Genomic DNA, 288358 nt, shown 5'->3' with positions numbered 1-288358 from the left:
ACCCCACCGCTCATCAGGCCCTGCGCAGGCAGGGCATCGTCATCGCCTTTAGGCTCCGTGGAGGCTGGGGCTTTATTAAAGAGCCGGGCTTGTACGCCGAAGTGTTTGTTAACCGGAGGGATGTCGAGTCCCACCTGAGGGAAGGTCATCCGGACCGGGACCTCTACCCAGGGGACCAAGTTACCTACACCCAGCACTTTGGGGAGAAGGGGTGGTTCGCTTTGAATGTCCACAAGAGGCAAGACCCCATGACACCCCCAACCAAGGTGTCAGCAAAACAACCCCCTGTGGTGAAGGCGCCCTCCTGCGACCGATCCACCGTTACTACCAAGACCACGGTGGTTACTCCCACTTGCACGGTGGTAAAGACCACAACCTGCACCGTTGCTACCACCACCACTGTGGTGGCCGGAAGCCTGGCCGCGGCGGTGCCCGGTGCCCAAGCTGGCGTCGGGACCAAGACGGTGGCCACCCAGACCCCTGTCTGGGACAAGGAGGCCACCTCCTGATCAGCAAGAATGAAGCCCTAAAGTTCCACATACTGTAAATAGTTAACTGTTCGTCTTCTGTGTTTTCTGCTGCTAGTACCCGACCAGGGTTGTTCTTAAAGGGATCCCTTTGTTTACCCGGGATCCCTATTGCTTTTTATTTTTGCTTTTGTTTTCCCTTTTTGCTCCTTTAAACCCCCTATTTGGAAAAGACTGCCGAATCATGAACGGTGAATGGTTCACAAACTGTGATGTAAATAGTTCGCACCCTATTAAGGGTGCCCTCTACTGGTTTTACAAGAAAAAGAACTCTTTGCAAAGAAACTGTTCCTGGAAACAGTACCGGAGTTCCTGCCTTATACGGACTTGCAACTTGAGCAGTTGCACTACCTCAAAGAGACTTGGTTCCCTCTTAAAGGGAATGTTCACCATTTGCACTTAATGTACAATGTTGCTTTAAAAGAGAGTGAACAGTAATAATGTTTTACATAGTAAGTTATATGCAGCCAGTTAGCTATAGAAAATGTTTGATAATGTTGCTAGAAGATTGAGGACAGGAAGTGAACCCGTAGGGGTTAGTGGGTGAGTCCTCCTAGGAGCCATAGAGACATGGCTCAGTGATCCTGTACTACAAAAAGAAGCAGTAGGCCTGGGCAGATAGACAGGCGGTCCTGCATAAGACAAATCAAGGAGAAAATATTGCACTTAGAGGAGAAAAATGAAGAAAAGTTAATTTATATTTTAGGAGTTTGTTAGTAAGCCTTTAGTGGATCCAGCTTATACGTCCTTAGAGGCAAAGTTAAATTATTGTTGAGAATTTGCACTTAAGTAGAATACCCGGCTGGGTAAGCAAAGTTATTTATAGACTGTTATTTAAAATATTTAACCATGTTTCAGTTGTAACGTTCAAGTGTCCTCACCTCCCATAAAGGGAAGCTTTGTTCAAATTTACTTGTTTCATGCATTTCAAAATTTGTATGTCTTTTTGCTGACATGTATTGTTGTTTTCTTCCCAGTCCAGGAGTACTGGATTTAGCCGCGGGGGAGTGCAGCGCACCAGAGTCCTGGTCGTTGCAGTACTGTCGCTCCGCCGCTAAGGGGAGTAATGGTATGTCTGATGGCACTTAAGGAGTTCACCTGACCAGGTATCACAGACACCAATACACTTCATAGTCTGGCCTCCAGGGGGAGCTAAGGGTGCTATGTATTAGGCCACTCCTCACAATCTGGTAAAACTGGGGGTTGGATAGAAAGTTAGACAGAAGCTGACTTGGTTGGAACCAGGCAACATCCTGTGGCAGAGGATGTTGCAGGGGAAGATTCAGGGGGGTCCCTGTCAGGGGTGGGATCCTGACAGAGGCCTAGCGAAAAGGACAGAACGTTAAGGAACCGCGCCTGCACTACATCGCGGCGGTATCTGTTGTGAATTCTGCTCTTGGGCTCCCTCCGGTGGTTGTAAGTGGTAGCGCTGCTGTCTCTGAATCACAGTATTTATCAGGTGTGTTCACTTTCTGCAATTGTGACTGGGCTATTTAGTCTTGCTTCACCCTTTAGTCAGTGCCAGTTGTCCATTGTTCCTGGAGGATTCACATCTCTGCCTGGTCTCTCCTGCTTTGCAGTTCTTTTCATCAAAGATAAGTTCTGGCCTTGATTTTTTGCTGTCCACATGCTGTGGCCTTATTTTTCAGTTCTTTTCCATGTTTTTTGTCTTGTCCAGCTTGGTCTGTATAAGGATTTGTTTAGCCAAGCTGGTATCTCTGGAGATGCAGATGTACCCTCCATATCTTTAGTTAGCTGTGGAGTTTTTGTATTTTCTGTGGTGGATATTTTCTAGTGTTTTAATACTGACCGCATAGTACTCTGTCCTACTATCCTTTCTATTTAGCTAGAAGTGGCCTCCTTTGCTAAATTCTGATTTCAGTCTGTGTATGTTTTTTCCCTCTCCTCTCACAGTCAATATTTGTGGGGGGCTGTCTATCCTTTGGGGATTTTCTCTGAGGCAAGATAGTTTTCCTTTTCTATCTCTAGGGGTAATTAGTCCTCTGGCTGTGTCGAGATGTCCAGAGAGTGCTAGGTACATTCCACGGCTACTTCTAGTTGCGGTGTTAAGTTCAGGGTCTGCGGTCAGTACAGGTACCACCTTCTCCAGAGTACGTCTCATGCTGCTCTTAGGCCACCAGATCATAACAGGTATCTCAAGAAAGGACAAGAAGCGAGGTTTATTGTGGAGAGTGAGAAACGAGGTCAAAGCAAAAAGGAGATAACACCAGTAGGAGTCGTGCTGTAAGATCGAGGCAACATCCTACTGAGGCGCGTAGCCGGTGGCCGGAACGCCGAGGAAGTATTGGGCTCCAAGCATTACTTCAAACCAATGGCAGGACAGTTAATTATAGGTTGGCTGTCTCACCTAAATCACCTAAGCAGACATAGGGGGCAACTGTGGGAGAGTGGCGTCACTAGGGTCCCGGAAGAACTCCAGGCCTACCCGTCATACGGGTGCGTCCTATCCATATCATCTGGGGGACGGAGAAGAACATCAGAACAGACATAAGTTGTGGGAAAGAACATCAGAAACAGACACAACAGTTGTGAGGACTATCCCGTGGTGCTCAGCAGGGAAGTACTACAACACACAGGCGCTAGAAGGTAGGCACAGATTTCCACCTGCAAAGGGAACTCTGGAGGTGCCATCGGACTGGCCGGTCTCAGACAGCCCTGTTAATCGTACTGTGGATTGAGGATCTTGAAGCCTTCAGTAAAGAGGTAAAGAGACTGATGCTGCCGGATCTGTTTTTTTCTCATAGACTTGTATTCGCGACGGATTGTGACGGATGTCCTTATGTTTCATCCGTTGTTCGCCGGATCCATAAAAAATTGTTGATCTGGTGGCCGGAGACAACGGACAAAGTAACGTTTATTGTGTGCGTCAAAAAAACGGACAGCGATGGATCTGTCGCCGTCTGTCATTTGCTTAAATGGAAGCCTATGGGCGCCGGATCCATCAAATGACGGAATCCGGTGACGGATTCCGTTTTTTTTTAACTGAGCATGCTCCGATTTATTTAGTCACTGTCGAAAAAACTGATAAGTCACATCAGTTTTTCACAATCTGCGACAGATTCTTCGATCCGTCGAGCCAACGGATTGTGCCTGATGGCAAAAAACTGATGTGTGAAAGGGGCCTTATAGGGTTGTTTCAGCCCCCTCAGTATTTTCCACCTAGCATCACATTACTCTGCTCTATGCATAAGTCTGTGTCTGCAATATGGGCTATTACATAAAATCTTGCACATGCCTTGTCTGCTCCTGTTATGGCACCTACACAGTACTTTCCTATATGTGGTCACAGATCTTACTAATCCACTGTGCATAGAAAGTGTATACAGAGAAGGACCAAAATATTGACATGTGACAGGCGTTCCCCACCTAGGACGTATGGGAACGTCCTGGCGATCATGCTGCCACCATGACTGAAGGCACCGTAATTTCAGAAAGGTACCTGCTGTTTCTGACAGCATGGCACCTGTGCTCATAGTCGTGGGGGGGATTGGCGCACCCCAGGAGCTTTGGACGCTGTGATTGACTGTTCAATTCTGAACAGCCATTCACAGCGATTTCAATGTTTAGGTAAATGAAATTGCCTGAAACATTGAAGTCCAGCCAGGGCCGGACTGGCCAGCTGGCAATTCTGGCAATTGCCAGAAGGGCCTGTCTGGTTGTGGGCTGCCTTGTCTGCTACGTTGCTAGCAGAATCTGTGTTCTCAAGACCTCCATACTGTTAAGAGTTGTGACGGAACACAAAATCGCTGACTCCATCACTTACCCCAGCAGGCCACAAGTATCATTAGAAATATTGGTCTTGTAGTAAATCTTGCTTTACTCCATCCAGGGTAATATTAGTAATATATCCAAATCTGGTGTTCGGAGGCGGGGACAGCATGGGCCTTTGTAATTTCAAATGCCAGGGCTGAATTTCAGCCCCAGTCCGTACCTCAGTCCAGCTACCAATCGGTACTATAACAGCATCATAGGCTGTAACGAGGTAACAGCAAACTCACCAGCTCCGACACTGATTAGAGCAATCAGACAATGACGTCCAATCTCACCAATCAGTGAGCAGAAACGCGGCCTGATCTCAGAGACCGCTCGGCTCTGCCTCTTTCTAGCTTGGGAGACATGGGGAGAGCAGTCACTGTGCCGTTCTGCTGCCGGATCTGCTGGGGTTTGTGGTGCCACTGAATATTTTTTAGCCTATGCCACCACTTTTCTTTTGCTGCTGCTCACTGAAGAAAGAAGACAGAAGAATATGATGTGTTCCTGAACTTTTCCTGCCTCCTGCTTTTTTACAGTCCACCCCAATCCTTATCTCCCCCCTTTTCCTAAGGTGTGGTACAAAAAGCTGATTGTGAACATCTTACAGATGGCAATGTATAACTCTTTTGTGCTTTCATGATGTGCAGGTCAGACCGATACATTACTTCAGTTCCAGGAGGTAGTGATCAAGGCCATAATATTTGGAAGTCAGGAAGGAGCGGGCCCCAGTACTTTTGGAAGTGAAGGTGCCCGTACAGTACAGGGTAGCATTTCCCAAGTAAGGTCACTCAAACTGCAAAGAAAGGTCGCAATAAAAGTGGGAAAGTGTGTTAGGTTGTGTTTCTGTAAGGAGGTTGCTTTCCCTGCTCCTTACCTGGAACCACTTAGTCAGACAGCTGGGTTGTCGGGGGGAAGACTTTCTGCCATGGACAGAAGGGACCATATGACTGCTGGGGGCAGAGAGGAAGAGAGGGGGTGTGGTCAGAAAAGAGCGGGAGAGCAGAGCGCGCCAGACAGAGGGGACAGCTCGCCAGAGAAAGCAGGCTGCAGCGCCGCGCTCCCCATGAGACAGTGCTCCCCGTGAGGGCACCGAGGCTGAGATACCAGCTGTAGTGAAGGCTGGATGTGAGAGTGTGGACTTGGTAGCCTCCATAATCAGAGAAGACGTATCCCCTTACAGTGACCTGAGCGCGCAGCCCCAGTGACTGCACTGACAAGCCAAGACCCCTGAGTGTGACAAAGTAAACTGCTCAGTGTGTGTGTATTCTTGCTGCAGAAAGAGAGAGAGAGACTGTCAGCTCAATATACAGAGACTCCCAGCAGAGTGGCTGTGTGACTTCCTGCTTTCAGTTTCACTTTGAGAATAGGCTGCAGAGACTTAACCCCGGAGTCTCCAGGAGACAGATGAGAGACTTCAGGATCTTCAAGCGCTGCTGGTGACTGTACCCACGTTGGAATAAGGACCCTCAAGTCAGGACCTCCCTGGATTGATAAGTTACAAGAACATTCCTTAACCGTTGCGATTCCACTTAACTGTTTACTGTTTGCTTTATCTCTATTAACCCTCTGTTTACTCCCTGGGAAGAGAATCTAAGGGTACCGTCACACATTGAAATTTTCATCGCTGCGACGGCACGATTCGTGACGTCGCAGCGTCGTATGATCATCGCTCCAGTGTCGTAGACTGCGGTCACACGTTGCAATCACGGCGCTGGAGCGATGCCGAAGTCCCCGGGTAACCAGGGTAAACATCGGGTAACTAAGCGCAGGGCCGCGCTTAGTAACCCGATGTTTACCCTGGTTACAAGCGTAAACGTAAAAAAACAAACCGTACATACTCACCCGTCGGTGTCCTTCAGGTCCCTTGCCGTCTGCTTCCTGCTCTGAGTGCAGCCGTACAGTGAGAGCAGAGCGCAGCACCGCTGCGCTCTGCTCTCACTTTCCGGCCGGCACTCAGAGCAGGAAGCAGACGGCAAGGGACCTGAAGGACACCGACGGGTGAGTATGTACGGTTTGTTTTTTTACGTTTACGCTTGTAACCAGGGTAAACATCGGGTTACTAAGCGCGGCCCTGCGCTTAGTTACCCGATGTTTACCCTGGTTACAAGCGAAGACATCGCTGGATCGCTGTCACACACAACGATCCAGCGATGTCAGCGGGTGATCAAGCGACGAAAGAAAGTTCCAAACGATGTGCTACGACGTACGATTCTCAGCAGGGTCCCTGATCGCAGTAGCGTGTCAGACACAGCGATATCGTAACGATATCGCTAGAACGTCACGAATCGTAACGTCGTAGCGATGGAAATTTCAATGTGTGACGGTACCCTTACTCCTGTTAATAAATTCCCCTCAACAGTTGGTCTGCCTGTCCTGTGGTGACGTACTCAACCCTGCACCTTATTACATTTCCACCGTCAGGAAACGCTGCGTCAAACCCGCAGCGTCCAGATGTTACAGCATAGTGGAGGGGATTCCATGAAATCCCGTCTCCACTATGCGTTAAGACACAGGCGGCAGACCCGCGTAAATGAACATGCGGTGCGTCTTTCCAGAACGCAGCATGTCTGTTTACAATGCAGCGACGCTCCGTTGCCGCACCGTAAATTTCCCATAGATAATCATTAGATACTCGGCACTGCCGCTGACACTACATATGGGATATAAGCAAACTCATTCAAAATTGTATGGTGCAATTTCTCCTGTTACATTTGTGCCCTGCCTTGCACCCAAACAGTAGTTTTTCACCATTTATGGGATATCAGGGTACTCAGGAGAAATTGCACAACACATTGTATGGTGCATTTTCTCCTGTTACCCTTGTGAAAATACAAAATTTGGTGCTAAAATAACATTTTTGGGGAAAAAGTAACATTTTTTCCTTCAATATTGCTTTAGTTCTTGTGAAGCACTTGAAGGGTTAATAAACTTCTTGGATATGGTTTTGAGCAGTTTGAGGGGTGCAGTTTTTAGAATGGTGTCATTTTGAGTATTTTCTGTCATATGGACCCTTCAAAGTTACTTCAAATGTGAGGTGGTCCTTTAACCCCTTCCTGACATCCGACGTACTATCCCGTCGAGGTGGGGTGGGCCCGTATGACCGCCGACGGGATAGTACGTCCAGCGCGATCGGCGGCGCTCACGGGGGGAGTGCGGCCGATCGCGGCCGGGTGTCAGCTGCCTATCGCAGCTGACATCCGGCACTATGTGCCAGGAGCGGTCACGGACCGCTCCCGGCACATTAACCCCCGGCACACCGCGATCAAACATGATCGCGATGTGCCGGCGATGCAGGGAAGCATCGCGCGGGGAGGGGGCTCCCTGCGGGCTTCCCTGAGCCCCCCGCAGCAACGCGATGTGATCGCGTTGCTGCGAGGGTCTTACCTCCCTCCCTGCCTGCTCCAGACCTGGATCCAAGATGGCCGCGGATCCGGGTCCTGCAGGGAGGGAGGTGGCTTCACAGAAGCCTGCTCAGAGCAGGCACTGTGAAGCAGCCTGCACTTCTCGCAGATCGGTGATCTGTCAGAGTGCTATGCAAACTGGCAGATCACCGATCTGTATTGTCCCCCCCTGGGGCAAAGTAAAAAAGTAAAAAAAAAATTTTCCAAATGTGTAAAAAAAAAAAAAATATTCCAAAATAATGAAAAAAAAAAAAATATTCCCATAAATACATTTCTTTATCTAAATAAAAAAAAAAACAATAAAAGTACACATATTTAGTATCGCCGCGTCCGTAACGACCCGACCTATAAAACTGGCCCACTAGTTAACCCCTTCAGTAAACACCGTAAGAAAAAAAAAAAAAAAACGAGGCAAAAAACAACGCTTTATTATCATACCGCCGAACAAAAAGTGGAATAACACGCGATCAATAAGACAGATATAAATAACCATGGTACCGCTGAAAGCGTCATCTTGTCCCGCAAATAACGAGCCGCCATACAGCATGATCAGCAAAAAAATAAAAAAGTTATAGTCCTGAGAATAAAGCGATGCAAAAATAATTATTTTTTCCATAAAATAGTTTTTATCGTATAAAAGCACCAAAACATAAAAAAATAATATAAATGAGGTATCGCTGTAATCGTACTGACCCGAAGAATAAAACTGCTTTATCAATTTTACCAAACGCGGAACAGTATAAACGCCTCTCCCAAAAGAAATTCATGAATAGCTGGTTTTTGGTCATTCTGCCTCACAAAAATCGGAATAAAAAGCGATAAAAAAATGTGACGTGCCCAAAAAGTTACCAATAAAAACGTCAACTCGTCCCACAAAAAACAAGACCTCACATGACTCTGTGGACCAAAATATGGAAAATTTATAGCTCTCAAAATGTGGTAATGCAAAAAATATTTTTTGCAATAAAAAGCGTCTTTCAGTGTGTGTAGGCTGTCAATCATAAAAATCCGCTAAAAAACTCGCTATAAAAGTAAATCAAACCCCCCTTCATCACCCCCTTAGTTAGGGAAAAATAAAAAAAATGTATTTATTTCCATTTTCCCATTAGGGTTAGGGCTAGGGTTGGGGCTAGGGTTAAGGCTACAGTTAGGGTTGGGGCTAAAGTTAGGGTTAGGGTTGGGGCTAAAGTTACGGTTAGGGTTTAGATTACATTTACGGTTGGGAATAGGGTTGGGATTAGGGTTAGGGGTGTGTCAGGGTTAGAGGTGTGGTTAGGGTTACTGTTGGGATTAGGGTTAGGGGTGTGTTTGGATTAGGGTTTCAGTTATAATTGGGGGGTTTCCACTGTTTCGGCACATCAGGGGCTCTCCAAACGCGACATGGCGTCCGATCTCAATTCCAGCCAATTCTGCGTTGAAAAAGTAAAACAGTGCTCCTTCCCTTCCGAGCTCTCCCGTGTGCCCAAACAGGGGTTTACCCCAACATATGGGGTATCAGCGTACTCAGGACAAATAGGACAACAAACTTTGGGGTCCAATTTCTCCTGTTACCCCTGGGAAAATACAAAACTGGGGGCTAAAAAATAATTTTTGTGGGAAAAAAAAAGATTTTTTATTTTCACGGCTCTGCGTTATAAACTGTAGTGAAACACTTGGGGGATCAAAGTTCTTACAACACATCTAGATAAGTTCCTTGGGGGGTCTACTTTCCAACATGGTGTCACTTGTGGGGGGTTTCTACTGTTTAGGTACATTAGGGGCTCTGCAAATGCAATGTGACGCCTGCAGACCATTCCATCTAAGTCTGCATTCCAAATGGCGCTCCTTCACTTCCGAGCCCTCCCATGCATCCAAACGGTGGTTCCCCCCACATATGGGGTATCAGCGCACTCAGGACAAATTGGACAACAAATTTTGGGGTCCAATTTCTCCTGTTACCCTCGGGAAAATACAAAACTGGGGGCTGAAAAATAATTTTCGTGGGAAAAAATTTTTGTTTTATTTTTACGGCTCTGCATTATTAACTTCTGTGAAGCCCTTGGTGGGTCAAAGCGCTCAAAACACATCTAGATAAGTTCCTTAGGGGGTCTACTTTCCAAAATGGTGTCACTTGTGGGGGGTTTCAATGTTTACGCACATCAGGGGCTCTACAAACGCAACATGACGTCCCATCTCAATTCCTGTCAATTTTGCATTGAAAAGTCAAACGGCGCTCCTTCCCTTCCGAGCTCTCCCATGCGCCCAAACAGTGGTTTACCCCCACATATGGGGTATCAGCGTACTCAGGACAAATTGTACAACAACTTTTGGGGTCCAATTTCTTCTCTTACCCTTGGGAAAATATAAAATCTGGGGTGAAAAGATAATTTTTGTGAAAAAATATGATTTTTTATTTTTACGGTTCTGCATTATAAACTTCTGTGAAGCACTTGGTGGGTCAAAGTGCTCACCACACCTCTAGATAAGTTCCTTAGGGGGTCTACTTTCCAAAATGGTGTCACTTGTGGGGGGTTTCAATGTTTAGGCACATCAGGGGCTCCCCAAACGCAACATGGCGTCCCATCTCAATTCCAGTCAATTTTGCATTGAAAAGTCAAATGGCGCTCCTTCGCTTCCGAGCTCTGTCATGCGCCCAAACAGTGGTTTACCCCCACATATGGGGTATCGGCGTACTCAGGACAAATTGTACAACAACTTTTGGGGTCCATTTTCTCCTGTTACCCTTGGTAAAATAAAACAAATTGGAGCTGATTTAAATTTTTTGTGAAAAAAAAGTTAAATGTTCATTTTTATTTAAACATTCCAAAAATTCCTGTGAAGCACCAGAAGGGTTAATAAACTTCTTGAATGTGGTTTTGAGCACCTTGAGGGGTGCAGTTTTTAGAATGGTGTCACACTTGGGTATTTTCTATCATATAGACCCCTCAAAATGACTTCAAATGAGATGTGGTCCCTAAAAAAAAATGGTGTTGTAAAAATGAGAAATTGCTGGTCAACTTTTAACCCTTATAACTCCCTAACAAAAAAAAATTTTGGTTCCAAAATTGTGCTGATGTAAAGTAGACATGTGGGAAATGTTACTTATTAAGTATTTTGTGTGACATATCTCTGTGATTTAAGGGCATAAAAATTCAAAGTTGGAAAATTGCAAAATTTTCAAAATTTTCGCCAAATTTCCATTTTTTTTTGCAAATAAACGCAGGTAATATCAAAGAAATTTTACCACTATCATGAAGTACAATATGTCACGAGAAAACAATGTCAGAATCGCCAAGATCCGTTGAAGCGTTCCAGAGTTATAACCTCATAAAGGGACAGTGGTCAGAATTGTAAAAATTGGCCCGGTCATTAACGTGCAAACCACCCTTGGGGGTGAAGGGGTTAAAAAAATGTTTTTCTTCATTCTGTTGGAAAAATGAGAAATTGTTGATAACTTTTAATCCTTCTAATTTCCTAACAAAAAAAAAATCAAATATTGTGCTGATGTAAAGTAGACATGTGGTAAATGTTTTCTTTATTAACTATTTGTGTGACATAGCTCTCTGGTTTAAGGGCATAAAAATTTAAATAGTGTAAATTGCGAAATTTTCAAGCCATTCACCAAATTTCCAATATTTTCACAGATAAAAAATATAGTCCTAAATTTACCACTGACATGAAGTACAATGTGTCACAAAAAAGAATGTCAGAATCACTTGGATTTGTTGAAGAGTCCCAAAGTTATTGCCTCATAAAGTGACACTGATCAGTATTGAAAAAAATGGCCTGGTCAGGAAGGTAAAAACAGGCTGGGTGGTGATAGGGAATCTGTCAGCAGGTTTTTTGTATTTCATATTAGAGCAGCATAATATAGTGGCAGAGATCCTGATTCCATGGATGTATCACTTACTAGGCTGGGTATTGTAGTTTAAATACAATCAGTGTTTTATCAGTAGGAGATTATCACTGTGTGCGGGGCCCTCATACTGTGTGGGAGCCCTCAAACTGTCTGCTGGGTCTGCAGGGGACATCATATTGTTTGGTGGGGCCCGCATACTTTGTTGGGGGGCAGTGAGTGACATTATAATGTGTATGGTGGCCCTCACACTGCCTGTGGGATTTGTGGGGAACATCATATTTATATGTGAAGGCCCTCATACAGGGTGACATACCGTTTGTGGGGATTCTCACACTGCCTGTGGGATCTGTTAGGGACATCATATTGTGTGTGGGGGCCCTCATACTGTGGGAGGGGTGTGGTAACATTATACCATTATATGTATAGCGGATTTTGGGACCTCCATGTTATCTATAGTTGTGGGTCCATTATACTGTGTGGGGGGCACTTGAGGGGTTGTGTTGTGTTGGGGTTACTGTGGTGGCACTATATGTCTGGAGGCACTGTGGTGTCATCATAATACATGTGACAGAGAACTGTGGGAGGAATTCACTGTGGGGGTATCATGCTGCACAGAGGGTATTTTTAAGGCATTTTACTCTATAAGGGCCATGATAGGGTTATAGTATTGGGTAATAACTAGTGCTGAGCATTCCGATACTGCAAGTATCGGGTATCGGCCGATACTTGCGGTATCGGAATTCCGATACCGGGATTCCGATACTTGCCGCGTATCGGATACCGGAATCGGAAGTTCCCAGATTCAAAATTCCGAAATTCAGCCAATGAGAATGATTCCAAGTGTGGGCACATCCTGTTTAGCATGGAGGGCATGAAACTACTGGCAAGGCTGTGATTGGCTGCTGAAATGATGTCATGATGCAGTTTAAAAGTCGCTGGCGCCATTTTGCGATCACTCTGCTGTGAATTCAGTTAGTGACAGGACGCTGTTTGCTGACTGAGGGACAGTTTAGAGATAGCGATTTGCTTCTTTGTGCTTTCCAAAGGCTAATTTAGCAACCGCTGTGTTCACCTACTATTCACCTTGCTTTTGCCTTGTAGCGCTGTTTTCACAGCGATCTGCAAGGTCTGTGTGTGTGTGTGTGTGAGTGCAGCCCACTCTCTAGTCTGAGTGCAGCCACATAGGCCATCCATAGCTGGTTGTATTCAGTTCAGGGAGGGTGGTTCATTGCCTCATACTGTTCTTTTTTTTTTTTTTTTTTTTTTTTTTCAAGTAGTGTAGTCTGCTGCTAATTTATTCAAAAAAATCCTATTAGTGTCTTTCCACCCGTCTCCAGCTAATTTGTGGAAAAACACTACATAGGATAAAGTAGAGGAGGGTTTTTGGGCCTTGCAGCGCCGTTTACGGCTGTCTGCACGGTCTCCGTGTGACTGCAGCTCGCCCTGTAGTCTGTGAGCAGCCGTAGCCTGGTTGTCTCCAGCTCAGGGTTGTTCACTGCGTCATACCGCCAAATCAATTTTAATTTTTTTTCAAGTAGTGTAGTCTGCTGCTAATTAATTTAAAAAAATCCTATTAGTGTCTTTCCACCCGTCTCCAGCTAATTTGTGGAAAAACACTACATAGGATAAAGTAGAGGAGGATTTTTGGGCCTTGCAGCGCCGTTTACGGCTGTCTGCACGGTCTCCGTGTGACTGCAGCTCGCCCTGTAGTCTGTGAGCAGCCGTAGCCTGGTTGTCTCCAGCTCAGGGTTGTTCACTGCGTCATACCGCCAAATCAATTTTAATTTTTTTTCAAGTAGTGTAGTCTGCTGCTAATTAATTTTAAAAAATCCTATTAGTGTCTTTCCACCCGTCTCCAGCTAATTTGTGGAAAAACACTACATAGGATAAAGTAGAGGAGGGTTTTTGGGCCTTGCAGCGCCGTTTACGGCTGTCTGCATGGTCTCCGTGTGACTGCAGCTCGCCCTGTAGTCTGTGAGCAGCCGTAGCCTGGTTGTCTCCAGCTCAGGGTTGTTCACTGCGTCATACCGCCAAATCAATTTTAATTTTTTTTCAAGTAGTGTAGTCTGCTGCTAATTAATTTAAAAAAATCCTATTAGTGTCTTTCCACCCGTCTCCAGCTAATTTGTGGAAAAACACTACATAGGATAACGTAGAGGAGGGTTTTTGGGCCTTGCAGCGCCGTTTACGTCTGTCTGCACGGTCTCTGTGTGACTGCAGCTCTATCTGTTGTCAGTTCAGCCCCCAAAAAAGAAATAAATAATAAAGTTCACCAAACACACCAGTTACACCACTTTACATTTCTGTAGGCCACATTAGCTCATATTAAAGTCTAGTCCACACTTTAGAAAATTAGTGTTTCTTATACCTGTTAGGAGGAGTTGCTCAGGAATAAGCACACAAATCCGTTAGTACTTTTCTGCTTATCTTTATCAGTCAACCAAGATGAAGAAGGCAGTGAGTAAGGCACGTGGGCGTGGGCGTGGGCGCGGAGCAGGGAGGGGACGTGGGGATTCTGTGCCTGCTGCGGGCACCGGTGACTCATCAGCACCCACTTTCACCAGGCAACAGTCGTTCATGCGCAGCTTTGTGTCAGAGCGCCGTACACCGCTGCTGCGTCAAGACCAAATTGAAGCTGTTGTCGGATGGATGGCAGCTAATGCATCAACTTCCATTAGTGCCACATCCTCTCAGACACAGAGCACTGGAGAGCAGCCATCTGTCTCTTCACCACCTGCCAAATTGCCCAGGCAGACAGAGAGCCCAGGACAGGAGCCGTCTCTACTTCTGTTCTCTGAATCTCTTGGCTTGGAAACAGGGGGCCAGCCAAGCAGCATTGGAGAAATGGAAGAAGAGGCAGGGTGCAGTGATGCCCAACAGCTTTTTCTGTCTTCCTCTGAAGAGGCGGGTGGGCCAGTGGCTCCGGTCACCACATCGCAGGCCGCATCAGCTGATGATGACACTCAGGTGCCACTTACTGGTGCGTGCTCTGCTGCTGAGACTACCCAGGAGGAGCAGTTGGGGGCAGAGGGTAGTGTAGATGATGAGGTCCTCGACCCATCTTGGCGTGAGGGACAGGAAGGTGGTGGGAGCAGCTCTGAGGAAGAGATTCCCCGTACGGCCCAAAGAGGGAGAGGGAGGGGGAAGACTGCGGATCCTGCAGCCTCCGCTTTGGCACCCGTTAGGAGCATGTCTCTTCCAAAAGCCAAAAAGGGCGCTCCCAAGACTTGCAGTGCCTGGTCCTTTTTTGACACAGTTGCAGATGACATTTGCTATGTCAGATGCAACGTGTGTCATCAAAAAGTCAAAAGAGGGAAAAATGTCAGCAACCTCAATACCTCCAACATGTGGAAACATGTGCGCAACAGGCACCCGGCGGAGTTAGAAAAACACACTGAAGAGGTAGGCCAACCAACAGCGGCAGCTACCACCTCTTCAGCTCGTGTTGCCTCTTCCTCTAGCTCACACGCAGCTGGTTCGGCTTCCTCCCAGGATCGCCGTGGAAGAACCTCTGGCCCTGTTGTCCAGAGACCCGCTGTAATTCCACCCGCAGCGCCACTTTCCCAGTCATCCACACACTCCCAGCCCAGTCTACAGCCATCGGTAGTACAGGCATGGGAGAAAAGGCGGCCTTTCTCGTCAAACCACCCACGAGCACAGGCTCTGACTGCAGGCATTGCCAAACTTCTGTCACTGAAAATGCTGTCATTCAGGCTGGTGGAGACTGACAGCTTCCGTGACTTGATGTCATTGGCAGTCCCACAGTACAATGTGCCCAGCCGCTTTTACTTCAGCAGGCAAGCCGTCCCTGCCCTGCACAAGCATGTGGAGGGACACATAAAACACGCGCTACTGAACGCCGTCAGTAGCAAGGTCCACCTCACCACCGATGCGTGGACCAGTCAACATGGACAGGGGCGATACCTTTCCCTCACTGCCCATTGGGTTAATGTTGTTGAGCCAGGTACAGACCGTGCGAGTGGCGCAGGACGTGTCCTGCCCACTCCAAGGATTGCAGGAATCCATTCTGTACGCATTGACTCCTCCTCTTACACCAGTTCCTCAGAATCATCGCTGCAGGAGCCGTCACAGTCCACCTCCACATGGACCCGTGATGAACGTGTACCTGTTACGACCGACATGAGCACAGCCGTGGCCAAACGTCAACAGGCCGTCTTGAAATTAATTTTTTTGGGGAATCGTAGCCACACAGCGCAGGAGCTCTGGAATGCCATCAAGCAGGAGAGCGATGTGTGGTTTGTGCCAGCGAATCTCCAGCCAGGCATGGTAGTGTGTGATAATGGCCGAAATCTGGTGGCAGCTCTGGGCCTCGGCAACCTCACTCACATCCCATGTCTGGCACATGTGCTCAATTTGGTCGTGCAGAGCTTTTTGAGGGACTATCCGGATCTTGATGCACTGCTGCACAAGGTCCGCCTAGAGTGTGCTCACTTGCGGCGTTCCAGCACGGCAAAAGCGCGCATTGCGGCTCTGCAGCGCCGACACCGCCTGCCGGAACATCGCATCATATGTGACCTACCTACCAGGTGGAATTCCACGTTACATATGTTGGAGCGGTTGTGTGAGCAGCAGCAAGCTGTAATGGAGTACCAGCTGCTTCAGGCGCAAAAAAGTCGCAGTCAGCGCCGTACAGACTTCACAACCACAGAGTGGGCCACTATGAATGACGTCTGCCAGGTTTTGCGTCCCTTTGATTATTCCACGCGGATGGCGAGTGCAGATGATGCACTAGTCAGCATGACTGTCCCCCTTATCTGCCTGCTTGAAAAATCACTGCAAGCGCTAAGGGATGATGTTGTGGAAGAGGTGGAGGATGAGGATTCACCATTTCCATCATCTTCTGGACAGTCAGCGCCACGTGGTTCCTCACAAACGCGTAGGCAGGGGACAGTTTGTGAGGAGGATGAGGAGGAGTCAATGGAGGAGGAAGACGTCCGTCCAGAGGAGGGAGTTACCGAATTGTCCAGTACTCAGTGTGTACAGCGAGGGTGGGGTGATGACGAGCAGGCAGAGATCACGCCTCCAGCAGGGGACAGCGTTTCTTGGGCAGTTGGCAGTCTGCAGCACATGGTGGATTACATGCTGCAGTGCCTGAGAAACGACCGCCGCATCGCCCACATTCTCAACATGTCTGATTATTGGGTGTTCACCCTCCTCGATCCTCGCTACCGGGACAACGTAGAAAGCCTCATCACACCGTTGAACCGGGAGCGAAAAATGCGGGAGTACCAAGACACACTGGTCAATTCCATCATCTTCTCCATTCCAACTGAGAGAAGTGCTGCTAGTGCATTACAAAGCAGCTCAGTGCGTCCAGGCAGTGGAGGAGGCTCTGCACAAAGAGGGAGCAGAAGCAGTGCCTCTGCCCAAGGCAAGACCAGTATGGCCCAACTGTGGCACAGTTTTCTGTGCCCCCCACAAAAGTCTACACCATCACAGACGGCTCCAGTCAGCAGGAGGCAACGGTTCCGTCAGATGGTGACAGACTACATGTCTTGCCCTCTTGCTGTACTCCCAGACGGCTCTTCCCCTTTCAAGTTTTGGGTCTCAAAGCTGGATACATGGCCAGAGCTAAGCCAGTATGCATTGGAGGTGCTGTCTTGCCCTGCGGCCAGTGTATTATCGGAACGTGTCTTTAGTGCTGCAGGTGGTGTACTAACTGACCGTCGCATGCGACTATCCTCCGATAACGTTGACCGGCTTACTTTCCTGAAAATGAACAAGGCCTGGATCTCGCAGGAATTTGCCACTCCTCCTCCTGATTAAATAATTAGGTCACTGTATATGTTATCCAGGTCTCCTGTTGTGTTCATCTTTCTACCACCTGAACTTAAATTCCTGTGCTCCAACACCGCCAGTTGAGGCTCAGAAGTGCCGTCTGCACAGTCAAAACATACGACCCAGTGTTATTGGGTTTCAGTAACGTCAGCTGATCCCCAGCTGTGTAGCCGGCAATGTGTCATGCGACCGCCACGCTGACACAACAACTGAAATGTAAGGGAATCTGTCCCCCCCCCCCAAGGCGTTTGTTACTGAAAGAGCCACCTTGTGCAGCAGTAATGCTGCACAAGGAAAAGGTAGCTATTTTTGTTTAGCTCCTTGCACACGCAGAACTTAACACTTATAAAATGTGTCCACTGATACCGTAAAACCGTCCCGGAGGTGGGACTTTCCTTCGTAATGTGACGCAGCACAGCCGTCATTCCTACCCCCCCGGCGCCGCGCACCGGCTCCTCAGCGTTGTTTTATTCCGTCCCGGAGCCTGCGCTGTTATGTTATCCCGTGGCCAGGCACACTTAGCGCTGCCCGTCTTCTGGCATCATTTGGTGTCAGGATGGCTGCGCCTGTGCGGCCGTGCTGGCAGAGAGCCCGCCTCGCAGTGTCTTCTGATTTAATCCCACTGGGGGCCTGGGATCCATGGACATGCGCAGTGCATATCTGAACCTCCACCTCTCACTCATTTCCCTATGGCTTCTTCAGACTGTTCGGTGTCAGCTGGTCCCTAATAGCATGCCACGGCCGTGACACCGCACAGTCTTAAGAAGCCGTAGGGAGGGGAGTGAGAGGCGAGGATATGCACTGCGCATGTCCATGGATCCCAGGCCCCCAGTGGGATTAAATCAGAAGACACTGCGAGGCGGGCTCTCTGCCAGCGCGGCCGCACAGGCGCAGCCATCCTGACACCAAATGTTGCCAGAAGACGGGCAGCGCTAAGTGTGCCTGGCCACGGGATAACATAACAGCGCAGGCTCCGGGACGGAATAAAACAACGCTGAGGAGCCGGTGCGCGGCGCCGGGGGGGTAGGAATGACGGCTGTGCTGCGTCACATTACGAAGGAAAGTCCCACCTCCGGGACGGTTTTACGGTTGCAGGGGACACATTTTATAAGTGTTTAGTTCTGTGTTTGCAAGGAGCATGATGAAAAGAGCCACCTTTTCCTTTTGCATCTTTTGTGCTGCACAAGCTGGCTCTTTCAGCTACAAACGCCTTGGGGGGGGTTTAAAGGTTCCCTTTCGACTTTCTCAGGCTTCGGCCTACATTGTGTTCGTCTGCTTTTCCACCTGTCCCTGGGCTCCAACACCGCCAGTTGCCGTCCAGAAGTGCTGTACGCACAGTCAACAGTCCCTCCTCTGTTATTGGGGTTCAGTAACGTCAGCTGTTCCCCTGCTGTGTGTGTGGCAATCCCTCCTACCTCCTCCAACCTCCTCCTCCTCCACCTGTCCCTGGGCTCCAACACCGCCAGTTGCCGTCCAGAAGTGCTGTACGCACAGTCAACAGTCCCTCCTCTGTTATTGGGGTTCAGTAACGTCAGCTGTTCCCCTGCTGTGTGTGTGGCAATCCCTCCTACCTCCTCCAACCTCCTCCTCCTCCACCTGTCCCTGGGCTCCAACACCGCCAGTTGCCGTCCAGAAGTGCTGTACGCACAGTCAACAGTCCCTCCTCTGTTATTGGGGTTCAGTAACGTCAGCTGTTCCCCTGCTGTGTGTGTGGCAATCCCTCCTACCTCCTCCTACCTCCTCCACCTCCTCCTCCTCCACCTGTCCCTGGGCTCCAACACCGCCAGTTGCCGTCCAGAAGTGCTGTACGCACAGTCAACAGTCCCTCCTCTGTTATTGGGGTTCAGTAACGTCAGCTGTTCCCCTGCTGTGTGTGTGGCAATCCCTCCTACCTCCTCCAACCTCCTCCTCCTCCACCTGTCCCTGGGCTCCAACACCGCCAGTTGCCGTCCAGAAGTGCTGTACGCACAGTCAACAGTCCCTCCTCTGTTATTGGGGTTCAGTAACGTCAGCTGTTCCCCTGCTGTGTGTGTGGCAATCCCTCCTACCTCCTCCAACCTCCTCCTCCTCCACCTGTCCCTGGGCTCCAACACCGCCAGTTGCCGTCCAGAAGTGCTGTACGCACAGTCAACAGTCCCTCCTCTGTTATTGGGGTTCAGTAACGTCAGCTGTTCCCCTGCTGTGTGTGTGGCAATCCCTCCGACCTCCTCCTACCTCCTCCACCTCCACCTCCTCCACCTGTCCCTGGGCTCCAACACCGCCAGTTGCCGTCCAGAAGTGCTGTACGCACAGTCAACAGTCCCTCCTCTGTTATTGGGGTTCAGTAACGTCAGCTGTTCCCCTGCTGTGTGTGTGGCAATCCCTCCTCCAACCTCCTCCTCCTCCACCTGTCCCTGGGCTCCAACACCGCCAGTTGCCGTCCAGAAGTGCTGTACGCACAGAGCCAAACACCTCGCCAATGTGTTAGTGGGGTTCAGCACCGCCAGCTGTTCCCCTGCTGTGTATACGGCAACGTGTACTGCGACCGCCACGCAGGCACAACAAGTTAAATTTAAGGGAACCTGTCCCCCCCCCCCCAGGCGTTTGTTACTGAAGGAGCCACCTTGTGCAGCAGTAATGATGCAAAGGGAAAAAGTGCCTCTTTTCGTGGTGCTCCTTGCAGATGCTGAACCTAACACTTATGAAATGTGTCCCCTCACAGCGTTCAACCGTCCGGTAGGTGGAACTTTCCTTTGTCATGTGACGCAGCACAGCCGTCATTTTTACCCCCTTGTCGCCGTGCGCCGCCTCCTCAGCGTTGTTTGAATCTGTCCCGGAGCCTGCGCTGTTAGGTTACCCCTTGGCCATGCACACATTTTGCGCTGCCCGTCTTCTGACATCATTTGCTGTCAGGCTGGCTGCGCCTGTGCGGGTGCGCTGTCCGAGATTCAGCCTCGCGGTGTCGTCTAATGTAATCCCACCGCGGGCCTGGGATCCGTGTCCATGCGCAGTGCATATCCTCGCCTCTCACTCCCCTCCCTACGGCTTCTAAAGACTGTTCGGTGTCAGCTGATCCCTAATAGCATGCCACGGCCGTGACACCGCACAGTCTTAAGAAGCCGTAGGGAGGGGAGTGAGAGGCGAGGATATGCACTGCGCATGGACACGGATCCCAGGCCCGCGGTGGGATTACATTAGACGACACCGCGAGGCTGAATCTCGGACAGCGCACCCGCACAGGCGCAGCCAGCCTGACAGCAAATGATGTCAGAAGACGGGCAGCGCAAAATGTGTGCATGGCCAAGGGGTAACCTAACAGCGCAGGCTCCGGGACAGATTCAAACAACGCTGAGGAGGCGGCGCACGGCGACAAGGGGGTAAAAATGACGGCTGTGCTGCGTCACATGACAAAGGAAAGTTCCACCTACCGGACGGTTGAACGCTGTGAGGGGACACATTTCATAAGTGTTAGGTTCAGCATCTGCAAGGACCATAATTAAAAGAGCTAAGTTTACCTTTTCCAGCATTAGTGCTGTACACGATGGCTCTTCCAGCTACAAACGCCTGGGGGGGGGGTTAAAGGTTTCCTTTCAACTTGCTCCAGTGCAGGCTTCGGCCTACACTCCGCTCCCCCTGCTCCTCCTGCTGACCCTGGGCTCTAACACCGCCAGTTGGGGCCCGGTACTGCTAGCTGCACAGAGAAAGACACCTTGCCAATGTGTCAGTGGGGTTCAGCACCGCCAGCTGTTCCCCTGCTGTGCAGCCGGCAACGTGTCCTGCAACAGCCACGCAGGCACAACAGACCCAAAGCTGCCGCCAGTGCAGGCTTCGGCCTACACTCTGCTCCCTCTCCTCCTCCTGCTGACCCCGGGCTCCAACACCGCCAGTTGGGGCCCGGTACTGCTAGCTGCACAGAGAAAAACACCTCGCCAATGTGTCAGTGGGGTTCAGCACCGCCAGCTGTTCCCCTGCTGTGCAGCCGGCATCGTGTCCTGCAAAAGCCACGCAGACACCAGAACTGAAATTGAAGGGAACCTGTCCCCCCTCCCCCAGGCGTTTGTACGTTTTTAAGGCCACCTTGTACAGCGGTAATGCTGCATGTGTGCAAGGTGGCTCATAAACGTATTCTCCTCGCACATGTGGAACGGAAAACACGTCTAAAATGTGTCCTCTGTGTGACCATTTAACCGTCCCGGTGGTGTGACTTTCCTTTGTAATGACACGCTGCAACCCCCTTGGTAGCGCTGCCCGTCTTCTGGCATCATTGTTTGGCTGCCTGCGCCTCTGCGGCCGCCCTGACCCACACAACGCCCCTCGGTGTCTTATTTCTTGGGAGTGCGAGGGTGTGTTTGATGGGCATGAGCAGTGCATCAGTTCGCCTGTCCCTCATCTCCTTCCGCCTTCTTCAGACTGTGCGGCTTCATGGCCGTGGCATGCGATAAGGGATCAGCTGACGCCACATAGTCTGAAGCAGGTGTAAGAACCCAAGCGAGAGGCGAACATATGTACTGCGCCAGGCCATGAATCCCAGCCCCGCAGTGTTTTAACTATGTCAATACACTGCGGGGCTGTGATTCATGGGCATCACGAACCGCACCAGCCAACATTAAATGAGGTCAGAAGATGGGCAGCGCTAACAGCGCTAGGCCAGGGGATAACACGACAGCGCAGACTCCTGTACAGCAAATAACAACGCTCAGGAGGCTGCACCCAGCACCAAGGTGGGATTCTTGACATCTGTGCTGCGTCTCATTACAAAGGGAACTCGCGCCTCCAACACAGTTTGACTGTATAAAGGGCTAAATGTTATACGTGTTCCATTCAGCGTGTGCAAGGAGCCAAATTAAAAGAGCAACCTTTGACTTGTGCACCACTACTGCTGCATAAGCTGTGGCTCTTCTACTTTGTAACCCCTGAGGGGGGGTTAAAGGTTACCTTTGAAATTGGTTCGATTAGGCTTCGGCCTACACTCTGCTCCCCCTGCAGAGCCCGGGCTCCAACACCGCCAGTTGGGGCCCGGTACTGCTAGCTGCACAGAGAAAGACACCTCGCCAATGTGTCAGTGGGGTTCAGCACCGCCAGCTGTTCCCCTGCTGTGCAGCCGGCAACGTGTCCTGCAACAGCCACGCAGGCACAACAGACCCAAAGCTGCCGCCAGTGCAGGCTTCGGCCTACACTCTGCTCCCTCTCCTCCTCCTGCTGACCCCGGGCTCCAACACCGCCAGTTGGGGCCCGGTACTGCTAGCTGCACAGAGAAAAACACCTCGCCAATGTGTCAGTGGGGTTCAGCACCGCCAGCTGTTCCCCTGCTGTGCAGCCGGCATCGTGTCCTGCAAAAGCCACGCAGACACCAGAACTGAAATTGAAGGGAACCTGTCCCCCCTCCCCCAGGCGTTTGTACGTTTTTAAGGCCACCTTGTACAGCGGTAATGCTGCATGTGTGCAAGGTGGCTCATAAACGTATTCTCCTCGCACATGTGGAACGGAAAACACGTCTAAAATGTGTCCTCTGTGTGACCATTTAACCGTCCCGGTGGTGTGACTTTCCTTTGTAATGACACGCTGCAACCCCCTTGGTAGCGCTGCCCGTCTTCTGGCATCATTGTTTGGCTGCCTGCGCCTCTGCGGCCGCCCTGACCCACACAACGCCCCTCGGTGTCTTATTTCTTGGGAGTGCGAGGGTGTGTTTGATGGGCATGAGCAGTGCATCAGTTCGCCTGTCCCTCATCTCCTTCCGCCTTCTTCAGACTGTGCGGCTTCATGGCCGTGGCATGCGATAAGGGATCAGCTGACGCCACATAGTCTGAAGCAGGTGTAAGAACCCAAGCGAGAGGCGAACATATGTACTGCGCCAGGCCATGAATCCCAGCCCCGCAGTGTTTTAACTATGTCAATACACTGCGGGGCTGTGATTCATGGGCATCGCGAACCGCACCAGCCAACATTAAATGAGGTCAGAAGATGGGCAGCGCTAACAGCGCTAGGCCAGGGGATAACACGACAGCGCAGACTCCTGTACAGCAAATAACAACGCTCAGGAGGCTGCACCCAGCACCAAGGTGGGATTCTTGACATCTGTGCTGCGTCTCATTACAAAGGGAACTCGCGCCTCCAACACAGTTTGACTGTATAAAGGGCTAAATGTTATACGTGTTCCATTCAGCGTGTGCAAGGAGCCAAATTAAAAGAGCAACCTTTGACTTGTGCACCACTACTGCTGCATAAGCTGTGGCTCTTCTACTTTGTAACCCCTGAGGGGGGGTTAAAGGTTACCTTTGAAATTGGTTCGATTAGGCTTCGGCCTACACTCTGCTCCCCCTGCAGAGCCCGGGCTCCAACACCGCCAGTTGGGGCCCGGTACTGCTAGCTGCACAGAGAAAGACACCTCGCCAATGTGTCAGTGGGGTTCAGCACCGCCAGCTGTTCCCCTGCTGTGCAGCCGGCAACGTGTCCTGCAACAGCCACGCAGGCACAACAGACCCAAAGCTGCCGCCAGTGCAGGCTTCGGCCTACACTCTGCTCCCTCTCCTCCTCCTGCTGACCCCGGGCTCCAACACCGCCAGTTGGGGCCCGGTACTGCTAGCTGCACAGAGAAAAACACCTCGCCAATGTGTCAGTGGGGTTCAGCACCGCCAGCTGTTCCCCTGCTGTGCAGCCGGCATCGTGTCCTGCAAAAGCCACGCAGACACCAGAACTGAAATTGAAGGGAACCTGTCCCCCCTCCCCCAGGCGTTTGTACGTTTTTAAGGCCACCTTGTACAGCGGTAATGCTGCATGTGTGCAAGGTGGCTCATAAACGTATTCTCCTCGCACATGTGGAACGGAAAACACGTCTAAAATGTGTCCTCTGTGTGACCATTTAACCGTCCCGGTGGTGTGACTTTCCTTTGTAATGACACGCTGCAACCCCCTTGGTAGCGCTGCCCGTCTTCTGGCATCATTGTTTGGCTGCCTGCGCCTCTGCGGCCGCCCTGACCCACACAACGCCCCTCGGTGTCTTATTTCTTGGGAGTGCGAGGGTGTGTTTGATGGGCATGAGCAGTGCATCAGTTCGCCTGTCCCTCATCTCCTTCCGCCTTCTTCAGACTGTGCGGCTTCATGGCCGTGGCATGCGATAAGGGATCAGCTGACGCCACATAGTCTGAAGCAGGTGTAAGAACCCAAGCGAGAGGCGAACATATGTACTGCGCCAGGCCATGAATCCCAGCCCCGCAGTGTTTTAACTATGTCAATACACTGCGGGGCTGTGATTCATGGGCATCGCGAACCGCACCAGCCAACATTAAATGAGGTCAGAAGATGGGCAGCGCTAACAGCGCTAGGCCAGGGGATAACACGACAGCGCAGACTCCTGTACAGCAAATAACAACGCTCAGGAGGCTGCACCCAGCACCAAGGTGGGATTCTTGACATCTGTGCTGCGTCTCATTACAAAGGGAACTCGCGCCTCCAACACAGTTTGACTGTATAAAGGGCTAAATGTTATACGTGTTCCATTCAGCGTGTGCAAGGAGCCAAATTAAAAGAGCAACCTTTGACTTGTGCACCACTACTGCTGCATAAGCTGTGGCTCTTCTACTTTGTAACCCCTGAGGGGGGGTTAAAGGTTACCTTTGAAATTGGTTCGATTAGGCTTCGGCCTACACTCTGCTCCCCCTGCAGAGCCCGGGCTCCAACACCGCCAGTTGGGGCCCGGTACTGCTAGCTGCACAGAGAAAGACACCTCGCAAATGTGTCAGTGGGGTTCAGCACCGCCAGCTGTTCCCCTGCTGTGCAGCCGGCATCGTGTCCTGCAAAAGCCACGCAGACACTTGCTCTTGTACCTTCTGCTCCCCATCCTGGTTCCAGTACCGTCAGCTGGTTCCGGGCAGAGCCTTTGGCTTAGGTGCCTCCCTCTGGGTATCCGAGTTCCACCAACGTCAGGTGGTCCTTGGTAGTGCTTTCAGGCACGGGTACCTCCTGCTTAGTAACCGGGTTCCAGTAACGTCAGCTGGTCCTCGGTAGTTCCATTGGCTCTTGGACCTTCGGCTACCCATCCGGGTTCCAGCACCGTCAGCTGGTTCTCGGCACTGTCTTTTGCTCTTGTACCTTCTGCTCCCCATCCTGGTTCCAGTACCGTCAGCTGGTTCCGGGCAGAGCCTTTGGCTTAGGTGCCTCCCTCTGGGTATCCGAGTTCCACCAACGTCAGGTGGTCCTTGGTAGTGCTTTCAGGCACGGGTACCTCCTGCTTAGTAACCGGGTTCCAGTAACGTCAGCTGGTCCTCGGTAGTTCCATTGGCTCTTGGACCTTTGGGTAGCCATCCGAGTTCCAGTTCCATCAGCTGGTTCTCGGCATTTTCTCAGCCTTCTTGTACCTTCTGCTACATTTCCAAGTTCAAGAGACTAAACACGATGACCCGGAAGAACACCCCTAAGATGACGACGACACCAGAGACGACAACCACCGTGATGACGACGACCCTGGAGACGATGACCCTGAAGACCACCGTGATGACGACGACCCCGGAGACGACGACCCTGAAGACCACCCCGATGACGATGACCCGGGAGACGACGACCCTGGAGACGACGACCCTGGAGACGACGACGACCTGGAAGACCGAGAAGCAGAAGAACAAGAGGCTGCAGAACAAAGAGCAGAAGAACATTAAGCATAACACTAAATATCAGAGCAAAAAATATTATCTAAATTATAAGCAGAAGAAGACTAAGCAGTGTATGGGGGTGAGTCCGTTCCTCCTCGTGGTGCCCCTGGATAAAGCCTGATGCTGCAGGCCAAACTGAACGCGGACAAATGTAACTGTTTTGTGACAGGCAGAACGGAAGGTGTAATCTTCAAACTTTTATAGATAACAACTACAGGAATGCCTGTCACAAATAAGAATATGATGAAGAAGTAGAATATGATGAAGATAATAGTAAAATAAAAAGAATATGAACAATGTAACCCAAAAAATAATAGGTAGAAGATGAAGAAGAAGATGAATAAGGTGAAGAAGTTGATGTCAAAGAAGCTGATGATGAGGATAATGAAGAAGAAAGCGTGGGAGAAGAAAAAAAGAAGGTGAAGGGCATTGAAGTAGTGAAACATCAATATGTGGCATAAAAAAAAAAAAAAATTAACATAGTCAAATTCTTTCTAACGCCGAACGTCATCCAAAAAAAAAAAAATCCTGCTATTCTATTACATTGGGCTAAACCTCTGTGCCTTTAATGTCTCCGCCACGTCCCCCAATACATCCTACATTATTCTTAGTTGTTTTCCTTCATGTAGAATGAACCTACAAGTGTATAAAGGGTTTATTTTAATTCCGATATTTTCGTCCCATTGACTTGCATTGGGATCGGGTATCGGTATCGGATTGGATCCGATATTTTGACGGTATCGGCCGATACTTTCCGATACCGATACTTTCCGATATCGGAAAGTATCGCTCAACACTAGTAATAACACTAAAGGGCTCAGTATTGGCAAAGTTACTGTGTATCTGCAGTAATATGGGTCCCTCTCCCTGGGGCCCAATCAGTGGCGTAACTACAAAGTTATGGGCCCCGGTGCGAACTTCCAAATGGGCCCCCCCCCCCTGCAGCCCTGCCATACAATTCAATGTAACCCCATAGAGTACAATGCAGCCCCCCTCATAGTATAATGCAGCCCCTCCATACAGGGGCAGTGAGAAAGACACGAGCAAATGGTGACGAGGGGGCAGAGGAGAGGGCACAAGGGGGATAGGGGAGACAGGCACAAGGGTAACATAGGAGGGCTAGGGAGCAAGGAAGACAGGCACAAGGGGACACATGGGGGCTAGGAGGCAGGGGAGAAGGTTACAAGGGGACTAGTGGGCAAGGGAGACTGATACAAGGGAGACTGACACAAGGGGACTAGTGGGCAAGGGAGCCTTACACAAGGGGCACACGGGGACAAGTGGGCAAGGGAGACTGACACAAGGGGCACACGGGGACTAGTGGACAAGGGAGACTGGCACAAGGGGACACAGGGACTAGTGGGCAAGGGAGACTGACACAAGGGGACACACGGGGACTAGTGGGCAAGGGAGACTGATACAAGGGGTCTAGTGGGCAATGGAGACTGACACAAGGGGACACACGGGGACAAGGGACAAGCACAAGGGAGACAGGCACAAGGGGACACACAGGGACTAGTGGGCAAGAGAGACTGACACAAGGGGACACACTGGGACAAGGGATACAAGCACAAAGGGACACACAGGGACAAGTGGGAAAGGGAGACTGACACAGGAACTAGTGGGCAAGGGAGACTGACACAAGCACAAGGGGACAAAGGAGACTGACACAAGCACAAGGGGACAAAGGAGACAGGCACATGGGGACACAGAGGGACTAATGGGCAAGGGAGACTGGCACACGGGGACAAGGGACACAAGCATAAGGGGACAAGGGAGACAGGCTCAAGGGGACACACGGGCCCCTGACCTGCCAGAGCCGCTTGCAGCGGCGACCGCTGCGACCGTGTTAGTTACGCCCCTGTCTCACACACACTACAGATATCACACACACACTACAGATAACACACACACACACATACTACAGATATCACACACACACACACACACACACACACACTACAGATATCAGACACACACACCAGATACCAGCTCATATACACAACTCACAATCTCCTCTCTGGTACAAGGGTGGCTGATGTAAACTGGCTGCAGCTTCGCAGCTCCTCAGCTTCTCCTGACTAAAGCGGCTCTGTCCCGCACCTCCCCCCTGCTCTCGCCTTCTGTCCCGGGGCTGCAGAGTGCAGAGCAGGAGAAGCTGTCTCACCGTGATGACTGGAGCTGCTTCCTGTCTCTCACGTGCCCCGGCTGCCCCCTCCCCCTAGATACGCCTCGGACTGTTGCCGTGCAGGAGGAATCTCCTGCATCTCCTGCACTGCAACATGTTGTTGGGTGCCTCTGACCTGCCAGGCCCCTGACCCGCCGGGCCCGGTCGCACTGGCGACTGCTGCGACCGCAGTAGTTACGCCCCTGGGCCCAATTAAGACTTTGCTTTGCATGTTACTGATTCACAATGAGAAGAATCTGCCAATCAGTGGTGCGAGTGGGGTTATACACAGCTCAGCATTACGACCACTGCTACATCTAATATAGAGCAAGTAGTTATTCTATCAAAACTACAGCAAGCAGTCTAGTAATACATCATCAGATTCATCTGTCAGCAGGTTTTTGCTATGTAATGTGAAGACAGAAGGTGTCACGATCCATTTTTGGATTCGTGGCAGCTCTGGTTCCACTATGATTTAAATAAAGCTTTTTTCCTTTCAGAACCAGTGTGGGTTAATATCAGTTTCCCTCTCTCGCAATCTGTTGTAACTGCAGAGTTGTTAGGTCAGCTGATGTGAGTGGTGACCCCTCCCACCATCCTTTAAATGGTCACCTGATGCATCAACTGACTGTCGTGCTAGAGAAATCTACAGTGACCAAGCCTGGAGTAAGGAGCTCTCTGGCTTCTGTGGTTTATCAGCTGGTTTTGTGAGTTCCTGATCCTGGTGCCTTTATTCTGTTATGTGGTGCTTTGCAGCAGAGGAAGTTGTAATGCTAAGTTGTGTTATTATCCCATCAGTCTCATGTTTGTCACTGTAACCTGTGTTGAACATTCTGCAATGGTGAGGCTAGCACCCTTGCTAGCCAGTACTCTAGCCAGGGCAGTGTGAGGTGACAGCGAGGAGCGAGGTTCCTGATGGCGGTGGGGGGAAGGACCCACTTAGGGCATTAGGGGTGTGCAGGGTCAGGCTCAGGTTTGAGTAGAAGGTAACCATTCCTCATTTCCTTATCGGTAGGGCCTTCCTCTCCCCTATACCATTCCATTGTGTGTGTCATGCAGTGCGCTGACCGACCCCTTGGAGGGTCATACATATTTTGTGACATTATGAGATAAGAGCTCAAAAACAGATATCAGCGATGTGTCACCTATTAAACTGTGTGCTGTTGTTTATTTATCTTTAAGGTTTTATCACCAGGACATTATCATTTCCGTGGCTAGTACTCACAGGAGCAGTTGTCCGACTCTGCTTCCCCCTCTGCTAATCTGCTCTGTTGTGAACTCCGTTTTCAGGCTCCCTCTTGTGGTCACAGATGGTATTGTGTGACTATGGTTTTTTGGCTCCCCCTGGTGGTTTGGTTTATTATCCTGCGGGTCTGCTGGATCAGCTGCCTCGATATTCACCAGGGAGGCTCCTATTTAGCTCTGCTTCACTTCCACTTGTGTTGTGAACTCTATTTTTGGGCTCCCTCTAGTGGTCACAAGCGGTACTGTGTAGTGTTGTCTTTCTGCAGGTTGGCAGCATCAGCTGGTTCGTTATCCTTGGTTGGTTTCCTATTTAGCTCACCTGGAGACTCAGTTCCTTGCCTCCTATCAATGTATTCAGTGCTCTTCAGATTCCTTGTGACTACCTTGCTCCCAGTCTCTCCAAGACAAGCTAAGTTTTTGTTTGTTCATTTTTTGATTATCAGCATTCATTATGTTTCTTGTCCAGCTTGCTAAAATGTGATTTCCTCGCTTGCTGGTTGCTCTAGGGGACTGAGTTTCTCCCCCCACACCGTTAGTTGGTGTGGGGGTTCTTGAAATCTCAGAGTGGATATTTTGTAAGGGTTTTTTACTGACCGCATAGATTCCCTTTTCTATTTTCTGCTATCTAGTATTAGTGGGCCTCATTTGCTGAATCTGCTTTCACCCCTGTGTATGTGCCTTCCTCTTACCTCACCGTTATTATTTGTTGGGGGCTTTGGGGATTATTTCTCTGGAGGCAAGAGAGGTCTTTCTTTCTCTCTAGGGGTAGTTAGTTCCTCAGGCTGGCTCGAGACGTCTAGGATTTTTAGGCACGTTCACCGGCTACTTCTAGTGTGTTTGGATAGGTTCAGATTTGCGGTCAGTTCAGTTTGCCACCTCCCTAGAGCTTGTCCTATGTTTGTTACTTAGCTGGAGTAATTTGTGATCCTCAACCACTAAGGATCATAACACACTTGTTGCCGGCTGTCAATGTATTCAGTGCTATTCTGATTACTCCTGATTATCTCGTTTTCTGCCTCTTCAGGATAAGCTAAGTTCTGTTTGAATATTTTTTGCTCATCTGCCTGCAATATGATTTCTGTGTATGATGAGTCTAGTCCAGCTTGCTAACATGTGATTTCTTTTTGCTGGTAAGCTCTGGGGTACGGAGTTGCTTCCCCCGCACCGTTAGTTGGTGCGGGGGCTCGAGCAATCTCTGCGTGGATATTTTGAATAGGGTTTTTTATTGACCGCACAGTTTCCTTCCTATTTTCTGCTATCTAGTATTAGCGGGCCTCATTTGCTAAATCTGATTTCATCTCCGTGTTTGTGCTTTCCCCTTAACTCACCGTTAATATTTGTGGGGGGCTATTCTATATCTTTGGGGTCATTCCACTGAGGCAAGTGAGGACTTACTTTCCCTCCAGGAATAGTCAGTTTCTCAGGCCGTGACGAGACGTCTAGGATTTTTTAGGTAACGTTCCACGGCTGCCTATAGTTGTTTGCGGATAGGATCAGGTTGCGGTCAATCTAGTTACCACTTCCCCAGAGCTAGTAGTCTGTTCAGTTACTTAGCTAGTCCGACCTGCGATCCTTGCCACTAGGATCATAACAGTACAGCCGGCCTATAAAGTGTTAATTGCATGGCAGAAGCAGGAGAAAAGAAGCTTGGAGATATTTTTTTTTTTTTTTTTTGCTGCCGTGTGTCTAGCTGCTGTGTGTCTGGCTTCTCTCCTCCTCTTAATCTTGGTGTGGCTCTGAGTTCAGCTGCTGATATGGATATCCAGAGTTTAGCCTCCAGTGTAGATCATCTTGCTGCAAGGGTACAAAGTATTCAGGATTTTGTTGTGCACAGTCCTATGTCAGAGCCTAGAATACCTATTCCGGAGTTGTTTTCTGGAGATAGATCTAGGTTTCTGAATTTTAAGAACAATTGCAAGTTGTTTCTTTCTTTGAAACCTCGTTCCTCTGGGGATTCTGTTCAGCAAGTTAAGATTATTATTTCTTTCTTGCGTGGCGATCCTCAAGATTGGGCTTTCGCATTGGCTCCAGGGGATCCTGCATTGCTCAGTGTGGATGCGTTTTTTCTGGCCCTTGGATTGCTCTATGAGGAACCTAATCTTGAGAACCAGGCTGAAAAAGCGTTGTTGGCCCTCTCTCAGGGGCAAGATGATGCAGAGGTGTACTGCCAGAAATTTCGGAAATGGTCGGTGCTTACTCAATGGAATGAGTGTGCCCTGGCTGCAAATTTCAGAAAAGGTCTTTCTGAAGCCATTAAGAATGTCATGGTGGGGTTCCCTACGCCTGCAGGTCTGAATGAGTCAATGACTCTGGCCATTCAGATTGATCGGCGTTTGCGGGAGCGCAAACCTGCGCACCATTTGGCGGTGTCTTCTGAACTGACACCTGAGTCTATGCAATGTGATAGAATTCTGACCAGAAGTGAACGGCAAAATTATAGACGGCAAAATGGGTTGTGCTTTTACTGTGGTGACTCAGCTCATGTTATCTCAGCATGCTCTAAGCGCACAAAAAAGATTGATAAATCTGTCACCATCGGTACTTTACAGCCTAAGTTTATTTTGTCTGTTACCCTGATTTGTTCCCTGTCATCTTACCCGGTTATGGCTTTTGTGGATTCAGGTGCTGCCCTGAGTCTGATGGATTTGTCATTTGCCAGGCGCTGTGGTTTTGTTTTGGAGCCTTTAAAATTCCCTATTCCACTAAGGGGAATTGATGCTACACCATTGGCTACGAATAAACCTCAGTACTGGACACAAGTGACCATGTGCATGACTCCTGTTCATCAGGAGGTGATTCGCTTTCTTGTATTGCATAATTTGCATGATGTTGTCGTGTTGGGCCTGCCATGGTTGCAGACTCATAATCCAGTCCTGGATTGGAAAGCAATGTCTGTGTCAAGTTGGGGTTGTCAGGGAATTCATGGCGACGCTCCTGTGGTGTCAATTGCTTCATCCACTCCTTCTGAGGTCCCTGCGTTTTTGTCAGATTACCAGGATGTATTTGATGAGCCCAAACTCAGTTCTCTACCTCCTCATAGGGATTGTGATTGTGCTATAAATTTGATTCCTGGTAGTAAGTTTCCTAAGGGACGACTTTTCAATTTGTCAGTGCCGGAGCATGCTGCTATGCGGAGTTATATAAAGGAGTCTTTGGAGAAAGGACTTATTCGCCCCTCCTCCTCCCCTCTTGGTGCGGGGTTCTTTTTTGTGGCTAAGAAGGATGGTTCCTTGAGACCTTGTATTGATTATCGCCTTCTAAACAAAATCACGGTCAAATTTCAGTATCCTTTGCCATTGTTATCTGATCTGTTTGCTCGCATTAGGGGGTCTAGTTGGTTCACCAAGATAGATCTTCGTGGTGCGTATAACCTTGTGCGTATTAAGCAGGGTGATGAATGGAAAACTGCATTTAATACGCCCGAAGGCCATTTTGAGTACTTGGTGATGCCTTTTGGACTTTCTAACGCTCCTTTTGTCTTTCAGTCCTTTATGCACGACATCTTCCGCGAATATCTGGATAAATTTATGATTGTGTATCTGGATGATATTCTGTTTTTTTCGGATGATTGGGAGTCCCATGTTAAGCAGGTCAGGATGGTGTTTCAGGTCCTGCGTGCCAATGCTTTATTTGTGAAGGGCTCAAAATGTCTTTTTGGAGTCCAGAAGGTCTCTTTTTTGGGTTTCATTTTTTCTCCTTCTGCTATTGAGATGGACCCAGTCAAGGTTCAGGCTATTCATGACTGGACTCAGCCTACATCTGTTAAGAGTCTTCAGAAGTTCTTGGGTTTTGCTAATTTTTACCGTCGCTTCATCGCTAATTTTTCTGGTGTTGTTAAGCCATTGACGGATTTGACCAAGAAGGGTTCTGATGTTACTAATTGGTCTCCTGCGGCTGTGGAGGCCTTTCGGGAGCTGAAGTGCCGGTTTTCTTCGGCTCCGGTCTTATGTCAGCCAGACGTCTCCCTTCCTTTCCAGGTCGAGGTTGATGCTTCTGAGATTGCAGCGGGGGCTGTTTTGTCGCAGAGAAGCTCTGATAGCTCTGTGATGAAGCCATGTGCTTTCTTTTCAAGAAAGTTTTCGCCTGCCGAGCGGAATTATGATGTTGGTAATCGGGAGTTGTTGGCTATGAAGTGGGCATTTGAGGAGTGGCGACATTGGCTCGAGGGAGCTAAGCATCGTGTGGTGGTCTTGACTGATCACAAGAATTTGATTTATCTCGAGTCGGCCAAGCGGCTGAATCCTAGACAGGCTCGTTGGTCGTTGTTTTTCTCTCGTTTTGATTTCGTGGTCTCATACCTGCCTGGTTCGAAGAATGTGAAGGCTTATGCTCTTTCTAGGAGTTTTGTGCCTGACTCTCCTGGTGATTCAGAGCCAGCTGGTATCCTCAGAGAAGGGGTGATTTTGTCTGCCATCTCCCCAGATTTGCGACGAGTGCTGCAGGAGTTTCAGGCGGATAGACCTGACCGTTGTCCACCGGAGAGACTGTTTGTCCCGGATAGATGGACCAGCAGAGTTATTTCCGAGGTTCATTCTTCGGTTTTGTCAGGCCATCCTGGGATTTTTGGTACCAGAGATTTGGTGGCTAGGTCCTTCTGGTGGCCTTCCTTGTCGCGGGATGTGCGTTCCTTTGTGCAGTCTTGTGGAATTTGTGCTCGGGCTAAGCCTTGCTGTTCTCGTGCCAGTGGCTTGTTGTTGCCTTTGCCTGTCCCGAAGAGGCCTTGGACGCACATTTCCATGGATTTATTTCAGATCTCCCTGTCTCTCAGAGAATGTCGGTCATTTGGGTGGTGTGTGATCGTTTTTCTAAAATGGTCCATTTGGTGCCCTTGCCTAAGTTGCCTTCCTCCTCCGAGTTGGTTCCTCTGTTTTTTCAAAATGTGGTTCATTTGCACGGGATCCCTGAAAATATTGTTTCCGACAGAGGATCCCAGTTTGTGTCTAGATTTTGGCGGACCTTTTGTGCTAAGATGGGCATTAATTTGTCTTTTTCGTCGGCCTTCCATCCTCAGACGAATGGCCAAACCGAGCGCACTAATCAGACTTTGGAAACCTATTTAAGATGTTTTGTTTCTGCTGATCAGGACGACTGGGTGACTTTTTTGCCATTGGCCGAGTTTGCCCTTAATAATCGGGCTAGTTCTGCTACTTTGGTTTCGCCTTTTTTTTGTAATTCAGGGTTTCATCCTCGTTTTTCCTCGGGTCAGGTGGAGTCTTCTGACTGTCCTGGAGTGGATGTTGTGGTGGATAGGTTGCATCAGATTTGGAATCATGTGGTGGACAATTTGAAGCTGTCACAAGAGAAGGCTCAGCGCTTTGCCAACCGCCGTCGCTGTGTGGGTCCCCGACTTCGCGTTGGGGATTTGGTGTGGTTGTCTTCTCGCTTTGTTCCTATGAAGGTCTCCTCTCCTAAGTTTAAGCCTCGGTTTATCGGTCCTTATAAGATTTTGGAAGTCCTTAACCCTGTGTCATTTCGTTTGGACCTCCCGGCATCGTTTGCTATTCATAATGTGTTCCATCGGTCGTTGTTGCGGAGGTATGTGGTGCCTGTGGTTCCTTCGGTTGAGCCTCCTGCCCCTGTGCTGGTTGAGGGAGAATTGGAATACGTGGTGGAGAAGATCTTGGATTCTCGTATTTCTAGACGGAGGCTTCAGTATTTGGTTAAGTGGAAAGGCTATGGTCAGGAGGATAATTCCTGGGTTGTCGCCTCTGATGTTCATGCGGTCGATTTGGTTCGTGCCTTCCATGTGGCTCACCCTGATCGCCCTGGGGGTTTTGATGAGGGTTCGGTGACCCCTCCTCAAGGGGGGGGGGTACTGTTGTGAACTCCGTTTTCAGGCTCCCTCTTGTGGTCACAGATGGTATTGTGTGACTTTGGTTTTTTGGCTCCCCCTGGTGGTTTGGTTTATTATCTTGTGGGTCTGCTGGATCAGCTGCCTCGTTATTCACCAGGGAGGCTCCTATTTAGCTCTGCTTCACTTCCACTTGTTGCCGGCTGTCAATGTATTCAGTGCTATTCTGATTACTCCTGATTATCTCGTTTTCTGCCTCTTCAGGATAAGCTAAGTTCTGTTTGAATATTTTTTGCTCATCTGCCTGCAATATGATTTCTGTGTATGATGAGTCTAGTCCAGCTTGCTAACATGTGATTTCTTTTTGCTGGTAAGCTCTGGGGTACGGAGTTGCTTCCCCCGCACCGTTAGTTGGTGCGGGGGCTCGAGCAATCTCTGCGTGGATATTTTGAATAGGGTTTTTTATTGACCGCACAGTTTCCTTCCTATTTTCTGCTATCTAGTATTAGCGGGCCTCATTTGCTAAATCTGATTTCATCTCTGCGTTTGTGCTTTCCCCTTAACTCACCGTTAATATTTGTGGGGGGCTATTCTATATCTTTGGGGTCATTCCACTGAGGCAAGTGAGGACTTACTTTCCCTCCAGGAATAGTCAGTTTCTCAGGCCGTGACGAGACGTCTAGGATTTTTAGGTAACGTTCCACGGCTGCCTATAGTTGTTTGCGGATAGGATCAGGTTGCGGTCAATCTAGTTACCACTTCCCCAGAGCTAGTAGTCTGTTCAGTTACTTAGCTAGTCAGACCTGCGATCCTTGCCACTAGGATCATAACACTGCTCACTGTCAATAGACAATGTACAAAAATAACTATGCCTCAGTGGTGTGGGTGGGGTCAGCTTATTGAGCTCTGCTACATGCTATATTTAATAACTCTGATTGTGTCACAACTGCTGCACCCAGTAAACTAAGTTATACATCGCTTGACTGAGGGTCTCTTCCTACATTATGCTGCTCTCAGATGAGGTAGCAAAAACTTCTGACAGATTCCCTTTAAAGTTCATCTGCAAAAAAAACCCCTTCTGTGTACATTATTCCATAATGAATTACTGTTTGAGTCTTTTTCTGCATAATCAGAAGATTTTCTGGAGCAGAATGGATAAGTTTTACAATTAATCTTAAAGTCATATGACCAAGACAGACAATCATGGTAGATCCGTATATGTCATAAATGTCAGACCTCATGAGAATGAAGTAACATGTAGGATAACTTACAATACCTCAGGCCCCTTAGGTACAACATAAAATCTACATGAACAATGACCGGAACAGTAGGACGGCCAGTGCAAAGTCCATACAGGAGGTAGGTATGGCACTGTAATTACGTGCCACAAAGTCTGCAGTGACAATGAGCAGGAATCTTTGAAGGTACTTGAGGAGTTGCTCAGTGAACAACAGTCTGAAATGTCAGTTAATTTTCCGACCTCTGTCATACCCAGATCCACGACCTTTCCTCCCTTGTCAGTCTGCCCACAAGTAGACATTTTTGTACGGTCGATAACTCAAGATTTCAAACTAATTTAATCTAAGATTAAATAAAAGGGATAATTTCAGTTCAACACAAAGAGGAGCCTTAAAGAATTTAAACCACTTGATAATGTTGTCATCAAAGCAGCTGAAAAGACAATGTTGTGGTCTGGCCAATTGACAAATATGAGAAAGAGGTGTTTAGACAGCTTAAAAATAGAGACTATCATCACACTCTTCCACAGAACCCTACGGCTATTTTCTCTCTGCAACTACATCAGATACTCAATCAGGTATTTGAAAAGTTTATTATCCCTAAAAAAAATTTGGATGGCCTTATTGTAAAATTTCCCAAAGTTCCAACTTTGTACCTCCTCCCTAAGATACACAAGGATCCAATTGATCCTCCGGGGCATCCTATAGTCTCTGGCATAGGATGGCTACGTGATCCTGTTTTTAAATTTATTGACTATTATTTAAAACCTCTGGTTGAAACACTGCCCTCCTATGTCAGGAACTCTACTGACGTCGTGGTGTGAATGGATGGGATAACACTCAATTCAGATATGCTCTTTGCAGCACGTTTTTTATTGGAGATGGGCAGTTTGGACAAACCCCTTATCGATTTAATTCTTCAGGTATTAAAATTTGTGTTGAATCATAATTTTTTACTTTTAAGGATCGATTTTATTTGCAGGGGCATGGCACTGCCATGGGCATGGCGTGTGCCCCCACCTACGCAAATCTTTCTTGGCTTTTTCGAGAGGGAGATTTTCCATGGCAATGGGGCATGTGCCGTTGGTCATGTGCAGTGCTGGCTTCGTTATATAGATGATTTACTTATTATTTGGCAAGGGGCTGAGTCTGAACTCAATAGGTTTATGTTGACCTACAAAAGTCACGCAAATCAGATTGATTTTTGGATATTGCATTGTCGGTTGCCGATCGGAGATCTGTCCAGACTGACATTCATCGCAAGGAGACTTCTGTCAACTCACTGCTGCACTCCTCTTCTGCACACACATACTCCACTATAAAGGCCATTCTTATTGGCCAGTTTCTAAGGGCGAAAACCACTTGCTCCACGATGGAGGGTTTCGAGTACAGGCCAGAGAGCTTAAAGATCATTTTTTGGAGAGGGGGTACAGTCGTAGGGTGATTAAAAATGGCTATCATAGAGCAAAATATACACCACGAGATAAACTTCTTGTTCCAGCCACTGGTGATAAGAAGAAAAAAAAAACAAAAAACAGATTCATTAGCACCATCAATTGTGAATGGCACACAAGTCGTCAGATTTTAACTAACACTGGCCAGTGCTCAAAACAGATTCCATTCTAGCAAAGGAAATTTCAGAGACTCCCCTTATGACAGCCAGAAGGGGAAAAAAACTTAAGGATCATTTGGTGAAGAGCCGCTATGTGGCCCCCACTACAAATCCATTTGGCGTCAAAAAACCCATGTGGAAATTGCCTTGCGTGCAACAATAATAATACCAAATGGGCAAAATCTTTCTTTTCAGCTTATGGTACTCGTGAATTCACAATTACTCACTATATTTCATGTACTACCTCTTTTGTCATCTATTATGCACAATGCCCTTGCTCGAAAATATATGTAAGCCTAACCTTCAGAGAGTTGCTTGTCAGAACAAGGGAGCATGTTAGGGATATTCTTGCGGCGGGAAATGTGGATGATCCTTCGCTGCTAAAAACACTACCTAAACATTTCAGACACTATCACAACTCTGATCTTCTCCAGATCAGAGGCATTGACAGAATATATGGTGGTATTAGAGGTGGAAATCTGAAACAAATCCTGGTGCAATTAGAAGCCAGGTGGATAGTTATACTAGGTACTATGTCCCCTGCGGACTTAAAGGGAGCCTGTCACCCCCAAAATCGAAGGTGAGCTAAGCCCACCCGCATCAGGGGGCATTCTGTAACGCTGTAGATAAGCCCCCGATTTTGGGGGTGACAGGTTCCCTTTAATGAGAAACTAAGTTTTTCTTCCTTTTTGTAAACTCCGCTTTTTAATCTTTTTCTGTGTCTCCTTGTTCAGTTTTTACTTTTATGTTTTTTTTTTTTATTTATTCTAGTATTGTACTCATACTTGTCTTTGACCTTACCATGCATTGCTGTTAACCCTTGAAAATTCCAGTCTTCTCCGTCTGAGGTGATCCATCAGGTACCCACAGTTCTTTGAAATGGGACTTTCTCTGCTGTACATCAAGAACAAGAACCTTCATATAATTATCATTTGAAGAAAAGAAGATTTAACTTCATGTACTGAGGATCCTAGAGTATTTCACTTGGGATTCCCTAATCAAAGGACTTTGTGCAGTTAGGATTTATTTATTATTCTCTTCATCTATTTTTTTTTTAATTATTTTGTTTATTCCTTATTTATTGCATTTTGTGTGCTTTTTTAATTATTGAGGATAAGTACTTAATATTGTTTATATGTTTTTGTGTTATTACTAGCGATAAGTGAATATACTCGTTACTCGAGATTTCTCGAGCACGCTCGGGTGTCCTCCGAGTATTTTTTAGTGCTCGGAGATTTAGTTTTTATTGCCGCAGCTGAATGATTTTCCTCTGTTAGCCAGCATAAGTACATGTGGGGGTTGTCTGGTTGCTAGGGAATCCCCACATGTACTTATACTGGCTAACAGATGTAAATCATTCAGCTGCGGCAAGAAAAACTAAATCTCCGAGCACTAAAAAATACTCGGAGGACACCCGAGCGTGCTCGAGAAATCTCGAGTAACGAGTATATTCGCTCATCACTACTTATCACCCTTCTCACCTTTTCCTATTTAACCAGTTTGGTTCCTGTCTTCATTCTTATGGACTTATATGTCCCTTTGCATTGTGCACTTTATTATCAGTCTAATTTTTAAAAATAACTTCTTTACTGTTAGGCCTCTTTCACACATCCGTTTTTTAGAATCAGTCACAATCCGTTGTTTTTAGAAAAAAACGGATCCAGCACTTTGGAGAAATGGCGACTTGTTCGCGCATGCACATTATCTCGCACTTTCTGTCTTGTTGGCAGCAAATATATATACTCCAAAATGGCTGCGGCCACTGTACTTCTTAAAAATGGCGACCCACATGCGCACCGCACCCAATGTCCTTACATTGCCAAGGCCTCTTTTAACTACCAGCGTGTGTTGCTGACGGAGGTATTTCCTCCACACACGCCGGAGCTGAGTGCCGGAATACAATGCAGCTGGGACCTGGGGGCAGTGGTAATATGCGCAACACAGGATTCGCTATTTTTTTGGCTACAGGATATAAAAGCTTAGATGAGGTAAGATGAGACACACTCCCCTTGATAAAGCACATCTGCGAAACACGCATTGGGATGTTCGTGGTGCCGCGGACGGGCGTTTGATACAACACTATGGGTAAGCTATGAACCTTAATAATAATAATAATAATAAGACCTTTTGGTTGTTTTATGACTGTATTATTTGACCATCATGGTCTGCACTGTAGGCACTTTACTATCAGTCTGACATCCTGGGTCCCTTTTTATTTTTGACCTGTTTGGGGTATTGTTACCTTGCTACCTTATAGCCTGTTACTATTTCACCTTACCACTTACGGTATTTTGCTTGAGTACTATCCTTTTTTTTATTGTTTCGTGTCTTTATTTTTGTGATTCATGTTTTTGTTACTAGATGTATTGAACTTGTAATAATAATAAAAAATAATTTATTTTTATACTTTCATCTTAGGCTACTTTCACACTAGCGTCGTACTCGGCCCGTCGCAGTGCGTCGTGCCGACGTACCGACGCTAGCGTTGTTTGTGCTGCACAATGGGTGCAGCGGATGCTGATTTTCAGTGCATCCGCTGCCCCATTGTGAGATGCAGGGAGGAGGGGGCGGAGTTCCGGCCGCGCATGCGCGGTCGGAAAAGACGTTCTCGACGTAGCAAAAAACGTTGCAAGCAACGTTTTTTGCTGCCGACGGTCCGCCACAACACGCCGCAACCGTCGCATGACGGTTGCGATGTGTGTCAATGCGTCGCAATGCGTTGCTAATGTTAGTCAATGGGGAAAAAATGCATCCTGCAGACAACTTTGCAGGATGCGTTTTTTCGCCAAAACGACGCATTGCGACGTATTGCAAAAAACGCTAGTGTGAAAGTACCCTTAGTTGTGTGTTTTAGGTACTTCGTGTCCGATGTCTACGTTGTAAAGATATGACTGGAATGTGTGGTATCGGAGTATAACCACAGCACACTGGTGAGATGAGGAGTTTAGAATAGATCATCTCCATGGATTCTGGAACAATGGCCCCACTACCCGTCTTGTCTGCGCTGACCTGTAGGGAATACAATTAGACATTAATACCATTTCATGCTGTCTGGTCAGTGGTGTCACTATGCCTGCGGCTTTGCAGTATTGAATTTCCTACTATTTTGTAAAATCCCAGCATAGCTGATCTCCTAAATGTATGTTTCTAGAATTTACAAATCCTTTGTACAAAGATTTGAGATGCTGATAAAATCAATTGCCAAAAATAGTCATGAAAAAGAAGCATTGATGCAGAAAATTGTATGAGCGAGGCATTAGCAGATGAAAAACACCTGCTGTGTTACCGTATAAAGGTCACACATCTTCAGTACCCTTTATTTAGGAATACACAGCAATGATAACATTACTCCCAGAACCTTCTAATAATGAACAAAGCCATTAAGGTCTAACTAGGACCCTCACTGAAAGAATGTCACCTGTTAGAAGAGGCAGATTCCAGGCTTCCCTTTCCTAACAAAGGCCCTATTCACCAGTCTTATTTCTAACGCTGACACTGCATCGCCAAATAAATCATTATGAGGCTCTGCTTTTTCATTTTCCCATCTAATTCTTTTCCCAAGGAGCTACAAAGTTTTTAGCTTACAATAGTGGCGAGCAATGATTTGTCCCATTTGTCCTTTAATCATAAAGGGAATGTGTTGTGAGAAATTACCTATTATTTAAAACATTTTTTGTGTTACATGTATTTTTTTAAAATGTTGGCAGTTTTTTTTTTTCATTTCACAATCTGGAATGAAAACAAAATTAGTAATCTTGTCATTTTTTTTCTAACCACTTTTATGACTAAAGACTCATGCCTCCTGTTCTTTACAGAAGGCTTTTCAGAAGTCTCATTGTCATTACAGACAGTATTAACCCCTTTCTGACGTTTGGCGTAATAGTACGCCAACGTCGGACTCCCTCCCTTTGATGTGGGCTCCGAAGGTGAGCCCACATCTTTCATGGCACATGTTAACTGTTTTGAACAGCTGACATGTGCTCGGAAAGGCCGCGGGTGGAATTGCAATCCACCCACGGATTTTAACCCATTAAATGCCGCTGTCAACCACATGCATTTCCTGCAATCGCACCAGAAATCCGCCCATCGGTGACCCTCGTCATGTGATCGCGGGTCACCGATGCATTGGCATGACATCCAGCGGTCTCCTGGAGACCTCTATAGTTGTCAATGCTGGATTGCTGTGAGCGCCACCCAGTGGTCGGCGCTCATAGCAAGTGAGGTATTCTGCTACATACAGGTGATCAGATCATCGCCTGTATGTAGCAGAGCCGATTGGGTTATGGCAGCTTCTAGTCTCCTACTATTTGACTATTGAGACTATTGAAGCATGCCAAGAGTGAAATAAAATGTTTTTAAAAATATAAAAAATATTTAAAAGTTCAAATCACCCCCCTTTCGCCCCATTCAAAATAAAACAATAAAAAAAATCAAACATACACATATTTATTATCGTCGCATTCAGAATCGCCCGATCTATCAATAAAAAACAAGGATTAACCTGATTGCTAAACGTTGTAGTGAGAAAAAAAATCAAAACGCTAGAATTACGTTTTTTTGATTGCAGCGACATTGCGTTAAAATGCAATAACGGCCGATCAAAAGATTGTATCTGCACCAAAATGGTATCATTAAAAACATCAGCTCAGCGCACAAAAAAATAAGCCCTGACCCAACCAGAGATCACAAAAAATGGAGACGCTACAAGTATCGGAAAATGGCACAATTTTTATTTTTTACAAACTTTGGAATTTTTTTCACCACTTTGATAAAAAAGAACCTAGACATCTTTGGTGTCTATGAACTTGTAATGAGCTGGAGAATCATAATGGCAGGTCAGTTATAGAATTTGGTGAACATAGTGAAAAAAGCCTAACAAAAAACAAGTGTGGGATTGCACTTTTTTTGCAATTTCACCACACTTGGAATTTGTTTCCTGTTTTCCAGTACATCATATGTTAAAATCAAAGGTGTCGTTCAACAGTACAACTCGTCCCGCAAAAAAACAAGCCCTCACATGGCCATATTGATGGAAAAATAAAAAAGTTATGGCTCTGGGAAGAAAGGGAGCATAAAAATGAAAACGCAAAAACGAAAAAAGCTCCAGTCATGAAGGGGTTAACAATGTAACACATCTATATACACCTGATAACTCCGGATCAATCATTCACAGCAGGCAATGACAGTTACCAATGCTCCAAACCCCCACCCCGTGCTTCACAATGACCTTTGCACTTGCTCCTTAAATGATCCAATACAAAAAGAAAGAATCTGACTGTTCATTTCTGCAAATGTAGGTGTGCATTCCTGAAACAAGAGGAATTTAGACCCCAAGTAATCCAAGAAATTGTGCGCAAATCGCTTTTAATAGTTGCAAAATTTTTGCACAACATACATAACAGATGCTGCATTTGGAGTTTTCCAGTTTCACCCATGACGCCATAGCTCATCTAACACATGATGACCTGTAGTGTTCCTTACATCATAAACATTACTCCAGTGCCTGACTGAATTAAGATTTGTGGCGAGTCGCACAGAGGTGCAATCCACTTGTCAAACACTCCTAATTAAGAGGCATGTGCATCCTAGTAAATCAGGAGCTTGTGATTTCAACATGCACACACATCATGACCAGCTTTGTTTACGTGAGTCTTGACGAATCAGTGTCTTTTGTGGCAAGTGTGAAAATTGCAAGATTTCTAGTTTTATTTTTAACTAGATGGAGGCCCGATGCTATCACATCGGGAGGGCGGTAATGTCACTATGGAGGCAGGCATGGGGCGCTGTTGTTGCCTAATGGCATCCTGTGATAATCTAATGACTTTTGCATCAGTGGACTCATGCGCTTGACCCCTACACTTATGTGCATTGTTTTTGTCCCAGCGATGCTGTTGCTCTTCAAGAGTCTCATTTGCCCTTTGTTGTCTTCGACCTTGTGCCTTTGCTGCTTTCCTTTCATTGTCATTGGTTTACTTTTTATGAGGAGCCGTGTTGGTGTTGATATTTGCTTTTTAAAGGGGTTTTCCCGCAAACAAAAGTTCATTTTAAAAATTGTCTTTGTCTGACCGTGTACCGAACATACCACAGCTCCTGGGCAGTGGAGGAAGCAAAAGACAATACTGACATTACAGCACGACATCCCAGAGGATACATTTTGTGAGGAAAATATTTTTTAAAAACAGACAGTGAAATATTTTACCTCACAAAATGAATCCACTGTGATCCCCTGCTATAATGTCAGTATTGTCTTTTGCTTCCTCCCCTGCCCAGGAGATGTGGTATGCTCTATACAGTCAGACACACACACCCCTGTGTCTCACCATGTACAGAACATACCACAGCTTTTGGGCAGGGGAGGAAGCAAAAGACAATACTGACATTACAGCAGGAGATCGCAGAGGATACTTTTTGTGAGGTAAAATATTTTTTAAAACCAGTGAAATATTTTACCTCACAAAATGAATCCACTGTGATCCCCTGCTGTAATGTCAGTATTATCTTTTGCTTCCTCCCCTGCCCAGGAGATGTGGTATGCTCCGTACACGGACAGACACAGTGAATTTTTGTAAATGAACTTTCGTTCGTGGGAAACCCCTTTAATGTGACCGGCTTCCTCTGCCTGCAGACACGTCGTGCATCTGCCGCCGGGATCAGCCGAATGATTTACTGCGCCTGCACGTAATTCGCACAGGCGCAGTAAATCAGACCGCCGCCATCTTTGTGCAGACAGATAGTGGTGGTAACATTAAAACAGCGCTTGCACTCCTCCTGTACAAAGATGGCGGCAGTCAGTGAATCATTTGGCTGATCCCGGTGGCAGCGTGTTTGTGACGGTGTTCCACTGGTGGTACCGCACAAGAGGCTGTGTGAGTGTGTGAGAGTGAGTGTGTGAGTGTGTGTGTGAGTGTGTGAGAGTGAGTGTGTGTGTGAGTGTGTGAGAGTGAGTGTGTGAGAGTGAGTGTGTGAGAGTGAGTGTGTGAGAGTGAGTGTGTGAGTGTGTGTGAGTGTGTGTGTGTGTGTGAGTGTGTGTGAGAGTGTGTATGAGTGTTTGTGAGTGTGTGTGAGTGTGTGAGTGTGTGTGTGGTGCGTACGGCGTATAGAGTGTGTGGTGCAACGGTGTTCCGCTGGAGGTACCGCGCAATAGGTTGGTACCAGCAGCAGTTTCCATATTCAGACACCCATCACTTGGGTGTCCCAATATGGCGTTGGGGAAATTCCTCCGCTTGGAATTCTAGGATACCGTGACATCTGGACAGAGCAGGAAATGAAAACGTTACAAGCCAATTATATAAATAGATACAAATTGTGATATGGTGAAAAAAATTGACAACAATTAAAAAATAATGTGTGTAGCACAAAACCTGATTTAATTAATAAGTAATTTTCTAATAGCAAATTCAATTTGAAGACTTATTTAACAAAAAGCTGGGATAGATTTTGCTTGGTGAAACCTAATGTTCCAGAGATTTGAGCTCTGAATCGACATCTTGAATACAGTAGAGGTGCTCATGATTGTCCTGTGCTCCATTCATTGTTTAAGGGACTGTCGGAGAAAGCCGGGCACTGTGGTAGGCTATTTGAGGCTATCCCAGTGACATTGAATGTAGTGGAGGCTGATCATCTTTATCCCAATTCAGTACATGGCTGAAAAGCTTCGTTCTTGGAATTTCTGGTTGTTCCAGTGGTCAAACCCCCAACAATAAGGAAACTATTCTCTGTTCTATGGATGGGGGATAGCTTATCTTTTTTTTAGAAATAACCCTTTAATATACCTGAAGAAATTTAGGAAAAGTATAGGTTAGATATTACTATTTTTTTAAAATTTTTTGACTGTGTCACCATGTTTCTAAGACCCGTAATATTTTAATTTTTCACTCAATGGAGATGTGCGAGTTCTTATTGCTTGCGGGGCGAGACAACTTTTTTAGTGATACCATTTTGAGATAGATGACATTTTGATCGCTTCTTACGGCAATCACAGTTTTTGGTGTTTTCAATTTTCTTCTGACTACAGTGTGTACAGATTGCATGCATTAATTAATGTTATGTTTAGTTAGATCACACTTTTACAGAAGTAAAATATGTAAACTTTTATGGATACCACATAGTTTACCGTATTTTCCGGCGTATAAGACGACTGGGCGTATAAGACGACCCCCCAACTTTACCAGTTAAAAAATAAAATCTTCTTAAAAGTTGGGGGTCTTCTTATACACCGTATGTCGTCTTATAGGGCCGGTGAATATGTGCCTTTTGGGGGGGGGGGGAGTGATCCTGATGAGGACGAGGGGGCGTCTCACAGGAAAGTGAGTATCCCCCATTACCTTATCATAGCGCTGCAGCGTGGAGTCTCTGTGCTGGGAGCGGCGGCTGCTGTGCTGTGCTGTGGCGGCTCCTCTTCTGCAGTGTGGGGCCTCTGGTGCTGTGGGGCAGTGGCGGCGGCGTATCTTCATGCAGTCGGGGCTCCTCCGGCATCTCAAAGACTGGAAGCCCCGCCGGCAACTCCATCGGTACAATGCGGTCAGGTGGCCTCCGGGAAAATGGCCGCTGCTCAGATTCAGATCTCATCCCGAGATCTCGGGAGACGAGATCTGAATCTGAGCAGCGGCCATTTTCCCGGAGGCAGCTCAATAGGTGCGATGCGGTGGCCCGGCCGCTGGGGGCTGCGCATGCTCAGATTCAGATCTCGTCCCGAAATCTCGGGACACGAGATCTGAATCTAAGCAGCGGCCATTTTCCCGGAGGTCAGCGCATTACACCGATGGAGTTGCCGGCGGGGCTTCCAGGCTGAGATGCCGGAGGAGCCCCGACTGCATGAAGATACGCCGCCGCCGCCGCCACCGCCCCACAGCACCAGAGGCCCCACACTGCAGAAGAGGAGCCGCCACAGCACAGCACAGCAGCCGCCGCTCCCAGCACAGAGACCCCACGCTGCAGCGCTATGATAAGGTAATGGGGGATACTCACTTTCCTGTGAGACGCCCCCTCGTCGTCATCAGGATCACTCCCCCCCCACCCACCATATACACCCGGCGTACAAGGCGATTCCCGGCGTACAAGACGACCCCCGACTTTTAAGAAGATTTTCAGGGGTTAAAAAGTCGTCTTGTACGCCGGAAAATACGGTACATATTTTACTTCCATAAAAGTCTTATCGATCTAAACATAAAATGCTTATGCATGCCCTAATCATCTCCCGCCTCGACTACTGCAACATCCTCCTCTGTGGCCTACCTTCTAACACTCTCGCACCCCTCCAGTCCGTCCTTGAGGCTATGTGCACATGCTGCGGAATGGTGTGCAGATTTTTCCACACTGATTATGGTAAATTCGCAGGTAAACCGCACTGCGGATTTACCGCGGAATTACCGCCGTTTTTTTCCGCAGCATATGCACTGCAGATTTTGTTTTCCATAGGTTTACATGATACTGTACACCACATGGAAAACTGCTGCAGATCCGCAGCGTCACATCCGCTGCGGATCCACAGCAAAATCTGCAGCGTGTGCACATAGCCTAAGGCTGGAATCACACACAACGTATAAAAATATGGTCCAAATATGCAGAAATGTTCCCTGAACAGTGATCCGTATGTAATCCGTATGGCATCTGTACAGCGAGATTTTCTTGCCAGCTTGCAAAATGGACATAGAATGGATCCATGGGCTCAAATATTCGTGAAAACATATATACAGTCTATATATATACAGTCATGTCCAAAAGTATTCACACCCCTGCAATTCTGTCAGATAATACTAAGTTTCTTCCTGAAAATGATTGCAAACACAAATTCTTTGGTATTATTATCTTCATTTAGTTTGTCTTAAATGAAAAAAACACAAAAAGAATTGTTCTAAAGCCAAATTGGATATAATTTCACACCAAACATAAAAAAGGGGGTGGACAAAAGTATTGGCACTGTTCGAAAAATCATGTGATGCTTCTCTAATTTGTGTAATTAACAGCACCTGTAACTTACCTGTGGCACCAGGGTGTTGGCAATAACTAAATCACACTTGCAGCCAGTTGACATGGATTAAAGTTGACTCAACCTCTGTTCTGTGTCCTTGTGTGTACCACATTGAGCATGGAGAAAAGAAAGAAGACCAAAGAACTGTCTGAGAACTTGAGAAACCAAATTGTGAGGAAGCATGAGCAATCTCAAGGCTACAAGTCCATCTCCAAAGACCTGAATGTTCCTGTGTCTACCGTGCGCAGTGTCATCAAGAAGTTTAAAGCCCATGGCACTGTGGCTAACCTCCCTAGATGTGGACGGAAAAGAAAAATTGACGAGATTTCAACTCAAGATTGTGCAGATATTGGATAAAGAACCTCGACTAACATCCAAACAAGTTCAAGCTGCCCTGCAGTCCGAGGGTACAACAGTGTCAACCCGTACTATCCGTCGGTGTCTGAATGAAAAGGGACTGTATGGTAGGAGACCCAGGAAGACCCCACTTCTTACCCCGAGACATAAAAAAGCCAGGTTGGAGTTTGCCAAAACTTACCTGAAAAAGCCTAAAACGTTTTGGAAGAATGTTCTCTGGTCAGATGAGACAAAAGTAGAGCTTTTTGGGCAAAGGCATCAACATAGAGTTTACAGGAGAAAAAAGAGGCATTCAAAGAAAAGAACACGGTCTCTACAGTCAAACATGGCGGAGGTTCCCTGATGTTTTGGGGTTGCTTTGCTGCCTCTGGCACTGGACTGCTTGACCGTGTGCATGGCATTATGAAGTCTGAAGACTACCAACAAATTTTGCAGCATAATGTAGGGCCCAGTGTGAGAAAGCTGGGTCTCCCTCAGAGGTCATGGGTCTTCCAGCAGGACAATGACCCAAAACACACTTCAAAAAGCACTAGAAAATGGTTTGAGAGAAAGCACTGGAGACTTCTAAGGTGGCCAGCAATGAGTTCAGACCTGAATCCCATAGAACACCTGTGGAGAGATGTAAAAATGGCAGTTTGGAGAAGGCACCCTTCAAATATCAGGGACCTGGAGCAGTTTGCAAAAGAAGAATGATCTAAAATTCCAGCAGAGCATTGTAAGAAACTCATTCATGGTTACCGGAAGCGGTTGGTCGCAGTTATTTTCGCTAAAGGTTGTGCAACCAAGTATTAGGCTGAGGGTGCCAATACTTTTGTCTGGTCCATTTTTGGAGTTTTGTGTGAAATGATCAATGTTTTGCTTTTTGCTTCATTCTCTTTTGTGCTTTTTGATTTAAGACAAATTACATGAAGATAATACCATAGAATTTGTGTTTGCAATCATTTTCAGGAAGAAACTGAGTATTATCTGACAGAATTGCAGGGGTGTGAATACTTTTGGCCATGACTGTATGTGTCAGTGAGACATATATATATATATATATATATATATATATATATATATATATATATATATATATATATATATATATATATAGCTGAATGTGTGTGTGTGTGTGTGTGTCCGGGATTGTCATCTGCACCGTCGCAGCTACAGCCACAAAATTTTGCACAGTCACACGTCTGGACCCCGAGAGCGTCATAGGCTATATTGTGAGGCGAAATTTTAACCCCACGCTTTCCAATTCACCAAACAATTTTGCCCCTATCTACATAATGGGGAAAAAGTGAAAGGAAAAGTGTTGGAGGCAAATTGACAGCTGCCAGATGTGAACAAGGGGGACTTAAAGAATGAGAGCGATGGCGCCAAAGAGTATATACCGTACAGTTGCTAAGGTGGGTCCCCAACATGGGATACTCACCACACATGGGGATATGAACACACACACAAAATGCGCCACACACTACCACATGCTTGAACACATATACCACCCTCAGCACACATTTCACCACACATACACCAACCTCGCCACATAAAAGTCAAAACACAAAAGTCGCCGCTCAAAACTCGCCACGCGCAAAACTCACCACATGCAAAACTCGCCACATGCAAAACTAGGCTCACGCAAAACTAGCCACACGTGCAAAACTCACCTCATGGAAAACGCGCCACACGCAAAACTTGCACACGCGGAAAAATTGCCACATGCACAAAAGTTGCTACACATGCAAAAGTTGCCTCACGCAAAACTTGCACATACTCAAAATGCACCACACATAAAACTCGCCACATGCAAAACTTGCTGCACACAACTTGCTACACACAACTTGCTACACTAACCTGTCACATGCAACTCGACACACAAAAGGTTGCTACACGCATGTCGCCATACAAAACTCATCTCACAAAAGTCTCTACATGCATGTCGCCACACGCAACTCAACACACACAACGTGACACATGAAACTCGCCCTAAAACACACACAAGTCTGGTATTATCCTTCAAAAATAAAAATCTGATTAATAAGCAGACAAACTGCAAGAGCAACAAATGTACCATATAGGAAATACGGCAGCTGTCAGTCACATGACCAGTCTATTATGTGTATGTGTGAGCTAATATATACTGCTAGGGGGGAGGGCTTCCTGTTGGCTGGGGATTTATCAGGCTGCCAATTTAGCTTACAAATACTGAGGTAAAAATACTGACCAAATAATGTGTGAACGAGGTCTAATACAGGAGGAGATTTCATATGGGTACATACTATATACAGGGGAGATGACACACAGGTATATACTATATACAGGAGCAGATGACTCACAGGTATATACTATATACAAGAGGAGATGACTTACAGGTATATACTATATACAGGAGGAGATGACACACGTATATACTATATACAGGAGGAGATGACATACATCAGGTATATACTATATAAAAGAGGAGATGACTCATAGGTATATAGAGGAGGAGATGACATACAGCAGGTATATACTATATACAGGGGAGATGACATACAGGTATATACTATATACAGAAGAGATGGCATACAGGTATATACTATATACAGGAGGAGATGACACATAGGTATATACAATATACAGGAGGAGATGACATGCAGGTATATACTATTTACAGGGGAGATGACATGCAGGTATATACTATATACAGGGGAGATGACATACAGGTATATACTATATACAGGAGATGACATACAGGTGTATACTATATATAAGGGAGATGACAAACATGTATATACTGAGGGGAAAATGAGAGGTGTGAGGTGAAAATGAGAGGTGTGAGGTAAAAATGAAAAGGTGTGAGTTCAAAATGAGAGGAGTGAGGGAAAATAGTGGAGTCATCGGAAAATGACAGATGTGAGGTCGAAATGACAAGTGTTAGTGGGGAATCAGAGGAGTGAGGGGGAATGAGAGGAGTGAGGGGGAAAATAAGAGGAGTGAAGGGGAAAATGAGAGGTGTGAGGGAGGAAATGAGAGATGTGAGGGGAAAATGAAAGATGTGAGGGGGAAAATGAGAGGCGTGATGGGAAAATAAGAGAAGTGAGGTGCTATAACTAACCACAGATATTTACTATGCCCAGGCAACGCCAGGCTCTTCAGCTAGTATATATATATATATTTACATATTTATATTTAATACAGCGCTAGATAGCTTAAAAGCTGGAAATTCAATTGCTAGCTTTTGCTATCTCCTTATCAAACCTGACAGGATATGAGACATGGTTTACATACAAAAACCATTTCATATCCCTTATTTTTTTTTACATATTCCTCACTAATAATGTTAGAAGTGTCTTTGTGCAAAATTTGGAGGCTCTAGGTCTTACAAGAAAGGGCGGAAAAAAATGGCGTGGGCTCACACGCAATTTTCTCCGCCAGAGTGCGAAAGCCAGTGACTGAGGGCAGATATTAATAGCCTAGAGAGGGACCATGGTTATTGACCCCCCCGGCTAAAAACATCTGCCCCCAGCCACCCCAGAAAAGGCACATCTGTAAGATGCGCCAATTCCGGCACTTAGCCACTCTCTTCCCACTCCCCTGTAGCGGTGGGATATGGGGTAATAAAGGGTTAATGTCACCTTGCTAATGTAATGTGACATTAAGCCTGGTTAATAATGGAGAGATATCAATAAGACACCTATTAATTATTAATCCAAGAGTAGGAAAGGGTTAATAATATACACACACACACACATTATGAATAAAGTATTTTAATAAAATAAATACATGGGGTTTAAAATCTTTATTGTACGCTTAATCCACCTGAAGACCCTCATTCTGTAAAAAAAATAAAATTAAAAAGCAACAATATCCCATATCTGTCCGTCTTACGGTCATGTCCCACGCTGTAAATCCATCTGAAGGGGTTAAATAAATTTACAACCAGGAGTCTGCTAATGCAGCTGTTGCTCCGGGGTTGTAAAAACTGGGGAATGAATGGAATGCAGGGGAACATAGCTTAGTAGACTTGCGGTGATGCACCCCCTGGTGGCATAAACTCATATGAACTCTAGCGTGGGAATTTTTCTAAATATTTTCCCACGCTACAGTTCATATGGTGCTATAAAAATAAATAATAACAATAAAAAATAATATGTATTTTATATTTTTGTAATTTCTTTATTTTTTAATGGGTGAATATATACTGAATGATTAAAACTTTTATGTTTTTTCCATATTTTTAAACATTTTCTTAACTTTTTACTGTATTTATTAGTTCATTTAGGGGAATTGAACCTGTAATCAATTGATCCCTTTTGCTATATAGAACAATACCACAGTATTGCTGTATATAGCAAAAGTCACTGTCTCCTTTGAAGAAGAGCCACGGGCTGGGTTTCATTGGAGCATTATGTTGACTGGCACAGAGGTCTTCAACAGATCCCCAGCGATTTCTCATTTTTACAACAAAATTTACAAAAACATTTTTTTTTAGGGACCATCTCACATTTAAAGTCACTTTGAGGGGTGTACATGACAGAAAATACCCAAAAGTGACACTATTCTAAAAACTACACCCCTCAAGGTGCTCAAAACCACATTCAAGAAGTTTATTAACCCTTTACGTGCTTCACAGGAACTGAAACAATGTGGAAGGAAAAAATTAACATTTAACTTTTTTTTTTACAAACATTTTACTTCAGAACCAATTTTTTATATTTTCACAAGTGTAAAAGAGAAAATGAACCACAAAATTTGTTGTGAAATTTCTCCTGACTACGCCGATACCCTGTATGTGGGGGTAAACCACTGTTTGGGCACACGGCAGAGCTTGGAAGAGAAGGAGTTCCGTTTGACTTTTTCAATGTAGAATTGGCTGGAATTGAGATCGGATGCCATGTCGCGTTTGGGGAGCCCCTGATGTGCCTAAACAGTAGAAACCCCCCACAAGTGACATCATTTTGGAAACTAGACCCGTAGAGCCGTGAAAATAAAAAATCATATTTTTTCGACAAGAATGATCTTTTCACCCCAAAATTTTTACTTTCACAAGGGTAACAGGAGAAATTGGGCCACAAAATTTATTGTGCAACTTATTCTGAGTACACTGATGGGGGGGGACCACTGTTTTGGCTCATGGCATAGCTCGGAAGGGAAGGAGCGCCGTTTTGGAATGCAGACTTTGATACAATGGTCTGTGGGCGTTATGTTGCGTTTGCAGAGTCCCCGATGTGCCTAAACAGTACAAACCCCCACAAGTGACCCCATTTTGGAAACTAGACCTCCAAGGAACTTATCTATATGTGTAGTGAGCACTTTGAATGCCCAAGTGCTTCACAGAAATTTATAATGCAGAGTCATGAAAATATAAAATAATTTTTTTTCCACAAAAATGATTTTTTAGCCCCCAATGTTTTTATTTTCGCAAGGGTAACGGGAGACACTGGACCCCAAAAGTTGTTGTCCAATTTGTTCTGAGTATGCTGATGCTCCATATGTGGGAATAAACCTCTGTTTGGGTGCACGGCAGAGCTCAGAAGGGAGGGAGCACCATTTGACTTTTTGAACGCAAAATTGGCTGGAATCAATGCTGGAGCCATGTCGCGTTTGGAGACCTCCTGATGTACCTAAACAGTGGAAACCCCCCAATTATAACTCCAACCCTAACCCCAACACACCTCTAACCCTAATCCCGACCCTAACCATAACCCTAATCACAACCCTAACCCCAACATTCCCCTAACCCTAATCCCAACCCTAACCATAACCTTAATCAAAACCCTAAGCCCAACACACCCCAAACACTAATCTCAACCCTAACCTCAAACCTAACCCTAATCCCAAGCCTAATCCCAATACACCCTTAACACTAATCCCAACCCAAACCATAACCGTAATGCCAAACCTAACCCTAATCCCAACCCTAACCCTAATCTCAACCCTAACCCTAATCTCAACCCTAACCCTAATCCAAACCCTAATCCCAACTCTAACCCTACTTTAGCCCCAACCCTAACTTTAGCCCCAACCCTAACTTTAGCCCAACTCAGTTTAGCCCAACTGTAACCCTAATTGGAAAATGGGAATAAATATTTTTTTTTAATTTTATTATTTTTTCCTAACTAAGGGGGTGATAAAGGGAGGGTTTATTTACTATTTTTTTATTTTGATCACTGTGATAGGGTCTATCACAGTGACCAAAATGAAACAAGAGGAAAAATCTTCCTCTAGTTGCTGGCCGGCAGATCACGGCGGGAGCACTGTGTATGCGCCTGCCATTTTCTTACCGGAGGAAGGCGCCAGCAGCTGTGAGGGGAAACAGAGGGACACTGGGAGACACCAGTAAGTATCGGGGGGATCGGGGACCGTCTTTCTCTGTCCTCTGATGTGCGATCACATCAGAGGACAGAGATATTGAACGGCACATCGCACTTTTTTTTTACGGTCGCCGGTAAATGGTCAATATCGGCGATCGCAAAGCAGGGGTCGGTAAAAACCGACACGGATCATGTTCTTTGTTAGTTTCAGCTATCCCCAGCAGCCAAAACCTCAAGACTCGCAGGGTGCCGGCCACCCGGCGGGCTCACAGTGCAGGCGCCCACCGTTTTCTTAGCAGAAGAAGATGGCGGCGCCCATGGGGGGGATCACGAGGGCCCAGGAGCATCGGTAGACCCTATTTCTCTGTCTTCTGATGTGCGATCACATCAGAGGACAGAGAAATTAAATGACAAATTGCGCTTTTTTTTGCCGGTAAGCGGTTAATTACTGGCAATCGGGGTTGGTAAAAAACAACCCGAATCATGTTCTCTGGGGTCTCGGCTACCACCGGCAACTGAGACCCCAGAGAAAATCCCACTCTGTGGGGCGCTATACACTTTTTCCACAGCGGCGTTAACGGTACTGTGGTTTAAGTACCCTAAATTACCGCCGTTAAAAGGCGTATCGGCGGTCGTTAAGGGGTTAATCGGTGGGAGTACAGGTTCTGAGATTCACATTACATATATGTTAAAAAAATACAAAAGTCCAAGTTCAAATATACATACTCTATTGCTATATTACACAGTGTCATTTATTAAGAAAAAGCATATAGCCTTTTTAGCCACTTTCTGACAAGGCTATTTTCCTTTTTTTTTGTTTTTGTTTCTTCCTCCCCTTTCTTCCAAGAGCCATAACTTTTTATTTTTCCGTCCACATAGCCATATGAGGGCTTGTTTTTGTGCACGCCCAGTTGTACTTTTGAGTGACACCATTAATTTTACCAAATGAACCACTAAATTGCAAAAATAGAGCAATTCCACAATTGTTTTTTTTTTAATTTACCATGTTCACTACAGTAAACTGCCCTGGCAATATGATTACGCGGGTCATTACGATTACGCAGATGCCAAACATTTACTTTCTTTTAAGTCATGAAAAAATTTTGTAAATTAAAAAAAAGTTTTACTTTTGTTGCCATATTATGTGACCCATAATGTTTTACATTTTCCTGATATGGGGCTGTGTGAGAACTTATTTTTGTGCCCTCAGCTGAAATTTTTACTCATATCATTTTGGAGAAATGCAATGTTTTGATTGCCTCTTATTGCATATTATTGCAGTGTTGCGGCTGCCTAAATTCTGGAGTTTTGATTTTTTTCTCATTATGTCATTTAGCAATTGGATTAATTTACCGTAGTTTAGATTTTGCTGGCTCGGACTTCTACTAACACAATGATACCAAATATGTGTAATTTTTTTATTGTTTAATTTTTAATGGGACAAAAGAGTGTGATTTGAACTTTTGAGTTTTTTTTTATTTTCTTTTAAACCTTTCTTTTCACTTTTTACTGTACGTAATAGCCTCCTGCTACATATAGTGAAAATCACAATCTCTTATGAATAGCAGCTAAACACTGGCTTTCAAAGAAGTATCACAATGATAGCCACTGGGGTTTTCAGCAGACAACTGGCTGTCTTAGCAACCCATCAGCGCCTCCTGATCATTTCACAAATGCATGAAATGATGTGCCCCCCTGCTGGCATGTGTTAAATGCCGCTGTCAGAGATTGACAGCAAGATTTAACAGGTTAGCAGGTAATAAATCAGCTATCATCTGCCAGGAAAGATGCGAGTCCGCATCAAAGTCAGGGAACCGACATGTGACGTATCAGTACATCATATGTCTGTAAGGGATTAAATGCGGATATATTTGTGCACAATTATTAGGCAATTGAGTGTTTTGACCATGTTATCATGTTTATACAGTATATATTTTCCAACTATAAATTTGAGTGCCTATTGGATGAACCAGATCAAGTGATGTGTATTTGTATAATGAGAGAGGGTAAGGCCAAAGGATATCAACACCCTTTATCAAGGTGCACAGAATTTTCCTCCCGTCGAAATGCGTCGAGTTTTGAAAAAACAGGATCCTGCAAATTTTTCTGCAGGATCCTGTTTTTGTCCATAGACTTGTTTTAGCGACGGATTGTGACGGATGGCCATCCGTTTCATCCGTCGTGCACTGGATCCGTCGGAAAATAGCAGTCCGTCGTGCGGAGAAAATGTTCAGAGGAACGTTTTTCTGCACGTTGGAAAATCGCTCAGCGACGGGTCCTGCGCTGCCCGTCGTTGGCAATAATGGAAGCCTATGGACGCAGGATCCGTCGCTGACCGTCAAACACAGGAATCCAGCGACGTATCACGTTTTTTCATACTGAGCATGCCTGGAACCATTTTTCAAGTCCGGAAAAATCTCTCTCTCTCCGGAATTTTATGCATTGAAATTAAGGTAATAATGTATTCGATGCATCTGTCAAGTTACTGGATGCGTTCCATCCGTTTGGCGATCTTTTTACAACGTCCGTCGATACGTCGCTCCGACTCATTATGACCGCCGTCTCAAGACGGAAGTGTGAAAGAGGCCTAAAAGGCAGGTTGTTTTGTTGAGGGAGGATCTAAAGTGACCCTTCACGGTTGACCTTAGTGATTTTCAAATTAATTAACAGGGTGTTGCCGGCAACTGAGAATGACCAGACGGAGACGTAGCTCTGTTTGGGAGAATCAAAGGAGATTCCTAGCCCCCGTTTATTGTGTTGTACTTTTATCATGTTAGCAAATTCTACTTCAACCAATAGTATAAAAACACACTCACAGTTCTTAACCTATAAGAATGCAGGAAAAAACTTAACCCATGAGTATACAGAAAAACCGGAAACTACATATATGGTCATATGTTCTTGGCATAGAAAAACATATACTAACAGGTGTCTCAGTCTTGTATAGCAATACACCCCCGAATCTATTATCTGGCTCGAGTCAGAAGACTCAAGGTCTTTTTACCAATTATAAACCATAGCCTAGTTGAATACCAGGCTTGTGAACAACAAGATAAAGTTACTTCATGGCAGCTATAACCTTTTACCTAATTAACAGAATTTATCTTTAAGCAACAGGAAAATGGAGTCGAAAAGCACAAAATGGAGAATCTTTCTTAATTTGTCCCTTCACATTCCCCCCTAGATAAATTTTGTTAATTAATCTCCAGCATCAGAGGTACTATCCCAAGCTCTAAGCTCGAGGGGTACTGGTCTTCACATGACTGGTGCCATGTTACCAGCCATGGCTGTTGCAGCGTACCCGTCCCCCCTGTATACTAGAATTGACGAATAACAATTGTTGATAACTGTAGTGGGGATCTTTTGAAGATAGCCATGCGCTTGGCTCCAACATCTTTATCAGATAACTTTGTGAAACCGGTGTAGAGAAGAGCAGGGGTGGCAACGCTTTTGGTATCATCATTAGTTGTCTTAGTGCAGAGTTTCCTAATACATACAGAAATACACCAAAGAACAAGTTTTAGTGTTACATACATGACAAGGATAAAGGCAACATTATATAACAAACTTTGAAAGATTTCAGCTATCCAGCCCCCAGATCCCTCAAACCAATTGGCTGGATTAAGAAAGGAGAAGGTATCTGCCCACAACTGTCCTTATTACGGTCATTGTCTTTATCATATTAATCTTCGAGTCTTTGAATATACTCTAAGTTTAACTTCATAGTGCTATTGGGATCTGTATAATGACAGCATGCGGGTCCAATAACCAGACACATACCACCCTGTGCTGCTGTTAAGTAATACAGTATATTGATTAGTGACTATGATAAGTTGGTTTTGGACAGCAACAGTAGTATTACGTATATCCAATATATCCCTAATTTGATCATCTAGATATTCTGTTGCCCTAACCAATTTATCCCACATTTGTGTAATCATAGGGTAAATGAAAACAGAACTGACAATTTTATTGGCTTTACCCATCTGTACTACTAATCTTTCATGATATTGTACAAACTTATTACTCAAGGATATTACGGAATTTAGGCTGTCCCATGCGGTTACCAATATTATTATATAGAAATACGAAGAACCAAAACATTATGTCCCCTTATTTGCTACTAGTCTGTTTGACCAGCTTGCATCGCTATACGTGGATCCACGTCGGCCTTCCTTCCAGCTTTACTGACATAGGAGTGATACTGAGGACTTGGTAGGGACCGTCATACAAGGGTTCTAGTCCGTGTTTTCTGACATGGCTTTTCACGACCACAAAACCACCAGACTTTAAGTTGTGACAAGTGTCGGTTTCTGCTGAATCTGGAAGAGAAGAAGAAGAAACTAAAACATGGGTGTTAGCAAGATTTTTACTAAGCTGAATAACATTGAACAGCACGGTCAGTTTCCTCTGATAACTACTGAGGCTGGAAATTTGCAACTGGGGGCCTAGCACCAAATAATATCTCATATGGGGACAGGCCATGTTTTGCCTTAAGGTACCGTCACACTAAGCGACGCTGCAGCGATACAGACAACGATGCCGATCGCTGCAGCGTCGCTGTTTGGTCGCTGGAGAGCTGTCACACAGACCGCTCTCCAGCGACCAACTATGCCGAGGTCCCTGGGTAACCAGGGTAAACATTGGGTTGCTAAGCGCAGGGCCACGCTTAGTAACCCGATGTTTACCCTGGTTACCAGTGTAAAATGTAAAAAAACAAACAGTACATACTCACCTTTGCGTCCCCCGGCGTCCGCTTCCTGCACTGACTGAGCGCCGGCCCTAACAGCAGAGCGGTGACGTCACCGCTGTGCTTTCACTTATGGCCGGCGCTCAGTCAGTGCAGGAAGCGGACAGCGAGGGACGTGTGACAGACATCAGAGGGTGAGTATGTACTGTTTGTTTTTTTACATTTTACACTGGTAACCAGGGTAAACATCGGGTTACTAAGCGCGGCCCTGCGCTTAGTAACCCGATATTTACCCTGGTTACCATTGTAAAACATCGCTGGTATCGTTGCTTTTGCTGTCAAACACAACGATACACGGCGATCTGACGACCAAATAAAGTTCTGAACTTTAATCAACGACCAGCGATATCACAGCAGGATCCTGATCGCTGCTGCGTGTCAAACACAACGATATCGCTATTAAGGACGCTGCAACGTCACGGATCGCTAGCGATATCGTTTAGTGTGATGGTACCTTTAGGGGTAATACGAATGTGGTACAGTACAATGGGTAGGAGCTCTGGCCATGGAGCCGTAGTCTTCTGCATCATTTTGGTCAATTGTCCCTTCAGTGTGCCGTTCAGCCTCTCAACTTTCCCACTGGATTGTGGATGGTACGGAGTATGGAGGGCTACAGTAGATCCAAGCATTGTCAGAACCTCCTGATACACATGAGAAGAAAAGGCCGGGCCTTGGTCACTTTCGACGACTTCTGGAACACCGTATCGGCATATAACTTCCATCACCAGTTTCTTCGCTGTGGTTTTTGCAGTCATGTTGGTAACGGGGAATGCTTCCGGCCAACTGGAGAACATATCGACAACCACCACACAATATTCATACCTTCCAGACTTAGGCAACGTGATGTGGTCCACTTGGAGCCTTTGGAAAGGATAGTCGGGGTTAGCAAGGTGCTTTGGGGGTACACGTTGAAGTTGACCGGGATTGCAGGTCTGACAGATGTTACATGCATAGTTGAGTGCTGTCAGGACTGTAGAAATACCTGGAGCCCAGTAGAATTTTTGTACATTTTTTTTCCTCGATGTGTGGGCCCATGTGCTCACGTGGCAATAGCAGGGTACATCCGGTTAGGGAGACACACAAGTTGATCCTTTTTCCAGAGACCATTGTCCTTACATGCTCCATCAGCCTTCCACTGCTTCACTTCTTCCTTTGGGGACATTCCCTGCATCGTCATTAAGCGGTCTCGCGGGGTCCGACAGAAAACCTCAGTCTGTCGTGGATCATCAGGTTTCTGTAGAGTCAGTGTTTCTTGTAACTGTTTACGCTGAGAGCGTGTGGTCACCATAGTTGGTATGGTCGGTTCAACGGGTAGGAGAGCCGCAGCTTTTGCTTGCATATCCGCAAAGGCGTTACCAACAGTCTGTGGACTGTTCCTAGGACCGTGCGCCTTGACCTTGATAATGGCCACCTGGGTAGGTAATTTGATTGGGTCCATGAGGGTTTTAACAGCTTCAGCATTTTTCACTGGAGTTCCGGCGGTAGTAATAAACCCTCGATTGGCCCATAGGGCTCCGAAATCATGAGCAATACCAAATGCATACTGTGAGTCCGTGTATATATTAGCCCGCCTGTCTTTGGCCAGAACACATGCAGTAGACAGAGCCTGAAGTTCTACTTTTTGTGCTGACTGTGAGGGAGGGAGTGCAGTTCCGTGCACTACAGTGTCTTCCGCTGTAACAGCGTATCCAGTGTGGAATCTGCCAAATCATCAGCATATCTTAAACCGTCTTTCAGGGCATTGTAGAGAGGTTGCATTATGCGGGACGCGTCCGGTATCCACTGACGACAATAAGCACATAGTCCAAGAAAACGCTGGAGTTCAGTCTCATCTTTTGGGAAAGGAAGGGAGCTGACGGCTATTTTTCTTTCTTTTGTGAGGTGTCTGGCACCCTGAAGGAGACAGTGACCCAAAAATATCACTTGACCAAGGCAAAACTGAAGTTTCGAGGCCGAAACCCGACAGTTCAGATCTGCCAGATACTTGAGGAGGCTAACAGTGGCAGCAATGGCTTCCTGCTCTGTTCGTGTACACAACAAAAGATCATCCACATACTGAAGCAGCGTGACATAGGGGTGTTCTAACTGCCAGGGTAAAAGACACTCGCTCATATTTTTTGCAAACTGATTGGGACTGTTTTGGGCCCCTTGTGGCATAACTGTCCATGTCAATTGGACAGGGCCTTTTGTGCTAGGATGGGCATTAATTTGTATTTTTCTTCGGCGTTCCATCCTCAGACAAATGGCCAAACTGAGCGAACTAATCAAACCTTGGAAACCTATTTGAGATGCTTTGTGTCTGCTGATCAGGATGATTGGGTGGCTTTCTTGCCGTTGGCCGAGTTTGCCCTTAATAATCGGGCCAGTTCGGCTACTTTGGTTTCGCCTTTTTTTTGTAATTTTGGTTTCCATCCTCGTTTTTCTTCAGGGCAGGTTGAGCCTTCTGATTGTCCTGGTGTAGATTCTGTGATGGACAGGTTACAGCAGATTTGGACTCATGTGGTAGACAATTTGACGTTGTCTCAGGAAAAGGCTCAGCGTTTTGCTAACCGCCGTCGGTGTGTTGGTCCTCGGCTTCGTGTGGGGGATTTAGTCTGGTTATCTTCTCGTCATGTTCCTATGAAGGTTTCTTCCCCTAAGTTCAAGCCTCGGTTTATTGGTCCTTATAAGATCTCTGAGATTATCAATCCAGTGTCTTTTCGTTTGGCCCTTCCAGCCTCTTTTGCCATCCACAATGTTTTCCATAGATCTTTGTTGCGGAGATATGTGGTGCCCGTTGTTCCCTCTGCTGATCCTCCTGCCCCGGTGTTGGTTGAGGGGGAGTTGGAATATGTGGTTGAGAAAATTTTGGATTCTCGTTTTTCAAGGCGGAGGCTTCAGTATCTTGTTAAGTGGAAGGGTTATGGCCAGGAGGATAATTCTTGGGTGGTTGCCTCCGATGTCCATGCTGCTGATTTGGTTCGTGCTTTTCACTTGGCTCGTCCTGATCGGCCTGGGGGCTCTGGTGAGGGTTCGGTGACCCCTCCTCAAGGGGGGGGGGGGTACTGTTGTGAATTCCGCTCTTGGGCTCCCTCCGGTGGTTGTGAGTAGCACTTTTGTGAGTTCTGCTCTTGGGCTCCCTCCTGTGGTTTTGAGTGGTATAGCTGCTTCTTGGATTTAGCATGAGCAGCTGCTTCCACTGATCGTCTTTCTGGCTCGGCTATTTTAGTCTGGCCTTAGCCCTCAATCAATGCCAGTTGTCAATTGTTCCTGCTTGGAGCCACTGCTCTTTTGGATTTCCCTGACACTCTGTCCAGTTCAGCAAAGATAAGTCCTTGCTTGTCCTTTTGCAGTCCATTTGTTGTGGACTTTATTGTTCAGCACATTCTATGTTTTGCTCATTTGTCCAGCTTATCAGTATGGATCTATTTAGCTAAGCTGGAAGCTCTGGGCTGCAGATTTTGCCCTCCACACCTTTAGTCAGGTGTGGAGATTTTTGCATATCTCTGCGGTGGACTTTTTCTAGTTTTTATTACTGACCGCACAGTGTTCTTTCCTTACTATGTATATAGCTAGAAGTGGCCTCCTTTGCTAAATCTTGTTTCATACTACATATGTCATTTCCTTCTCCTCTCACAGTCAATATTTGTGGGGGGCTATCCTATCCTTTGGGAATTTTCTCTGAGGCAAGATAGCTTTCATGTTTCTACCTTTAGGGGTAGCTAGTTCTCCGGCTGTGACGAGGTGTCCAGGGAGTGACAGGAACATCCCACGACTACTTCTAGTGTTGTGTTAAGATCAGGAACTGCGGTCTGTATAGTTACCACCTGCTCAGAGCTAGTCGCATGTCGCTCCTAAATTACCAGTCCATAACAAGACTCCATGGATGGAATGGTTATGACTGTTAGTGAAAGGAATAGTGGCTATATTGGTCAGAGATATTATTTTAATGTCAGAAATGTATTTTTTTAAAGCAAAAAAAGGAAAAAACATTGTGGTGGATGCTGTCACAATGAAGACAAGGATAAAAAATGGAAAAGGTGTAAAAAACAAAGAACATTTATTAGAAGAAACCAACAAGTTTCAAAATCGATCTGATTTCTTCCTCAGGATATCATTGAAAAAAAGTATACAAAACAGCTTTTAAAGGATGCAGTGATTTAACATTTAATAAATGCTCCTTGTTTTTTTTATACCTTTTTACATTTTTACCCTTGTCTTCATAGTAATCGCACCCACCACAATGTTTTTTCCTCTGTTTTTGCTTTTTAACTGTTTCAATTAACCACTCTGCTGGCTTGAACAGGTGGATCAGCAACCCAACTTTAGGACACCTTTCACATGTTCAGTATTTGGCAGTATTTTATGATAGTATCCCGAAGCCAAAACCAAAAGTGGGTGAAAAATGCTTAAATGGTACACATGTTTTTATTATACTTTTCTTCTGATTGTTCACGCACTCGTGGTTTCAGCTTACAAATATTGATGTAAAATACTGACCTTACCACTGTTCTCATCGAATTGTGCCTGATCTGCACAAGTTTACCAGGTGAGCAGATTCCATCTACTCCTCCCTTGGACATAACCATTGAGAATTCCTATTTTGTTTTCTAGAAATGTATTTTTGTATATTTTGAGTTTGGTTATTATTTTCACTTTAACAGATAAAAATGAACAATTGAGATGAGAAAATGTACAGTACGTTTTTCATTTAACTGCATAATAATTCTCCTGGTGGAAATAATGGCTAGAAAGTTGGAAGGACTGGGGAGACAAGGCAATAGCTGTGCAGGAGGATAATATAACGTGGATAGTGACCTAGAAGGAAGTAGTGACAAATTAATAAAGTGCTTGTATACTAATACCAGAAGCCTCACTCACAAGTTAGAAGAATATTTTTCAAAGAGATATATCATGGGAATAACGAAGACATAGAATACCCCCCAAAATCATATTTGTATGAAATATGGCATCGCCTAAGAAATAATATGAACCCAATAAGAATAATGGAGATATAGCCCAGATTAGTAAAATTACAACACCTTATTGAGAACAATAAAGAATATAGACAACATATTAAAAGCATTTTTAGAAAAAAGGGGGAAAAGGTGAAGATATAACATGGCAAGGATAAGGGAGAGAGATGTAGAAATGGCATCTGCATCAATACGCATATATGAAATAGATCATCAGTAAACAATGGTTTTACCGTAGTCTGAGTAGAGTCGTATCCAGGAACCCCGATGCACGTTTCGTTGTATTGAACAACTTCGTCAGGAGGTACCTCCTGACGAAGTTGTTCAGTGCAAGAAAATGCGTGTTGTTCTTTGGGCGGAGAGACGCTAACACAGCTCTATTATTATGACTAGAGGTATTCTACATTAACCCCTTCACCTCAGAACGATTTCCCAGTTTATGTTTTTTTCCACTCCTTCTTCCAGGAGTCATAACTTTTTTATTTTTTCAGCCATATAGCTGTATGAATGAGAATCGCCTTACCGCGGCTGCCTGGTACACATGAATTGGCCAATTTATGTGCCAAGTATTCTCTATTTTTCATATTTTCTAGTGCAGTAATGCAATTCAAATTTCATATATTTCATGTTATGTTTACATGCATTACAGAGTGCTACTTTATTTGTAGGTTATGAATGGAGATGGCTACTTTTAGGAAGCACCTGTTCACACTTGATTTCTGTTTGGAAGTGACAGTCAGTCTTTTGATATCGATATATAGGTATATGAAGGTTTGTATTTTTTTGCTGGATGAGTTCTACTTTTGAATGACACCATTAATTTTGGCACATAATTACTGGAAAAAGTGCAGTGAAATTACAAAAAAAGTGCAATTCCACAAAGTTTTTTTGGGTTTATTATTTTCCATGTTCAATATATGATAAACTGACCTGGCAATATGATTCCACAAGACTGTACGAGACTGCAGATACCAAACATGTATATATATATTTTTTAAGTTTAAGTGGTGAAAAAAAATTGAGAACTTTGCCAAATTTTTTTTTGCTTTTGTCGCTATTTTCCTAGACCCATAACGTTCTCATTTTTCAGGATCTGGGCTGTTTTGAACAGCTGACATGTGCCCGCAATAGCGGCGGGTGAAATCGCGATTCACCCGCCGCTATTAACTAGTTAAATGCCGCTGTCAAATGCAGACAGCGACATTTAACTACCGCCGGGCGGCCGGAAATGATGACATCGCCGACCCCCGTCACATGATCGGAGGTCGGCGATGCTTCTCCATTGTAACCATAGAGGTCCTTGAGACCTCTATGGTTACTGATCCCCGGCAGCTGTGAGCGCCACCCTGTGGTCGGCGCTCACAGCACACCTGATTTTCTGCTGCATAGCAAGGAACATAAGATCGCTGCTATGTAGCAGAGGCGATCGTGCTGTGCCTGCTTATAGCCTCCCATGGAGGCTATTGAAGCATGGCAAAAGTTTAAAAAAAAGTTAAAAAAAATGTGAAAAAAATAAAAAAATATAAAAGTTTAAATCACCCCCCTTTCGCCCCAATCAAAATAAATCAATTAAAAAAAAAATCAAACCTACACATATTTGGTATCGCCACGTTCAGAATCGCCCGATCTAGCAATAAAAAAAGCATTAACCTGATCGCTAAACGGCGTAATGAGAAAAAAATCGAAACGCCAGAATTACGTTTTTTTGGTCGCCGCGACATTGCATTAAAATGCAGTAACGGGCGATCAAAAGAACGTATCTGCACTGAATTGGAATCATTAAAAACGCCAGCTCGGCATGCAAAAAATAAGCCCTCAACCGAACCCAGATCATGAAAAATGGAGACGCTACGAGTATCGGAAAATGGCGCAATTTTTTTTAATTTTTTTTTAGCAAAGTTTGGAATTTTTTTTAGGTAAAAAATAACCTAATCATGTTAGGTGTCTATGAACTCGTACTGACCTGGAGAATCATATTGGCAAGTCAGTTTTAGCATTTAGTGAACCTAGCAAAAAAGCCAAGCAAAAAACAAGTGTGGGATTGCACTTTTTTTGCAATTTCACCGCACTTGGAATTTTTTTCCCGTTTTCTAGTACACGACATGGTAAAACCAATGATGTCGTTCAAAAGTACAACTCGTCCCGCAAAAAATAAGCCCTCACATGGCCAAACTGACGGAAAAATAAAAAAGTTATGGCTCTGGGAAGGAGGGGAGTGAAAAACGAACACGGAAAAATGAAAAATCCCATGGTCATGAAGGGGTTAAAGCAAAGAAGTGGAATATTCTTGAATGGCCAAGTCAGTCACCTGATCTCAACCGGATTGAGCATGCATTTCACTTGTTAAAGACTAAACTTCAGACAGAAAGGCCCACAAACAAACAGCAACTGAAAACCACCGTAGTGAAGGCCTGGCACAGCATCAAAAATGAGGAAACACAGCGTCTGGTGATGTCCATGAGTTCAAGACTTCAGGCAGTCATTGCAACAAAGGGTTTTCAACCAAGTACTAAAAATGAACATTTTATTTAAAATTATTGAATTTGTCCAATTACTTTTGGTTAAAAACAGGGTGGCACATGTTAGGAGCTGAAACTCCTAAACCCTTCATCCAATGTTAATGTGGATACCCTCAAATGAAAGCTGAAAGTCTGAACTTCAACTGCATCTGAATTGTTTTGTTTAAAATTCATTGTGGTAATGTCTATAACCAAAATTAGAAAATTGTTGTCTCTGTCCAAATATATATGGACCTAAATGTGTGTGTGTGTATATATATATATATATATATATGTATATATATATATATATATATATATATATATATATACACACACACACATACACAATGCCTACAAGTAGTATTCAACGTTACTACTAAGTTAGAGCCTTCAAACCTCAAACAAGAGCAGGATTTATTAACAGATGCATAAATCTTACAAACCAAAAAGTTTTGTTGCTCAGTTAAATTTTTATAAATTTTAAACATAAAAGTGTGGGTCAATTATTATTCAACCCCTAGGTTTAATATTTTGTGGAATAACCTTTGTTTGCAATTACAGCTAATAATCGTCGTTTATAAGACCTGATCAGGCCGGCACAGGTCTCTGGAGTTATCTTGGCCCACTCCTCCATGCAGATCTTCTCCAAGTTATCTAGGTTCTTTGGGTGTCTCATGTGGACTTTAATCTTGAGCTCCTTCCACAAGTTTTCAATTGGGTTAAGGTCAGGAGACTGACTAGGCCACTGCAACACCTTGATTTTTTGCCTCTTGAACCAGGCCTTGGTTTTCTTGGCTGTGTGCTTTGGGTCGTTGTCTTGTTGGAAGATGAAATGACGACCCATCTTAACCCCTTAGTGACGGAGCCAAATTTTTGAAATCTGACCAGTGTCAATTTATGTGGTAATAACTCTGGAACGCTTCAACAAATCCCAGTGATTTTGATATTGTTTTCTCATGACACATTATACTTTATGATAATGGTAAATTTAGGTTGATATGTTTTGTGTTTATTTATAAAAAATATCAGAAATTTGAGATAAATGTAAAAAAATTAGCCATTTTCAAACTTTGAATGATTATCCCTTTAATCCAGATAGTCATACCACAGCAAAATATTAATAAATAACATTTCCTTCATGTCTGCTTTACATCAGCACCATTTGTAAAATGTTATTTTATTTTGTTAGCATTTTAGGAGGCTTAAAAATGCAGCAGTAATTCTTCATTTTTTCAAGGAAATTTACAAAATTTATTTTTTACGGACATATCCATGTTTGAAGTGACTTTAGGGGCCCCATATATTGGAAAACCCCCAAAAGTGATACCATTTTAGAAAGAGCACCCCCTGACATATTGAAAACTGTAGTCAGGTAGTTTATTAACCCTTCAGTTGCTTTTCAGGAAATAATGCAAAGTGGCATGACAGAAATGAAAATGTGAATTTTTACCACCTAAATGCCACTAACTTCTGAACAGATTACTACAGCCGTCAGACTCTAAGGGTACCGTCACACAGTGAAATTTCCATCGCTACGACGGCACGATTCGTGACGTTCTAGCGATATTGTTACGATATCGCTGTGTCTGACACGCTACTGCGATCAGACATCACGCTGAGAATCGTACGTCGTAGCAGATCGTTTGGAACTTTCTTTCGTCGCTTGATCACCCGCTGACATCGCTCGATCATTGTGTGTGACAGCGATCCAGCGATGTGTTCGCTTGTAACCAGGGTAAACATCGGGTAACTAAGCGCAGGGCCGCGCTTAGTAACCCGATGTTTACCCTGGTTACAAGCGTAAACGTTAAAAAAACAAACAGTACATACTTACATTCCGGTGTCTGTCCCCGGCGTCTCAGCTTCTCTGCACTGTGTAAGCGCCTGCCGGCCGGAAAGCGAGCACAGCGGTGACGCGGTGACGTCACCGCTCTGCTTTCCGGCTATGGCGCTTACACAGTGGAGAGAAGCAGAACGCCGGGGACAGACACCGGAATGTAAGTATGTACTGTTTGTTTTTTTTACGTTAACGCTGGTAACCAGGGTAAACATCGGGTTACTAAGCGCGGCCCTGCGCTTAGTAACCCGATGTTTACCCTGGTTACCCGGGGACTTTGGCATCGCTCCAGCGCCGTGATTGCAAAGTGTGACCGCAGTCTACGACGCTGGAGCGATATTCATACGACGCTGCGACGTCACGGATCGTGCCGTCGCAGCGATGGAAATTTCACTGTGTGACGGTACCCTAAGGCCGCTATTTGCTCATGAATTGCCATGACAAACATCAGGGCCACAAAATCATGAACTGAGGGCACCAATTGGGATTAGGAGGAAGCCCCCACACTCTGTTAACCATTTATAATGAAGTAGTCACTATTGACAGCAACATCTAAGGGGTTAAACAGATTTGGACGGTGCAAACACTGATCATGGCTGATACAGCAAGTTGTCAGCTATAGTGTATAGCTGACAGCTGCTGGATTGTCACCTGTATGGGAATGCTATTCTCTTATATTTCAGGTCAGTTAAAAGACGTATTGGCGGTCATTAAGGGGTTAAGATCCTTGATGGAGGAGCGGAGGTTCTTGGCCAAAATCTCCAGGTAGGCCGTGCTATCCATCTTCCCATGGATGCGGACCAGATGGCCAGGCCCCTTGGCTGAGAAACAGCCCCACAGCATGATGCTGCCACCACCATGCTTGACTGTAGGGATGGTATTCTTGGGGTCGTATGCAGTGCCATCCAGTCTCCAAACGTCACGTGTGTGGTTGGCACCAAAGATCTCGATCTTGGTCTCATCAGACCAGAGAACCTTGAACCAGTCAGTCTCAGAGTCCTCCAAATGATCATGAGCAAACTGTAGACGAGCCTTGACATGACGCTTTGAAAGTAAAGGTACCTTACGGGCTTGTCTGGAACGGAGACCATTGCGGTGGAGTACGTTACTTATGGTATTGACTGAAACCAATGTCCCCACTGCCATGAGATCTTCCCGGAGCTCCTTCCTTGTTGTCCTTGGGTTAGCCTTGACTCTTCGGACAAGCCTGGCCTCGGCACGGGAGGAAACTTTCAAAGGCTGTCCAGGCCGTGGAAGGCTAACAGTAGTTCCATAAGCCTTCCACTTCCGGATGAAGCTCCCAACAGTGGAGACAGGTAGCCCCAACTCCTTGGAAAGGGTTTTGTACCCCTTGCCAGCCTTGTGACCCTCCACGATCTTGTCTCTGATGGCCTTGGAATGCTCCTTTGTCTTTCCCATGTTTACCATGTATGAGTGCTGTTCACAAGTTTGGGGAGGGTCTTAAATAGTCAGAAAAGGCTGGAAAAAGATAATTAATCCAAACATGTGAAGCTCATTGTTCTTTGTGCCTGAACTACTTCTTAATTCTTTAGGGGAACCAAACAGAATTCTGGTGGGTTGAGGGGTTGAATAATAAATGACCCTCTGAAAAGACTTTTCACAATTTAAAAAAAAAATAAACAAAGAAATAACATTCTTTTTTGCTGCAGTGCATTTCACACTTCCAGGCTGATCTACAGTCCAAATGTCACAATGCCAAGTTAATTCCAAATGTGTAAACCGGCACTGTGTATATATATATATATATATATATATATATATATATATATATATATATCTATAATATAGCGCTGGGAGCGTCACTCTGTCCCACCACTTTATACACTGTGCAAGCTCCTGCGCAGACGCTCCCAGAGTTACATTCTAGCCACAGTGTCTGTCTTAAAGAAAAACTGGCGGCGGAAAGCGCCGACTGCGCTGGTACCGATGTCGGCGTCACGATCTCACCTACTGATGAAGTCCACCGCCACAGTGTCCCCACGCCCCCTGCTCCCGGAATCTGTGCTTTCCGGTGAAATTTTCTTGAAGAGACACTACGGAAATCGGCGCCTGTGCAGTCCGCGCTTTCCGTCGCCATTTTGTTGAAGACACACTGCAGTGTGTTTTCAAGAAAATGGCGCCAGAAAGTGCGGACTGCGCAGGCGGCGAGTGCCACATCACAATCCTGCCCCCTCATGACGTCGCAGCAATCGGCACCTGCGCAGTCCGCACTTTCCGGCACCATGTTCTTGAAGAGACACTTACGGAACTCGGCACCCAGCGACGATAGGTATGTCTTTTTTTTGTTTTGTTTATCGCGGCAGCATACGGTGCATATAACACTATGCAGCATCTTATGTCGGCCATCAACCTTTATAGAGCAGCATACAAGGCATATGGATGGAAGCAGCACATTACAGAATAGGGGCGCAGGATGGGAGCACATGACAGAACGGCGGCGCAGGATGGGAGGAGCACATGACAGAACGGGGGCACAGGATGGAAAGAGCACATGACAGAACGGGGGCTCAGGATGGGAGCACATGACAGAACGGGGGCGCAGGATGGGAGGAGCACATGACAGAATGGGGCGCTGGATGGGAGGAGCACATAACAGAACGGGGGCACAGGATGGGAGCAGCGTATGACAGAACGGGGGCGCAGGATGGGAGCAGCACATGACAGGATAGGGGTGCAGGATGGGAGCTGCACATGACAGAATGGGGGCGCAGGATGGGAGCAGCTCATGACAGAATAGGGGCACTGTCATGCTCGCGCCCAGACTGGTTGGCGCGGGCGTGCGGGGGAGTGGCCCCACTGGACCACAGACCAAACCTCCCTGGAAGGGGCGTAACTAAGTAGCTTCCTAGGTGTTCGCTGGAGCCTCTGATGGTGAGGTCAGACTTGTGCAATAGGAAGCTACCAGGTACCACTCCAGGGTGGAGTCTGGTTGTGGCTGCTGATCCCATCGGGGAACGGAACATAGACAAGCAAGCGGGCACGGCTGGCACATAGGTAGGCAGACGGGTACAACAGGAACACTGTCAGGCAGGCGGGCACGGCTGGCTGTCTGGTAGGAAGGCGGGCACGGCTGGCTCTCTGGCAGGACTGGTGGACAAGACTGGTACACTGGAAGAACCGGTAGGGACCGGTCTGCAGGCAGGTATGTAGAACGGGTAAGAACCTGTTCAGACACGAGGACCTAGGAATAAGTAGATAAAGACCGCAAGAGCGGATGCAGAGCGAAAGCACAGGAGCTAGAGCCAAGAACAGAAATGCAGGAGGCGGAGCCAAAAGCAGGAGGCGGAGCCAAGTGCAAAACCGCAGGAGGCGGAGCCAAGAGCTGGAGCCAAGTGCAAAACCGCAGGAGGCGGAGCCAAGAGCTGGAGGCGGAGCCAAGTGCAGACAGGCAGGAGGTGGAGCCAAGAGCTGGAGGCGGAGCCAAGTGCAGACAGGCAGGAGGCGGAGCCAAGAGCTGGCGGCGGAGCCAAGTGCAGGAGAAGTAGAACCGCAAGGAGCGGAGCCAGGTAGAACCGCAAGGAGCGGAGCCAGGTAGAACCGCAAGGAGCGGAGCCAGGTAGAACCGCAAGGAGCGGAGCCAGGTAGAACCGCAAGGAGCGGAGCCAGGTAGAACCGCAAGGAGCGGAGCCAGGTAGAACCGCAAGGAGCGGAGCCAGGTAGAACCGCAAGGAGCGGAGCCAGGTAGAACCGCAAGGAGGGGAGCTAGGTAGAACCGCAAGGAGCGGAGAGGTGCTGCGGGAGGGGTCTCTGCAGCAAAGCTGAGCAGAGCCACAAAGAATGTGGAGAGAAGCTGCAGCAAGGGATAACTGCAACAGCAGAAGATAAGCTGAGTAGAAAGGAGCAGAAACGCAGAAGTGAGGAGAAGAGGTAAAGTCACAAAGGTTCAGAGCAGGCAGAGCTGCAAGAGTGCGGAGTGAAAGCAGACTGAGAATACAAGGAAAGACAACAGGGAAGGAAGCCAAAGACTAGGAGACAGATAAGACTAAGTACAGACAAGGCAATGGAACAAGACACAAGGACAAAGACACTGGGACCAGGATATACTGCCTCCTGGTGGGCGGACAACAAGACCAAGGAAATAACACAGAGAATCCTCCAGAGAGGGAGTAACTCAGAGAAAGGCCAGGCAAACTCAGAAGCAAGACACTAACTGAGCTAACACATTGCACAGGCCCCGACCACTGGGTGGAGCTGAACTAAATACTGGAGGTCTCCTGGCAATTGGTCAGGAACAGATTGGACAGATGCACCTGATTCCTATAAGAACCAGAGAGTTCAGGCGCCGCCCCTCTATACACAGAACTATGAAGCATGCAGAGAGCAGAGACACAGAACATGGAGCTGGCAAGAAACAGAAACCACATCATGGCCTGGAGCAGTGGGTAAGATAGTGTGAGAAATGCGAGGCCATGCCGTGATGCCAGCAGAGTTGTTACAGTACCCCCCCCTTTACGGCCCCTCTTCTTCAAGCCCGCCAGAATAACTTGTAGAAGGATGGGAGCACACATAGTCCAGGCCAACATGACATCTTCAGGGTAGAACGCGGCAGGAGGGTCACCAGGTATCTCAGAAAACAAAGTCTTTTGGTACTCAACAGGGTTAGCTTCCACAATGAGCAGGACCACCTCCTCTAGGTACATAGGTAACAGGGACTTGAATGCTGCTGTCTTAATATCTTCACCAGCCAGACACTTGGAAACTGGAAACCGTCTCATAGGATTCAAATTTTGCCCAACAGGTAGTAGAGAAGCTCCCGGATACTGAACACAGGAAAAGTCACTAGAGATGAGTGTGGAGAGCATCAGCTCCACCGGGTCAGAGAAAAATTGAGGTGAACAAACTTCTGTTTTGAAATCTTCACCAGCCGGCCACAAGGACGCAGAAGGTATAAACATAGGAACCATCTTCTGCCCGTTATCCAGAAGTAATCGTCCAAGCGGCGGGGATGTTCCTAGGAACGGAATACAGGTAAAGTTGTTGGAGATGTGAGGAGAGATAGTCACCGCTTCCCCATCTTCGGTGACATTAGCATATCTTGACTCGACGACTAAGTGTTTACTGGTATAGTCGCTGGAGATGTGTGGAGACATCGTCACCGTTTCCCCATCTTCGGTGATGTCAGCACACCTTGACTCGTCGACTAGCAGACCAGCAGAAGAAGATGTCACTGCTGAGTGTCTTTGACGCATGGGAACCAGACACTTCTCAAGACTGGGTAAGTTCAAACGAAGCACTTTACTGCAACTCTTGACCAGAGCGGGTGGTAGAGTCCTTGGCTTAGAATGACCTATGGGCATAACAGACAGCATACGGAAAACAAACTTCTTCGTGTATAAGGCTCCAACTTGGAGCTGTAGTTGTCCTTGCAGGATTAGACTGCTCTTTAGCAGGGTTCGGCCATTATCAGGCAACGCCCACACCGGGTTCTGGAGCTGTAAAACGGAGACCATACACCGACTCCGTATGATAGGCGGCTTAAACACACCAAAGCTCCCAGAAGGCAGTGAAACAGTCATTAACTTAGATGGAGAGGAAGTACTCTCGCCAGGGGTAGCCTCTCCTACTGGCCCAGGGCTTTGGAGCTTTAGATCCCCTGGACAGAGGCCATCCAGGTGTGCCTTACAACAGCAGCGACATTGTATGCCCTTCTTATGGCTGATTTCAGGCTGCTGCTTTGCCAGCCCACTCTCATCAACCTTCTTAGGCTTCACACAGGTAGCTGCTTTAACGGGTAGAGGAACTGGAGGGTCACAAACGGTCATAGCTTGACGTGGGGGTTTCTTCACGGGTTTCGCCCGTCTGGAGCGCCTCTCGGATCTAGATGGGGAAGACTTAACAGGAGCAGCAGGGCAAGGCTTGTCAAAGACTTTACGGAAGGCCACCAGGAAGGCCCCTAGGTTCATGACGATAGGATCCCCTGCTTCCCAGAGGGGAGTAATCCATATTAGAGCATCTTGGGCCAGGTAGGACATGATGTAACCCACCTTGACCCAGTCAGAGGGGAAACAAGCTGCATTCTGCAGGATGTAGCGTAAGCACTGCTTCAGGAACCCCTGGCATTCTTCAGGATTCCCATAGAACCTAGGTGGGTCAGCTGGGTAGTGCTCCTCCTCATAGGCCTGAAGTTGCTTGAAGAGAGCATTAGAGACAATAATTGGGTCAGAGGTCTCTTCAATCTGAACCACCCTTGGTGGAACAAATTTTTCAGGTTGCTCATACGGGCAGGAAAAAAGTTCATCATGCTCTGCGAGCGGTAGGACATGGGATACAGCGGAGGCCATGGCCTGTGCAAACTGTCATGCTCGCGCCCAGACTGGTTGGCGCGGGCGTGCGGGGGAGTGGCCCCACTGGACCACAGACCAAACCTCCCTGGAAGGGGCGTAACTAAGTAGCTTCCTAGGTGTTCGCTGGAGCCTCTGATGGTGAGGTCAGACTTGTGCAATAGGAAGCTACCAGGTACCACTCCAGGCTGGAGTCTGGTTGTGGCTGCTGATCCCACCGGGGAACAGAACATAGACAAGCAAGCGGGCACGGCTGGCACATAGGTAGGCAGACGGGTACAACAGGAACACTGTCAGGCAGGCGGGCACGGCTGGCTCTCTGGTAGGAAGGCGGGCACGGCTGGCTCTCTGGCAGGACTGGTGGACAAGACTGGTACACTGGAAGAACCGGTAGGGACCGGTCTGCAGGCAGGTATGTAGAACGGGTAAGAACCTGTTCAGACACGAGGACCTAGGAATAAGTAGATAAAGACCGCAAGAGCGGATGCAAAGCGAAAGCACAGGAGCTAGAGCCAAGAACAGAAATGCAGGAGGCGGAGCCAAGAGCAGGAGGCGGAGCCAAGTGCAAAACCGCAGGAGGCGGAGCCAAGAGCTGGAGGCGGAGCCAAGTGCAAAACCGCAGGAGGCGGAGCCAAGAGCTGGAGGCGGAGCCAAGTGCAGACAGGCAGGAGGCGGAGCCAAGAGCTGGCGGCAGAGCCAAGTGCAGGAGAAGTAGAACCGCAAGGAGCGGAGCCAGGTAGAACCGCAAGGAGCGGAGCCAGGTAGAACCGCAAGGAGCGGAGCCAGGTAGAACCGCAAGGAGCGGAGCCAGGTAGAACCGCAAGGAGCGGAGCCAGGTAGAACCGCAAGGAGCGGAGCTAGGTAGAACCGCAAGGAGCGGAGCCAGGTAGAACCGCAAGGAGCGGAGCTAGGTAGAACCGCAAGGAGCGGAGAGGTGCTGCGGGAGGGGTCTCTGCAGCAAAGCTGAGCAGAGCCACAAAGAATGTGGAGAGAAGCTGCAGCAAGGGATAACTGCAACAGCAGAAGATAAGCTGAGTAGAAAGGAGCAGAAATGCAGAAGTGAGGAGCAGAGGTAAAGTCACAAAGGTTCAGAGCAGGCAGAGCTGCAAGAGTGCGGAGTGAAAGCAGACTGAGAATACAAGGAAAGACAACAGGGAAGGAAGCCAAAGACTAGGAGACAGAGATAAGACTAAGTACAGACAAGGCAATGGAACAAGACACAAGGACAAAGACACTGGGACCAGGATATACAGCCTCCTGGTGGGCGGACAACAAGACCAAGGAAATAACACAGAGAATCCTCCAGAGAGGGAGTAACTCAGAGAAAGGCCAGGCAAACTCAGAAGCAAGACACTAACTGAGCTAACACATTGCACAGGCCCCGACCACTGGGTGGAGCTGAACTAAATACTGGAGGTCTCCTGGCAATTGGTCAGGAACAGATTGGACAGATGCACCTGATTCCTATAAGAACCAGAGAGTTCAGGCGCCGCCCCTCTATACACAGAACTATGAAGCATGCAGAGAGCAGAGACACAGAACATGGAGCTGGCAAGAAACAGAAACCACATCATGGCCTGGAGCAGTGGGTAAGATAGTGTGAGAAATGCGAGGCCATGCCGTGATGCCAGCAGAGTTGTTACAGGCTCAAGATGGAAGTGGAGCGCACCCAGATGCAGGGCCACGGGGTACTCGGTACCGGGCCTCTCTGTCTCAGTTCTGGGGTTGTCACGGTGGCTAGACCCGGTCCGTGATCCTGCTAAGGGGCGTCCAATGAAAGGTGTGATGATGGTGCGTGGTGTAGGTCGCGGTGAATAACGAGGACACAGGGTTGCAGTCTCTTTACCTCTTTACTGAAGGCTTCAAGATCCTCAATCCAGCGTACTGTCAACAGGGCTGGCTGAGACCGGCCGGTCCGAAGGCACCTCCAGAGTTCCCTTTACAGGTGGAGATCTGTGCCTACCTTCTAGCGCCTGTGTGTTGTAGTACTTCCCTGCTGAGCACCACGGGATAGTCCTCACAACTGTTGTGTCTGTTTCTGATGTCCTTTCCCACAACTTATATCTGTTCTGATGTTCTTCTCCGTCCCCCAGATGATATGGCTAGGACGCACCCGTATGATGGGTAGGCCTGGAGTTCTTCCGGGACCCTAGTGACGCCCCTCTCCCACAGTTGCCCCCTATGTCTGCTTAGGTGATTTAGGTGAGACAGCCAACCTATAATTAACTGTCCTGCCATTGGTTTGAAGAAATGCTTGGAGCCCAATACTTCCTCGGCGTTCCGGCCACCGGCTACGCGCCTCAGTAGGATGTTGCCTCGGTCTTACAGCACGACTCCTACTGGTGTTATCTCCTTTTTGCTGTGATCTCGTTTCTCACTCTTCACAATAAACCTCGCTTCTTGTCCTTTCTTGAGATACCGCCGCAAGGTAGTGCAGGCGCGGTTCCTTAACGTTCTGTCTTGTTCGCTAGGCCTCTGTCAGGATCCCACCCCTGACAGGGACCCCCCTGAATCTTCCCCTGCAACACCCTCTGCCACAGGATGTTGCCTGGTTCCAACCCAGTCAGCTTCTGTCTAACTTCCTATCCAACCCCCAGTTTTACCAGATTGTGAGGAGTGGCCTAATACATAGTACCCTTTGCTCCCCCTGGAGGCCAGACTGTGAAGTGTATTGATGTCTGTGATACCTGGTCAGGTGAACTCCTTAAGTGCAATCAGACGTACCATCACTCCCCTTAGCGGCGGAGCGTCAGTACTGCAACAACCAGGACTCTGGGGCGCTGCAGAAGCAGCACATTACAGGATGGGGGCGCAGGATGGGAGCAGCACATGACAGGATGGGGGAGCAGGATCAAAGCAGCACATGACAGAATCACAATATGCAGCCGCACAAAACAGGATAAGAGCACAGCATAGGGGCTGCACATGACAGGAAATGGGCGCAGGATAATAGCAGCTTATGACAGGATGGAGGTGCAATATGGTAGCAGCACACAAAGTTAGGACACAGGATGGAAGCAGCACATACCAGGATGTAGAACCTTTTACCAATAAAAATGCTCGCCACCCGGCCGTAGAGCAGGTTCAATAGCTAGTATATATACAGTCATATGAAAAAGTTTGGGCACCCCTATTAATCTTAAGCTTAATGTTTTATAAAAATTGTTTTTTTTGCAACAGCTATTTCAGTTTCATATATCTAATAACTGTTGGACACAGTAATGTTTCTGCCTTGAAATGAGGTTTATTGTACTAACAGAAAATGTGCAATCTGCATTCAAACAAAAGTTGACAGGTGCATAAGTATGGGCACCCTTATCATTTTCTTGTTTTAAATACTCCTACCTACTTTTTACTGACTTACTAAAGCACTTTTTTTGGTTTTGTAACCTCATTGAGCTTTGAACTTCATAGCTAGGTGTATGTAATCATGAGAAAAGCTACTTAAAGTGGCCACTTACAAGTTGTTCTCCTGTTTGAATCTCCTCTGAAGAGTGGCATCATGGGCTCCTCAAAACAACTGTCAAATGATCTGAAAACAAAGATTATTCAACATAGCTGTTCAGGGGACGGATACAAAAAGCTGTCTCAGAGATTTAACCTGTCAATTTCCACTGTGAGGAACATAGTAAGGAAATGGAAGAACACAGGTACAGCTCTTGTTAAGGCCAGAAGTGGCAGGCCAAGAAAAACATCAGAAAGGCAGAGAAGAAGAATGGTGAGATCAGTCAAGGACAATCCTCAGACCATCTCCAGAGAGCTGCAGCATCAACTTGCTGCAGATGGTGTCACTGTGCATCGGTCAACTATACAACACACTGTGTTTTTTTGCCGCCATGCATAACGCCTTTTTGTATTACCAAACAACTCAATCTTGGTTTCATGAGTCCACAGGACCTTCTTCCAAAAAGAAATTGGCTTCTCCAAATGTGCTTTTGCATACCTCAGCCGGCTCTGTTTGTGGCGTGCTTGCAGAAACGGCTTCTTTCGCATCACTCTCCCATACAGCTTCTCCTTGTGCAAAGTGCGTTGTATAGTTGACCGATGCACAGTGACACCATCTGCAGCAAGTTGATGCTGCAGCTCTCTGGAGGTGGTCTGAGGATTGTCCTTGACTGATCTCACCATTCTTCTTCTCTGCCTTTCTGATGTTTTTCTTGGCCTGCCACTTCTGGCCTTAACAAGAACTGTACCTGTGTTCTTCCATTTCCTTACTATGTTTCTCACAGTGGAAATTGACAGGTTAAATCTCTTAGACAGCTTTTTGTATCCTTCCCCTGAACAACTATGTTGAATAATCTTTGTTTTCAGATCATTTGACAGTTGTTTTGAGGAGCCCATGATACCACTCTTCGGAGGAGATTCAAACAGGAGAACAACTTGCAAGTGGCCACTTTAAGTAGCTTTTCTCATGATTGCATACACCTAGCTATGAAGTTCAAAGCTCAATGAGGTTACAAAACCAAAAAAAGTGCTTTAGTAAGTCAGTAAAAAGTAGGTAGGAGTATTTAGAACAAGAAAATGATAAGGGTGCCCATACTTATTCACCTGTCAAATTTTGTTTGAATGCAGATTGCACATTTTCTCTTAGTACAATAAACCTCATTTCAAGGCAGAAACATTACTGTGTACAACAGTTATTAGATATGTGAAACTGAAATAGCTGTTGCAAAAAAAACAATTTTTATAAAACATTAAGCTTAAGATTAATAGGGGTGCCCAAACTTTTTCATATGACTGTATATATATATATATATATATATATATATATATATACATATATATATATAACACCTATTGTGAATCAATTTCTCCTGCTGTTGTGCAAATGGAACAGACAACATGTAGAAATTATAGGTAATTAGCAAGATTACCCCTATAGAGGAGTTGTTCTGCAGACCATTTATCTGTTCTCTTCCTTTTTAGTTGCTGTTTTGGTCACTTTTGCATTTTGTCATTGCTTTCACCCCTCTAGGTAGTGTGCATTAGCATTAGGCAGTGTCTACAACCCACAGACGTTGCTCAGATAGTGCAGCTCATCCACGATGGCACATACCAGGAGGCAGGCCAGTACACCAGGATACATGGAGTGGCTGAAGGAGTGCAAGAACCCAGCAGCAGGACTGCTAAATCCTTCTTTGCTCAAGGAGGAACAGTGCCAGAGCCCTGCAAAATGACCTTAGGCCACTAACATCCATATGTCTGTTCAAACTTTCAGAAATCGACTCCATGAGGGTGGTATGTGGGCCCGTCGTCCACAAGTGGGTGTTGTGCTTACAGCCCAACACTGTGCAGGGCGATTGGCATTTGCCAGAGAACACCAAGATTGGCAGATTCAACATTGGTACCCTGTGCTCTTCATGGATGAGAGCAGGTTCACACTGAGCACATGTGACAGACATTACAGAGTTTGGAGACACCTTGGAGAACGTTCTCCTGCTTGCATGATGCTGCACAACCCTCTATGTGATAGCCAGAGGTACACAGACTGCCATTAGGTCCCAGGATGAGATCCTGAGACCCATTGTGAGACCATATGCAGGTGCAGGGGCCCTGGGTTCCTTCTGATGCATGACAATGCTAGGCCTCATGTGGCTGAAGTGTGTCAGTAGTTCCTGCATGATGAAAGCATTGATACTATGGACTGGCCTGCCTGCTCCCCAGAACTGAATACAATCGAGCACATCTCAGACATCATGTCTTGTACCATCCACCATGCCACATTGCATCACAGACTGTCCAGGAGTTGACTGATGATTTAATTCATGTCTGGGAGGAGATCTCTCTGGAGAATATCCCTCTCCTCATCAGGAGGTCATGCAGCCACGAGGAGGCCACACGCTACTGAGCATAATTTCCTTGTCTTCAGTCATTTCCACTGAAGCTGGATAAGCCTGTAATTTGATTCCCACTTTGATTTTGAGTATCATTCCAAATCCATGCCTCCATGGGATATTAATTTTGATTTACATTGATTGATTGTTTTATTGTTTTCAATGCATTCCACTATGTAATGAATACAGATTTGCAACTGGAATATTTCATTCAGTGATATTTAGAGTGTGGTATTTTAGTGTTCCCTTTGTTTTTTTGAGCACTGTATATATAAAATATGCTCTATCTATTTCTGTCTATCTATCTCCATGTATGTCCAAATCTATCTGTCTATCTCATGCCTTTCTTTCGCTCTCTTTCATTCTATATCTATAGATTTATATACTTGCATGGACAAAATCATTGGTTCACTTCTGCATAGCTCTCAATCAACCCGGATTCAACATTAATGCCTCAGTTTGAGACTGCATTACTGCTGACCTGGCAGGTCAGGACTATGTCCCGCATTACACTATTGTTGTCAGCGCTGACTCCAGCTGTGAGGCCACGTTTACACATTCAGTATTTGATCAGTATTTTACCTCAGTATTTGTAAGCCAAAACCAAGAGTGGGACAATCAGAGGAAAAGTATAATAGGAACATATGCACCACTTCTGGATTTATCACCCACTCCAGGTTTTGGCTTACAAATACTGAGGTAAAATACTGACCAAATACTGAATGTGTGACTGTAGCCTGAAGCTTTCACTACCGGTATTTAGTGCTCCTCCTTTGTTCCTTCTCATTCAGCAGCACTACAGGCTCAATATACTGGTATATAAAGATAGATCTCTATATAAGGTCAGTTTCACACGTCCTGATATTTCCGGTACCGAAAAAAACGGTACCGGAGATATCAGTGTACGTGTGTGTACTATGTGTGGCACACGTGTGGCAACCGTGTGCCGCATCAGTACCACACGAACGACCGCCAGGGAAGTAGCACTACTGTAAGCGCTGTTCCCCTGTGTGTGGTGCTGAAGCCGGCTGTCATCCCCTCTCCCCTGCTCACCGGCCGAGCATGAATGAATGAGAAGCAGCAGGCACAAGCTCAGTAACTAGCGCTGATGTCACTGAGTCTGTGCTCGCTCGCTGGCATGAACTCCAGTGACCTCAGGACCGCAGGAGAATGCAAGTGATGAGGTCACTGTGACAGAGCATGAACTACCGTGACCTCATCACTTGCATTCTCCCACAGTCCTGAGGTCATAGGAGTTCATGCCTGCGAGCACAGACTCAGTGACATCAGATCTGGTTACTGAGCCTGCGCCCGCTGCGTGTCATTCATTCCTCAGTAGTTTACAGCCAGGCCGGTCGCATTAGCACCACTCCCGGTTGTAAACTGAATATACCCCAGATATGGATTCCGGCATGGGACTGACTGTACACCGGACAGGTATGGGGATATTGTTGGTTTCTTATTTTTTTTTTTTACAGGAGATCGAGAGCGTCGCTTGGATCAACAGTACAATAAAGATGGCAAAACTGTTTGGTGTATGATTTCATTAAAATACTTTATTCTGCAGCGGATCGGCCGCGGATCCGCAGCGGATTGGCCGCGGATTCGCAGCGGATTGGCCGCTGCGAATTCGAAGCAGTTTTCCATCAGGTTTACAGTACCATGTACACCTAAGGAAAACCAAATCCGCTGTGCCCATGGTGCGGAAAATTCCGTGCAGAAACGCTGCGTTGTATTTTCCGCAGCATGTCAATTCTTTGTGCGGATTCCGCAGCGTTTTACACCTGTTCCTCAATAGGAATCCGCAGGTGAAATCCGCACAAAAAACCACTGGAAATCTGCTGTAAATCCGCAGGTAAAACGCAGTGCCTTTTACCTGCAGATTTTTCAAAAATCGTGCGGAAAAATCTCACACGAATCCGCAACGTGGGCACATAGCCTTAGGGTTAGGGTTGGAATTAGAGTTAGGGTTGGAATTAGGGCTAGGGTTTGAAATAGGGTTAAGATTAGGCTTGTGGTTAGGGTTACGGATAGGGTTAGGGGTGTGTTGGGGTTACAGTTGTGGTTAGGGTTGGGATTAGGGTTACGGTTGGGATTAGGGTTAGGATTAGGGTTAGGGTTGGAATTAGGGTTACGGGTGTGTTGCGGTTAGGGTTGTGGTTAGGGGTGTGTTGGGGTTAGGGTTGTGATTAGGGTTATGGCTACAGTTGGGATTAGGGGTGTGTTGGGGTTAGTGTTGAAGTTAGAATTGAGGGGTTTCCACTGTTTAGGCACATCAGGGGTCTCCAAACGCAACATGGCGCCACCATTGATTCCAGCCAATCTTGCGTTCAAAAAGTCAAATGGTGCTCCCGCCCTTCCCTTGGGGTCCAATTTCTCCTGTTACCCTTGCAAAAATAAAAAATTACTTGCTAAAACATAATTTTTGAGGAAAGAACAATTATTTTTTATTTTCACGGCTCTGCGTTATAAACTTCTGTGAAGCACTTGGGGGTTGAAAGTGCTCACCACACATCTAGATAAGTTCCTTCGGGGGTCTAGTTTCCAAAATAGGGTCACTTGTGGGGTGTTTCTACTGTTTAGGCACATCAGGGGCTCTGCAAATGCAATGTGACGCCCGCAGACCATTCCATCAAAGTCTGCATTTCAAATGTCACTACTTCCCTTCCGAGCCCTGACGTGTGCCCAAACAGTGGTTTACCCCCACATATGGGGTATCAGCACACACACACACATACTACAGATATCACACACACACACTACAGATATCACACACACACATCATACTACAGATATCACACACACACATCAGTTATTACACACACTACAGATATCACACACACATCATATTACAGATATCACACACATACTACAGTTATCACACACACACACACTACAGATATCACACACACACACAGACATACTACAGATATCACACACACACACATCATACTACAGATATCACACACACACACTACAGATAACACACACACACTACAGATATCACACACACACACATCATACTACAGATATCACACACATACTACAGTTATCACACACACACTACAGATACCACACACACACACACACACACACACACACACACACACACACACCAGAGATACCAGCTCATATACACAACTCACAATCTCCTCTCTGGTACAGGGGTGGCTGATGTAAACCGGCTGCAGCTCCTCAGCTTCTCCTGACTAAGGCTAGTTTCACACTAGCGTCGGGAACAACCCGTCGCTGTGCGTCGGGCCGACGTTCCCGACGCTAGTGTGGTCTCCGCCGCACAACGGGGGCAGCGGATGCATTTTTCCCATGCATCCGCTGCCCCATTGTGAGGTGCGGGGAAGTGCGGGGAGGTGGGGGCGGAGTTCCGGCCGCGCATGCGCGGTCGGAAAAAGTGGACCGTCGGGAGCAAAAAACGTTACATGTAAGGTTTTTTTCTCCCGACGGTCCACTACCACACGCCCAAGCGTCGCAAAACGGACGCGACGTTTGGCAATGCGTCGCTAATGTTAGTCTATGACGAAAAAACGTATCCAGCAAGAACTTTTGCTGGATGCGTATTTTCGGCAAAACGACGCATTTGCGACGTATTGCAGTTAACGCTAGTGTGAAACTAGCCTAAAGCGGCTCTGTCCCGCACCTCCCCCCTGCTCTCGCCTTCTGTCCCGGGGTTATTTTGGCTTTCTCTTAAAGGGAACCTGTCACCCCGTTTTTTCCGTATGAGATAAAAATACTGTTAAATAGGGCCTGAGCTGTGCATTGCAATAGTGTATTTTGTGGACCCCGATTCCCCACCTATGCTGCCGAAATACATTACCAAAGTAGTCGTTTTCGCCTGTCAATCAGGCTGGTCTGGTCAGATGGGCGTGGTGTCTTCCCCCAGATCTTGCTTAGTTTTCCGTTGGTGGCGTAGTGGTGTGCGCATGCCCAAGGTCCCGAATCCACTGCACAGGGGAGTGAAAATAGCGTGATGTGCGACATTTCATTGGTGATCGGTGGGGGCGGCCATCTTCCTTTGGCCGCGCGTGCGCAGAAGCGGCGCTCTGCTGGCCGCGGCTTCAGGAAAATGGCCGCAGGATGCCGCGCGTGCCCAGATGGAGATCGCGGCGGCCATTTTCCTGAAGCAGAGATGCGACACCTCGTACACACCCGACTCCGCTCCGTACACCCCCGGCTCCGCTCCGTACACCTCGTACACACACGGCTCCGCTCCGTACACCTCGTACACACACGGCTCCGCTCCGTACACCTCATACACACACGGCTCCGCTCCGTACACCTCGTACACACACGGCTCCGCTCCGTACACCTCGTGCACACACGGCTCCGCTCCGTACACCTCGTGCACACCCGGCTCCGCTCCGTACACCTCGTGCACACCCGGCTCCGCTCCGTACACCTCGTGCACACCCGGCTCCGCTCCGTACACCTCGTGCACACCCGGCTCCGCTCCGTACACCTCGTGCACACCCGGCTCCGCTCCGTACACCTCGTGCACACCCGGCTCCGCTCCGTACACCTCGTGCACACCCGGCTCCGCTCCGTACACCTCGTGCACACCCGGCTCCGCTCCGTACACCTCGTGCACACCCGGCTCCGCTCCGTACACCTCGTGCACACCCGGCTCCGCTCCGTACACCTCGTGCACACCCGGCTCCGCTCCGTACACCTCATGCACACCCGGCTCCGCTCCGTACACCTCATACACACCCGGCTCCGCTCCGTACACCTCATACACACCCGGCTCCGCTCCGTACACCTCATGCACACCCAGCTCTGCTCCGTACACCTCATGCACACCCAGCTCTGCTCCGTACACCTCATACACACCCGGCTCCGCTCCGTACACCTCATACACACACGGCTCCGCTCTGTACACCTCATACACACACTGCTCTGCTACATCCACCCAAACCCCTCCTGACCTCACACAAAAGCTTACCCTCCTCCAGCATGATGACAAACAGCACTGCACTACTGTCCTGCACTACACGGAAGCCCTTGATCATGTGACTCCAACTCCTCCCCTCCTGTGACCTCATCACAGGTCCTGTGCGCACAGAGCAGTGGCAGCTATAGTAGTGGTGTGCGGCTCTCTGCGGTGGAGGGGCTCTGCTGCGGGTCAAGTGCAGTCCCACCCGTGATCGCGAGTGCACGCGCAGCAGGGCCTGTAAGGAAGAATTATTTAAAGGGCCGGCGGCCCATTTTGTAGCTTAGAGTTCTTAGGAGCCCGCCCAGTCTGCTGGACTGGGTGGGCCCCTAAGCACTGCGGGCCCCGTCGCAATTGCGACCCCTGCGACCGCGGTAGTTACGCCCCTGTCAGGGGCTCTGCAAACGTAACATGATGCCCGCAGACCATTCCATCAAAGTCTGCATTCCAAAACGTCACTACTTCCCTTCCGACCCCCGGCATGTGCCCAAACAGTGGTTTACCCCCACATATGGGGTATCAGCGTACTCAGGAGAAACTGGACAACAACCTTTGGGGTCCAATTTCTCCTGTTACTCTTGCAAAAATAAAAAATTCTGGGCTAAAAAAATATTTTTGAGGAAAGGAAACACATTTATTATTTTCACGGCTCTGCGTTATAAACTTCTGTGAAGCACTTGGGGGTTCAAAGTGCTCACCACACATCTAGATAAGTTCCCTTGGGGGTCTAGTTTCCAAAATGGAGTCACTTGTGGGGAGTTCCTACTGTTTAGGCACATCAGGGGCTCTGCAAACGCAACCTGATGCCCGCAGAGCATTCCATCAAAGTCTGCATTTCAAAACGTCACTACTTCCCTTCCGAACCCCGACGTGTGCCAAAACAGTGGTTTACCCCCACATATGGGGTATCAGCGTACTAAGGAGAAACTGGACAACAACTTTTGGGGTCCAATTTCTCCTGTTACTCTTGCAAAAATAAAAAATTCTGGGCTAAAAAAATATTTTTGAGGAAAGGAAACACATTTTTTATTTTCACGGCTCTGCGTTATAAACTTCTGTGAAGCACTTGGGGGTTCAAAGTGCTCACTACACATCTAGATAAGTTCCCTTGGGGGTCTAGTTTCCAAAATGGAGTCACTTGTGGGGAGTTCCTACTGTTTAGGCACATCAGGGGCTCTGCAAACGCAACCTGATGCCCGCAGAGCATTCCATCAAAGTCTGCATTTCAAAACGTCACTACTTCCCTTCCGAACCCCGACGTGTGCCAAAACAGTGGTTTACCCCCACATATGGGGTATCAGCGTACTCAGGAGAAACTGGACAACAACTTTTGGGGTCCAATTTCTCCCGTTACCCTTGGTAAAATAAAAAATTGTGGGCTAAAAAATCATTTTTGAGAAAAGAAAAATTATTTTTTATTTTCATGGCTCTGCGTTATAAACTTCTGTGAAGCACTTGGGGGTTCAAAGTGCTCACCACACATCTAGATTAGTTCCTTGGGAGGTCTAGTTTCAAAAATGGGGTCACTTGTGCGGGAGCTCCAATGTTTAGGCACACAGGGGCTCTCCAAACGCGACATGGTGTCCGCTAATGATTGGAGCTAATTTTCCATTCAAAAAGCCAAATGGCGTGCCTTCCCTTCCGAGCCCTGCCGTGCGCCCAAACAGTGGTTTACCCCCACATATGGGGTATCATCGTACTCAGGACAAACTGGGGTCCAATTTCTCCTATTACCCTTGGGAAAATAAAAAATTCTGGGCTAAAAATCATTTTTGAGGAAAGAAAAATTATTTTTTTATTTTCACGGCTCTGCGTTATAAACTTCTGTGAAGCACCTGGGGGTTATAAGTGCTCACTATGCATCTAGATAAGTTCCTTGGGGGGTCTAGTTTCCAAAATGGGGTCACTTGTAGGGGAGCTCCAATGTTTAGGCACACAGGGGCTCTCCAAACGCGACATGGTGTCCGCTAACGATTGGAGCTAATTTTCCATTCAAAAAGTCAAATGGCACGCCTCCCCTTCCGAGCCTTGCCGTGCACCCAAACAGTGGTTTACCCCCACATATGAGGTATCGGCATACTCAGGAGAAATTGCCCAACAAATTTTAGGATCCATTTTATCTTGTTGCCCATGTGAAAATGAAAGAATTGAGGCTAAAAGAAATTTTGTGTGAAAAAAAAGTACTTTTTCATTTTTGCGGATCAATTTGTGAAGCACCTGGGGGTTTAAAGTGCTCACTATGCCTCTAGATGAGTTCCTTGGGGGGTCTAGTTTCCAAAATGGGGTCACTTGTGGAGGAGCTCCAATGTTTAGGCACACAGGGGCTTTCCAAACGCGACATGGTGTCCGCTAACGATGGAGATAATTTTTCATTCAAAAAGTCAAATGGCGCTCCTTCCCTTCCGAGCCCTGCCGTGCGCCCAAACAGTGGTTTACCCCCACATATGAGGTATCAGCGTACTCAAGACAAATTGGACAACAACGTCCGTGGTCCAGTTTCTCCTTTTACCCTTGGGAAAATAAAAAAATTGTTGCTAAAAGATCATTTTTGTGACTAAAAAGTTAAATGTTCATTTTTTACTTCCATGTTGCTTCTGCTGCTGTGAAACACCTGAAGGGTTAATAAAATTCTTGAATGTGGTTTTGAGCACCTTGAGGGGTGCAGTTTTTAGAATGGTGTCACTTTTGGGTATTTTCAGCCATATAGAACCCTCAAAATGACTTCAAATGTGAGGTGGTCCCTAAAAAAAATGGTTTTGTAAATTTTGTTGTAAAAATGAGAAATCACTGGTCAAATTTTAACCCTTATAACTTCCTAGCAAAAAAAAAAAATTGTTTCCAAAATTGTGCTGATGTAAAGTAGACATGTGGGAAACGTTATTTATTAACTATTTTGTGTCACATAACTCTCTGGTTTAACAGAATAAAAATTCAAAATGTGAAAATTGCGAAATTTTCAAAATTTTCGCCAAATTTCCGTTTTTTTCACAAATAAACTCAGAAATTATCGACCTAAATTTACCACTAACATGAAGCCCAATATGTCACGAAAAAACCGTCTCAGAATCGCTAGGATCCATTGAAGCGTTCCTGAGTTATTACCTCATAAAGGGACACTGGTCAAAAAACGGCAAGGTCATTAAGGCCAAAATAGGCTGGGTCATGAAGGGGTTAAAAAATTCACATAAAAACACAGTTGCATTTTTAAGTGCAGAATCAAAGCTTTTTGTGTAATATAAAAATGCTTTAACCCCTTAGTGACGAATCCAATTTGCAGCTTAATGACCGGGCCAACTTTAACAATTCTGACCACTGTCAGTCACTTTATGAGGTTATAACTCTGGAATGCTTTACCGGATCCCTCTGAGTCTGAGATTGTTTTTTCATGATATATTGTACTTCATGTTAATGGTAAAATTTCTTTGATATTACTTTCGTTTACTTATGCAAAAAACGGAAATATGGCGAAAATGTTTAAAATTGTGCAATTTTCAAACTTTTTATGCCCTTAAAACAGAGAGATATGTCACACAAAGTAGTCAATAAATAATATTTCCCACATGTCTACTTTACATCACCACAATTTTGGAAACAATTTTTTTTTGTTAGGAAGTTATAAGGGTTAAAATTTGACCAGCGATTTCTCATTTTTACAACAAAATATACAAAACAATTTTTTTAGGGACCATCTCACATTTAAAGTCACTTTGGGGATGTACTTGACAGAAAATACCCAAAAGTGACACCATTCTAAAAACTGCACCCCTCAAGGTGCTCAAAACCACATTCAAGAAGTTTATCAACGCTTTATGTGATTCACAGGAACTGAAGCAATGTGGAAGGAAAAAATTAACATTTAACTTTTTTTTTACAAACATTTTACTTCAGAACCAATTTTTTATATTTTCACAAGTGTAGAAAGAGAAAATGAACCACAAAGTTTGTTGTGGAATTTTTCCTGAATATGCTGATAACCCATATGTGGGGATAAACCACTGTTTGTGCACGGCAGAGCTTGTAAGAGAAGGAGTGCCGTTTGACTTTTTCAATGCAGAATTGGCTGGAATTGAGAATGGACGCCATGTCGTGTTTGGAAAGCCCCTGATGTGCCTAAACAATGGAAACCCCCCACAAATGACACCATTTTGGAAACCAGACCCCTTAATGAACTTATATAAATGTGACGTGAGCACTTTAAACCCCCAAGTGCTTCACAGAAGTTTATAACGCAGAGCCATTAAAATAAAAAAAATCACATTTTTTCCACAAAAATGATCTTTTCGCCCCCCAAATTTTGATTTTCACAAGGGTAACTGGAGACATTAGAACCCAATCGTTGTTGTGCTATTTGTCCTGAATCCGCCAATACCCCATATGTGGGGGTAAATCCCTGTTTGGGTGCACGGCAGAGCTCGGAAGGGAAGGAGTGCCGTTTGATGCAGAATTGGCTGGAATTGAGATCGGACACCATATTGTGTTTGGAGAGCCCCTGATGTGCCTAAACAGTGGAACCCCCCACAAGTGACACCATTTTGGAAACTAGACCCCTTAAGGAACTTATCTAGATGTGTGGTGTGTACTTTGAACCCCCAAGTGCTTCACAGAAGTTTATAACATTGAGCCATGAAAATAAAAAATCTTTTTTTTCCACAAAAATGATTTTTTAGCCCTCAATTTTTTACTTTCACAAGGATAACAAGAGAAATTGGACCCCAAAAGTTGATGTCCAGTTGGTCTTGAGTATGCCGATACCCCATATGTGTGGAGGGACCAATGTTTGGGCACACAGCGGGGCTCGGAGGGGAAGTAGTGACGTTTTAAAATGCAGACTTTGATGGCATGGTCTGCGGGTGTCATGTTGCATTTGCAGAGCCCCTGATGTATCTAAACAGTAGAAACCCCACACAAGTGACCCCAATTTGGAAATTAGACCCCCCAAGGAGTTTATCTAGATGTGTGATGAGCACTATAAACCCCCAAGTGCTTCACAGAAGTTTATAACGTAGAGCCGTGAAAATAAAATCATATTTTTTCCACAAAAATTATCTTTTCACCCCAAAATTTTTACTTTCACAAGGGTAACAGGAGAAAGTGGACCATGAACATTGTTGTGCAATTTGACCTGAGTACGTTGATGCCCCATATGTAGGGGGGGACCACTTTTTGGGCGCATGGAAGAGCTCGGAAGGGAAGGAGCGTCGTTTTGGAATGCAGACTTTGATAGAATGGTCTGCGGGAGTCATGTTGCATTTGCAGGGCCCCTGATGTGCCTAAACAGTAGAAACCCCCCACAAGTGACCCCATTTTGGAACTTAGACCCCCCAAGGAACTTATCTAGATGTGTGGTGAACACTGTAAACCCCTAAGTGCTTCACAGAAGTTTATAACGTAGAGCCGTGAAAATAAAAAATCATATTATTTCCACAAAAATGATTTTTTTAGCCCCCATTTTTTTTATTTTCCCAAAGGTAGCAGGAGAAACAGGACCCCAAAAGTTGTTGTCCAATTTGTCCTGAGTACGCTGAAGCCCCATATGTAGGGGTAAACCACTGTTTGGTGCACGGCAGAGCTCAGAAGGGATGGAGCACTATTTGACTTTTTCAACACAAAATTGGCTGGAATCAATGGTGGAGCCATGTCGTGTTTGGAGACCACCTGATGTACCAAACAGTGGAAACCCCCAATTCTAAGTCCAACCCTAACCCCAACACACCCCTAACCCTAATCCCAACCCTTACCATAATCCTAACCACAACCCTAACCCCAACACACCCCTAACCCTACTCCCAACCCTAACCCCAACACACCCCTAACCCTAATTCTAATCCCAACCCTAACCCTAATCACAACCCTAACCCCAACACACCCCTAATCCCAACCCTAACCATAACCCTAACCACAAACCTAACCCTAATCCCAACACACCCATAACCCTAATCACAACCCTAACCATAACTCTTATCCCAAACCTAACCCTAATCCCAAACCTAAGGCTTCTTTTACACTTACTGGGTTTTTTGCGCAATTTTCACGGTCTGCCACAATAACGGATGGCAAAAAACTTGCGGATCACCATTTTTGGGGTTTACAATACTATGGCAAAAGTATTGGAAAAAAAAAAACGGCGGTCTGCAAAACCAGAAGTCACGGTGCACCACAAAAACAACCTTCTGTTGTTTTTGCAGGCCCATTGAATTACAATGGGGGCCGTGTCCGTAAGCTGTGAAAAATATCGAGCAGGCTCGATATTTTTTCATAGCCGTAAATACAGCCATACGGCGTACGGTGCTCCGTGGAATTATTGCAGCCCGTTTTTATGGCCCCATAAAAATTTATGGGGACCGCAAAAACGTGACACAAAACCATGGTAAGTGTAAAAGAAGCCTAACCCTAATTTTAGCCCGAACCCTAACCCTAATTTTAGCCCCAAACCTAACCCTAATTTTAGCCCCAAGCCTAACCCTAACCGTAACTTTAGCCCAACTCTAACCCTAATGGGACAATGGAAATAAATGTATTTTATTATTTTTCCCTAACTAAGGGGGTGATAAAGGGGGGGGGTATTTACTTTTTTTTTCATTTTGATCACTGTGATAGGGTTTATCACATTGACCAAAATGAACCAATAGGAAAAATCATCCTATTGTTGCCGGGTCCCAGGCCAGCAAATCTCGGCAGATGCACTGCGCATGCGCTCGCCATTTTTGTCCCTGATCAAGAAGGCGGCGCCCATCGGAGACACTGGTAAGTATTGGAGGGGATGAGGGACCCTATATCTCTCTCCTTTCATGTGCGATCACATCAGAGGAGAGAGAAATTAAATGGCACATCAGACTTTTTTTTTTGCGGTCGCCAGTAAACGGTTAATACCGGCGATCGCAAAACCGGGGTCAGTAAAAACCGACTCGAATCATGTTCTCTGGGGTCTCGGCTACCCCTGGCAGCCGAGACCCTAGAGAAAATCCGACTCTGGGGGGCGCTATACACTTTTCCCACAGCGCCGTTAATTAACTACTGCCGTTAAAAGGCGCATCAGCAGTCGTTAAGGGGTTAAATGCACTACCTCAGTTTTAGAAAACATTGACCTTATTTCACTGTATTAAAGCGATAGTGTTAAATATTGCTAGAAAAGAAAACCCATAAGGGAATTGAATAGTAGTTTGTTTATCAGTTAATATATGCATAAGTAAGGTTTGGTATTACAGAAAGTTCAATATTCTTTAGTAAAGTTAATGTTTTGCACCTTATATATAGTTATGTAACGTTTAAGATAATAACCTCCCATAAACGGAAGCAAAAGTTTTCATATCCTGTTACGTCCATGTCAAAAGTCTTGTATGTCTTTAACCAATTTATTGTTGTTTTTGTTTTCCCAGTCTGGGAGTACTGGATTTAATGGGGGGGTGGGGGGAGTGTAACAGCTCAGGTAACCTGTTGTTACAGTGGTATTGCTTTCCTTTCAGGGAGAGTGATGCCGTGCTTGGAAGCGAGGAAGGATCCCTTTAACAGGTATTCAGCACATACTACACTCTTCTGACTCCAGGCCAGAAGGGGGAGCTCAGATCCCGGTTTCAGGGGAGCTTTCCTAGGTAATATATATTCTGGCCTGGGGGGGGGGAGTCTGTCAGAGGGACAGAGGAGAGAGGAAGCAGACAGAGAGAGTCTGAGAGAGAAAAGCTGGGGCCGTGCAGCCTTGTGAGGTGCTGCAGCTCCTGGAAGGAACGAGAACAGAGCAGTCTGTAAGAGACTGAGAGAGGAAGTGGAGCGCAGGAGAGTAAAGAGCTGGAGGGAAGCTGCGACTGAGCTTCCTCCACGCTGAAGCGCAGAATTCCGGTAGCCGGAAGACCGAGGTTGTGGGGGTGACTTTATGCCCCATGGCAGAAACCAGTGGACAGCACATTGCAAGTCGCCTGTCCATCATTAACACCCGAAGGCACAGTGACAGATAGAGGCCAGAGTCATCCTGAGAGACCCTGTAAAAAGGCTCAAGTTACCTGCCATGCGGGCAGTGTCCTACCAGCAAGGGGGACAGAGAGAATGTGAGGACCTTGTTTGAGACCTAAGGCAGCAAGGGACTACATCATAGCGCAGAAGGGAAGGCTTCATTCCCCACCTGGTAAGGGGGATTCCTGAGTCACTTCCAAGCCGGCCGGACCTTACAAGTACCTGTGATCCGGTACCCTGGACTGTGGCTGCCTGAACTCTACAGTATAAAGGTAAAGAGACAGCAACCTTGTGTCCTCTGTTTCTTACTACACCATCTTTATCTACAGTACCACAGCCCTGGGGACCCAGCTTCACTTGTGGAAAGCCATACCATCCGAGCTGCCATAACATCACCCCAGTGGACCCCTATAAACAGAGTCGGTCATCCCTGACCGAACACCACAGGTGGCGTCATGAACATTCTTACTCTAAACACCCCTTTAAAGACCTTTCCTTTAATTTAGACGTCCAGGGCCACGGACCGGGTCGCTGCCACTGTGACCACCCCTTTAGTGACGACCAGACCCGGTACCGAGTAACCCCTAGGCCCTGGCTGGGCGTTCCACGTGTCATAGGTTCGCCACAACTGACCTGGACCCCCACCGATAAACAGCACTGTGCAGAGCCTGTAATATATACATTTTTTTATTTCATGACAGTTACAGTTTATTCATTTTAAGCCTCCACAAAAGAAGAAAATGAAATGCAGACAGACTTGAAAGTATGCTCTCTACTGTACTTTCCTGCCATAGTTCAACCATTTTGTCTTAATCATCCCTCAATGCCCCAGTTGCCAGACTTTTACAGTTTCTTCTATTGTGCAGCCATCTGCTGGCAATAACATGAATTACAAATATTTCTACTATGATGATGTTTCACGTTAAGAAAACTAGACACTGACAAATAGCTTTGAGATAATAAAGCAATTTGATTTATGAGGACAATATTTGTAGGTCATTTTGTGATGATACATTCCCTTTACAGGAAACCTGTCACAGTGAACATGAACATGTAGTTTGATCTGAAGTGCTATTAGTCATTGTAACTGATTATACAGAAACAGCTGTAAACTCTTCCTATAAGGACAAGAAGTTGCAGTGTAAAATAACCCCAGTGGCCAATGGCAATGTCCGGTCGAAAACAACACATGTAAAAGAAGAGCTAAAGAATCTCCTATACTAGCTCACATGGTGCGCTTCTCCATTATCATGCCCTGAAACTGATCAAATACCTTGAAAACAAAACATACCCACATGTGTGAATAAAAATCACCAGGAACATTTGCACAGAAGCCAATAATCCCAATGCGGCCAATCAAAGCTAAAGTAGTGAAAAGACACCAATGCTATCCCCAGCGCCCTCTACCCCAGTTTATAACCTACATAAACACCCTGACCCTCACAAGGATCGCACCGTCCAGTTCTATGAACCCTGAAATATTTCAGCATCTTAAAGCAGCAACATTGACAATTACAGTGTCCCAGCTATTAAAGTTGTTTCCCAAGATTAAAAGTTGTCTACTAACCATCCGTACCTCCACTCTATTCATTATGTATAGGACTCTTGCCATGTAAGTAATACTATGTAATTAATTGTTTGTGTCTTTTTCAAATAAAATTTCTGTTTTTTTATCTTAAAGCATTGACTCAGTGTTCTTTCTTTCTTGTTTGTATCTTCAGGGTTCCAATATTGTTGCAATACAGTAGAGCATCAAAGAGCTGCAAAAAAGTGTTTGCAAGAAGACAAATTTCATTGCTCCTGTTCTGTGTTAGTTACTCGCCTTACATTGAAAAATATTTGGAATTGAGAGTCCTCAGTGGTTGATACCTTTTAATGGCTAACTGAAAAGATGGTAACAAATTGCAAGCTTTCGAGACTACTCAGGTCCCTTCATCAGGCAAAGCTTGCAATTTGTTACCATCTTTTCAGTTAGCCATTAAAAGGTATCAACCACTGAGGACTCTCAATTCTAAATATTTTTCTATCCACTGGCTAACACGGTACCAAGATATACAGTGGGGCAAAAAAGTATTTAGTCATTCAGCAATAGTGCAAGTTCCACCACTTAAAAAGATGAGAGGCGTCTGTAATTTACATCATAGGTAGACCTCAACTATGGGAGACAAACTGAGAAAAAAAAATCCAGAAAATCACATTGTCTGTTTTTTTATCATTTTATTTGCATATTATGGTGGAAAATAAGTATTTGGTCAGAAACAAACAATCAAGATTTCTGGCTCTCACAGACCTGTAACTTCTTCTTTAAGAGTCTCCTCTTTCCTCCACTCATTACCTGTACTAATGGCACCTGTTTAAACTTGTTATCAGTATAAAAGACACCTGTGCACACCCTCAAACAGTCTGACTCCAAACTCCACTATGGTGAAGACCAAAGAGCTGTCAAAGGACACCAGAAACAAAATTGTAGCCCTGCACCAGGCTGGGAAGACTGAATCTGCAATAGCCAACCAGCTTGGAGTGAAGAAATCAACAGTGGGAGCAATAATTAGAAAATGGAAGACATTCAAGACCACTGATAATCTCCCTCGATCTGGGTCTCCACGCAAAATCCCACCCCGTGGGGTCAGAATGATCACAAGAACGGTGAGCAAAAATCCCAGAACCACACGGGGGGACCTAGTGAATGAACTGCAGAGAGCTGGGACCAATGTAACAAGGCCTACCATAAGTAACACACTACGCCACCATGGACTCAGATCCTGCAGTGCCAGACGTGTCCCACTGCTTAAGCCAGTACATGTCCGGGCCCGTCTGAAGTTTGCTAGAGAGCATTTGGATGATCCAGAGGAGTTTTGGGAGAATGTCCTATGGTTAGTGTTGAGCGATACCGTCCGATACTTGAAAGTATCGGTATCGGAAAGTATCGGCCGATACCGGCAAAGTATCGGATCTAATCCGATACCGATACCCGATACCAATACAAGTCAATGGGACACCAAGTATCGGACGGTATCCTGTATGGTTCCTAGGGTCTGAAGGAGAGGAAACTCTCCTTCAGGCCCTGGGATCCATATCAATGTGTAAAATAAAGAATAAAAATAAAAAAATAGGGATATACTCACCTCTCCGATGCAGCCTGGACTTTACCGCCGTAACCGGGAGCCGTTGTACCTAAAAATGCGCGCTTGAAGGGCCTTAGATGACGTCACGGCGCTCTGATTGGTCCGTAGCGGTCGCGTGACCGCTACGCGACCAATCACAAAGCAGTGACGTCACCTAAGGTCTTTCAAGCGCTTGAAATACCTTAGAAGATGTCCGCAGCTTCTGATTGGTCGCATAGCGGTCGCGTGACCGCTACGTGACCAATCACAAAGCAGTGACGTCACCTAAGGTCTTTCAAGCGCTTGAAAGACCTTAGGTGACGTCACTGCTTTGTGATTGGTCATGTAGCGGTCACGCGACCGCTACGGACCAATCAGAGCGCCGTGACGTCATCTAAGGCCCTTCAAGCGCGCATTTTTAGGTACAACGGCTCCCGGTTACGGCGGTAAAGTCCAGGCTGCGTCGGAGAGGTGAGTATATCCCTATTTTTTATTTTAATTCTTTCTTTTACACATTGATATTAATCCCGATACCGATTCCCGATACCACAAAAGTATCGGATCTCGGTATCGGAATTCCGATACCCGCAAGTATCAGCCGATACCCGATACTTGCGGTATCGGAATGCTCAACACTACCTATGGTCTGATGAAACCAAACTGGAACTGTTTGGTAGAAACACAACTTGTCGTGTTTGGAGGAAAAAGAATACTGAGTTGCATCCATCAAACACCATACCTACTGTAAAGCAAGGTGGTGGAAACATCATGCTTTTGGGCTGTTTCTCTGCAAAGGGGCCAGGACGACTGATCCGGGTACATGAAAGAATGAATGGGGCCATGTATCGTGAGATTTTGAGTGCAAACCTCCTTCCATCAGCAAGGGCATTGAAGATGAAACGTGGCTGGGTCTTTCAACATGACAATGATCCAAAGCACACCGCCAGGGCAACGAAGGAGTGGTTTCGTAAGAAGCATTTCATGGTCCTGGAGTGGCCTAGCCAGTCTCCAGATCTCAACCCTATAGAAAACCTTTGGAGGGAGTTGAAAGTCCGTGTTGCCAAGCGAAAAGCCAAAAACATCACTGCTCTAGAGGAGATCTGCATGGAGGAATGGGCCAACATACCAACAACAGTGTGTGGCAACCTTGTGAAGACTTACAGAAAACGTTTGACCTCTGTCATTGCCAACAAAGGATATATTACAAAGTATTGAGATGAAATTTTGTTTCTGACCAAATACTTATTTTCCACCATAATATGCAAATAAAATGATAAAAAAACAGACAATGTGATTTTCAGGATTTTTTTTTCTCAGTTTGTCTCCCATAGTTGAGGTCTACCTATGATGTAAATTACAGACGCCTCTCATCTTTTTAAGTGGTGGAACTTGCACTATTGCTGAATGACTAAATACTTTTTTGCCCCACTGTATATCTTTCCTGTATCACCTTACATTGGTAACTCCTGGTATGTAAGGTCACAGAGGGGCGAGATAGAAGCATCAGTGGGACCGAGGTCAGGGCAGGCAGCACAGGTTCAGAATAGGTAGCTGAGGTCAGGACATGAAAGAAAGACTGGTCAGTAACTGGAGGGCTAAAAAACAAGGCCCCTTGACAGGAACTAGATGCAAACAGCAACTGGAACCTAAGCTACTGATATAGCACCTGCTGGTTGGTGATTGGCTAGGGAATCCAAATCCTGCATCATAGCCATGTGGAGACATTAGAAATATGCAGCAGAGTTGGAAGTGCTGCATGGACTCAGCGTGGCGGCCAGACATGAGAATATGAGACATGAGTGGTGAATGTAGTAAGTAGCAAGGTGGCGGGGAACGCATGCAAATTACCACTGTGACAGTACCCCCCCTTTATGCTCCCCTCTTTTTCAGCCAGTCCGATAGAGACTCTTTTCAACAATGGCAGGGGCACAGATGTTCTCTGCAGAACTCCCCAGAACTCTCTTCAGAGCCAAAATCCTTCACTTCAAACACATCCAAGAGAACCACAGGGACATGAGGAACTGACAGAGGCAAAAGGGACACAGAAGGCTTGTTTCAAGAGGACTTGCGAATGCCACATGGCCGACCAGCTTGGATTCGGGTCCTCTTGACAGACTTCTCCTCCTCCTAGCCAAAGCAGCAAAAGTTTTACCCAGTGGAATGTCCCTTTGAAGGACATGAGCTGCTTCTCCAACCCTAGCTGAGTAAGGGATGTATTGTGGTTCCTCCTCTGAATCAGCCCTATCGAAGCATCGAGACAAGATATGAGTATCAGGCAGTGACAGAGGAAACACCCGGCCACATGGTGGAGAGGAAAGGCCCGAAGGCTTGGAAGCAAAATCTTGGGCATGATGTTGGCAAGGCAGTTGGTAGCTTGATACAATCCTCATTGAAGTACCTGGCCGGTGAACAAGTCAACAACAGGATAAGCAAAGCAACTATGAAAGGCCTAGAAAAACAGGGTTTACCGACTTAGGTAGAACAGAAAGATATTTTTTTGGAATGCTGAGTTCTGATCTGCAGGGTGAATAGCATTGTAATATAACAAATAGGTTCTGCCAGGAGTAGTTCTTCAATAGAGGAAATAGACTTGAAATGATGCCCCTGTTGCATAGGGAGCTGAAGATGATGGATCAAATCTAGATGGCCGAAATTACATGCGGAGCCAGATGGGTAACCGCTGAGAGAAACCTATCCTGCCAGGACAGGATAAGTTCAATCACCGGTTTTGGAGAGCAGTCTATCTACCTAGGGTCACCTCTCTAACCAACCCTAGAAGTGGTGATTCTCCGGGATTTACTGGGCACTGATAAACATAATGTACTTGCCACAACCGTACATGCACATGTCACGATACCTTCACTGTAACTCTTTTACAGAGAGTTTGACTTGCTCTACCTGCATCGGCTCTATTGCCTCAGGTGGAGCTTGTGGCAGCATGGGGTACTGAAAGGTAGGAATCCACCTAGGAGGTTCCCAGAAAATAGAAGACACTTGAGCCTAATTGAGAACTTGCTTATGTAAATGGATATCAATCCTAGTAGCGAGGAGAATAATGGCATCCATAGAAGATGATAACGTGCACCAAATATGGACCAAACCAGTGGAGGAAAGATGATGACAGAGAATTTTTTCAATGTATATATCTTTTATTTGATGGTAAAAACAGAAACCATAGAAGATGGTAGATATTGGCAAGTTGGATGCGCATATCACTCATGATAATCTATCTAGTTCTCAGAGAAAAGCCATCAAAGCACTGAGAGATATTAAAGATGTAGTTGTTAAAAGATCTGACAAGGGGGGAAATGTAGTTATCTGGCCCTTTGAGATGTACGAGGCAGAGGCATTTAGGCAACTCAATAATAAGGAATGCTATTGTCGTTTGGATGCCTTACCCCTCTCTGCTTTTCAACTTTAACTTGTCCATTTGTTAGACGAAGGAGTTGAAAATAATGTCATTACAAATAAGATGCGAGAGTCCCATCATCCCTACATTTTATATGCTTCCCAAAGTTCACAAGGACCCCCGCTGCCCACCCGGCAGCCCTATAGTTTCAGGCATCGGGGGTCTTTGTGAACCAGCATGTAGATTCATTGATTTCTACCTGCAGAAATGTGTGGAGACACTCCCGTCTTTTGTTAAAGACACCACTGATGTCCTCAAGAGACTTGATGGTCTTACCCTTGATGATGACATGTGGTTTTTTACCTGTGATGTGGAGTCCCTCTACACTTCGATCGGACATAGCCACGGGATGCAAGCTGCACAATTTTTTCCCAATATGATGAATTTTGACCCTGAACTTATACTGTTCATTCTCAATTTTTTGGATTTCATACTCACTCATAATTTTTTTGTGTTCAAGGACCGCCCCTTCCTACAGCTCCAGGGAACGGCAATGGGGGTGTCTTGTGCGCCCTCATATGCCAATTTGTTCCTGGGGCTGTGGAGAGGGATACAGTCCTTGACACACCTGGTCACAGCTCTGTCATCTCGTGGCTACATTACATCGACAACGTATTTTTCATATGGCAGGGCTCCGCGTCGCACCTTGATTCATTCCTCTGTCACCTCAATGATAACACACTTAATATCAAATTGACTTGGAAGTATAGTCAAAGTGCTATCGATTTTTTGGATCTTCAAATTTCAAAATCAAATGAAGGGACTGTGTGTACAGACATTTTTAGAAAAACTACAGCAACAAATGCACTGTTGCACATTTCATCATCACATCCACCAAAGTTAAAAAGTTCAATCCCCACAGGACAATTTTTACGAGCATGTGGTATTTGCGCAGATGACATAGCGTTTCACAAGCAAGCCAGGGATTTACGCTGTAGATTCAAAAATAGAGGTTATCCAAATAAAGATATAGCAAGATGTTATTTGTTATGATCTGGTGGCCTAAGCGCAGCATGAGATGTACTCTGGAGAAGGTGGTACCTGTACTGACCGCAGACCCTGAACTTAACACCGCAACTAGAAGTAGCCGTGGAATGTACCTAGACATCTCGACACAGCCGGAGGACTAATTACCCCTAGAGATAGAAAAGGGAAAACAATCTTGCCTCAGAGAAAATCCCCAAAGGATAGACAGCCCCCCACAAATATTGACTGTGAGAGGAGAGGGAAAAAACATACACAGACTGAAATCAGAATTTAGCAAAGGAGGCCACTTCTAGCTAAATAGAAAGGATAGGACAGAGTACTATGCGGTCAGTATTAAAACACTAGAAAATATCCACCACAGAAAATACAAAATCTCCACAGCTAACTAAAGATATGGAGGGTATATCTGCATCTCCAGAGATACCAGCTTGGTTAAACAAATCCTTATACAGACCAAGCTGGACAAGACAAAAACATGGAAAAGAACTTGAACAATAAGGCCACAGCATGTGGACAGCAAAAATCAAGGCCAGAACTTATCTTTGTTGAAATAAACTGCAAAGCAGGAGAGACCAGGCAGAGATGTGAATCCTCCAGGAACAATGGACAACTGGCACTGACTAAAGGGTGAAGCAAGACTAAATAGCCCAGTCAGAATTTGCAAAAAGTGAACACACCTGATAAATGCTGCGATTCAGAGACAGCAGCGCTACCACTTACAACCACTGGAGGGAGGGAGCCCAAGAGCAGAATTCACAACAGTACCCCCCCCTTGAGGAGGGGTCACCGAACCCTCACCAGAGCCCCCAGGCCGATCTGGACGAGCCAAATGAAAGGCACGAACCAAATCATCAGCATGAACATCGGAGGCAACAACCCAAGAATTATCCTCCTGGCCATAACCCTTCCATTTGACAAGATACTGAAGCTTCCGCCTCGAAAAACGAGAATCCAAAATCTTCTCAACCACATACTCCAACTCCCCATCAATCAACACCGGGGCAGGAGGATCAACAGAGGGAACAACGGGCACCACATATTTCCGCAACAAAGATCTATGAAAAACATTATGGATGGAAAAAGAGGCTGGAAGGGCCAAACGAAACAACACTGGATTGATAATCTCAGAAATCCTATAAGGGCCAATAAACCAAGGCTTAAACTTAGGGGAAGAAACCTTCATAGGGACATGACGGGAAGACAACCAGACCAAATCCCCAACCGGAAACCGGGAACCAACACACCGACGACGGTTAGCAAAACGCTGAGCCCCCTCCTGAGACAACACCAAATTGTCAACAACATGAGCCCAAATTTGCTGCAACCTGTCAACCACAGAGTCCACCCCAGGACAATCAGAAGGCTCAACCTGCCCCGAAGAAAAATTAGGATGAAAACCAAAGTTACAAAAGAAAGGCGAAACCAAGGTAGCAGAACTAGCCCGATTATTAAGGGCAAACTCGGCCAATGGCAAGAAAGCCACCCAATCATCCTGATCAGCAGACACAAAGCATCTCAAATAAGTTTCCAAAGTCTGATTAGTTCGCTCGGTTTGGCCATTTGTCTGAGGATGAAATGCGGAAGAAAAAGACAAATCAATGCCCAGCCTAGCACAAAAGGCCCGCCAAAACCTAGAAACAAACTGGGAACCTCTATCGGACACAATATTCTCCGGAATGCCATGCAAACGAACCACATGCTGAAAAAACAACGGAACCAAATCAGAAGAGGAAGGCAACTTAGGCAAAGGTACCAAATGAACCATCTTAGAAAACCGGTCACAAACCACCCAGATAACTGACATCCTCTGGGAAACCGGAAGATCCGAAATAAAATCCATAGAAATATGCGTCCAAGGCCTCTCAGGGACCGGCAAAGGCAAAAGCAACCCACTAGCGCGGGAACAGCAAGGCTTGGCCCGCGCACAAGTCCCACAGGACTGCACAAAAGAACGCACATCCCGTGACAAAGAAGGACACCAAAAGGACCTACCAACCAATTCTCTAGTACCAAAAATCCCAGGATGACCAGCTAACACAGAACAATGAACCTCCGAAATCACTTTACTAGTCCATCTGTCAGGAACAAACAATTTCCCCACTGGACAGCGGTCAGGTTTATCAGCCTGAAATTCCTGAAGAACCCGTCGTAAATCAGGGGAGATGGCAGAAAGAATCACCCCTTCCTTCAGAATACCGACCGGCTCAAGGACCCCAGGAGAATCAGGCAAAAAGCTCCTAGAGAGGGCATCAGCCTTAACATTCTTAGAACCCGGAAGATACGAGACCACAAAATCAAAACGGGAGAAAAACAGGGACCATCGGGCCTGTCTAGGAGTCAGCCATTTGGCAGACTCGAGATAAATCAGATTCTTATGATCGGTCAAGACCACAATTCGGTGCTTGGCCCCCTCAAGCCAATGTCGCCACTCCTCAAATGCCCACTTCATAGCCAACAACTCACGATTGCCGACATCATAATTGCGTTCCGCAGGCGAAAACTTTCGAGAAAAGAAGGCACACGGTTTCATCAAGGAACCATCAGAATTCCTCTGAGACAAAACGGCCCCTGCCCCAATCTCAGAAGCGTCAACCTCAACCTGAAAAGGAAGAGAAACTTCCGGCTGACGCAACACAGGGGCAGAAGTAAATCAGCGTTTAAGCTCCTGAAAGGCAGAAACAGCCGCAGAGGACCAATTCGTCACATCAGCGCCTTTCTTCGTCAAATCGGTCAGGGATTTAACCACACTGGAGAAGTTAGCAATAAAACGGCGATAAAAATTAGCAAAGCCCAAAAATTTCTGAAGGCTCTTTACGGATGTGGGCTGGATCCAATCATGAATGGCCTGAACCTTAACCGGATCCATTTCTATAGATGAGGGAGAAAAAATGAAGCCCAAAAAAGAAATCTTCTGTACTCCAAAGAGGCACTTAGACCCCTTCACAAACAAGGCATTATCACGAAGGATCTGAAATACCATCCTGACTTGTTTCACATGAGACTCCCAATCATCTGAAAAAATCAAAATATCATCCAAATATACAATCATGAATTTATCAAGATAATTCCGAAATATATCATGCATGAAGGACTGAAACACAGATGGAGCATTAGAGAGTCCGAATGGCATCACAAGGTATTCAAAATGGCCTTCGGGCGTATTAAACGCAGTTTTCCATTCGTCACCCTGCTTAATACGAACAAGATTATATGCCCCTCGAAGGTCAATCTTAGTAAACCAACTAGCCCCCTTAATCCTAGCAAACAGATCAGAAAGCAAAGGCAAAGGGTATTGGAATTTGACCGTGATCTTATTCAAGAGGCGATAATCAATACAGGGTCTCAAGGAGCCATCTTTTTTGGCAACAAAAAAAAACCCTGCTCCCAATGGTGAAGAAGATGGCCGAATATGCCCCTTCTCCAAGGACTCCTTAACATAGCTCCGCATGGCGGTATGTTCTGGCACAGACAGGTTGAAAAGTCGGCCCTTAGGGAACTTACAGCCTGGAATCAAGTCAATAGCACAATCACAGTCTCTATGCGGTGGAAGGGAACTGGACTTGGGCTCATTGAATACATCCTGGAAATCTGACAAAAACCCAGGAATTTCAGAAGAGGGGGAGGAGGCAATTGACATCAAAGGAACGTCACCATGAACCCCCTGACAACCCCAACTAGTCACAGACTCCAATCTAATACTGGATTATGCACCTGTAACCATGGGAAACCCAGCACAATAGCATCATGCAAATTATGCAACACCAGAAAACGACAATCTTCCTGATGGGCTGGCGTCATGCACATGGTCAGCTGTGTCCAAAACTGAGGTTTATTTTTAGCCAACGGTGTAGCATCAATGCCCCTCAAAGGAATAGGACTCTGCAAAGGCTGCAAGGGGAAACCACAACGTCTGGCAAATTCTAAGTCCATTAAGTTTAGTGCAGCGCCTGAATCCACAAATGCCATGACAGAAAATGACGATAATGAGCAGATCAGGGTCACAGATAACAGAAATTTAGGTTGTACAGTACTGATGGTAACAGAACTAGCAATTCTCTTGGTACGCTTAGGGCAATCAGAAATAACATGAGTAGAAACGCCACAGTAAAAACACAACCTATTCTGACGTCTGAATCCTTGTCGTTCAGCTCTTGACACAATCCTATCACACTGCACAGGCTCAGGACTCAGCTCGGAAGACAATGCCATAGTGTGCACAACTCTGCGCTCGCGCAAGCGCCGATCAATCTGAATGGCCAGAGACATAGAATCACTCAGACCAGCAGGCATGGGGAACCCCACCATAACATCTTTAACGGATTCTTTCTGAAGATTGCCGCCAAGGCATCCTCATTCCATTTAGTCAGTACAGACCATTTTCTAAATTTCTGGCAATATGATTCTGCCGCTTCTTGACCCTGAGACAGGGCCAACAAGGTCTTCTCAGCATGATCCACTGAATTAGGTTCGTCATACAATAACCCAAGCGCCTGAAAAAAGGTGTCTACATTAAGCAACGCCGGATTCCCAGGTTCCAGGGCAAATGCCCAATCCTGGGGGTCACCACGCAGCAGAGATATAACAATTTTAACCTGCTGGATGGGATCACCAGAGGAACGGGGCTTCAGAGCAAAAAACAGTTTACAGTTATTTTTAAAGCTCAGAAATTTGGACCTATCCCCAAAAAAACAAATCAGGAGTTGGAATTCTAGGCTCTAAAACCGGAGTCTGAACGATATAATCGGAAATACCCTGTACTCTAGCAGCAAGTTGATCCACACGAGAAGCCAATCCCTGAACATCCATACCAGCGCCGAACTCCTGAGCCACCCAGAGGTAAAGAGGGAAGAAAAAAAAACACAACAGACTACAGAAAAAAAAATGGCTCAGCACTTTCCTTCCCTTCTTCTGAGATGCGGTTAACTCATTGTTGGCCAGTTGTACTGTTATGATCTGGTGGCCTAAGAGCAGCATGAGACGTACTCTGGAGAAGGTGGTACCTGTACTGACCACAGACCCTGAACTTAACACCGCAACTAGAAGTAGCCATGGAATGTACCTAGCGCTCCCTAGACATCTCGACACAGCCGGAGGACTAATTACCCCTAGAGATAGAAAAGGGAAAACTATCTTGCCTCAGAGAAAATCCCCAAAGGATAGACAGCCCCCCACAAATATTGACTGTGAGAGGAGAGGGAAAAAACATACACAGACTGAAATCAGAATTTAGCAAAGGAGGCCACTTCTAGCTAAATAGAAAGGATAGGACAGAGTACTATGCGGTCAGTATTAAAACACTAGAAAATATCCACCACAGAAAATACAAAATCTCCACAGCTAACTAAAGATATGGAGGGTATATCTGCATCTCCAGAGATACCAGCTTGGTTAAACAAATCCTTATACAGACCAAGATGGACAAGACAAAAACATGGAAAAGAACTTGAACAATAAGGCCACAGCATGTGGACAGCAAAAATCAAGGCCAGAACTTATCTTTGTTGAAATGAACTGCAAAGCAGGAGAGACCAGGCAGAGATGTGAATCCTCCAGGAACAATGGACAACTGGCACTGACGAAAGGGTGAAGCAAGACTAAATAGCCCAGTCAGAATTTTCAAAAAGTGAACACACCTGATAAATGCTGCGATTCAGAGACAGCAGCGCTACCACTTACAACCACTGGAGGGAGCCCAAGAGCAGAATTCACAACAGTTATTCTCGTGCTCTACACGTAAATAGATCTACCCTCTGATCTAAATCTAGTCAAAAGAAAAGTATACGATCGGATCTACTACCTAGATTTATAACTGAATTTAATTTTAATTGGGCAGAAATCAATCAGATTTTCAAAAAACATTGGCAGTTTTATTAACTGATAAAGATTTGCAGCAACAATTAACGCCTTATCCTTCTATTACCTGGCGTATGTCTCAGACCCTAGGTGATATGCTCTGTCAGAGTCATTATGTTCCAACTAAAAACAAACCATTTGCAACAAACAGCAAAGGTCCCCCTTGGGGATGTTTTCCCTGTGGCAACTGTTCGGCGTGTCGCTATATCCTTAGGACCAAGGAATTTTCGAATGCGAAAGGAGACAAAACCTATAAGATCGTACATCACATCACGTGCAGCACAGAGGCAGTCGTCTATGGCTGGTTTCACACTTGCGTTTTTATCTGCATGCGTTTTTTAAAAAAAACGCATGTGTGAAAAACGCATGTAAACGCGGTAAAGCGCATGCGTTTTTTAGACGCATGCGTTTTTATAGAAAAACACAAGAAAACACAAGAAAACACAAGAAAAAACAAGAAAACCTTAACCCTACCCCTAACCCTAACCCTAAACGTGACTGAAATACGTGGCACTGAAATACGTGCAACTGAAATACGTGGTACTTAAATACGTGGCACTTAAATACGTGGCACGTGGCACTTAAATACGTGGCATGTGGCACTTAAATACGTGGCATGTGGCACTTAAATACGTGGCACGTGGCACTTAAATACGTGGCACGTGGCACTTAAATATGTGCCACGTGGCACTTAAATACGTGGCACGTGGCACTTAAATACGTGGCACGTGGCACTTAAATACGTGGCACGTGGCACTTAAATACGTGGCACGTGGCACTTAAATATGTGCCACGTGGCACTTAAATACGTGGCACGTGGCACTATAATACGTGGCACGTGGCACTTAAATATGTGGCACGTGGCACTTAAATACGTGGCACGTGGCATACGTGGCACTGAAATACGTGATACGTGGCACTTAAATACGTGGCAATATGACTGTCAGAAAATGTTCATTAAACGGTTAGGGGTGAGGTTAGGGGTAGAGTTAGGGTTAGGGTTTGGATCCCTTTATCACCTTGATGGTGGTGGGTGGCTTTTCAGTGTGTTTTCTGGTTTTTTTCTATAAAAACGCATGCGTTTTTAGCGCAAACGCATGTGCTTAAAAACGCATGCGTTTACATAGACAGCAATGCATTTTTTTGTCGCGAAAAAACGCATGCGTTTTTTCGCGGCAAAAAAACGCGCAAGAAAATACTGCAGGATCATGCCAGCTGCCCCTGTGGCTACATATATGTGGGCATGACAACTAGACCCTTTAAAATCTGTATACAGGAACATGTTAGAGACATAAAAAATGCAGCATAATGTTTAGAACCACATCTTCTAAAAACCATTCCAAAACATTTCCTTGAAGTTCATCAGTGTAATCCAAAAGGATTTTCTGTTAGGGGTATAGACCATGTCTATATGGGTATACGTGGCGGTAATCTTAAGCAAAAATTGTTATAGAAAGAAACACGATGGATAGTCACATTAGACACTCTAACACCAAACGGTCTCAATGAGACCATCAGTTTCAAGTCTTTTCTTTAAAAAAATGTGCGCTATTTTAATGGGTTACGGATTTTGTTGTTTTTTATTGTTTTTTCTTTCTCGATGTTAATTAATTTTCTTTGAATTTTCATAGATATACTCTATTTCAGTAAAGAATCCTTTTCTTGAAGAATCATCAGTACATCATAATCTCAGATCAACCATCAGCGCATATCACACTCGATGACAAATCTTTAGTGAAATACTCCCGGGACTGCTATATTTCAATGCACGTTGTGCTGATTTATAATGGATCACATGTTATGCCATAAGGCGATGGACTGTGTTACATTTTTTGGAGCGTACAGTTTTATTAAGTTATATTTATTTTCTGCCCTCTAAAATTTGCTTAATTATGATTTTTTTACAGTCATATAATGATTAATACCAGATTAGATCTTTTAGCGCAGTATAAATTTTTATCTGCCATATAGATAGATTAGCCGGCAATGTCAATTTTGACATTGCTGCGCTATAACATTATTATGTTATGTAATGTCTATTATTGACTGTTATGTTTAACTATCCACGCCTTTATTATTAACATGTTATGCTTATGACTGTTATTGGATTTGGACCTGATACTATATTGGAAGAATTGTTTTGTCATAAAAGGATCTGATTATTTTGAACTATTTTTCCAGCTAATAATATATTTATTTTAATGATATATCTGCTTCTGACAGCACAGTGCTTTATATCCCCCCCAAAAAAATCTCTTCTTTTGTTTATATTATTATTAGTCAGCTGCGGCGCTGCATCTGTATAGTTATTATACTCTAGGAATATCTAAATACTCACTAGCTGCAGCCCCGCATATTAGATTTCCCTAATGCGCAGACGCGCCTGATGTATGCGCTGCACTCTTCCGGTGGTGTCGCGGGCATGGACGCGTTGCCTTGGTGATGGGAAGTGATGACGCACGTCCTCCTTCCCATCATTCGCGTCGCGCACTGGCCTGCTTCATCATGGGGCGAGGCATCATGCATCATGGCGCTTCAATTCGCTGATTGATTCCCATCTCTTTACATATAATCCGTTCATCCTCACTTTTAAACCATGCCTCCTGACGAAGCCGAAGGCGGTGAAACGCTCGTCGAGGCTCCTGCGTGTCTCACCGGCGCCACAGCATACAGCCTGCACCATATCTGAAGGTAAATAACTTTATACATAAGTTCTACTGCATTTTTCCATTGCGGACAGCTGGGTGTATTATCTCCATAGACTCTCTTGTTTAACCATGAGCAATCGGAAATCATAGATTTTGATAGTATTAGCTTTGCATCATGGTAGGTCATTGGACACGGTCATTTTCTACCTTCTATTCCACTTCCAATGACATGACTGTAATGGCATATTAGATATATATATATTTTCATGCCCTGTGTTGCGGTGCCGGTGTTTACACGGCTACTTCTCTCTTCGGCACTAATTTACCAACTTTATACTGCCGATATCTTTTTAGCCGCTTTTCTACTTTGAATGCCACTATTGTCATTTTGTATGTCTTTATATGTGCAATAAAATGTATGAATATTTCTTGATAAATCCCCTTTTTCTCTTTATTGGTATCTCTCAGCATAAAAATACTACCAGTGGGCATTACCCAGTATTTTACAAAAATAGTATGTATTCCTGATTGAGATCCAAATAGGGAGGTTCTTTGGTTTTTGGTTATATAGATGGTAGATCTCTGCCTGCCAACTCATCCTAGATTCGACCAGACAGACCCTACCAGAAGGTCATCACCAGGACCTCTTCTTTCCAGGCCAGCTTCTTGCCAGAGTGCAGAAGCGTAAGGCATACTTAGCCACAGAACATGAGGTGCGGCCAGGTTCCTAGAATACTGCCCTAAAAATCTCCAAGAATCTCCCAGCATTGCGAGGCTCTGGACCACCATGCTCTCAAATGGGGGTTTTCAAAGCCAGGACTCACCCGGACAGCAGAGAGAGTATGAATGCAATCTTGGTCTGGTCAGAAAGAAAAAGATGAGTGTGGAGAGTGAAGTGGATCTGGCACTGGTTTATGAAGCCGCAGCTTTCTTTGGGGTTGCCATCAAAGTGGGACAGAAGTGGAAGCTGAAGCTTAGCTACTCCACCAGACACTAGAACTCCTGGAGGCTCCCCAGGAGACAATGACAATGCTCAGGAAGGAGGGCCTGTTGCAGTTGAGGCACAGGACAGGGTGGACACAGAGGTGGACAAATCTTGCAGCTGAGTTGCCATCACATTAATAGACTGCATCAGCTGGTCTTAACTTTCATGTTGCAAACGGACCTCCTCATACAGGACCTGCACAAGACACTTGGCGTCCCTAGATTTTGTTTTGTCAGCGGGGTCCATGGCCTGAGCTTACTCTAATGCTGGTGGGTGATGACTCACTGTGCCTCTGGCCAGACTTACCCTGGAGGGGTGTAAGTGGATGATAGTGATGATAGGCTTGAGTCACAGGATAGCCACAATGCACCACTCCATGGCAGTGTCCAGACCTGCAGCAGCTGACCCATGGGTCAGAGCAGGTATGAGAGGTACAGAAGGGCGAGACAGAAGCGTAATCAGACAATCTGAGGTCCGAGGAGCTACCTGATATAGCACCTGCTAGTTGGTGATTGGCTGTCCACACCCCTTATAGCCATGTGGAGACATCACAGATATGCAGCAGAGTGGGAAGTACTGCATGGACTCAGCGCGGTGGCCAGACATGAGGATACGCAGAGCGGCGAATGTAGTGAATAGCACAGAGGCGGGAACGCATGTGAGTTACCATCGTGACAGTGGGCTTCATCACAGGAAATAACTTTGCAATAAGTACAGGGATTGGAATGCAGATCACTGGGGTAAAGTTATTTTCTCTGCCAAAGGGTCAACGGTATAAAAATTGTATTTGTCAATAGAAGTTTAAAAATCTAAGAAATTGTTATAATTGTGCTTTACATAGGTTGATTATAGTGAAGTCAATCTGGGCTACCGCACGGGGATGGAGGAGGGCCCATTGCCAGATTGCTCTCATTATGATTTGAGCACCTGCGGCGCACATACCTCGGCTGGGAGCTTTCATGGCTCTGTGCGGTAGACTATGCAGAATGGCAGGTAACTAAAGGGGTGCTCCTGTCACCTCTGCTGTGCCAGCGCAATGATGTCATCAGCTGGGGTTGGTGTGATGATGTCATCTCGCTAACATGTACACGTTGGCCAGACCAGAAGTGAAGACTTGGGGGCCGCTGCAGAGCACCAATGGAATAACAGTAAGGTATGTCTGCATGTGTTTTTTTATTTTATTAAAATGTGGATGAGATGTGCGGGCTCACACTGTATTCAGGAGGCTATATGGGGGCTCACACTGTATACAAGAGGTTATATAGGAGGCTATATGGGGGCTCACATATATATAGGTTATGTGTGGCCTCACACTGTATACAGGAGGCTATATAGGGGCTCATACTGTATATAGGAGGTTAGGTGTGGCCTCACACTGTATACAGGGGGATATATAGGGGCTTACAATGTATATAGGAGGTTATGTGCAGCCTTACACTGTATATAGGAGGCTATGTGTGGGCTCATACTGTATATAGGAATCTATACTGGGGGCTCACACTGTAAACAGGAGGCTGTATAGGGGCTCACACTGTATATAGGAGGCTATATAGGGGCTCACTGTATATAGAAGGCTATGTGTTGGCTCATACTGTATATAGGAGGATATTTGAGGTCTCCTACTGTATATAGGAGTCTATGTGTGGGCTCCTACTGTTCATTGGACATCTACAGCATAGTTCCAGGCCTACCTCCTACCTGGCTGTAACGTGGTCTCCTACATACGACTTTCCCATCGGACACATAGACTTCGGCCAGCAGGGTACCTCGGGGATAGTTAACTCGCTGTCTAGAACGTTAATGCAACATACGAGGATACAACTGTCCTTCACAGTGGCAAGGGCCCGGCTGTTATGACCCCAATGGCGAGGGTCTCAGAGGAACGTGGAAGTCTGCAGAGTACAAAAATCCAGCTCATAGGGCAGTGGTAACTGGGTTGACCATATATCTACTCCTAACGCCAACACTAGAAGTAGCCGGGGATCATTCCTACGTTGATTCTAGATGACACGCGCCAGCCGGAGAATCTAGCTACCCCTAGTAGAGGAAAACAAAGACCTTTCTTGCCTCCAGAGAAGGGGACCCCAAAGCTGGATAGAAGCCCCCCACAAATAATGACGGTTAGGTAAGAGGAAATGACAAACACAGAAATGAACCAGGTTTAGCACAGAGAGGCCCGCTTACTGATAGCAGAATAAAGAAAGGTAACTTATATGGTCAACAAAAACCCTATCAAAATCCACACTGGAAATTCAAGAACCCCCGAACCGTCTAACGGTCCGGGGGGAGAACACCAGCCCCCCTAGAGCTTCCAGCAAAGGTCAGGATATAGATTTGGAACAAGCTGGACAAAAATACAAAACCAAAACAAATAGCAAAAAGCAAAAGGCAGACTTAGCTGATATAACTGGAACCAGGATCAGTAGACAAGAGAACAGCAGACTAGCTCTGATAACTACGTTGCCAGGCATTGAACTGAAGGTCCAGGGAGCTTATATAGCAACACCCCTAACTAACGACCCAGGTGCGGATAAAAGGAATGACAGAAAAACCAGAGTCAAAAAACTAGTAACCACTAGAGGGAGCAAAAAGCAAATTCACAACAGTACCCCCCCCTTAGTGAGGGGTCACCGAACCCTCACCACGACCACCAGGGTGATCAGGATGAGCGGCATGAAAGGCACGAACTAAATCGGCCGCATGAACATCAGAGGCGACCACCCAGGAATTATCCTCCTGACCATAGCCCTTCCACTTGACCAGGTACTGAAGCCTCCGCCTGGAGAGGCGAGAATCCAAGATCTTCTCCACCACGTACTCCAACTCGCCCTCAACCAACACCGGAGCAGGAGGCTCAGCAGAAGGAACTACAGGCACAATGTACCGCCGCAACAAGGACCTATGAAATACATTGTGAATAGCAAACGACACAGGAAGATCCAGACGAAAAGATACAGGATTAAGGATTTCCAATATCTTGTAAGGCCCAATAAAACGAGGTTTAAATTTGGGAGAGGAGACCTTCATAGGAACAAAGCGGGAAGAAAGCCATACCAAATCCCCAACGCGTAGTCGGGGACCCACACCGCGGCGGCGGTTGGCAAAGCGCTGAGCCTTCTCCTGTGACAACTTCAAGTTGTCCACCACATGATTCCAGATCTGCTGCAACCTATCCACCACAGAATCCACCCCAGGACAGTCAGAAGGCTCCACATGACCCGAAGAAAAGCGAGGATGGAAACCAGAGTTGCAGAAAAAAGGCGAAACCAAGGTGGCGGAACTAGCCCGATTATTAAGGGCAAACTCAGCCAACGGCAAGAATGTCACCCAATCGTCCTGATCAGCAGAGACAAAACACCTCAAATAAGCCTCCAAAGTCTGATTGGTTCGCTCCGTCTGTCCATTAGTCTGAGGATGGAAAGCAGACGAAAACGACAAATCAATGCCCATCCTACTACAAAAGGATCGCCAGAACCTGGAAACGAACTGGGATCCTCTGTCTGACACAATATTCTCAGGGATGCCGTGCAAACGAACCACGTTCTGGAAAAACACAGGAACCAGATCGGAAGAGGAAGGCAGCTTAGGCAAAGGAACCAAATGGACCATCTTGGAGAAGCGATCACATATCACCCAGATAACGGACATGCCCTGAGATAGCGGAAGATCAGAAATGAAATCCATGGAGATATGTGTCCAAGGTCTCTTCGGGACAGGCAAGGGCAAGAGCAAACCGCTGGCACGAGAACAGCAAGGCTTAGCTCGAGCACAAGTCCCACAGGACTGCACAAATGACCGCACATCCCTTGACAAGGAAGGCCACCAAAAGGACCTGGCCACCAGATCTCTGGTGCCAAAAATTCCCGGGTGACCTGCCAACACCGAGGAATGAACCTCGGAAATGACTCTGCTGGTCCACTTATCCGGGACAAACAGTCTGTCAGGTGGACAAGACTCAGGCCTATCAGCCTGAAATCTCTGCAACACACGTCGCAGATCCGGAGAAATAGCTGACAAGATAACTCCATCTTTAAGAATACCAACAGGATCAGCGACTCCAGGAGCATCAGGCACAAAGCTCCTAGAAAGAGCATCGGCCTTCACATTCTTTGAACCTGGTAAATACGAGACAACAAAATCAAAGCGGGAGAAAAACAATGACCAGCGGGCCTGTCTCGGATTAAGGCGTTTAGCAGACTCGAGATACATCAGATTTTTGTGATCAGTCAAGACCACCACACGATGCTTAGCACCCTCGAGCCAATGACGCCACTCCTCAAATGCCCATTTCATGGCCAACAACTCCCGATTGCCCACATCATAATTTCGCTCGGCAGGCGAAAACTTCCTAGAGAAAAAGGCACAAGGTTTCATAACAGAGCAACCAGGGCCTCTCTGCGACAAAACGGCCCCTGCCCCAATCTCCGAAGCATCCACCTCAACCTGAAAGGGAAGTGAGACGTCAGGCTGGCACAAAACCGGCGCCGAAGTAAACCGGCGTTTCAACTCCTGGAAAGCCTCCACGGCAGCAGGAGCCCAGTTAGCTACATCGGAGCCCTTCTTGGTCATATCCGTCAAAGATTTCACAATGCTAGAAAAATTAGCGATAAAACGACGGTAGAAGTTAGCGAAGCCCAAGAACTTCTGAAGACTCTTAACTGACGAGGGCTGAGTCCAATCAAGAATAGCTCGGACCTTGACTGGGTCCATCTCCACAGCAGAAGGGGAAAAAATGAACCCCAAAAAGGGAACCTTCTGTACACCAAAGAGACACTTTGAGCCCTTGACAAACAAAGAATTTTCACGCAAAATTTTAAAGACCAACCTGACCTGCTCCACATGCGAATCCCAATTATCAGAAAAAACCAAAATATCATCCAGATAAACAATCAAAAATTTATCCAGATACTTCCGGAAAATGTCATGCATAAAGGACTGAAAAACTGAAGGCGCATTGGAGAGCCCAAAAGGCATCACCAAGTACTCAAAATGACCTTCGGGCGTATTGAATGCGGTTTTCCATTCATCACCTTGCTTAATGCGCACAAGGTTGTACGCACCACGAAGGTCTATCTTGGTGAACCACTTGGCACCCTTAATCCGGGCAAACAAGTCAGACAACAGCGGTAAAGGATACTGAAATTTGACAGTGATCTTATTTAAAAGCCGATAATCAATACAAGGTCTCAAAGATCCGTCCTTTTTTGCCACAAAAAAGAATCCCGCACCAAGAGGGGAAGAAGACGGACGAATATGTCCTTTCTCCAGAGACTCCTTGATATATGAACGCATAGCGGTATGTTCAGGTACCGACAGATTAAACAGTCTTCCCTTAGGAAATTTACTGCCTGGGATCAAATCTATAGCACAGTCACAGTCCCTATGAGGAGGCAGTGCACTGGACTCAGACTCACTGAAGACATCCTGATAATCAGACAAATACTCCGGAACTTCCGAAGGCGTAGAAGAAGCAATAGACACAGGCAGGGAATCCCCATGAATACCACGACAGCCCCAACTTGAGACTGACATAGCCTTCCAGTCCAGGACTGGATTATGGGTCTGTAACCATGGCAGCCCTAAAACAACCAAATCATGCATTTTATGTAAAACCAGGAAACGTATCACCTCGCGGTGTTCAGGAGTCATGCACATGGTAACCTGTGTCCAATACTGCGGTTTATTTGCTGCCAATGGTGTAGCATCAATACCCCTAAGAGGAATAGGATTTTCTAATGGTTCAAGAGTAAAACCACAGCGCTTAGCAAATGAGAGATCCATGAGACTCAGGGCAGCACCTGAATCTACAAACGCCATGACAGGATAAGATGACAGTGAGCAAATCAAAGTTACAGACAGAATAAATTTAGGTTGCAAATTACCAACGGTGACAGGACTAACAACCTTAGCTATACGTTTAGAGCATGCTGAGATAACATGTGTAGAATCACCACAGTAGTAGCACAAGCCATTCCGGCGTCTATGAATTTTCCGCTCATTTCTAGTCAGGATTCTATCACATTGCATTAAATCAGATGTCTGTTCAGACAACACCATGAGGGAATTTGCGGTTTTCTATCACATTGCACCGAATTAGGTGTCTGTTCAGACAACACCATGAGGGAATTTGCGGTTTTGCGCTCCCGCAACCGCCGGTCAATTTGAATAGCCAGTGCCATAGTATCATTCAGACCTGTGGGAATGGGAAAACCCACCATAACATTCTTAATGGCTTCAGAAAGGCCATTTCTAAAATTAGCGGCCAGTGCACACTCGTTCCAATGTGTCAGCACGGACCATTTCCGAAATTTTTGGCAATACACTTCAGCCTCGTCCTGCCCCTGAGACATAGCCAGCAAGGCCTTTTCTGCCTGAATCTCAAGATTGGGTTCCTCATAAAGTAAACCGAGCGCCAGAAAAAACGCATCAAGATCAGCCAATGCCGGATCTCCTGGCGCCAGCGAAAAAGCCCAATCCTGAGGGTCGCCCCGTAAGAACGAAATAACAATTTTTACTTGCTGAGCAGAATCTCCAGATGAACAGGGTCTCAGGGACAAAAACAATTTACAATTATTCACGAAATTCCTAAACTTAAACCTGTCTCCGGAAAACAGTTCAGGAATCGGTATTTTAGGTTCTGACCTAGGATTTCTGATAACATAGTCTTGTATGCCCTGCACACGAGTAGCCAGCTGGTCCACACTTGTAATCAAGGTCTGGACATTCATGTCTGCAGCAAGCATAGCCACTCTGAGGTAAAGGGGAAGGAGAAAAAAAAAAAAAAAAAACTCAGAATCTTCTTTCTTATAATCCCTCTTCTGCAATGCATTAAACATTTAATACTGGCCTGGCAAACTGTTATGACCCCAATGGCGAGGGTCTCAGAGGAACGTGGAAGTCTGCAGAGTACAAAAATCCAGCTCATAGGGCAGTGGTAACTGGGTTGACCATATATCTACTCCTAACGCCAACACTAGAAGTAGCCGGGAATCATTCCTACGTTGATTCTAGATGACACGCGCCAGCCGGAGAATCTAGCTACCCCTAGTAGAGGAAAACAAAGACCTTTCTTGCCTCCAGAGAAGGGGACCCCAAAGCTGGATAGAAGCCCCCCACAAATAATGACGGTTAGGTAAGAGGAAATGACAAACACAGAAATGAACCAGGTTTAGCACAGAGAGGCCCGCTTACTGATAGCAGAATAAAGAAAGGTAACTTATATGGTCAACAAAAACCCTATCAAAATCCACACTGGAAATTCAAGAACCCCCGAACCGTCTAACGGTCCGGGGGGAGAACACCAGCCCCCCTAGAGCTTCCAGCAAAGGTCAGGATATAGATTTGGAACAAGCTGGACAAAAATACAAAACCAAAACAAATAGCAAAAAGCAAAAGGCAGACTTAGCTGATATAAGTGGAACCAGGATCAGTAGACAAGAGCACAGCAGACTAGCTCTGATAACTACGTTGCCAGGCATTGAACTGAAGGTCCAGGGAGCTTATATAGCAACACCCCTAACTAACGACCCAGGTGCGGATAAAAGGAATGACAGAAAAACCAGAGTCAAAAAACTAGTAACCACTAGAGGGAGCAAAAAGCAAATTCACAACACCCGGCCTACCAGTAGCCTGGGTGACGTCCCCCTGGGGTGACAGGCTCTGTCAGGACCTCCAGTCCACTTAGTCAGCACCCAGCTCCCACCCGCAACATCAATATCTATTCTTGCTATGGCAGAATCTTCATTGGAGGCCTTGGCGACATCCTCACTCGTCCAACGGACTGGGCACACAAGGTGCTCTTTTCTAGACTACAGGTGCTCACCATCTGCTGCAGAATCTTCTGAGTCAGCCAGTGTATGGTCGCCCATTGCCAATACTCAGGCCCTTCTTTGGCATAGGGATGATGGTCTAGATCCCTCAGCATGTTCATAGCCAGTGTCACTTCCAATCCTCTTCGGGACGGATGGTTTACGAGCATGATCCCCTTCTTGCCAATGTCTGGCTCGAACAATCAGACTCGCATCCAGACTATTCTTTATACATCCATCTGACTGTTATTGGCAGCCGTTAGTCTGGTAACGCTTCCTTCTTCCGGCTCCATAATGTGCATAAATGGATGAACTCCAGGGGCAAAATGATGCATTCCAACCCAGTGTCAACTAGGCAGCATACCTTCTGGTCTTCTAACTTGGTTCCTTAATGGGGCTGCTGGCATATAGGTCATGTTTATCTCACACTTGACTACTGTGGCGGCTTTAATTATGGATTAGCCTATATCTGTACAGAGATGTCCCTAGTGATATGACCGTATTATCGACAGTGACAGCATTGGGGCCCCCAGAGTGGTTGTTGTCCTGATCTCACATCCTGACCGGTCTTGCCAAAGGGCCTTGGGACCGTGGTACTGCTAGTTGTGCATGAAGTGACTGTGTCCTCATCTGAGCTACCGCTAAATGGAGGTCCTGTATTTGTTCTTTCATTGCTGTCGTCAGAGTATGGACCACCTTCCTGAGGGCCGCCGCCTCTTCCAATCTGGCCCGACCTTCTGTAATTTGGGCACTACTCACGGACTTCTTGATCACAAAATTTGACTCCTCCTGTTCTAGGGCAGCTAGGTAGATGTCATAAAACACCAGAGCTAGGTTGCTTCGGGTCATCTCTCGGAGCTTGTCCTTTAAGGACTTATTAGCTATCCAATGAACTGGTCTCTCAGGAGCCTACTCAGCTCTTGAAAAGCGTCGCATCTCCGGATCTCCTGTATGGGGTGCTGCACTCCCCCCCCCCCCCATTAAATCCAGTACTCCCGGACAAGAAGAACAACAATACATGTTAGCAAAAGACATACAAAATTTTTGGAATGCTGTAAACAATTAAATATAACAGTGCTTCCCTTTATGGGAGGTGAGAACACTTGAACGTTGCAAACAAAAAACATATTTACATTGTGCTTAAGATTTTAAATAACACTTATTAATTAACTAACTATAAATAACTGTTATTACCCATATGGGTATGCTATCTACTATCTACTAAGTGCAAACTTTTCCTTTAAGGGCGTATACCCTCTAAAGGCATGCTATAAAACTCACAAGTGCAAATTAACATTTTCTTTATTTTTCTCTTTTACTTTCACGTATGCAGGACTATCTGTCTACCCCTCCGGGCCTACTGCATTCTTCCTTTAGTCTAATTCTATGAAACCTAGCAATTACTTTAACTTCAATTTTATTTAAAGAACATTATCAACACTTCTATTCCTTATCACTATCGTTACTAACTACATACTATCACTATATAAAACATTATTACTATCTAGCTATTTAAGGCAACATTACCATGTTTTAGGCTAAGTGCAACAATTGAACATTCCCTTTAAGGGGGAACCAAGTCTCTTTTGAGGTAGTGCAAATCATCAATTTGCAAGTCTGTTCAAAGTAAGAACTTCCGCGCTGTAATCAGGAACAGTCTCTTCAAAAAGCTCTTCTTTTTGTAAAACCAGTAGGGAGCACCTTTAAGAAGGTGCAAGCTATGTACAGGCAGTTTGTAATCATGCGCAGTTCATGATCCAAATGTTCTTTGGCAAAACAGAGATGAACTTCTGTGCAAAACTAGAAACAATTGGGATCCCGGGTCAACAAAGGGATCCCTTTAAGAAGAATAACCCTAGACGGGTTTAGCAGCAAAACAACAGTTAAAGTTTTAAAATAACTATATACATACTCAGGCTTCCGAGGTTCATCCTCATAGTAGGTTGCAAGGCATCAGTTGGTAGAGAACACTTCCTGACTGGGGAAGCTTTGGTTCCGTGTTCTCGTCTTATGCAGCGTCAGTGTCAGCCGGGTCACCAGGGGTCTGGATTCAAATGTCAGTTTTGGTAGCAAGTTCAGTAGCGGCAATAATGCACACAGTGGTGGTAGTAGTAGGATTTGCCAATTCAGAGTTAGTCGTAGTCAGGACAGCGGGTGGCACTACCGCGGGCTCGCATCGCTTGACATTCCGAGCGCACCAGCCTTGCGCACTCCGATGGCGAGTGTAGGTCACCCAGTCCCCTCTGTGTAAGATTCGGTTCCGATACCCGTCGCGATATTGGACCTCCACGTCATAGCTGGTAACAAAGTCTTCAGTCGGTAGTCCCGGTTCCTGTACAAAGCCCAAACCCCGTTTCGGGTGAAAGGCTAGTACAGTTCCCTGTTTTACCAAGTTCTTATTACCGCGATCGGTCTTCGGTTTTTGTACTCTCGCTGGGTCTCGTTGTTCTGTCTCTTTTCGGTTTTCCCAGTGGGAAATTAGGCATTGTTGGTACTGCTCCCAAGTGAGCGCAAATATAGATCCCTTCTTCTCGGGACCTGTCTGGTCTAGTCCTTGGTGTGTCCCATTGGAAGATCACCCCCTCGGAGCTCACGTCTAGTGGTTCTCCCATAGCTGTTGGTAACGGAGGCACTGTCTTCTCCACGGTGTCAAGGGCTACCACGACGAGCTCAGTGGCGGGGAATCGGTCACTGCCGGGACGGGGAGCGGTCACGGGAGCAGGATCGGTCGGTAGAGCAGGGGCGCTTCCCATATCTGCATCTGATGTGGTTCCACCGATGCCGATCTGTTCCATTGATGGGGACACTGGAATCGGCTGCGGCTCGGACCATGGGTCTTCCAAGGCGACCCTCTGGCACAGCTCTGACTTCCATTGCTTCACATCTGCTGGCTCCGCGTTCAGGATAGGTTGACTCGGCTCTTCCGCCTGTGGCTCCAAGAGGTTTGGATCCTCCAGCGGCAGTGGCTTCGGATCCGCCTCCGATCGGTGGGGACAGTCTGGGGTCACTTCGTCGTCGTTCAGGTACTCGCTGGTCACCCTCGTTGTTTCGAGGTCGGCGATCACAAATACATGCTGCTCCTCCATTTACTGAGGGCAGAGCTCCTTCTTGTCCTGGTTCCCGCCGTTGCAAAATAAGGGGCGGTCCTCCTATGCTTCGGGGCACATCGCCTTCTTGCAGCAGTAGTCCGAGAGGTTGGTCATCACTTTTGGCACCACTTTGGTAGTCTCCTCCCATGGCACGCCCTTCGTCTTCTCCTGCGCTCCTCGTGGCGCTGTAATGGCGGCGATTTTGGCGGGAATTTTTTTGGCGGCAAGTGACAACACACAGTCTTTGCAATAAATCACAGTTCAAGCACAATTCAGACACAGTTCCAAGGCACACATGACCTGATTTTCAGGCTTAAGTAGATCCTGTTCATGACGCCAAAGTTGGATCGCCCCCAGACGCAGGGCAGTGGGGTACTCGGTACCGGGTCCCTCTGTCTCGGTTCTGGGGATATCATGGTGGCCCGACCCGGTCCGTGGCCCTGCTAAGGGGCGCCCAATTAAAGGATGTAGTTTGTCAAGTGTTCGTGACGCCACCTGTGGTGTTCGGTCAGGGTGACCGACGCTGCTTAGGGGTCCGCTGGGGTGATGTTATGGCAGCTAGATGGAATATCTTCCCACAGGTGAAGTATGTCCCCAGGGCTTCCCAGTAGGGTAGATGATGATGGTGTAGGTCGCAGTAAATAACGAGGACACAGGGTTGCAGTCTCTTTACCTTTTACTGTAGACTTCAGCGTCCACAATCCAGAGCACTGCTATTAGGGCTGGCTGAATCCGGCCGGTCCCAAGGCACATCCAGAGTTCCCTTTGCAGGTGGAAATCAGTAGCCTTCCTACTAGCGCCTGTGTGTTGTAGTACCTCCCTGCTGAGCACCACGGGATAGTCCTCACAACTGTCGTGTATGTTTCTGATATTCTCTCTCTCTGTCCCCCAGATGGTATGGATAGGATGACCCGTATGACGGGGTAGGCCTGGAGCTATTTTATAGGGACCCTAGAGATGCCCCTCTCCCACAATTTGACTCCGTTGTCTTCATTAGGTTAAAGGTTGGGCAGCCAACTTGGAATTAACTGTCCTGCCATAGTTTGAAGTAATGCGTAGAGCCTATTACTCCCTCGGTGTTCCGGCCACCGGCTACGCGCCTCAGAAGGATGTTGCCGATCTTAAGGCAGAACTCCTCCCGGTATTATCTCCTTGTGCTGTGATCTCGTTTCTCACTTCTCCACAATATACTCCGCTTCTTGTCCTTTCTTAGGATGCTGCCGCAATGAGGTGCAGGCGCAGCTCCGTAACGTTCTATCTCTTGCTAAGTCTCTGCCAGGATCCCACCCCTGACAGGAACCTCTGTCTGCAGCTCAGATGTTCCTCCTTCTCCCCCTGTCTGCCTGACAGGTCTTTCCTGGGTCTCACCCAGCAGCTTTCTCTCTAACTTCCTATCCAACCCCCAGTTTTACCCGAGTGTGAGGAGTGGCCTAATAGATAGAACCTTTTGCTCCCCCTGGTGGCCAGAGTGTGAAGTGTAGTGTGTGACTGTGATACGTGGTCAGGTGAACTCCTTTAGTGCCATCAGACGTACCATCACTCCCCCTGGTGGAAGAGCAACAATACTGCAACGACCAGGACTCTGGGGCGCTGCACATGCAGTGCCCTTCCAGCAGGTGAATGGGGTACCCTTGATGACTGTGGCTTAACTCCTCAGCAGTGTCCAACACCTTTCACGCTAGTTCCTGGCTCTCAGCAGCATTCCTGGCAGAAATCTCCTCCCATCTAGACAGATTCTGGTCACGGATACGATCAGTTTCAATCTGCCGCTGCTCTGGTCTCGGTCTGATGCTTCCACAAGAGGATATCGTTGGATTCCCCTCTGGCACATCATCTCCCTGTTCTGAAAAACTGCAGACTGACCTTTAGATGGCCACGCTTCCTCTTCCTGTGTTTGACATCATTCAGATTAAAGCCCCTCCTATGACATTTTGCATGCATCTCAGTCTTTCAGCAATGCTTAGGCAATATTGACATCATAACAATAGTGACCGCATAACAACAACTGCAAAGATTCAAATCTATTTACAGCAGGTACAGTATTATACTGATGAGGACACAAATATACACATCTATACTAGCTTGGTGAGCCGACACACATCTCACAGACTAGACCTCAATCACAGGACAATAAAACTTTAACACTCCTTATCTATTAACTGTTCCAATATTTATGGCCACAACTGCTTCTCCCTCTCCCATACTGAGTTCTACTCCATGTCACTTATCTTATCTATTGCATTATTCCTGTGTTCTCTTGTGCATAAATATGTGACTCTTCAGATTTTGTGTTATTATATTCTTGATGAAGAGACCTAAGTAGTTTTGAAAGCTTGCAATTTGTTACCATGTTTTCAGTTATCCATTACAAAGTATCAACAACTGAGAACTCTCCAATCTCAATAGTTTTCTACACTTTTGAAAGACGCTAGTTCAGCGTGGAAAGGCATTTTGGAATAAGAACCACTTCTTTATATTATTGGATCAAGGATCTTCATATAAATAAGTGCAGCGCAAGCTGTAAATTCAGTGGCTAGCTAGAGGTTCAACTCAGGTGGGGGGAGAGAAAAATCTGAGTGGACCCCTAACCAGTAACTCTGATTACAACTATGCTGGGACACCAATATATACCAACATATGGTGATTACAGACAATTATCAATAGTGACTTACAGATTATGTTAGTTAATTTTTCACGTCTTTTCTATTTGTCCCAGACCAACATGGCAATTTCTTCCAGCCACAACTTATTTTTAGAGATTACAACAAAGACACATTTGATTTCTCACATTTACTACACAGTCCACATCTATTCCCAATCTGCACATTAGCCCTCAAACTGTATAATGGCCACTGCATTAGCTCACAAACTGTAAAAAGTCCCCAATATTAGCTTCCACGCTGCATGATGGCCTCCACATTAGCCCTCAAACTGTATAATGGCCTTCACATTATCACCCAAACTGTATAATGGGCCCCACATTAAGCCTCACCTGTAAAATGACCCCTGTATTAGCTCCCACACTATAATGGCCCCCACAGTTAGTCCCAAAATTTATAATGGCCCCGAGATTATCTCATATACTCTATAATGGGTCCCACATTAGCTCCGATACTTTATAATGGCCCCCACATTAGCCCCTACACTATATAATGGGTTCCACATTCTCCCACAAACTGTATAATTGGTCCGACACTATATAATAGCCCCCGCAGTAGTCCCTATAATGTATGAGGATCCTCCCACTTTTTATGATGCCCCCACAAGTTTTAATTAAAAAAAACAACTCTACTTACCTAATCCAGGATTCTGATGACTCCACCAGCAAGACAAGACTTTGGGCGTGCGTCGGCACCTTGGCCATTCTGTAGACCTTAGAGCAACTTGCAGTCTACAGAACAGAGAGCAGTAGAGTAGGGAAACTGTCTCCTTGCTCTACCGTGGAGTTTAACTTTATCTACGTGCTGTGCTTGCCAATACAGTTAAGGGTAGAGTGACTTCGGGTGGGCCCTTATGAGCACAGGCCTGGGCCAGCCACACACTCTGCTCCCCTGGTAGCTATGCAACTGCATGAATTGTCTTTTTCTTCAGGAAAAACAGCTGCTCCTTTCAACAGAGGGTGGTTATAAATGATATATTCTCTAATTGGGTCGCTGTGACCAGTGGGGTACCGCAGGGGTCAGTGTTGGGACCTATTCCCTTCAACATATTTATTAACGATCTGGTAGAAGGTTTACACAGTAAAATACCAATATTTGCAGATGATACAAAACTATGTAAAGCAGTCAATACAAGAGAAGATAGTATTCTGCTACAGATAAATCTGGATAAGTTGGAAACTTGGGCCGAAAGGTGGCAGATGCTTTTTAACAATGACAAATGTAAGGTTATACACATGGGAAGAAGGAATCAATATCACCATTACACACTGAACGGGAAACCATTGGGTAAATCTGACATGGAGAAGGACTTGGGGATCCTAGTTAATGATAAAGTTACCTGGAGCAGCCAGTGCCAGGCAGCGGCTGCCAAGGCAAACAGGATCATGGGGTGCATTAAAAGAGGTCTGGATACACATGATGAGAGCATTATACTGCCTCTGTACAAATCCCTGGTTAGACCACACATGGAGTACTGTGTGCAGTTTTGGGCACCGGTGCTTAGAAAGGATATAATGGAACTAGAGCGAGTACAAAGGAGGGCAACAAAATTAATAAGGGGATGGGGGAACTACAATACCTAGAGAGATTAGCAAAATTAATATTATTTAGTCTAGAAAAAAGACGACTGAGGGGTGATCTAATAATCATGTAAACGGACAATACATACATCTCTCCGAGGATCTGTTTATACGAAGGAAGGTGACGGTCACAAGGGGGCATTCTCTGCGTCTGGAGGAGAGAAGGTTTTTCCACCAACATAGAAGAGGATTCTTTACTGTTAGAGCAGTGAGAATCTGGAATTCCTTTCCTGAGGAGGTGGTGATGGCAAACTCAGTCGAGGGGTTCAAGAGAGGCCTGGATGTCTTCCTGGAGTGTAACAATATTGTATCTTACAGTGATTAGGCTCTTTGGAAGGACGTAGATCTGGGGATTTATTCTGAATATAGGCTGAACTGGAGGAACAAATGTCTTGCTAACTATGTTACTATGTAACACAAACTTTTAAACTGTATCCATCTTTATTGTTGATGGTAATAAATAAAAAAGACATACAAAAGATACATACTTGGTTTGGAGGATAATGACAAACAAAAGGGATAAATAATTAAGATTTTTTTTACTTGTTTTATTTGAAATTTTGCATGTAGGAACAATTATAATCATATTACTAATACAAAAAGTATTATTAATAAAGACAGTTTATCTAGTTTTTATTAAAACATTTTGTATTAATTTATAATCACCTTCTATTCAAAATAAGAATTCGGAAATGATAGATGTAAACTTTGAATTGAAAACATAATTTGAATATTTGAAAATATTTTTCTTATTATAATTTTGACTTCATAGAAACTTTATGTATTAATGGAATCAACTCTTGTAGTAGTTTTGTAGCTGTTTTGGCAGTTCCCCAATGAATAGAAAACCCACCTCCACCATGACCATAGTTGTGAATAACCAGGAGCTGTTGGCCATTTTTAATTAGAATGTCTTTTTCTATCCTTAAGGCCGATCGAGTTGGCCTCAGGCCCACTTTCTCTTGAATTACTGAGACCCCACACAGGGAAGGTTCCAGGTGACAACATCGATCTAAGATACCTTTTGTGGCCTGAGCATTTGGCATGCAACTCCAGTCATCCTTTTGCCTTGTTCCTCCAAGAGTAACCACCGATATTCCAGGGTAAATGTAAGAATTCCCATCTCCATCTCTAATGAAGTGTTTTATCCAAGGAGCATTGACTTCCAGCACTTGTCCTTTGACAGGATATATAGACTGATCACCAAACAGATCCCTTGAGCCTAGTGCCGAACAGTTAACAACCACATCATATGTTCCATGCAGATCCCAGACATTGTACACTTTTCTGCATTCCAAATGTCCTCCATTGCTTTTAAATCTGTTTTAAAAACAGTAGAGAATCAACAGGTATGACTAAATAGTAGATATCACTAATTATGTATATTCTGAAAGAAAGCCATCTTTCATAATCCTACACATTATAGTAATAATTTTCTTCTCTGTATCACACCCTGTAGGCATGCCTTAATGCCATCCTTCACAACCCATTGTAAAAACGCCCCCAAACCTAACTTGTATTTCTTACTACAAACAGACTGCTGACAACACCATTCTATAAATTGTACCTGTCATTTCAGGTAACTTTTCAGAAAAAGTGCATGAGGAAAAATAATTTTTACAACTAGTTTGTGTACATGAGTAATAACATTATTTTGGTGCATTTTCACCAATTGTCCACTTTGCAGGCTCAATTTTAAACTTTTATTGGTCTGAAAGTGGGACCAAAGGAGGTCACTTCTAGATTTTTATTTATGCAGTCCATTGGTCAACAAAATATCTGACTTGTAAATAACGTCATAGAATGTTATGCGTCAGTGTGCGGTAAGTGAAAAACACTGACAGTACACACATGACAAAAACATACATGTGAATGAAGCCCGATGCAACTAAACATTTCTAAAACAGACTAAAAACATACCTTTTCTCCATCCATGGTAAATATTGTGAAGCCTGACATTTTAATGTTGTGAAAGCCTGGCCAAATGTATAAGATGAGAACTTTGCCAGTTCTGCATTGCTCATAATGCGGAAGCCAAGGACGATTTGCCACCAAAATGGGTGGGTTTCTTTAGGGGCTGACTTGAAAATCTGCCATCTGTTAACAAAAAAAGAACATGTATAACCAGATCCAGTGTGAAATAACTCTCAAGACTATAGCTAATACAAGTAATAAGAACTGCATAAGTCAGTACGCTTTTAAAGGGAACCCAAAAGCAGGATCAACACCTATTAAGTAAGTACAGTGTTGTATTTGTCTTTTAACAGCGATTTCAAGCAACCACATTGTTTGGGGAAAATAAACAGCATATAATGATTCTCACCTATACATAGTTCTCGCTCCATATATTCTGGTGAATAGGACTAGACCAGGTGGGCTACGCAGACTAGTCCGCCCTGCCTCCCAATAGCACGCCCACTAAGACGTGACTGAGATCCCTGACCTGCCATTACATTTTCCTCCCTGAATTCTAAATCACATGGATGATTGTGAACACCATGACTTTTGTCATGCGTCGTGATCCACAGACATCTGGCCTGTAAGAAAAAGTCCACTACGTATGGAGAAGTCCACTACGTATGGACAAAGTCATGGTGTTCATGAGCATCCGTCAGATTTGGAATTCAGGAAAGAGAGTATAAGGGCAGAACTGATATCTCAGTCCCACCTCAGTGTGCATGTTGTTATCAGGAGCCTTGGGAGGACTGGTCTGTACTTAGCAGATGTCTCTGAGATTAATCCAATTCATTAGAATATGTGGAGAAAAATTCATTAGAATATGTGGAGAAAGAACTTTGAAAAGGTGAGAATAAGTGTACACTGGACTTTGCCCAAAATAATGGGGTTGCCTAAAATCATTTGAAAAAATGAACATAGGACAAGAGAAGGAGGTATTGTTTGTGAACTTATGAACATTGTGAACATAATGTTGTGAATCCTCATCACTACTGAAGCTACCGCCTCACCAACACCGGAGCTCCTGCAACCCTCAACCTACTGTCTCCTTCCCCATAATCCTGTAGAATGTAAGCCCGCAAGGGCAGGGTCCTCGCCCCTCTGTATCAGTCTGTCATTGTTAGTTTGTTTACTGTAAGCGATATCTGTAAGGGTACTGTCACACAGTGGCACTTTGGTCGCTACGACGGTACGATCCGTGATGTTCCAGCGATATCCATACGATATCGCAGTGTCTGACATGCTACTGCGATCAGGGACCCTGCTGAGAATCGTACGTCGTAGCAGATCGTTTGGAACTTTCTTTCATCACTGGATCTCCCGCTGTCATCGCTGGATCGTTCGCTTGTAACCAGGGTAAACATCGGGTTACTAAGCGCAGGGCCGCGCTTAGTAACCCGATGTTTACCGTGGTTACCAGCGTAAAAGTAAAAAAAAAAAAAAAAAACGTACATACTAACATTCCGGTGTCCTTCAGGTCCCTTGCCATCTGCTTCCCGCTCTGACTGACTGCCGGCTGGAAAGTGAGAGCAGATCACAGCGGCGACGTCACCGCTGTGATCTGCTTTCACTTTACGGCGGCACTCAGTCAGTGCGGGAAGCAGACGGCAAGAGACCTGAAGGACACCGGAATGTGAGTATGTACGGTTTTTTTTTTTTTACTTTTACGCTGGTAACCACGGTAAACATCGGGTTACTAAGCGCGGCCCTGCGCTTAGTAACCCGATGTTTACCCTGGTTACCCGGGACCTCGGCATCGTTGGCCGCTGGAGAGCGGTCTGTGTGACAGCTCTCCAGCGACCACACAACGACTTTCCAACGATCACGGCCAGGTCGTATCGCTGGTCGTGATCGTTGGAAAGTTCCAGAGTGTGACAGTACCCTAACTTGTATGTAACCCCTTTTCATGTACAGCACCATGGAATCAATGGTGCTATATAAATAAATAATAATAATAATAATCCTTTAAAACGTTTACATTTTATTTTGACTCCTTAAAAAATACCAAAACCCAGTGTAGCAGACACTCAAAAAGAATGTGTAAATAAATTTCAAAAGTCTAAAATATCAGACCATGGATGATTACATAAACCTTTAGCATAACCCAAATACCTGCAAGGTCCCTAGAAGTGTCCTCGACTGATCCTACCTGTCTGCGGAGGTTGGCACCCTGAGGCCATGTGCACACGTTCAGGATTTTTTGCGTTTTTTTCGCGTTTTTTTGCTATAAAAACGTGATAAAAACGCGAAAAAAACGCTTACATATGCCTCCTATTATTTACAGGGTATTCCGCATTTTTTGTGCAAATCGCGGAAAAAAAAGCAACATGTTCATTATAAATGCGGAATTGCGGAGATTCCGCACACCTAGGAGTGCATTGATCTGCTTACTTCCCACACGGGGCTGTGCACACCATGCGGGAAGTAAGCAGATTATGTGCGGTTGGTACCCAGGGTGGAGGAGAGGAGACTCTCCTCCACGGACTGGGCACCATATAATTGCTCAAAAAAAAAGAATTAAAATAAAAAATAGTCCTATTCTCACCGTCTGATGGCCCCCGAAGTGTTCCCGCCTCTCCGGTGCATGCTCTCTCTTCAGTTCCTATAGATGGTGTGGTTCAGGACTTTTGATGACGTCACTGTCTTGTGATTGGTCGCGTGACCGCTCATGTGACTCATGCGACCAATCACAAGCCGCGACGTCATCACAGGTCCTGAACCACACCGGCATCTATAGGAACGGACGCCGCTGAGGAGATCGTCTGGGTGAGTATAACCATTTTTTATTTTTTTTATTATTTTTAAACATTCTATCTTTTACTATAGATGCTGCATAAGCAGCATCTATAGTAACAAGTTGGTCACACTTGTCAAACAGTATGTTTGACAAGTGTGACCAACTTGTCAGTCAGTTTTCCAAGCGATGCTACAGATCGCTTGGAAAACTTTAGCATTCTGCAAGCTAATTACGCTTGCAGAATGCTAAAAAAACGCGAAAAAAACGGGAAAAAAACGCAAAAAAAAATGCGGATTTCTTGCAGAAAATTTCCGGTTTTCTTCAGGAAATTTCTGCAAGAAATCCGGACGTGTGCACATACCCTAAGAGGTACGAGATGTGGTGCCCCCACTCATCGGCGGCTGACTCTGTTTTCCCTATCTGTCCCTGTTATTGGCAGGTGGGAAAAGATAGGTACCAAAAGTGATGAAAAAAACAATATACAAATGTAACAAACCTTGTCTAGAAGGTATAAAAGCTTATCAGGAATAAAGGGGGGGTTAACATTTTAGATAATAGTATCCCTCTCACAGGGGATAGATGATATCTCCCTTGTAGGTATTCATTAGTTACTGAAAGATAAGTAAAAGCTGAACTTCTAAAGAACTTTGAAAAGGTGAGAGTAAGGCCATGTTCACACGTTCAGTATTTTTCGCGTTTTTTTCGCGTTTTTTCGCTATAAAAACGTGATAAAAACGCGAAAAAAACGCTTACATATGCCTCCCATTATTTTCAGTGTATTCCGCATTTTTTGTGCAAATGTAGCCTTTTTTTCCGCGAAAAAATCGCATCGCGGAAAAAAAAGCAACATGTTCATTAAAATGCGGAATTGCAGGGGATTCCGCACACCTAGGGGTCCATTGATCTGCTTACTTCCCGCACGGGGCTGTGCCCACCATGCGGGAAGTAAGCAGATTATGTGCGGTTGGTACCCAGGGTGGAGGAGAGGAGACTCTCCTCCACGCACTGGGCACCATATAATTGGTAAAAAAATAAGAATTAAAATAAAAAATAGTCCTATACTCACCTTCTGATGGCCCCCGAAGTGTTCCCGCCTCTGTGCTGCACGCTGGCTTCGGTTCCTGACTTCCTGTAGCTGGTGTGCGGTGAAGGACCTTGCCGAATGACGTCACTGTCCTGTGATTGGCCGAGACCGCTCACGTGACCGTGACATCATGGAAGGCCCTGCGCGCACACATCAGCTACAGGAACGGACGCCGGTGAGGAGATCTGATGTCTGCGGGTGAGTATAAGCATTTTTTTTATTTTTTTATTATTTTTAAACGTTCTATCTTTTACTATAGATGCGGCATAAGCAGCATCTATAGTAACAAGTTGGTCACACTTGTCAAACGCTATGTTTGACAAGTGTGACCAACTTGTCAGTCAGTTTTCCAAGCGATGCTACAGATCGCTTGGAAAACTTTAGCATTCTGCAAGCTAATTACGCTTGCAGAATGCTAAAAAAACGCAAAAAAAACGGAAAAAAAACGCAAAAAAAAAAAATGCGGATTTCTTGCAGAAAATTTCCGGTTTTCTTCAGGAAATTTCTGCAAGAAATCCGCAACGTGTGCACATACCCTAACTGTACACTGCGAACTTTGCCCAAGTAATGGGTTGATTAAAATCACCATTAAAAAACATATGAAAGTCATGTAATTAGTTAGTAGGTTTTGATCCTGCTGTCAGATTCTCTTTAAAGGTTTTTTCCTTGACTTTAATGTTGCTAACGTATCATTAGGTTATTGCTATCAGTTTGGTGGGGGTCTGGCTCCTAGTACCCCCACAAAGTCTCTGGAATGATTTTAAAATATTTAGGATGAGAACCTTGATATTTTACCCTACTTTTACATATTTTATTAATTTTATTACTGCAGATCTTCTTAAAGGGAAACTTTGTCCAAAGGGAAAGAGTGATTCCTCTTGAAGAAATGTACACCTTCTTAAATGGAAACTGTCAGCAGGATTCCACCCCCAAGGTATTTATATGTGCATGTAGCTCTTTCAATGACAAGTCCATCAATACCATTACATGGCCAGGTCAATCCTCTGTTACTGAGAAATCTACATTTGAATTGATATGCAAATGGGCCTCTAGATCTAAAGCATTTGTTACTCCAGCTCTAGTACATGTTCTGTGCCACTTCCGCTTTCTTGACTTACAGCTCCTTTGTCTGAAGTCACCAAATAGAGCCTGTCAGCCAAGCTGTAGGGGGCAGTGCTAGGTAGGGAATAGAGCTGGAGTGCCAGAGGCTTCAGATCTAGAGCTCTATTTGTATATCAATCCAAATGCTGAGTTCTCAGTAATGGAATAACAGACCGGCCATGTAAAGGTATTGCTGGACTGGTCTTTGAAAGCGCTACATGCACATATAAATTGTTTGGGGTATAAAATTGTGCTGACAGATTCTCTTTAACTATGTCCCAATGCATCTATTATGCAACATTGCAATAATTTAACTAAAAATCTGTCTCCAGGGTAACGGACAACCAACCCTTTGTATTCAGGTCCAGGAATCATACATCTGTCCTAAACTTTTTTCTAACCCACCGAATGTAAGTTAGCTTAAATTTGGAAACAGATTAAACTGACTGCAGGATATGATGACTGCAGGATGAGACTACGCAGGGTTTGCTTGTTGATGCAAAAGACTATACAGTGGGTACGGAAAGTATTCAGACCCCTTTAAATTTGTACTCTTTGTTTCATTGCAGCCATTTGGTAAATTCAAAAAAGTTAATTTTTTTCTCATTAATGTACACTCTGCACCCCATCTTGACTGAAAAAAACTGAAATGTAGAAATTTTTGCAAATTTATGAAAAAAGAAAAACTGAAATATCGAATGGTCATAAGTGTTCAGACCCTTTGCTCAGTATTGAGTAGAAGCACCCTTTTGAGTAGTACAGCCATGAGTCTTCTTGGGAATGATTCAACAAGTTTGGGATCCTCTGCCATTCTTCCTTGCAGATCCTCTCCAGTTCGTCAGGTTGAATGGTGAACGTTGGTGGACGGCCATTTTCAGGTCTCCAAAGATGCTCAATTGGGTTTAGGTCAGGGCTCTGGCTGGGCCAGTCAAGAATGGTCAAAGAGTTGCTCTGAAGCCACTCCTTTGCTGTTTTAGCTTGTGCTTAGGGTCATTCTCTTGTTGGAAGGTGAATCTTCAGCCAAGTCTGAGGTCCACAGCACTCTGGAAGAGGTTTTCATCCAGGATCTCTCTGTACTTGGCTGCATTCATGTTTCTTTCAATGTCAACCAGTCGTTCTGTCCCTGCAGCTGAAAAACACCCCATAGCATGCATAGCATGCCTTGTTGGAAGGTGAACTTTGGCCAAGTCTGAGGTCCAGAGCACTCTGGAAGAGGTTTTCATCCAGGATCTCTCTGTACTTGGCCCCATACATGTTTCCTTCAATGGCAACCAGTCCCTACTGCACCTCTGGAGCTCAGCCACAATGATCTTGGGGTTCTTCTTTACCTCACTTACCAAGGCTCTTCTCCCACGACTATTCAGTTTGGCTGGACGGCCAGGTCTAGGAAGACTTCTGGTGGTCCAAAACTTCTTCCATTTAAGGATTATGGAGGCTACTGTGCTCTTAGGTACCTTGAGTACTGCAGAAATTCTTTTGTAACCTTGGCCAGATCTGTGCCTTGCCACAACTATGTCCCTGAGCTCCTTACCCAGTTCATTTGATCTCATGATTCTCATTTGGTCTGACATGCACTGTGAGCTGTGAGGTCTTATATAGACAGGTGTGTGCCTTTCCAAATCAAGTCCTATCAGATTAATTAAACACAGCTGGACTTCAATGAAGGAGTAGAACCATCTCAATAAGGATCACAAGGAAATGGACAGCATGTGACTTAAATATGAGTGTCTGAGCAAAGGGTCTGAATACTTATGACCATGTGATATTTCAGTTTTTATTTTTTCATAAATATGCAAAAATTTCTACATTTGTTTTTTTTCAGTCAAGATGTTAAGATGGGATGCAGAGTGTACATTAATGAGAAAAAAAAAACTTTTTTGAATTTACCAAGTGGCTGCAATGAAACAAAGAGTTAAAAATTTAAAGGGATCTGGATACTTTCCGTACCCACTGTATAAGAGGTGTTAGAACCTGTCACAAAGATGTTTCGTGTTCCATACTGGAACATGCAAGATGATTGCAAAGATACATAGCCTTTTCTTTTCTGCTGAGTGCTATTATTGTATATGTAATACACTTTAACAAACATATATACAATTTGTACATTCAGGCAGAGAAATAACAAGTACTATTTTTTGCTTAGGTGCACAAACCATCATTCACTGTCAATTAATGGCACTGAGGCAAAATTTCATTGTAATTTAGTTTTACTTACCCTGAAATCAAATGGATGCCAGCTTCACCAGCCCCTGAGGAATTAGCAAGTTTAAACAAGTAATCAAAAGTTTCTTTGAACCAGTCTCTCTGTTGATGAAGTGGCGTGTCTTAACGAAACAGAATGGAAAATCATAAATAAAAATTACTTAATAACAGGGGGTTAAGATTTCATATTTAATGCACGTCGCTTCTAAAGTATTGCGCAATAGTTAGTATATCAATTTTATTACATATACTCAACCTACCAACTACAGTGGTAAAATGTTTTCATTCTTTATGATCGTACATTTGCTAGTTTTGGTTTAGTGATAATGCAATGTTGAAGAATTATTAATATACTGTAAGTACTAGTGTAAGCAGTGTCCTACTACCTCTTTCTGTTAATAAATGAGCTGTGCTTCACGTAACTCTGAAGCCATTTTTCAAAAGTGTTAGAATTAGTGATGAGCGAATATACTCGGTACTCGAGATTTCTCGAGCACGCTCGGGTGACCTCCGAGTATTTGTAAGCACTCTGAGATTTAGTTTTCAGCGCCACAGCTGAATGATTTACATCCGTTAGCCAGCTTGGTTACATGTGGGGATTCCCTAGCAACCAGGCAACCCCCACATGTACTTATGCTGGCTAACAGATGTAAATCATTCAGCTGCGGCAAGAAAAACTAAATCTCTGAGTACTGACAAATACTCGAAGGTCACCCGAGCGTGCTCAAGAAATCTTGAGTACCGAGTATATTCGCTCATCACTAGTCAGAATAAATGGTGCAGAGGCTATTTTTCACTGTCTTTAGAGCCTGACTTACGCTGGCTCTACTTTGCAGCCAGGTGCTCTTGAGCGCTGTTTTTATTGGTGTAATCACTAGGGTTGAGCGAAACGGATCGTTCATTTTCATAAGTCGCCGACTTTTGGTAAAGTCGGCGTCTCATGAAACCCGACCCGATCCCTGTGTGGGGTCGGCCATGCGGTACGCGATCTTGGCGCCAAAGTCGCGTTTCGTATGACGCGTTTAGCGCCATTTTTACAGCCAATGAAGGAGCGTGGGCAGAGTGATGACGTAGGGGTTAGGGCATGCACGCCTATCATCATTTTATCGCTTGTGCGCAGTAGCGATTTGGAATGTGTAAAACGAAATTTTCTGTGCTGGGACGGAGGGGAGAGAGGGAGAGAGAGAGAGAGAGAGAGAGAGAGAGGGAGGGAGAGGGAGGGAGAGGGAGGGAGAGGGAGGGAGAGAAAAAAAAAAAACCCCATTGACGTGCATAGGGTTTCGTGTTCCGGCGGATCCTCGACTTTGCGCAGTAATCGGCCGATTTCGCCCGACTCGACTTTTCCAACAGTCGGGTTTCGTGAAACATGACTCGACCCTAAAGAAGTCAAGGTCGCTCAACCCTAGTAATCACCATACAGCCAAAACACGTTAACTTAAAGAATAACCGCGGTTTTATTTATTTTTTCATAAATTAATAGAACACGTCAAAATAAGAAACTTCTTTCTCCTCCAAAACTGATTAATTTTCAAAATTCCCAATTCACAGATACAGGAAAGAAATATGTCTTGGTACTGTGTTAGCCAGTAGATAGAAAAATATTTAGAATTGAGAGTCCTGAGTGGTTGATACCTTTTAATGGCTAACTGAAAAGATGGTAACAAATTGCAAGCTTTCGAGACTACATACGTCTCTTCATCAGGCATAGACTAATACAAATTCTGAAGAATCACATATTTATGCACAACATAGTATAGAAAAAAAAAAAAAAAGGGGGAAAAAACCATGGATAAGCCAGGTGACATGAAGCAGAATTACTATGGGTAATTACCCATGGTAATTCTGCTTCATGTCACCTGGCTTATCCATGGTTTTTTTCCCCTCTTTTTTTTTTTTTCTATACTATGTTGTGCATAAATATGTGATTCTTCAGAATTTGTATTAGTCTATGCCTGATGAAGAGACGTATGTAGTCTCGAAAGCTTGCAATTTGTTACCATCTTTTCAGTTAGCCATTAAAAGGTATCAACCACTGAGGACTCTCAATTCTAAATATTTTTCAATTCACAGATAAAATCTTTCACCCCTTCCCTACCAGGACATATGGATAAGCCATGGCGATTTTGCATGATCGCCACCGGGTGTTCAGCAATTCTGACAGCTGACACTCGACTTTCACTGCCAGGAGCGATGCCCACGCCACCCTCCTGGCAGTTTAGCCTCCTAAGTGCTGCAATCGATATCAATTGCAGCATTTAGAAGGCAGTGAAAGAGTGGGGGCTCCTTCTCCCCTCCGATCGGCGCTAAGCGACGTCATCGTGAGGGGCTGGCACAAACTATAAAACTGTCCTATTAGTTAACCTCTTCAGTCAACACTGTAAAAAATAAAGGAGAAATGAGGCAAAAAAACATGCTTTTCCATAAGACCCCTGAACAAAAAAAGGAATAAAATGTGATAAAAAAGGAATGTAAATAAAAATTGTATAGCTGAAAATGATATATTGTCTTGCAGAAAACAAGCTACGACACAGCTCCATCAGCAAAAAAAAAAAAAATTATAGCTCTCGGAATAAAACGATGCTATAAAATAGTTTTTATTGTGTAAAAGTGCCAAAAACATACAAAATGTAAACGTGGTATCGCTGTATTCGTACTGACCCGAAAAATAAAGCTGCCTTATCAATTTTACCACACACGGAACGGCATAAAAAAATTCCTGAATTGCTGGTTTTTGTGCATTCTGCCTCCCAAAAGTCACAATAGAAAGTGATCAAAAAATGTCATGCCTGAAAATGGTACCAAGAAAAATGTCAAATTTTTCCTGAAAAAAAACAAGCCTTCACATGACCGTTGACAGAAATATGGAAAAATTATAGTTCTCAAAATATGGCAATGCAAAAACTAGTTTTTTTTATCAAGCGTTTTTTAGTGTGTGACAGCAGCCAGACAGAAAAAACAATATAAGGGTACGTTCACACAGGACTTTTTTGCTGCGTGTTTTTGCTGCGTTTTTTATGCTAATTTTCAGCTGCTTTTTACAGTACCAGCAAAGTCTATGAGATTTCAGAAATCTCATGCACACACGTTGGGTTTTTGTTTGATCAGTATTTTCTGCTTTGCTGCGTTTTTTGGACATAGGGCATGTCACTTCTTTCTCAGCGTTTTTGCTGCATTTTTGCAGCGTTTTTTCACCCATTGACTTGAATAGGTGATGGAAAAAACGCTGCAAAAACGCAGCAAAAACGCATGTAGCATTATTTGCTGCGTTTTTTGTGCAGAAAAATCATGGCCAGCAGGAAGTGATCTCACAGCCAAGAGCTTAGGGGTGTGGTTAGTGAGGTGTGAAGAGCCATTGTGAGCCATTGTGAGGTGTGAAGAGCCATTGTGAGGTGTCCTGATTGTGATCTATTGTGAGGGAGTTTCTGGTAGTGAGGTGTTAGCCATGTCTTGGTATAGGAGGATGAGCATTAGGCTGGGGTCACACTAGACCGTAATACGGACGAGTGCAATGCGATAAAAAATCGCATTGCGCTCGTCCCAATGTTAATCTATGGTGCAGCTCCCATCATCCGATATTTTCTCCGCCGTATTCAGGATCCGAGTGAAATCGCAGCATGCTGCGATTGTCAGCGTATCTCGGCCGAGACTCGCCAATGCAAGTCTATGGGTGTGAGGAAAAAATCGGATTACACACGGACCATGCGTATGTATTGCGAGAAATACGCACCGGTGTTAGAGAAAAGCCGGTAATTTAATTGCCGGCTTTTCACTTCTCCTTCACAAACCCGACAGGATATGAGACATGGTTTACATACAGTAAACCATCTCATATCCCTTTTTTTTTTGCATATCCCACACTACTAATGTTAGTAGTGTGTATCTGTAAAATTTTGGCGCTGTAGCTTGTAAAATAAAGGGTTAAATGGCGGAAAAAATTGGCGTGGGCTCCCGCGCAATTTTCTCCGCCAGAGTGGTAAAGCCAGTGACTGAGGGCAGATATTAATAGCCTAGAGAGGGTCCATGGTTATTGGCCCCCCCGGCTACAAACATCTGCCCCAGCCACCCCAGAAAAGGCACATCTGGAAGATGCGCCTATTCTGGCACTTGGCCACTCTCTTCCCACTCCCGTGTAGCGGTGGGATATGGGGTAATGAAGGGTTAATGTCACCTTGCTATTGTAATGTGACATTAAGCCAGATTAATAATGGAGAGGCGTCAATTATGACACCTATCCATTATTAATCCAATTGTATGAAAGGGTTAAAAACACACACATTATTAAAAAGTATTTTAATGAAATAAACACACAGGTTGTTTTAATATTTTATTGCTCTCTCAATCCACCTGAAGACCCTCGCTCTGAAAAATAATAAACCAACAATATACATACCTTCAGATGATCTGTCACGTCCCACGAAGTAAATCCATCTGAAGGGGTTAAATCATTTTACAGCCAGGAGCTGTGCTAAAGCACTCGCTCGTGCCTGTAAACCCCAGGTACTGAAAGTGATGCGCCCTCTGCTGGATGTCCTCATATGAACTCGAGCGTGGGAACTTTTCCAAGGCTCCAGTTCATGAGGACATCCAGCAGAGGGCGCATCACCGCAACTCAAGGTAAGCACAGATCATCCTGCTTTCCTTTCAGTACTCAGGGTTTACATGTTTATTTCATTAAAATACTTTTTAATAATGTGTGTTTTTTTAACCCTTTCATACAATTGGATTAATAATGGATAGGTGTCATAATTGACGCCTCTCCATTATTAATCTGGCTTAATGTCACCTTACAATAGCAAGGTGACATTAACCCTTCATTACCCCATATCCCACCGCTACACGGGAGTGGGAAGAGAGTGGCCAAGTGCCAGAATAGGCGCATCTTCCAGATGTGCCTTTTTTGGGGTGGCTGGGGGCAGATGTTTGTAGCCAGAGGGGGGCCAATAACCATGGACCCTCTCTAGGATAATAATATCTGCCCTCAGTCACTGGCTTTACCACTCTGGCAGAGAAAATTGCGCGGGAGCCCACTCAAATTTTTTCCGCCATTTAACCCTTTATTTTACAAGCTACAGCGCCCAAATTTTGCACATACACACTACTAACATTAGTAGTGTGGAATATGCAAAAAAAAAAGGGGATATGAGATGGTTTACTGTATGTAAACCATGTCTCATATCCTGTCGGGTTTGGGAAGGAGAAATGAAAAGCCCGCAATTGAATTACCGGCTTTTCACATATATCGCGCTGAATTAAATATAAATACAGAATATATATATATGTGTCTCAATTATATATATATATATATATATATATATATATATATATATATATATACTGTATACATGTTTTAACGAACATTTGAGCACATAAATACATTAGATGTCGGTTTTGCAAGCCTGCGAGAAAATCTCGGCATACGGATGTCACACGGATGTCAAAAGGATCATTTGATGCGAGGAAATTGCATCCTCGCACTGCACACGGATCACTGTTTTGGAAACATTTGTGCGATTCTCGTCCGTGAAAAACGGACCGTTTTTTTATACGTTGTGTGTGTCCCCGGCCTTAATGTTTCCCAACAAATCATGGAGGTAATATTTTTTTTAATTTGTGATATATCTATCTATCCGATTGTTTGCAATGGTACACTTTGCGATGCTCATGTGCTGTTATGTACATGTTCATGTGATCTGCATGTGTATGTTTGTATCTTCCTTGTCATGAATGTTGGCTTCATTTCATCTTGCATTTGGTAATTACTTTTTCATTTATTTTTCCAAGGTGGTAGCAATGCCTGTAATTTGGGATATAGCTTGCCCAAACTACAGTGATCGTCAAAAAAAGGCCAATGCATGGCATGTAATTCGCCGTAAATTGTTCCCCCGCTGGGATGAAGGCGATGCTAAGCTCCACTGGGGTCACTCAACTTTATTATCATGCACAAATAGACAAAAAAACGCACCAAAACCGCACAAAAAACGCATCTATTATAAGCAGCTGAAAATTGGCATAAAATATCGGATTACGTACCGGTAATGCTCTTTTATAGAGCCCACGACAGCACCCACTGAGAGAGGGGATCCGCCCCTAGGAACAGGAAACCTACAGAGAGATAAAAGGGGCGGCCCCCCCTCGCTCCTCAGTTGTTTTACAGAGAAAAAGGAGGAACCGCCGCCAGGTTTTTTAGTCTTATCAGGTTTAGGCATATATACATATTTACAACCTCATACCATATTATTCTATTATATACATCTCCCTATTAAGACACCACGTGCAACTAAATAAAGAAAAGGGAGGGAATCGAATGGGTGCTGTCGTGGGCTCTATAAAAGAGCATTACCGGTACGTAATCCGATATTTTCTATTCGCCACGACAGCACCCACTGAGAGATTTTCAGAGACTATATACTGGGTGGGTTAACTGAATCAAGAACCGAAACCCCAAAGGTCAGGTCAGAAGCAGCAGACAGATCTAATCTATAATGTCTATAGAAGGTGTTTGGTGAAGACCAAGTTGCAGCCTTACATATAAGATCTATCGGCACGTTCGCCCTTTCTGCCCAGGAGGTCGACACGGCTCTTGTGGAGTGTGCTCCCACATGCATTGGAGGATCTCTTCCTCCAGCTTTATACGCCAGGATAATGGCATCTCTAATCCAGCGTGATAGCGTGTTCTTTGTAACTCTGGAACCCTTGGTTTTTCCCTGGAAAGAGACAAAGAGAGCCCTACTCTTCCTCCAGTCCCTAGTCCTCTCTAAGTAGGCTAGAATAGTTCTCTTAACATCTAGGGTATGAAGCCTGGCTTCTTCTGGAGTCGAGTGGTCTTCATAGAAGGTAGGTAACAGGATCTCCTGGGATCTGTGAAAACTAGTGGCTACCTTAGGGAGATAACAAGGGTCCGTCTTTAAAATTATTCTATCAGATGTCACGGATAGATAAGGAGGGTCAATAGACAAGGCATGGAGATCACTCACTCTTCTAGCGGATACTAACGCTACTAACAGTATTGTTTTTAGCGAGATGTTCTTTAATGAGGCCTCATGTAGCGGCTCAAACGGGCTTTGTGTCAAGGCATCTAGGACCAGAGATAGATCCCACTGAGGCACCTGTGGCATATGAATAGGTTTTGATCGTTCACATGCTGATATAAAACGAGAAACCCATCTATCTCCCGCCACATCATAACTAAAGAGGGCTCCTAGAGCTGAAACCTGGACTCTTAGAGTATTTACCGACAGTCCTAATTCAAGTCCTTTTTGCAAGAACTCCAATATTGCAAATATAGGAACTTCAGCGGAAAGTTGTGCAGTATGAAATTTAAGGAATTTTTTCCAAACTCTGACATAGATTTGGGTAGTGGAAGGCTTTCTACTCTTCATAAGAGTATCTATAAGCCCACTGGAAAAACCCCTTAGAGTTAGTAAGTGCCTTTCAAATTCCATACTGTCAGATTCATGCTTTTTACCCGAGGATGGAGAAACGGTCCCTGAGACAACAGGTCCTTGGTCTGAGGCAGGATCCAAGGGTCTGTAGTCGACATTGCCCTGAGCCAGGAGAACCATGGCCTTTTGGGCCAGAATGGGGCCACCAACAGAACTCTTGCCCCCTCCTCCCTTATTTTTCTTATTACTATAGGTAATAGATTCCATGGAGGGAATGCGTAGGCCAGGTCGAATGTCCATGGCACCTGAAGGGCATCGAATATGTCGGGGTTGTCCAGTCTGCAAAGGGAAGCAAATGTTTTGACCTGACGGTTGGACCTTGTTGCGAATAGGTCTATCTGTGGCATGCCCCATCGGTCTGTTATCTGCCGGAAAATCTCTCTGCTGAGCATCCATTCCCCTTGATGAAGGGTATGGCGACTGAGGAAATCGGCACGGATGTTGTCTATACCTCTGATGTGCACCGCTGACAAGGACAACAGATGACTTTCGGCTAACGTCATGATGTCCGAAGAGACTCTCATAAGATTTTCTGATCGTGTACCTCCTTGACGATTTAAATAGGCTACTGCCGAGGTGTTGTCTGAGAGGACCCTTGTGTGAGAGCCTCGTAGCTGGGGAAGAAAGTGGAGTAGGGAATAATATATGGCTCTTAATTCTTTTACATTAGAAGAATTAGCTAATTCTGACCTAGACCAAAGGCCCTGAACCACCTGATCACCAAAATGTGCTCCCCAGCCCTCCGGACTAGCATCCGTGGTTACTACGGTAGAAGGGGTGATGACCCATGGTACCCCCTCTGATAGATTTCCCCAATCTAACCACCATGTAAGGGAGTGTACTACCTCTGCCGTTAAGAAAATTGTTCGATCTAAATGTACCCTATCTTTTGTGTCCTCCTGCAATACCAATTTTTGCAGCTGCCTGGTATGGAATTGAGCCCATTTAACCGCAGGGATACATGATGATAGTGAACCTAACAATGACATGGCATTTCTCAGTGACATATTACGCTTTTTGATAGCTAAATCTACTTTACTAATTATCGAATACTTTTTATCATCAGGCAACCAACATTTTTGGTCTACTGAATCCAGGAGGAGACCTAAAAATTTCTGACAAGTGACGGGTTGGAGTCTGGATTTTTCCCAGTTAATAATCCAACCCAGCCTTTGTAAAGAGGATACCACCTCCTCCAACCTTTGCTCACACTGTAAGAAATTTTTCCCCACAATTAGTAGGTCGTCCAGATATGGGATGACCAATGTGTCTTTTAATCGTAGGAAGGACATTACTTCCAAAAGCAACTTAGTAAAGGCTCTAGGAGCCATAGACAGACCAAAGGGCATTGCTCTATATTGAAAATGACGAACTTGACCGTCTATAACTACTGCTACCCGAAGAAACTGCTGGTGCGACTGGTGTATGGGAAGATGATAATAAGCATCTTTGAGATCAAGTACTACCATGTAACAGTTAGGGAACAAATTTTTAATGGCTGATCGAATGGATTCCATCTTAAATGTTGTGGGTTTTATGAACATATTTAGATTTCTCAAATTAAAAATAGTTCTATAGGATCCGTCAGGTTTTGTAATCAGAAACAAGGGGGAGTAGAACCCCTGCCCGGTTTGAGATGACGGAACCTCTATTAAGACCCGTTTTGCAAGAAGGGACTTGACTTCTACTTCCAATGCTTCTTGTTGTAGTTTGGACTTTAGGGAGGTGAGCCGAAAGGAATCCGGAGGTTTTCGGATGAAGTCTAGAGTGAGGCCTGAGGATATTAATTTTATGGCCCATGGGTTGATAGTTATTTCTCTCCACTGATTGATAAATCCCAGTAGTCTACCGCCCACTGGTGGAATAGGGTTCTCGGGATTTTTCGGCTGGTTTGAAGGGACGTTTGTTAAACAAATTGCCCTTCTGCCTGAAGTCTTTGTTCCTCCATTGCTCTTTAAAGCTTCCCTTTCTGCCAAATGCTGGCCTCCTAAATGCCCTTCTGTAAGCAGGAACAAAGGGATTAGGAAAACCTTTTTTACGCTCACCCGCCTTAGTGAGTATCTCATCCAGAATAGTTCCAAAGAGGTACTCACCCTGACAGGGTATGGCACACAACTTGGATCTGGACTGGGCATCCCCCTTCCAGTTCTTTAACCATAAGGCTCGGCGGGCAGTATTTGCGAGGCTGGCTGTCCTGGCCGCCAGGCGGAGAGAATCCACGGAGGCATCGGATATAAATGCCGCAGCGCTCTTAATTAAGGGGATGGATGCCCTCAATTTCTCTCTAGATATACCACTCTTGATATTCTGGTCCAGCTGGTCTAACCAAACCAGCATAGATCTACTGGTACATGTGGTGGAGATTGCCGGCCTAAATGCAGTGACACAGGCCTCCCACGATTTTTCAAAAGTGCATCCGATTTCCTATCCATGGGATCAGATAAGGAGCCTGAATCTTCCACTGGTAGGGAAGAACGGCGGGAAGTGGATGCGACAGCCGCATCGACCTTTGGAACTTTAGTCCAGGTGTTCAAATCTTCATCCTCAAAGGGGTAACGTCTCTTACAGGATACTGGAGTAAACCCTTTCTGCCCCTTGCTCCACTCTTTTTTAATGAGATCTTTTATAGTCTGGTTTACTGGGAATACGTGGCCCTTTCGCTGAGATAGACCTGCGAACATAACCTCCTGGGCCGTTTGGGGTTCTTTAATCTCCGACACCCCCATCGTTTTCCTCACTGATTTGACTAGACTATTTACTCCCTCAGTCGGGAAACAGACATATTCCTCCTCATCTGAGGAACCAGACAAGTGGGAGACGTCTGAATCAATTTCCCCACTCTCCGCCGACGTGTCAGCATTAGGTGAGGATTTTCTCCTACTTCTCTTCTCAACACTGCCTGAGGGACCACCACTCAAAGATTGGAGTTCCTCCCGAATCATGAGCCGTATTTCGTCCATTTTAACGGACTCCTCCTGCCGCAGGGTATTATTTATGCATGCCTGACATAACGTTTTTGAATAAGAGTCAGGCAGGGGCTCAGTACATATAGCACACTGCTTGTGCTTGGTCTTCTCCTTGCTTTTTGCCTAAAGAGACATGAGCAGAGGAGACCAATATAAGCTCTGAAGGAGCTGAATACCCAAACATTCTGAAGCATACTTTACCGATTGTTGGGTGGATCGTCCGGTCTGGGATGTGGAACGGGATGATCTCCTTCCTGATTTTTCAGTGGAATCACTCTTCCTGGAGTGTCCACTATTCTTTTTTGCAGCATTACCACTTTGCATTTGTGGCTCTTCTACAGGGTGCTCACTGACTTCCTCGTGGGACGACATAATGCGCACTGTTTTCCCCTTCCTATCGGTCCTTTATAGTGTGGACTATCAATCTCAGCTCCCCGCAGCTGCATCTCTTTTTTTTTTTTTTTTTTTTAATTACCTGTATTAGGAAAACCTGCGAACACCGTCCAGGAGGCATCCAATATGGCCACTACCCCGGAAATGCAATGCCGACCTCAGGGGGGTCGGCCATACTACATCCGGGATTCCGGACGCACTGCGCATGCGCCGGCGTCTGCCGCATTCACCCGGCACTGCGACCCCACGCATCGTACCTGAGAGACCGGGGGGAGCCACCGCTGTCCAGCGTCCACATAACTCCAGACCGGGATCAACCAGGTATACTATGGTTGTCTTTCAACAACGATGTCCCAGCAGGGAGACCGTTGGAATCCTTCAGGCCCCATCATTCGGCCGGTGCAGACGAGGAGGGAACCATTAGGAATCCCCGACTCTGCCTCTACTCACCCTGGAGCCCCTGCCGCTCAGCAGAGACGTACAGGCGGCATCCAGGCAAGCTTCTTTTTTTTTTTTTTTTTTCCCGACACCGCTGTTAGTGTCTACAGAGATCTTCTCTGTGGGCTTCCTCTAGGAACAGGAAACCAACTGAGGAGCGAGGGGGGGCCGCCCCTTTTATCTCTCTGTAGGTTTCCTGTTCCTAGGGGCGGATCCCCTCTCTCAGTGGGTGCTGTCGTGGCGAATAGAAAAAACGCAGCAAAAATACGCAGCAAAAATACGCAGCAAAAAAGTCCTGTGTGAACTTACCCAAAAAACGCACCAAATACGCACCAAATAAACGCACCTAAATTAGCATTAAAAAACGCAGCAAAAATACGCAGCAAAAAAGTCCTGTGTGAACTTACCCTAAATCTTCTATTGCTGTAATCGCACAGACCCGAAGAATAAAGTCATCTAATCACTTATACCATGCATAAAAAAATAAATAAAACCAATTCTTCACCTGCTGTTGATTTGTTCATTCTGCCTCCACAGATTGCAGTAAGGCTCTGCTCACATTTATCTTGCACAGTAATGCTGAGCGCTTACACTGGGCTTTTCATGTAAATCTCTGAAATATGTGATTCAAACGGAACCCCCTATGGAAAATTACCTATAATGAGGCTGATGGAGTCACTTTGGACATTGTCTGGCATAAGATCTGGCAGTGTCTGTCTTTTTAGGCATGCATAAAAGTGCAATCGACAACAGTTTTGTGCACCTCTGAAAAGGACACCGCTGAACAGTGGTCAGATGGAGTTCAGAGTAACTCTCCTGCCTCATTATAGTGAATCATGTCATTTGGAGATTTAGATGAAAACCCCGACCCCGATGTAAGTGCTCAGCATAGAGTGACAGATAAATGTGATCCAAAATGTTATGTAAAATGTTTCCAATAAAAGCTTCAACTCAATCCACAAAAAAGCAAGTCCCCACTCAGGTCCGTCATCTGTTAAAGAAAATATAGGGGCTTCCATGTTACTGGTAATACAAAGGTTCTGGAAAAGCACTATGGCTTCTCACCCCTCAAATAAATCCAGTGAATTCTGCACTCCCAAATCAAAATGCCCCCTTTCGTTCTGAGACCCACAGTGTGCCTAAACCACATTTAGCATCTACATGTTTGGCATTCCTGTAGTGATGAGAGCCCGCCTAATTTACAGTTGCATGTCTTCAGAAGCACAACCTGGGCATAACATACTGGGACATAGATACCACTGATACTCAAAACTGCCTTACTGTGGAGGTTGGCACCCTAAGAGACGATTTTTTGGCGCCCCCACTCAACGCAGACTGTCCCTATCTCCCCTGCACTGTCCCTTAAAGTGCAGGCAGGAAAACAATATAGGGAAAGTGCAGTAGTGAAAAGATAATTTATAAAATGTAAACCATAATCAGGACCTAGATAGGTGCCTCCATATAGAAGAATTGTTTGGCATAACGCACAAAAGTTTAAGCAAATAGTGCCCCTTATGCAAAAAATCGTATTCCAATGGCAGCCAGGATATTGCTCAGTCCTGTATAGTTCAATTTATTGCCAGAAAGAAATCATTACTCCAGTGGCAACAGTAAATATATTATATTATTAGCTTCACCATTGGGCACATAGTCAATAGTATAATACCTCTATTCTGGTAAAGCATAAAAAAGCAGCCATAGGAAAAAATAATAAGGGTGAACTTAGCGTGTGCCGTGTCTCCTCATATCTCCTCAACGCGTTTCCCCGCTCTTGCGGTTCATCAGGAGGAAGCGATGATGTAATTACATCATTGTATTACATCATCGCTTCCTCCTGATGAATTATACTATTGACTATGTGCCCAATGGTGAAGCTAATAATATAATATATTTACTGTTGCCACTGGAGTAATGATTTCTTTCTGGCAATAAATTGAACTATACAGGACTGAGCAATATCCTGGCTGCCATTGGAATACGATTTTTTGCATAAGGGGCACTATTTGCTTAAACTTTTGTGCGTTATGCCAAACAATTCTTCTATATGGAGGCACCTATCTAGGTCCTGATTATGGTTTACATTTTATAAATTATCTTTTCACTACTGCACTTTCCCTATATTGTTTTCCTGCCTGCACTTTAAGGGACAGTGCAGGGGAGATAGGGACAGTCTGCGTTGAGTGGGGGCGCCAAAAAATCGTCTCTTAGGGTGCCAACCTCCACAGTAAGGCAGTTTTGAGTATCAGTGGTATCTAGGACCATAATAGGTTAATTAACATTTTTTGTGACAATTTTTTTGGGGTCGGGGTTTTTATATTGTATTAATAAAAGTGAATTTTAGGGGTTATATGTACGTCGCATTCATGTTTTTTCCCCTACAACATTTAGTTTTTGTTTAGCTACATAACATACTGGGCACTACAGTGTACAGGCACTACAATGTACGGGCACTAAATTAGTAGATTTGCAATTTTCACTCCGCAACATGCACTGCTGTTTGTTTTCAGAAAACACTCATGCAGTCAAATAATCACTGCACCTATCGATAAATTTCCAAAGGAGTATAATTTCCAAAATGGGGTCACTTGAGGTATTCTGCTCTTCTAGCACTTAGGGGGTCTGTATATGGAACCTGCAAACTATTGTAGCAAAATCTGCGCTTCAGGAGGCAAATAGCGCTTTGTCCCTCCCGAGTCTCACCATGTGGCTATGCAGTACTGTATAGCCACATATGGGGTATTTGCACGTTCAGCAAAAATTGTGGGACAAATTTTGATACCATTTTTACCCATTTACCCTTGTGAAAATGTAAAATCTGAGGCTAAAACAAAAAGTTTGTGGTAAAAATATATTATTTTTTCTTCACTGACAAGGGTATAAAATTCTGTGACACATCCAAGGTGTCAACATGATCACTGCACCTTTAGATGAATTAATTGCCAAGTGTAGTTTGTAAAAGGGGGTCACTTATGGGGGGGGGCTGCTTTTCTGGCACCTTAGGGGCTCTCCCAGTAGGTCATGGCCCTCGCAAACCATAACAGTAATATCTGCACTAAATTATGGCACTTTTCCCTTCTGAGTTTTTCACTGTGCCTCAAAACGTAGTTCCCGATTTCATGTAGGGTATTGGCGCACTCAGGAGAAATTGCACAACAAACTGTGAGATCAATTTTTCGCTATTAGCCTTTATAAAATTAAAAATCTTTGGCTAAAACAAGATTTTAAAGGTAAAATGATGGGTTCTTCAGAGGCTCTGCCAAAGTGACATGGCATCCTCAAACCATTCCAGCAAAATCTGAACTCCAATATGGTGCTTCTACCCTACTGAGCATTGCACTGGGCCTTAAAAGTAGTTTTCAACCACATGTGAGATATCAATGTATGCAGGAGAAATTGCACAACAAATTGTATGGTCCATTTTGCTTTTGTTACCCTTGTGAAAATGAAACATTTGGGGAAAACCAACATATGGGAAAATGCTTCTTTTCATTTTCACAGTTCAACATTATAAATTTCTGTGAAGCACCTGGGAGTTCAAAGTGCTCATCACACATCTAGATAAATTCCTTGAGGGGTCTAATTTCCAGCTAACGATTCCAGCAAATTTTGCGTTTATAAAGTTAAAATGGCACTCTTTCCCTTCCGAGCCCTGCCTACACATATGGGGTATCGTCGTACTCAGGAGATATTACAGAACAAATTTTATGATGCCTTTTCTCCTGTCACCCTTGTGAAAATTCAACATTTGGGGCTAAAAGAAAATTTTTGTGGGAAAAAATGTAATATTTTATTTTCATGGCTATATGTTATAAACGTCTGTAAAACACCCTGGGGTTCAAGGTACTCACCACACATCTAGATACATTCCTTGAGGGGCCTAGTTTCCAAAATGGGGTAACTTGTGGGGGGTTCCCACTGATTAAGCACATCACAGGCTCTCCAATTGTGATATGGCGTCCGATCTCGATTCCAGCCATTTTGGGGTTCAAGACGTCAAACATTGCTCCTTCCCTTCCAAGCCCTGCCATGCAGCCAAACAGTAGTTTTACTCCACATATGGTGTATACTCAGGAGACATTGCACAACACATGTTTGGGTCCATTTTCTCCTGTTACTTTTGTGAATATAAAAAATTGGGGGCTAAGTAAAATTTTTGTGAAAAAAAAGTAAAATGTTCATTTTTTACTTCCACAATGCAATAAATCCTGTGAGGCACCTGAAGTCTTAATAAACTTCTTGAATGTGACTTTGAGAGGTGCAGTTTTTAGAATTGTGTCACTTTTGGGTATTTTCTGTTATATAGGCCCAACAGTCACTTCAAATGTGATGTGATCCCTAAAAAATGGTTTTGTAAATTTTGTTGGAAAAATGATATGCAAATTGCCTCTTCAGAGAAAAAGAGGACTTAAACTCTATAGTGCCTCCTGTTGGAAGTATCGATCCTACAAGTCACAATTAACCCTTTAACGAGTCGTGCAGTATGACCTAGGATAAAAGCCAAATCAGTATCTCAATTCGCAGTCACGGTGTTTCGGGCTGTTGGCCCTCGTCAGTGCGAAGCATGAGAACTAATTTGGCTAGGTGAGAGGCTATGGACTGGGGTCTAAGGGGTAACGTTTCTCCTTATGGAGAGTGATATACCAGCTCTGGCTTGTCAAGGTAAGGAGGTTTATTCGCTGTGCAATGCTCCTCTGGGAAATTTAATATGCAAATTGCCTCTTCAGAGAAAAAGAGGACTTAAACTCTATAGTGCCACCTGTTGGAAGTAGCATGAGAAATTGATGATTAATAGTGATGGGCGAGCACTAAAATGCTCGGGTCTTCGTTGCTCGGGTCTAGCAATTTGTAATACTCAAGTATTCTACAGAACAACGAGCCCAATGTAAGTCTATGGGAAACCCGAGCATTTTTACCGTGATCCCCCCCGGGGTGTTCTTTTAAGGTCTAAAAACATCTGACAATGATGGAAACAGTGCTCAAATGACATGGGAACATCATGGGAAATGCCCCTGGAAGCATTTCTGACTCCCAGGTCATAGCTTTTAGCAATGTTGTCAGAGTCTTAAGCCATTTTTACAGGTGCACCCAAAAACATACAAAAACAAAACCAAAATGGATTTTCCTGGGAAATATGTTAATGAACATCCTTTCCAGGGTAATGAATTATATATAAGGCAAAATAATTTAGCCACAACAAAAATGTTCCTCCACCACTTGGGCTATGTTCTCATGTAGCGTTTTTGATGCGTTTTTCAACTTTAGCATTGTTTTCAACCAATACAAATGCATTCACTTGGAAATGTCATTGTAACATTTAACAACCTTAGCTGGCCATGTGGTATGTGACACATCATCAGACACGACCAATAGAACGCTGGTCCAGCCGCACCCGTATAAATAAGTTTAAAAACTACATATCTCTATGGATATAGGGGTGCACGTCCTTACCAGGGGATCCATCCCGGTATCCAAGTCCAAATCAAATATAAAGGAGGGACAGCACCACAGCAGTTGTGAAGACGAAAAAATTACGTTTTTATTCCACCTCCTGCAGGAGGTGGAATAAAAACGTAATTTTTTCGTCTTCACAACTGCTGTGGTGCTGTCCCTCCTTTATATTTGATTTGGACATCATCAGACACATCTTGTTTCATTTATGAAGGAGGGACTCTTAAAGTCACAAAGCCTATTTTATAGTGGCATCAGGCGGCATTAATATTCTTAAAGGGCCATTATTATACAGTGGGTCTCCTATACTGTTATTTTCTATGCAGTGAGTGGCTGGGCTGCCAAAAATTAGGACACACCCCAATACCTCTTTCACAAGACGTACAGGAGGGCCTCCTGAAAAAATGTTTCCATTATAAGAAAGTGGGTCTCCCATAGTGTTTGCCTATGCATTGAATGTAAGATCTGCCCTGCCCCAAAGTTACAGCCACCCCCATATGCCTTTGAGCTCATGTAGTGGATGGCCACAGGAAAACCAAGTTCACATTATTCATTTGGTACTGCCATACTGATTGCTTATGCATTGAATGCAAGGCCTGCCTTGCCACAAAGTTACACGCACCCCAATAAGCCTTTGAGTCCACCTACTGGATGGCCACAGGAAAAACAAGTTCACATTATTCATTAGGTATGGTCATACTGTTTGCTTATACATTGAATGCAAGGCCTGCCCTGCCTCAAAGTTACGCGCACCCCAATAAGCCTTTGAGCCCACGTACTGGATGGCCACAGGAAAACCAAGTTCACATTATTCATTTGGTACTCCCATAATGTTTGCTTATGCATTGAATGCAAGGCCTGCCCTGCCCCAAAGTTACACGCACCCCAATAAACCTTTGAGCCCACGTACTGGATGGCCACAGGAAAAGCAAGTTCACATTATTAATTTGGTACTGCCATACTGTCTTTCCCCCACCTAACTCTACCCCTCCACCCGACATATCCATCAATGTCAATGACTGCTCACTTTCCCCAGTCCTGCACGCTCGGTGCCTCGGGGTGATCCTTGACTCTGCTCATTCTTTCAAGCCACATATTCAAGCCCTTGCCTCCTCCTGCCGATTCCAACTCAAAAACATTTCCCGGATCCGTGCATTCCTTGACCATGAAACCACAAAAACACTAGTGCATGCCCTTATCTCCCGCCTCGACTACTGCAACCTCCTACTCTCTGGCCTCCCCACTAGCACTCTGGCGCCACTCCAATCCATCCTAAACTCTGCTGCCCGACTAATCCACATGTCTCCCCGTTATTCCTCAGCCTCTCCTCTCTGCCAGGCCCTTCATTGGCTTCCTATTGCCCAGAGGCTACAGTTTAAAACACTAACAATGACATACAAAGCCATTCACAACCTGTCTCCTCCATACATCTGTCACATGGTCTCCCGGTACCTACCTACACGCAACCTTCGATCCTCTCATGATCTCCTTTTCTACTCCTGTCTCATCTCTTCCTGCCACAACCACATACAAGGCTGTGAAGGAACAGATGATTGGCCTCGGGGAGACCAAAACATCCAACACCGCGGAGACACCATCACGTGTTTCTCAACGCAGTGATCCAGAACACTGCCCCCATCCCTTATGGGAAATATGCAAATGCATGTAGGATTGCTGCGGAGACACCATCACGTGTTTCTCGACGCAAGCAGTGAATAGCCAGACCTTTCCCCGGGAGGGAACAACCACAGGAAGGGCAGCATCCAATAAAGGAAAACATCCAATACAGGAAAACCACCTATGCCAAGCATGGTATCCATCCACAGACAGCTGTTTCGGGGTGTTTGCCCCTCATCAGTGTGGAGTAGGAATCTGGCTATTAGGAGCAGTGCCTAGTAAAAGGCTGTGAAGGAACAGATGATTGGCCTCGGGGAGACCAAAACATCCAACACCGCGGAGACACCATCACGTGTTTCTCAACGCAGTGATCCAGAACACTGCCCCCATCCCTTATGGGAAATATGCAAATGCATGTAGGATAGCTGCGGAGACACCATCACGTGTTTCTCGACGCAAGCAGTGAATAGCCAGACCTTTCCCCGGGAGGGAACAACCACGGGAAGGGCAGCATCCAATAAAGGAAAACATCCAATACAGGAAAACCACCTATGCCAAGCATGGTATCCATCCACAGACAGCTGTTTCGGGGTGTTTGCCCCTCATCAGTGTGGAGTAGGAATCTGGCTATTAGGAGCAGTGCCTAGTAAAAGGCTGTGAAGGAACAGATGATTGGCCTCGGGGAGACCAAAACATCCAACACCGCGGAGACACCATCACGTGTTTCTCAACGCAGTGATCCAGAATACTGCCCCCATCCCTTATGGGAAATATGCAAATGCATGTAGGATAGCTGCGGAGACACCATCACGTGTTTCTCGACGCAAGCAGTGAATAGCCAGACCTTTCCCCGGGAGGGAACAACCACGGGAAGGGCAGCATCCAATAAAGGAAAACATCCAATACAGGAAAACCACCTATGCCAAGCATGGTATCCATCCACAGACAGCTGTTTCGGGGTGTTTGCCCCTATCCTACATGCATTTGCATATTTCCCATAAGGGATGGGGGCAGTGTTCTGGATCACTGCGTTGAGAAACATGTGATGGTGTCTCCGCGGTGTTGGATGTTTTGGTCTCCCCGAGGCCAATCATCTGTTCCTTCACAGCCTTTTACTAGGCACTGCTCCTAATAGCCAGATTCCTACTCCACAGTGATGAGGGGCAAACACCCCGAAACAGCTGTCTGTGGATGGATACCATGCTTGGCATAGGTGGTTTTCCTGTATTGGATGTTTTCCTTTATTGGATGCTGCCCTTCCCGTGGTTGTTCCCTCCCGGGGAAAGGTCTGGCTATTCACTGCTTGCGTCGAGAAACACGTGATGGTGTCTCCGCAGCTATCCTACATGCATTTGCATATTTCCCATAAGGGATGGGGGCAGTGTTCTGGATCACTGCGTTGAGAAACACGTGATGGTGTCTCCGCGGTGTTGGATGTTTTGGTCTCCCCGAGGCCAATCATCTGTTCCTTCACAGCCTTTTACTAGGCACTGCTCCTAATAGCCAGATTCCTACTCCACACTGATGAGGGGCAAACACCCCGAAACAGCTGTCTGTGGATGGATACCATGCTTGGCATAGGTGGTTTTCCTGTATTGGATGTTTTCCTTTATTGGATGCTGCCCTTCCCGTGGTTGTTCCCTCCCAGGGAAAGGTCTGGCTATTCACTGCTTGCGTCGAGAAACACGTGATGGTGTCTCCGCAGCTATCCTACATACAACCACATACAAGACTTCTCCTGTGCTTCCCCTATAGTCTGGAACTCTCTACCCCAACACATCAGGCTCTCGCCTACCACGGAAACCTTCAAAAGGAACCTGAAGACCCACCTCTTCCGACAAGCCTACAACCTGCAGTGATCCTCTGTCTGCTGAACCGCCTCATGACCAACTCTACCCTTTCCTAGTGTATCCTCACCCATCCGCTATAGACTGTGAACCCTCACGGGCAGGGTCCTCTCTCCTCGTGTACTTGTGTGTGCCTTGTTTTACTCATGTTTATTGTACTTGTCTATATTTGCCCCGTTCATATGTAAAGTGCCATGGAATAAATGGTGCTATAAAAATGTATAATAATAATAATAATACTGTTTGCTTATGCATTGAATGCAAGGCCTGCCCTTTCCCAAAGTTACAGACACCCCAATAAGCCTTAAAGCCTACGTACTGGATGGCCACAGGAAAACCAGGTTCACATTATTCATTTGTTACTCCTATAATGTTTGCTTATGCCTGCCCTGCCCCAAAGTTATACGCACCCCAATTAGCCTTTGAGCCCACGTACTGGATGGCCACATGAAACCAAAATTCCCATTTTTTTCATTCGGTACTGCCATACTGTTAGCCTATGCATTGCATGCAAGGCCTGCCCTGCACCAAAGTAACATGCACCCCAATAAGCCTTGGAAGAGCTGTAGAGGTGGGCCTCCTGAAAACAATATTCCCATTATTAGGAAGTGGATCTCCCATAGTGTTTGCCTATGCAGTGAATGCAAGGCCTGCAAAAAATTAGGAGGCTGTTATGATCTGGTGGCCTAAGAGCAGCATGAGACGTACTCTGGAGAAGGTGGTACCTGTACTGACCGCAGACCCTGAACTTAACACCGCAACTAGAAGTAGCCGTGGAATGTACCTATCACTCCCTAGACATCTCGACACAGCCGGAGGACTAATTACCCCTAGAGATAGAAAAGGGAAAACTATCTTGCCTCAGAGAAAATCCCCAAAGGATAGGCAGCCCCCCACAAATATTGACTGTGAGAGGAGAGGGGAAAAACATACACAGACTGAAATCAGAATTTAGCAAAGGAGGCCACTTCTAGCTAAATAGAAAGGATAGGACAGAGTACTATGCGGTCAGTATTAAAACACTAGAAAATATCCACCACAGAAAATACGAAATCTCCACAGCTAACTAAAGATATGGAGGGTATATCTGCATCTCCAGAGATACCAGCTTGGCTAAACAAATCCTTATTCAGACCAAGCTGGACAAGACAAAAACATGGAAAAGAACTGAACAATAAGGCCACAGCATGTGGACAGCAAAAATCAAGGCCAGAACTTATCTTTGTTGAAAGGAACAGCAAAGCAGGAGAGAGCAGGCAAGGATGTGAATCCTCCAGGAACAATGGACAACTGGCACTGACTAAAGGGTCAAGCAAGGCTAAATAGCCCAGTCAGGATTGCAAAAACTTGACACACCTGATGAATGCTGCGATCCAGAGACAGCAGCACTACCACTTATAACCACCGGAGGGAGCCCAAGAGCAGAATTCACAACAGGAGGCACTCCAAAGCCCCGTGAAAGAGATGTGGAGGAGGGCCTAATAAAAAATGTTCATATTATAAAGGAGCGGGTCTCCTATACTTGTAATGCCCATTAGACTATACACTACAGTATTGGCTGACAAAAATTTCCCCCTAGGGGGTACACGTTTTTTTTAAATGTAATTAGTTACGGGCATCATAAACACCCTTGCCAAAAAATAGAGTGACTGTTGCATCACGGAATACATTCACCCTGGTGTTCTAGTGGTGGTGTCTGAAGAGACGTGGAGGATGTCCTCCTAAGAATCTATTCCCAATTTCACCCCTTAACGACCGCCGATACGCCTTTTAACGGCGGCCACTAAGGGTACTTAAACCACAGCGCCGTTAATTAACGGCGCTGTGGAAAAAGTGAATAGCGCCCCCCAGAGTTGGATTTTCTCTGGGGTCTCGGTTGCCGAGGGTAGCCGAGACCCCAGAGAACATGATTCGGGGGGGTTTTACTGACCCCCGAGTTGCGATCGCCGGTAATTAACCGTTTACCGGCGGTCGCAGCAAAAAAACCCCGCGATTTGCCATTTAATTTCTCTGTCCTCCGATGTGATCGCACATCGGAGGACAGAGAAATGGGGTCCCCGATCTCACCTATCTCCCCCGGTGCTCCTCGTGACTCCCGATGGGCGCCGCCATCTTTTTCCGGGGAAAAAATGGCGGGTGCATGCGCAGTGCGCCCGCCGCCCGGCACCCGGAAGATCTTTGGGGTCTCGGCTGCCGGGGTATCGCGATCGCTGGTAATTAACTGTTTACCGGCGACCGCAAAAAAAAAAAAAGCGATGTCATTCTCTGTCCTCTGATGTGATCGCACATCAGAGGACAGAGAAATAGGGGGATTCGGGGACCCTGTTATACTTACCGGTGTCCCTGGGTCCTCCTGCTTCTTCTGCTGGCCGCCGGCTTCTTGCTCTGGTAAGAAAATGGCGGGCGCATGCGCAGTGCGCCCGCCATGATCTGCCGGCCGGCAGAGGAAGATTCTTCCACTTGTTTTATTTTGGTCACTGTGAGATCCTATCACAGTGATCAAAATAAAAAAAATAGTAAATAACCCCCCCTTTATCACCCCCTTAGTAAGGAAAAAATAATAAAATTAAAAAAATGTATGAATTTCTATTTTCCAATTAGGGTTAGGGGTAGGGTTAGGGGTAGGGTTAGGGGTAGGATATGTGCACACGTAGAATGGTTCTCTGCGGATTTTTCCACAGCGGATTTGATAAATCCGCAGGGCCAAAACACTGCGTTTTTCCTGTGGATTTATCGCGGATGTACTGCGGTTTTTGTGCGGATTCCCCTGCTGTTTTACACCTGCGGTTTTCTATTATGGAGCAGGTGTAAAACCGCTGTGGAATCCGCAGAAAGAATTGACATGCTGCGGAATGTAAACCGCTGCGTTTCCGCGTGTTTTTTTCCGCAGCATGGGCACAGTGTTTTATGTTTCCCATAGGCTTACATTGTTCTGTAAAATCATGGGAAACTGCTGCGGACCCGCAGCTGCGGAAACGCTGCGGATCCGCAGCAAAATCCGCAACGTGTGCACATAGCCTTAGGGTTAGGGATAGGGATAGGGCTTGGGTTAGGGCTAGGGTTAGAGCTAGGATTAGGGCTAGAGCTAGGGTTAGGGCTAGGGTTAGGGTTGGGGCTAAAGTTAGGGTTAAGGTTGGGGCTAGGTTTAGGGCTAAAGTTAGGGTTTGGGCTAAAGTTAGGGTTAGGGCTAGGGTTGGGGCTAAAGTTAGGGTTAGAGTTGGGATTAGGGTTTGGATTAGGGTTGGCATTAGGGTTACATTTGGGATTAGGGTTAAGGCTAGGGTTGGGGTTAGGGATAGGGGTGTATTGGGATTAGGGTTAGGTTTTGAGGTTAGGGTTGAGATTAGGATTAGGGGTGTGTTCGGCTTAGGGTTTTGATTAGGGTTATGGTTAGCTTTGGGATTAGGGTTAGGGGTGTGTTGGGGTTAGGGTTGGAGTTAGAATTGGGGGGTTTCCACTGTTTAGGTACATCAGGGGGTCTCTAAACGCCACAGCCAATTTTGCGCTCAAAAAGTCAAATGGTGCTCCCTCCCTTCTGAGCTCTGCCGTGCGCCCAAACAGTGGTTGACCCCCACATATGGGGCATCAGCGTACTCGGGATAAATTGGACAACAACTTTTGGGGTCCAATTTCTCCTGTTACCCTTGTGAAAATAAAAACTTGGGGGCTAAAAATCTTTTTTGTGGAAAAAAAAATATTTTTTATTTTCACGACTCTGCATTATAATCTTCTGTGAAGCACTTGGGCATTCAAAGTTCTCACCACACATCTAGATAAGTTCCTTGGGGGGTCTAGTTTTCAAAATTGGGTCACTTGTGGGGGGTTTCTACTGTTTAGGTACATCAGGCGGTCTGCAAATGCAACATAATTAGTGTTGAGCATTCCGATACCGCAAGTATCGGGTATCGGCCGATACTTGCGGGTATCGGAATTCCGATACCGAGATCCGATACTTTTGTGGTATCGGGTATCGGTATCGAAACAACATTAATGTGTAAAAGAAAGAATTAAAATAAAAAATATTGCTATACTCACCTCTCCGACGCAGCCTGGACCTCACCGAGGGAACCGGCAGCGTTCTTTGCTTAAAATGCGCGCGTTTACTTCCTTCCGTGACGTCACGGCTTGTGATTGGTCGCGTGCCGCCCATGTGGCCGCGACGCGACCAATCACAGCAAGCCGTGACGTAATTTTCAGGTCCTCAATGCCTAATTCTGGGCATTCAGGATTTTAAAATTACGATCCGGCTTGTGATTGGTCGCGTCGCGGTCACATGGGCGACGCGACCAATCACAAGCCGTGACGTCACGGGAGGCAGGGAACGCGCGCATTTTAAAATTACGTCACGGCTTGTGATTGGTTGTGTGCCGCCCATGTGACCGCGACGCGACCAATCACAGCAAGCCGTGACGTAATTTCAGGTCCTGAATGCAGAATTAGGCATACAGGACCTGAAATTACGTCACGGCTTGCTGTGATTGGTCGCGTCGCGGTCACATGGGTGGCACGCAACCAATCACAAGCCGTGACGTAATTTTAAAATGCGCGCGTTCCCTGCCTCCCGTGACGTCACGGCTTGTGATTGGTCGTCGCCCATGTGACCGCGACGCGACCAATCACAAGCCGGATCGTAATTTTAAAATCCTGAATGCCTAGAATTAGGCATTGAGGACCTGAGAATTACGTCACGGCTTGCTGTGATTGGTCGCGTCGCGGCCACATGGGCGGCACGCGACCAATCACAAGCCGTGACGTCACGGAAGGAAGTAAACGCGCGCATTTTAAGCAAAGAACGCTGCCGGTTCCCTCGGTGAGGTCCAGGCTGCGTCGGAGAGGTGAGTATAGCAATATTTTTTATTTTAATTCTTTCTTTTACACATTAATATGGATCCCAGGGCCTGAAGGAGAGTTTCCTCTCCTTCAGACCCTGGGAACCATCAGGGATACCGTCCGATACTTGAGTCCCATTGACTTGTATTGGTATCGGTATTGGATTAGATCCGATACTTTGCCGGTATCGGCCGATACTTTCCGATACCGATACTTTCAAGTATCGGACGGTATCGCTCAACACTAAACATAATACCCGCAGACCATTCTATCAAAGTCTGCATTCCAAAACGGCGCTCCTTCCCTTCTGAGCTCTGCCATGCGCCCAAACAGTGGTTTATCCCCCACATATGGGGTATCAGCCTACTCAGCATAAATTGCACAATAAATTTTGGGCTCCAATTTCTCCTGTTACCCTTGTGAAAGTAAAAATTTGGTGGTGAAAAGATCATTTTTGTGGAAAAAATATGATTTTTTTTTATTTTCATGGCTCTACATTATAAACTTTTCTGAAGCAGTTGGGGGTTCATAGTGCTCACCACATATCTAGATAAGCTCTTTGGGGGGTCTAGTTTCCAAAATGGGTCACTTGTGGGGGGTTTCTACTGTTTAGGTACATAAGGAGCTCTGCAAATGCAACATGACACCCGCAGACCATCCCATCAAAGTCTGCATTCCAAGCGGCGCTCCTTCCCTTCCGAGCCCTGATGGGTACCCAAACAGTGCCCCCCCACATATGGGGTATCAGCGTACTCAGGACAAACTGGTCAACAGATTTTGGGGTCCAATGTCTCCTGTTACCCTTGAGAAAATAAAAAATTGCAGGCTAAAAAATCATTTTTGAGGCTCTACGTTATAAATTTCTGTGAAGCACTTGGGGGTTTAAAGTGCTCACCACACATCTAGATAAGTTCCTTAAGGGGTCTAGTTTCCAAAATGGGGTCACTTGTGGGGAGTTTCTACTGTTTAGGCACATCAGGGGCTCTCCAAACGCGACATGGTATCCGATCTCAATTCCAGCCAATTCTACATTGAAAAAGTAAAACGGCACTCCTTCTCTTCCAAGCTCTGCGGTGCGCCCAAACAGTGGTTTACCCCCACATATGGGGTATCAACGTACTCAGGAGAAATTGCACAACAACTTTTGTGGTCTAATTTCTCCTGTTACCCTTGTGAAAATAAGAATTTGTGGGCGAAAATATCATTTTTGTGTAAACAAATGCGATTTTTTGTTTTCACGGCTCTACTTTATAAACGTCTGTGAAGCACTTGGGGGTTTAAAGTGCTCACCACACATCTAGTTAAGTTCCTTAAGGGGTCTAGTTTCCAAAATGGTGTCACTTGTGGAGCGTTTCCACTGTTTAGGCACATCAGGGGCTCTCTAAACATGACATGGCATCCGATCTCAATTCCAGCCAATTCTGCATTGAAAAAGTCAAACGGCGCTCCTTCTCTTCCAAGCTCTGCGGTGCGCCCAAACAGTGGTTTACCTCCACATATGGGGTATCGGCATATTCAGGAGAAATTGCACAACAAAATGTATGGTTAAATTTCTGTTTTTACACTTGTGAAAATAAAAAAAATATGGTTCTGAATTAAAATGTTTGCAAAAAACGTTAAATGTTCATTTTTTCCTTCCACATTGTTTCAATTCCTGTGAAGCACTTAAAGGGTTAATAAACTTCTTGAATGTGGTTTTGAGCACCTTGAGGGGTGCAGTTTTTAGAATGGTAACACACTTGGTTATTTTCTATCATATAGACCCCTTAAAATGACTTCAAATGTGATGTGGTCCCTAAAAAAAAATGGTGTTGTAAAAATGAGAAATTGCAGGTCAAATTTTAACCCTTATAACTCCCTAACAAAAAAAATGTTGTTTCCAAAATTGTGCTGATGTAAAGTATACATGTGGAAAATGTTATTTATTAACTATTTTGTGTGACATATCTCTCTGATTTAAGGGCATAAAAATACAAAGTTTGAAAATTGCAAAATTGTAAAAATTTTCGCCATATTTCCATTTTTTCATAAATAATCACAAGTAATATCGAAGAAATGTTACCACTATTATGAAGTACAATATGTCACGAAAAAACAATCTCAGAATCAGTGGGATCCGTTAAAGCGTTCCAGAGTTATAACCTCATAAAGTGACAGTGGTCAGAATTGTAAAAATTGGCCCGGTCATTAAGTACCAAATTGGCTCTGTCACTAAGGGGTTAAAGGAGTGGGTCTCCTATAATTGGAATACCCATACACTAAGTGTATGGGCTGATAAACATTTCCCCTTGGGGGGGTACATATTTTTTTTTTATTTAATTATTTATAGGCATCATAAACACCCTTGCCAAAAAATAGAGTGACTGTTGCATCACGGAATACGTTCACCCTTGTGTTCTAGTGGTGGTGTCTGAAGAGAAGTGGAGGATGTCCTCCTAAGAATCTATTCCCAATTTAAACGAGCGGGTGTCCTATACACTATGTTCCAAATTATTATGCAAATGACATTTTTCTCTGATTTTCCTAAATGGTTGGTGCAAATGACAATCAGTCTAATAAAAGTCATCACCCGATAGAGTAAACATCGAATTTTATTGAAGAAATCTCCCAATGATAACAGTATAATCTCTAAAATGAATAAAAACTCAAAATGCACTGTTCCAAATTATTAGGCACAGTAGAATTTCTAAACATTTGATATGTTTTAAAGAACTGAAAATGCTCATTTGAAGAATTTGCAGCATTAGGAGGTCACATTCACTGAGCAAAAAAAGCTATTTAACTCCAAAACATCCTAACAGGCCAAGTTAGATGTTAACATAGGAACCCATCTTTGATATCACCCTCACAATTCTTGCATCCATTGAACTTGTGAGTTTTTGGAGAGTTTCTGCTTGTATTTCTTTGCATGAAGTCAGAATCGCCTCCCAGAGCTGCTGTTTTGATGTGAACTGCCTCCCACCCTCATAGATCTTTTGCTTGATGAAAATCCAAAGGTTCTCGATAGGGTTGAGGTCAGGGGAAGATGGTGGCCACACCATGAGTTTATCTCCCTTTATGCCCATAGCAGCCAATGACAGATGTATTCTTTGCAGCATGACAGCATGAGATAGTGCATTGTCATGCATGAAGATGCTTCTGCTCCTGAAGGCATGTTTCTGCTTTTTATACCATGGAAGAAAGTTGTCAGTCAGAAACTCTATACACTTTGCAGAGGTCATTTTCACACCTTCAGGAACCTTAAAGGGCCCTACCAGCTGTTCTGGACCAAAACATGACGCCTCAACCTCCTTGCTGACGTCGCAGCCTTGTTGGGACATGGTGGCCATCCACCAACCATCCACTACTCCTTCCATCTGGACCATCCAGGGTTGCTCGACACTCATCAGTAAAAAAGACTGCTTGAAAAATAGTCTTCATGTATGTCTGGGCCCACTGCAACCATTTCTGCTTGTGATCACTGTTTAGGAGTGGCCGAATAGTAGGTTTATGCACCAAATCAAGCCTTTGAAGGATCCTACACCTTGAGGTTTGAGGGACTCCAGAGGCACCAGCAACTTCAAATAACTTTTTGCTGCTTTGTAATGGTATTTTGGCAGCTGCTCACTTAATTCAATGAATTTGTATGGCAGAAACCTTCCACAATATGCCTTTATCTGCTTGAACTCTGTTTCAGTCATAAATCTCTTCATAGTATGATGATCACTCCCTAAGTTTTCGTGAAATATCTAATGTTTTCATACCTTGTCCAAGGCATTGCACTATTTAACACTTTTCAGCAGCAGAGAGATCCTTTTTATTTCCCATATTGCTTGAAACCTGTGGCCTGCTTAATAATGTGGAACATCATTTTTAAGTAGTTTTCCCTTAATTAGAATCACCTGGAAATCTAATTATCACATGTATTTAAGATTGATTTCAGTGATCCATTGAGCCCTGAGACACAATACCATCCATGAGTTTATTTGAAAAAGAAAACGATTAAATCTTTATGACACTTAAATCCAATTTGCATAATAATTTGGAACACAGTGTATTTGGAATGCCCATACACTAAATGTATTGCTGACCAACATTTCACCCTGGGGGGTTCACATTTTTTTTATTTAACTATTTACAGGCATCATAAACACCCTTGCCAAAAAATAGAGTGACTGTTGCATCACGGAATAAGTTCACCCTGGTGTTCTAGTGGTGGTGTCTGAAGAGACGTGGAGGATGTCCTAAGAATCTATTCCCAATTTAAAGGAGTGGGTCTCCTATAATTGGAATGCCCATACACTAAGTGTATGGGCTGACAAACATTTCCCCTTGGGGGGGTACATATTTTTTTTTAATTTAATTATTTATAGGCATCATAAACACCCTTGCCAAAAAATAGAGTGACTGTTGCATCACGGAATACGTTCACCCTCGTGTTCTAGTGGTGGTGTCTGAAGAGAAGTGGAGGATGTCCTCCTAAGAATCTATTCCCAATTTAAACGAGCGGGTCTCCTATATTTGGAATGCCCATACACTAAATGTATTGCTGACCAACATTTCACCCTGGGGGGTTCATATTTTTTTAATTTAACTATTTACGGGCATCATAAACACCCTTGGTAAAAAATAGAGTGACTGTTGCATCACGGAATACGTTCACCCTAGTTTTTCTAGTGGTGGTGTCTGAAGAGATGTGGAGGATGTCCTCCTAAGAATCTATTCCCAATTTAAAGGAGCGGGTCTCCTATATTTGGAATGAGTGTATGAGCTGACAAACATTTCATCCTGGGGGTACACTTTTTTTTAACTTAATTAATTATGGTCATCATAAACACCCTTGCAAAAAATAGAGTGGCATCACGGAACACATTGACCCTGGTGTTATAGTGGTGGTGGATGATGAGAATGAGTAGTGTTCCCCTGCCTCTGCTCAATTGGAGTTGTGTTTCTCTGTACTCCTTGGTTGTCCAATTAACTATGATGTCTGCCTCCAGCATTCTCAGATTGGAATTTGTTTAGTAATTCTGCAACAAGGGCCCTCTGGTACTGCACCATTTGAGTAGACCTGTCTGCCTGTGGAAGAAGAGATTGAAAGTTCTCCTTGTAGCGAGGGTCTAGAAGTGTCACCAACCAGTAATAATTGTCACCGAAAATTTTCAGAATGCGAGGGTCTCGGGAAAGGCAGCGCAACATAAAGTCAGCTATGCGTGCCAGACTACTAATAGGCAAGACTTCCATTTCCTCACCAACAGTATGACTGACCACACTGTCCTTCTCCTCCTCCCTGTCCTCAGGCCAACCACGCTGAACAGACGGTATGAAAGTTGTGCTTGTAGTACCATCTATAGCGCATGAAAGTAGCTCCTGTTCTTCCTCCTCTTCCTCATTATCTACCAATCCACGTTGGGACAACATGAGGCTGGGCTGTGTGTAATCACCCTGTATGGTTCCTTGCTCCATGTCCTCATGCTCCGCCTGCAATGCATCCTCTTTCAGAGAGCTTTTCAGAATGCAGAGAAGTGGGATGGTGACGCTAATTATGCCGTTATCACCGCTCACCATCTTGGTGGAGTCCTCAAAGTTTTGAAGGATAGTACATGTGTCTGACATCCATGTCCACTCCTGAGGTCTTATGTTTGGAGTCTGAACTGAATAACTATGGCCTTGTTGATGCTGGTAGTCAAGAACTGCCCTCTTCTGCTCACAAATCCTTTACAACATATGAAATGTAGAGTTCCAACGCGTGGGGACATCACACACCAGTCGGTGAACCGGAAGCTGCAAATGCTGCTGAAGCATTGCAAGGGCAGCTGAAACTGTAGCTGACTTTCTAAAATGGGCTCACAGGCAGCGTACTTTCACAAGCAGATCCAGCAGCTCCGGTTTGAGAAACCTTTGAACGACGAGGTTGAGCACATGAGCCAGGCATGGTACGTGTGTGAGTTCACCTTGCCTCAGAGTCGCCACCATGTGCCGGCCATTGTCACACATGACCATGCCTGGCTGTAGGTTCAGTGGTGTCAGCAACAAATCTGACTGCTCTTTCACAGCTGTCCACAACTCTTCAGCATTGTGCGGTTTGTCACCTAAGCAGATTAGCTTCAGCACAGCCTGTTGCCGCTTGGCTGAGGCAGTGCTGCAGTGCTTCCAGCTTCTGACTGATGTGCTCATTTCAGATATGGAGGCTGAAGACTAGGAGGAAGAGGAGGAGGTGCAGGAGCTGTAGACTGGGGGCAACGCTGATTGACGTAGGGCCCGCAATCCTCAGCGTCGGGAGGATGTGTTCCATCCCGAGGTCCGCTGTGTCCCGGCTTCCACTATGTTAACCCAGTGTGCCGTCAGTGAGATGTACCATCCCTGCCCACAAGCACTTGTCCACGTGTCCGTGGTTAGCTGAACTTTCCCAGTAACAGCATTGTTGAGGGCACGGGTAATGTGAGACACATGCTGGTGTAATGCCGGTACGACACACCCGGAGAAATAGTGTCGGCTTGAGACCGTGAACCTTGGGATGGCCACCGCCATCAGGTTGTGGAAAGCTTCTGTCTGCGTGAGCCTAAAAGGCAACATTTCAACCGCAAGCAGACGAGAAATGTGTGAATTTAGTACTGTGGCCTCTGGGGCATTGGCTGCGTGTTTCCGTTTGCGTTCCAATGACTAGGTATATGGACAACTGAAGGCTCCGATGGGACAGGATGTGGACGTGCTTGACGATGGTGCTAGTTGACTGTGGGCAACGACAGGTGCAAGGCACGAGGTATCTTCGCATGCACTGTGGACAGGGGATTGGCTTGCACGCACAACAGTGGAAGAAGCAGTAGTGTCATCCACAGACACTGTTCCTGGAGCCTGGGGTTGGGCCCACAAAGTTGGGTGCTTTGCTGTTATGTGACTGATCATGCTGGTGGTGGTCAGGCTGGTAGTTTTGCTACCCCTGCTGATGCGGGCATAGCAGGTGGTGCAAATGGCCTGTTTGGGGTTATCGGCAGAGTCTTTAAAAAACAACCAGACTCGGTATGACCTGACAGTTGGAATGGCAACTTCTGTCATGCTGTTGTTAAGGGGAACGGATGCACGCCTTCGGTCAATGGCCACCACATTGCTTCTTGCTGCCTGTTGGGGTGCTATGCCTCCTTCCCCATGTGTGCTCCTGTCCTCGCTCTGCATGTCCTTGAGTCGCCCGCCAGGGCTGTGGGGTACTCGGTACCGGGTCCGGTGTTCACAGAGGGATGTCACGGTGGCGACCCGGTCCATGGCCCTGGGTGCCCATGTAAAAGGGGAATGTCTTTAAAGGGGTTTAGTGAATAGAGTTTGTTCATGACGCCACCTGTGGTATTTGGTCAGTGGAGATCGACGCTACTTTAAGGGGTCCTCTGGGGTGATGTTATGGCAGCTAGATGGTATAACTTCCCACAGGTGAAGAGTGTTCCCAGGGCTCCCGGTGTGTAGATGGAAGATGGTGAATGGCGCAGTAAAGAACGAGGACACAGGTTTGCAGTCTCTTTACTGAAGTCTTCAGGCAGCCACAGTTCAGGGTACCAGATCACAGGATAGGCAGAGTCCGGCCGGCTGGGAGGCAAGTTGGGAGTCCCCTTTTCCAGGTGGAGATTAAGAGCCTTCCCTCTAGCGCGGTGGTGTTGTAGTCCCTTACTGCCTATGGCTTCAGATAAGGTCCTCACAGTTGTTCTCTCTGTCCCCCTTAAAGGATAGGACAATATCTGCATGACAGGTAACTCGAGCCTTTTTACAGGGACTCTACCACGCCCCAGGCTCTATGTGTTACTGTGTCTCAGGTGTGTGTGGCGGACAGGTAACTTGCAGTTCAGCTGTCCTGACGATCTCTGATGTAAGTCCTAGAGTCCCTTACAGCCTCCTTGGTCTGGCTACCGGTATCTGTGCTTTGCCAGGGAGACAGTCTACTTGCTGCTGTCATCCCCCTGGTGTCCTCTCCTGCGCTCCTCTCTCCTACATGTTCACTGCAATATATTCGGCTTCCGATGTGTCTGTCGTAGCTGCATGGTTCCTCCTGCGTTCTTCCTGCCTCAGACTGCTCCAGTCTGCTGTCTGGCACTAACTAACTAACTTTCCCTCCAAAACTACCATATATATGGAGAGTCACCTAGGAGTAGGATCAAAAGCTCGCCCTGGTGGCCTGAAGTGTGAACATGTTGCATGCTTGTGTTTACCTGGTGACAGTTATCCTTCCTTGCCTCCAAGCATAACATCACTCTCCCTGTGGGGAAAGCAATGTTACTGTGACAACCAGGACCCTGGGGCGCCACATCCTCCTGCCAGGCTGGGTCAGTTACTATATCATCCACCACCTCGTCTTCCATATCCGCACCCTGGTCCTCCTCCTGACTTTCTGGCAATTGTGTCTCATCATCGTTCACCTCTTGTGACACTTTCCCACCGTTGCCTTTGTGTGACCATGGCTGCTCAAATATTTGGGTATCTTTACATGCGATCTCATCTTGCCCCGCTTCAAGTGGAGCGGCCGAGAGTCCCGAATCTATAAATGCAAGTGGACAGCTCTGCGGAGTGTCCAAGTGTGGGATCAGTTGTCTCCGGGGACTCGGCATGGTGGGAGGAAGGAGGATCAGGGTGAGTAATATACGGTCCAGACTCATGGCTACTCAGGCTATACCGTGTGGAAGACGTGGTGGTAGTAGTGGTGGCAAAGTGACTGGAAGCATTATCCACTATCCAACCAACAACCTTTTGACACTGCTCTGGGTTCAATAGTGGTGTGCTGCGGTCCCCTAGTAATTGGGACAGGAAATTGGAGTGAGAAGATGTGGGCATTTGTTGTGGCCCACTTTCAGCTTGCCCATGGCCTCTGCATGCACCATCAGCATCACGTCCACTTCCCCATCCCTTACCATGCGCCTTGCCCATTTTAAATGGACTACTAAAATATTTTCCACGTTCACTACAAATGGCTGAATTTGGAGCAAACTTATATGTGATCAGTGTGTGTAAAAACCACAGTTTAAATTATCTGGAATGTAGGTAATTTTTGTTTATTTAAAAAAAAAAACTGTTGTTAATAACTAGGGTAAGAAACAGCAAAACCAGTTCAAAGGAGCCCTGAAATGCCACAATTATTAGCCCACAGATAGATCTGGTGTTTGACGGAGATACCACGCTGTTCAATATGTGGCCTGTATTTTTACATTTTTTACCACAAAGTAGTCTATTGAACTAGGGTAAGACACAGCAAATAAAGGGGAATGTAGCCCTGAAATACCACAATTTGTAGCCCACAGATAGATCTGGCGTTTGACGGAGATACCAGACTGTTCAATCCGTGGCCTGTATTTTTAAATTTTTTACCCCATAGTAGTCTACTGAACTATGGTAAGACACAGCGAAAAAAGGGGAATGTAGCCCTGAAATGTCACAATTTGTAGCCCACAGATAGATCAGGCATCTGACGGAGATACCAGACTGTTCAATATGTGGATAACTTAATTTTAGTCCAATATAAATCACAAACCGGCACTTCCTTATCAGAAAATTACACAAATACGGACTAACACTCATCCAGAAGCCGCAAGAAGAGATCCAAATATAAAATCCAAATTTTTATTAATGTAATATAGAAAACAAACAATTATTTAATAAAACAAACAAGAGTACCCTAACTAGGAGAGACACTGGGTCAAATACAGTCCTTCACAGTAGTAGTGATACGAAGCTGTTATTAAAGCAAATAGATCTAAATATCCAGTCAGGCAAAATACATAGAATGTTTGCGAGCATGAAATAATATATGCGGCAGAAATGCAACAATGCTATATCCCGTCTAGTGACAATATATGGATGCCGGCAAAACTGACCAGTGTTATAAATTCCATTTTACACAAACAGGGAGATGCACATAAATACAATGGAACAAATTCAGTATATATTACCCGATTAGTGAAGTGCACTGCAGACCCAGTAAGGAGATCAGGGTCCCTCCTCATCCCGACGCACGTTTCGCATCCGCTTCTTCTGGGGGCGTGAAAAAAGGGAATGTAGCCCTGAAATGCCACAATTTGTAGCCCACAGACAGGCGTTTGACAGAGATACCACACTGTTCAATACGTGGCCTGTATGTTTGTTTTTTTACCGAAAAATACTGTATAGAATTACGCTAAGACACAGGCAAAAAAGGAGAATGTAGGCCTGAAATGCCACAATTTGTATACCACAGATAGATCAGGCTTCTGACGGCGATAGCACACTGTTAAATATGTGGCATGGACTTTTTTTTTTGCCCACCAAAATTGTGTCAATAAGTAGGCTATGACACTACAAAAAAATTAATTTGGCGCACTAAAATTTTTAAATATTTAGCGCAATGATATGCGATGCGTGTGGCGGACAAAGCACAGTGTTAAATATATGAAATGTAGCTAAATATTTTTTGGGCAGCTAAATATTTTTTTGGCAGCTAAATATTTTTTTTATCAACTAAATATTTTTTGAGCAGCTAAATTTTTTTTGGCAGATAAATATTGCAGCTAAATATTTTTTTGAGCAGATAAATATTTTTTTGGGCAGATAAATATTTTTTGTGTCAGCAAAATGGTGTCAAAGCATTTTATAAGACACTCCAAAAAATACTACAGTACCACAAAAAATGCCAGAATTTTCTGCGCACTCAGATGTGATGCCTGGGACGGGCAAATCCGTTTAAAATTGCTGGATTTTCACGCTGTAATATTAAAATGATCTGGCTGTAGTCTGCATTGTCAACAAGTAAATGGAGAAAAAAAGGCGGTCTGGATTGCTATGCAATAAAATAATCAGGATTAAGGTGCAAAAAAAAATTATTTCTAGCCACAGATACCTGCAGCTAGGTATATATATATATATATATTGTAGCATGGCTAAAGGGTGTGTAGTCGACGGGAGGTATGTGCCATATAAGTGCCTTGTTGCTGTAATGTAGCCCAGAGTATTTCTTTGTTGTATATAACCATGTATATATGTGTGTTCCAGGACCTGTGGTGATGTCAGACCACATGGCTAATCATGTGATGGGTTACTGGGTGTGGTTAGCTCTATATAAGACAGGCAAATGCTTAACACAGGAGATGTGTGGAGGTGCTAACTTCCAGAGTGTGTTAAGGCACAAGGTCTGAGCCTGAATGACTGGACACTTTGTTTTTCTTTTCCTGAACTAAAGGCTATTTGTTTGCTGTTATTTTGCCATGTGGTTTATGAGGTAATAAACCCTGTGAACTTTTCCAAGAACGTGCCTCCTGAGTGTCAGCCATCGCACCTTAGTGAGTGAAATCCCTACAATTGGTGGTAGACGTGCGGGTAGCGTTCCCAGCGGAGACGAAGAGTCTGTTATTGGATGTCCTGGGTCAAGTCTGTTGTAAGCCAGCAAGCATTGCCGGGGAAAATGGAGGCCTGCTGAAACACTTGGTCCAGTTGCAGTCACAGCAGGAGCAACGGCAGCAAGAGACCAACAGGCTGTTGATGCAGCAGATGCAACAGAACCAGCAGGAGCAACGGCAGCAGATGCAGCTTCTGGCAACCGCCATCCAGGGCAAGACGAGTGCCCCAACCCCAGGTTTGGCTGAAGACGGTAAGACGCGCATTGCAGAAAATGACCCCCGGGGATGATGTTGAGGCCTTCCTGACGGTGTTTGAGAGGGTCGCTGAGAGGGAAAAACTCCCGCCAGAGCAGTGGGCAGAGGTACTGGCGCCATACCTGACGGGAGAACCCCAGAAGGCATACTATGATTTTACCTTGCAGGATGCCAAAGAGTATCACAAATTGAAAGTCGAGATTCTCACACGTTTGGGGGTGACACTGACTGTCAGGGCACAGCGAGTTCACAGCTGGGCCTATCACCGGGACAAACCGCCTCGCTCTCAAATGTTTGATCTTTTGCACCAGGTCCAGAAATGGCTGCAGCCAGAGTCGTGTACACCTGCACAGATGGTGGAACGGGTGATGATGGATCGGTTTGTGCATTCCCTCCCGAGGTCCATACAGACTTGGGTTGCCCAGGGTGATCCCCAGAATGCCGACGAGCTGATCGGACTGGTTGAGTGATACCAAGGGTTGGAAGGCTCCTCCGGGAGGCAACCCATGCCGTACTGGGGGTCCCAGAAGGGAGCTGAGTCCCAAAAAGGGGTGGCGCGTCCAAGGTCACAAAGGGCGGGGGAGGTGGTGCCCAAGGTCCCTACGGGTGATATTATTTGTTGGAGGTGCCACGGGCCAGGACATATAGCTGCCCGTTGTTCCCAGACCACTGAGCAGATGGACTGCAGCATGGGACGCCGTTGTTCATACTATGCGTATCCAGCCTGCAGTGTGAACTCTCCGCCCAACGAGGGACCACAAGCGTGTCCCGTAAAGGTGAACGGTCGAGCAGTAACGGCACTGTTAGACTCAGGGAGCTTAGTGACCCTGGTGAGGGCCACTTTTCCTCTCCACCTGCTCCCGGGAAAGAAGGTTGGAGTGCGGTGCATACCTGGTGATGCAAAGGACTACCCTTTGGCCAGGGTGGACATTGAAACGGCATGTGGCACTGAGTCCCACATAGTCGGCATCATGCAGGACTTGTTGCACCCTATAATTATTGGCCGGGATTTCTGTTTGTTTTGGGATTTGTGGGGAAAAGGTTCTGAGCTCCCTAGCAAGAGTAGGGAACCAATGAACCCTGGAAGGGTGTCCCCACACCTGGAGTCAGACAGGTTTCCTTTTTGTGTTCTGGTTGGGGATGAGGAGGAAGTGTCCCCTGCATCTGACATTCTGGAGTTAGAGGTAACCGGTGAAAATTTTGGGACTGCCCAACATAGGGACCCCACTCTGAGGGAAGCCTTTAATAATGTCACAGTTATTGACGGGGTGGTACAGGAGCCGGGGGCAGACACAAGATTTCCCCATTTTCTGATGAGTGGGGAGTTGTTGTACCGGGTCACGAAAATAAGGGAGGAGTTGGTAGAGCAGTTGGTAGTGCCGGGTCCATATAGACGGAAGGTGTTGGACATGGCCCATTCACACATCTTGGGTGGACACCTAGGGGTGGAAAAAACGCAGGAACGGGTTGTGCAGAGGTTCTATTGGCCTGGGTGTCACCGGGAAATAGTGAACTACTGCAGGTCCTGCCCTACATGTCAGCTAACTGCTCCCACTCCTCATTTCCGGAACCCCTTTGTGCCCCTGCCCATTATTGAGGTGCCGTTCGAGAGAATTGCCATGGACTTGGTCGGTCCCTTAGTTAAATCAGCCCGGGGCCATCAGTATATATTAGTCATCCTAGACTATGCCACATGCTATCCTGAGGCAATTCCTCTGAGAAATTCTTCCTCAAAGAGTATAGCCCGCGAGTTGGTCCATGTCTTTTCCCAGACAGGTCTGCCGAAGGAGATCCTGACTGACCAGGGGACACCTTTCATGAACAAAGTGATGAGGGAGTTGTGCAAAGCCCTGAAAATCTCCCAGTTGAGGACCTCGGTGTACCATCCCCAGTTAGATGGTCTTGTTGAGAGATTTAACAAGACACTGCAGAGCATGCTGAGAAAAGCTATAGAGAAAGATGGTAGAGACTGGGATTGTCTCTTACCCTACCTGATGTTTTCCATTCGTGAAGTTCTACAGGCCTCCACAGGATTCTCACCGTTTGAGCTTCTATATGGCCGACATCCACGAGGACTCCTGGATATAGCCAAGGAAACCTGGGAAGCCGAAGTCACGCCCCACAGAAGTGTCATTGAGCATGTGGCCCTGATGCAGCAGAGGATTGCAAAGGTGATGCCTATTGTGAAAGAACACCTCCAGGCACAAGAAGCTCAGGCCAGAGTCTACAACCGGTCTGCAAGAGTGAGGCAGTTCAATCCGGGAGACCGAGTTCTTCTGTTAGTTCCGACGGTGGAGAGCAAGTTCTTGGCCAAATGGCAAGGGCCATATGAGGTTGTCGAGAAACTTGGTGAAGTAAATTATAAAATTCACCAACCAGGAAGACGGAAACCATTCCAAGTATACCATGTCAACCTCATCAAGCCGTGGCAAGATAGAGAGCCGACAGTGACTCCATCGTTGTTAAGCAACCCAGAAGGTGAGGTTGGAGCGGTTACTATAGCGGAGATGCTATCGAAGGCCCAGAAACAGCAGTGCCGGGAGTTACTCCAGAAAAACAGGGACCTGTTTTCAGAGTTGCCAGGACACACGAAGGTCATAGAGCACGAGGACCTAACAGAGCCACATGTGCGGGTGAACGTGAAGCCCTATCGTATTCCTGAGGCTCGTCGAGAAGTTATCTCCAAGGAAGTGGAGCATATGTTGAAGCTTGGAGTCATTGAGGAATCCAAGAGCGGTTGGTCGAGCCCAATTGTCCTGGTCCCAAAACCTGATGGAGAGTGGAGGTTTTGCAATGACTATCGGAAGTTGAATGAGGTCTCCAAGTTTGACGCTTATCCCATGCCCCGCGTTGATGAGCTCATCGAAAAGCTTGGGCACGCCAGATATATATCCACCTTGGATTTGACAAAGGGGTATTGGCAGATCCCCATGGCACAGGAAGCCAAGAAGAAGACGGCCTTTTCGACACCTGATGGATGCTTCCAGTATGTCCGGATGCCGTTTGGCCTACAGGGAGCTCTGGCGACCTTCCAGAGGGCTATGGATAGAGTCCTTGCACCCCATAAGGCCTACGCTGCTGCATACCTAGATGATATCGTCATCTTTAGCCCGGACTGGGAGAGTCATCTGGAGAAAATCCAAGCGGTGTTTGATGCTCTAAGAGAGGCGGGGTTTACAATAAACCCGAAGAAGTGTGCCTTGTGTAAGGAAAAAGCTAAATACCTAGGCTATATAGTGGGTCGTGGAGAAATAAAGCCCCAAATCAGGAAAGTGGAGGCAATCCAAACATGGCCGAAACCACTCTCCAAAAAGCAAGTTAAAGCCTTTCTGGGAATCGTGGGATATTACAGGACGTTCATCCCGAACTTCGCCACAGTGGCTGCGCCTCTGACTGATCTGCTAAAGGGGACAAAATCGGTGATGGTTAAATGGTCCGAAGAGACAGAGTCAGCCTTCCAAGAGTTGAATGGGGCTCTATGTAAGCAGCCCGTTCTGATGGCCCCAGACTTTAATAAAGAATTTATTCTTCAGACAGATGCCTCAGATGTTGGGGTAGGAGCAGTCCTTTCCCAAGAGCTACATGGGGAGTAGCATCCTGTTCTCTATCTGAGTAGAAAGCTGTCCTCATCTGATAAGAACTACTCAGTCGTGGAAAAAGAGTGTTTGGCCATAAAGTGGGCACGTTACGGTACTATCTGCTGGGTCGTAAATTCAGACTGATATCTGACCATGCCCCACTAAGATGGATGAGGGAAACAAAGGGTAGAAATGCTAGGGTCACCTGTTGGTTCTTAGCCCTGCAGGACTTCAGTTTCCATGTGGAACATAGGGCCGGAAAGCTGCACGGTAATGCGGATGCCCTATCAAGAATCTCTTGTTTAGTGGGGAAAAGTGCCAAGCCCCACGGCTTTAGGCAGAGGGGGGAGGTAGGTAGCATGGCTAAAGGGTGTGTAGTCGACGGGAGGTATGTGCCATATAAGTGCCTTGTTGCTGTAATGCAGCCCGGAGTATTTCTTTGTTGTATATAACCATGTATATATGTGTGTTCCAGGACCTGTGGTGATGTCAGACCACATGGCTAATCATGTGATGGGTTACTGGGTGTGGTTAGATCTATATAAGACAGGCAAATGCTTAATACAGGAGATTTGTGGAGGTGCTAACCTCCAGAGTGTGTTAAGGCACAAGGTCTGAGCCTGAATGACTGGACACTTTGTTTTTCTTTTCCTGAACTAAAGGCTATTTGTTTGCTGTTATTTTGCCATGTGGTTTATGAGGTAATAAACCCTGTGAACATTTCCAAGAACGTGCCTCCTGAGTGTCAGCCATCGCACCTGAGTGAGTGAAATCCCATATATATATATATATATATATATATATATATATATATATATATATATATATATATATATATATATATATATATATATATAGTAGAATTGGAACAGCACAATGCTCACCGATGGGTGCCAAGCCTCCTGGGTCGAGTCGTCCACTCCTCCACCCAATTGTATACAAAAAAAGCAAAAAGAAGGCAGCACTCCAGATACTTATCAAGGTGAAAACAAGAAGGATTTATTCAGCCCACATCTCTGTGCAACGTTTCGGCTCACACTGAGCCTTTTTCAAGCAGTGAATGGTACCAATACCAGTGATTTTATAAGCATAATCTACCATCATTTACATAATTGTTCATAAAACAGTATTACATATATAAATAACTATTAAGTGCTTATACATTATCTGTGCCATTATTAAAGTGCATAATATCTAATATCTAATAGATGAGATTAATACCCAAAGGAATCAATAGAAGTATGCATATAACAAGCAAAACGGACATGAGGATATATGGTTACTTTAGCACGATAGCACTATGCACTTTAATAATGGCACACATAATGTATAAGCACTTAATAGTTATTTATATATGTAACTAGCTGTACTACCCGGCTTCGCCCGGGTTAATGACTGCTGTTAGCAAAATAGAATGTGTTAACAAAAATTTATTCTGCACACAAAAACCACAAAACAAATAGATAGAAATGTAATTATTAAAAGGCAAAAACTAAGCAAATAGAAGCATTTCACAACATATATTAGCTTTGTTATACTGAGAATGTCTTTGTTGCCTATATTAACCAATCAGAGCTCAGGTTAATTAACTGTAGCAAAATAGAAGCTGAGCTGTGATTGGTTGCTATTGGCAGCCTGATAAATCCCCAGCCAACAGGAAGCCCTCCCCCCTGGCAGTATATATTAGCTCACACATACACATAATAGACAGGTCATGTGACTGACAGCTGCCGTATTTCCTATATGGTACATTTGTTGCTCTTGTAGTTTGCTTATTAATCAGATTTTTATTTTTGAAGGACAATACCAGACTTGTGTGTGTTTTAGGGCGAGTTTTATGTGTCAAGTTGTGTGTGTTGAGTTGCGTGTGGCGACATGCATGTAGCGACTTTTGTGAGATGAGTTTTGTGTGGCGACATGCGTGTAGCAACATTTTGTGTGTTGAGTTGCATGTGACAGGTTAGTGTAGCAAGTTGTGTGCAGCAAGATTTGTGCATGGCGAGTTTTGCGCGTGGCGAGTTTTATGTGTGGTGCATTTTGAGTATGTGCAAGTTTTGTGTGAGGCAACTTTTGCATGTGGTGCAACTTTTGTACATGTGGCAATTTTTCTGTGTGTGCAAGTTTTGCATGAGGTGAGTTTTCCATGAGGTGAGTTTTGCACGTGTGGCGAGTTTTGCGTGAGCCTAGTTTTGCATATGGCGAGTTTTGAATGTAGCGAGTTTTGAGTGGTGACTTTTGTGTTTCGACTTTTATGTGGCGAGGTTGGTGTGTGTGTGTGGTGAAATGTGTGCTGAGGGTGGTATATGTGTTCAAGCACGTGGTAGTGTGTGGCGCATTTTGTGTTTGTGTTCATATCCCCGTGTGTGGTGAGTATCCCATGTCGGGGCCCCACCTTAGCAACTGTACGGTATATACTCTTTGTCGCCATCGCTCTCATTCTTTAAGTCCTCATTGTTCACATCTGGCAGCTGTCAATTTTCCTCCAACACTTTTCCCTTCACTTTTTCCCCATTATGTAGATAGGAGCAAAATTGTTTGGTGAATTGGAACGCGCGGGGTTAAAATTTCACCTCACAACATAGCCTATGACGCTCTCGGGGTCCAGACGTGTGACTGTGCAAAATTTTGTGGCTGTAGCTGCGACGGTACAGATGCCAATCCCGGACATACACACATACATACATACACACATTCAGCTTTATATATTAGATATACCTGTATGTAATCTCCTGTATATAGTATATACCTGTGTGTCATCTCACCTATATATAGTATATATCTGTGTGTCATCTCCTGTATATAGTATATACCTGTATGTCATCTCCTCCTATACATAGCATATACCTGTGTCATCTCCTCCTGTATATACTATATACCTGTAGGTAATCTGCTCCTGTATATAGTATATACCTGTGTGTCATCTCCTCCTGTATATAGTATATACCTGTATGTCATCTCCTCCTGTATGTAGTATGTACCTGTATGTCATCTCCTCCTCTATATAGTATATACCTGTGTGTCATCTCTCCTGTATATAGTATATATCTGTGTGTCATCTCCTCCTGTATATAGTATATACCTGTGTGTCATCTCCCCTGTAAATAGTATATACCTGTGTGTCATCTCCTGTATATAGTATATAGCTGTATGTCATCTCCTCCTGTATTAGCCCTCGTTCACACGTTATTTGGTCAGTATTTTTACCTCAGTATTTGTAAGCTAAAATGGCAGCCTGATAAATCCCCAGCCAACAGTAAGCCCACCCCCTGGCAGTATATATTAGCTCACACATACACATAATAGACTGGTCATGTGACTGACAGCTGCCGGATTCCTATATGGTACATTTGTTGCTCTTGTAGTTTGTCTGCTTATTAATCAGATTTTTATTTTTGAAGGATACCAGACTTGTGTGTGTTTTAGGGCGAGTTTCGTGTGTCAAGTTGTGTGTGTTGAGTTGCGTGTGGCGACATGCATGTAGGGACTTTTGTGAGATGAGTTTTGTGTGGCGACATGCGTGTAGCAACTTTTTGTGTGTCGAGTTGCATGTGACAGGTTAGTGTAGCAAGTTGTGTGCAGCAAGTTTTGCGCATGGCGAGTTTTGCGCGTGGCGAGTTTTATGTGTGGTGCCTTTTGAGTATGTGCAAGTTTTGTGTGAGGCAACTTTTGCATGTGTTGCAACTTTTGTGCATGTGGCAATTTTTCTGCGTGTGGCAATTTTTCTGCGTGTGCAAGTTTTGCGTGTGGCGAGTTTTGCACGTGTGGCGAGTTTTGCATGTGGAGAGTTTTGCGCGTGGCGAGTTTTGAGCGGCGACTTTTGTGTTTCTACTTTTATGTGGCGAGGTTGGTGTATGTGTGGTGAAATGTGCACTGAGGGTGGTATATGTGTTCGAGCACGTGGTAGTGTGTGGCGCATTTTGTGTGTGTGTTCATATCCCCGTGGTGGTGTGATTATCCCATGTTGGGGCCCCACCTTAGCAACTGTACAGTATATACTCTTTGGTGCCATCGCTGTCATTCTTTAAGTCCCCCTTGTTCACATCTGGCAGCTGTTAATTTGCCTCCAACACTTTTCCTTTCATTTTTTCCCCATTATGTAGATAGGGGCAAAATTGTTTGGTGAATTGGAAAGCGCGGGGTTAAAATTTCACCTCACAATATAGCTTTGACGCTCTCAGGGTCCAGACGTGTGACTGTGCAAAATTTTGTGCCTGTAGCTGCGACGCCTCCAACACTTTTCCTTTCACTTTTTCCCCATTATGTAGATAGGGGCAAAATTGTTTGGTGAATTGGAAAGCGCGGGGTTAAAATTTCACCTCACAACATAGCCTATGACGCTCTCGGGGTCCAGACGTGTGACTGTGCAAAATTTTGTGGCTGTAGCTGCTACGGTTCAGATGCCAATCCCGGACATACATACATACATACATACATACACACACACACACATTCAGCTTTATATATTAGATAATGTTTTATGAACAATTATGTAAATGATGGTAGATTATGCTTATAAAATCACTGGTATTGGTAGCATTCACTGCTTGAAAAGGCTCAGTGTGAGCCGAAACGTTGCACAGAGATGTGGGCTGAATAAATCCCTCTTGTTTTCACCTTGATAAGTATCTGGAGTGCTGCCTTCTTTTTGCTTTTTTTTGTATATATATATATATATATATATAATAGGCAGCAGCAGACAGTAATGGACACTCTTGATGTATGCAATGATATCTATATAGCCACATACTGTTATGATCCTAGTGGCTGAGGATCACAAAACGGACTAGCTAAGTTTATGAACATAGACACGAGCTCTAGGGAGGTGGTAACTGAACTGACCGCAAACCTGATCCTAACCAACACACTAAAGGTAGCTGGTGAACGTGCCTAAAATCCTGGACGTCTCGACGCAGCCTGAGAAACTATCTACTCCTGGAGGGAAAGTAAGACCTCACTTGCCTCAAGAGAAATCACCCCAAAGATATAGGAAGCCCCCAACAAATAATAACGGTGAGGTAAGGGGAAAACACAAACGTAGAAATGAAAACAGATTCAGCAAATGAGGCCCACTAATACTAGATAGCAGAAGACAGATAGTGAACTGTGCGGTCAGTAAAAAACCCTATGCAAAATATCCACGCTGAGAATACAAGAACCCCCACACCAACTAACGGTGTGAGGGGAGAAACTCAGCCCCCTAGAGCTACCAGCAAGCAAGGAAATCACATATTAGCAAGCTGGACAAGAAAACAAAAATAAACCAAGAAACATATGACCACTGATGGTCAAAAAATGAATCAAGCAAAACTTAGCTTCTCTTGAAGAGACTGATAACGAAGGACTGCAGGAGAGCTCCAAAATAGCACTGAAGACATTGACAGCAGGCAACAACTGAGAGTCCAGGTGAACTAAATAGGAAACCAGCTAACAGATAACGAGACAGCTGATCAGCCTCAGACCAGCAGAATGACACAAAGAACCACCAGAGGGAGCCCAAAGACAGCACTACACAGTACCAGTTGTGACCACAAGAGGGAGCCCAAAAACAGAGTTCACAACACATACAGTGCCTGCATGCCTTGCACTGATGTGTATATACGCACATACACTCCCCTGCCTACCTAGAACTGCAATCTATATACCCTGTAATTAGTCCTTAGAAGGACTGTTGGTTCAGCTGGATATATAGATTCAACAATGGTATACTCACACTAATAAAAGCACAAATCTGACCCTATCTCGGCAGCAGCTCTCCCTACACTGTCTGATTCCGGACTTGACTGTGACGAGCAGGGCGGCATCAGGTCTCTTATAGACCTGATGACGCTGTGCGGCCAGCCAATCACTGTAATCCCACAACAAAGATGGCTGCGGCATTACAGTGCATGGCAGACAATCCCTGCATGCTGATTGGCTTTGTAAAGAGCGCCAGAATAGCAGGGCGGAGACCCGAGCTCCCGCCGAGCAAACCCAGAAATGCTCGGTGCTCGCCGAGTATACTCGCTCATCACTAATGATTAACTTTTAACCCTTCTAACTTCCCAACAAAAAAAATTATGTCTAAGAAATTATGCTGATGTAAAGTAGACATGGGGGAAATGTTAACTATTTTGTGTAAAAAAAACTATAGGAGAGAGAAGGCGCAAATAGGGTCTTATCTGGTAACAATTTCGAAATAGTATTTAGTTTGCACTCAGCCGCTTTCCAATAGTAATAAAGCATGTAGGACTCATCAATGTTAATAGCTGCCACAGATCCACCAGTCAAACTGCTGACCGCTTCACAGTATTAAGTTAGAGAGAAACGTTGATATTGCCCACGCTGCTGCAAGGATGACGATCCAAACGTATAGATGATAAAGAGTCTTATCCCGAAGAATGTAAGTCTGCAAGGACAGGGTCCTCTCCCCTCCGTACCAGTCTGTCATCGTACATTACTGTTAACGATATCTATAACTCTGTATGTAGTCCCTTTTCACATGTACAGCACCATGGAATTAATGGTGCTATATAAATAAATAATAATAATAATAATAATAAGAGTAAAGAGTGATAAAGAGATAATACAAACATCACTCTTTATCATCTATACGTTTGGATCGTCATCATTGCAGCAGTGCGGGCAATATCCACGTTTTTCTCCAGCTTAAAACTATTTTGTGTGACATAACTATCTTAAGGGCATAAAAATTAAAAGTTTGTAAATTGCAGAATTTTCAAAAGTTTATCGAAATTTTCAATATTTTTACAAATAAACACTAGTCATATTGAACAAATTTTACCATTATCATGAAGTACAATATGTCACAAAAATAAAACAGTTTCAAAATCATTGGGATCCTTTGCAGCGTTCTAGAGTTATTACCCTATAAAGTGACACTGGTCAGAATTGTAATTTGGCCTGGTTATGGAGGTGAAAACTGGTTTGGGGGTGAATGGATTAATGAATCCAGATTTTCCCATTACTAAAATAGATGACAGTTGGTGCTCATAAAGTTCCATGGAGAACCGTAACTGTTGCTTCAGCAGAACTTGACTGTGTCTGCCTCTAGCTCCTCCCCCTTCCCCAATATAGAATTTTAAAAGCACCAACTATCATCTCATGTGTCAGTAATAGGAAAATTTGTCTATATTGACTACAGATTTTAGGCATTTTATCCATCCATTGATAATGGCAGATCAATCCACAAGGGGACAGAGGACAGATTTATCTTCTAAAATATATTACATTGTATTTAAATCGTTGCTTGTACTATTGAGTTATGTAAAAACAAAAATAAAACCCTCTCTAAAATCCATGGTGAGAAAGGGTCCAGGCCTTAAGCAGTTCTAAAGAGCTTTGTCATTTTCCTGCAGTCCACCACCAGAGGGAGCTCAATGCATGATCATTTTGACAACTTGAAAAGTAAAAATGCCAATGTATGGAGCTTCCCCAATGGTGATGCAAGCAGATAGTTTCATAATTTATTACATTGAGATTTATCAATGCACAGTATTTGACAGATATCTGGTGTAAATTCAGTTTTTGCCAGATAACTATCTTACTTCACAAATAGTAGGCAAGGCTTCAGTGGTATACAATGTGGCTTGTTTATATTTTTTTTAAATCAAGATTCATCAACATGCACCTAAGTGATAAATCTGTTCCCTCTGCACAGGAGAGAGAAGCTTGCACACCTCTCACACAGTGCATCACTATTTACTGAGCTCCCTCTACAAAAATCTTTTCCATCAAACTTGAACTTAAGAAAAAAGCCAATGCTGAGATTTGCCATAGGGCAGTGTGATTTCTGTATACAGCCCTAGCCACATGGTTTTCTTTTTTTACTAAATACCCTAAACATTTTGGTGCCAATTCATCAAAGTGTTTAACCCCTTCATCCCACAGCCCATTTTCATTTCTGTTTTTTCCTCCTCTTCTTCCCAGAGCCATAACTTTTTTTCTTTATGTACACATAGACATGTGAGGGCTTGCTTTTTGTGGGATGAGCTGTACCTTTGAAATACTCCATTCATTTTACCACATAATGCACTCAAAAACTGGAAAAAAATCCAAGTGCCGTGAAATTGTAAAAAAAAAAACAAAACAATTCTGACATTGTTTTTTTAGGAGTTGTTTTTATGGTGTACTTATTGTGGTAAAAATTACCATGGAATATGATTCTCCTTATCAATACGATAATGTCAATACTAAACGTCCAGTTTTTGAAATTATTTTAGTGGTGAAAAATTTTGAGCCCCACCAAATTGATGGTATTCCAGCGTGGTCTCTCCTGCTGTCTGACTCCTTTCTGCGACAAGTTCAAGTTGGAACAGGATCTCCAACTCTTTTCCCACAACATCAGGATGAAGATTTATTTCTGACTTCAGCAAGATCAACCCATCTGATAGAAGGCAGCTCTGTTCCGGACTTATCAATATCCCAACTGGATCTTCAGAATCCCAGTATATTCAATCCCCCACATACTTATCACTCTACAGGAGGGGCTGGCTGACACTTTTCCGCCTGGGGGGCAATAACATGTCAGTGGCGCTAGAGTTGCAGTCGCCCACCTTTGCCCTACTTATCTGTGGCTGCAGCATTAAAGCAACAGAGGTATCAGACTTTAAAAAGAGGCTTGTACATAGATGTATAAATAGAACGGAGCTTGCTGCATAGATATGGAAGCAGAACCAAGCTTACTCCAGAGATATGGGAGAAGAACCAAGCTTACTGCCTACATAGATACCGTAACAGAAGGAAGCTGACTACATAGACATAAGAAGGATGGATTACTACGTAGATAAGGAAGCAGAACTGAGTTTACTAGAGAAATATGGGAGCAGAATCGAGCTTACTAGAGAGATGTGGGAGCAGAAACGAGCTTACTATAGAGATATGGGAGCAGAACCAAGTTTACTACAGAGACATGAGAGCAGAACCGAGCTTACTACAGAGACATGGGAGCAGAACAGAGTTTACTGCAGAGACATGAGACCAGAAATGAGCTTACTACAGAGATATGGGAGCAGAACCAAGCTTACTACAGAGATATGGGAGCAGAACTGAGGTTACTACAGAGATATGGGAGCAGAACAGAGCTTACTACAGAAATAAGGGAGCAGGTCTGAACTTACTATAGACACATGAGAGCAGAACTGAGCTTACTACAGAGATATGGGAGCATAACTGAGCTTACTACAGAGATAAGTGAGCAAAACAGAGCTTGCTACAGACATAAGGGAGCAGAACGGAGTTTACTACAGAGATAATGGAGCAGAATAGAGATTACTATAGAGATATGGGAGCAGAACCGAGCTTACTACAGAGACATGGGAGCAGAACAGAGCTTACTACAGAGATAAGGGAGCAGAACAGAACTTACTACAGAGCTGTGGGAGTAGAACCAAGCTTACTGTAGAGATATGGGAGCAGAACAGAGCTTACTACAGAGATATGGGAGCAAAACCGAGCTTACTAAGTCTACTGCATAGATACTCGAACAGACCAAGCTTACGGCATGCATATGGTACCAGAATCTAGATTACTACATCGATACAGTACCAGAATCAAGCTTACTGCTTAGATATGGTACCATAACTGAGCTTACTTGCAGACATACATTTATCTCTAGAAACACTGACAAGCAAACACACAGTACGGCAGGGACATTGCTAGGGTTCTAAAAGGTCAGGGTTCCAAGCCCCAAAGTGCATGTCTCCCCATTAATGATAGTATACTCATTGCTCGGGTTTTCCCGAGCATGCTCGGGTGTCCTCAGAGTATTTTGGCGTGCTCAGAGATTTAGTTTTTGTGGACACAGCTGCATGATTTGCAGCTGCTGGACAGCCTGAACACATGCAGGGATTGCCTGTTTGTTAGGGAATCCTCACATGCATTCTGACTGTCTAGCAGCTGCAAATCATGCAGCTGTGTCGACAAAACTAATCTCCGAGCATGCCAAAACCCGAGCAATGAGTATACTCATCACTACTCCCCATCTAACCCCCTATAGCCATTTAAAATAGCATCTATAAATATATAATTACAGTATACCACTGTTGCTAAACAAAACCATACAATGCAAAGACCAATATTATCAAAATTACTACTATAAAAGACCAAAACAATAAAACTACTCAATGTCCACCACCATCACCAGTACACAGCGAATACATGATATAATATAACTAGATGGTAGCCCGATTCTAACGCATCAGGTATTCTAGAATATGTATGTAGTTTATTTATGAAGATTTTAGAATAATACATTGAATACACAGGATTCGTCCGGCCGCGACCAATTAGCGAAGCGTGGTTCAAATCCCACACCAATTCATGGCCGGACTGCACCTGTCTCTGATTGTTCGCGGCCGGCCACGTAGTTTATAGCACAGCCACGTAGTATATAACAGCCCACGTAGTAAATAGCAAAGCCACGTAGTACATAGCACAGCCACGTAGTATATTGCACAGCCACGTAGTATATAACACAGCAGAGTATATAGCACAGCCCACGGAGTATATAGCACAGCCACGTAGTATATAACACAGCCCACGGAGTATATAGCACAGCCATGTAGTATATAACACAGCCCACGGAGTGCATAACAGCCCACATAGCATATAACACAGCCACATAGTTTATAACAGCCCACGTAGCATATAACACAGCTCACGAAGTATATAACAGCCCACGCACACAGTATATAACACAGCCCATGTAGTGTATAACACAGCCCACGTAGTGTATAACACAGCCCACGTAGTGTATAACACAGCCCACATAGTGTATAACACAGGCCACGTAGTATATAACAGCCCACGTAGTGTATAATACAGCCCACGTAGTATGTAGCACAGCCACGTAGTATATAACAGACCACGTAGTGTATAACAAAGCCATGTAGTATATAGCACAGCTCACGTAGTATATAGCACAGCCACGTAGTATATTGCACAGCCACATAGTATATTGCACTGCCCACGTAGTATACTGCACAGCCCACGTAGTATATTGCCCAGCCCACGTAGTATATTGCACAGCCCACGTAGTATATTGCACAGCCCACATAGTATATTGCACAGCCCACATAGTATATTGCACAGCCCACGTAGTATATTGCACAGCCCACATAGTATATTGCACAGCCCACATAGTATATTGCACAGCCCACATAGTATATTGCACAGCCCACATAGTATATTGCACAGCCCACGTAGTATATTGCACAGCCCACATAGTATATTGCACAGCCCACATAGTATATTGCACAGCCCACGCAGTATATAGCAATGTGGGAATCATATCCCTGTTAAAAAAAAAGAATTAAAATAAAAAATAGTTATATACTCACCTTCCGTTGGCCCCCGGATCCAGGCGAAGGGTTTACCGATGCTCCTCGCGCGCTCCGGTCCCAAGAGTGCATTGCGGTCTCGCGAGATGATGACGTACGTAGCTGTCTCACGAGACCACTCTGTCATCATCTCGCCAGATCGCAATGCATGGAGCGGTCACTGGAGTGTCGCGAGGAGCGGGAAAGGCCTGTTTTGGATCCGAGGGGCCGACGGACGGTGAGTATATAACTATTTTTTATTTTTTTAATTATTTTTAACATTAGATCTTTTTACTATTGATGCCGCATAGGCAGCATCAATAGTAAAAAGTTGGTCACACAGGGTTAATAGCGGTAACGGAGTGCGTTACACCGCGGCATAACGCGGTCCATTAACGCTGCCAATAACCCTGTGTAAGCACTGACTGCAGGGGAGTATGGAGCGGGCACTGACTGCGTGGAGTAAGGAGCGGCCATTTTGCTGCCGGACTGTGCCCGTCGCTGATTGGTCGTGGCTGTTTTGCCGCGACCAATCAGCGACTTGGGATTTCCGTGACAGACAGAAGGACAGACAGAAAGACGGAAGTGACCCTTAGACAATTATATAGTAGATATGACCATTACCTTTACATAAGAAAGCACTATACAGAGACCAATGACACCACCATACACCTTCTATTACATAATGACTGAAACAAATTTATCTGTTATTAAATAAAAAAAGACTAATAAAAAGAGCAATATTAACCGTAACCGTAATTTTAAAAGCGTAACTGTAACCGTATATTGGTAGATACCAGTCCTGCAGAACACACACACATGATTACACTACAGTTATATATAGCAAGTTACAGCTGACGATCTTTCTGATTTGGGTCCCTCACTTTTCCCTTCTTTTCCATCTCGCCCATACCTCCATTACCATTTCTCCAGCCACAACACGTCTGCACAGATTACAACAAAAACACATTTGACTTCTCACATTTCCAGCACCGTCTCCATCTATTACCAACATACAAAAACTCCCCACTCTGCATGCACCTGATGTATAGAATACTGGCCCCAATATTTAAAAAACCGTGTCATTACTATGATTACTCCCTCCCCTCAAAATTAAAGTGTCCCATAGAAAGTATTAACGCCCCTACCGTGCAAAGGCCTGTATGCTTCTTTGAAGGATATAATATGCCATGTGCCCCCTTCTAGCAACAAATACCCTTGAGTGTCCATTTCAAGTTAACAATGTCCCCACCCAAAAAAAATACTGGAACCTGAGTGCCCCTATCAAAACTATTAATGCCCCCATTTATAACAAATAATGTCCTGAGTACCCACACAGCTCTGTCTATACAGAATGATGGTCTTACAGCCCCAAAACACAATATGGTGGTCCCCAAAGCCCTTTATTATACATTGAGGACCTCATAGCTCCCCATATAGTAAAATGGCTACATAGCCCCTATATACAATGTGATATACCCACTGTCCTGTATATATAGTATGAATGGCCCCACTGCCCCCTGTAAAGAGTATCATTGTCCCCACTGCCCCTATATATGGCCCCAGTTTTCACCACATATATAATAGGAAGGCCCCAATCCCCCCATATATGCAGGCCCCAGTTCCTCCCTATATATATAGTAGGATGGTCCCAGTCCCCCCATATATATAGTAGGATGGCCCCAGTTCCCCCATATATATAGTAGGATAGCCCCAGTTCCCTCATATATATATTAGGATGGTTCCAGTTCTCCCCATATAAGTAACAGAAAAACTGACTGAAACAACGAGAACTAGTCTGAATAGGTGCATACTTAAAAACTACTTATATATCAAATTACGAAAAAAGGTTGCACTCAATAGTGTTAAAGCATGTCAATGTGAAATACATAAAGTGAGAATAGCAAAATGGCTTTTAAATTTAGGAAAAATAAACGAGATGCTTAGCACAAAATTTGGCCAAATAATGTGAGCCCATCCACCATCGTCAAGGTAATCTCATGAATCGGATGGGTCCCTGACCTAACTGCCCAGTGTGAACACTTACGTATGGCTAATCTCTGAATGTATGGGTGAATATAAAGCCTATATTTATGGGTTAGTTGGAGCCTGATCTGATCAGATTAGTGATGAGCGAGTGTACTAATTGCTCGGGTTGGTCCAAGCATGCTCGGGTGGTCTCCGAGTGTTTAGGCGTGCTCGGAGATTTATTTTTTGTTGACACAGCTGCTTGATTTGCGGCTGCTGGACTGCCTGAATACATGCAGGGATTGCCTGTTTGTTAGGGAATCCCCACATGTATTCAGGTTGTCCAGCAGTCACAAATCATGTAGCTACGGCGATAGAAACTAAATCTCCGAGCATGCCAAAATACTCGGAGACCACTCAAGCATGCTTGGAGAAACCTGAGCAACGAGTATACTCGCTCATTACTAGATTCGATGTAATTAAAATCACCACATGGTGAAGGGCGGAGTGCTCAATCAGAAAGCTTAGCATATAAGTAAGGCCAGGGTCACACTTGCGAGTGTGATGCGAGAAACTCACGTGAGTCTCTCACATCAACACCCGGCACTGCCGTCGGCACTCGGACAGGAGCGTGCGACTGCAGAGAAATATATGCGGCTGCATAGAAATATATGCAGCCGCACACTCCGGTCTGAGTGCCGGCTGCAGTGCCAGGTGTTTATGCGAGAGACTCACACAAGTTTCTCGCATCACACTCGCAAGTGTGACCCCGGCCTAACAGAAAAACTGACTGAAACAATGAGAACTAGTCTGAATAGGTGCACACCGCGCTTCACCATGCGGTGATTTTAATTACATCTGATCACATCAGGTTCCGACCAACCCATTTATATTCACCCATACATTCATAGATTAGCCATAGGCAAGTGTTCACACTGGGCAATTAGGTCAGGGACCCATCCGATTCATGAGATTACCTTGACGATGGTGGATGGGCTCAAATTATTTGGCCAAATTTTGTGCTAAGCGTCTCATGTGTATTTATTCCCATATATATATATACAGTGGGGCAAAAAAGTATTTAGTCATTCAGCAATAGTGCAAGTTCCACCACTTAAAAAGATGAGAGGCGTCTGTAATTTACATCATAGGTAGACCTCAACTATGGGAGACAAACAGAAATAAAAATCCAGAAAATCACATTGTCTGTTTTTTTATCATTTTATTTGCATATTATGGTGGAAAATAAGTATTTGGTCAGAAACAAACAATCAAGATTTCTGGCTCTCACAGACCTGTAACTTCTTCTTTAAGAGTCTCCTCTTTCCTCCACTCATTACCTGTAGTAATGGCACCTGTTTAAACTTGTTATCAGTATAAAAAGACACCTGTGCACACCCTCAAACAGTCTGACTCCAAACTCCACTATGGTGAAGACCAAAGAGCTGTCAAAGGACACCAGAAACAAAATTGTAGCCCTGCACCAGGCTGGGAAGACTGAATCTGCAATAGCCAACCAGCTTGGAGTGAAGAAATCAACAGTGGGAGCAATAATTAGAAAATGGAAGACATTCAAGACCACTGATAATCTCCCTCGATCTGGGGCTCCACGCAAAATCCCACCCCGTGGGGTCAGAATGATCACAAGAACGGTGAGCAAAAATCCCAGAACCACACGGGGGACCTAGTGAATGAACTGCAGAGAGCTGGGACCAATGTAACAAGGCCTACCATAAGTAACACACTACGCCACCATGGACTCAGATCCTGCAGTGCCAGACGTGTCCCACTGCTTAAGCCAGTACATGTCCGGGCCCGTCTGAAGTTTGCTAGAGAGCATTTGGATGATCCAGAGGAGTTTTGGGAGAATGTCCTATGGTCTGATGAAACCAAACTGGAACTGTTTGGTAGAAACACAACTTGTCGTGTTTGGAGGAAAAAGAATACTGAGTTGCATCCATCAAACACCATACCTACTGTAAAGCATGGTGGTGGAAACATCATGCTTTGGGGCTGTTTCTCTGCAAAGGGGCCAGGACGACTGATCCGGGTACATGAAAGAATGAATGGGGCCATGTATCGTGAGATTTTGAGTGCAAACCTCCTTCCATCAGCAAGGGCATTGAAGATGAAACGTGGCTGGGTCTTTCAACATGACAATGATCCAAAGCACACTGCCAGGGCAACGAAGGAGTGGCTTCGTAAGAAGCATTTCAAGGTCCTGGAGTGGCCTAGCCAGTCTCCAGATCTCAACCCTATAAAAAACCTTTGGAGGGAGTTGAAAGTCCGTGTTGCCAAGCGAAAAGCCAAAAACATCATTGCTCTAGAGGAGATCTGCATGGAGGAATGGGCCAACATACCAACAACAGTGTGTGGCAACCTTGTGAAGACTTACAGAAAACGTTTGACCTCTGTCATTGCCAACAAAGGATATATTACAAAGTATTGAGATGAAATTTTGTTTCTGACCAAATACTTATTTTCCACCATAATATGCAAATAAAATGATAAAAAAACAGACAATGTGATTTTCTGGATTTTTTTTTCTCAGTTTGTCTCCCATAGTTGAGGTCTACCTATGATGTAAATTACAGACGCCTCTCATCTTTTTAAGTGGTGGAACTTGCACTATTGCTGAATGACTAAATACTTTTTTGCCCCACTGTATAGTATGATGGCCCCAGTTCCCCCATATATAGCATGATTACCCCAGTTCTCCCCATATATAAAGTATGATGGTCTCTGCCCCCATATATACAGTATTACAGTATAATGGCCCCAGCCCCAATATATACAGTATGATGGCCCCAGCCCAATATATACAGTATTACAGTATGATAGCCCAGCCCCCATATATACAGTATGATGGCACCAGCTCCATATATACAGTATGATGGCCCCATCCCCATATATATACAGTATGATGGCTCCAGCTCCATATATACAGTATGATGGCCCCAGCCCCCATATATACAGTATGATGGCCCCAGCCCCCATATATACAGTATGATGGGTCCCGTTCCTCCATATATACAGTATGATGGCCCTAACCCCCATATATACAGTATGATGGCCCCAGCCCCCATATATACAGTATGATGGCCCCAGCCCCATATATACAGTATGATGGCCCCAGCCCCATATATACATTATGATGGCCCCAGCCTCCTTATATACACTATGATGGCCCCAGCCTCCTTATATACACTATGATAGCCCCACAGCCTGTTTATACTCACCTTATCCTGATTCCTGGCACAGCAGCCTCTGTCTTCTGGGCTGTAGAGCGGCGCGAGACAATGATGTCATCACGCTCCCTGCAGGAGAATGGTCTCACAAGCCGTGGTCTGCAGCTTATGAGACAGACTGATGTGCGTGGCCATGTCTGCTGCCGGCCGCATCACAGCACAGCAGACACAGCCGCATGCAGTTTGCTGTGCGTGACCATCAGGTTGCTGGCCCTGCACAGCTGCTAGGGTAGCGGTCCAGGGGCATTTGCCTCCCTGCCACCCGGCCCAGCCCGCCCCTGTTCTACAGAGGCTTGTATTGAACTCATACACAGGGATATAGATACTCTACTTAAACATAAAATGGCCACCTTCCCTACACATAATAACCTGTCACATACTGAAAAGCAGGTTATCGGCTCCCTTAAAAATAACAAAAATATCCTTATTAAGCCAGCAGACAAAGGCGGGTCCATTGTGGTCATGGACCGTAAACAATGTCTCTGTGAAATTTCTCATTAGTTATAAGATACATTAACCTACAAAAAAATCTCCCATGGCACTGCACCTAATATCAGGACAAAAACCGAAAAGCACGTCAAGAGGTATCTAAGCCTTAACACAATTGACCAAAAGACAACCACTTTTCTAACCAACCCCCACCTAGCGATTTCATTTTTTTATACCCTACCAAAAATCCCTAAGTCCTTGACTAAACCACTAGGCTGACCAACAGTAGCCTCTACAGACTTGATTCTGTCCCCTCTCTCAAATTTCATGTAAAAAATCCTTATTTCTCTAATAAAAAAAGTTCCTTTATCCTTGACACTGGACACTTCCTGGACAGCCTATTGGTCACCCCAGACGTGAACAGCTTATATACATCCATTAGACCATGATAGGTGTCTATCTTCGGTCACTGACATGCTTCATACTTCCTCCCTCTCTCAAGATTCCAGACAACTCTGTACTGAACTCCTATCGATAGTTTTACATAAAAACTTTTTTCTATGTGAGGATGAATTTTGTGTGCAGATGCATGGGACAGCTATACTGTATGCTCGAGCGTGACACCGGCTTACGCTAATTGCTATATGGATTGTTTTGAACAAGATTTCATATACACCAATGACATCTTCACCAGTCATTCCATAAGATGGCTGAGATTTATTGACAACGTGTTCTGTAATTGGAAACGTACATTTGAGACTCTACAGTCTTTTTTCAACTTTCTTAACTGTATCCGACCTGAATTGCACTTTACCCTTAATTTTGACACAGCAAAAATTTCTTTCCTGGACACAATGGTACACAAAGGTGAAGGAGGCAGACCTTTACTTTACCTTTTTGCCTAGCGGCTTTAGATCAACGTATGATTTTGGGATGTGCGGTTCATGCTCTTTTTTTCCTTTTTGCACAAAGCATGTACTTGTCTTTTTTTGGACCAGCACTCCTCCCATTTGGCACAGGTGATTTTAATTAGCAGGAGACTGCAAAGTAAGGGGTCTAGCCCATTTTGGCTCTCACTGAAGAGCTGGAGGAAGGTGAGTTTAAATGCTCCTTTCATTTTGGTGCTGGTGCTGTGTGGCGGCCATTGTTGCTGTGGCTTTGTGCTGGTGGGGCGGCACGGTCTGGAGACATGGGGGCTCAGTCTCGCAGCATGGGTGCTGTGGGTCAACAGGCCGTCCGCCCTGCTGGTGCATGGCCGCTGTGGCGGTGGTCGCCGCACGGCTCCGCTCCGTTGGGGCGTTAGGACCCACTACGAGGTTTGCCGTGAAGTGGCAGTGGGCTTCATACAGTCTGATCAGAATGTTAAACTGAAAACCTCATGTTCAGTATATAAATATTTGCCTAGCGGCTTTAGATCAACGTCTGATTTTGGGATGTGCGGTTCATGCTCTTTTTTTTCTTTTTTTTTTTCTTTTTGCACAGACCTTTACTCTAAACCTACAGATTGCAAAAACCTTTGCATGCAATAGCGATGTGCCATCATTGAGTGACGGACCCTGGGACACGGGCTGCAGCATTTCCGGGTCCGTCACTGCTAGCGCAGCTAGAGCATCTGCTATCTCTATCTGCGCTAGCGCGATGACATATCGGCACTTGCGTTAACAGCAGCCCATTAACGCATGTGTTGAACGGGCTGCTGTTAACGCAATGTGAACCTAGCCTTACTCAAGCTACCACCCTAAGGCTAGGTTCACATTGCGTTAAGTATGCAGCGCCCCAGAGTCCTGGTCGTTGCAGTACTGTGGCTCCGCCACTATGGGGAGACATGGTGCGTCCGGTGGCACTGAAGGAGTTCATCTGACCAGGTATCACAGACACCAATACATTTCACAGCCGGGCCTCCGGGGGGAGCTAAGGGTTCTATTCATTAGGCCACTCCCCACCATAGTGGGTAAACTGGGGGTCAGGCAGGAAGTTAGGAGAGAAGGCTGACTGGATTGAACGAAGCAACACCTTGTGGCAGAGGGTGTTGTGGAGGAAGAGACAGTAGAGTCTCTGTCAGGGGTGGGATCCTGACAGAGGCTTGGCATTAGAAAGAACGTAACGGGACCGTGCCTGCTCAGCATAGCGGCGGTGCCCAAGAAAGGACTAGAAGCGAGATAGATTGTGCTGAGTGAGAAACGAGATCAAGCAAAAAGGAGAATACCAGTAGGGGTCATGCTGTAGGACCGGAGCAACATCCTACTGAGGCGCATTACCGGTGGCCGGAACGCCGAGGGAGTGGAATAGCATACAGCTTCAAGCCATACTCCAAACAGCGGCAGGGCAGTCAGTTTAAGGCGGGCTGTCTACCACTTATCACCTATGAAGTCTTGGGGGGGCAATTGTGGGAGAGGGGCGTCTCTAGGGTCCCGGAAGAACTCCAGGCCTACCTGACAAACGGGTGCCGTTCCAACCTGAATAACAGGGAGGGATGGAATACGAGAAGAACAACAGTGAATCGATTTGTGAGGGAACTTAAGAAACAGACACAACAGTTGTGGGGTACTTTCCGTGAGCACAGCAGGGAAGGACTACAACACCTAGCGCTAAGAAGGAGGGCACTGATTTCCACCTGTGAGGAGAACTCTGGAGGTGCCATCGGATCGACCGGACTTGCGCAGCCTGGTGGACCGTATTCTGGACTGCGGACTGAGAGATCTCCAGTAAAGAGGTAAAGAGACTGCAACCTGGTGTCCTCGTTATTTACCGCGACTTGCACCCCACAACTGCACCGCTACACCACCGTTACTGCACCATCATCATCACTTATTCTACCGGACGTCCCCCACTGACAGACAGGGCCACGGACCGGGTCTAGCCACCGTGACAACCCCAGGACTGAGACTCAGAGGCCCGGCTCCGGGTACCCCTCGGCCCTGCGGCGGTGTGGGAGCGCTCCAACTTGGCGTCACGAACAGGATTCTACTTAAGCCTGAAGAATCAGGTCATGTGTGCCTTGGAACTGTGACTTATTGTGCTTGGACTGTACTTTATTGAGAGACTGTGTATTGCTCTTTGCTGGGAGAGTTTCCCGCCAAAAGTCGCCACCATTGCTACTTCGGAGAAGGAGGGCGTGCCATGGGAGGAGACCACCATAGTGGCGCGAGAAATGGCTACCGCCCCCTGCGCTTCTGGCTGCAATGTGAGGACCTGCCCCAAAGCAGAGGACAACCCCCCGATTTACAATGGCGGGAAGCAGGAGATGGAGAAGCCCGGCCCTGGAGAAATGGCGGAGCCAGATGCATGCATTGCCGCCGATCAGCAGATCATGATGGAGAACAGCGAGTGCCGGGACGGGGAAGGAGTAATCCCGGCTTGCCCTCGTTCACCGGAGGCGGGCTCGTGTTCCCTGCAGCCGGAGGATCCGAAGCCCTTGGAACAGATAGCGGAGCCGAGTCCGTCAATCCCGACCTCGGAGTCAGCGGAGGAGGAGCCGCGGTCCGGGCTGCGGCCGATTCCAGCACCCTTGTTAATGGGCCAGGTCGGCATCGATGGAACCACGTCAGGCACAGGTACGGAAAGCGCCCCTGCTCCCCCCCACGGGCCCGCTCCCACGATCCCCCCCATCTCAGTGAGGGTCGACGCTTCTCGGCGGGGTTAATGGTATTACCTCCCGATGCCCTGGGAAGGATGGTGCCACCGCTGCCAACTAGAATGGGGGAACCCGTGGATGTGAGCCCAGATGGGGTGGTTCTTCGGTGGGACAACCCCTGGGGTGGGACGGATGGATCCCGGGAGAACGGATTCACCCTTGCGGTGCTTACTTGGGAGCAATATAGACAGTGCTCGATCCTACATTGGGAAGGACGGAAAGAGATCGAGTTGATGGATCCATTGAAAGTACAACAATCCCCTCCGGCATGGGATGACCGAGACGCGGTCAGGCGGGGAACTGTGTTGGCCTACCATGAAAAGAGGGGATGGGGCCTCATACATGAGCCGGGATTGGATACTGATGTTTTTGTTGCGCACTGTAACGTAAGGACTCCCTGCTGTGGCCGAGGCGGTGAACCGTTGAAAAAGGGGGATCAGGTGACCTACAACCGCCACCAGAACCCGCTCGGGTGGTATGCACGAAACGTTCAGCGGTGTATGTCTGGAGCCGTGGCACTCATCACTCCGGACCTGGTCCCAGGAGCACCCGACCTTGTCACCATCGCAACGGTGCGCCTGGTAGCAGCCACCGAGTTGGCCAGCCGAGTTCACCTTCACGTTTGGGCCACGGGCACCGGCGCCACAGCAGCCGGGGGCCCGGACTCCCAGCCACCTGAACAAGAGTAAACCTCGGAAACCTGAAAATGTAAATAGTTTTCTAGTTAACTGTTTGAGTACTGTTTTCTGCTAGACCCGTTCAGGGTAAACTCTTAAAGGGATCCCTTTGTTGACCCGGGATCCCTATTGTTTGTTTTTGTTACCAAAAGTTTTGCACAAGTTTTAAAAACTGAGAAATCATGAACAGTGCATGATCCAAACTTTCTTGTAAATAGTTTGCACCTTATTAAAGGCGCTTCCTACTGGTTTTATTTAAAGACTCTTTGCGAAGATACCGTTCTGGAACCTTTGCCGAATAAAGACTGGTAGGCTGAGAAGACGAGCTACCTCAGAAAGACTTGATCCTCTCTTAAAGGGGATGTATAACAGCGTACTTATGAGTGATACTGTTCTAGAACAGTAATGTGAAAGTAAAATGATAATGTTGACATGTAAGAGTTATGTGTATTGAAATGGTTAAACTGTAAAGAGAAATGTTGATGATGTTCCTTAGAAGAAAGTGTGTGAGCTAGAAGGAAGATGCAGTGGGCCCGTAGGGGTAGACAGAATGTCCTGCATAGTTGGAAGAAAGAAAGTAGTAATGAAGATTGATGATACAAGGAAATAGTTAATAATGTTGATAAGGTAATGGGGATAGAAGGTAGACCCTGAGTCCTCCATAGAAAGTTTAGAAGAGTTAATAATGTGTTACCGAGGACAGAGAGTGAACCCGTCGGGGTTAGTGAGTGAGTCCTAATAGGAGCCAAGTAGAGCCGGCTCCATGTTCTCTAATTGAAAGGAATGTTATGTCTATACCATGTATAGTAGAGAAAGGCAGTAGGCCCTGGCTGAACGGGGCGGTCCTGTAAAAGAAAGGAGAGGCAGTAGGTCTGGTGCCATAGGGACAGGCGGTCCTGCAGGTTCAAAGTAGGAGAATGAAAAGTTAACTTGCCCTGTAATGTGATTATGGGAAGGCCTTTAGCGAGCTAGGAGTGTATGTTCATTGAAGGCAATGTTAAATTATTGTTCATTAAATTGCACTTAGTAGAATACCCGGTTGGGTAATGAGAGTTAATTGTAGCCTGTTGCTATGATATTTAATTATGTTTGTAACGTTCAAGTGTCCTTACCTCCCATAAAGGGAAGCCTGTTCAAGTATACTTATTGTCATTGCACTCAACAAAATTGTATGTCTTTTTGCTAACTTGTATTGTTGTTTTCTTCCCAGTCCCGGAGTACTGTGTTTAACCAGGGGGGAGTGCAGCGCCCCAGAGTCCTGGTCGTTGCAGTACTGTGGCTCCGCCACTATGGGGAGCCATGGTGCGTCCGGTGGCACTGAAGGAGTTCATCTGACCAGGTATCACAGACACCAATACATTTCACAGCCGGGCCTCCGGGGGGAGCTAAGGGTTCTATTCATTAGGCCACTCCCCACCATAGTGGGTAAACTGGGGGTCAGGCAGGAAGTTAGGAGAGAAGGCTGACTGGATTGAACGAAGCAACACCTTGTGGCAGAGGGTGTTGTGGAGGAAGAGACAGTAGAGTCTCTGTCAGGGGTGGGATCCTGACAGAGGCTTGGCATTAGAAAGAACGTAACGGGACCGTGCCTGCTCAGCATAGCGGCGGTGCCCAAGAAAGGACTAGAAGCGAGATAGATTGTGCTGAGTGAGAAACGAGATCAAGCAAAAAGGAGAATACCAGTAGGGGTCATGCTGTAGGACCGGAGCAACATCCTACTGAGGCGCATTACCGGTGGCCGGAACGCCGAGGGAGTGGAATAGCATACAGCTTCAAGCCATACTCCAAACAGCGGCAGGGCAGTCAGTTTAAGGCGGGCTGTCTACCACTTATCACCTATGAAGTCTTGGGGGGGCAATTGTGGGAGAGGGGCGTCTCTAGGGTCCCGGAAGAACTCCAGGCCTACCTGACAAACGGGTGCCGTTCCAACCTGAATAACAGGGAGGGATGGAATACGAGAAGAACAACAGTGAATCGATTTGTGAGGGAACTTAAGAAACAGACACAACAGTTGTGGGGTACTTTCCGTGAGCACAGCAGGGAAGGACTACAACACCTAGCGCTAAGAAGGAGGGCACTGATTTCCACCTGTGAGGAGAACTCTGGAGGTGCCATCGGATCGACCGGACTTGCGCAGCCTGGTGGACCGTATTCTGGACTGCGGACTGAGAGATCTCCAGTAAAGAGGTAAAGAGACTGCAACCTGGTGTCCTCGTTATTTACCGCGACTTGCACCCCACAACTGCACCGCTACACCACCGTTACTGCACCATCATCATCACTTATTCTACCGGACGTCCCCCACTGACAGACAGGGCCACGGACCGGGTCTAGCCACCATGACAACCCCAGGACTGAGACTCAGAGGCCCGGCTCCGGGTACCCCTCGGCCCTGCGGCGGTGTGGGGGCGCTCCAACTACATACCGTTTAACGGATCCGTTAAACGCATGTACAGAAATGAGCCAAATTTGTTGAAAATTTGGCTTCACGTTAACGCTTGCGTTAACGCACGTGACTGCGTTATATCATTCTGATGTCCATTCGTGAAGCATCCGTTTGTCTGCCTTCAGGCACTGAATAAAGTTTTATTTCTTTTTTTTTTCTCCTTTTGTCAGCGTTGGGTGTGGGTGCATACACATTCTCCATTTTGAAAGCATTGAGTGAACTGCTAGCAAGATGTTTGTGTCTGAGCTCGTTAGATTTCGCTTGATGCAGTTGCGACTTCGGCGGAGAAGGCGTATTTCCCAAAGGAGATATTGGATCCATGAAGTGAATTTATTACGGAATACATATGGTGCCTTTCACACCCTGTATGTTCAGCTTCGGGATCATCCATTTAAATTTCACCGTTATCTTCAGATGTCCATTGAGACCTTTGATGTTCTGCTCTCGCATGTGAAGGATGAGATACATCATCAGCGCAGCACTTTCCGTGATAGCATTTGTGCGGAGCAACGTTTAGTGGTGACTCTGAGGTAATTATCCTTTTTTTAACATTCTTCTATTGACAAAGACAAGATGTAATTTATCATGGGGCATAATTATGTACATTTTGGCAATTGTCTCATTCCATTTTAACTTGCCTTTTTGTTAATTGTCCTTTAAAATCATAACAATATGTTCATAGTGCTAATATATATATATTTTTTTCTTTGTGATTGCCGACAGATATCTGGCTACCGGAGAATCTTTCGCGTCACTGCATTTTCAATTTAGACTGGGGAAATCAACCATTTGCCAACTGGTTCGTGAAACTTGTGATGCCATTAGGAACAACTTGCAACCACTTGTGCTACCAACCCTGACAACAGAAATGTGGCTAGCGATTTCCAAACATTTCGAGGATGTGGCTAATTTCCACAATTGTATTGGTGCCGTGGATGGCAAGCACATTCGGATTCAGAAACCAGCGCATCACTGGTACTCAGCGTATTCAGAAACCAGCGCATCACTCTACTATAACTACAAAAAATACTTTTCTATTGTATTGATGGCTATTGCAGATTGTAGATACCGGTTTGTTGCTGTGGATATAGTTGCATTTGGAAGGACAAACGATTCCAGAGTCTTCAAAGACTCCAACATGGGGAAATGTTTGTACAGCAACAACTTCAACATACCCTCAGCACGACCTCTTCCGGGGACCGAAGGCCCAAGTTTGCCCTATGTTTTAGTTGGGGATGAGGCGTTCCAACTCGGACGCAATCTCCTCAAGCCGTACTCAAGCCGTAGTCTAAACTCCACAAGACGCATTTTTAATTATCGCTTGAGCCGGGCAAGACGTTATGTGGAATGTGCCTTTGGTATTTTGACCTTAAAATGGCGTATCTTACTAACTTGCATGCAACTGCAACCTGAAAATGTGGACCGTGTAGTTAAGGCATGCATCTGTCTGCACAATTTTGTTTCCAGACATGAACCCCAGGTAATTGACCCTGATGACTGTGATTTGAACCTCATGAGCATAGATTCGACAACTGTTCGGTCTACAGTTGAAATAATGAGGATTCGTGACCAATTTGCTAATTACTTCACACATGATGGTCTTGTTCCATGGCAAGACATACACGTGTGAAAATGTTGAAGCCTGTTGATATTGGTGAAATGTGTGGGGCAATTCTCTTTTTTTTTTTTTTTAGTTTATATAGCCTTATGTATTGTAAAAAGTTCAAGTCATACAAGAATATGAAATTTTATAATGACAGTTTACTAAAAATCTTTTGAAAACATTCCAACCTCATTGTTGGTAGACATTTTAACATATGAGATCACATAGGGATGAACAAAAACATACACAAAAAACTTGGGTACCCTAAAATTTAACAAAAAAATTGTAAACGCTGTAATTGCTAAAGTTTGTTGAAAGTTTAAACAGTAGTTACAGACTGTGATATTGCACGGGCGTATTGTCTGCCCAACTGTACGATGGACTGCTACATTGCCACTGCTGTTCCATACTCGGTTCACCCTGGCCTCTGTATTGTGGTTTGCATGCCGGCATGTCCATGGTTCTTGGTCTCGAGGAACTGGGTTCCTGAGGGGCCAAAAATTAGTCGACTAGGTCATGCAATCTTTGCCTAAACATCATATTTCTGTGCGGCGGTATGTTTTGGAGTACAGGCACATATGACAAAACCAGGAGCTTCCACTCATTGGCTGCATATACAGATTCACGGGATTGCAAGTCCGTAATTTCCCACCTTAGATCTCTGTGTTCACTGCGACACAGATCCTCTAACCGTTGGAGTCCATCTACAATTATGGCATCAACTTCATCTTTGGCAGATGCTCACTTGCGTCCGCGCTGTGCTTGCAAACGGGCACTGACAACAGGAGCCACAGTACTTCTCTCCATAGATCGTGGCTCGCTCAGGCCAGACATATCTTCAGCGCCCGTCTGCTGGCTGGTTTCCAGTAGAGATGGCTCCGGTTCCTCTGCCACTCGAGGAGCAGCGGTACTGCATATCGTTCTATAACAAAAAAAAATATATTTATTTAAAGGGAACCTGTCACCACGTTTTTGGAAGATGGGATAAAAATAGCGTTAAATAGGGGCAGAGGTGGGCATTACATTAGTGTGTGTGTTATGTGTTTATTACCCACCTAAGTTGCCGAAATAACTTTGCAAAGTCTCCGTTTTCGCCTGTCAATCAGGCTGGTCAGGTCACATGGGCGTGGTGTCTTCACCCAGATTTGGCGTAGTTTTCCGGTGGTGGCGTAGTGGTGTGCGCATGCCCAAAGTCCGGAATCCTCTTCCAGGGGATTTAAAATAGCGCGGTGTTCGTTATTGCATTGGTGATCGGTGGGCGCGGCCATCTTCCTTTGGCCGCGCGTGCGCAGAAGCGGCGCTCTGCTGGCCGCGGCTTCAGGAAAATGGCCGCGGGATGCCGCGCGTGCGCAGATGGATATCGCGGCGGCCATTTTCCTGAAGCCGCGGCCAGCAGAGCGCCGCTTCTGCGCACGCGCGGCCAAAGGAAGATGGCCGCGCCCACCGATCACCAATGCAATAACGAACACCGCGCTATTTTAAATCCCCTGGAAGAGGATTCCGGACTTTGGGCATGCGCACACCACTACGCCACCAACGGAAAACTACGCCAAATCTGGGGGAAGACAACGCCCATGCGACCTGACCAGCCTGATTGACAGGCGAAAACGGAGACTTTGCAAAGTTATTTCGGCAACTTAGGTGGGTAATAAACGCATAACACACACACTAATGTAACGCCCACCTCTGCCCCTATTTAACGCTATTTTTATCCCATCTTCCAAAAACGTGGTGACAGGTTCCCTTTAAGAGATTTTAATTAAATACTTGTTCGTCTCTCACACCGAAGCTTTTTACTTACGAGCACTGTGACAACGTTTTTTGTAGAAACAGCAATTGGTCATAATGCACATAAGGGGTGACCCTTTTGCCACCAGATCCACTGGGGGTGTTTTGGCTGGTCCGTAAGTCCCGTACAAACCGATCTCTAATAGATCTCCACCGGGTATGGACAGCCTCGGCTTTAAAGTAAAAAAATTAAAAAATTAAAAAATTCTTTGACAGCTTGCAATCTTTACATTTTGCAAGTTAAGTTCATCAATATTTACCAATTTTTTTCTTAGAGGATGCGGACTTATCCAAATTCCGTGGGTCCAAATGGCATATGATTTTATCCCACAACTTCCTGTTTTTAATTATATCGTGGTGGGAGCTGTCACTTTGGTCCCATATGGACGGATTGGCTTCCACTAGAGTGATAAGCGTCTCGTTCTCTATGTCCAAGGGCTCTTCGTCAACCACAATGTTCCTTTTTTGGGGGGCGGGCCGCTTGGACTATATAAACACAAAACGTTATATTACAATGTATACATTCATTTTGGGTTGTATATAACAGTATCTCATCGAAAAAATACATTTTATTATTCAGTTTATCCTAAATGTTTCCCTTTTTTTTTTTTAAACACTGTAAACTTTTCAGAAATGATTTTGAAATGTTTAATTTGGTTGCTTGTCCTTGTAGGGTTTTGTTTGTTATGATATGTATGTAGATCTTTAACCTGGGTTTTAGACATTGTTAGATATGTTTCTTGTATTATGTTTGATTAGTAGGTTAGATTTTTTTATAAAAAAAAAAGAAAAGAAATTTTTTTTGCTTTTTTGGGTCAAAAATGAACATTTATAGCATGATCTTTACCGCTTGTAGGTGTGGCGACGACAGACGGCGAGGCTGTTTTTTTTTGTGTCCTTGTTCAACAACCTATGGTGTGGTAAAAAAAAAAATTACAATTCTTGTATCAATTAATTTATGGGTGAAATACACAAAATGTGTGGCATGTACCTTCGTAACTTTTGCCAGTTTTTTTGGGGGTGGCCTAGCAGGTTCGGGCTCAGAAGATTCCTATTTGCAATAAAAACATGATTACATGTGATTACCTCAATACACTGGAGTGACACACAACATTATTGTGGCTTTTTAAAGTGAAAGCCTACCGATTGGGAGGAGAATACTGCAGACACACTGCTGCTGCTTCCCTCACTATCCGACATCTGTGTACAAACAAAACAATACATTTTTAGTACACACATCCGACGGGCACTACACACTCAAATGATGTATAAAGAGATATATATAATACATAGAATTGTACTTACATTGCCTCTGATCGCTTGCAAGACACAAACACTGTGCTGCAGGCGTGTTCACAATGTGTTGCAGAATCTCCTCCTAAAAATGGCTGAAATCATATTTCCTGTCACATGACCACCCTCATTAACGCAATTCAAACGTATGGTTTTATTTGGAAATTTTGATTGAATTGCGTCTGGCTGCGTTTGCAATAGCCTTCAATGGCAGAATTGACGCTTCTGTTACTCTTGCGTTAGCTTGACCGGACCCGAAAACGCTGCAAGCCGCGTTCGAAGGTCCGTCATAAAAAAACGGAATGTGGCAAACGCATGCCAATTTTGACATGCGTCACGATGCGTCAGACAATGCAAGTCTCTGGGTGCGTTACAATGTCCGTTACATTGCGTTTTCACTACTTAAAAATGTGTCCGTTAGACGGACTCCCCTAGCGCAATGTGAACCTAGCCTAAGACAACCAGAAGCAGTCTACCCCGCTCTCAGTTCCACCGTATCTCCAGGATTGTCTCAGACAAGGCAAAACTACCTGCTCTATGTAGAGGAAACCACTCAACAAATCTCAGAAAGCTAGCTGTACAAACGGTATACATAAATATTCTTAGATACAATCCTGGATACATCATCATATCAGATAGCTAATAAGAGGTTTCAGGTAAAGTATGCTAATCTCAATGGAGCTATAAACAGGAACCTGTGGGTATCCATGATTACAAAGAGCGTAACAGAGATTAACATTTACAATCAAAGATAAGCATATTACACATTCAAGGTTCTTTACCTGAAGTAGTGCATTAAGGTACCTTCACACTGAACGATATCGCTAGCGATCTGTGACGTTGCAGCGTCCTGGCTAGCGATATCATTGAGTTTGACACGCAGCAGCGATCAGGATCCTGCTGTGCCATCGTTGGTCGGAGCAGAAAGTCCAGAACTTTATTTCGTCGCTGGACTCCCGCAGACATCGCTGAATTGGCGTGTGTGACGCCGATTCAGCGATGTCTTCACTGGTAACCAGGGTAAACATCGGGTTACTAAGCACAGGGCCGCGCTTAGTAACCCAATGTTTACCCTGGTTACCAGTGTAAATGTAAAAAAAAACCAAACACTACATACTTACATTCCGGTGTCTGTCCCCCGGCGCTGTGCTTTCCTGCACTGTCAGCGCCGGCCAGCCGTAAAGCAGATTACAGCGGTGGCCCTCACAGTCAGTACAGGAAAGCACAGCGCCGGGGGACTGACACCGGAATGTAAGTATGTAGTGTTTTTTTTTTTTTACATTAGCACTGGTAACCAGGGTAAACATCGGGTTACTAAGCGCGGCCCTGCGCTTAGTAACCTGATGTTTACCCTGGTTACCCGGGGACCGGCATCGTTGGTCGCTGGAGAGCTGTCTGTGTGACAGCTCTCCAGTGACCACACAGCCACGCTGCAGCGATCTAGATTGTTGTCTAGATCGCTGCAGCGTCACTAAATGTGACGGTACCTTTAGCTGGGGGCTTATATGGTCTGCAAGAAAGAGGGCTTCGGATGAATTAGGCGAGGTCGTAAGTATGGTTTAATTGAGATTATTAAAGGAGTTTGTGTCATTTTTTTCAATTAAATTACTTTATTCTTGGTGTCTGTGTTTTCATACAGTGTGACTATGGGGTTAGTAATGGGGGAGTCTTATTGACGCCTCTCCATTACTAACCTTAGGGCTTGATGTCACTGGACAATATAAAGGTGACATTAACCCCCCCAATTATCACCCCACTTGCTACCGCTACAGTCAAGTGGGAAGAGCCAGGCAAAGTGCCAGAATTGGAGCATCTAATAGATGTGCCTTTTGTGGGCGGCTGTGGGCTGCTATTTTTAGGCTGAGGGCCAATATCCATTGCCCCTTACCAGTCTGAGAATATCGGCCCACAGTTGTCTGCTTTAGCAAGGCTGGTTGTCAAAAAAGGGTGGGACCCCACACCATTTTTTAATTATTTATTTAAATAATTAGAAAATATGGTGTGGGGCCCCCTCTATTTTTGATAGCTAGGTTTGCTGAAGCTGACAGCTGAGGGTTGCAGCCCCCAGCTGTGAGTTTTGCCTGGCTGGTTAACAAAAATACAGGGGAATCCACGCCGTTTTTTTTTAATTATTTATTCACAGCGCAGGAGCGGCTGATGAATACTCCCATCCGCCGATCCTGCTCTCGCTGTTATTAGCGGCAGCAGGTGTCGGATGATGGGAGCATTTGTCCCATCAGCTGACACCAGTGACTGGAGGTAAACTTTATACGTCCGATCACAGCTGAGCGCTCATGCTGTTTTTTAACAGCATGGGAACCGCGGCTTTCTGACTGGCGGTGATTATTTCACTACCGATCAGAAGCGGTGTTTGCTGCGCTGTCATGCACATGACAGCACGACAAACATCCGGTGTTAGGGCAGCCAAGCCCGAACAGTAACATGGACTTCCTGATGAAGTCGGGGTTCGGTTTCATGCCTGAACAGTAGGTGTTCGGTACGGATGCCGAACTTTACTGTTCGGGTTCGCCCATCTCTAATCTTTAACAAAAAAAATGGAGGAAACCGCTGATTTCTGAAACCCGTAGGAACGGTGCCTGGTACCTGCGGCAGTCACGTGGGCTACACGTGACCACTGCTGTCACGCAGGTCCTGCAATCTCCGGTCACCATCCTACCACAGGACTTGACCGCAGCACCTGAACATCCATGCCTGCCCCATAGAGCCGGATGGAGTTCCTGTCACCGGCCGGGACAGTGCTCTGCTCCTCTCCTTGCCTCATCTGTTCCACAGCAATACCTACAAACGGCATCTCTTTACCACTTCGGCACTGGTATACAGCCTCAAATCCAGTGAAAGATAATTATTACATATATACATATTGTATGGCTCTCACGGAATTACATTTTAAAATATGTGGCGCTCATGGTTCTCTCAGCCAAAAAGGTTCCCAACCCCTGCTCTAGAATATAGTAATGCCGTGTGCAAGTGCCCTAGAAAACAGTGGCCACATTTTGCCCCCTAGAAACCTAGAAAGTAATAATGCCCTGTGTGTCCCTTGGACAGTCACAGTAACCAGAGTTTCCCCTTTAACAATAAGGCCGGGTTCACATTGCGTTCAGTGACTCCGTTAAATGGACTACGTTACACCGCAGTATAACGAGGTGTAACGTAATCCGTTAATGCCGCCTGTTATGATCCTTAGTGGCTGAGGATCACGAATAGACCAGCAAGTGAATAAACTAAGGACAAGCTCTAGGGAGATGGTAACTGGACTGATCGCAAATCTGAACCTATCCAACACAAATAGAGGTAGCCGGTGAACGTGCCTAAAAAATTCCTAGACGTCTCGAGCCAGCCTGAGGAACTAGCTACCCCTAAAGAGAAAGAAAGACCTCGCTTGCCTCAAGAGAAATAATCCCCAAAGATATAGAAGCCCCCAACAAATATTAATGGTGAAGTAAGAAGAAGGCACATACGTAGGGATGAAATCAGATTCAGCAAAAGAGGCCCACTAGTACTAGAAAGCAGAAAATAGAGCAGGGGTCTATGCGATCAATAAAAAACCCTTACAAAATATCCATCCTGAGATTTCAAGAACCCACGCACCAACTAATGGTGTGTGGGGAGAAACTCAGTCCACTAGAGCATCCAGCAAGCGAGGGAATCACATTTTAGCAAGCTGGACAAGAAAACATGATAAACACTGCTGATCAAAAAAAAGAGCAAACAAAACTTAGCTTGTCCTGGATGGACTGGGAGCAAGGTAGTCAGAAGGAATCTGAGTAGCACTGATTACATCGACAGCCGGCAACAAGTGAAAGCAAAACAGAGCTATATAGGAACCTCCCAGAGGATAACGAACCAGCTGATAGCCAGAGACCAGCAGGATAACAAACAAAGCCACCAGGGGGAGCCCAAAGCAAAAGTCACACCATACCACCAGTGACCACAAGAGGGAGCCTGAAAACAGAGTTCACAACAGCCGCCATTGAATGCAATGTCGGACGCATCGCTAGCGCACGCCCACAATGGGCGTGCGCTAGCGATGTGCCGTCATTGAGTGACGGACCCGAGACGCGGGCTGCAGCGTTTCCAGGTCTGTCACTGCTAGCGCAGATGGAGCTAGCAGATGCTCCATCTGCGCTAGCGCGATTGAATGTCGGCACTTGCGTTAACAGCAGCCCGTTAGCGTATGTGCTGAACGGGCTGCTATTAACGCAATGTGAACCCAGCCTAAGTGCCCACTTTACGTTTAATAAAATCCTGAGTCTCAACCCTGTACAGCACCCCTATACACTGTATAATGGCCCCTCACTGTATAGTACCACCCACACAGTATACTGACCCCTTAGTAGCCCCCAAATTGTTTGATGGCTTACCTGCCTGTTGTGCACGACACTGTTCTTCCCTGGCATAGAGCGGTCACAGAGCAGTCACATACCGCTTTTGCTGGGGATTCAGCTGTTTCTGCTGATGTGACGGGGTGGGACATCCGAGGTCATTCTGATTGACAGCCAGCTCCGCCAATTAGACAGCAGTGATTCAGCTGTCATTCTTAATGACCTCAGTAGTTTGCCCTGTTGACAGAGCGGACCGGAAAAGCAACCCTCTAGAATATAGTAATGATATAGTAATGCTGTGTGTAAGTGGCCACATTTTGCGATCTAGAAACGTAGAAAGTAATAATGCCCTGTGTGCCCCTAGGACAGTCACAGTAACCGGAGTTCCCCTATAACAATAAGTGCCCACTTTACATTTTTTAATATCCTGAGTCTCCCCCCTGTACGGCACCCCTATACACAGTATAATGCCCCATCACTGTATAATACTATTGATTTATATAGTATAATGCACCCCTCATAGGCAGACCCTATCCAGTATAATACACTCCCCATAGGCAGACTCTGCATAGTATAATGCACCACCCAGGCAGACTCTATATAATATAAAGCACCCCATAATAAAATAAATAAATACAATATTCACCTCTCCTCCTAGTTCCTCCTCTGCTCCAAGTGCCGAGTAGTGACGTCATTACGACCCCGTCAGTGTCTGTGTCAGGGACGTCAGACGCTAAAAGGGGGGAGGTGGGAGAGGGAGCATGATGCTCCCACTCTCAAAGTGGTCAGCTGTATTGGCATATAGCCAATACAGTTGCACTTGTGATGACGGTGTCACCGGGCCACCCTCCTGCTCAGGGACCTCATAGAGGCCAGGTGGCAGAACAGGGAAATCGAGTCTCCCTACTCTGCCTCAGAACATAACTGTATATGCGATCTGTGCACGCTGATATAGTTACAGAAGTGCATCTCCAGGCTTCGGGCCCCCTCAGAGCATGGGGCCCGGGGCCACCATCCCCTCTGCCCCCCGGTAGCTGTGCTACTGGAATAAAAGTATGTTTAATAGTGAACGTGCTTAGATAACATTTTATCGGAGAAAGCTCGGATGTTACCCGAAAATCTTGGACGTGCTCGAATAATATGTTCGAGTCCCTGTGGCTGCATGTTTTGTGGCTGTTAGACAGCTGCAAAACATACTGGTGATTGCAATTACAAGATAGTAGATTTTGTGGTGGCAGTGCAATGCCCCAGAGTCCTGGTCATTGCAGTATTGTCGCTCTTCCACTAGGGAGGAGTGATAGTACGTCTGATGGCACTAAAGGAGTTCACCTGACCAGGTATCACAGTCACACACTACACTTCACACTCCTCACACTCGGGTAAAACTGGGGGCTGGATAGGAAGTTAGTCAGAAAGCTGCTGGGTGAGACCCAGGAAAGACCTGTCAGGCAGACAGGGAGAGGAGGATGAACATCTGAGCTGCAGACAGAGGTCCCTGTCAGGGGTGGGATCCTGGCAGAGACTTAGCAAGAGATAGAACGTTGCGGAGCTGCGCCTGCACCCCATTGCGGCAGCATCCTAAGAAAGGACAAGAAGCGGAGTATATTGTGGAGAAGTGAGAAACGAGATCACAGCACAAGGAGATAATACCGGGAGGAGTTCTGCCTTAAGATCGGCAACATCCTTCTGAGGCGCGTAGCCGGTGGGCGGAACACCGAGGGAGTAATAGGCTCTACGCATTACTTCAAACTACGACAGGACAGTTAATTCCAAGTTGGCTGCCCAACCTTTTACCTAATGAAGACAACGGAGGCAAATTGTGGGAGAGGGGCGTCTCTAGGGTCCCTATAAAATAGCTCCAGGCCTACCCTGTCATACGGGTCGTCCTATCCATACCATCTGGGGGATGGAGAGAGAGAATATCAGAAACATACACGACAGTTGTGAGGACTATCCCGTGGTGCTCAGCAGAAAGGTACTACAACACACAGGCGCAAGTAGGAAGACTACTGATTTCCACCTGCAAAGGGAACTCTGGATGTGCCTTCGGACCGGTCAGATTCAGCCAGCCCTGTTAGCAGTGCTCTGGATTGTGGATGCTGAAGTCTTCAGTAAAAGGTAAAGAGACTGCAACCCTGTGTCCTCGTTATTTACTGCGACCTACACCATCATCATCTACCTTACTGGGAAGCCCTGGGGACATACTTCACCTGTGGGAAGGTATTACATCTAGCTGCCATAACATCACCCCAGCGGACCCCTAAGCAGTGTCGGTCACCCTGACCGAACACCACAGGTGGCGTCACGAACACTTGACAAACTCCACCCTTTGATTGGGCGCCCCTTAGCAGGGCCACGGACCGGGTCGGGCCACCGCGACATCCCCAGACCTGAGACAGAGGGACCCAGTACCGAGTACCCCACTGCCCTGCGCCTGGGGGCGATCCAGCAGCAAGATGTCTGATATCAGTCTTTAAAGTGACCCAGTCAAATGATTTATGCTGCTAGGAAGAAAACATTATAAAGGGATAGAAATTCAGGGACATATAGGATATATGACTTGACCCTAGATGTCTGAGAAAAAAAAGCAAAGATTCCTATTTTAACAACAGTCAAATGTGTATGGAGGCCCATGACTGTCCCCAGAAAATGATGTTGAGGAAGAAACAGATCCTGAATGTCTGATTTGGTACTGCTGATCCTTTTGTTCTCCTAGAGGTAAGTCACCATAAGAGATGGGTCACAGTGGCTCTCATAGAGAATATAGGAATGCTCCTGTATATTGGAGAGTCGAGGCAGACAGATGTAAGCTGAACGATCAGTTAAAACAAAGTTTGGCTGACAGATAACTAATGTGTATTGGGGACTTTAAGGCCGCCGTCACAAATGCGAGTTTTACGGACGTAAGAGCGCAGAAACTACGTGCGTAAAACTCGCATAACATACGGCACAATGCTTCTCAATGGGTCTCGTCCTATCAGCCGTATATTACGGATCCGTAATATACGGCGTTCTACGGCCGTACAAAATCGCAGCATGCTGCGTTTGTCAGCGTATTGCGCAAAAAAATCGCCAATGAAAGTCTATGGGGGCGAGAAAAATACGGATTCCACACGGACCAGCAGTGTGACTTGCGAGAAATACGCAGCGGTGTTAGTGAAAAGTCGGTAATTCAATTGCCGGCTTTTCATTTCTCCTGCCTAAACCCGACAGGATATGAGACATGGTTTACATACAGTAAACCATCTCATATCCCCATTTTTTTTGCATATTCCACACTACTAATGTTAGTAGTGTGTGTATGCAAAATTTGGGCGCTGTAGCTGCTAAAATAAAGGGTTAAATGGCGGAAAAAATTGGCGTGGGCTCCCGCGCAATTTTCTCCGCCAGAGTGGTAAAGCCAGTGACTGACGGCAGATATTAATAGCCAGGAGAGGGTCCATGGCTATTGGCCCCCCCCGTGGCTAAAAACATCTGCCCCCAGCCACCCCAGAAAAGGCACATCTGGAAGATGCGCCTATTCTGGCACTTGGCCACTCTCTTCCCACTCCCGTGTAGCGGTGGGATATGGGGTAATGAAGGGTTAATGCCACCTTGCTATTGTAAGGTGACATTAAGCCAGATTAATAATGGAGAGGCGTCAATTATGACACCTTTCCATTATTAATCCAATTGTATGAAAGGGTTAAAAAACACACACACACATGATTTAAAAGTATTTTAATGAAATAAACACAGCGGTTGTTGTAATATTTTATTGCTCTCTCAATCCATTTGCAGACCCTCGCTTGGCAAAACAATAAACGCACAATATACATACCTTCTGCTGACCCGTCACGTCCCACGAAGTAATCCATCTGAAGGGGTTAAAATAATTTACAAGCAGGAGCCCTGCAAAGGCAGCTGTGCTCGTGCTTGTAATTCCCCGGCGAATGAAGGAAATGTAGGTCATTGACCTACATTTCCTTCAGTCGCGGTGATGCGCCCCCTGGTGGATTTACTGTATGTAAACCATGTCTCATATCCTGTCGGGTTTAGGCAGGAGAAATGAAAAGCCGGCAATTGAATTACCGACTTTTCACAGATATCGCGCTGTAGTAAATATAAATACAGACTATATATATATATATATATATATATATATATATGTGTCTCAATTACATATATATATATATATATATATATATATATATATATATATATATATATATACTGTATATATGTTTTACCGAACATTTGAGCACATAAATCCAGTAGATGTCGGTTTTGCAAGCCTGCGAGAAAATATCGCAGTACGGATGCCATACGGATTACATACGGAGGATGCCATGCGCAAAATACGCTGACACACCCTGCCTACGGATCACTATTTTGGGAACATTTCTCCGTATTACGGCCGTATTACGGCCGTAAAATATGGACCGTATTGTCTTACGCCGAGTGTGACGCCGGCCTAACAGAGACCTCCAGAGGCCTGTTTACACCACCTGCACACAATGAGTGATAGTCTTCTACACACTGATCAATGGTAAGCTGTAAATCACTTAAGGGAAAAGGGTAAACAGGACTCCCAAGAATCCAATCTGGATTCACTCTGCCATTTACTAAAAAATCCTATAAACCCTGAAATTACAGATCTTAACTTCAATCCCTTTATCATATGTTGCTTTTAGATAAGGCAATAAATCACCTGCACATTCACTTTAAAGTCTATGCAGAACATTTGAAGTTCTATATGAAAACCAAGATTCCACCATAAAACTTGGATAACTAAGTCTCTTGACCTACATACTGGGCTTTGCTTATCTCCTGGAGAAACAATGGATTCCATGTTGAAAGTGTTAAGGTACCTTCACACGAAACGACTTTACAACGAGAACGACAACGATCCGTGACGTTGCAGCGTCCTGGCTAGCGATATCGTTTAGTTTGACACGCAGCAGCGATCAGGATCCTGCTGTGATATCGCTGGTCGTTGAATAAAGTTCAGAACTTTATTTGGTCGTCAGACCGGTGTTTATCGTCAGGTTTGACACCAAAAGCAACGATACCAGAGATGTTTTACGCTGGTAACCAGGGTAAATATCAGGTTACTAAGCGCAGGGCCGCTGTTTACCCTGGTTACCAGCGTAAAAGTAAAAAAAAACAAACAGTACATACTCACCTGCGCGTCCCCTGCCGTCCGCTTCCTGCTCTGACTGAGCGCCGGCCCTAAAGTGAAAGTAAAAGCACAGCGGTGACGTCACCGCTCTGCTGTTAGGGCCGGCGCTCACACAGTACAGGAATCGGAGTATGTACTGTTTGTTATTTTTACTTTTACGCTGGTAACCAGGGTAAACATCGGGTTACTAAGCGCGGCCCTGCGCTTAGCAACCCGATGTTTACCCTGGTTACCCGGGGACCTCGGCATCGTTGGTCGCTGGAGAGCGGTCTGTGTGACAGCTCTCCAGCGACCAAACAGCGACGCTGCAGCGATCGGCATCGTTGTCGCTATCGCTGCAGCGTCGCTTCGTGTGAAGGTACCTTTAGAATATTCAGTGGGTACGGAAAGTATTCAGAGCCCTTTAAATTTTTCACTCTTTGTTTCATTGCAGCTAGTGATGAGCGAGTGTACTCATTGCTCGGGTTTTCCCGAGCATGCTCGGGTGATCTCCGAGTATTTGTAAGTGCTCGGAGATTTATTTTTCGTTGCCTCAGCTGCATAATTTACAGCTGATAGCTTGAATACATGTGAGAATTCCCTAGCAACCAGGCAACCCCCACATGTACTCAGGCAGTCTAGCAGCCGTAAATCATGCAGCTGCGTCAACAAAAACTAAATCTCCGAGCAGTTACAAATACTCAGAGACCACCCGAGCGTGCTCGGGAAAACCCGAGCAACGAGTACACTCGCTCATTACTAATTGCAGCCAATTTGTAAATTCAAACATTTTTTTTCTCATTAATGTACACTCTGCACCTCATCTTCACTGAAAAAAAACAGAAATGTAGAAATTTTTGCAAATTTATTAAAAAAGAAAAACTGAAATATCAGATGGTCATAAGTATTCAGACCCTTTGCTCAGTATTGAGTAGAAGCACCCTTTTGAGCTAGTACAGCCATGAGTCCTCTTGGGAATGATGCAACAAGTTTTTCACATCTGGATTTGGGGATCCTCTGCCATTCTTCCTTGCAGATTCTCTCCAGTTCCGTCAGGTTGGATGGTGAACGTTGGTGGACAGCCATTTTCAGGTTTCTCCTGAGATGCTCAATTGGGTTTAGGTCAGGACTCTGGCTGGCCAGTCAAGAATGGTCACAGAGTTGTTCTGAAGCTACTCCTTTGTTATTTTAGCTGTGTGCTTAGGGTCATTTTCTTGTTGGAAGGTGAACCTTCAGCCAAGTCTGAGGTCCAGAGCACCCTGGAAGAGGTTTTCATACAGTATCTCTCTGTACTTGGCTACATTCATGTTTCCTTCAATGGCAACAAGTCGTCCTGTCCCTGCAGCTGAAAAACACCCCCATAGCATGTTGCTGCCACCACCATGTTTCACTGTTGGGATTGTATTGGGCAGGTGATGAGCAGTGTCTGTTTTTTTCCATACATACTGCTTAGAGATATCACCAAAAAGGTCTATCTTCATCTCATCAGACCAGAGAATCTTATTTATCATAGTCTGGGAGTCCTTCATGTATTTTTTAGGAAACTCTATGCGGGCTTTCATATGTCGCACTGAGGAGAGGCTTCCGTCCGGCCACTCTACCATAAAGGCCTGACTGGTGGAGGTCTGCAGTGATAGTTGACTTTGTGGAATTTCCTCCCATCTCCCTACTGCATCTCTGGAGCTCAGCCACAGTGATCTTGATTGCTCAGTCTGGCTGGATGGTCAGGTCTAGAAAGACTTCTGGTGGTCCCAAACTTCTTCCATTTAAGGATTATGGAGGCCACTGTGCTCTTAGGAACCTTGAGCACTGCAGAAATTCTTTTGCAACCTTTGCCAGATCTGTGCTTTGCCAGAATTCTGTCTCTGAGCTGCTTGGCCAGTTCCTTTGACCTCATGATTCTCATTTGGTCTGACATGAACTGTGAGCTGCGAGGTCTTATGTAGACAGGTGTGCGTGTCTTTCCAAATCTAGTCCTATCAGTTTAATTACACACAGCTGGACCCCAATGAAGGAGTAGAACCATCTCAATGAGGATCACAAGGAAACAGCTTGTGACTCAGTTTTTATTTTTTTATAAATTTGCAAAAATATCTACATTTCTGTTTTTTTCAGTAAAGATGAGGTGCAGAGTGTACATTAATGAGAAAAAAATGTTTTTTTTAATTTACCAAATGGCTGCAATGAAACAAAGAGTGAAAAATTTAAAGGGGTCTGAATACTTTCCGTACCCACTGTAATCACATCAATATAATACAAGCATTGCATTAACTGTTGTCATAAAATATATACATTATTACCTATTTAAGAAAACAGTTCGCAGCCACAGACAGGTTATTTCACTAAATAATATTAATTAGAAAAAATGCCCTGAACTGCCCCTAATGTCACCCTAAAATACTGGATCTTCTAACGAAGGTCAGATCCAAACTTCCAGATATTGAGAATATATCTGCAGGCAGAACAGCAGCTAATGGAAGTCAATTTATTGGATGAAGATTGAGTGCAGGGTCAGTTTCAGGGTGTGTGCACACGTTCATGAATTGGCAGCGCTTTGGACGCAGCACATGTCTGCTGTGGCCAAAGCGCTGCCGGCTATTGAGCACAGGTGATTCCGCATGTGATCACTGAACCGCGCGGATTCAATGTGTCCAATACATTGTAAGGGTGAAATTTATCTTGCAGAGGCTCGCCGACTCCGCAAGGTAAATAGACATGCTGCCATCTGGAAAGACGCGCCACATGTCCGTCTTCGCAGGTGAGATGCGGGCATCTGTGCACGCACAATGGTCATGGAGTTTTTAGAAATCCCATCGACTATGCTGTAACATCTGGACGCTGCAAGTTGGACACTGTTCAAGTATGCAACGTCCAACCCGTAGCGTTTACTGATCGTGTGCAAATACCCTTAAGGTACCGTCACACTAAACGATATCGCTAGCGATCCGTGACGTTGCAGCGTCCTCGCTAGCGATAGCGTTTAGTTTGACACGCAGCAGCGATCAGGATCCTGCTGTGATGTCGCTGGTCGCTGAATAAAGTCCAGAACTTTATTTGGTCGTCCGATCGCTGTGTATCGTTGTGTTTGACACCAAAAGCAACGATACCAGCGATGTTTTACACTGGTAACCAGGGTAAACATCGGGTTACCAAGCGCAGGGCCGCGCTTAGTAACCCGATGTTTACCCTGGTTACCAGCGTAAAAGTAAAAAAAACAAACAGTACATACTCACCCAGCGTCATACCTCCCCCAGCGTCTGCTTCCTAACACTGACTGAGCGCCGGCCCTAAAGTGAAAGTGAAAGCCGCTGTGCTGTTAGGGCCGGAGCTCAGTCAGTGTCAGGAAGCAGATGCTGGGGGGCGCTGGGTAAGTATGTACTGTTTGTTTTTTTTACTTTTACGCTGGTAACCAGGGTAAACATCGGGTTACTAAGCGCGGCCCTGCGCTTAGCAACCCGATGTTTACCCTGGTTACCCGGGGACCTCGGCATCGTTGGTCGCTGGAGAGCGGTCTGTGTGACAGCTCTCCAGCGATCAAACAGCGACGCTGCAGCGATTGGCATCGTTGTCGCTATCGCTGCAGCGTCGCTTAATGTGACGGTACCTTTAAACAAAGTGAGGCTCTGGGAAAAAGTTAAAATTCGGGCCGCAAATGCTAACCTATTGAACAATCACACATAAACATTTAGTGTGCATTTACAAGACCTACCGTATTTTCCGGCGTATAAGACGACTGGGTGTATAAGACGACCCCCCAACTTTTCCAGTTAAAATGTAAAATCTTCTTAAAAGTCGGGGGTCTTCTTATAAACCGTGTCGTCTTATAGGGCCGGTGACTTTTGTGCCTTTTGGGGGGGGGGAGTGGGCCTGATGACGACGAGGGGGCGTCTCACAGGAAAGTGAGTATCCCCCATTACCTCATTGTATCACTGCAGCGTGGGGTCTCTGCTGGGAGCGGCGGCGGCGGCTGTGCTGTGGGGCAGCGGCTCCTCTTCTTCAGTGTGGGGCCTCTGTGCTGCTGGGCGGCGGCGGCGGCTTATCTTCAGGCAGTCGGGGCTCCTCCGGTATCTCCTTAAAGCCCGGAGGCCCTGCCGGCAACTCCATCGGTGCAATGCAGTGGCCTCCGGGAACATGGCCGCTGCTCAGATTCAGATCTCGTCCCGAGATCTCGGGGACGAGATCTAAATCTGAGCAGCGGCCATTTTCCCGGAGACAGCTCCATTGCTGCTATGCGGTGACCTCCGGGAAAATGGCCGCTGGGGGCGGCGCATGCTCAGATTCAGATCTGAATCTGAGCAGCGGCCATGTTCCCGGAGGCCACTGCATTGCACCGATGGAATTGCCGGCAGGGCCTCCGGGCTTTAAGGAGATACCGGAGGAGCCCCGACTGCCTGAAGATAAGCCGCCGCCGCCGCCCAGCAGCACAGAGGCCCCACACTGAAGAAGAGGAGCCGCTGCCCCACAGCACAGCCGCCGCCGCCGCTCCCAGCAGAGACCCCACGCTGCAGTGATACAATGAGGTAATGGGGGATACTCACTTTCCTGTGAGACGCCCCCTCGTCGTCATCAGGCCCACTCCCCCCCCACCCACCATATACACCCGGCAAGGCAATACCCGGCGTATAAGACGACCCCCGACTTTTAAGAAGATTTTCAGGGGTTAAAAAGTCGTCTTATACGCCGGAAAATACAGTAATTTCAGACATTTAAACAATTGCGATCAATAGTATTAGTCATCTGGCTCTTGTTTATCGTCCTCTTTAAACCCTTTCCGACATGTGGCATAATAGTATGCCCATGTCAGACTCCCTCTGTTTGGTGCGGGCTCCGGTGCTGAGAATGCACCTTTCCGGGCGCACGACAGCTGATCTATACAGTTGATATGTGCCTGCAACAGCCGCGGGTGGAATTGCGATCCACCCATGGATCCATGTTAACTGCTTAAATGCCGCTGTCAATCTCTGAAAGCGGCATTTAACTCACATGAACAGGAAGCACATCGCTAATCCCATCCAACAGTGACTCCGTGACATGATCGCGGGTCACCGATGTATCGGCATAACAACCAGGGATCTGCAGCAGACCTCTATGGCTGTCATTGCCAGATTGCTATGAGCGCCACCCCGTAATTGGCATACATAGCAAGTGAGCATTTCTGCTACATACAGGCGATCTGATCATCGCCTGTGTGTAGCAGAGGCGATCAAAGTATTGCAGCTTCTATTCTATTGAAGCATGCTAAAATTAAAAAACGTTTTTGAAAATATAAAAAATATATAAAAGTTCAAATCACCCCCTTTTGCCCCATTCAAAATAAAATATTTATTGTAATGATAAATTGGTATAGTCATCCAACGTTGAACTCAAAAATAAACTAATACCTTAAAACTAATTCTTTATTAGTAACAACTAGTAACTAGTTGTTACTAATAAAGAATTAGTTTTAAGGTATTAGTTTATTTTTGAGTTCCCCATTCAAAATAAAACAATAAATCACCACATTCAGAATTGCTCGAGAAAACGAGAAAAAAATTAAAAACACCAAAATTACGTTTTTTTTGGTTGAATAAAAAAGAACCTAGACATGTTTGGTGTCTTTGATCTTGTAATGACCTGGAAAATCATAATGGCAGGTCAGTTTTAGCATTTAGTGAAAATGGTAAAAAAAACAATTGAGGAATTGCACTTTTCCAGTACATGATATCAGGGGCTGGCTGGCACTTTTCAGCCTGGGGGGCAATCACAAGGCAGTGGCCCTCGAGTTGCGGTGGCCCTCCTTTTCCCTGCTTACCTCTGGCCATTGCATTAAAGCAGCAGACATAACAGGCTTTAAAAACCCACTGGTACAGAGATATGGGAACAGAACGGAGCTTGCTGCATAGATAAAGGAGCATAACTAAGCTTACTCCAGAGATATGGGCGCAGAACCGAGCTTACTACAGAGATATGGGAGCAGAACCGAGCTTACTACAGAGATAAGGGAGCAGAACCGAGCTTACTTCAGAGACATGGGAGCAGAACAGAGCTTCCTATAGAGATATAGGAGCAGAACAGAGCTTACTGCAGAGATATGGGAGCAGAACGGAGCTTACTACAGACATATGGGAGCAGAACGGAGCTTACTACAGACATATGGGCGCAGAACGGAGCTTACTACAGAGCAGTATAATATAGTAAAATATATAGATGAATTAGAAATGGCGACACACGCAAACGTCATCTGCATTAGTAATATATGCACCATTACATAATTAGTTGTAGGCTGGGTTCACAAGAGTGAAGTTTACATTCTGTATACGCACCACAACCTCCAGCCTCGCGGAGGGTATCCCTCCTGTAAACCCAGCCTGACGGGGACAACCCCTTATAAATGGAAGTGTGCTCCTCTAAACCATGCAATCACTGCCAATCCTCCAACCGTAAGTGGTGAATTTCCAGAGCTGGGAAATGGGATTTCAATATTAGAACACGTCAACTTTAGTTCCCGTCCCTCCTCAAGGAAGTATGGCAGACACGGTGTGATAAGACTATTAGAAAAACTACTGCCACACACACGGCAGTACATACTGGCAGAAGTGTGAGGGCATTAGTGCCTGTGTATGGACATGTCAGAGGCTAGAGAGAAGAAAGCTTGGTCCCTCTTAGCTTCTGGCAATGTTTTACCTCAGCTCACATTTGGGCCATGCCATTGTAAAACAGGTAGACACATTTACCCACTGACCCTACTATTCATAAGGAACTGCTGTCTACCCCTTAGTTGCCCACTGTATATAGTCAGTGTGGGGATGTGGGCTACAGAACAACACAGGGCGATGACACTGCTACCTGAACCCTTCAGCTGCCCCACAATATGCAGGGAGTAAAACCAGTACAAAGTATGGCAGCCTCCCTGCAGAGCTGTCCAGGGCCGGACTGGGACAAAAAAGGAGCAATGCCACACAAACCCCACCAGCCCACAGACTATAAAGGTACCTTCACACTCAGCAACTTTACAACGATATCGCTAGCGATCCGTGACGTTGCAGCGTCCTGGATAGCGATCTCGTCGTGTTTGACACGCAGCAGCGATCTGGATCCCGCTGTGCCATCGCTGGTCGGAGCTAGAAGTCCAGAACTTTATTTGGTCGTCAGGTCGGCGTGTATCATCGTGTTTGACAGCAAAAGCAACGATGCCAGCAATGTTTTACATGGAGCTAACGACCTGTGACAACGATAAGTGAGTCACCGTTACGTCACAGGATCGCTCCTGCATCGTTCTGGAGCTGCTGTGTTTGACGTCTCTACAGCGACCTAAACAGCGACGCTGCAGCGATCGGCTCGTTGTCTATATCGCTGCAGCGTCGCTGAGTGTGACGGTACCTTAACACTCCCCTCACACCCGATCAGTGAATTTTCCTATACTGTGTTGTGCCCTTCAACGCTCCTCTTAAAGGCGTTATTTGAAGAGCTATGTGTAAATGTCGCCACAGTGCCCACGATTGATCGCTTCTTTAGAGCGCCGGTTCTCGAGATCATGGGGGTCCCAGCGGTCGGACCCCAGCAACTACAAAGTTCTCGGGAAAGGGGATTACTTGGTATAATCGATTTAAATGTGTTTTCCAATATATATATATTTTATTTTCCCATAGTATTCCTGAAAATAATAAACCAATATTAACCCTCCCAAAGACCAATGTCACCTATCCGAGAACAGGACAGGAACAGGATTGGCAGGAGGAGTGGTACTGTGCAGTGTATATATACAGGACAGGAGGAGGGTACTGTGCAGTGTATATACAGGAGGAGTGGTACTGTGCAGTGTATATATACAGGACAGGAGGAGTGGTACTGTGCAGTGTATATAAACAGGAGGAGTGGTAGTGTGCAGTGTATATACAGGAGGAGTGGTACTGTGCAGTGTATATATACAGGACAGGAGGAGTGGTACTGTGCAGTGTATATATACAGGACAGGAGGAGTGGTACTGTGCAGTGTATATATACAGGACAGGAGGAGTGGTACTGTGCAGTGTATATATACAGGACAGGAGGAGTGGTACTGTGCAGTGTATATAAACAGGAGGAGTGGTACTGTGCAGTGTATATATACAGGACAGGAGGGGTGGTACTGTGCAGTGTATATATACAGGAGGAGTGGTACTGTGCAGTGTATATATACAGGAGGAGTGGTACTGTGCAGTGTATATATACAGGACAGGAGGAGTGGTACTGTGCAGTGTATATAAACAGGAGGAGTGGTACTGTGCAGTGTATATATACAGGACAGGAGGGGTGGTACTGTGCAGTGTATATATACAGGAGGAGTGGTACTGTGCAGTGTATATATACAGGAGGAGTGGTACTGTGCAGTGTATATATACAGGACAGGAGGAGTGGTACTGTGCAGTGTATATATACAGGACAGGAGGAGTGGTACTGTGCAGTGTACATATATACAGGACAGGAGGAGGGTACTGTGCAGTGTATATATACAGGAGGAGTGGTACTGTGCAGTGTATATATACAGGACAGGAGGAGTGGTACTGTGCAGTGTATATATACAGGACAGGAGGAGTGGTACTGTGCAGTGTATATATACAGGACAGGAGGAGTGGTACTGTGCAGTGTATATAAACAGGAGGAGTGGTACTGTGCAGTGTATATATACAGGACAGGAGGAGTGGTACTGTGCAGTGTATATATACAGGACAGGAGGAGTGGTACTGTGCAGTGTATATATACAGGACAGGAGGAGTGGTACTGTGCAGTGTACATATACAGGACAGGAGGAGGGTACTGTGCAGTGTATATATACAGGAGGAGTGGTACTGTGCAGTGTATATATACAGGAGGAGTGGTACTGTGCAGTGTATATATACAGGACAGGAGGAGTGGTACTGTGCAGTGTATATATACAGGACAGGAGGAGGGTACTGTGCAGTGTATATACACTCACCGGCCACTTTATTAGGTACACCATGCTAGTAACGGGTTGGACCCCTTTTGCCTTCAGAACTGCCTCAATTCTTCGTGGCATAGATTCAACAAGGTGCTGGAAGCATTCCTCAGAGATTTTGGTCCATATTGACATGATGGCATCACACAGTTGCCGCAGATTTGTCGGCTGCACATCCCAAAGATGCTCCATACAAGGCAGGATGGATCCATGCTTTCATGTTGTTTACACCAAATTCTGACCCTACCATCCGAATGTCGCAGCAGAAATCGAGACTCATCAGACCAAGCAACGTTTTTCCAATCTTCTACTGTCCAATTTCGATGAGCTTGTGCAAATTGTAGCCTCAGTTTCCTGTTCTTAGCTGAAAGGAGTGGTACCCGGTGTGGTCTTCTGCTGCTGTAGCCCATCTGCCTCAAAGTTCGACGCACTGTGCGTTCAGAGATGCTCTTAGGCCTACCTTGGTTGTAACGGGTGGCGATTTGAGTCACTGTTGCCTTTCTATCAGCTCGAACCAGTCTGCCCATTCTCCTCTGACCTCTGGCATCAACAAGGCATTTCCGCCCACAGAACTGCCGCTCACTGGATTTTTTTTCTTTTTCGGGCCATTCTCTGTAAACCCTAGAGATGGTTGTGCGTGAAAATCCCAGTAGATCAGCAGTTTCTGAAATACTCAGACCAGCCCTTCTGGCACCAACAACCATGCCACGTTCAAAGGCACTCAAATCACCTTTCTTCCCCATACTGATGCTCGGTTTGAACTGCAGGAGATTGTCTTGACCATGTCTACATGCCTAAATGCACTGAGTTGCCGCCATGTGATTGGCTGATTAGAAATTAAGTGTTAAAGGGAACCTGTCACCACGTTTTTGGAAGATGGGATAAAAATAGCGTTAAATAGGGGCAGAGGTGGGCGTTACATTAGAGTGTTTGTTATGCGTTTATTACCCACCTAAGTTGCCGAAATACCTTTGCAAAGTCTCCGTTTTCGCCTGTCAATCAGGCTAGTCTGGTCAGATGGGCGTTGTCTTCCCCCAGATCTTGTTTAGTTTTCCGTTGGTGGCGTAGTGGTGTGCGCATGCCCAAGGTCCCGAATCCTCTGCCAGGGGATTTCAAAGAGCGCGGTGTCCGTTATTGCATTGGTGATCGGTGGGCGCGGCCATCTTCCTTTGGCCGCGCGTGCGCAGAAGCGGCGCTCTGCTTGCCGCGGCGCTCTGCTGGCCGCGGCTTCAGGAAAATGGCCGCCGCGATATCCATCTGCGCACGCGCGGCATCCCGCGGCCATTTTCCTGATGCCGCGGCCAGCAGAGCGCCGCTTCTGCGCACGCGCGGCCAAAGGAAGATGGCCGCGCCCACCGATCACCAATGCAATAACGGACACCGCGCTCTTTGAAATCCCCTGGCAGAGGATTCGGGACCTTGGGCATGCGCACACCACTACGCCACCAACGGAAAACTACGCAAAATCTGGGGGAAGACAACGCCCATCTGACCAGACTAGCCTGATTGACAGCCGAAAACGGAGACTTTGCAAAGGTATTTCGGCAACTTAGGTGGGTAATAAACGCATAACAAACACACTAATGTAACGCCCACCTCTGCCCCTATTTAACGCTATTTTTATCCCATCTTCCAAAAACATGGTGACAGGTTCCCTTTAACAAGAAGTTGGACAGGTGTACCTAATAAAGTGGCCAGTGAGTGTATACAGGAGGAGTGGTACTGTGCAGTGTATATATACAGGACAGGAGGAGTGGTACTGTGCAGTGTATATAAACAGGAGGAGTGGTACTGTGCAGTGTATATATACAGGACAGGAGGAGTGGTACTGTGCAGTGTATATATACAGGACAGGAGGAGTGGTACTGTGCAGTGTATATAAACAGGAGGAGTGGTACTGTGCAGTGTATATATACAGGACAGGAGGAGTGGTACTGTGCAGTGTATATATACAGGACAGGAGGAGTGGTACTGTGCAGTGTATATATACAGGACAGGAGGAGTGGTACTGTGCAGTGTATATATACAGGACAGGAGGAGTGGTACTGTGCAGTGTATATATACAGGACAGGAGGAGTGGTACTGTGCAGTGCATATATACAGGACAGGAGGAGTGGTACTGTGCAGTGTATATATACAGGACAGGAGGAGTGGTACGGTGCAGTGTATATAAACAGGAGGAGTGGTACTGTGCAGTGTATATATACAGGACAGGAGGAGTGGTACTGTGCAGTGTATATAAACAGGAGGAGTGGTACTGTGCAGTGTATATATACAGGAGGAGTGGTACTGTGCAGTGTATATATACAGGACAGGAGGAGTGGTACTGTGCAGTGTATATATACAGGACAGGAGGAGTGGTACTGTGCAGTGTATATAAACAGGAGGAGTGGTACTGTGCAGTGTATATATACAGGACAGGAGGAGTGGTACTGTGCAGTGTATATATACAGGACAGGAGGAGTGGTACTGTGCAGTGCATATATACAGGACAGGAGGAGTGGTACTGTGCAGTGTATATATACAGGACAGGAGGAGTGGTACTGTGCAGTGTATATATACAGGACAGGAGGAGTGGTACTGTGCAGTGCATATATACAGGACAGGAGGAGTGGTACTGTGCAGTGTATATATACAGGACAGGAGGAGTGGTACGGTGCAGTGTATATAAACAGGAGGAGTGGTACTGTGCAGTGTATATATACAGGACAGGAGGAGTGGTACTGTGCAGTGTATATAAACAGGAGGAGTGGTACTGTGCAGTGTATATATACAGGAGGAGTGGTACTGTGCAGTGTATATATACAGGAGGAGTGGTACTGTGCAGTGTATATATACAGGAGGAGTGGTACTGTGTAGTGTAAATATACAGGACAGGAGAAGTGGTACTGTGCAGTGTATATATACAGGACAGGAGGAGTGGTACTGTGCAGTGTATATATACAGGACAGGAGGAGTGGTACTGTGCAGTGTATATATACAGGACAGGAGGAGTGGTACTGTGCAGTGTATATAAACAGGAGGAGTGGTACTGTGCAGTGTATATATACAGGACAGGAGGAGTGGTACTGTGCAGTGTATATATACAGGACAGGAGGAGTGGTACTGTGCAGTGTATATATACAGGACAGGAGGAGTGGTACTGTGCAGTGTATATATACAGGGCAGGAGGAGTGGTACTGTGCAGTGTATATATACAGGGCAGGAGGAGTGGTACTGTGCAGTGTATATATACAGGACAGGAGGAGCGGTACTGTGCAGTGTATATATACAGGACAGGAGGAGCGGTACTGTGCAGTGTATATATACAGGACAGGAGGAGCGGTACTGTGCAGTGTATATATACAGGACAGGAGGAGTGGTACTGTGCAGTGTATATATACAGGACAGGAGGAGTGGTACTGTGCAGTGTATATATACAGGACAGGAGGAGTGGTACTGTGCAGTGTATATATACAGAAGAGGAGGAGTGGTACTGTGCAGTGTATATATACAGGACAGGAGGAGTGGTACTGTGCAGTGTATATAAACAGGAGGAGTGGTACTGTGCAGTGTATATAAACAGGAGGAGTGGTACTGTGCAGTGTATATAAACAGGAGGAGTGGTACTGTGCAGTGTATATATACAGGAGGAGTGGTACTGTGCAGTGTATATATACAGGGCAGGAGGAGTGGTACTGTGCAGTGTATATATACAGGACAGGAGGAGTGGTACTGTGCAGTGTATATATACAGGACAGGAGGAGTGGTACTGTGCAGTGTATATATACAGGGCAGGAGGAGTGGTACTGTGCAGTGTATATATACAGGACAGGAGGAGTGGTACTGTGCAGTGTATATACACAGATACTTAGATTTACACCACGCAAGCAATATATATATATATATATATATATATATATATATATATATATAACGGAGCAGCACCAAATATTTAAGGGCTTGTCCACTACTAGGACAACCCCTAAATGTCCGGGCCCCGATAAATTAATAAAGCCTATACTCACCTCCTGTGCCGCGCCGTTCCCACAGTGGCTGTGATGTGGTGTTATGACATGTGATGCCCGGAACCAATCAGTGCTGGTGTCACTGTCTCAGCTCAGCCTGCACTTCCTCTTCATGTTCAGTTTGTCTGAAGGCAGACACAGTGAAACCAGCACTGATTGGTTCCAGGCAACATGTGGCATAACACCACATAACAGCCACTGTGGGAACGGCGCGGAACGGCGCAGCACGGCGGGTGAGTATAGGCTTTATTAATTTATCGGGGCCGAACATTCAGTTTAAGACGAGGTTGTCCTAGTGGGAGACAATCCCTTTAAGCAGTGGACTCTTTATTAGCCCATATTCTTGGCCATATTCTCGAGTCCACCGCACACACACAGGGAACCGTGGAATTACCGGGGCTCTGGCCTGTCGCAAAATGGCAGCGCCGGACACCCACGCAGCACTGCTGGGCACCGGAGACACCCGCAGCACCGGCCAGCAACCGCCAGGCACCCAGAGACACCCGTCAGCAGCACCGGATATGCACCAGCACAAGACCCCCCACACCATCACGTCGCACATCAGAGCCCCCCTCATCCTGGCCTGCAGCATCACCCCACTCCTGCCTCCTCCAGCAACGACCCTGAGACCCCCCTTCACTGCACCCACTACTCCCAGTAAGCAATAAGACGCATGGATTATAAGAAGCACCACCATTTTATTAAAAAATATTTTTTTTTATTATTTGGGGTGCGTCTCATAATCCGGAGCGTCTTATAATCCGAAAAATAAGTGGTGTGCATAATATATATATATATATATATATATATATATATATATATATATATATATATATATACATACATATATATACACACATAGACACACGCACACACACTTATATATACATACAGTGGGGCAAAAAAGTATTTAGTCAGTCAGCAATAGTGCAAGTTCCACCACTTAAAAAGATGAGAGGCGTCTGTAATTTACATCATAGGTAGACCTCAACTATGGGAGACAAACTGAGAAAAAAAAATACAGAAAATCACATTGTCTGTTTTTTTATCATTTTATTTGCATATTCTGGTGGAAAATAAGTATTTGGTCAGAAACAAAATTTCATCTCAATACTTTGTAATACATCCTTTGTTGGCAATGACAGAGGTCAAACGTTTTCTGTAAGTCTTCACAAGGTTGCCACACACTGTTGTTGGTATGTTGGCCCATTCCTCCATGCAGATCTCCTCTAGAGCAGTGATGTTTTTGGCTTTTCGCTTGGCAACACGGACTTTCAACTCCCTCCAAAGGTTTTCTATAGGGTTGAGATCTGGAGACTGGCTAGGCCACTCCAGGACCTTGAAATGCTTCTTACGAAGCCACTCCTTCGTTGCCCTGGCGGTGTGCTTTGGATCATTGTCATGTTGAAAGACCCAGCCACGTTTCATCTTCAATGCCCTTGCTGATGGAAGGAGGTTTGCACTCAAAATCTCACGATACATGGCCCCATTCATTCTTTCATGTACCCGGATCAGTCGTCCTGGCCCCTTTGCAGAGAAACAGCCCCAAAGCATGATGTTTCCACCACCATGCTTTACAGTAGGTATGGTGTTTGATGGATGCAACTCAGTATTCTTTTTCCTTCAAACACGACAAGTTGTGTTTCTACCAAACAGTTCCAGTTTGGTTTCATCAGACCATAGGACATTCTCCCAAAACTCCTCTGGATCATCCAAATGCTCTCTAGCAAACTTCAGATGGGCCCGGACATGTGCTGGCTTAAGCAGTGGGACACGTCTGGCACTGCAGGATCTGAGTCCATGGTGGCGTAGTGTGTTACTTATGGTAGGCCTTGTTACATTGGTCCCAGCTCTCTGCAGTTCATTCACTAGGTCCCCCCGCGTGGTTCTGGGATTTTTGCTCACCGTTCTTGTGATCATTCTGACCCCACGGGGTGGGATTTTGCGTGGAGCCCCAGATCGAGGGAGATTATCAGTGGTCTTGAATGTCTTCCATTTTCTAATTATTGCTCCCACTGTTGATTTCTTCACTCCAAGCTGGTTGGCTATTGCAGATTCAGTCTTCCCAGCCTGGTGCAGGGCTACAGTTTTGTTTCTGGTGTCCTTTGACAGCTCTTTGGTCTTCACCATAGTGGAGTTTGGAGTCAGACTGTTTGAGGGTGTGCACAGGTGTCTTTTTATACCGATAACAAGTTTAAACAGGTGCCATTACTACACGTAATGAGTGGAGGAAAGAGGAGACTCTTAAAGAAGAAGCTACAGGTCTGTGAGAGCCAGAACTCTTGATTGTTTGTTTCTGACCAAATACTTACTTTCCACCAGAATATGCAAATAAAATGATAAAAAAACAGACAATGTGATTTTCTGTATTTTTTTTTCTCAGTTTGTCTCCCATAGTTGAGGTCTACCTATGATGTAAATTACAGACGCCTCTCATCTTTTTAAGTGGTGGAACTTGCACTATTGCTGACTGACTAAATACTTTTTTGCCCCACTGTATATACATAGACACACATAATTACACGCATGCACACACACACACACACACACATATATATGTGTATATACATACAAACACATACATACATAGACACACATACATGCATACGCACGCACACACACACATACATAGACACACACATATATATATATATTATATATATATATATATACATACACACATATATACACATACATACACACATACATAGACACACATATATATATACACATACATACATGCACACACACACATATATATACATACATACACACACATACATACATGCACACACACACACATAGACACACACACTCACTCACACATTATATAGGTGAAACTGCGACTGTGGTACGTACATTATATAGGTGATACCACTGTGTGTAATATACTGCGACCGCTATGTATAGCCCATATAGGCCAGGCGCTCTGTGTGTGTATGTGTGTGTGTATGTATATATATATATATATATACACACACACACACACACACACACACACACACACACACACACATACATACATGCACACACATATACACTGCGGCTGACCTATATGGGCTATACACAGCGGCCGCAGTATATTACACACAGTGGTATCACCTATATAATGTATGTACCGCAGTTTCACCTATATAATGTATATAGACTGCTGTACATACATTATATAGGTGATACTGCTACTGCGGTATATAATCGCAGTATCACTTATATATTGCATATACAACAGTCAATATACATTAGACAGGTCAAACTGCAAATGCTGCATATACATAAAAAAGTTTTCATCTTGGGTCTCATCTGAGATAGGGGAGGATGAGGAGGGTCCACTGTCCAGCCAGCATCGGAGGTGCGGAGGATGTGGAGCAGATGCAGGCCGGGGATTGGTGAGGAGAGCACTGTTCTCTGACACTGGTTCTGGCCAGGGTCAGACACAGTAAGGCTCAGGCGTCTCTGCACGCGGTGGCGGCCTTTTCAAACCTTTGCACAGGGCCTGGTGCGTGCGCTCTCCTGTTTTCCCTCACTGACAAAGGCTGCAGCCATGTACGCAAGCAAGAACGAGGGCCATGCTCATGTGGGCCGCCACGGCCTTGGTCAGCGCGTTCACCAAGAGAGCACGCACCATGGCCTGTGCAGAGGATTTAGAGGGCCAGCGGCCCATTTTGTAGCTCAGCGTGCTTAGGGGCCCCTTAGCACTCCGGGCCCCGCTGCAACCTCTGTAGTTACGCCCGATAGGGGTATACCATAGGCACAGATACACAATGTTATATACACTGGATGGATCAATCCTGCACCTGGCCCTGGCCATACATGCACTGTATATATACGGGGCTATGTATATAGCATGTGATGTCCAGTCACCAGGTTCAGGCTTGATCACTCCAGTGCTGGGTTCTGTAGACAGTCTCTGCTCACTCTCAGTATAGGGAGATTTATTGCAGGAGACTGAACTTTCCTGCAGTCTGGTGACTCTGGAGCCGATGACCTGGCACTGACAGGGTGAAAGTTCAGACTCCTGCAATAAATCTGTGAGCATCAGCAGAGCGGACACTGATACTATAGGGACCGGCCCTGGACTTATTGGGAGGTGAGCAGCAGCGTCCATCTCCTCACCGCACACAGAGCTGAAGGTACTCACTGATGTGTGAGCCGTCCACATGCAGATCTCCAGCAGTTACATGCAGCAGTGTTCCCTCTTCCTCAGCAGCCGGCCGCACACAGGGGGCAGGGGGCGGGTCTGCTCCACTGTGAGGCTGCTGTCAGGACATAGAGAACACAGCGCCGGCCACCAGCAGCCCGAATCAGCTGCTTGGTGACCGGCCCGGGGGGCACATGCCCCTTTGCCACCCGGCCCAGTCCACGCCTGCATGATATGTTAAAACCAATGGTGTCATTCAAAAGTACAACTTGTCCCACAAAAAACAAGCCCTCACATGGCCATATTGAAAAATAAAAAAGCTATGGCTCTGGGAAGAAGGGGAGCAAAAAACGGGAAATTCAAAAACTGAAATACCCCTGTTTGTTAATGGGTTAAAAAGGCTGACGAAGAATGATGGGGATCGAATAGGCATGAATAGATCATTCTGTTGTGCATGCCAGTCTTAATGAACAGGGCCGCTGTAGTAAGATGAGTCAAAATCATTAAAAGGTGAACACCACTTAATGAATTAGGATTCTTACAAGTGCTGTGCAACTCTGGCAGAAATAAACAAGTCTAGGACTGGAGAACATTCATTCTGAGGTAAGTACTGTCACTAAACTAGCCACACTTTCATTAAAGCGAACCTGTCACCCCCAAAATCGATGGTGAGGTAAGCTCACCATCATCAGGGGCTTATCTACAGCATTCTGTAATGCTGTAGATAAGCCGCCGATGTTACCTGAAAGAGAAGAAAAAGACGTTAGATTATACTCACCCAGGGGTGGTCCCGCTGTGATGGGTGTCTCAGGTCCGGTACAGCGCCTCCCATCTTCATTCCATGACGTCCTCTTCTGGTCTTCACGCCGCTACTCCGGCGCAGGCGTACTTTGTCTGCCCTGTTGAGGGCAGAGCATAGTACTGCAGTGCGCAGGCTCCGGTAAGGTCAGAGAGTCCCAGCGCCTGCGCACTGCAGTACTTTGCTCTGCCCTCAACAGGGCAGACAAAGTACGCCTGCGCCGAAGCCGCGGCACGGAGACCAGAAGAGGACATCATGGAATGAAGATAGGAGGCGCCGGAGCGGACCTGAGACGCCCATTTGACCGCGGACCAGCAGCGGGACCGCCCAGGTGAGTATATTATAACCTCTTCTCCTCTTTCAGGTAACATCGGGGGCTTATCTACAGCATTACAGAATGCTGTAGATAAGCCCCTGATGATGGTGAGCTTACCTCACCATCGATTTTGGGGGTGACAGGTTCCCTTTAATTTGACTTGATGGCATAGCCATGCCGCATCCATGCTCTGCCCATATTGGAGTAGCAAAACAGGACTAGTGCGAAAACGACACACACACAGATGCACAACACACCTGTACCCTCCTCTTCAGAGCTTCTAGACTCCCACAGGGTAACCTCAGAAACTACACTGATAATGCTAAACATGTGTTATCAGTGCAGTTTCTGCTTGAAACACTTGGTAGTGATGGGGCCAACTGCTCTCTCCCTCTGACTCTGGCCCTGACTGAGTGTTAGCCAGCTTTTCATATCAGTTTCCTAAATTTTAATACTGTGAGAGTTGTTAATAAGCAGTGTATGGGTAGAGAAAGATGAAAGTACTAAATAAAATCATAAAACCTATACTATGCTGGAATTAGTATCTTCCTCTCTATCATGTTCTTACTTCAACTAGGGAGACATAATAGTCTTGACAGAGTCACTTAAAAAATTAACTGCATTCTGACATACAATAATCTAAATTACAAGATAGTAGCTTCCATGTTCTTTCTTATGGCCTCATTCCCCCAAGACCTCCCTGACAGGCAAAGTTTGAGATCTTGCGCTTTTAACTAAAACATTGTAGCAGTTTGATGTACACAGCAGTTATCAATCGTTAGCACCTATAATGATGTTACTAATTGGTAACTGCGGTGTACATAATGCAGCGAGCCTGTTTTTGCTAAAAACGCCATTAAATAAATATTCACATTAGTTGCATTTGGAGTGCAGTATGTGAAATCTCTGCTTTGTAGTCTAACTGGGGATTTCTTCACAGTCTTCTCTAGGGCCTTCAAATGGTGTGTGTGGGGGCATATACTGTTTGGGTATTACTATGGGGACCATTATATAGTGTTGCAGCTGACGTAGGGACCATTATATAGTGTGACAACTAATGCGGGGACCATTTTATAGTGTGTACAGCTTGAGGACTACTATGAGGGTCATTATACTATGTTTTTATGGAGCAGTGAGGAGATCATACTGTGTATAGGGGAGCTGTGGGCCCTATACTGTGTATTGGGTAGCAGTGGGTCTATTTTACAGTGTGAGGATTACTGTGGGCCCAACCTACTGTGAATAGCAGGGCCGGACTGGGACTAAAATTCAGCCCTGGCATTTGAAGTTACACAGGCCCACTTGTACACTTGTAGGTTACAAGAAGTGAGGGGAGTGTAACACGACTATATAACATAATCACAGCTGTATCCAGCATTATAGCTCAGTTCTATTTATTGCTTTTAGTTGCAGTACCAAGAAAAGCCGCTACTTTACCTACATAACTGGATCTCGTAGATAATGAAGGGATGAGACGACCAAAGGCTCATTCTGATGCTCCATAAATTTGCCTACAGTCACTTTTGGTTCCGCTGTGCAGCACGAGACCTGATGACTCTGAAAAGCGGTGACATCAGTAATGTCACCGTTCTTCAGATATTCCGGGTCTTGCGCTGAGCTTGGCAACTGTGAAGAGCGGTATTGTTACTAACGTCACCGCTCTTCAGAGTCGCTGGGTCTCGCCTGGACTGGGCTAGTAGTGGGGATGTCTGATAGACACCTCTCCATTACTTACATCAGGGATTGATAGCAGCTGACATTACGCAGCTGACATCAACCCTAAAAATCATTACACATACCAGAATGAAATGCTCTGGCGGCTGGGAAAAGCAGTAGAGTTAGCGCTATTCCCATTCGTCGGGTGCTAACTACAACTGTCATCATCCTTGCCTGGTCTCCCTGCGACGCATTTCTGCTGTATTTACATGTGCTGATCTCAGGCCACTAAACGAGCGTGATCGACAATACTGAAGTCGTTCGCTTGTTTCCCGGCATCTTTACACCAACTGAGAAAGAATGAAGGGAACAGAACAATCACAAGTAGATCTGTCCCCATACAGTATCATGTTATCAGCAGCACATCTACAGTTTACACCGGCGACGTGCTGCTGAGAACAAGGATTTCTGTTCACACCCCATAGTCCTCCATATATTATAATATGCACCTCAGTCCTCCATACAGTATAATACACTCCTCAGTCCTCCATATAGTATAATACACTCCTCAGTGCTCCATATAGTATAATACACTCCTCAGTCCACCATATAGTATAATACACTCCTCATAGTCCTCCATATATTAAAACTACACTGCTCAGTCCTCCATATAGTACAATACACTCCTCAGTCCTCCATATAGTATAATGTACTGCCACAGTCCTCCAAATAGTATAATACACTCCTCATAGTGCTCCATATAGTATAATGCACCGCTATTGTCATCCATGTAGTACAATTCACTTCCCATAGTATAATGCACCCCATAGTTCTTCATATAGTATAATGTATTCCCCATAGTCCTTGATGCAATATAATGCAGCCCACATATAGTATAATGATGCCACTCCAGAGTATAATGCAGCCACCCCACAGAATATATTGTAGCCCCTCCATAGAATACAATGCAGCCCTCCTCATATAGTATAATGCAGCTCCCCATATAATATAATGTAGCCCCCTCATAGAGTATGATGCAATAACTCCTCATAGAATATAATACAGCCCCCATAGAATATACTGCAGCCCCCAGAGAATGTAATACAGCCCCCCATAGAATGTAATACAGACCCCCATAGAATATAATACAGCCCCCCATACAATATAATACAGCACCACATAGAATGTAATACAGCCCCCCTCTCCACAGAATATAATACAACCCCCATAGAAAATAATGTAGCCCCCATAGAATGTAATACAGCACAGCCCCCATAGAATGTAATACAGCCCAGCCCCCATAGAAAGTAATACAGCACAGCCCCCATAGAATGTAATACAGCAAAGCCCCCCATAGAATGTAATGCAGCCAGCCACCATAGAATGTAATAAAGCCCCCCATAGAATGTAATGCAGCCAGCCCTCATAGAATGTAATAAAGCCCCCCAATAGAATGTAATACAGCACAGCCCCCATAGAATGTAATGCAGCCAGCCCCCATAGAATGTAATGCAGCCAACCCCCATAGAATGTAATGCAGCCAGCCCCCATAGAATGTAATGCAGCACAGCCCCCATAGAATGTAATGCAGCCAGCCCCCTTAGAATGTAATGCAGCCAGCCCCCCATAGAATGTAATACAGCACAGCCTCCATAGAATGTAATAAAGCCCCCCAATGGAATGTAATACAGCCCTTCCCCATAGAATGTAATACAGCACAGCCCCCATAGAATACAGCCCCCCATAGAATGTAATGCAGCCAGCCCCCATAGAATGTAATAAAGCCCCCCAATAGAATGTAATACAGCAATGAAATGCAGCCAGCCCCCATAGAATGTAATGCAGCCAGCCCCCATAGAATGTAATGCAGCCAGCCCCATATAATGTAATACAGCCAGCCCCCATAGAATGTAATGCAGCCTGACCCCATAGAATGTAATGCAGCCAGCCCCCATAGAATGTAATAAAGCCCCCCATAGAATGTAATGCAGCACAGCCCCTATAGAATGTAATGCAGCCAGCTCCAATAGAATGTAATACAGCCCCCCCCAATTGCCCCACAATCCAGTTATCACTCACTGATATATTAAAAGAAAACACTCTCCTCACCTCTCCTCGTGCCCCGCACTTCTCCCGGCTCCGGTCTCAGCAGCTGCAGTCTGCCCGGCCACACAGCAGGTGTGCGATGATATGATGTCATCGCGCACCCGCAGTGTCAGCCCGAGGCAGAGCGGGGAATGATGGGAGTGGGAGCGACAGCGGATGCTCTCTCCTCTATCATTGCATCCATCATAGATGCCGGTATAGTTGAACGCGGGGCGGGGCGGGGCAGGCAATCTGGGGGGTAAGTTGGTGCTGGTGGGAGTAGTCGTCCCTGGCGCCGCTGATAGCGGCAGCGGCCCACTCCTGGCACCGGCCCTTCTGGCATTTGCCAGAAGTGCCCGATGGCCAGTCTGGCCCTGGTGAATAGGGTAAGTGTGGGTCCACCATACTGTGTGTAGGGGAGCTGTGGGCCCACCATACTGTGTATAGGGGAGCTGTGGGCCCACCATACTGTGTATAGGGGAGCTGTAGACCCAGTATACTGTGTATAGGGCAGCTATGGGCCCACCATACTGTGTATAGGGGCTGTGGACCCATCATAATGTGTATAGGGAGCTGTGGGGTCATTATACTGTGTAAAGGGAGCTGTGGGCCCTATACTGTGTATAGGGGAGCTCTGGACCCACCATTCTGTGTATAAGGGAGCTGTGGACCCAGCACCGTGTGTATAGGGGAGCTGTGGGCCCAGCATGCTGTGTATAGAGGAGCTGTGTACCCAGCATGCTGTGTATAGGGGAGCTGTGGGCCCAGCATGCTGTGTATAGGGGAGCTGTGAACCCAGCATGCTGTGTATAGGGCAGCTGTGGGCCCAGCATGCTGTGTATAGGGGAGCTGTGAACCCAGCATGCTGTGTATAGGGGAGCTGTGGGCCCAGAATACTGTGTAAAGGGTAGCTGTTACGCATTTTCCCTTGTATAGAGGAGCTGTACATGGGGGGGGGGGGGGAGTTAGAGGATGGCATTGTAATACCAAAATATGGCCACTATTTTATAAGACACTTACACAGGGCATTAATATTTTCTAGGAGGCAGTTTAGCCATTTGGAGGGCACAAAAGAGGCATTTTACTTTTTTAACGCGCACAGTTAGAAGTAGGCATTAGGAGGAGCAATGTTGTTGTAGCACACAGAAGGTGCAATAACAGGGAGACATATGGCAGCAGTGGCAAGGCATTGGGGTATTAGTAGGATGAGGAGTTTGTGGAGGTTGGGAATAGATGGTGATGGGGCTAGAAATGTGAGAAGTCAAATTTGTCTTTATTGTAATCTCTGCAGAGTCCTGACTGGAGAAGTTATCATGTCGATCTAGGCCAGATGGAAAAGTGAACGACTCCATCAGAAACAACGTCCGCTGTAAGTCATCAAATATATAACTGTTCTGTAATCACTTTTATGGTCTTCAGAACTGGAATGTATCACTATATGTCACAGTATATCGGTAATATCAGGTCTGATCTTTAAATACAAATGTAATTGCAGTCTCATCTGCTGAGGTTCCCCTATACCCACAATTATGGTACGCCACCGAAGTTGTAACCAGGGCCTACTTCAAAATTTTGCCCTCCTGGGCTGAACCCCTAGTTACGCCTCTGATGGTTTTCATAGGCTCTGTATTCATAAAACGATTTATGTTGCATCATATTTTTATTTCAGAATTATTGGAACAATGTATACATAATTTAACATTATAATCTTTGAATGTATACAGTTGTATGAAAAAGTGTTTACCCTCTTCCTAATTTTGTATTCTTTTGCATGTTTGTTACACTTAAATGTTTCAGATCACCAAACAAATTTAAATAATAGACAAAGATAACACAAGTAAACAAAAAATGCAGTTTTAAAATGAAGGTCTTTATTATTAAGGAAAAAAGAAATCCAAGCCTACAGGGCTCTGTGTGAAGAAGTGATTGCCCCCTAAACCTAATAACTGGTTGGGCCAACCTTAGCAGCAACAACTGCAAACAAGCATTTGTGATAACTGGCAATGAGTCTTTTACAATGCTCTGGACAAATTTTGTCCACTCACCTTTGCAGAATAGTTGTAATTCTGCCACATTAGAGTGTTTCCGAGCATGAACCACCTTTTTAAAGTCATGCCACAGCATCGCCATCAGATTAAGGTCAGAACTTTTAATAGGTCACTTCAAAGTCTTAATTTTGTTTTTCTTAAGCCATTCAGAGGTGGACTTGCTGGTGTGTTTTGGATCATTGTCCTGCTGTATAACCCAAGTGTGCTTCAGCTTGAGGTCACAAAGAGATGGCTGGACATTCTCCTTCAGGATTTTTTAGTAGACATCAGTTCATGGTTCCATTTGCCGCAGCAAGTCTTCCAGGTCCTGAAGCAGCAAAACAGTCCCAGACCATCACATTACCACCACCATATTTTACTGTTGGTATGATGTTCCATTTCTGAAATACTGAGTTACTGCTACGCCAGATGTAATGGGACATACACCTTCCACAAAGTTAAAATTTTGACTTGTCAGTCCCCACAGTATTCTCTCAATAGTCTTGAGGATCATCAAGATGTTTCCTGGCAAAACTGAGAAAATCTTTCATGTCCTTAATATTGCACAGCAATGGTTTCCATATTGGAACTCTGCCTAGATTACTATTTTTGCCCAGTCTATTTCTTAAGGTGGAGTCATGAACACTGACCTTAACTGAGGCAAGTGAGGCCTGCAGTTCTTTGGCTGTTGTTGTGGGTCTTTTTGACCTCTTGGATGAGTTGTCACAGTGCTCTTTGGGTAATTTTGGTAGGCCTGACACTCTTGGGAAGGTTCACCGCTGTTCCATATTTTTGCCATTTGTGGATAATGGCTCTCACTGTGCATCACTGGAGTCCCAAAGCTTAAGAAATGGCTTTTCAACCTTTTCCAGACTGATGGATCTCAATTATTTTATCTATCATTTGTTCCAGAATTTCTTTGTATCACGGCATGATGTCTAGGTTTTGAGGATCTTTTTGGCCCAACTTCACTTTGTTAGTCAGGTCTAGTGTTGAGCGAAAGTATCGGTATCGGAAAGTATCGGCCGATACCGGCAAAGTATCGGATCTAATCCGATACCGATACCCGATACCAATACAAGTCAATGGGACTCAAGTATCGGACGGTATCCCTGATGGTTCCCAGGGTCTGAAGGAGAGGAAACTCTCCTTCAGGCCCTGGGATCCATATTAATGTGTAAAAGAAAGAATTAAAATAAAAAAATATTGCTATACTCACCTCTCCGACGCAGCCTGGACCTTACCGAGGGAACCGGGAGCCTTCTTTGCTTAAAATGCGCACGTTTCCTGCCTTCCGTGACGTCACGGCTTGTGATTGGTTGCGTGCCGCCCATGTGACCGCGACGCGACCAATCACAGCAAGCCGTGACGTAATTTTCAGGTCCTGAATGCCTAATTCATAATTCTAGGCATTCAGGACCTGAAAATTACGTCACGGCTTGCTGTGATTGGTCGCGTCGCGGTCACATGGGCGGCACGCAACCAATCACAAGCCGTGACGTAATTTTAAAATGCGCACGTTTCCTGCCTCCCGTGACGTCACGGCTTGTGATTGTGAACAGATGAGTGGCCTCGGGGAGACCAAAACATCCAACACCACAGAGACACCATCACGTGTTTCTCAACGCAGTGATCCAGAACACTGCCCCCATCCCTTATGGGAAATATGCAAATGCATGTAGGATAGCTGCGGAGACACCATCACGTGTTTCTCAATGCAAGCAGTGAATAGCCAGACCTTTCGCCGGGAAGGAACAACCACGGGAAGGGCAGCATCCAATACAGGAAAACCACCTATGCCAAGCATGGTATCCATCCACAGACAGCTGTTTCAGGGTGTTTGCCCCTCATCATTGTGGAGTAGGAATCTGGCTATTAGGAGCAGTGCCTAGTAAAAGGCTGTGAAGGAACAGATGATTGGCCTCGGGGAGACCAAAACATCCAACACCGCGGAGACACCATCACGTGTTTCTCAACGCAGTGATCCAGAACACTGCCCCCATCCCTTATGGGAAATATGCAAATGCATGTAGGATAGCTGCGGAGACACCATCACGTGTTTCTCAACGCAAGCAGTAAATAGCCAGACCTTTCCCCGGGAAGGAACAACCACGGGAAGGGCAGCATCCAATACAGGAAAACCACCTATGCCAAGCATGGTATCCATCCACAGACAGCTGTTTCAGGGTGTTTGCCCCTCATCAGTGTGGAGTAGGAATCTGGCTATTAGGAGCAGTGCCTAGTAAAAGGCTGTGAAGGAACAGATGATTGGCCTCGGGGAGACCAAAACATCCCATAAGGGATGGGGGCAGTGTTCCTTCACAGCCTTTTACTAGGCACTGCTCCTAATAGCCAGATTCCTACTCCACACTGATGAGGGGCAAACACCCTGAAACAGCTGTCTGTGGATGGATACCATGCTTGGCATAGGTGGTTTTCCTGTATTGGATGCTGCCCTTCCCGTGGTTGTTCCTTGTTCTCGGTATCGGAATTCCGATACCCGCAAGTATCGGCCGATACCCGATACTTGCGGTATCGGAATGCTCAACACTAGGTCCCATTTAAGTGATTTCTTAATGGAGAACAGGTGTGGCAATAATCAGGCCAGGATTTGGCTAGGGAATTTGAATGCAGCTTCCTAAAGATGTGATAAACCACAGTAAATTTATGTTTTAAGGGAGCGGGGGGGAAATCACTTTTTACACAGGGCCTTGTAGGTTTGGATTTCTTTTTTCCTTAATTATAAAGACTTAAATTTAAAAACTGCATTTTTTGTTTACTTGTGTTATCTTTGTCTAATATCTAAATTTGTTTGATGATCTGAAACATTTAAGTGTGACAAATATGCAAAAGTATAGGAAATCATAAAGTGGGCAAACACTTTTTCACACAACTGTACAAGTGCTTCTCACTAAATTAGAATATCATCAAAAAGTTAATTTATTTTAGTTCTTCAATACAAAAAGTGAAACTCATATATTATATAGAGTCACTACAAACAGAGTGATATATTTCAAGTGTTTATTTCTGTTACTGATTATGGCTTACAGCCAATGAAAACCCAAAAGTCATTATCTTAGTAAACTAGAATACTTTCTAACAAGAGCTTGAAAAATTATTTTAAAATCTGAAATGTTGGCCTACTGAAATGTATGTTTAGCAAATGCACGCAATACTTGGTCGGGGCTCCTTTTGCATCAATTACTGCCTCAAAGCAGCGTGGCATGGAGGCGATCAGCTTGTGGCACTGCTGAGGTGTTATGGAAGCCCAGGTTGCTTTGATATTACCCTTCAGTTTGTCTGCATTGTTGGGTCTGGTGTCTCATCTTCCTCTTGACAATACCCATAGATTCTCTATGAGGTTAAGGTCAGGCGAGTTTGCTGGCCAATCAAGCACAGTGATACTATTGTTTTTAAACCAGGTATTGGTGCTTTTGGCAGTGTGTACAGGTGCCACGTCCTGCTGGAGAATGACATTTCCATCTCCAAAAAGCTTGTCGGCAGAGGGAGGCATGAAGTGCTCTAAAATTTCCTGGTAGACGGCTGGGCTGACTTTGGTCTTGATAAAACACAGTGGACCTACACTAACATATGACATGGCTCCCCAAATCAACACTGACTATGGAAACTTCACACTAGACCTCAAGCAGCTTGGATTCTGTGCCTCTCCACTCTTCCTACATACTCTGGGACCTTGATTTCCCAAGGAAATGCAAAATTTACTTTCATCTAAAAACAACACCTTGGACCACTGAGCAAAAGTCCAGTTCTTTTTCTCCTTGGCCCAGGGAAGACGCTTCTGGCACTGTCTATTGGTCATGAGTGGCTTGACACAAGGAATGCGACACTTGTAGCCCATGTCCTGGATACGTCTGTTTGTGGTGGCTCTTGAAGCAATGACTTCAGCAGCAGTCCACTCCTTTTGAATTTTCCCCAAATTTTTGAATGGCCTTTTCTAAACAATCCTTTCAAGGCTGCAGTTATCCCTGTTGCTTGTGCACTTTTTTTGTCCACACTTTTTCCTTCCACTCAAATTTCCATTACTATGCTTGGATACAGCACTCTGTGAACAGCCGCTTCTTTTGTGGCTTACCCTCCTCGTGGAGTGTGTCAATGACTGCCTTCTGGACATCTGTCATGTCAACAGTCTTCCCCATGATTGTGGAGCCTACTGAAACAGACTAAGGGACCTTTTTAAATGCCTAGGGAGCCTTTGCAGGTGTTTTTTGTTAGTTATTCTCACATTCTAATTTACTGAGGTAATGTCTTTTGGGTTTTCATTGACTGTATTCCATAATCATCAACATTAACAGAAACAAACACTTGAAATAGATCACTCTGTTTGTAATGACTTTATATAATACGAGTTTCATTTTTTGTATTGAAGAACTGAAATACAAAAAAATATTTTTTCACTTAAAGTAAAAAGGTTTAAATGTTATATCTATATTTTACTAATTGACAAGAAAAATTCTTATACATTTTAGGAATATTACTAGCTCATACTTACCGGGATAGGGGTGAGGAATAAGGCAACCTGCTGCAACATCACCTGTGGTGTTTGGAGAGAATGTCTCAGAAATGACAGTGACTGTGCACTGCGGAAGACTTTCCGTAATACAGAGTGCTGTTGAGAGACCAACCAGTCCTCCTCCAATTACTGCAACTCTTATTTTTTGTCCAGGCCTGTGGATAAACAGGTAATATTAGCTTCAGGGGTGTAACTACCGCGGTCGCAGCGGTCGCAGCTGCGACGGGGCGCAGACTACTTAGGGGCCCCATGGACAGGAGTGAAGGGGAATGAAATGACCCATGATTGATGATGATCCACCATTTGTGAGTGACCCGCAGCAGGGAGCCGTCACTGCTCTCTAATTATACTTACCTACTCCCAGCACGGTCCCTGGACGTCCCTGCTTCTTCCAGCGCTGCAGATTCTTCCTGCACTGAGCGGTCACATGGTCCCGCTCATTACAGAAATGAATATGCGGCTCCACCTCCCATAGGGGTGGAGCCGCATATTCATTTCTGTATTGAACGGTAACTGTGACCACTCAATACAGGAAGAATCTGCAGCGCTGGAAGAAGCAGGGACGTCCAGGGACCGCACCGGGAGTAGGTGAGTATATAGCACTGCGCAGCGCTGCGCGATATTTACCGCTCCTCATTCCGGTGTGGCTCTGTCATCAGCGTCCTCTGGCAGTGACGCTCAGGTCAGAGGGCGCGGTGACGTAGTCAGTGCGTGCCCTCTGCTGAACGTCAGTGCCGAAGACGGAGCCGCACGAGGATCAGCCAGGTAAATATTGAAAGTGCCGGGGGTCCTGAGCGAAGAGAGAGAGGTGAGGTGAGTATGTGATTTATTTTTTTTATGGCAGCAAAAGCATAAGGGGCAAGTGACTGTACGGAGCATTTTATGGGGCCATAACAATTGTGCAGCACTATAAGGGGCAGTGGCTGTGCGGAGCATCTTATGGGGCCATAACAATTGTGCAGCATTATAAGGGGCAGTGGCTATATGGAGCATTTTATGGGGCCATAACACTTGTGCAGAGCCAGCACTATAAGGGGCTGTGGCTGTGCGGAGCATCTTATGGGGCCATAACAATTGTGCAGCATTATAAGGGGCAGTGGCTATACGGAGCATTTTATGGGGCCATAACACTTGTGCAGCGCCAGCACTATAAGGGGCAGTGGCTGTGCGGAGCATCTTATGGGCCCATAACAATTGTGAAGCACTATAAGGGGCAGTGGCTGTGCGGAGCATCTTATGGGGCCATAACACTTGTGCAGCACTATAAGGGGCAGTGACTGTACGGAGCATCTTATGGGGCCAGAACACTTGTGCAGCACTATAAGGGGCAGTGGCTGTGCGAAGCATCTTATGGGGCCATAACAATTGTGCAGCACTATATGGGGCAAGTGGCTGTGCGGAGCATCTTATGGGGCCATAACACTTGTGCAGCACTATATGGGGCAAGTGGCTGTGCGGAGCATCTTATGGGGCCATAACGCTTGTGCAGCACTATATGGGGCAAGTGGCTGTGCGGAGCATCTTATGGGGCCATAATGAACAGTGCAGAGCATTATATATGGCACAGCTTTATATGGCATATCTATGGGGCCATAATGACCGGTGCAGAGCATAATACATGGCACAGCTTTCTATGGAGCATCTATGGGGCAATAATGAACGGTGCAGAGCATTATATATGGCACAGCTTTCTATGGAGTATCTATGGGGCCATAATGAACAGTGCAGAGCATTATATATGGCACAGCTTTCTATGGAGCATCTATGGGGCCATAATGAACGGTGCAGAGCATTATATATGGCACAGCTTTCTATGGAGCATCTATGGGGCCATAATGAACGGTGCAGAGCATTATATATGGGGCAGCTTTATATGGAGCATCTATGGGGCAATAATCAGCGGTATGGAGCACTATGAGGGGGGCTGCGTTGTATTCTATGGGGGTTACCTTGAGTTGTATGGCAGGGCTGCGGGGGGGGACCCATTTGGAAGTTCGCACCGGGGCCCATAACTTTGTAGTTACGCCACTGATTAGCTTTATTATTTATAATAAAGCTGTGGTGTGCATAATTCACAGAAAAAATGCTATGTGTAAGTAGAATAGTATGACAGGGCTTCCATATTTATATAGGTGAATGTTTGTAAATGTCAATTTGTGAATCGCCTCAACTTTGTAATATACATTGCAGACTCATGTACCAGAATTCTGCACATGCCGAGTGCCACTTTTAATATTTGTTTTAGACATTTTTTTTCCTCTTTGTCCATTGATGGGGGTTAGCATAACAGGATGTGACATATCCAATAAAGGGTGTGGTTTAAGCAGTGCTCTGAAGTTGATGTCTATATTGATGGAATCTGATTTGGTACAAAATGAACAAACTCCAACTCTTAAAATTTATAATACATTGGGTACAGCAGTAAAATGCAGGATGTGCTGTAAATTTTTTCATAAGAATTTGGAATGTCCTATAAATGTCTGTTCTATTCCTGATCTAAGGATCTCGGCTTTTAGTTGAGTTGAATCTGTCCTACACTTTGTGTACATGCTCAGTAGTGAGGTAGGGCTGTGGAGTCGGAGTCAGAGGTTTGGCTTATCGACTCCACAGCTCTGGGTTTAACCCCTTCATGACCCAGCCTATTTTGGCCTTAATGACCTTGCCGTTTTTTGCAATTCTGACCAGTGTCCCTTTATGAGGTAATAACTCAGGAACGCTTCAACAGATCCTAGCGATTCTGAGACTGTTTTTTCGTGACATATTGGGCTTCATGTTAGTGGTAAATTTAGGTCGATAATTTCTGAGTTTATTTGTGAAAAAAAACGGAAATTTGGCAAAAATTTCGCAATTTTCACATTTTGAATTTTTATTCTGTTAAACCAGAGAGTTATGTGACACAAAATAGTTAATAAATAACATTTCCCACATGTCTACTTTACATCAGCACAATTTTGGAAACAATTTTTTTTTTTGCTAGGAAGTTATAAGGGTTAAAATTTGACCAGTGATTTCTCATTTTTACAACAAAATTTACAAAACCATTTTTTTTAGGGACCACCTCACATTTGAAGTCAGTTTGAGGGTTCTATATGGCTGAAAATACCCAAAAGTGACACCATTCTAAAAACTGCACCCCTCAAGGTGCTTAAAACCACATTCAAGAAGTTTATTAACCCTTCAGGTGTTTCACAGCAGCAGAAGCAACATGGAAGGAAAAAATGAACATTTAACTTTTTAGTCACAAAAATGATCTTTTAGCGAAATTTTTTTTATTTTCCCAAGGGTAAAAGGAGAAACTGGACCATGATCGTTGTTGTCCAATTTGTCCTGAGTACGCTGATACCTCATATGTGGGGGTAAACCACTGTTTGGGCGCACGGCAGGGCTCGGAAGGGAAGGAGCGCCATTTGACTTTTTCAATGAAAAATTGGCTCCAATCTTTAGCGGACACCATGTCGCGTTTGGAGAGCCCCCGTGTGCCTAAACTTTGGAGCTCCCCCACAAGTGACCCCATTTTGGAAACTATACCCCCCAAGGAACTTATCTAGAGGCATAGTGAGCACTTTAAACCCCCAGGTGCTTCACAAATTGATCCGCAAAAATGAAAAAGTACTTTTTTTTCACACAAAATTTCTTTTAGCCTCAATTCTTTCATTTTCACATGAGCAACAGGACAAAATGGATCCTAAAATTTGTTGGGCAATTTCTCCTGAGTACGCCGATACCTCATATGTGGGGGTAAACCACTGTTTGGGTGCACGGCAAGGCTCGGAAGGGAAGGAGCGCCATTTGACTTTTTGAATGAAAAATTATCTCCATCGTTAGCGGACACCATGTCGTGTTTGGAAAGCCCCTGTGTGCCTAAACATTGGAGCTCCTCCACAAGTGACCCCATTTTGGAAACTAGACCCCCCAAGGAACTTATCTAGAGGCATAGTGAGCACTTTAAACCCCCAGGTGCTTCACAAATTGATCCGCAAAAATGAAAAAGTACTTTTTTTTCACACAAAATTTCTTTTAGCCTCAATTCTTTCATTTTCACATGAGCAACAGGATAAAATGGATCCTAAAATTTGTTGGGTAATTTCTCCTGAGTACGCCGATACCTCAAATGTGGGGGTAAACCACTGTTTGGGTGCACGGCAAGGCTCGGAAGGGGAGGCGTGCCATTTGACTTTTTGAATGGAAAATTAGCTCCAATCGTTAGCGGACACCATGTCGCGTTTGGATAGCCCCTGTGTGCCTAAACATTGGAGCTCCCCTACAAGTGACCCCATTTTGGAAACTAGACACCCCAAGGAACTTATCTAGATGCATAGTGAGCACTTATAACCACCAGGTGCTTCACAGAAGTTTATAATGCAGAGCCGTGAAAATAAAAAATAATTTTTCTTTCCTCAAAAATGATTTTTAGCCCAGAATTTTTTATTTTCCCAAGGGTAATAGGAGAAATTGGACCCCAAATGTTGTTGACCAGTTTGTCCTGAGTACGCTGATACCCCATATGTGGGGGTAAACCACTGTTTGGGTGCACGGCAGGGCTCGGAAGGGAAGGCACGCCATTTGGCTTTTTGAATGGAAAATTAGCTCCAATCATTAGCGGACACCATGTCGCGTTTGGAGAGCCCCTGTGTGCCTAAACATTGGATCTCCCGCACAAGTGACCCCATTTTGGAAACTAGACCTCCCAAGGAACTAATCTAGATGTGTGGTGAGCACTTTGAACCCCCAAGTGCTTCACAGAAGTTTATAACGCAGAGCCATGAAAATAAAAAATAATTTTTCTTTTCTCAAAAATGATTTTTTAGCCCACAATTTTTTATTTTCCCAAGGGTAACAGGAGAAATTGGACCCCAAAAGTTGTTGTGCAGTTTCTCCTGAGTACGCTGATACCCCATATGTGGGGGTAAACCACTGTTTTGGCACACGTCGGGGTTCGGAAGGGAAGTAGTGACGTTTTGAAATGCAGACTTTGATGGAATGCTCTGCGGGCGTCAGGTTGCGTTTGCAGAGCCCCTGATGTGCCTAAACAGTAGGAACTCCCCACAAATGACTCCATTTTGGAAACTAGACCCCCAAGGGAACTTATCTAGATGTGTGGTGAGCACTTTGAACCCCCAAGTGCTTCACAGAAGTTTATAACGCAGAGCCGTGAAAATAATAAATGTGTTTCCTTTCCTCAAAAATATTTTTTTAGCCCAGAATTTTTTATTTTTGCAAGAGTAACAGGAGAAATTGGACCCCAAAAGTTGTTGTCCAGTTTCTCCTGAGTACGCTGATACCCCATATGTGGGGGTAAACCACTGTTTGGGCACATGCCGGGGCTTGAAAGGGAAGTAGTGACGTTTTGGAATGCAGACTTTGATGGAATGGTCTGCGGGCATCACGTTGCATTTGCAGAGCCCCTGATGTGCCTAAACAGTAGAAACACCCCATAAGTGACCCCATTTTGGAAACTAGACCCCCGAAGGAACTTATCTAGATGTGTGGTGAGCACTTTCAACCTCCAAGTGCTTCACAGAAGTTTATAACGCAGAGCCGTGAAAATAAAAAATAATTGTTCTTTCCTCAAAAATTATGTTTTAGCAAGTAATTTTTTATTTTTGCAAGGGTAACAGGAGAAATTGGACCCCAACAGTTGTTGCCCAGTTTGTCCTGAGTACGCTGGTACCCCAAATGTGGGGGTAAACCACTGTTTTCTGCAGGTAAAAGGCACTGCGTTTTACCTGCGGATTTACAGCAGATTTCCAGTGTTTTTTTGTGCGGATTTCACCTGCGGATTCCTATTGAGGAATAGGTGTAAAACGCTGCGGAATCCGCACAAAGAATTGACATGCTGCGGAAAATACAATTCAGCGTTTCTGCACGGAATTTTCCGCACCATGGGCACAGCAGATTTGGTTTTCCATAGGTGTACATGGTACTGTAAACCTGATGGAAAACTGCTACGAATTCGCAGCGGCCAATCCGCTGCGGATCCGCGGCCAATCCGCTGCGGATCCGCGGCCAATCCGCTGCGGATCCGCAGCCAAATCCGCACTGTGTGCACATGCCATAACCCTAACCCTACCCCTAACCCTAACCCTATCCGTAACCCTAACCCTACCCCTAACCCTACCCCTAGTTCTAACCCTAGTTCTAACCCTAGTGGAAAAAGAAAAAAAATATTTTATTTTATTATTGTCCCTACCTATGGGGGTGATAAAGGAGGGGGTTTATTTATTATTTTTTTTATTTTGATCGCTGTGATAGAACCTACCACAGCAATCAAAATGTACTTGTAACGAATCTGCCGGCCGGCAGATTCGGCGGGCGCACTGCGCATGCGCCCGCGATTTTGGAAGATGGCGGCGCCCATGGAGAAGACGGACCGACACCGGGAGCCTCGGTAAGTATAAGGGGGGGAGATTGGGGCACAGGGGGGGCGTCGGAGCACGGGGGGGTGACATAGGACCATGGGGGGAGCGGACAGGAGGACGGGGGAGCGAAGCACAGGACGGAGGGGACTACGGGACAGATCGGTGGCTTGGGGGGGCGATCGGTGGGGTGAGGGGGTCACTTCGGTATTTCCAGCCATGTCCGATGATATTGCAGCATCGGCCATGGCTGGATTGTAATATTTCACCAGTTTTTTAGGTGAAATATTACAAATCGCTCTGATTGGCAGTTTCACTTTCAACAGCCAATCAGAGCGATCGTAGCCACGAGGGGGTGAAGCCACCCCCCCTGGGCTGAAGCACCACTCCCCCTGTCCCTGCAGATCGGGTGAAATTGGAGTTATCCCTTTCACCCGATCTGCAGGGACGCGATCATTCCATGACGCATACGCTGCGTCACAGGTCGGATTGGCACCGACTTTCATGACGCAGCGTATGCCTCAAAGGTCGGGAAGGGGTTAAGATGCAGCAAAGTTCACCATTTTTTTTTTTTTTTTTTTTAGTAAATTAAAGGGCATGTGACCAAGGCTATGGAAGCTTTATGAAAAAGCATTGAGTAAACGCTCATTGACTATTCACAAAGCTGGATCCTAGAGAACTCAAAATATCAATTGAAAATGTAACTGTATATGTTCAGTGCAGCTGTTGATGTATTGATAGCGTTCAGGGTATGTGCACACAATGTATTTTTCAAGTTGATTCCATTTGAAGACTGTCTAAAAAAGTGCTAAAAAGAATAAGCATATGCCCTTGCAATTTCAAAATGACTTGCTGTGCGTACTGTATGTTCCGGCTTTTGTAACCTTTTTTTTACCTGCTTCAGGCTTTGAAAGTCATGAACCTGTAAGGATATGGACATACTGCTCACATTTCTCTTGAAGAAACACATATAATGTTATGTGATGTAATGTGAATTGTGGTATGTGTTAAAGATGTTAATAATCTCCATAATGTGTTTAATTTGACAGTAGGGATAGGGGCAGGTAATGTTTACGATTAGCCCAGAGTGGACAGGGCTACGCTGAAGGGAAAGTGACAATTTCCTGTAAGAGAGTCAGATAGGTCCTGGAGTGCATAGAAAGAGGACCTAAGGTCCATTGTGAGCAGTGCCACATTCTGGGGTGTCCCTAAAGTGAGAGGAGACCAAAGGAAAGAGATAGCGAAATCCGGAGCGGAAGTGACTAAGAGGCAGAGTGATCTACCAGACACTGATCCTGGGAGAGGATGCCTAGAAGCTAGGCCCAGAGTTTATAACTCTAGAAGGTAATGGGCCTAGATAGGACTGAGTACATGAGATAAGTAAAATGTCCCTGGCAGAAGTTCCAGAGCGTCAGCATAAAAAGAGATAAGGACCGGCCATACTTGCACCCTAAGTGTCACAGGTGTGTCAGATGCTACAGTCGCTCTGCATCTGACTGCAGAAGGACACTGCGTTTGGCATTGCAGACGCCTTCTTAATCCTTCTGACTTTTGCACCCAGTGGCAACCTCCCTCAGGCTCTAATTAGATATGGGAAACTAGGAAAAACAGAGCACAATAGAGTCTTAACTGATAACACAATAAGGTGCAAAGAAAAAAAATGATTCTGCTCACCTGATGAAGTTGCACCTAAGCAACATGTTTTGTGCATATCAGCCACTGCAAGACACAGGTCCATAAGGAAAGAGTGGCACAGGACCCGGGTGAAGTGTCAGTGGATGTGCTGCTGATGAGTATATTCAGATAGTCGATGATATTTTCAAAAGCTTTATTAGACAGGTTTTAGGTCAACACGTTTCAAAGTATGTCAATTCTTTTGGCGGATCTACAGTGTTTCTGCACCCATTGACTTCTACTGTGTCAGGCACATCCGCAGCAAACCCAAAGATGTAAAAAAGATCTGCGGTTTTGCTATGGATGAAACACTGCAGATCGGGTGGAGGGAGTGTGTGGGTGGAGTGTCGGCGGAGCTATGTACGTGCATGTGTGTGTGCCGATGTTTGCGTTAATCTGTGTCTCTGTGCGGGTGTTCGCGGGTCTGTGTGTGTGTGTGCGGGCCTGTGTAAGCAGCCACTGTCTGATGGGATTAATGCTCCCATCCAGCAATGAATGCTCACAGTGACAGCATTGCCGATGATGGGAAAGTAGTCCCATCAGACAATGGCTGTGTTCAGTAGTAAAAAAAAAACCATGCAGAACATATAACATACAGGACATACACATAACATACAACACATAAGATAGAGTACATACTTACTATAACCAAAATTCCTGAAGCCCTCAATTCTCCTTTAATAAAAATGACATAATAAATGAACCTATACTTACCTTTCTGCCGTAGTCCAGTTAATAACGAGTGACCCACGAGGATCTCCCATGTAGAACAGTGACATCGCTAACAGCGCTCTACAGGGGCCCCGCGATGAACTGACAGAGGTGGTAATCCTCTGCGATGTATATCCCTCTGCCACTGCTGGGAGAGAGGTCACTTAAGTTCATTCTCTTGCCGGCAACACTGTGTGAGAAAATTCCCACGCAGCATTGCCGTAAAGCGAGAGAATGAACTATGATAACCTCTTCAGTGATGCACTGCAGGAGCCATTATCTCCTGTCAGTGCATCGTGGGAGGCCCTATAGAGCAGTGATATCAACCGATGTCACTGTTCTATGGGGAGATCATTGTGGGACACTCATTATTAATTGGACTGAGTCGGACAGGGAGTATATGGTTGCTTTATTATTTTTTACTTTTTTGCAGGTGATCGATGGCTTTGGGGAATTAGGTGTGGTTGTAAGTATGGTGAAATTAAGAATATTAAAATACTTTTTTTCTGGCTGTGTATGTTTTTAACTCTTTCACTACTATAGGATTAGTAATGGATAGGTGTCTTATTGACGCCTCTCCATTACTAACTAGGCTTGATGTCACCTTATAATACAAAGGTGACATTAACCTCTTATTACCCCATATGACACCGCTACAGGGCAGAGGGAAGAGAGAGGCTAAGTGTTGGAATTGGTGCATCTTACAGATGCTCCATTTCTGGGGTGGCTGGGTGTTGATATTTGTAGCCAGGGGGGCCAATACCCATGGCCCCTCTCTAGGCTATGAATATCAGCCCGCAGTTGTCTGCGCAGCCTTTCTGGCTATAAAGTATTAGGGGATCCCAAGTCATTTTTTGGGGGGTCCTCCAATTTTAATAGCCAGTAAAGGCTACGCAGACAGCTGTGGGCTGATATTCATAGCCTGGGAAGATATATGGATATTACCCGCTTCCCAAGCTATAAACACCGGCACCCCAGTCCCACTGTGGTCTTGAAAATTGAGCGGGGGTCCACACAATTTTTTTTTCTATTTTTAAAAAAAAATTAAACAGATATTGCGTTTAAGGCCGGGGTCCCACTTGCAAGAAACTCGCACAAGTCTCGCACCTCAATACCCAGCACTGCCGCCGGCACTCGGGACTGGAGTGTGTGGCTGCATATATTTCTATGCAGCTGAATGCTCCGGTCCGAGGGCCGGCAGAGTATTGAGGTGCGAGACTCATGCGAGTTTCTCGTGAAGTGTGAACCAGGCCTAACACAGATTATTTTTCTATCTATAGATAGATCTATAGATAGATCTATCTATCTATCTATCTATCTATCTATCTATCTATCTATCTATCTATCCCATATCTATCTATCTATCTATCTATCTATCTATCTATCTATCTATCTCTCTGTGTGTGTGTCATGTCGGACGCTGTTCAGACCAGGTCGTTCGACACACAGCGGTAATTCCGCTTTTGACCACTATTTGCTCATTGGCGTCGGCTAGATTTTATCTAGCTGTTCAATATCCTCGGATTGGAAGCTGTGCCATGCCCATTGCCTTTAAATAGCTCTCCTGATCATTGGGCGTCGCCGATTATAGCTTCTGTCTTGTGCGTTGTTATCTCGGTCTGGAGTGGAGATTCGTTGCTGGTGGTGTATTTTCCTTTGACTTATTTACTCCTTCCTATATTTGTATTTATTTTGCCCTGCACATTTATAGTGTACTAGCTGAAGAGCCCGGCGTTGCCTGGGCATAGTAAATATCTGTGGTTAGTTATAGCACCTCACTTCTCTTATTTTCCCCATCACGCCTCTCATTTTCCCCATCACATCTTTCATTTTCCCCCTCACATCTCTCATTTTCTCCCTCACACCTCTCATTTTCCCCCTCCTCTTATTTTCCCCCTCACTCCTCTCATTCCCCCCTAACACTTGTCATTTCGACCTCACATCTGTCATTTTCCAATCACTCCACTATTTTCCCTCACTCCTCTCATTTTGCACTCACACCTTTTCATTTTCATCTCACACCTCTCATTTTCACCTCAGTATAAACATGTTTGTCATCTCCCTTATATATAGTATGCACCTGTATGTCATCTCCTGTATATAGTATATACCTGTATGTCATCTCCCCTGTATATAGTATATACCTGCTGTGTGTCATCTCCCCTGTATATAGTATATACCTGTATGTCATCTCCTCCTATATATAGTATATACCTGTATGTAATCTCCTCCTGTATATAGTATATACCTGTGTGTCATCTCACCTATATATAGTATATATCTGTGTCATCTCCTCCTGTATATAGTATATACCTGTATGTCATCTCCTCCTATACATAGCATATACCTGTATGTCATCTCCTCCTGTATATACTATATACCTGTATGTCATCTCCTCCTGTATATACTATATACCTGTAGGTAATCTGCTCCTGTATATAGTATATACCTGTGTGTCATCTCCTCCTGTATGTAGTATGTACCTGTATGTCATATCCTCCTCTATATAGTATATACCTGTGTGTCATCTCTCCTGAATATAGTATATATCTGTGTGTCATCTCCCCTGTAAATAGTATATACCTGTGTGTCATCTCCTCCTGTATATAGTATATATCTGTATGTCATCTCCTCCTGTATTAGACCTCGTTCACACGTTATTTGGTCAGTATTTTTAGCTCAGTATTTGTAAGCTAAATTGGCAGCCTGATAAATCCCCAGCCAACAGTAAGCCCCCCCCCCCTGGCAGTATATATTAGCTCACACATACACATAATAGACTGGTCATGTGACTGACAGCTGCCGGATTCCTATATGGTACATTTGTTGCTCTTGTAGTTTGTCTGCTTATTAATCAGATTTTTATTTTTGAAGGATAATACCAGACTTGTGTGTGTTTTAGGGTGAGTTTCGTGTGTCAAGTTGTGTGTGTTGAGTTGCGTGTGGCGACATGCATGTAGCGACTTTTGTGAGATGAGTTTTGTGTGGCGAAATGCGTGTAGCAACTTTTTGTGTGTCGAGTTGCATGTGACAGGTTAGTGTAGCAAGTTGTGTGCAGCAAGTTTTGCGCATGGCGAGTTTTGCGCGTGGCGAGTTTTATGTGTGGTGCCTTTTGAGTATGTGCAAGTTTTGTGTGAGGCAACTTTTGCATGTGTTGCAACTTTTGTGCATGTGACAATTTTTCCGCGTGTGCAAGTTTTGCGTGTGGCGAGTTTTCCATGAGGTGAGTTTTGCACGTGTGGCGAGTTTTGCATGTGGAGAGTTTTGCGCGTGGCGAGTTTTGAGCGGCGACTTTTGTGTTTCGACTTTTATGTAGCGAGGTTGGTGTATGTGTGGTGAAATGTGCGCTGAGGGTGGTATATGTGTTGGAGCACGTGGTAGTGTGTGGTGCATTTTGTGTGTGTGTTCATATCCCCGTGGTGGTGTGGTGATTATCCCATGTCGGGGCCCCACCTTAGCAACTGTACAGTATATACTCTTTGGCGCCATCGCTCTCATTCTTTAAGTCCCCCTTGTTCACATCTGGCAGCTGTTAATTTGCCTCCAACACTTTTCCTTTCATTTTTTCCCCATTATGTAGATAGGGGCAAAATTGTTTGGTGAATTGGAAAGCGCGGGGTTAAAATTTCACCTCACAACATAGCTTTGACGCTCTCGGGGTCCAGACGTGTGACTGTGCAAAATTTTGTGCCTGTAGCTGCGACGCCTCCAACACTTTTCCTTTCACTTTTTCCCCATTATGTAGATAGGGGCAAAATTGTTTGGTGAATTGGAAAGCGCGGGGTTAAAATTTCACCTCACAACATAGTTTGGACGCTCTCGGGGTCCAGACGTGTGACTGTGCAAAATTTTGTGCCTGTAGCTGCGACGCCTCCAACACTTTTCCTTTCACTTTTTCCCCATTATGTAGATAGGGGCAAAATTATTTGGTGAATTGGAAAGCGCGGGGTTAAAATTTCACCTCACAACATAGTTTTGACGCTCTCGGGGTCCAGACGTGTGACTGTGCAAAATTTTGTGCCTGTAGCTGCGACGCCTCCAACACTTTTCCTTTCACTTTTTCCCCATTATGTAGATAGGGGCAAAATTGTTTGGTGAATTGGAAAGCGCGGGGTTAAAATTTCACCTCACAACATAGCCTATGACGCTATCGGGGTCCAGACGTGTGACTGTACAAAATTTTGTGGCTGTAGCTGCGACGGTTCAGATGCCAATCCCGGACATACACACATACACACATACACACATTCAGCTTTATATATTAGATTCCTGAGTGACTGCGGCGTGGTGTATATTTTTCTTTATCCTTGTCTGTGCTAACTGTGGGTATTGGTGAATTACATCTTCACTGGGTGGTGGGTAGAGGTTTTCAGCCTAGGGTTGAAACAGGAGACAGGGTGAGGTTCGAGGCCTGGACATGCACACCATCAGTGTAAACTCCAGATAGAGGGTCAGTCAGGATTTCCCTAGCCTGAGGGAAATTGCAGGGGCCCGGGTTATTAGCTCTCGCTCACATAGTCTCCCCGTGACAGTGTGTAATGGAGTGTGGGTTGGACCAGAAATGACATCACAATTCTTTTTTTTTTTTTTTTATAATAAATCTTTATTTAGGTTTCAAAAACGCATGCAAATCTGCATAAAAAAACGCATAAAAAAACCCATCAAAAATGCATCAAATCCACACCTGGGTTTTCTGGCGAGAGAGGAAGACTCTGCACAGAAAATTCCACAGGCAAATCTGCAACGTGTGCATACACCCTAAGGGGAAAGAAGACACATAACTGCGGGTCAATTAAATGACTTTTGCTAAAGAGGACTGTAGTGTTGAGCTTGGTTGTGGTGAAGTAGTAAGAAACGTAGCAGGGTATTAGATCAGGGTATTAGATCAGCGACCAGACAATGGAAAGTTGATGTCCCATCCTGGGACAAGGTGAAAAAAAGTTTTAAAAAAAGTTTTTGTTTTTTTTTAAATCTCAAAATAGAGAACAAAAAAATGAAAAATATTATACCAATAAATACATATGCCTTTATGTAAAATCAAAAATAAACAAATTAGGTTGTGAAAACGCAGGAGAGGGAGTCTCTTTACAACTGTAAGTGCTGTAGTGCACCGGTAGCCAGTGATGAGGCAGTGACCCACAAAGTTCAAACATAAAAGTCTTTTTAATGTGTTATCTTTACACAGAGAAGGTTCCAATCCACACAAATGCATGTATCTTCAGTGCATATAACTTCAGTGTTCAATTCACACCAGTTCATAACAGCTTCCTTTAGATTGCAGTCACTACACATGCTAGTCCTCCTCTGACTAGCTCTGTGGGTGACCTGCACCGCTCTATCACAGTCTCTACTCATAGCCGTACACAGGCCTTGACATCCTCCTGTCTGCAGCTGTGACACACGCCAGTCCTTCCTTCTGGCACAGGATAGTCTACCTCCAGTTCACCTCCGGGTACAAGATCTGTCCACATCCGTGACCAGTCAACATGGACAGCAGCAACACTGTGTATGCTGTGAGTTGTCAGGTCTCACTCTGGCCTTGACACACCTGAAATCCTCAGACTCAAATCTAAAACCTCTCTATACTACAGGGCTTTTAGCAATTGTAATCACAGCTACACCTGCGACTACAATGCCCCCTCATGGCCTCACTATGCCTGTGTGCATCCTGGGGAGAACAAACCGCGCCCCTTAGCTGTAACAGGGGTCACTGCCTCACAGTCCCTAAACTACTTAATTACGGTAATAAAATGCACGGCAAGGAGTTGACATTCGCCTATACTTGCCAGTTATGAACTATGTGGGTTAAGGTGATTGATGGTGGTTTAATTATCGTTGTTATGTCCTGTATTCTATCTATGTATGAGTCTTCATATCTTTTATAGGACTATATATATTTGATAAGTTTATTAGTATATCTTAATTGTCTTGCACTAGACCCTGCATGCACCAACACTACTATGCATTAGCACTTTATAAACTATTGAGTTACTCATTATTAGTTATGGAAGTACGATTTTTGCCCTAGAACCCAATGCAATAATAATCTTTATTTTTATATAGTGCTAACATATTCCGCAGCGCTTTACAGTTTGCACACATTATCATCACTGTCCCTGATGGGGCTCACAATCTAAATTCCCTATCAGTATGTCTTTGGAATGTGGGAGGAAACCGGAGTACCCGGAGGAAACCCACGCAAACACGGGGAGAACATACAAACTCCTTGCAGAAATGTACATATATCCCTTTGTCACTTATGTTATTATTAGATGGTGGCCCGATTCTAACACATCGGGTATTCTAGAATATGTATGTATGTATGTATATAGCAGCCACATAGTATATAGCACAGGCCACGTAGTATATAGGAGCCATGTAGTAAATAGCAGACAAATACTACGTGGCCTGTGCTATATACTATGTGGCTGCTATATACATACATACATACATATTGTAGAATATACAGGCCACGCAGTATATAACACAGCCCACGCAGTATTTAGCAGTGTGGGCACATATCCCTGTGAAAAAATAATTAAAATAAAAAATAGTTATATACTCACCCGCCGGGATCCAGCGAAACTGTGGCGATAAGCGCGCGGCTGCCGCCATCTTCCGTTCCCAGGATGCATTGCGCAATTACCCTTAGCGAGACCGCTAAGTCTTCTGGGTAATTTCGCAATGCATCTCTGGGAACGGAAGATGGCGGCAGGCGCGAGCGCATCGTCAACATAAGCAAAGACCAACAAAAATCCAAGTGACATCATATTAAAGAGTATCAAAGCATATTAGACAAATATTGTCACTATACATAGGACATGTATATGGCCAATCATCAATTTACCAAAACTAACAACAACACGACCAAAGGATGATAAAAAGGCCCAAGTATAAAGAAATATATTTTATTAAACACAGTTTAAAAATACAAACGTGTAAATAGTGGATAAGACCACAGTGCAAATAGCAATGAAAAACGGGATGGGTGCACCGCGACTGAATATAAATAAATTACAAATATAGTTGTGCAACATTGCACATAGATAATAATACATAATTTATTCTAATACCTCCATATATAGCACATTTAGTCAATATTAGCACCAAAAATCGTAGTCAAAAGTGAAATGACGGCGACAAATCATACAACATACCAATATGGAGAAATGCCAAATGCTCGTCCAGCTAGCAGGGGGTATAGAAAGAAGCCAGCGGTCACCACATCACCCCATCACCTACGATTTTTGGTGCTAATATTGACTAAATGTGCTATATATGGAGGTATTAGAATAAATTATGTATTATTATCTATGTGCAATGTTGCACAACTATATTTGTAATTTATTTATATTCAGTCGCGGTGCACCCGTCCCGTTTTTCATTGCTATTTGCACTGTGGTCTTATCCACTATTTACACGTTTGTATTTTTAAACTGTGTTTAATAAAATATATTTCTTTATACTTGGGCCTTTTTATCATCCTTTGGTCGTGTTGTTGTTAGCGAGCGCATCGTCGTACGACGGAAGGTGAGAATAGCAGGTTTTTTGTTTTTTTATTATTTTTAACATTAGATCTTGTTACTATTGATGCTCCATAGGTAGCATCAATAGTAAAAAGTTGGGGACACACAGGGTTAATAGCAGCGGTAACGGAGTGCATTACCTGCGGCATAATGCAGTCCGTTACCGCTGGCATTAACCTTGTGTGAGCCGTGACTGCGGGGAGTATGGAGCGGGCGCCGGTCACTGACTGCAGGGGAGTAGGGAGGGACTAATCGGACTGTGCCCATCGCTGATTGGTCGCGGCAGCCATGACAAGCAGCTGGCGAGACCAATCAGAGACTTGGGATTTCCGTGACGGAAGTTGCAGACAGAAAGACAGACAGACAGACAGACGGAAGTACCCCTTAGACAATTATATATATAGACAACCTATGCATCATACTTATATGGGACGTGCATTGTGCAATTCCTAATAGCTCCATACACACAGACTTCATCACTTTTGACTAGAATAATGTCCCTTTTTTCCCTATGGACAATGGTCAATTCAATTATATTCCTTGGGTGTGCCCCCCATTATTTCTATAATGTTTTAATGTATGTTTATGTCATTGTTTTGTGATCTTTTTGTTGTCACCTGATTTAAATAAAATAAAATATGATAATGGTTCACATATTTTGATGCACTGAGACTTTATGGTCGGTTCTGCTTTTTTCTTTTTCTCTTATGTAGCAGGTTGTGGAGGGTCCTGATACTGCATGTTCGGGCTACTGGGGAAATCATATTGCATGTGGGGGTCCTTATTCTTTGCGGGGCGTGGAGTGTGACACATAGGTGTGGGGGCCCTTACAGTGACTGACATCATATTGTGTGTGGGGGCCCTCATAATGTAGGCAGGGCCTTTGTTAGGGCAAGGTAGATTAGGCAGCTGCCTAGGGCCCCCACCCCCTTGAGGGCTCCCAGCATCTACAGCAGAAACTCCACTGATAATCAGTGAAGCTTCCGATGTAGAGACTGTTTTAGGACTTGTAGTCAGGGCTGCTACTAGGAATTTCGGGGACCCATACTGGCAAAATTTTCGGGGCTCCCTTGAGACTCCACCCAGGCTTCACCCCTCGAACTGTCCACAGCCCCACTGCTCTCTCTTGGAAAAACTCCACTTTTCACCATTCACATACAAGGAACAAATACCACCACACCATGACCAGACCACATATTACCACCACATAGTGATCAAGTAACAGCACATACAAGGAACAAATACCGCCACACCATGGCCGGACAACATATTACCACCACATAGTGACTGAATACTACAATACTGATCATTAATAAAAAAAACCAATATCGCCAAAAGTGCAATTATACAATTATACACAGGAGATCTGTACTTAGTATGCAGTGTCTGTGTACAGGTAATACAGTGATTACCGATGCCATTATACACAGGAGCTCTGTATATAGTGTACAGGTAATACAGTGATCACCAGTGACATTATACACAGGAGCTCTGTATATACGTAGTATCAGTGTACAGGTAATACAGTGATCAACAGTGACATACACACGAGCGCTGTATATATTGTACAAGTTATACAGTGATCAATGACATTATACACAGGAGCTTTGTATATAGTGTCAGTGTAAAGGTAATACAGTGATCACTGGTGACATCTCTAAGTGAAGTCCTTCATCTTTTGCTTTTCATAATCATCCAGCACAGACCACCATCACTTCTTCCAGCCATGGCTTGTCTTTGCAGGAAATAACACAGTTATCTAGAGAATTGATTGTAGAACACATTGCTTAATTTTTCCCAACTTCTACTCTACATCAGATGAAGAAAAAAAGGTGACATAGTGTCGCTCTGCACAGTTACAGGGCCACCCCCCCATATAAAGCAGTATCCTCAAAAAATAAAATAAATACACGACTGCAGTAATTCTACCCCTTAATTAGCCTCTATGGTAATAATATCCCCCATCCTGGCCCCCGTGTGTCTCATTCCTGGGTCCAGCCATATGTTCTCCCATCCTGCCCTCATCAGTATCCACTCTGCCCCATGTGATGTCCCTTGATCCTGCCCCATCTGCCCCGTGATCCTGATCCATCAGTCCCATGATCCTGCCCATCTGTCTCCATTGTATCCATCCTGCACCATGTGTCTCCATCCTGCCCCATGATCCTGCACCATGTGTCTCCATACTGCCCCATGATTCTGCCCCATCTATCTCCATCCTGCTCAATGATCCTGCCCCATCTGTCTCCATCCTGCCCCATGATCATGCACGGCAATAGAGTTTAACTGAACCTGCGTCTCGGATGTAGGTTCAGTTTCTGCACCGGCAGAATCTTGCCGCTGGGGCATGATGACCGATTTGGCCCCATATGCCAGTCAAGGCAGTAATGCCCTGATGGAGGCCCTGCCTGTAGTGTCATCATGATCATTTGACCTGCCAGGTGACCGTGATGTCACCACAGGCCATGTACTCATTGACCACTGTGCCTGGCCTCCTGCACAGAGCCTCTGAGGGAAAGGGAGAGCTAGAGACTCTGCACCTACCAACCTGAGCTGTGAGATAAGTAGTGCAGCACCCATTGTGTGTGCTGCTCCTGGTGAAAATGGTTCCTGACCTGCTGTCAGCAACTCCTGCTCTTGTGGACAGTCACAACAGAGGAGAGGGCAGGGAGGTGTCTGCTGGGAGCAGGAGAAGCTGCAGCTCATAGTGTGGAACATCTCATTCCTTCCAGCATAAAGCAGTGCGTGTATCTGAGCTGTGTGCAGTGTGTGTAGTTGAGGTGTGTGCTGTCTGTGAGCTATGTGTATATATGAATCACATATATCAAATGAGAATTTTTTGTGCAGCATGTGTGTGCCATGTATATGTGTGTATAAGTGTGTGCCATGCATATGTGTGTGCCATGTACATGTGTGTATAAGTGTATGCCGTGTACGCAGGGCCAGTTTTAGGCAAAGTGGGGCCCTAGGCAAAAGTTTGAAATGGGGCCCCAAATGCTAACATATTGCACATCACACAGAAGCATTTCTGTTGTATTTACATGCGCTGAGTTCAGGCTGCTAAACGAGAGTGATCAACAATATTGAAGTCGTTCAACACTTGTTTCCCGGCCTCTTTACACCAACTGAGAAAGAATGATGAGAACAGAACAATCACTATTAGATCAATCTGTCCCCATACAATATCATGTTATCAGCAGCATATCTGCACTTTACATGGGCGATGTGCTGCTTTGAACAATTTTATCTGTTCCAGGATAAACAATCTAATCACTCGATGAATATGCAGCATTTTGTTTGTTTAGTATAATACACCCCATAGTTCTCCACATAGCATGTGCACCACAGTCCTCCATATTGTAAAATGCACACCCCATAGTCCTCCATATAATATAATGTGCCCCATAGTCCTCCATATAGTATAATCCACTCCCCATAGTCCTCCATATAGTATAATACACTCCCCATAGTCCTCCATATAGTATAATACACTCCCCATAGTCCTCCATATAGTTTAATACACTCCTCAGTATTCCATATAGTATAATACACTCCTAAGTCCTCCATATAGTATTGTACACTCCCCATAGTCCTCCATAGAGTATAATACACTCCTCAGTATTCCATATAGTATAATACACTCCTCAGTGCTCCATATAGTATAATGCACTCCTCATAGTCCTCCATATAGTATAATACACTCCTCATAGTGCTCCATATAGTATAATGCACCACCAAACTGTAGTTATCCATGTAGTACATAGTCCCATAGTATAATGCACCCCATAGTTCTTCATATAGTATAATGTATTCCCCATAGTCCTCGATACAGTATAATGCAGCCCACATATAGTATAATGCTGCCACCCCATAGAGTATAATGCAGCCACCCCATAGAATATAATGTAGCCCCCTCATAGAGTATAGTGAATCCACCAATACAATATAATCTAGCCCCCCATAGAATACAATGTAGCCCCCTCATAGAGTATGATGCAATCACCCCTCATAGAATATAATACATAAATAAATTTGCCACAGAACACCAGGATTGGCAAATTCACCACAGTCACCCTGTGCTCTTCACAGATGAAAGCAGGTTCACACTGAGCACATGTGACAGACGTGACAGGATCTGGAGACGCCGTGGAGAGCAATCTGCTGCCTGCAACATCCTTCAGCTTGACCGGTTTGGCAGTGGGTCAGTAATGGTGTGGGGTGGCATTTCTTTGGAGGGCCGCACAGCACTCCATGTGCTTGCCAGAGGTAGCCTGACTGCCATTAGATACCAAGATGAGATCCTCAGACCTCTTGTGAGACCATATGCTGGTGCGGTTGGTGCTGGGTTCCTCTTAATGCAGGACAATGCTAGACCTCATGTGGCTGGAGTGTGTCAGCAGTTTCTGCAAGATGAAGGCATTGAAGCTATGGACTGGCCCGCCTGTTCCCCAGACCTGAATCCGATTGAACACATCTGGGACATCATGTCTCGCACCATCCACCAACCTCACATTGCACCACAGGCTGTCCAGGAGTTGGCGGTTGCTTTAGTCCAGGTCTGGGAGGAGACCATCCGCCGCCTCAACAGGAGCATGCCCAGGCATTGTAGGGAGGTCATACAGGCACATGGAGGCCACACACACTACTGAGCATCATTTCTTTGTCTTGAGGCATTTCCACTGAAGTTGGATCAGCCTGTAACTTCATTTTCCACTTTGACTTTGAGCATCATTCCAACTCCAAACTTCCATGTGATATTAGTTGTGATTTACGTTGATCATTTTTAGGTTTTATTGTTCTCAACACATTCCACTATGGAAGGAATAAAGATTTACAACTGGAATATTTCATTCAGTGATATCTAGGATGTGGGATTTTAGTGTTCCCTTTATTTTTTTGAGCAGTATATATATATATATATATATTTTTTTTTTTTGCATTATATTAACTTGAATATATATTATTAGTATATGTAGATGGCTGGGTATAGATGCACAGTGGCAGTGTGTATGTCATGCACTGGTTGCACAGACAAGAGTTTCCTTTTCTGGGCAGCTGCGGGCTGCTATTTTTAGGCTGTGGGGGCCAATATCCACCCCTTACGAGCCTGAGAGTACCAGACTCCAGCTGTCTGCTTTAGCAAGGCTGGTTGTCAAAAATGGGGGGGACCCCACGCCGTTTTTTTAAATTATTTAAATAATTTAAAAAAACAGCGTAGGGACCTCTCTATTCTTGATAGCCAGCCTTGTTGAAGCTGACAGCTTAGGGTTGCAGCCCCCAGCTATGAGTTTTGCCTTGCTGGGTATCAAAAACAGGGGGAAACCCATGCCATTTTTTAAATTATTTATTTACAGCGCAGGAGCTGGCTAATGAATACACCCATCAGCCGCTCCTGCTATCACTGTTATTAGCAGTAGCGGGTGTCGGATGATGGGAGCTGTAGTTCCATCAGGCTGAGACCAGTGACCGGAGGTAAACTGTATACCTCCGATCACAGCTGAGCCTTCACGCAGTCTTCTGACAGCATGGAAACCACGACTCTGACCAGCGAGGATGATTTCACCGCTGATCAGAAGTGGTGTTTGCCATGCTGTCATGCACATGACAGCTCGGCAAACACTGGATGTTCGGGCCCCCTATGCAAGTGAATGGGGTCTGGGTTCGGGTCTGGGTACTGTTCTGGTACCCAAACCCAAACTTTTTGTAACTGTTAGGCCGAACCCGCTGGACCCGAACATCCAGGTGTCCGCCCATCTCAATTATATACTGCATTTAAGGAATCAGAGTTTGTCCATTTGATACCACCAAAATGGACACTGACTCCGACTGGACAGTCCTGTTGCTTATAACATGATACTGCATGGGGACAGATTGATCTAATAGTGATTGTTCTGTCCCTATCATTCTACATTAGCCGGTGTAAAGACGTCGAGAAACAAGAGCCAAACGACTGCAATGTTTTTGATCAAACTCATTGAACGGCCTGAACTCAGCGCATGTAAATACAATCAAAATATTTGAGTGTCATGGTGCAATATGTGAGCATTGGGTCCTTATTTTAATTTTTCGCCTAGGGCCTCACTTTGTCTAAAGCCGTCCTTGAATGTAGATGGCCATCTTTCTGTTTGGAGACACTTTAGGGTCATCATGCTGTGGGAGAAATTGCACTGTACTGGAGTTACTGTGGCGGCATCATACTTTGCTGATGGCACTGGGCGTGGGAGGGAATGTGGCACAAATTCACTGTGGATGTATCATAAACCCCGTTTCCATAAAAATCAGACCTATCCCAAAAATAAGCCCTAGCATGATTTTTCAGGCTTTCTGGAGCATGCTTAAAATATAACCCTAACACAAAAAAGGCCCTAGTTGCCATACCTCCCAACTTTTGAAGAAGGCAAAGAGGGACAAACGTAGCTGCAAATTTTAGGCCACACCCCTGACCACACTCATTTCACAACTAGTTACACCCATATCCATGCCCCAACCACACCCATTTAGCACTGCTGATCACACTGTTTCATAAACAATAATTATAAACAGAAAAAAATATGGCCACACAGTGACTCATACTGTATAATGGCCACACATGATGCTCCATACTGTATAATGACCACACATGATGCTCCATACTGTATAATGGCCACGCAGTGCTCCATACTGTATAATGGCCACACAGTGCTCCATACTGTATAATGGCCATACATGATTCTCCATACAGTATAATGGCCTCACATGATGCTCCATACTGTATAATTGCCACACATGATTCTCCATACAGTATAATGGCCTCACATGATGCTCAATACTGTATAATGGCCACAAATGATGCTCAATACTGTATAATGGCCACACAGTTCTCCATACTGTATAATAGCCACACATGATTCTCCATACAGTATAATGGCCCCACATGATGCTCCATACTGTATAATGGCCCCACATGATCCTCCATACTGTATAATGGCCACACAGTGCTCCATATGGTATAATGGCCACAAATGATGCTACGTACAGTATAATGGCCACACATGATGCTCCATACTGTATAATGGCCACAAATGATGCTCAATACTGTATAATGGCCACACAGTGCTCCATACGGTACAATAGCCCTACATGATGCACCATACTGTATAATGACCACACAGTGCTCCATACTGTATAATGGCCACACATGATTCTCCATACAGTATAATGGCCTCACATGCTCCATACTGTATAATGGCCACACATGATTCTCCACACTGTATAATGGCCCCACATGATGCTCCATACTGTATAATGGCCACACATGATGCTCAATACTGTATAATGGCCACACATGATTCTCCACACTGTATAATGGCCCCACATGATGCTCCATACTGTATAGTGGCCACACATGATGCTCAATACTGTATAATGGCCACACAGTGCTCCATACTGTATAATGGCCTCACATGATGCTCAATACTGTATAATGGCCACACATGATTCTCAATACTGTATAATGGCCACACAGTGCTCCATACTGTATAATGGCCCCACATAATGCTCCGTACTGTATAATGGCCACACATGATGCTCAATACTGTATAATAGCCACACAGTGCTCCATAGTGTATAATGGCCTCACATGATGCTCAATACTGTATAATGGCCACACATGACAATGCCAGTGTACAGTCAGGGCTGTAGATGTGTCCCAGCAGCTCTGCTTACAGGCAAAGATTTCACCACCTGTCATTGTCCACACTGCTGCCTCACAGATCCTGCACATTGCAATGTAGCCCAGCTCTGTGAACTCTGCATGCCCATGACTAACAGGCTGCACTGGATTGCTCTAACTGCTGGCACTACTCCTGGTTATAATGCAGGGCCAGCTGCATGAATGTGTGCAGTACACACACACACACACACACACACACACACACACACACACACACTGACTGACACACACACACACACACACACACACACACACACACACGTACCTCAGAATGTCCACTCTGAACCACCACCCCGGAAGAATAAGATACGGAGGGGCATGGCCTAATACAAGGGAGCGTATCTGCTGCTTCTCCTGCTGGCTGTGCGGGAGAAGTGGACAGCTTCAAAAGGGCACAGCCTCAAAATCAGGACAGTCCTGCAGTATGAGGGACGGTTGGGAGCTATGCACCTTGCATTCCGTGCATAGGCAAACAGTATGGGAGACCCACTTCCTAATAATTGGAACATTGTTTTCAGGAGGCCCTCCTGTACGTCTCTTGAAAGGGGTATTGGGGTGTGTCCAAATTTTGGGCAGCCCTGCCACTCACTGCTTATGCAATAACAGTATAGGAGACCCACTGTTTAATAATGGGAACAACAAAGCATAGCCGGCTGATGGCTCTCTAAGAATAGTGAGGGCCGACTGCTGGTCCTTTAAGAATAGTATAGGCCGCCTGACAGCTCTATAAAAATAGGCTTTGTGACTTTGAGAGTCCCTCCTTCATAAATGAAACAAGATGTGTCTGATGATGTGTCACACACCACATGGCCAGATAAGGTTGTAAAATGTTACAATGACATTTCCCAGTGAATGCATCTGTCTTGGTTGAAAGCAATGCTAAAGTTGAAAAACGCATCAAAAACGCTATGTGTGAACAAAGCCCAAGTGGTGGAGGAACATTTTTTTTTGGGTTATTTATTTTGCCTTATATACAAGTCATTACCCTGATAAGGATATTCCTTAACATATTTCCCAGGAAAATCCATTTTGGTTTAGTTTTTGTATGTTTACAAAAAGCAAACAAAAACAAATACTATGTTTGTTTATTTTTTTCTTAACACTATTCACCTTTAGTTCTATTTGACGTGTTATCTTAATCTTGCAGAGTTGCAACAAGCAAAAAAACGCATTTTTGGGGTTTTGATTTCTCCCCTTACAGATTTTACGGATCAGGTGAATTAATTTTATATTGATAGATCAGACTTTTATGGATGCTGCAATACCAAATATGTGTATTTTCTTATTTTTTAAAAATTTCTTTAGTAAAAAATAGTATTTACTAAATAGTATTTAAAATCACCCTGGGGAAAGGATGATTCAAATATTTGTGTTATTTTTTGAGCCCAATAATAGTCCCAGGGGGACCATCAAGGCCATCATATATTCCATGCTATGAATGTCAGCTATTATATTCAGTAAACTATTCTAAACTATCAAACACTGCAGTCAGTATATGTAGTAGTAATCTAGCTGAGCTCTTCCCCATCCCTCCAGGAGGGACGTTTAACAGATAGATAGCAGGATCCAGCCCAACCTCCACATAGAGAACCCTTCGCATTAAGACTTTCACATCCTCCCAAAATCCGGATATCTCCGGGCAGGACCAAAAGATATGATACTGGGAGCCCACCGCTGAACTGCAGTGCAAGCATCGATTTGAGAGTTGTGGATTCAGTCTGTGGAGGAGCTCCGGAGTATGATATCAAAACATCAATATCTTTGGGCTCTTTCACATGTCCCAGAAAATCAGCAAGAAAAATTACGAACTTAAAACTTAACATTTAATATTACCATTAAAATACCATGACGCATCACACATAGAAATCAGAACTCCCAGCAAGGCCAATCAACCAAATATGCCACAAAAAAACTGGAGACTGATTATGATCCAAAAAATCTACCAGTACAACTGGAAATGCAAGGCAAAAAACATAATCAGACATGGGGAACTTTGTATATCCATCAGTGCAACTAGCACATTTACCCCTCTATGTCTCAAAACACCCAAAGGAGATCAACATAACAAAATTTGTAATGATCTCACCAGATCCATAGATAATGGATTCTCCATGCATTGGCGCTGGGCAGATGCATAGGAACAGCCGGGGCATTGCCAGATCCCAGGAGGGAACCTAATCTTCTACCCTGGACTAAAGACTGAAGTACCGCAACATGGCCCCAGGACTTCAGAAGGGTCCCCGCTGAAGGGACTAAAGCGTCCATATGTCAGCGAGTGAACTGCTGCTCAATTTTGGCTACCGTGGCTGTGGTGGGTATGGCCGTGGAAAGTGTCATGGAAAGAGCAGGATGCCAGTGTTATATCCTTTGTGCTCATCACCGTTTTATTAAAGTTTATTCCCCATTGGACTGCAGCTGTATCTTGGACTTTAATTGCCTGGACTGCCATGGCTGGGGAAAAGCAAAGGTAAATTGTGCGAGCTACATCCGTCCTGTCCGTTTTTTTTCTTTTTATGTACAAGGGGGTCGGGTGCTTGCTGACCGTTGGCTCAGTGGGCTCTTTTTGTGGACTGTGATTTTAAGTGACCCGGCCATGACTACCACCCCGGTTCACCCTTGTTACACTTCTTCCCTGCAGCCGTCCGTGTGGTACTGATGTGGCACACAGGTGGCACACAGTTGCCACACGTGTGAAGCAAGTATTACACACACTGACAAATGGATACGGATATCTCCGGTACCGGTGTGACGATAATATGAATATGCCATATTTTGAGTATATACCTAGAAGATTCCATGGCTTTTCAGACAAATGCAGTGGGCTCTCTGACCCCCCCTCTTCACACTGCCTAGAAAGCTCTTCTTCTCTCCTGGCCTGCAGGTAACTCCCCTCCCCCTGCATGCAGCTGTAATGTGAAACCAGTGTGCTGTGAGCAGGCCTACTCAGCTGCCTGCAAAAAGCACATGGCCGGGGGGGCCTTCCCTTTGTTCTCTTAAACTGGAATATAATTGCGCAGCTTAGGTCTGAAAGCAGAACAAATACATTTTTGGCCTCAGCATTGGCCGGACCATCACACAGTGCATTTTCTAAGCACAGCGCCGAGCATAAATGGAGAAAAGGATTACTGCTTAACAGGGGCTCATAACCACAACATGTTTGGGCTCAAATTAATGCCCAGCTCATGAATGGAAGAATGGTAGTTCCATGGTCGCTAGATGGGGTGCCATCCCTGAGCTACGACGGCTAGGAGTTTACAGCACGCTTCAGTCCCTTTGAGAAAAGAGGAGTGCATTTCATAACTCAGCCCACTCAGTGATGTCACGACATCTGATCTGAAATGAAATGAGAGAACTGTGTTTTTTTCAACTTTAATCCCTTTTTATTTGTAATCATCTGTATATACATAATTGTCTCATTTTATAATAGCTTTTTACCCTTTTGTAAACACTGCCTATCTTTTGGAGTAAAATATATAAAATTACTAGCTTTCTCCTTGCTCTATAACGTACCGTCATGTCCTCTGAAGTAAATTTAGCTACTAATTGGGTTGCCTCCGGACCCGTTATTAATTAAAAAATCGGAGCTGGTGGCAGCAGATTTGTCCTGCACCTTTGGAAACCTGGTAGTGATGGACGGCTTTGATAATTATTGTTCCCGCCTGAGTGGGAGTAGTTATATCACCCTCGCTGCAGTGTGCCCATTAGCCAGTACATAGTAACGCAGCCTTTCTGGTGACTAATTATCCTAGGCGCAGTACCCTGTCTGACCTGAGGGTAAGGGGGTGCCAGAGAGCTGCAAGTTCCAAACCGGAACTGGGAAGTGGGATATAGATAAATCCCCTTTGAAAAAGAATCGGGGCAACCAAACAACCTCGGTTCATGACATATTGGTGTGAGAGGTGGGGATGATAAAAATATCCTCCCTGTGATTCGTGACAGCCAGAAATAAACGGACATGTGAAACAGGCCTTAGGTTGGAGCCTGACGAGCGTATGGCATCCAATGTGAGACCCTCGGCTCCTGCTCTGTTGCGAGCGGGAGCTGAGTGTCATGCGTCTGTGCTCCGAGCCTCCCACACAGAGAGGATCGGAGCACAGCTGCGGAGGAGGCGGAGAAATTAATTTCTCCTTCTCCTCCATTTCCGGAGTCAGCGTATAACACACATCACTCGGATGATATCCGAGTGATGTGCGTTGTCTCACTCGCACCCATAGGCTTATATGCTGGGATTTCACTCTAACGTTGTAAATGGCCGAGATAAAAAATGATGATGTGTGCTGCCCCATAGAGGAATACTGGTCCGAGCGCTATGCGATGTTGTATCGCATAGCACTTGTCCGTATTCATCGCTAACGTGACCCCGGCCTTATACTGAATCTCCTTATAGAGAATGCAGATTATTATTATTAACCCAAAATTAACCCTTTAGTCAACGGGCCCCTTTTGCATACCCTTTCAAAAAAATAGTCTGTAAAGACACCTTCAAAGAGCCATATAACAAGGAAGCAAGATGTTTAATCTGCATAAACTGAAAAAACTCTATTGGTTATAGAAAATTTAGACTTAATAACATCAAATGTAAGAGCCTCCAGTGTGTCCCCATCCGCTGAGAGGATTTTTAAAATAACAATTATATGGCAAGGTTGCTCCTTTTAGCAAGAACTTTACAATTTTAACCATTTATGGCTATGAGAATAACCCTTTAAGTATACCTTTTAAAAGTGAAAAATCGCTGCCACCTTTTCATGTAAATAATAGACTAAGCGGCTTTATGGTATGGTAGGTTAATTGAGCGTTTCACACACTCGTTATGGCAGCAGGTAAAGCCACATAAAACGTCTTTCTTCAGTGCACTGCTCTCCCGCACTAATAAAGCGTTTATTATTCAGTGTGTCGTTACATGGTCAGAGGAGAGTGAATTTGCAATTTTTTGATTGCTGAGCTAGCCATCTGCCCCTTTATTTCAGGATTGGAATTAACCCCTTCATTACATTCTGCTTTTGAGCTAAATATGACGTATGTGATGTGAAGTAGTAGGATCAAATTTTCTGCAAATTCTGATAAATGTTTACACCTCACCATGTGTAAGGCTGAAAATGAACAGCTCTGTATAAATATGTATTTATATATACCTGTTATTGTACTTACATTATAAGACCATGTGACTTGCTGTTGCTGCTCCGGAAATGAGGAGGCGTGAAGTCTTTCCTATTATTAGAAAGGGAGATGGGAGGGAGAATATCAGAGTCCAATCCACTAGGAAGGCTGTCTGCAGATTGTGAATACGGCTGAGTTATGAAAGCACAATTTCCAGGACAGCGACGTGACTAGACACTGAGCAACACACATGATGTAATGCGATCAGTCTAGGAGTGTTTATTTATTATGGAAACCAGCTTAACAGGAATTATTTTCCCTATTTTCATGTGTGTGTTTGTATTTGCTCTAGTTTTCACAAGCCCATTTATACATTATTGTGATTTATAGTAATAAGTAGTAATGCTAGTGAATTACAAGGCTTTATAACAGCAATCAGAGTGCAAAATATCTCAATTTAAAAAAAAAAATCACAAAATAATAAAAAAAATATTTATATTATACCCATAAGTAGAGATGGGCGAAACCGAACAGTAAAGTTCGGCATCCGTACCGAAAACCTAGTGTTTGGGCACGGACACCGAACACGGACTTCATCAGGAAGTCTGTGTTAGACCGGGGTCACACTAAACGTATGGCAATCCCCACAAACTGGCAATCCCCATCCCCATCAAGATGTCTAGTAGCCGCAAATCATGCAGTTGCGTCGACAAACTAAATCTCCGAGCATGCCGAAGACCACCCGAGCATGCTCAGAGAAACTCGAGTAACGAACATACTCGCTCATCACTACCGACCACCTGTTGGGTCGCAATTAGTGATGAGCGAGCACGAAAATGCTCGGGTGCTCGTTGCTCGGGTACTCAACCCAAGCAATGAGCCCAATGTAAGTCTATGGGAAACCCAAGTATTTTTACCGCAATTTCCCCCGGGGGTCCTTTTAAGGTCTGAAAATGTCAGAAAATGATGGAAACACTGCTCAAATTACACGGCAACCTCATGGGGATCGCCCCTGGAAGCATTTCTGACTCCTAGGTCACAGCTGTAAGCAATGCTGTCAGAGTTTCACGCCATTTTTACAGGTGCACCAAAAAAATACAAAAATGTAACCAAAATTGATTTTGCTGGGAAATATGTTAAGGTACATCCTTTCCAGGGTAATGACTTGTATATAAGGCAAAATAATTTACCCCAGATCAAAATGTTCCTCCACTACTTGGACTATGTTCACACGCTGCATTTTTGATGCGTTTTTCAACTTTAACATTGCTTTCAACCAATACAAATGCATTCACTGGGAAATGTCATTGTAACATTTAACCCACATGTGTCTTGTGGTGTGTGACACATAAGGAGAAACATCTTGCTTCATTTCTGAAGGAGGGACTCTTAAAGTCACAAAGCCTATTTTTAGAGGGGCACCAGGCGGCATTAATATTCTTAAACGGCCATTATTAAACAGTGGGTTTCCTATGCTGTTATTACCTATGCAGTGAGTGGCTGGGCTGCCAAGAATTACAATGCACCCCAATACCCCTTTCACGAGAGGTACAGGAGGGCCCCCGAAAAAATGTTGCATTGAATGCAAGGCCTGCCCTGCTATCAAGTCTTATGCACCCCAATAATCCTTTGAACCCAGATACTGGATGGCCACAAGAAAACCCACTTCACAATCTTCAGTTAGTCCTGCCATACAGTTTCCTTATGCATTGAATGCAAGGGCAGCCTTGACCCAAATTTGCATGCACCCCAATCCCCCCTTGGAAGAAACATGAAGGAGGGCCTCATAAAAAAAATGTCCCATTACAAAGGAGCTGGTCTCCTAGACTCGTAATGCCCATACACTAAGTGTATGGGCTGACAAACATTTCCCCATGGGGGTACATTTTTTAAACAATTTTTTATGGGGATCATAGACACCAAAAATTGACTGGCTGTAGCAGCATAGAATACGTTCACCCTGGTGTTCTAGTGGTGGTGGATGATGAGACATGAAGGAAGGACTCATTAAAAAATGTCACATTTTAAAGGAGCGGGTCTCATAGACTTGAAATGCCCATACAGTAAGGGTATGAACTGACAAACATTTCCCCATGGGGGGTACATTTCAAAAATTTTTTTTTTTACGGGCATCACAACACCTTGCAAAAATGTAAAGTAGTTTCCTACACAGTTGCTACTGGGAAAGTGCTGGTCTTTAGTAAAAATATGGTGAACGAATTGTTGGATGAAATAATCGGGAAAAGGGCCAAGGTGCTGACAGGAATCGGAACGTACATGATTAATAACAGCAGTGGTGTCATGTCGGACGCTGTTCATACCAGGGCGTCCGACAGACAGCAGTAATTCCGCTTTTGTGCTCAGTGGCGTCGGCTAGATTTTATCTAGCTGGTCCGGGATTAATTTAGCTGGTGCTCGGATTGGAAGCTGGGCCACGCCCACTGCCTTTAAATAGTTCTTCTGAACATTGGGCATCGCCGATTATAGCTTCTGTCTTGTGCTTGGTTATCTCGGTCTGGAGTGGTGAGCTAGGAGTTGGAGTATCGTTGCTGGTGGTGTATTTCCCTTTGTCTTATTTTCTCCTTCCTATATTTGTATTTATTTTGCCCTGTGCACTTATAGTGTATTCCTGAGTGACTGCGGCGTGTTGCATATTTTTCCGTTATCCTTGTCTGTGCTAACTGTGGGTATTGGTGTATGGTCTCTTCACTGGGTGGTGGGTGGAGGTTTCAGCCTAGGGTTGAAACAGGAGACAGGGTGAGGGTGGAGGCCCAGACATGCACACCATCAGTGTAAACTCTGGGAGAGGGTCAGTCAGGTTTTCCCTAGTCTGAGGGAAATCGCAGGGGCCCGGGTCATTAGCTCTTGCATACCTAGGTCTCCCGTGACAAGTGGCTATGGGAGTCATGAGATCCAGGATACTGTCTACAATGATTAGCCGTTTAGCCACCCCACCACCAATTACCAGAATGTGTTTCATGCCCGTCAGAAAATCGGTGTAATAGATGCGCGTGTGAGACTCGGCCTAAAAAATGCCCATCAAAAATATGGTGCCAAAGACTCACGTGTCTGTCTAAAGGGCAAAGTGCAAACAATTCCCCATGGGAGGTGCATTTTTAAAAAATGATATATGGAGATCATAGACACCCTTGCCCAAAAATTGAATGGCTGTAGCAGCATACAACACGTTCACCATGGTGTTCTATTGGTGGAGAATGATGAGATATGGAGGAAGGCCTTATTAAAAACTAGGCCCAATGTTAAGGAGCGGGTCTCCTACACTTGTAATGCCCATACACTAAGTGTATTGGCTGACAAACATTTCCCCCTGGGGGAGTAAAAATTTTTGGGGTTTAAAATTATTAACGGGCATCATAAAAACACCCTTGCACAAAAAATTATTGACGTTTGCATCACCGAATACGTTCACCCTGGTGTTCGTATGGTTGTGGATGATGAGGATAAGGAGGAGGATAACACCAAACAAACCAAATCAGGAAGCGTATACCCATGTGTGGTTGTAAAGACGTGCATGAGAATACACCTCCACAAAAAAGACAATGTATTTGAGGTTATATTTCACTGTTTTCACTCGGTGGTGTACAGAAGTCTTGCCCAATCCAGCCCTTGTTCATTTTTATAAGAGTCAGCCTGTCAGCATTTTCAGTTGACAGGCGGATGCACATATCTGCTTTAATTCCACCAGCGGCACTAAAAACCTGCTCTGACAGAATGCCAGCAGCAGGGCAGGCCAGGACCTCCAAGGTTTAGAGAGCCAGTTCATGCCACATGTCCAGCTTGGATACCCAATAATTAAAAGGCACAGAGGAATCACGGAGGATGTTTATACGATCAGCAAGGTACTCCCTCAGCATCTTCCCAAACATTACACTTCTTGTGACAGCACCCCGTGCTTCTGTGCCGGCACGATGGGAGGGTTTGAGACAACTGTCCCAGAACTTTGCCATTGTTCCCCTACCAGAGCTGGATTGTACTTCTGTCTCTCTCGCTTGGACTCCTTGGTTGTACAACAAACTCTGATTCCGCTACAAGGGCCCTCTGGTGCTACAATATTTTAGTACACCTGTCTGCCTCTGGAAGAAGAGATTGAAAGGTCTCCTTGTAGCGTGGGTCTAGAAGTGTCACCAACCAGTAATGAGTGTCACCGAAAATATTCATAATGCGAGGGTCACGGGAAATGCAGTGCAACATAAAGTCAGCCATGTGTGCCAGACTGCTAACAGGCAAGAATTCTGTGTCCTCACAAACAGGACGACTGACCATGCTGTCCTCCTCCTCCTTATCCTCCCTATCCCCAGGCCTTCCATGCTGAACAGACGGTATGACAGCTATGCTTGTAGTACCGTCTATAGCGCATGAAAGTAGCTCCTGTTCTTCCTCCTCCTCCTCTTCCTCATTGTCTACCAATCCACATTGGGACGAAATGAGGCTGGGCTGAGCGTAATCACCCTGTATGGTTCCTTGATCCATGTCCTCATGCTCTGCCTGTAATGCATCCTCTTTCATTGTGAGCAGAGAGGTTTTCAGAATGCAGAGAAGCGGGATGGCGATGCTAATTATGGCATCATCGCCGCTCACCATCTTGGTGCAGTCCTCAAAGTTTTGGAGGATGGTACACATGTATGACATCCATGTCCACGCCCACGCCTGAGGTCTTATGTGTGGAGTCTGAACTGAATAACGATGGCCTTGTTGATACTGGTAGTCAACAACTGCCCTCTTCTGCTCACAAATCCTTTCCAACATATGCAGTTTAGAGTTCCAACGCGTGGGGACATCACACACCAGTTAGTGAGCGGGAAGCTGCAAACGCTGCTGAAGCATGGCAAGGGTGGCTGAAGATGTAGCTGACTTTCTAAAATGGGCAGACAGACGGCATACTTTCATTAGCAGAACCAGCAGCTCCGGGTAGCTTTTGAGCAAGCGTTGAACGACAAGGTTAAGCACATGGGCCAGGCAAGGTACGTGTGTGAGCTCACCTTGCCTCAGAGCCGCCAGCAGGTTCTGGCCATTGTCACACACGACCATGCCTGGCTGTAGGTTCAGCGGTGTCATCCAAAAATCTGATGCTCTTTCAGCTCTGTCCACAGCTCTTCAGCATCGTGTGGTTTGTCACCTAAGCAGATTAGCTTCAGCACAGCCTTTTGCCGCTTGGCTGAGACAGTGCTGCAGTGCTCCCAGCTTCTGACTGATGTGCTCATTTCAGAGATGGAGGCTGAAGAGGAGGAGGAGGTGCAGGAGCTGTAGACTGTGGGGGCAACCCTGATTGACGTAGGGCCCACAATCCTCGGCGTGGGGAGGATGTGTTCCATCTTAAGGTCCGACTGAGTCCCGGCTTCCACTATGTTAACCCAGTGTGCCGTTAGTGAGATGTACGCCCCTGCCCACAAGCACTTGTCCACGTGTCCATGGTTAGGTGGAATTTCCCAGTAACAGCATTGTTGAGGGCACAGGTAATGTTGTGGGACACGTGCTGGTGTAATGCCGGTATGGCACACCGGTAGAAATAGTGGCGACTGGGGACCGAGTACCTTGGGATGGCTGCCGCCATCAGGTTGTGGAAAGCTTCCATCTCAACGAGCCTAAACGGCAACATTTAAAGCGCAAGCAGAGGAGAAATGTTCAAATTTAGTACTGTTGGCTGGGTATTTCCGCTTGTGTTTCAATGACTGGGTATAGACAACTGAAGGCTGCGCTGGAACAAGGACGTGGATGGGCTTGATGATGGTGCTGGTTGACTTGGCAACAACAGGTGCACGGCACGAGGCATTTTCGTATGTACGGTGAACTGGGAATTGGCTTCTATGAAAAAACAGTGGAAGAAGCAGTGGTGTCACCTGCAGACAGTGTTCCTGGAGCCTGGGGTTCAGCCCAGAAAGTCGGATGCTTTGCTGCCATGTGCCTGATCATGCTGGTGGTGGTCAGGTTGGTGATTTTGCTACCCCTGCTGATGTGGGCATGGCAGGTGGTGCAAATGGCCTGTTTGGGGTTATCGGCAGAGTCTTTAAAAAACAACCAGACTCGGTAAGAACTGACAGTAGTAATGGCAACTTCTGTCATGTTGTTGTTACGGGGAACGGATGCACGCCTTCTGTCTGCGGCCACCACACTGCTTCTTCCTGCCTGTTGGGGTGCTATGCCTCCTTCCCCATGTGTGCTGCTGTCCTCGCTCTGCATGTCCTCCTGCCAGGTTGGGTCAGTTACTATATCATCCACCACCTTGTCTTCCACATCCTCACCCTGCTCCTCCTCCTGGCTTTCTGGCAATTGTGTCTCGTCATCGTCCACCTCTTGTGACACTTTCCCACCGTTTCCTTTGTGTGACCATGGCTGCTCAAATATTTTGGCATCTTTACATGTGATCTCATCTTTCCCCTCTTCATGTGGACCAGCTTAAAGTCCCAGATCTATAAATGCAAAACTGAACAGCTCTTCGGAGTGTCCAAGTGTGGGATCAGTTGTCTCAGGGCACTCAGCATGGTGGGAGGAAGGAGGATCAGGGTGAGTAATATGCTGTCCACACTCAAGGCTACTCAGACTTGACCATGTGGAAGAAGTGGTGGTGGTGGCTAAGTGACCGGAAGCATTATCCGCTATCCAACCAACAACCGTTTCACACTGCTCTGGCTTCAATAGTGGTGTGCTGCGGTCCCCTAGAAACTGGGACAGGAAGGTCGAGCGAGAAGATGTGGGTCTTTGTTGTGGCCCACTTTCAGCTTGGCCACGGCCTCGTACTCTGCATGCACCATCAGCATCACATCCACTTCCCCGTCCCTTGCCCCTTGCCTATTATAAATGGACTACTGAAATATTTGAAAAGTTCTATAGGAATGGTTTAATTCGGAGAAAACTGATATGTGATCAGTATGCCTGAAAAGAAAGTATTTGGAGACCACAGATACACCCAGGGCGTCTGACGGAGATAACAGACTGTTTAAATATGTTGTAGTTTTTAAAAAAATATATTTTTAACCACAAAATAATGAGTAGACCAAGGCTAGCAGACAAAAAAAATACAACGTATGCCTGCTAAGCGAGGATTTTGACACCACAGATATTCCAGGGGTCTGAGGGAGATAACAGACTGTTTAACTATGTGGCCTTTTTAAATTTTTTTTTATTAAACCACTAAATAATGAATAGAGCAAGACTAGCAGACAAAACAATGCATTATATGCCGGCAAAGCAAGGATTTTGACACCATAGATACACCAGACATCTGACGGAGATAATTGACTGTATAATTTTTTTTTTGTCATTTTTTTAACCACTAAATACTGAGTAGACCTGTTAGAATCTGTTTTGTTTTGACCATCCGCCATCTTGTTGTGGTTTTCTGGCTGCTGGTCTTTTTCCCCTGGTGCTGGGTTGTCTTGGTCAGGTGATTGTATCACCCTTTATTACCTAGCACCTGCCTCCCATTCCTTGCTGGACAACAGTGTTAATCCGCTAGAGTTCTGGCTAGGTGCTTAGACAGCTTTCTGTGTTTGATATTTTGCAGTTCTGAGATCTCTGGTTCTGCTATCTTTTGTTTCTGTTTTCAGTTTGTTTCTGCAGCCTTTTCTGTGTTTCCTATTAGGAAGTGACCTGTTTTTTGTACCCAGTCCTTAGATCTTTTAGGGACATCCTTCCCTTTATGTATAGGTCTTTGCTGAGTAGACAAGGCTCGTCGGTGGGTCTATTCACAAGGAATGGGTCGCCCACTCCATCGTAGGGTTTCAGCCTAGTCTTAGTGCAGGGTCAGCTTTCGCCATCTCTCCTAGTTCTGTGCTGCAGTTTCGTAACAGTTTGTCCAGCCACACATAATTTTTTTTTATTTTTTTTATATGTGCAGCGTCCAGGAACTTTCTCAACGCTTTCAAGGGTTAACTTTGGAAGTAACCAACCTTCAACAGCACGTGAGTAATTGCTCTGGAGCACGCCCTGAAGAACCTAAGGTAGGATTACCTGAGTTTTTTTTTTCTGGTAAAAGGCAGGAATTTTTTACGTTTAAAAATGCATATTTACTATATTTTCGACTTAGACCCAGATGTTCGGGGAGTGAATTACAGCGTGTGGGGATTATTATTTCTTTATTGCGAGGTGAACCCCAAATCTGGTCGTTTTCATTACATCCTGAAGATCCTTGTTTGACATCAGTAGAAGCATTTTTTTTTCTGCTATGGGGTTGTTGTATGATGATCCTGATCGGGTCACATCAGCTGAGGCAGAGCTCAGACGGCTTAAACAGGGCTCTGTGGATGCTGAGAGGTATTGCACCCTGTTCAGACGATGGTCCGCAGAGGTCAAGTGGAATGAACCAGCGCTCAAGAGTCAGTTTTTAGCAGGTTTGAGTGAAAGAGTTAAAGATTTGCTCATTGCATATCCTGCACCTGATACTTTGGAAACTGCTATGCAGTTAGCTATCCTTGTGGATAGAAGATTAAGAGACAGGTGGAGTGAAGAGAACACCCTTATAATACTGGACCCAGTCTCTCAGGATAGCCCCGTCGACAGCGGGGAACCGATGCAACTTGGGGCAATGTCCTCTTGTTCCCAGGAAAGGGAGAAGAGGTTTGCTGAAGGACTATGCTTGTATTGTGGTAAGGCTGACCATTTTATTAAGCAATGTGAGGTTCGCATAAGGAAAGTTTAAAAAAAAGGTCAGCAGGAGTTGTTTTTTTCTGGTAATACCACATATCATGGTCATTCCATTGATTTTCAGGTAATGGCGGATTGTGGTTCTGCACTTAATTTGATTGATCAACAATTCCTAGACAAATGTAAGTTTGATTCTGAACCATTGTCATCTCCTATTCCTGTTGGGGCTATTGATAACACTCCTCTGAAGGTTTCCGGGTTCCCACTTATTGTGAATATGGAACATCAGGAGTGTATAGACTTGTTTGTTCTTGCTAAATTACCTTGCCCAGTCGTCTTGGTTTTACCCTGGTTAAAAATGCACAGTCCTTTGCTGGACTGGTCATCTAGTACTATAAGGTCCTGAGGTCAGGGGTGTTATGGTAATTGTTGTAATGTTCACATTGCTGCCGTTGTTATGAAGAAGCTACCTGAAGCCATTCAGGATTTCTGGAGGGTATTTTCGGAGGTCGAGTTGCTAGCTCTACCACCCCACAGAGATTATGACTGCACTATTGAGTTCGTTCCAGGTGCCACACTTCCTAAGGGCTCATTTCCACATGCGAGGAACACGTCCGTATCTCGCATGTGGAAACCAAGCTCTGGCGCCGGCACTTTGGAGCGGAGCTGTGCAGCTCCATGTGTTCCTATGTGGCCGCACGCTCTGCTCTGGAGTGCCGGCTCCACAGCTTGGTTTCCACATGCGGGATACGGACATGTGCCTCGCATGTGGAAATGAGCCCTAAGAGTGTGTATTTAATCTGACGATTCCCGAGAGGGAGGCCTTAAAGGAATACCTACAGACTAGTTTAGCTGCAGGTCATATAAGACCCTCTAAATCCCCTGTGGCTGTAGGATTCTTTTTTGTTAAAAAGGATGGGGGCCTTAGGCCATGTCTGGATTTTCGGGAGATTAATAAGATCACTGTGCGCAATCCTTACCCGTTGCCGCTGATTCCGAATTTGTTTAACCAACTAACCGGAGTGGTTCTCTAAGATTGACCTTCATGGGGCATATAATTTGCTGCGGGTGAAGGAGGGCGATGAATGGAAGACAGCCTTTAATACCCGGGAAGGTCATTTTGAGTGTCTGCTGATGCCTTTTGGCCTTACTAATGCATCTGCGTTTTTTTCAAAATTTATTTAATGACATTCTGAGGTTGTTGATCAGTAGGAGTGTTATTGTTTATTTGGACGATATTTTGATATATTCACCTGATCTGGAGTCGCATTGGCAGAGAGTCCGCGAAGTTCTACAGATTTTGAGTGAAAACTCACTCTTTGCTAAATTGAAGAAGTGCGAGTTTGCAGTACAGAAAATGAGTTTTTTGGGTACCTTGTCTCCAGTGATGGGTTTGAGATGGACCCGGTGAAGGTTCAGGCAGTGCTGGAGTGGCCTAGGCCTGAATGTTTGAAGTCGGTTCAGAGATTTTTGGGGTTTGCCAATTATTACAGAAAATTCATAAAGAATTTTTCTGTGAAAGCTAAACCTATAACTGATCTCACCAAGAAGGGTTCTAATACTGTCCAATGGTCCTCAGAGGCTTTTAAGGCTTTTGAGCATCTCAAGGAGAGGTTTAGCTCTGCTCCTGTTTTGATCCAGATGGATGAAACCAAGCCATTTCTGGTAGAGGTTGATGCCTCTTCAGTAGGGGTGGGGGCAGTTCTGTCCCAGGAGGGAGTGGATGGGGTGCATCCCTGTGCTTTATTTTCTAAACATTTTTTGGAGACTGAGCTCATCTATGATGCTGGAAACAGAGTTGCTGGCTATTAAACTCGTGTTTGAGGATTGGCGACATTTTTTGGTGGGGGCCAGACATCCGATACAGGTTTTTACTGATCATAAGAATCTGATATATCTGGATGCTGCTAAATGTTTGAATGCCCGTCAAGCTAGGTGGGCACTGTTTTTTTTTGCCCGGTTTCATTTCTCCGTCACATATGTCCCTGGGACAAAGAATGTTAAAGCGGATGCTTTGTCTCCTAGTTTCTCTCCAGCAGTTAATACTGAGAAGGAGGAATGTATTTTGCAGAGAGGGGTGGTGGTGGCAGCATTGGGTTCTGAGTTGGAGAGTAGCATCCTAGAGGCCCAGAATGCTGCAGAAACTAACACTCCTTATGGTAAATTATTTGTGCAAAAATCATGTAATAGAAACCCAAACAAATCTTTATTCTTAAAATAAGAAGCAACCCATGCCACCACAAAGTGACCAAACTTTATTTGGAGGCCTTGATATGGTCTTCTGTTTGGTCCCACCAAATTATGATACAGGGGGATCCAGACTGTGCAGATACACACACACACACACACACACACACACACACACACACACACACACACACACACACACACACACACACACACACACACACACACACACACACACACACACACACACACAGTACTGAGCCAATAGGGTATCTGGTTGATAAGTCGCAGGTAACACTACCATTGAGCGATAGGGGTGTATGTCTATATCAACCAGCCACCATCATTAGCAACCAATATCTGCTGAGATCTTCCTAGCTATACACCGTTCTGCTCCCTATGTGTTCAGTTTGTTTTTAAATTTCTTTGGGTACTAGCTTTCCCTAGAATAGTATCTGTTTGTATAGACATAGTGGTCCTTTAGCCCATGGGCAGTGGGGCTCACCAGTGGTTGTAGGGTGTATCAGGGCCCCTAGGGTCAGCCATCGTGGAGCGGGGGCGCCAATACGCTCCCCCCTAGGGTGTCAACCTCCGCCGACAGGCAGGTATCATCTAGGAGTTGGTTCAGGGATTGCTAGCTATATCCCATAGTTTTTTAAAAGGGTAAAACACGTCTTTTCACTTTTTTGTTTCAGTTTGGTCACTTTGTGGTGGCATGGGTTGCCTCTTATTTTAATAATAAAGATTTGTTTGGGTATCTATTACATGATTATTGTGACTTGAAAAACCCAGTAATCCATTATAAACATTAAATTATTTGTGCCTAGAGCCATGCGGAGAGCTTTGTTTGCTGAATGTCATGAGTCTCGGTTGGCGGGTCATCCAGGGATTTCGGAAACTAGAAAGTCGATCGGTCGAAGTTTCTGGTGGCCAGGGTGGCAAAGAGAAATCATCAAGTGGGTGCGTCAGTGTACTGTGTGCGCTAGGTTGAAGGCCTGACATGCCCCGGCTGCAGGGTTGCTGTGCCCGTTGGAGGTTCTTATTTCGCCATGGTCACATCTTGCTATGGATTTTGTCACCGATCTGCCGATCTCTGAGGGTTTTTCTGTCATCTGGGTTGTTGTGGATAGGTTTAGTAAGATGTGTCATCTGGTCCCATTCAATAAATTACCCTGCGCCAAGACTCTAGCTAAGGCATTTGTGAAAGAGATTGTCAGGCTCCATGGGGTTCCCACGGACATTGTTTCCAATAGAGGATCACAGTTTGTGGCTCGCTTTTGGCGTGCTTTTTGTGACAGATTAAAAGTTCATTTATCATTTTCGTCAGGTTATCATCCGGAGTCCAATGGACAGACCGAAAGGAAGAACCAGGACGTTGAGCAGTTTTTGAGATGTTTTGTAGCAGACAATCAGGAGATGTGGTCGGAATATCTACCACTAGCTCTTAATAATCATATGTCTTCCTCGGCTGGGTGTTCTCCCTTTTTTTTTTTTTTTTTTTTTTGCTGTACAGGGAGGCATCCATCTTTCGGTCCATTTTCTAAGATTGGGGCAGTGGTGCCTGAGGAGGAGAGTTTTTCTGGAAATTTGGACAGGGTTTGGACCAATGTACCCCATAATCTAAAAGAGACTAATAGGAGGTAAAAGAAATATTTTGACAAAAGAAGGGAGGCGTTGTTTGCAGTTGGGCACATGGTCTGGTTGTCCTTCAGGAATCTGCATTTGACAATCCCTTCTAAAAAAACTGGGGCCTAAGTTTGTAGGACCTTTTCAAAGTGGTTCAGGTGGTCAACTCGGCAGCGATGAGATTAGACAACCCTCGTCCAGGAGAATTAATTCAGTTTTTCATGTATCTTTACTGAAGAAAGTTGACACACCAGATAAGGAGCCTATGCCGACTGTTCCTCCAGTTGATGAGGACGGCGAGTTTGAGATTTCACGCATTTTAGATTCCAGGTGGCACAGAGGAAGTTTGCAGTATCTCATGTCCTGAAAGGGTTTCGATCCCGAGGATTATTCCTGGGTGAAAACTGTGAACGTCTCTGCCTCAATGCTGATTAAAGCTTTTCACAGGAGATTTCCGAATAAGGCTCAGCCAAGAGGATCCAGAGGATCCTCGTAAAAGGGGAGGTACTGTTAGAATCTGTTTTGTTTAGACCATCCGCCATCTTGTTGTGGTTTTTGAGCTGCTGGTCTTTTTCACCTGGTGCTGGGTTGTATTGGTCAGGTGATTGTATCACCCTTTACTACCCAGCACCTGCCTCCCATTCCTTGCTGGACAGCAGTGTTAATCTGCTAGAGTTCTGGCTAGGTGCTTAGACAGCTTTCTGTGTTTGATATTTTGCAGTTCTGGGATCTCTGGTTCTGCTATCTTTTGTTTCTGTTTTCAGTTTGTTTCTGCAGCCTTCTCTGTGTTTTCTATTAGGAAGTGACCTGTTTTTGTACCCAGTCCTTAGATCTTTTAGGGACCTCCTTCCCCTTATCTATAGGTCTTCGCTGAGTTTAGACTAGGATCGTCGGTGGGTCTATTTGCAAGGAATGGGTTGCCCACTCCATCGTAGGGTTTCAACCTAGTCTTAGTGCAGGGTCAGCTTTCCCCCATCTCTCCTAGCTCTGTGATGCAGTTTCGTAACAAGACCACGGCTAGCAGACAAAACGATGCAGCGTATGCCTGCAAAGTGAGGATTTTGACACCACAGATACACCAGGCGTCTGATGGAGATAACAGACCGTTAAAATTTGACCTTGGTTTTTTTTTTTTTTAAAGTTTTTTTTACCACTAAATAATGAGTAGAACAAGGCAAGCAGACCGAACAATACAACGTAAGCCTGGAAGGAGAGGATTTTGACACCACAGATACAACAGATGTCTGACAGAGTTAACAGACTGTATAATTTTTATTTTTTATTTTTTTAAACCACTAAGTAATGAGCAGACCAAGGTTAGCAGACAAAACAATGCAATGTATGCCTGCAAAGCAAGGATTTTTGACACCACAGATACACTGGGCGTCTGACGGAGATAACAAACTGTTTAAATGTGGCCTCAACTTTTTGGCAAGTGTGTCTATGATCACCATTAAAAATTGTTTAAAAAATGTATCCCCCTTGGGGAAATGTTGTCAGCCCATACACTTAGTGTATGGGCATTATGAGTCTAGGAGACCCGCTTCTTTGTAATGGGACTTTTTTATGAGGCCCTCCTCCATGTTTCTTCCAATGGGGGATTGGGGTGAGTGCAAATTTCGGGCAAAGCGGCCCTTGCATTCAATGCATAAGGAAACTGTATGGCAGGACCAACTGAAGACTGTGAAGTGGGTTTTCCTGTGGCCATGCAGAACCTGGGTTCAAAGGCTTATTGGGGTGTATATGACTTGATAGCAGGACAGGCCTTGCATTCAATGCAACATTTTTTCAGGAAGTCCTCCTTCCTGTACCTCTCATGAAAGGGGTATTGGGGTGCGTTGTAATTCTTGGCAGCCCAGCCTCTCACTGCATAGGCAATAACAGCATAGGAAACCCACTATTTAATAATGGCCCTTTAAGAATATTAGTGCTGCCTGAAGCCCCTCTAAAAATAGGCTTTGTGAATTTAAGAGTCCCTCCTTCATAAATGAAACAAGATTTGTGTCACACACCACATGGCCAGCTAGGGTTGTTAAATGTTACAATGACATTTCCCAGTGAATGCATTTGTATTGGTTTAAAGTGGTATTTCCCAAACTCCAGTCCTCACGGACCACAACAAGTCATGTTTTCAGGATTTCCATAGTGCTGCACAAGTGAGAGAATTCCTGATACTTCCATCACCTGTGCAATACTAGGGAAATCCTGAAAACATGACCTGTTGGGGTTCGTGAGGACAGGAGTTTGGGAAGCACTGGTTTAAAGCAATATTAAAGTTGAAAACGCATCAAAAACTCTGCGTGTGAACATAGCCCAAGTGGTAGAGGAACATTTTGGTCTGGGGTAAATTATTTTGCCTTATATAAAAGTCATTAGCCTGGAAAGAATGTACCTTAATATATTTCCCAGCAAATGTATGTTTTTAGGTGCACCTGTAAAAATGGCGTGAAACTGTGACAACATTGCTTACAGCTGTGACCTAGGAGTCAGAAATGCTTCCAGGGGCGATCCCCATGATGTTCCTGTGTCATTTGAGCAGTGTTTCCATCATTTTCTGATGTTTTTAAACCTTAAAAATACCCCCGGGGGGGATCGTGGTAAAATTACTTGGGTTTCCCATAGAATTACAATGGAATACTCGGGTACTCGACCCGAGCAACGAGCCCAATTTGCTCGACCCGAGCAACAAGCACCCGAGTATTTTAGTGCTCACTCATCACTAGTTGTAATCATAAAAGTCAATATCGACCATTTAATGAGCCTTGCCCCATGTCCAATGCTTACATATTGCACATCACACAGAAGCATTTCAGTTGTATTTACATGTCCTGAGTTTAGGCCACTAAACGAATGTGATTGACAATATTGAAGTCGTTCAACACTTGTTTCCCGGCCTCTTTAGGCTATGTGCACACGTTGCGGAAATTCCTGCGGATCCGCAGCAGTTTCCCATGAGTTTACAGTACAATGTAAACCTATGGGAAACCGAATACGCTGTGCCCATGCTGCGGAAAAAAACGTGAGGAAACGCAGTGGTTTACATTCCGCAGCATGTCAATTCTTTGTGCGGAATCCGCAGCGGTTTTACACCTGCTCCATAATAGAAAACTACAGGTGTAAAACTGCAGTGGAATTCGCACAAAATCCGCTATAAATCCGCAGGAAAAATGTGGCGTTTTTGCCCTGCGGATTTATCAAATCTGCTGCGGAAAAATCCGCAGAGGACCATTCTACGTGTGCACATAGCCTTACACCAACTGAGGAATAATCATGGGAACAGAACAATCACTAATAGGTCAATCTGTCCCCATACAGTATCATGTTATCAGCAGCAGTTTCCACCGGTGATGTGCTGCTGAGAACAAAGATTTTTGTTCCTGCATAAACAATCCAATCACTCGATGAATATGCAGCATTTTGCTTGTTTAGTATAATACACCCATCGTCCCCATATATAATACACTCCATAGTCCTCCACATAGTATAATGTGCACCACAGTCCTCCATATTATAAAATGCACACCCCATAGTCCTCCATATAATATAATGTGCCCTATAGTTCTCCATATAGTATAATACACCCCCATAGTCCTCCATATAATATAATGTGCCCCATAGTCCTCCATATAGTATCTTACACTACCCATAGTCCTCCATATAGTATAAAACACTCCCCATAGTCCTCAATATAGTATGGTACACTCCCCATAGTCCTCCATATAGTATAATACACTCCCCATTGTCCTCCATATAGTATAAAACACTCCCCATAGTCCTCAATATAGTATGGTACACTCCCCATAGTCCTCCATATATTATTAAACACTCCTCAGTCCTCCATAAATTATAATACACTCCTCAGTCCTCCATATAGTATAATACACTCCTCATAATCCTCCATATATTAAAATACACTGCTTAGTCCTGCATATAGTATAATACACTCCTCATAGTGCACCATATAGTGTAATGCACCCCTCATAGTCCTCCATATAGTATAATACACTCCTCAGTCCTCCATATAGTATAATACACTCCTCATAATGCTGCATATAGCATAATACATTCCTCATAGTCCTCCATATATTAAAATACACTCCTCAGTCCTCCATGTAGTATAATACACTCGTTATAATGCTCCATATAGCATAATACACTCCTCATAGTGCTCCATATAGTATAATACACTCCTCATAGTCCTACATACACTCACTGGCCACTTTATTAGGTACACCTGTCCAACTTCTTGTTAACACTTAATTTCTAATCAGCCAATCACATGGCGGCAACTCAGTGCATTTAGGCATGTAGACATGGTCAAGACAATCTCCTGCAGTTCAAACCGAGCATCAGTATGGGGAAGAAAGGTGATTTGAGTGCCTTTGAACGTGGCATGGTTGTTGGTGCCAGAAGGGCTGGTCTGAGTATTTCAGAAACTGCTGATCTACTGGGATTTTCACGCACAACCATCTCTAGGGTTTACAGAGAATGGCCCGAAAAAGAAAAAACATCCAGTGAGCGGCAGTTCTGTGGGCGGAAATGCCTTGTTGATGCCAGAGGTCAGAGGAGAATGGGCAGACTGGTTCGAGCTGATAGAAAGGCAACAGTGACTCAAATCGCCACCAGTTACAACCAAGGTAGGCCTAAGAGCATCTCTGAACGCACAGTGCGTCGAACTTTGAGGCAGATGGGCTACAGCAGCAGAAGACCACACCGGGTACCACTCCTTTCAGCTAAGAACAGGAAACTGAGGCTACAATTTGCACAAGCTCATCGAAATTGGACAGTAGAAGATTGGAAAAACGTTGCTTGGTCTGATGAGTCTCGATTTCTGCTGCGACATTCGGATGGTAGGGTCAGAATTTGGCGTAAACAACATGAAAGCATGGATCCATCCTGCCTTGTATGGAGCATCTTTGGGATGTGCAGCCGACAAATCTGCGGCAACTGTGTGATGCCATCATGTCAATATGGACCAAAATCTCTGAGGAATGCTTCCAGCACCTTGTTGAATCTATGCCACGAAGAATTGAGGCAGTTCTGAAGGCAAAAGGGGGTCCAACCCGTTACTAGCATGGTGTACCTAATAAAGTGGCCGGTGAGTGTATATTAAACTACATTGCATTGCATACAGATGTGTTTAGGAAGGCTACTTCAGTCAATTCCCTGTTGCATGCGTCCTCATCTCATACCACACACACTATCAAAGCCATCCCAGTTGGCCAATTCCTCAGGATGAAGCGGATCTGCTCTACTGAACAAAAATTCGAGGTTCAATCTGACGATCTTAAAAGTAGATTTAAAGCTCGTGGCTATAGTAATCGCTGCATAAAACAGGGGTATATTAGAGCCAAGAAAACAGATAGACATCAGTTACTATATAAGAATGAGAAGAGAGCTACATCTGAGAATAATGTAAGGTTCATTTCTACATATAACTGCCAGTGGAAACGTATGCAGGATAT

The 288358-nt window shown here is 45.3% G+C and overlaps 1 protein-coding gene and 1 long non-coding RNA gene across 3 annotated transcripts; both read right to left on the bottom strand.

The window, feature by feature from the left end:
- Positions 1-126366: 126366 nt before the first annotated feature.
- On the bottom strand, positions 126367-270736 carry DDO (D-aspartate oxidase). The gene is made up of 5 exons (XM_077289553.1): positions 270531-270736; positions 241384-241559; positions 134909-135017; positions 127736-127912; positions 126367-127135 (listed from the first exon to the last, which is right to left on the bottom strand). Coding segments are annotated over exons 1-5 (1032 nt in total). The 5' UTR covers positions 270533-270736; the 3' UTR covers positions 126367-126567.
- Positions 198720-203235, bottom strand: LOC143807708 (uncharacterized). Of its 2 annotated transcripts, XR_013221781.1 has the most exons (4): positions 202983-203235; positions 202396-202621; positions 202149-202308; positions 198720-201269 (listed from the first exon to the last, which is right to left on the bottom strand). It is a non-coding gene; the product is annotated as an uncharacterized LOC143807708 (long non-coding RNA). The 2 variants fall into 2 exon arrangements; XR_013221780.1 differs by having other exon boundaries at positions 202149-202621.
- Positions 270737-288358: the final 17622 nt, after the last annotated feature.

This window comes from Ranitomeya variabilis, chromosome 2, assembly GCF_051348905.1.
Source record: "Ranitomeya variabilis isolate aRanVar5 chromosome 2, aRanVar5.hap1, whole genome shotgun sequence".
NCBI lineage: Eukaryota > Metazoa > Chordata > Amphibia > Anura > Dendrobatidae > Ranitomeya > Ranitomeya variabilis.
The sequence above is the reverse complement of the archived record's forward strand: the minus strand, read 5'-3'. Positions and strand labels throughout refer to the sequence as shown.

Bases quoted from the DNA above. Each gene is read 5' to 3' on its own strand.
- DDO (XM_077289553.1), bottom strand. The intron at 135,018-241,383 runs GTAAGTATGAGC...TGTTTCGTTAAG, and splicing joins TATTCCTCACCCCTATCCCG to ACACGCCACTTCATCAACAG. The intron at 127,136-127,735 runs GTATGTTTTTAG...TTTTTAAAACAG, and splicing joins TTACCATGGATGGAGAAAAG to ATTTAAAAGCAATGGAGGAC.